We start from the raw sequence: 288358 nt of genomic DNA, 5'->3' as shown, positions 1-288358 counted from the left end.
AGTGTTTTACAGAAACTTTTTTTTTCTTCATCACAACTCTTTAAGATAGGGTCTGTATTTGTCCCTACATCATGTGTTCTTGAAATGTAAGATAATTCATCTTATGGCTTAAGCCATTTTGATTTGCATTTCCTATTACCTGCCACCACAAACATCTGCACCAATACTCCAATTAATTTGTCCTCTTTTCTTTAGAATCCCACTTAAACATGTATGCAAAGATAGCAAAAGAGTACATAAATGCTACACATACTCTTGCAAATCTTTCCTTCCCTCTTCCTGAAGGTTTTTTTTGCACTTTACTATGCGTAAAAAAGAAGCCAGGGGGAAAAAAGCCTCATCCTCATCTATTAGGTTTATTATTAGGACACCTTTTATTGGCTTGTTTTATTCATGAAAAATCAACCTTGCAAACAAATGTAATGAATGAAAATAATTTTTCAGTATAAGCCCATCAGAAAGATAGACAAATAGCTCTTTCCAAGCCTGTATTATTTCACTTAGGACTATCACTTGCTGAACAATGATAGATCCTTCAATTTCTTGTCCCAGGGTCTCTGACTGGATGGTTATCAAATGAAATCCAGTCTTCCATTTTTTAATAATTTATGTTCTTATGATTTTAATTTTTGGATCATTTCAAATCATTGCCCCCACAGAATAACATTTTCATTACATGTTTCCTGGTACTTTGGTTTTATATCTATGTATTTTTGAAAACATAGAAAAAATTATATTTAATTCCTTTAATAGACATATAAAATAGCCATTGTATTGACTCTTGGCCATTACATTTCTAATATATTAAATTAGTATTCACATATTTTCTTATTCTCTGGCCAAAAATAAGGTAATACAATCTAACAATTTTTATGTTATTATAAATAATCCAGTTATACTGAGGTAGTTTAATACAGTGGTAGAACCAGGTGCTTAGATATAAATGCTAACTCAGCAGCTTATTATCTTTACAACATTATGCATTAATATATTTGTGCCTCAGTTTCCTCACATGTAAAATAGGGATAATAATAACAACTACCTTTGTGGGTTGTTGTGAGGATTAAATGAACCAGTATAAGTGAAGCACTTGAAAAGTACCCAGCACACAGTAAGAACTCTGTGCTGTCACTATTATTATTACCAGGGTTAACCTGTAATTAACAGAAAACCTAACAGTGGTTTAACACAGAAGAACATGTGTTATTTACTTAATAAGAAGTCTATTGGCCCCATAGCTGGTACATAGCTCAAATATTGTGATATACTCCAGATCCTCTGGTCCTTCCACCTTGCCATTCTCATTGTTCCAGCAAAGTTTCCCTGAGTCACAAGAGGGTTGCCTCAATTACCAGTTTCTTAGAGAACAGGCCCCAACCAGGAAGGTAAGGGGATGAGCACAATACTAAAATAAGTGGGGGAGAGCTTTCTCCTGATATTATTTGTCTTTTCAGAAGGAAAATATTTCCCAGAAATAGCCAACAAATGTCTTCTTATGTCTTATTGGCCAGAACTGTGTTACATGACCACTTCTAGACCAGCCAATGGAATGAAGAATAGAACTGTCATGACTGACTTAGACCAACCATGCCTCATTTTCTGGTGCTGGGCCTCTTGTTGCTTGATCACAGTCAGTTTTCTATCACCAAGGGGAAAAAGAGAATAGCCACGGGGTGTGCAATCAGAAGTGTATGTCATCAACAAGCATTCATTTGTTGCCTACTATGTGCTCAACTTGTGTTCTTAATAAAGTTGTAGGAACTACCAAAAGAACAAATGATATTCCCTTTGCCCTTGAGGTCCTGTTTATTTGGTTTCTTTAGGCTGAAGGCTACTTCTGCCAAGTAACTAAACCAGAGCCTTTACAGTCTCCTTTCTGATCTACTCACTCTGGGTGCCCTCATTTATTCTTCCCAATATGTTTGATCTACCCTTTCTTGGTCATAGCTTTTTGCTGCATCTTGAGGCATTTCATGCTCTGTATTGCTTCTCCACTTTCAAGTAGTGGTAACTGAAGGATTTCACAGAGTTAGTGATCCAAAATTTCATATTTAGAATCTCTGAGCACCCCAGTGATACCCAGGGGCAGATTCTGTGGGTCATTTTTTCCCTCTGTTGAGCTGGTCAGTTTGATAAAATTCTTTCCATTAATTCTCACCAAAAAAATCCATGAAATATAGGATTCAGTTAAAGGAACAAGAGATTAAGATAGATAGACTTATACAAAAACATCATCTAGAAGAAGGAAAGATATTTATCCCTTATTGAGATATGTGAGCCAAGCATTTTCCTAAATGCTACATGTGAATTCATTCCCTTCTCTGAACCCCTCAGTGAAGGAAACGTTCACTACAAAAAATACTTTCCAAGTACCCTCTACCTGCCATTTTATAGATATGAAATTTGTAGCCTCAAAAGCTAAAGAGCTTCAAGTTCACCCAGTTATTATTTAAAGCTGGGTCTAATGCCAGAATCTTTGTGTTAATGCCCCACCCAACCCTACAATGCAGGAATATGAACCAGGCTCCACCCCTCAACACCCCCCTGGCCCATTCCATAATCCCTAAATCAGAGATGGAACACTCTGATGTTTTATTCTATCCACTTGTTTGTGAGGTGTTCTCCAAATAGTTAATTATTGCCTAGCTGTCCAAAACAAAGTTGGGAATTCATCAGAAAATATTTAGCAAATTAGTAATTCCCCTTCTTCCTTTTGAGAAAAGAGAGGCAATGCTAGCTGATCCCTACTGAACTTACAGAAAGGACCTCCTGAGTAGATTATCAACATTTATCTCATTTCTGCTCTGACCTCAAAGCCACAAATTAAACATTAACACTCGCATTAAGCAAAATCATGCAGTTGCCCATTTTACTCAGTCTAAATGTTGTTAACTGGTCTGTGTTTTATAAATGATATGGCCAAGGGCTCTGTTATAAACCATTAAAACCTTTTATTCCTCGTCAGCCCCAGATTAGAGTTTGCCAGGAAGAGATTTTACAGTTGGCAACTGCTCCCACTTCGGTCTTGAAGGAAGCCTTCTATCCCACCTTATCTCTCTTGCATAGCTTTGCTCTGGTTACCTCCTCAGACAGCAACTGGGGCACTATCTGTAGAAGTATGCAGTTCAAAGGATCTGTTCTTGCCTGTTTCCATCGCTGCTAGAGACAACAAGTGCGAGGTGTGCAGAGATATTTCTTGTTTTTGTTCATTCTTTGTTTGTGGTTGTTTTGCTGTGGGTACCTAGGCTTGAAACATGCCACAGGTCAAAAATATTACTAAATCCTTTCCCAAACACATTTATTTTCATAAAATGTGAGCTTTCAAAAAATAAAACCTGATATCTGAGCTCTGACACTAATTCCATAGCTCTACAGGGCTGGTCCCCAGTAGCTGGGAAATCATGTTTTAGGGAAGCATGCGTGTGCTTCTCAACACACTGTATAAATATCCACCGAGTTAAAACAAGGGGGGTATGACAACCCCAGATAGTTCAGAAGGTCAAAGGACTATATAAAATAAACAAAGAATGTAATAAAGTAATATTTGCAGTTTTCTTTCATTTGGATACAAAACACACATATACACACACAAACCCCAGGGTATCATTGACAAAGTTCATGCATGTGGGACAGAAAGCATGATGTAAACTTGTAAAGTCTCTCACACAAATGAAAATATTAAAGTCTTCCTAATTCTGAGCACCAACTATGTGAAAGAAGTTTTTGATAGGAATTATCTCTGAGGTTTCTTTTAGGTCCAAAAACTTTCTTCTTCCTCTTGCTTCCCATGCTCTTTACATATTCATATATTATGGCACTAATTATATTCCCTTGTTCTATAATTAGCAGGGACATTTTCTTTCTGTCTCTTGCCACTAGATATGGAGGCAAATCTAGGTATGAACCTGATACTGGCCCAGGACCTGATTTATGGGGGAAATGCAATAAGCGTTAATTAAAGTACTATGGGGCTCTAAATCTATTCATTTCAAAGTCTCAATCCAAATTCTGAATGCTATTGCTATTAGAAAGTATTCAAAACACATCACACTTCTAGAAATTCTCAGGAAGCAGTCAACCCACTATTATTAAAAACTGTGTTTTAATAATATTTCAAACAAGACCCTTGGGCATTTATCTAACATTCCTTGAATATAATTATAAGATGTGCACAACCTTGCTTTAGTGAGATGAATGGATTTTTAAGTGATTTTTCTATAGGATTATGGCAGCCCATTCCAACCTGTTTCCAATTATTCATCATGTATTTCTTACCTCATCAAAACTACATAGATCTCAGGCACCCCTGTATCACTCATTTCACAGACCCCTGCATCTGAACCACCCAGAGTGCTTACTTCCTGGGCCCTCCAGGAGCCCTGCAGAGTTAACCCTGGAACTGCATGTTTAATAAACTCCACAGGTGATTCTGATGAACACTCAAGTGTGAGAACCACTGCTAAGGACCCATGAATTAAGACTGAAGGGTAGAGACTGTGGGGATCTGTTGAAGCAATGAAGTGAGCTCCATTAGGTTATAAGATTACTTTGAATCCAGCACCCAAGAGAAGCACCTCAATTTCTGGAACCACTAACCTGCGCTTTGACTCAGAGGTCTATCACCAAGTGTAGTTACATGAACTTCCGGTCTCGCTCTGCTTTCTCTGTTAACAGAATCATCTCCTTCTATGCGCATGACAGTTAATACACATTTCAGATTTAGAAAAATAACATCCCCTCACCCTCTCACCTCCCTTCCACATTCGCCCCTACTTTCCTCAAACCTCCCACTCCTGCATATCCTATCAAGATGGAAAACGCCTGTAAGACTGCCTCCCTTACCCATGTCACCCAGGACTCTGCTCAGCCGTAGATGCTCTTCTCTGGACCAGAAATAACCCAAACACTTTCTCTAATGGAGGATAAAAACTCAATTCCAAGGAGAATATGTTGTTACTGAAAAGATAGGTGTTTTTAAAGGATTTTAAGTAACCATACAAACACTGAGTTATTGGCAAGCATAAACATTTTGGTAAAAACAAAAACATTTTGTCTATTATAATGATAGTGCCATTTAGGCAGATTTTTTCCCCCAGAGAATACACTGCCCCAATGAGAGAAAACATAGGAGTTTGCAGAGTCTGAAAGGAATGCCCTCCCAAAAGAAATCATATACCATGGGATGGTCCCTGGTCTCCTGCACATGCCTTTCCAATGACAGGTAGGCTGAGATACAAAACTAAAAGTTTGAGGGAGATAGAATACTTTTGTTCTACGTGGTTAGAAATAAAGTGCTATTACAGAGTGGATACTAAAAAAAAAAAAAAAAAGGCCTGTGAATGAATGAAAAGTATGTTCCTTCCAAAGCAAAAACAAAAAACAAAAAATATATAGAAGGAAGGTGGAAGGAAGTTCCTAATTCCATTAGTTTGAGGACACTATTATAAGAGAAAATGAGGAAAAGGGATGAATTTAAAGAGAGAGCACGATATAGTGGGAGAGCCCTGAGAGAGAGCGAGCCTGCTCATCCCTCTACTTCTAATGGGCGGAAGAGCCCCCACTTCCCAGCAAATTCCTCATGCCCTGGAAGAAAGGATCTGAGAAACAGCTTTGCCAAGGATGTATGAGTTTTTGAATTTTGCTTTTTACTGCCAGATAACAGCTACATTAATGAAAGAATTTACCAAATATAATCATGTTAATTCCCCACCCCAACACAGAATGGAATGAGTCTTCTTTCCAAGAGAGATAGGCTCCCTCCAATCAGTGCAGATTCTGACTGCAGTGGATTGCATCCAACTCTTCAGATTTAAAAAAAAGTTGAGTAAATAACCTATTGAGTGAGAAAGAGGATTGTTGTTGAAATAAAACGCCCATCTCGCCAGGCCATTTGCCACATCCCTGAGGCCATCCAGAAGAGATCTCAATGGAACCCATCTCTTAATTAAGAAGTTTCCCCAGGTAGTTGTGTAGTTGAGTCATTCTATGGAGTCAAGGCAGGGGTCAGGGAGAAAAAGTGGGATGCAAGGGAGAGACATCTCATGTTTCACTGCCCTCAACTCCCCATGTCCCCTTCCTCCAAGAGAAAAGGTTCTTTGTAAGGAGCTCAAAGTGTGAATAACATAAAAACTTTGGAGTTGAGACAGATTTCTAGTCTCTAAAGAGAGGCACTACTGCTGCAATTAAAACCCTAACACAGAGGGAACATGGCCCAGCGCTGCCAGCTTACAGCCCTAGCGTGTGAGTTAACCACAAGGAGTGAACATTTATTGAGTGCTTCCTATACAGGCAAAGTATAAAATCATATTTGGAACAAAGCTTTGTTACTTTTACATCTAGAGCACAGAATCTATGATAGAGATGATTATTTTCAGAGCAATTATTTCACCAAAATAATTATTGCCACCTTATCAGCTGCTTCATAAATCCTGACTTTCCTTTCTAATCTTGGCTCAGAAACAAGCCCAAAGAGCATAACAAAGTCCCCTAAACCCAACCTTGAAGTTGTCCTTGTCTCAGTCTCACGCTCTTGTTTGCAAACCCAGCCTTTACATAAAAGGCCAACCTCACTGGGTGTGGCTGGCATGCCCAGACAGAAGACATGCACATTTCTTTTTGGGGATCAGCATTTGGGGCAGCCTCAGAGCAGTCAACGTGTGGCAAGTGTCCAACTCTCAGAATGAAGGCTGGAGTTCTGAATAAGGTGCATAAGAGAATATCTGGAAAGCAAAAAAGAGAACCTAACCACAGGTTAATGTGGAACAGTTATCAACTCTGGAAGCCAGTTCAGGCTGGAGGGAGGCAGGCGCCTCAGAGTGTGACAGCATGAGGGATAGTGACAGAATCAGACCTGGGTTTTCCAGTGTGCTGGTTGGTGTCACAGGAAACCGGGAAAGCCTATGGCAGAGCCGCACTAAACTAGCCCAGGATGGCAGCTTGTACAGTCAGCAACTCTGAAACAAACCTGCTCACATGTGCAATACCAGTTGGGCCACTTTGCCAAGAGCAAATGTGATCTTTCTTGCAATTAGTTCAGAAACTTGCCTTCCACAGGTGAGAAATCAGTTCTGGAGAGGCTGGATGCCGTTGTATAAAGAAAAATGCCTGAGCTTTGGAGAGGAAGTTGTACATTGACCCAGTGACAATCTTCCTTTCTTTTTTCCCTGCCCCCCGTCTCAGGAGTCGATCTTTTCCCTTACTTGAAAGTATTTTCTCCTTTGCAATGGGATATTCATCTTGAAGTTAGATGACATTCATTTAAAATTTTTCCTATGTCTGTTTTTCTTTAAAGCATTTTTCTATGAAAATAAAGTTTGCCCATTATAGAATATAGAGAAAAATACAAAGAACAAAATTAAAATCCCACCTCATCCTACCTCCTGGATGATCACTGCTAATCTTTTTCTTTATTAATTTTCAATCTTTTAATTGTTCTTTGTATATGTGCATGTATTCATACATACATATATATACATATGTATGTATATGTTTGTACATATATTATTATTTTACAGCACTGAGATCATTCCAAAACACAGTTGTGATTTTTTGGCCCCTCATAATGACAGTACATTCTCAAGCCATTAAATGTTCTTTGAAAACACATTTTTTAAGTGACTACATAATTACTATTCTCTTTCAGGCTTTGACATTGAGTGCAGTACATTAAATGCAATAATATATGGATTTTTTCCCCTTATTAATGTAACTTTGAACCATTTGTATTTGACTGCACTCCCTTTTAATGCACTTCTCTATGGTTTTTCAAGATTTGACACTTTAAGTGCAGCCAATTAAATTGAAAACACTAAGACTAAGATCACCAGGGAAGATTTATTGATGGTATAAACTACGAAAGAAACCTAAGGCAGCTATATTTCTCAAAATAGCCATGTACATCCACAATCAAATAAAACTCACATGCTAGGCATAAGAGACTGCTTGTTTCTTACGAGTTAGCAGTTACAATAAGCTGGCTTCACTGTGTTGTGGCCTGTGACAGTTCTGTGTCCTCAACTATTGACCATTCACTCGCAAACATGTGAAGCCTTTTATCCCATTAGATGGTATTTGTTAGCATCACGCCATCTGGTCATTTAGAAAAATCTGGATAATTGACTACATCGTCAGTAGGACTTAACTTTTGAACAGTTATTATTCCCAGTATCTGGTTTCAAACTGGTTGTTTGCAGATATTGAAAACATTCTTGCAAAGCAACAAGCTCCAAGTACTAGCTAGCTGACAAGCACACTGAGGCCTACACACCATGCTAAGAGTACCACGTAAGAGCACAACAAAGACACGGGGAGAAAATGAATCTGGAGTACGGGGGGGCATCAGCGACTGTCTTTCCCACCTGCCACTCAGCTACCCGGCAGCAGGAGTAAGGATGCCAGAGGGCCAACCCGGGACACTCAAGGCAGCAGAGTCCTGACAGGAAGGCTCCCGAGCTCCAGGGAGCTCTGTCTCCTCCTCAGTGCGAGCCAGCTCCCACTCTGCCAGAGCGCCTCAGTGGGAGTGGGCCTGCTGCAGCTGTCCGCCAGCGCCATCCTGGGAACCCCTCAAGTTCGCCCCTGCCCTGGCGCCCTGGCCTGCTTCCCTGGTTCTCTTGGACCTTCCTTTTCATATAGCAAGTTCAAAATATTTTTTGAGATTTTCTAGGAGTTTTTGTTGCTAGGAATACTAAGAAAGAGAAAATGAAGAGCTCCCTCCTAAATCCACCCATAATTTTAGTATGCTACAGTGAAAGACAAGGGTAACAGCAAGGGAGAAAGGTGCATTTAGGGTACAGAGGCTCAGAGAAAAAAGGCATTTGCATTTCAGAGGGACTTTCATTCCAATGACTCCCTCCCATCACAGGGCCCTCTGGAGAGTAAGAAAGGAGAGTGGGAGGGTAAGGTAGGAAGGAGGATTCCTCCCTTTCGGACCCCACGAACAGCAAAAGGAGAAAACTGACAGGAGAATCCGCTTCCTGACCTTGTTCCCTCCCTATGGGATCATCGTTGCCACCTGTGTGGATGGGAGATAGCAGTAAACGCCTCCTAGGCTCTTACCACAGTCCAGGCACTGGGCTTTCACAGACAAGGAGACTGAGACTCAAGGAAGCTACGTGAGCAGCCAGGACCAAGGGAAGCAGGAAGAGGGGATGGTTCTCCACAGAAGCAAAGCCAACAAAAGCAACTCGGAGGACAGAAGGACGTCCCAGAGAGCATCAACTGGGAGGCGAAAATAGCCCTCTGTTCCCTGACTTCCCTGCCTTGATCCCGGACTGGAATGGGGTTGCCATGTCAAGGACTATTCCTACATATGGAATGGATCTAAAGCGTGTATATTTGTAGACTGGGGATGAATTTTGATTTTCATTCAGATGTTCTGGCATCATGTATACAACCACCATGGCATAGTTCAGTTTCTACAAAAAAAAGAGACTCATAAGAAACTATTTACAGTTAAATGTTTCCAGCCAGAGAGCCAATCCTCCCTCACCAGCCTGCACAGTCAAGCTCTGAATTTGGTTCCAAGATCCCACTCAAATCTACAGTCTTTGATGCTGAAAACAAGTTGTGATTTAAACATGAATTCTATTATTTTCAAATCGGATGGTGTATATCTTACTTAGAGTTGTCTTACATGACTGTAAAGGGTTTTTTTTTCTTTTTGTGGGGATATGACCCAGTTCTAACTTTAATTTCATCTTTCTTTTCCATTTAGAAAGAAAAATCAATCTTTTCGATGTTTTCAGCTTATTCATTCTAAAGCCTTCCAAAAAAACTAAATTGTAGACTCCCTATGATTTCTAAAATAGTCATCTTCCCTAAGTTAATTATTTTAGAGTTTTATCATCCTCATAAATCACATAACATTTGCTATTATTTCCACTGATGCATAATATTAACAACAAAAAACATTCCTGAGCAAAGACAATGGATTAGAAAGTTTGAGGCAAGTACTGATATCTTAATATTCTCTCATACTAAGCAAATTCCCTATTACCGCTTAGTTCAGAACTTGGCATTACAATTGTTGTAGTAATAAAAATGTGAGCATTCCTAGGAGAGTCTTATTTTAAAAGAGCAGGATAACACTTGACAGTCGTGCATTACAAAGTCTAGACCCTTCAGGAGTGAATCGGGATGAGGGTGTAATTCTTAATAGCAGCAAAGCCAACACAAAGGGATATCTCAGAAGAGTCATGGACTGTTTACTGTCAAGCAAAAATTCTTTGTGGACTTCTTCTTGTGCCCAACTGTCCCTTCAGTATGGAATATAAGCAACTGCTTCCTCAGCACCTCTGCCAATTAGATGTTCTCTGTAATCTAAGCATACTGGACAACTTTTTTGCTGAAGGGAAGCAGGACCTCCCTGGAGTAGAACCATGCTAAATTTCAGAGGCAAAACAAGATTTTCTTCATTGTTATGATGAGACACAAGGTGTTTCTGAGGATTAGAGTTCAATTTTTACAGGCACTTCCTTTTGCCTTCAAAATTATTTTATACCTACATAGTATGGTCCCTTAATTCCCACAAATTTATTCCCTAAAAAACAGTCACAAAGTTAAAGAAGACTAAAAGCCTCAAGGACTTCAGTCCAGAGACTTCTGAAGACTTCAGATTTGATTTATGCCTTGGGGTTATTATTTATGTGGGTTAGGCTATTGTGAATAAAGAGAACTTTGCCCTTAAAATTAGATTAATGGGAAATCATGACAAGTTAATGTACTTATAGCATACTGGTATAGCCAAATAGTCACTATTGTTTTACTTTCACTGTTCAATCACCAAGAATTATATCTTAAAATAATAAACCATACCTTTCATCATGGATTTACAAAGCACAATTAATTTCAATAACTAGTTTTCCTTTCTAAAGTTTTGTATTTTTCAAAAGACCTTTTTTTATATTTCATTATTATGATTTCCCCTTATTTTCTTTCATTATTTTAAGCATACTTATTTTATAGTATCCTAAATTTCACATTGCTTTAGTATTAAGTTCCTAGAGTATACATTTTCTTAATTTATGTTCTTTCATTTCATTCTATGGCATGTGGTGTGTGTGTGTGTATGTGTGTGTGTGTGTGTGTGTGTGTGTGAATTTTATATGCTATGCATTGTAAAAATGTATTTTGAGAATGATTTGGAGCTTTCCTACAAAGGAAGACCCAGGAGTTTTATTAGCCCAGTCTGTACATTAATTTCTCAGCTTGGGATTCCCTAAGGAGCAGGTAATGAATGGGAGAAGATATTTGAAATTGTTATGCCCATTAAGGTGTTAATGTCCAAAATATATACAGAACTCATTCAATTCAACAACCAAAAAATCAAATAATCTGATTACAAAAATAGGTAGAGGATCTGAATAGATATTTTCCTAAAGGAGACATACAAATGGCCCACAGGCACATGGAGATGCTCCACAACATCACTAATCACCAGGGAAATACAAATGAAAACCACAATGAGATATCACCTCATACCAGTCAGAATGTCTATTATCAAAAAGATAAGCAATAGAAGTACTAGAAAGGATGTGGGAGAAAGGGAACCCTTGTGCACTGTTGATAGAAATGCACATTGATGCAGCCACTATGGAAAACAGTATGGAGATTCCTCAAGAACGTGTCTGTTTTATTTAATCAGTGGATATGCTCTGGCATCACTGTGCAGGAAGTCCATGCCTAAGGCTAGGAGATTGCACCAAGCAAGACACACGCTACTTAGGAGAGTGTACGGGCCTGCTGTTGCTACAAAGGTTAAGGTAAGAGAGAAAATATGTCAGAAACTCACAGTGAAAGCTTCATTTACCTGCACGTCCAAGGATAAAATGAACCAAATGCAGATATCAGACAACCAGAATAAATTCACATCTTTCTCGTATATTTGTTACATATTATTTCCTGTCTTTGCAGATTCTTGCCACTTGATGTGGAATAGGTGTGCTGGGTATCTCTATTGCCACTGAAAACATGGCACTGATGTTGTTTTCCCCTTAGCATCTGTGAGCTTTTGTTTTAAAAGAAAAATGAAAAAGCCCAAACCATACCTCTCGGGACCTAGCTGTCCTTCTGATAGAAATTCTTACAAATAAAGACTGAAGGACTTTAGATTCAAATCATTTTCGGCTACTTGGTGTTCCAGGAGGGTTTTGGTGAAGAGGTCCGAGAAAAGATGATAGGGAAAAGCCCAATTTTGAACAACCAGACAGGGCTGTGAGGTGGGCGTGCACCAGCCTATGCGTACGCACTGCCCGTAACTGGGTTCAGCCTCCTTCAGTCCAATAAATCCTTTCAGACCACCATGAATGCACCTTTGCCAGGAGAGCAGAAGGAACTCAGGCCACTATGTACCTTGAAGATGGGAAATGTCTTTGAAATGGGAAGGTCAGGTTCTTCTATAAATACAAATCCATTTATAGATCTGGAGTTAGCCAGCAGGACGGAGTTCTGCACTGCTGAGCCAAAGCAGCCAGGTACAGTTTGACTCTTGGGAATGGTCTGCAAGCTCCTCTCCTGAGCGTCAAGAGGCCTCAGGGGCATGTAAGTGTCCAGCCAGACAAAGCTGTAGAGAGAACAACTCATTTTGCATCAAACCATCTAGAATAAAAAACGGATCTATCACAATGTCAATAGGGAAGTGTAAACACTGATAGATATCTGTGCCTGTCAGTGAGGTTTAGATCCATGTTGCTGAGCAAAATCACAACAATCACAGTACACAGGAATTAGAGAAGGCAATTCTTGGACAAAAGAAAAACATAAACACATTCAGAATTCATGGGAGGAATTTTCGAAATGCTTGCTTCAGAAGACAATAATCACTTAAAAAAAGAACACATTTCCTGGTACATGAATGTTTTCATACAGGTTTAAGCAGTTTATTCAGTTTGCAAATGCAGCAAAAGTCATTTCTCAGACTTTGGTTGAAAAACAGACTGCAGAACCTTGTGAGACCATGGAAATGTGGGAGCTGTTTTTTAAGTAACATGCATTAACTTTAGAAATGCCAAGCAGGCAAAGCTCTCAGCTGTTTTTTGTTTCTTCATAATAAGCACTATTGTACATTTTGTCTACTCAAAGTTTAATGAGTTTTAATATTATCCCTTCAAGCAAGGGCGCGTCTTGTATCCACAGAAACATCCTTATGAATCTGAACAGAAGTATCTTATTTCCTTGCCCCCACTAGATAGCATCTCAGTTTAAAAGTTGCAGTGAAAAGTTGTGTTGCATAGGGAATTAAGCTTTGAGTTCTCATCCTTTCAATACGGCCTAGTTGTTCTCTGCCATTCATTAAGATCTCCACCTGGTATCAAATGAGTTAGCAGATAAGGCTACATATAAATAGGGAGTGAAAATTAGGTTCAGGATTCCATCAAGGGCATGTGTTACCATACAAGTCAGACTAAGCATCACAGGAGTGTTTTTTCTGCAGAGATCCTTACAAATCCACCTAATTTTTCCATTTGACAGGGAAGGAAAAATTATAACTATAGCTACCATTAATAAGCATTTGTTCTAATGCATTCTTACTGAATTCTCAATGCTACCTTCTGAGAATATTATTTTCTGAGGATATCAGGTACTATCATTATCCTATTTAGAGATGAGGCTAGGAAAAATTAGGTCTCTACTCAGATGTGACTTTATCTGTGAGGTGTTCCTTTTATAAAATAGCAGCCCCTCCTGCACTCCCTCTCTCCAAATCATCTTACTTTGCCTTACTTCCATCTGACACATGGCGTATTTACATTCTCACTGTCTATCGCATCCTTCCTGTATACAGTCTTCACAAGGAAGGGCTTTGGTGTGTGCAGCGCTATGCCCCCAGCACAGAAAATACATGGTACACAGTTGGTGCTCAACAAATACATGGTGAATAAAGAAGTTACTAAAGAAACTTGTCCAAGGCCACAGAGCTAGTAATTGGTGGACCCAGAATTTGAACCCAGGACTGTAAGTCTTGAACATACACTTTTAACCATTTTGCTGTAACTTGAGGTCACTTCATTCTCTCTAAGGGATCAGCTTATTTCACATCAAGATATTTTGCAGGAACTCCAGGCCATCCTTAATTTTCTCTGGTAGCCACCCTTGCTGTAACTATGCTATAAGGATACTTAACTGAAGGACACAGAAAGACAGATGGGCTGGGAGTCCTGGGTGAGGCTCTTCACCAGCTAACTGGTTATTGAATCACTTCACTCCTCACTTCATCAACAATGAGTATTCTTCTGTTCCAGCTCTAACTCTGTTATTCTAAATTCTTAGAACAGATATTAACAATGTGCTGAATAATCCCCAGTGACTCCAAATGATGATAGAAGCCTCCTTATCCAACTTAATCTTAATTGAATTAAATTTTTTAAGTAACTGTATATTATATCCCACATTCTGCCTGCCCAGCTACCTCTCTGCCAAAAAGCAAAATCAACTGATAGAAAAATCTGCAAGAAAATACACAAAAGTATTAACAGAAGTGGTCTTTGAGACCGGGGATTGAATTTTTTTTCTTTTTACTCTTCTGTATTTAATGTATTACTCTTGTAATGGAAAAATACCTTATTTTTAAAATAAATCTAAAAATAAAATGAAGATATATCCCATACAACTTTTAGGGCAAACAGAGGTTTAGCAAGAAAGCAATGATTCATTTCTTCTATAACTTAGTAAGCGCCATCATATAATCGTCTCTTTTTTTTGAGGAATTACACAGTGCCTATTAGTCTTTATTTACAACGTTTAAAAGCAGCAAGAGTCCAGGACAAAAGCTTTTGCTGTATTTTTTTTTTCACTTTAAGAATAGGTTAGATTTAATAAGATAGGAAGAAGCCCCAGCCACCTACTCTGACACTTAACATTTACTTTTCCATAGACACTAACTATATCACTGCTGGGTTTTGTTCTTAATTCAGGTAAATGCATTTCTGTATGAGTCAACTTAACATCGACTCAGTGTTAGGTTAAGCCATGGGTCTCGATCAGAGGGCAGACAAGCGTCTAACTAAGATAGGGCGGAATTCTCCCCACTTTGTTTTTCCCCACCGTGGTGGTCCTCCTGATCCCTCACTCTTCGGGTCCCTGGAGTCTCGCTCTGAGATTTTCTTTACCAGCCAGTGCTCTTGGCCACATCAAGCAGCCACCCTCACAGTTCCCGTCCTCTCAAATCTGGCCCCAGCAGAACAACATGCCTAACGAGAGAAGGAGCAGAAGGAGAGCAGTCAGGCTCTGCTGTGGCTCCAATTATTGACTCATTAACAGTCTTGGTGTCACCCAGTCTTCCAAAAACAATAGGGCAGTAATTAGCTTGGCTTGGCCAGTCAACCAGCTCTTGATAAAAGACAATAAAATGGAAAGACAGAAAATAAAATAGGTTTACAAGCAACATACCTTTAAACATTTTATTATCATTTAAAATGAGAAGGTTTAGACTTTTAATTACATAATTAATAGCCCAAGAAGCTACTTGTCTGGACAGAAGGCATACCAACTTCAAGCTCCAGAGCGAGGGTGCCTAGGAGCAACTTGGGCACAGCAAGGTACAAATTATAAATTCTTTTACAGACAGTAACACTGTCTAAAATCCTCTGATCTTCCTCATAATCTGCTTCCAGAAAGTAGTAAGTTTTCTGCTGTTCCTGAAGGAGCTGCCAGAACTGGCAGCCTAGAAACCTCACAGGGCAATTAGCAGGCAGTCCTTTTCTTTCAGTGAAAGCAGCACTTTATTTCTAAACTTGGTGCCCATTTCACAAACACCCTATTACATCTGCAGTAAACTTATTTATGTTCTGGTGTGTATGTGTGTATATGCATATTCTAGAATGTATGATATACATATGTGTGGGGGGTATATGTGTGTGTATATGTATGTTCCACTCTGTATGCCCCAGTATATATGTATTTAGATATGTAAGTATTATATATACACATATAAATGAACCCACCACAAAACCTAACATAAATGTAACTTCAGTTTAGCATCAATGCTGTATCTCAAAGTAGTTATTTAGATTTTTTTTTCCCATGGTCATTTTGACTTACAATGTAATAATATAGAACTAAAGAGGTCTTAGATGTTTCAAATTAGAAGTGAGGTAGTTGGGGTCTTCTCATCGCCACTGTCCAGTTCATCTCCAAATCTGTTTTCTCATCAGCAAAAATAATGTTACCATTCTCAATGTTATTGAGAATAATGGTCCTGGTGGTATTGTCCCCACGGTCACCCTTGAGCAGGTGCTACTAGTGTGGTATCTTGAGTGGGCGTAGGAAGAGTGGCTTGTGCTGGGACCCCAAAGCCAAGCCAAAGGAAAAGAGAGAAAGTCAAAAAAGGAAGGAGCCAAAGCTAAGAGAACATGGCCATGAAGATGTGAGCCCCTAATGGGAGTGGCCAACAGTCCAAACTCCAGGGTACAAAGGGGCAGGATGACCTCAAGCTTGGTGGAGAGCAGTATGCCTGGTGCTTTGAGATGCTGGGTGGACATATCACAGAGAGACCCAAACAGACAGCTATCAGCCCACTAATTCTAGGATGTCCTCGTTCAAAGCAGGATCTAGTCCAAAAAAAAATCTCTAGGAGAGATTCAGGAGCCTGTGTGGAGTCCAGCTAAGCAGGCTACGCTCCAACCTAGTTCTAAGAGGACAAAAAAAACTAGGAATGAGGGGACAGGCCACAGCTCCTACAGCAATGCTCAGGCCCGCAGCCATCCCAAGGGCCCGGAGAGGCAGGTGTAAAGCAACCAGAAGAACCAGAGTGGCTAACACACTCCAAGCCTTGACCCAGATGGGCTGAGGATCCACATCTACTGATGGAGGGTCATTGATGACGTAGCAGGGCTGGTGGGCACTCAGAGAAATCAGGAGCCGACCTGAGATTCATTGAAATTCCACAGCAAAGGTTCTCACCACTCTGGAATTAAGTAACTGAATGGCCCCAATGGGGAAGAAAAGTATTAAAATAACCACAATAGTTATTAAAATTTGACATTGACTTGGCCTGAGGATTGGTAGAAAACTGCTTTTAAATAAAACCCTTTGTGTTTCCTGAAAGTGAGCATTTGTGTGAAAACCAATACTATGAATTCCTCAGTGTGTTTCTGTTGTCAGCAGACTGGTCACATGGCTCCTCAGGACATAAGCCTGAGTACCATCTCCTTAGATAGCAGGAAGGTTAGGCATAAGGGCAACCATTTTCCAGGTTCTATATGGCCACTCTCCAAAGCCAGAAGAGAATATTCAAGATTAGGAATTTTAACAAGCTATGATCTTGACACTTGCAAGTGAACCCAGAGCTTACATCTACTCTTGGCCAGGAGTTTCCTAACCAGCTTCTGGATAAATTTCTAATTTGCATTACTTTCACTCTGTCTGGATCTGAGACTCAAAGGTTAGTGGTGTTTCATTTTACAACATGAGGGGAATTTGGTGCCTTGGAAACAAGGTGGCCAAACCAGACAGACCATAAGCCAGAGGTATTCAACTCAGGCTGCAAAAAGAATCATCTGGAAACTTTTCTAAAAAATACCAGAGCCAGGGCTCCACCCCTAGAGATTCTGACTTAATTTGTCTAGCATGGGCAATATGCCAGGGAATGTTTAAAACTCCACAGGTGACTCTGCCATCCAGCTAGGTTGGAAACAGTGCTTCTGAAAATTCTAATGTGCAAATCCCTTGGGATCTTGCAAAACATGCAGATGCTGATCCAGTAGGTCTGGGGTGTAGCCCCAGATTCTGTATTTTTAACTAGCTTCCAGGTGATACGCAAACTGTTTGCAGGCCACACATTGAGGCATTAGAAAATGGGGAAGAAAGTGTCAGGGGAGGGGTTTCCACACTCATGTCCTCACAGGGGTGTAGTAGGTGAGCCTTCCCCAACCAGGGCAAACCCCACTCCCATCCCCAGGTCTGTGGCTCTGCCTGAACCATCTGTAGCTGAGCAAATGCTCTCAGAGCTCAAGGATGACCTTCTGAGTTAGGAAAATAAGCAGCCGTCCAAATGTCCAGTAAGACCTCAAATCAATCAAGGTAACACTTATGGGAATCCAAGAGTAAGCAAGCTGAGAGTCAAGGAATGAACTTGAAAAAAGATGAATCTGCCTTTGTTTCACTTTGGCTCTGTGTTCGTAGGGAAACTCTGAAAGCAGAAGCTTGTGTGGCCCCAGCTTAGTCAGACAGGAGTTGGGTGGTGAGGACGGAGGTGGCAGGCTGCGGAGGGAGGCTGTTCAGCAGGGCAGCTAGAACACACCCACCGTCCACAGATCTCTGCACACTGAGCCCTGGTCACTTGGCGACTCGGTCCAGTGAGGTCCCCCTGTGGTCACTGCCACTCTCCTCTGCCTCATCTTTTGGACCTACAGCTTGCCTTGTCTCCCTTCCCTGATCAGAAATGCCCAGCAAAATGAATTCCAAACTGTGTGTGACCTCCAGCAATGTGTGATCCTTCAGCCTTACCTCTCAGGACATTCTCTGCTCTCCTCCCAGGCATGGAAGCCATCTCCTCACTAGGCTCTTGGGACGGCATCCTGGAATAGGCTCCCTTGCACATCTCCAGCTACTGAAATGCTCCCCCTCCAGCCCCAGCCGCAGTGCTGCCTTTCTGGCTAAGCTCCCTGTTGCCCGTGAGGCCCACTCCTCCCTGGGCACTGCCGGAGCATTCCCTCAGCATTCCTGGCTCTTAGAGGCCCTGCTGCTCCCAGTACATCTTTACACAAGAATATGGTGGCTCCCTCACCACATCATAAACCACTGGCTGGTGGTACTGTGCCTAGGCTTCCCTGTACTCCTGCCCCCTGTACACTCTTTGTGAATAACAGATGCTCAGGAAGGTTTGTGACATGTTTCCCAGAAAGCTCACCACAGTTGATGAAGCTGAGATTCCCAGGGGCAAGATTCTCAGGAGTTTCTCCTCACAGACTTCCCACCAACAAAAGTATCAGGTGCCTCCATGCTTCAGATCCCTCCAGGCTTCAAATCCAGGTATACTTGCCATTATGTGGCACTGAATAGTCCCTGTTCTGGATTTCCTACAAGCCCCATGCTTTACACTCCAACAGCCCTCACACCCAGGTGAGGGGTGTGCATCCAGTTCAATAACCTAATTTTCAGGCCTGTGCAATTCGCACTCCATGTGGAAATCACAGGTCCTGGCAGGACCAGGCCCTCAATTTGTTCAGCTGAAGAAAACAATAGGGTGTGGTCAGGGAAAAGTGGAGGCCTGGACAAACAAATGTCTCCTGGAGGAAACACTCATCCAGCTAGAATAAGTAGGCACGGCCAGTCCACTAGCTCTGAGCAGAACCACGCCAGTGTGAGGCTGCAGATACACAAGGACGAATGCCTTCTATCCAGGAACCACACTGAACTTTTCTACGGGGGCAGGTGTGGGGGTGGTGGTGAACGTGCCAACAAATAAGCAAAAACAAAGGAAATTATGGATGTGATCATTAGAATGCACCATGGGAATACAGCAGATCCTTGCTGAAGATTCTTGGGAATGCCCAAGTATACTGGCAGCCCTTGACAAATAGCAAAAGAGAAATAAGATGCATTTGCCGTGCATTTCTCATTCTCCCCCAGGGCTCGGTGCACAAAGGTCCTGCTCCTCTCAATCCAGGACACTCAGCCAAAAATGTGGCCCCGGGCTTCATGTGGATTGCGTTAGCTGGGCTCTGTGTGGGTCCTGGGCACTAAAGGCTGCTCTGAATTCTCTTCCCACAGCCCTTGGGCTTCTCTTTTGTTTGCCACACTTCTCCCATGTCCCAGTCCTCAACACTACAGAGAGGGAGGAGAGGTAAATTCTGTCAAGGTTGAGGAGAAAGGAAAAGACTTTGCAATGAAATTGCTAATTAAGGAAGTAGCGACCTGAACAAGCTAATTTGCACTGACCTATTTAAAGTATCTCGCAGCAGATCGGGCATGAATCGAGGTACAGCCCTTTTATGCATCAGCCAACTGGCTGTCTTTCAGAGCAGCAGCTATCAATAATTCCACGCTGGGGACCATCTGATAGGAAATCAACCACTGGCCCCTGGAATGCCAGCATTCCCCACTGCTCTGTTTTCCCAGTTGTCAGCTCTGTTTATAAATTGTCCATTTATAGCAAATCCAGCACCTGCTATGAACACCTCATCCTGCCAAGTGTTGGAGTTTGCATCTCAGAAAGAGCCACCACAGACTTTATCAGTTCCTTTTAACCTTTTCCCAACCCAGGAGATGGAATATTTACATAAGAATTCGGAGGGAGGACATACTCGTATGGAAAAGGCTAGATTGTCTATTGAAAGTTAGTGTTTTGCTCCACTCAGAAAAAAAAAAAAAGAGCAAATCATTCTCTTAGGAGACACAATGCACTCTTCTGAAAAAGTCTGACATTGGGACATATTTAAAATCACACTTAAAAAAACAGAGTAGAAATTCTCTGGAGAAAAGTTAAGTGAGGCTTTCTTTTTAACTCCATTATGCAGCTTTTTAGCTCACTGTCAATACTGTCACTTGGCAAATAATGCTGCCTGCTTTTCAAAACCATTATGTAAAATATATTTAAGGACACCTTCCTAGTGCTGGAAACCCAATATATGACCTAGATTTGGTGTTTTCCTTGCCAATTTTCCATTTGCAAAGTGTCTCAAATTAATTCTCAATGTTCCACCCCTCCACTAATCCCAATGCTCTGTTCATTTTCTTCTTTGCAAAACAAAATAAAATCAATGGCACACGTAGAGTATGCACGGACTGTGGGTTCATGGTTTCAATAGGGTTGCAAAGGTCAAACCAGATGCTATCACAGACCATTACTACAGTGCTAACCTTCAGGAGGTAGAGCAACCCCTTGATGCTTCAGTTTACACCTTCCCACAATAAGCCTTCTGAAGCATAAGATTATCACCCTTTTAAAGCCAGGAGGGAGATCCTGATTAAGACCTTGTGGCAGAGGCAGCTGGGCTGAGGGGGCGGCATTCCTGATCCCCAGCTCTGCATTCAGCCAAGTGGGCAGGCCCATATCTTTATGAGAGGACTCAAGGGATTAATATTTCTTTGAAAAAAGTTGAGATATCTGAATATAAAAGACAACCTATGCAAGGTTATTATTATTAGTGGGCAAGCAAAATTAGGTGGTTGTGAAATCAGGAAAACCAGAGGTGGTTCAAGAAGTAGAATGAGAGGGCATGAAAGGAAACACCCATGAAGCTAAAAAAGCCTGCTCCGGGCAATGTGTTTTCCTTCACAGGGCCCAGGGTCCTCAGCATTCCAGCCTGGGACAGCTTGTAAGTTTGAGTTGCAGTTTATATAGATTAAGCTCATCGTTGCTTACATAGGCATTAATTGTTTCTTTCCAAAAAGGGATGGTGCTGAAGCAGTCAGACGTTACTCCAATGCCTGTCACCCGGGCTCACCTTTTGGTCACTCAGCGGCCATCTGTCTGACAGACCTGGACTCCTTCACTCATCACAGATGGCAGGCCCCGTTACTGGAGATGATCTAAGAAGCCCCTGCTGGAGAAAGGAATGTGCAAATTAAGAGACTACAAATCAGTTTGAAAACTCGTGGACCCTTCCCATAAATCTATGTCCTTAATATTAAAAATCATTTGGAGGTGCTGAAAAGAAAGAGAACTGATAGCTAACAGAAAACAGCAGCCCTGCTCTCTTCAGGACACGGATTAGTAGCCGAAGGGGCTATGCAGATCTAAATCCATATTCTGCTACCAAAAATAGAAAAGAGGAAACCTTTGAAGCCAAAGAAGGCCTAAGAATAACTGTCAGCAAAGAGCTCCAGCTACAAGAGCAGGAAGCAATGCTCAAGTGGCAGTTTTGTGCTGCCTTTTTTTTTCCCCAGTGGCTTTTGCATTCATCGTGTCAGAAAGATAGCTTTCATAGGCTCCCCTTTAACACAGGCACGTAGCCCTTCACAGCCTGCTTTTCCGCAGCAGCTCAAGGGCTGGCACAGAGCGTCGCTTCCACACAGCTCCTGAGGTTGGTGTTATTTCCCCCCATGGATCAGTTCAATCTGTTGAGGGCTGAACAGTGGACTCTTCACAGACCACATTACACAGACAGCCCTCAGTAGGAAATGGTTGGCTGAGCAAACATTTGTTTCCTGTTTTGCTTTTGATAATTTTACATTTCAACCCAACCTAGCTTTCATCCTTTTTTCTGTGGTCATGAAGAGCGATGCACCAAAAATCAGTGACGTTTGTTTTATCTCATGTGCTTTGATTGACTTTATAAAAACATAAACCTGAATCGATCTTATAAAAGGTCCTGGAACTAGATGAGGTTCTGTGAAACAAGATGACCAGGGATCTTTGGAAAAGGCCTGTGGGACAGCTGCAGAGGGGCCAGTGGAGGGTCACTAGGAGGAGAGCAGGCTGATGAATGGTGATGGGATGGAAAAAGGTCTGGAGAAGAACACAGATAAGACACTGAGGAAGACGGCAGAGCCTAGTCTCGTCTTACAGCACCTTTTGCAAATTTGGAAAAGGCACCTCTTCTGAGCACACACAGAAAGCCATGTGAGAGAGTATGGGTAGATGTCAGCCCAGTTCTTCCCTTTGGCCAAGTGCCCCTCTGCAAGGCACAACTTGCATCAGACCACAATTGGAGCTCAGGAAAAAACGTGGGCCAGAAATTGAAAGGCCCAAATGGAGAACTTTCTAAGCTCTGACCAAAAAAAAAAAAAGAAAAGTCACAGATGCTTTTGGTAGCATACAGGAAATCCTGTTTTGAATCATAGACCTTTGCTAGTGGGTGGGGGTCAGGGGAAGATGATTGGCAAAATTGATTTCTCCAAACTAGCTGTACCAAAACATCCCAGCAGAACATTTTATCTTTGTTGTGTTTTATATAATGCATTTATTGTTCATTTCAAGAGAGCTTTGTGTTCATCACATCAAGGAATAACTTCCAAGATTAATACAATTTATATTTATATGTCAGAATAACAATCTGTGCAGAGGCACAAATTGCTGTGACTAGTTATAATCTGAGAGCGGCTCTCATTCAAAACGTGAGAACATTTGAACTTCATAGGATGAACAGTTGGGGATTTCTAATGGCCTTTGTCTCAAAATTCTTGAATGTTTTATTGAAACAACTGGTTAAACTTTAGCCAAAAGAAAAGATGTAATAACCCTACCACTCAGATGATTTTTCTTTCAAGGTCATGGCCTCAGTTTCTACTATAATCCTTCCCAATCTGCTTGAATTTGATCCATGAGCTGCACCATGGTTAGCAAAACTGAAGTAAGTAATCTTATAGGAAAATAAAGAATCAAGAGAAGAAACAGTAAAAAATAATATTGCATAGCTCTTACTACACACAATCCCAATGTAATAAATGTACCACTCTTGCTTTTGCTCAGGACCTGAGCATTTAGTGACTATGAGAGAACCATTAATGTTTATGTGACAATTTACAGATTTTATAGTCACTCAGCAACCATTACATGTACCATCTCATCGAATTTTTAAGAATCCTTTGAAGTATGTATGATTCTGTCACTGCCTTTCATTAGATGAGAAAATTGAGAATTCAGACAAGCTGAGAGACTCACCCAACACCATCCAAACAGTAAATGGCAGAACCAGGCCCAAATCCCAGGCTTTCTGGTTCACATCAGTGATCTTGTTAATATACTGATTCTCTGGTTCAGAGACACCTCCTGATGGCTGACAGGCTTTTGCATAATGGACAGGTCTACCTTTTTCTAGGATGACAAATATTCAGCCTGACTGGTGATGGCATCTGCAATGATTTATTCTAACAAACTCGATGCTTAGCTTTTGAATATGTATTTTATTTTCTAGAGATTTTGGTCTATGAAACTATACTCTCTGTTGCAGTTGACCTAGGCATGTAACAAACAAAAGATTCAGTCAAACCTATGAAATTATAACAGCCAATAGAAATATTCTTATAAATCATGTTTTAAACACAATAGATTTGGGGGATTTAAAATTTTTTAAATTTATTTTTAAAAAATAAATATTGTATATATTTAAGGTCTACAAAGTGATGTTTTTATATGTGTTTACATTGTAAATAATTACAATATAACTAATTAGCATATCCCTCACCTCTCATAGTTACTTCTCATGTATGGATATGTGTGTGTTGAGACACTGAGATCTACTCTCAGCAAATTTAAATTATATAATACACATTATTGTTAACTACAGTCAACATGCTGTACGTTAGGTTTCCAGAACTTGTTTACAAAAGAACTGAAAGTTTGTGCCCTTTGGTCATTATTTCCACCTTCTCCCCTGCCCACCAGCCTCTGGTAACCACCATCCTACTCTCTAAATAGGACAGGTTTTGTTTGGTTTTATTTTGGTTTTCTTTGGCTGGCTTGGGAATGTTAGGGAGGGTGACTTTTTTTTTCTTTAACATGAAAGCATTTAATGAAGTTTAACATAGGTCTTGTGAAGAACTCATGGTCAAGGCTGGTTCTAAAGTGGGTCAATAGTTGATCAGTTCTCATCATTTGACCGCCAACCATCCACATGAGAGGACAGTCCAGTATGCTGGCTCACCATGCAGATCAATGACTTGCAAGTTAAAGGCTATGAATGAGGTCCTTACTCATCAGTCCCTCTGCCAGACACATTTTTGGAGAAGTAACAGCCTCTGAGTTATCTGCTTCTACAACAACCTATCTCAATCTTAAGGAAGATTCCTAATTAAACATGAAAGTCTTTTTTAAAATTAAGATATCTTTGTATTTACAATTTCAGGTGTCTGAAACCAACTTGAATGGATTCATAATATAAGCCTGAAGTTGTCTAACAAAATAATTGGGGAAGTTTTAAGGCCAAAGCCAGCAATGACCTATTAGAAGGTCGGCTTCCTAGAAGATTCAGCCATGTGACCAAATGATGACACCAGATGGTCAGACTCATCCATTGTCACACCTTTACAATAAAAACAACAGCCCTTGGAATAAATCTAGGGGAAATGACACATATAATCTAACCAAATTAACTAGTGATAGCTCCAGTAAATAGTTACTTTCTGCTTATATTCACTTCCACCTTGAGTATCTAGGTCACACTGTTAAAAGTTACCATTTTCTAATCTACTCTGTGACACTAGCAATTCTACTGATAATTTTCCACCTAGAAAAATCCTTACATGTGTGAGATAGGTAAAATGTTTGGGGCTGTGCTGTTGGTTTTTAAAAGTTAGAAACAATTTAATGCCCCTCATTGAAGAAAAGGATTTAAATACTTTGAATCAATATCATACATTTGAACAGAGAAGAATGCTACACAGCAAATAAAATGAATGAATTAAACGTGCATATTTTCAAGATGAATAAATCTTAACATACATTGTTCAAGGATGGAAAGCAGACTGGAAAAGGTTATGGTTAGTATACTCGTTGTTTTAGTGCATTAAGGCTGCTACAACAAAATCCCACAGATTAGGTAGTTTACAAACAACAAATGTATTTCTCACTCTTCTGGAGGCTGGAGGATCCAAGATCTGGTGCCAGCATGGTGCCAGATTCTAGTAAAAGCCCTCCTCCAGGTTGCAGATTGCCAACTTGCGGTGTTCTCACATGGTGAAAGGGATGAGGGATCTCTCTGGAGTCTCTTAATCTAACTCAAGAGGGCTCTTACTCAGGAGCATTGTGAAGTTGTGAGCCATTTGTGAAGTTAAAATTAGGTGCATCAACTTCACAAATGGTTACCTCTGGGGAAGGAGAGAGAAAAGATGGAGAGCAGAGCTTTGTTCTACCTGTAGTTCTTTTAAATCTTTAGATAGATTTAAAATCTTTTCACAGTAAGCAGAACAGTATGGCACTGACATAAAGATAGGCATATAGACCACCAGAATAGAACAGGGAGCCCAGAAATAAAGCCTAGTATACATAGTCAAATTATTTTTGACAGGGGTATCAAAACCACTCAGTGGGAAAAAGGAAAGTCTTTCCAACACATGGTGCTAGGAAAACTGGATATCCACAAGCAAAGGAATGATGTTAGTCTCATACCTTACACCCTATATAAAAATTAACTCACAATAGATTAAAAACCTAAACATAAAAGCTAGAACTATAAAACTGTCAGAAGAAAATATAGGGGGAAACTTCATGGCATTAGATTTGGCAATGATTTCTTGGATCTGACACTAAAAGCATAGGCAACAAAAGAAAATAGGTAAATTAGACCAAAATTAAAAATGTTGTGTGTAGAATGTTATTATCAACAGAATGAAAAAGCAACTTACAGAATAGGAGAAAATATTTGATAGGGGACTAATATATAGAATATATAAAGAAATCTGACAACTCAGCAACAAAGACCAACCCAATTCAAAATAGGCAAAGGACTTGAGTAGATATTTCTCCAAAGAAGATATACAAATGATCAATAAGCACATGAAAGGATGCTTAGCACCACTAATCATTAGAGAAATACAAATCAAAACCATGAGATATCACTTCACATCCATCAGGATGCTTATTACTTAAAAAGAAAACATAAAATAAATGTTGGTGAGGATGTGGGAAAACTGGAACCCTTGTGGGTTGCTGATAGGAATGTAAAAGGGTACAGCTATTATGGAAGCCAGTATGAAAGTTTTTCAAGATAGTAAACATAGAATTACTGTATGATCCAGCAATTCTACTTCTAGGTATCTGCCCTTCAAAAGGTGAAATTAGGAAATTTAACATATATTATTACTTGTGCACCAACATAATGCAGCATTATTCATAATAGCCTAAAGGTGGAAACAATGCAAACGTCTGTCAATAGACAAATGGATAAACAAAATGTGATATTTACATGTAACGGAATATTATTCAGTCTTAGAAAATGAATGAAATTCTGATGCATGCTACAACATGGATGACTCTTAAAAACATTAGGCTGAACAAAATAAATCAAACACAAAAAGACAAATATTGGGTGGTTACACTTAAAAGATACCTAGATTAGCCAAATCATAATGAAAGTAGACTAGTGGTTACCAAAGGCTGGGGGAAGGAGAAATGGGGAGTTCTTCTTTACCTGGCACAGAATTCCAGTTTGGGATTACAATAAAGTTCTGGAGATGGACATTGTGATATTGTACAACAATGTGAATGTACTTAATGTTTCTGAATTGTACAATCAGAAAGGGCTAAAATGGTAATTTTTAGGTTATGAATATTTTATTTCACAATTTTTTTCATTTGAGATGAACCAATTATGAAAAAATGCTAAAATTAAAATCTCTTTAAACCTAGTAGTAGGTTTATAGATAACATACTAGATTAATTTCTGTGCTTTTTGTGTATTTGAAATGTCTCAGCTTAATTTTTAATTTGTAAGTTTTGAAGGAAAGTGTTTTGTAAAATTATCCTGACTCTCACTGTCAAGTAGAATGATGAGAATGTGGGATAAGATACTGAAAGCAGAAGACTGTCATGCCAATTATTTGATTAGTTTCCTGTGCTCTAAACCAATGCTTCTCAAATTTAATGTGCATACAAATTATCTGGAGATCTTATTAAAATGCAGATCCTGATCAGTGGCCTGAAGAGGGCTTGAGAGTCTGTTTCTAACAAGCTCCCAGGTGATGCTGGTCCACAGACACACTTTTAATAGCAAGGATCTAAAGAATGGTAGCTTTCTACATATGGTTCATAAAGCTCTACATATGGTTTATGAATTTCATCTAAAATGTTCATAATTATGTACTTCTAGATGATACAGGACTGAAACCAGCCTGAGTACTCTGAAATGAAAAATTCATCAGATTACAACTTGATAAAGACTATCATAATGTGAAACTACAAACAATTAAACCCGAACCATTACTGAAAATATTTCACAAAGACCATCTCCTTTAGAAATCCGAAATTGGAAACTTTGACTCAGCTGTCAAAATCCATAGCAAATGCATAGTTTGGGAAATATTAATCCTTCCTCAAATGAGTTGTGAAATAGAAATTGCTATAGCACAAGTTTCCATTGATGGCAAGTTACTTCATTTAATTACATAGTCTTTAAATAGTCCCTTTTCATTTTGTAAATTCCAGGATAACCTATGGTGAGAGCTAATAATTTCACCTGCTATAAAATGACTGATTAATTGCCTAAAATTGAAAAAACCCCTAGGAGAAGATTTCTTGCCAGTACTGTTTACATTCTGTTCTGTCCAGTGGGCCCCAGGGTGCCAATCTATTTAACTGAATTAAAGCTTCAGAGATACAGTTCTTCCATAATTGGCACAAATGTGATCCACCCCAATGCCAAAAAGAAAGAGATCTTCGATATTCCCTTTAACAGACCATTGGACTTCTATTTGAAATTAAAAAGGACGGTTCTCTAAATGAGTATAGATGATTAAGAGTAAGCAGATTTCAGGCATAATTATCCCACTGCTGAGTTTGTTTTATTGCATCCAGCCATGTTTTAAATAACATAAGACTATTTGCAGCATTCACTAATCTTTCATCAGTCTGTGATTTCAGAGGCATGAATTATCCTTAGCCCTAACAAAAATGTGACATGTATCCTAGGTCCAAGAATCTGTACCCTACTCTTCCAAACAGAATAACAGTTCTAATATCACATACGTACAGCCAATCGTTATGGTGCCCTAACTGTACCAAGTCCTGTTCTACATGCTTTACATGGATTATCTACTTGAACTCTTACACCTCTGTGAGATAGGTATTATCATCATCCCAACTCAAAGTTAAGACAACAGATTCACAAAATTCAATAACATGTCCAAAGCCATAAAGTAAATGGCAGTTTCTGACTCCAGAATCCTGCTCTTCATCATGATGCTCACTTGCTAGTTTTAATTTTAATTGCTAACCCCATTCTTAAATGGTTTCAAACAAGGCTGCTCCAAACTGCTTGATGGAACTTCAGTAAAGTGGAAGCATGTTCCTTTCTTACAGCAAGCGTCCTCTTTTATACTATGTCTTTATCTACTCTGACTTGCAGTAGTTGTCAGAATTGTATGGGTCTACTAGTGAATTGCTGTCAAGAAAAAAAAGTCTTTATGTTTGGCAGAGAGTCTGCAAAACTTCAGTGGAAATCACTGGTTCCTCTATTGAATCCCTCAGTTCAGTTTAGCCACTTGGGGTAGTTAATAGCAGGAGGGCTAAAATCTAGGGGTGTGCTGAGTTTTCTTTTTGAAGATGGTTAATTGTAAGGCAGACCCAAAAAGGGGCTTGAATAACAGCAGCATATTTTCATTTCTAAGGCAATTGAATTCCCTTCTAACTGACTGACTTCCCTCCACAAAAACTGGGCTCTTCCTTCCTGGGCTTGAGTCTACACTGACAAGCAGAAGGGCTCTATATACATACAAAATATTACTAGCTCAAAATGAGGTCACACTGATTCAAGAATCATCGATCTACTTCCTGTGCCAGTAGCAGAGAGCTCATACTCTGGTTGGGTCAAAAGAGGATGGGCTGAAAGATATTGATAGTATTGAGTAAGAAAACAGAAAACCCAATCCAGTTCAATCCAGTTTGCAGTCTTAAATTACAACTTCTACTTGACAAAGTCACTATTTCAAAAAAACATTTCTCAACAAAATGTAACTCAAAGGCAATTTGCTTGCCAGAGGCCAAATGGCTCTTCCTCTTCTGGATTGGCAGAGCCCATTTTCGTCAGGACATGAGGCACGCAAGATAGGTTTAATTTAAAAGAGGAGACCAGAGACATCTAAAAGGTACAGAAAAGTGAGTGATGGTTCTTTTAAAAAATTAGCAATCACTAATCATATACTACCAAAAAATCAAATGATTAATTACAAGGACCTAAAGTACATTTCTCTTATATTATCTTCTTTCCCTTCACAGACATAGGAAGAAAATGCAAAGCTAAAGGTTGTATTCATGAGTGAGGTCATAACTACAGGATGGCCATTAAGTCAGGAACATAAATTTTATTTTTAACAGATTGAATTCTCTTGATTACTCCTTTTCAGTTATGCTAAAAGCACAGACTTAGTGAAAGCAGAGTCAAATCATTGAGGCCACTCATCACCAATGCATGTGCAGAGATTATGAAAATGCTGGGTTAAAAAATCTTTAAATACGGGGAACCTAGCAAACTCAGAGTTACAGACACAAGATTTTTTAGAATTTTATTGTTTGAAATCTCAGATTTTGACACTGGCAAAAATACTGCCAGTTGTTTTTCTTAGTGGCAGGCTCCGTGTGTTCATTTTGGAGAAAATGTCCACCAAATAACCCAAATCAGAATATCTCTGGTTTGCCTGTCAGTCATTCCATCAAATAACACTGGTGTTCCAAAAAATAAAGGCCTAATTCAAAGAACTGTATAGTTCTTTTGATTGACAGCAGAAGTGCATCATTAAGCAGATTTCCCATATCATTGCAAAGATTAAAAATTGTATCAAGTGCATGGTGGTGAAGAATAGATCAACAACTAGTAAAATTGCGTGCTTCACCTTGATTTCTGTTAAGCTTTCCCCCCTGTTGCTCTGTGCCATCAGTGCAAATGTCAAACCAACTAAAAATGTAAGTTCTGAATATTATGATAAACATTGCTTTGACCTTGCAGTCTCCCTGAAAAGGTCTAAGAGACCCCCAAGGGTTCATGGGTCACACTTTGAGAACCACTGGAGTAACCTACAGCTCACAGAAAAAAATCACCTGTAAATTGTATTGTTTGAGACAACAGCTCTACAAGTCTGTAGTGGGTGGTGGCTGAGCAGATGGCTTACCAGGAGGGAAATTCTTGACCAAGGATTAAATGTGTTGAAATGACATGGTCATTTGAAAAATTAGGATACTCTCCCTGTATATCATCATATGGTAGAGGATAGTTACAGTGACTGTTGGGAGGGGGAGGTGTTGCAGCGGAAGGTCAGGATGACGAGACGGAACTGCTCAGGAATCTCAGTGACAGACCTGACTGAGCTGACTGGAAGACAGTACCCAAACCTCACATCTGGCAGGTGGTGGACATGCCAGGAGCCTCTGGGAGGAAAAGAGACTTGGCGCTTGGTGTTCTAGATAGCCTCAGGCAATGGCGCTTAGGCAGAGATTTTGGGCATCTGAGGAGGAGGTTGTTATGCCAGAGGTCCCTGGGGGCCCCTCCCTGCTCCTGTTGCTTGGTTGACAGGAGTTGTCAGGATCCTTCTAGAACCCTTCTAGCACATACCTTCATGCTTCAGTGCCATATTTACAATGCAGTTTCAAGGAAGAGCTAAGGAGTTCCTCACCTCCTCAAACCCCAAAAGTGGGTCCCCAGATCTTAAATAAATATATTATGGTTTGGCTCCAAGAATTTATGTTTATAGTGTAACCTTGCACTTTTTATTTTTGGTATGAACCACTTCTATGATGTTGTGCTTTTAAAACTCTCATTCTTATTATTCAGAAGTAGTATCTCTCTTTCCATTGATACTGATGAGATTTTTGTTGCTGTTGTTTGGATAACAGGAAGGAATAGCTAGGGGAAGGGGTCTTTTGTGTTGTATACAGAAAATACTTAAGACATACAAACTTTCAGCTCTCAAATAAGTTACAGGGATGAAGAGTAGAGTATAGAGAATATAGTCAATAATAATGTAATAACTTTATAAGGTGACAGATGGTAACTGCGCTTATCATGGTGAGCATTTTGTGATATATGAAATTGTTGAATCACTATGTTGTACACCTGAAAGTAATATAATATTGTATGACAACTATACTTCAATTAAAATTTTTAAAAATAAAACTAAGGTTTTTTTAAAAAAGATACTTTAGAGGCACTGTGAAAAACTCTCCCATATATTCTACATGATTTTATCTGTCAGCAAGACTTGTGATAATTATATCTTTAAGTAATAAGAAATTCTACTTTATAGATGGAGAAATTGAGGCACCAGGGCTTATGTGACTTGGTTAAATCAATGGACAAAGATAAGATCTGGATACTCTCAGCCCAGCATGTTTTCTCCTAGGCCAGTGGTTTTAGGGGATATCAGGACCCCAGGCTTATACCCCAACTCTCTATTCACCACCAACCTCCCACTATACCCAAAACAAAAAACATCCAGTCCAATTTTTCAATCCGTAGGATTGATAATATCTGGGATGCTAATTAGGAGAGTGATAATACTAGTGACTACTGAGTTAACATCAGTCAACAACAAGAAACAAAGTAAAAGTTAGCTAGAAAAGCTTTTCCATGGTGGCTTTTAATCACAAAAATATGTTCTAAGTATGTACTTTAAAAAATAAATATCAAGTATTGATTCACTTGTCCAGCAGTCTGCAGGTATCACCTTTAATGAATGCCTAGAAGCAGAACTCTTCTTTCAAGGCCATTGTTGGGTCTATATTTGTAATGTAAGAAGTGCTCTATAATTTATTTTTTAAAGTGCTACTTTGCATTGATCTGTGAACCCAAGTTGCCTTGTTTCCCCTATCTTTGTTCTGTAAGAAGAGCTTGTCTAGGATTGTGATTTACAGTACTCAGGATACTCTGACAGAACCATAGCCCAAGCCCCAATGTTCTTAAGGCTTCATTCAATTAAAGGTAAAAATGAAATCAAGCTTCCTGCAGTGCAGAGAACATTCATATGGGTGACTCATTTTATTAAAACAGTGATCACTTACTTCTACCTTTGTCACTGGCCCCTTCATCTCTTGCCCAGGCATTTAGTTCATTATGGATACTTAAATTATTGATAATAACTAATGAGAACATAATTATGGCACTGTGATAATGAAACAAAAATTGCAGCCCATGTCTGTTGACATCCCTGGTTTTGCTCCATTCATCCCAACCCTGGCTCACCGTCTTGCATCATGCTTTCTACAAGTTCTCAAGCAATCACAGTGGGCTCAACAAAAAAACCAACACTGCCAGCAAACAACTTCCCAAGTGTTTATTCTATTGGTAGGGTGTCAAAAGCATGATCTAAAAGAGTATGTAATTCTTATTATGCCTTGAATTTGTACAGGCCATTTTTACTGAGGAAATCAAAGCACTACTTAAATTATCTTAAATATTCACTCAGTGCCCATAATGATCATAACATTATGATAGCCACTGAAAAGCAAATAAAAATGAGTGAGGCCTGGTCCCTGCCTTATTGGAACCTAAAATACAGGTGGGAAGATAATAATTATAATGAGAATGTCATTGGTAGGCCATATATTGAATATACTGTTCCAAGCACTATGTGTACATTATTTTATTTTCTGCCCAATTTATTTGAGTATCATTGTCCCCATTTTACTAACAAAGTAACTGAGGATCAGGAAGAGTAAATGATTTACTGAAAGATACTAAGTGCCTGAGCTGTGGCTCAAACTCATGCCTCTTTGATTCCAGAACCTTAATAGTTAACCACAATGCTACAAAATGTAAACTTAAAATGGTCAAACAAAACACCAAAAAAGATCATAGATAAAACAGTTCAAATATACCTATGCTTTCCTAGTCCATGGATACAAAAAAAAAAAAGATCACAGAAACATCAATAAAGCACAAATTCTGTTTTTACTTCCCCTGTACCCAAAAAGTATTTGGCTGCCCCTCTAAAATGTACACCCCTCCCTAGTTATTTTTGGGGAATCCACAAAGGAGGTGTAGTGTGCTCACAAACCACTCTTCCAGCTTCATTCATCAGGAGGAACAACTGAGGCTTTATGGAAACATTAGTAATTGGACTTAAAGGACAAGGAGTATTACCCTAGGGAGGATGGAGGACTCTATACTTAGCATGGAATCCCTCAGAGATAGTCACTCAATACACACAGACTGAACTTGGTCCCCCAAATCTCTCAGTCATTACTAAGGGCATTCAAAAAGCCATTTCTTTGGAGCTTGAATCAAGAACAAGAGAAGCATGTGCAAATGTGGGACTGGAGAAGTTGCTTTTTTCTTTTTTAGGGAAACATGGAATTCAGGGTTTGATTTCTGTGACACAGACAATACAGTACACTCTGTCCACCACTTTCTCTTTGGACACACAGGAAGAGTACATTGCCCAGCTTTCTTTGCAGCTAGATTGGGAAGTGATAAAATATGGATGAAAGTAATTAAGCCATTTGTTGCCCTGGTCATTAAAAACAGCTTTCTCAATCCCCCAGCACTGTCTTCCCCCTTTGTGGTGACCCGGGAAACCATGTGCCCAGATAACACAGTCAAGTGATGGAAGTTTGCCTGGATCCTTTCAGTCATAGCCTGGAGGCAAGCTGCTGAGAAAAACTACCTGATCTGAGTTGGACTCTGATGTGAGCAAAAAATAAACGTTTTTTCTTTTAAGCAGTGAGATGGGGCAGGGAGGGGAGTTGGGGGGTGGTTGTTACCAAAGCTGTGCTTAATCTCCCCTGACTAGTATGGCCCCTTAGTGGAAGCTGTAGGATTCTTAGCAAATATCAGCAACGTTTTTGTGTTCTTTTAAAGGGAAATCACTGTTTGAATCCTCAGATAATAAACAGCTTGGATAGGGACTGTGGGAGACATAATGTTGTGCTGCCCAAATCTTCCTGGGTACTCAGCTGACGAGGTAGGCAAGGAGCTACCCCAGTAAGGAGTACCAAGGCCTCCCTGTGCACAGCAGCTCAGGACAGACAGGTAGCACTGGGTTCTGAGGGCCTTGATCAAAGGGGGCTGGGAAACTGGGTAGTGAACAGTCTGTTGACTTGGGATTGTTTTTTCTGAGACGCAGGATTTAACACTCAGAGAGGACCCCAGGAAATGGTGCAAACTCACTGCAGTGATGGCTTCAGTTTGGAAAGTGCAATGGACATGCAGAGTGAGTCAAAGGCCAGAATTACCGTGGTGGGAGGTGGACAAAAGAAGCAGAGGCTCAGGGAAGTGGGCATGCTGGAATGGAAAGGCTAAAGTGGCCAGAAGACCCATCAGAAGATTATGTGCCCCAAGAAGGCCCAGAGGACACACCATTTGTCAAACCATAAGGTACTTACTGGCAAGAGGGGTAACAGTGGCAGTGTTGGCTCCCCTCTGGAGGTCAGGGTAGGAGATGCTGTTAAAGGAGGGAGCTGACTGATGGCAAAGGAAATGATGGGGCTCTAAAACATATAGTCAAGGACTGCCAGAAGCCAGCCAGTGGAATTATCTCAGGGACCCAGAAAGGCTGAAGTGGCAGTCTAGGATGCCTAATTCAGACACAACATCCAAAGGAGCGAAATTATAGACAGACATGGTTACTCCTCAATTTGTACCAGAAGAAGTTAAGGACAGATGTCTGGGAGGCCCTCATCCCAGTAAAAAGTCATAATTCTTGCCCACATTCTGTCCCTGAACCAGTTTTAATTTTCAGACCCACTGACTAAAGATGTGGACTGATCCCAGGAGGAAGGACCATGCCACACCATTAAGAAGAAAGCACAACGCCTGGTGAGCCTGTCCAAGTTCCGGAAACAGCATACGCTACACGGTGGGGTACTTTGCCAGCCCTTATAGTGGGTGATAAAAATGACTGCAAGATTTTTGTGTGGCCTAGAACAGAAGAAAAGAGCTGTATGGCAGGTCCAGACTATGACACTCAGGCTGTAAGATCTGCTGACACTATACTGTTGGAAGTATCAATAATAGGAAAAGATGCCAATGGATGCGGAATTGCTGGCAACTCTCAGTGGGAGGGCTACACTAAAGGGCACCGCAAGTGCTGGTCACTGCCTGAGTCTGCTTTCTATGGTGGGGTGAGCGAGATACTTGCAACGGTGCCACCTGATGGGATGGCAATACAGCAAGAGCTAGAAATTAGACAAAAATACAAACTTCACAGGAAGCATATATTGGGTATATTCACATGTTTCTGTACTCTAAAAAGGGAAATTACCTCCACAGGCAATTCATTATTATCCTGTGTAAAATGCTTTGCCAAGATCCACTCCATGCACCTTCCACCAGAGGAGGCCACCGTTCAGTATATTTCCGAAGTCACTCAAGACCCCACACTCAGGCACCAGGGCTGAAGCCTCTCCTTTGTGCTCACTGATGGAGACCATCAAGGAACCAAAGGACCACAGAAGACTGAGAATGGAAAGGGTTTTGTAGGTCTTTATTGTTACTGGCAGAGCCTGACTCCTGCTGTGGAGGCTTCAAATGGCTGATAGTCCTTTTCCCACCTTTCTCTGGGACTATGGCGTGGGACCTAAGGAGAAGTCTGCTGGGGTTTTGTAGGAAAAGTTTCCTCCCTGAAAAACAGACTCACAAGAAAGTAACTCCTCCTTCTTTTCTTTGATCTGATGTACATTTGCTGCCTGAAACTATGGCAGCCATCAGGAGAGATATCACACTAAAGATGACAGCAGAGTGACACACATGAGCCTGTGTCCTTAATCACATCATCGAGCTCTTGAACCAGTCCATGAAATAATCCTAAATCCAGAAATTTGATTTTGATATAATATGTCCCCTATTTTTAAAGTCATTTTTACCTGGGTCTTATGATTTGTAGTTAAAAGTACCCCGATTAAGGCATCATCTAATCTACTAACTTAGTTTCACAAATAAACTGAGACTGTCAGCGAGTAACTTGCTCAACACTCACAGCGATTAAGTGACAGAGTTACAACTCAAATGCTGGTGCCCTGATTCTTGGAGAACATTCTAGCAGGAATCAGAAGCAAATAGGAAGGCAGGGAGAGGCCTGCTGGGCTCTGAAGGGGGAACAATCTCAGGCACTCAGGAGGAAGGTTTCTGCAAGAGAGTAAAGAACAACAGGTCAGGATTCTAGCCAATTTGAGTGACTCTTCTGCCTTGTTCCTGACCTCTTAGCCCACCCTTGTGTCCCCAGAAAACTAATTAAAAATAAGCACTGACCATGTCACTGTCCTAGATACATAAAAATAACATTACTGTACATGACCAAAAGTAAACTGGATTCTCTGAATTTTTTTCCAACTTCCAAAAATAGTTGGGCCTTTCTGCCAAAGAGAGTGGGGCTTAAATTCCCATGAAAAAACTTCAGTCCATGGCATTTGCTCCAGTGTAGAAATAATTAAATACACACTGAAGAATGGAATTCTCAGTGCTCTCTCACCCCACCAGCTTGTGTTCTGAAAGTAAAGGGGGAAAAATATGTGGCAACCATGATGTAGAGAAGAAAGCACTGGACTTGGAATCAGGAAAACTGGGCTCTAGTGTGGAGGAAACAACTGCCATTCTTTTTAGTCACCCAGGAGCTGATCCTTCCTTTACTGATTTAAGGAATCTTACAACACAAAACCCATCTCTCAAGGTATAAATTTAAAAGTCCATATGCTAATTTTTTCCAGCCTCCCTTGCAGCTAGAATTTAGGCACATTAATGCTCCAATGTGATAGCTAATTTGATGTGTCAGCTTACTGGGCCACAGGTGCCCAGATACTTGGTTAAATATTCTGGGGGTATCTGTGAGGAATGAGATTAACATTTGAATCCATAAACTGAGTGAAGCAGATTTCCATCCCCAATGTTGGTGAGCTTTGTCTAGTCCATGGAATACCTGAACAAAATAGAAAGACAAAATAAGAAAGAATTTTCTCTTTCTGCCTGACCTTCTTCAAGCTAGGACACCGGGCTTCTGCTGACTTCAGACTCAGACAGGAACTTATGCCACTGGCTTTCCTGGTTCTCAGAACTTTGTACGAATCTTGAAAACTTTACTATCAGCTCTCCTGGGTTTGCCAACCACAGATCTTGAAGCTTAGCCTCCATAATCATGTGAGTCATTCCATGTAATAATTCCTTGCAATCTATTTCATTCCTTATAACCCAATTCCTTATAATAAATCATATATTGAACAATGAACAGAATCCTCTGTTTCTCTGGAGAATCCAGACTAATACATCCACCAATCAAAAGCACCATCCCCACATTTCAAATAGGAAGCCAGTGAGGCAAAGGAGGAATGGAAAGAGAAGAAGGAGAAGGGAAAAGAGAGTTGATTAGCTACTCCTAGCAGAGGAAACAACCCTAGAGATTATTGAAAGACTAAGGGCATGGGTCTTGAACAATAGTCCTAAAACTGCTCCAAAACAGTCTATGTAAAACTCATGTAAAATAGATCCTTGACAGTGCTTAGTTGACACAGAACTTTCTCTGAGCTGATTCTGATGCCCTAAAGAGCTTTAGTGTATAACAGAAACGGGAGCTAACATTTGTGGGCATGCGTTATGTGCCAGTCACTGTCTAAGCACTTTACATTTATTAACTCAGATAATCCTCACAAATCTCAGTGAGTGGATTGCCATCATTGTACCCACCTTACAGATGAGGTAAGGCAGGCACAGGGAAGTTAAGTAACTTGCCCAAGGTCACACAGCTAGGAAAGGAGGAATCAAGATTTAGACCCAAGTACCTGGCTCAGAATCTGTGCCCTTAACTATTACTCAAGTGAATACTAACTAGAAAATTTGGTGCCTTCTGCTGCAGATAACATGGGGCAAATTGCCGAAAAATGAACTAGCATTAAGAATTGGTAAGGAAGAAGGGCTGAAGAATAGAGAACAAGTTTACAGTTTTTCAAAAAGCCACAAAAATTGCCATGAGTGTTATTTCCAATCTTAAAAATAATATGCTCATAAGAGAAAATGTTTAAGATAATCAAGAAATCTAAGAAAAATTTCATGTCAATTTGAGTCCTTTATATCCAACCATAGGTTTCACTTACTCATCTGCCCATCTATCCTGCCAATTATTCAGGATTCTTCTGCCAATTATTCAGGATACCTTGCTGTATATGGCTCTGTGCTGTACTTGTACAAGAAAAATTGTACAAATCATGTTTATTCAGTTTTAGTTATTTTTAGAAAAGGGAAAAAAAGCATATCTAAGAGTTGTCTTTTATTGTCTACATTTTGAGGCAAGCTGTTGTTAAAAGTGATACAAACGGAGCACAGAGGATTTTAAGGCAGTGAAAGGAGGCTGTATGATACTATATTATACATTTGTATGAACACACAAAATGTACAAGCATGGGCCCTATGATATATTAATATATGTTCATTGATTGTAATTAATGTTCCACCGTGGTGGGGATGTTGATGACGGTGGTGGGGGGCCTGTGCATGTTTGGGGACAAGAGTATATGGGCAAGCTTTGTACCTCTGCTCAATTTTGTTGTGAACCTAAAGCTGCTCCAAAACAAAGTCTATGTAAAACTCAAAATAAAAAGTTTGAAAAAGTGATTCAAAGCTAAACGATAACAAATGCTTTGGTTTACTATGTGCCACACATAGTTCTAAGAAACTACATCAATTAACATACTCAATCCTCACTACAACCCAATGACATGAGACTATCTTTAAACCTCGCTTTTAAAGATCAGGTAGCCAAGGTGCACACAATCTACCTAAACCACCAAACATCACAGTTACTAAGAGGAGGAGCCAGACTTCAATTCAAATCTGAGCAGTGAGCTCCGGAAGCCACACACTGCCCCTAATCACTACTGTCCCCTGACTCCAAGGAAGTTTGAGATGCTAAGGATGGAGGGGTCACTTCCTGAGAGAGGCAGGCGGGGGCGAGGGGGGAGGCAGAAGCTCGAGAGTGAAATGAGCAGGCAGAGGAGCATCTGAGGCAAAGCAAGGATGAGTCCTCATGCTTCTTGTTCCTGAAGTATTCCAGAGCTTCCCCACACCAAGCGGCCTAGTTTCTACCAGGGCCGACTGCTGGATTTCTGGTCATTGAGTGAAGGGCTACACCACATGAAATGGCGAACCTCCCCAGAAAGACAGCAATTGCTGACAGACGCCCAGCTTGGCTACGCGCTGTACATGTACAACATCTCTAGCCCAGAGGAAGGTGAAGACTTTGTATCACTTGCTTCCCTCTCAGCCGTATTGATCTCAAATCCCTTCCCGGTTCAGCTTGCCCTTTTCTCTCCAGGGCTGCCCAGGACATTGCCCTGCCAGCACTCCCCACACCCGCCTGCCTGGCTCCTTTGCCCAGGTCTGTGTTTGGACTGGACTTGCAGAGTCAGCCCGAGCTGAACCTCAGAGAGCGGGCAAGTCCCGTGTTTGCCTGAAGCAGGACAAGTCGTTCAAAAGCAAGCCTTACTTGTAGCCTCCATCCCAGACACGGCCTCCGTGTACATTTAGGCCTGCCGAGGAGAGCCGGTCTTCACAGGCCTGCTTCCCTCACTCCTCCTTCTTCAGGGTCATTAACAAGATTTCTCTCTGACAGAAATCTCTTTCTGAGGAATTCTGTAAGCATTCAGCCACTTCAACATTTGTTTAAAACTGTACCAAACTATGCTTGAATACATTTTCAAAATGAGTCACAGTAGCTTGACCCCAAAGATGGCGGCTGTCACTTCCTATCCTCCCCGTAGGCACATCCACTCCCGCATCGGAGGCAGACTCTGTTCCTCCTCTTGAATCCCGGCTGGCTTGTCACTGCTCTGATAGAATATGGTAGAAGTACTGCAGTGCCAGCTCTGGGCCCTGGCCTTGCAGGGACTGAAAGCTCCCCTCCCTATGTCCTGGAGCTCTGAATGCCAAGAAAGAAATCCAGGTCACTTCCCTGAACAGCAGCCATGTGGAGAAGGACAGCAACATCAAACATGTACATGAGGAGGTCTCGCTGAGGGTCCGGCCCAGGGAAGCCTTCAAGTGACTCCAGCCCCAGCCTCCAGGGACTGCATGAGACCCCAGACAGGAACTACCAGGTTCATCCCATTCAACCCACAGAATCATGAATGGTAACAAGGTGTTTTCAGTCCTCAGTTTGTATCAGTTTGTTACATAAGGACACAAATTATGGTCATTCACTTTAAGCCAGTGATTCTGAGAATCTAGATAGATGATGATTCATGAACAGAGATGTTTAATATATCACTGATGCTTGCTATAAAAAAAAAGTAGAAAAAACACATAGGACAATAATTAAGTAAATTGTATGTATGATCTATTATTTAGTCATTTAAATAATGCCTGAGAAAAGTTTTTATTATAAAATGTTTATGTTAACCAAAAAAGAAAAGAAATTGAATCTCCCAAACTGTAAGCATTATAAAATGACTGTATGATCATACAGTATATCTATGTTTAGAGAGGATTGGAAGTAGATTTGCCAAAATGTTACATTTTTAACTGAGTTGTAGGAGGAGGATGACTGTTATTTTCTTTTTTATCCTTCTCTGGATTTTTCCCAGTTTTCTACAATGGGCACATACTTTTATTTCTCTGATCATAAAACTAATGCATGCCCATTGTAAGAAAAAAAATTCAATAATATAAAAGGTCACAAAGATAAAGTGAAAGGCACCCCAAAACCTTATAGCGATAACCACTATCAACATTTTAGTGTGAACATTTATTTTCTTCTGTACATTTCCATATAGAAATGCACATTTTTAAATAGGCTAAGATACTATACATGCTGTTTTGCATTCTGCTTTTTGTACCTGTTTTGCAATAAGAAAATAAATCTTAAAACATAGAATTGATATCATTTTTCTCAGAACATCTCATTGCCTTTTATCCCTCCTCTTACATACAGGTTTGCAGAGGTGCGATACACACAAATAATTCAACCAGAGGAACATACATACCATGACCCAAAATAACAGTGAAAAAAATTGTGCCACCAATCCTTAATCCAAATATGAATAAAGCTGATATTTAGCAATGGAGCAGAAGGCTTCCTGGTTTTCTCTACCTAGAACTGGACACTCACCCAGAGCAAGTGAAGCCTGCTAAGAATAGAGGTTACAGGCAGAGCTATGTGCAGCCAGTCTGCCTGAGTTAAAATTCCTCCTCCTCACTCTGGCTCTCTAACCTTGGGCAAATGGGTTAACTTCTGTAAATCTCCATAAATAAAAAAATAAAATAAAAAGCAGGAGCAATTCTATTGAAGACCTCAAAGGGATGTGCTTAGCATATTCAGTTAATATCTAGGGAGTAGTGATATTCTTTCTTTCTAGAAAGGGTCATCACACTTGTAACTCATACCCCACCCAGACAACCAGCATTTAGTCCTTGCAGATATTCTGCATACATTATGATGAAAGATTTTAATTTAGGGGGAAAAAAATCAACAGGCAGCAGGCATTCGTATATATGTCATAATAAAATAATGTTCCACAGTCTTTTACTATCCCATGATGGCGATTGACAAAGTTTGGAAAAAAGGTTAATATTTAGGTTTTACACATTTTGTTAGGCATTACACATAACAACAGGAGGAGGGGAAGAAAGAGGGCAGCTACAAGTTTTATTATGTTTTCCATATGCCAAGCAACATGCTCAGAGCAGTTACAGAACTAAGTCCTCCCTACGATTATTATTATCCCCACTTTACAAATGGGGAGACTGAGGCTTTAGGAAATGAATCAACTTGCCTAAGGACACACACCTGGTAAATGGGTGAACCAGGATTTGAACCCAGTATGTTTGATTGCAAACCTACCACAAGTTCCACCACAAGGATGATCTTCCCAGCAACACCATGAAGTAGGCATTGCCTGGAATGTTACCCAAGGTTAACAGCTAAAGGGCTTCCATGCTAGAATTTACAAGATCTCTTCTAGAATAGTCACTCTCTCAAGCCCCTCATGTTATTTCCCTGCTCACAGCTGTACATTAAAATTACCCAGAGAGGATTTTAAATAGAGCAATCATCTCTACAGAGATTCTAAGGTACTGTGTCCTTGGGGCCCCAGGCCCAAATTGGCCCAACGGAGCCAGCCTTGAGAATTGCTGCCCATATGCCAGGAACAGGCACTGCTTAGGAGTCCCCCCATTCCCTCTGGTCCCTAGGGTGCCCTACTCTACCCGACAGCACCTACAGCTCTTGTCTGACGTTTGCTCCTCTGTCTCTGTCATTTATTCTCTGCTCTGTCACCAGTGACCTTAAGTCACTTTCCTGAATGATCCACCTCCCCCCACACACCCTTTCAAAGTTTCCTAGAAAGCTTTGGTGAAAGCGTGTTCTATTCCTTTGTTTCAGTGCACTTGGGAAACTATTCCTTCTGTAGTTTCAACAATAAAAATGAAAAAAGAAAATAAACAGGAGGAGAAAAGATGCTCAAAATCACCATTCATTCTTCTTAAAGACCTTCCCTATCAGTGGTTTTTAAGAATAAAGAAAGGAAGACTTGTCAGACTCCTCCTGGCCTCAAAATCGCCTGACAAGAATTTTGCTGGCTTCTTAGGAATGCATTCTTCTGGACAGAGGGTCATTCTGTATCTTGGGGGCTGTCTGACCCTGAGGAGCTGTAACTCCTGTTTTTCTAAAAGTTACATTACATAGTCTGTGCATCTTATTGTTCAGAATGTTCAGTTCTTAAAAATCTCAGACATTCTAACTGCCTGAAAGGAAAACCACACTGACTTGTTAACCAGTGAAACCGTATCTCAGTGTAGGGCCCCAGACCGACACATCAAGGTTTTCAGCTTAAAATGAAGTACCACTGTTGTTTCTATTGAGTGCTCCCTTCTGCATGTTCTATATTCACATGTGGAATTCTGGAAATACTTCTCTTGACCTACTTAAGTCTATATCTTCCCATTTTAGTTGTTTATCTCCACCTTGAATAGTTCAGAGAAGCACCAGTCAATGTAAAACTTTCACTGCTTTGCACTGATAAACCCAAAGAAAGGGGCTTTTATTTGAGATGAGTTGACTGTTCTCTCTTCCCATCTCTGACAGTTCAACATCTATGTGGCCACAAGATAAGCTTTAAACAGCTCAGCCTTCAGATCTGCCTCTGGTGGGAAGCAGGCCTAAGAATGATGATCTTGTCTGAACAACCTGAAACTGAGTCCAGCCTCTACTGGCAGTTTTTTGCACTTCTGCATCCCAGAAGAATCTGAGACTTTAAGTGGAATGTAAGAACTGAAACAGTGATATTGCTGTAAAGGCGCCTCTTGAAAGGGCTTGGCTGATTCAGCCACACCTCATTATTAACTTACCTTTTGCTGCAGCACAGACCAAAAGAAAAATGCCCAAGGACCAAATCTCAAAAGAGCCTTGCTGAGCACAATGAACAAGATTCACTCTGCTGTTTCTGGAAAGCAGTCCAGAACAGTACAGAATTAAGGACAAATTTTTTCAAGCAACACAAGCTTCTTTTCCAAATTGGCCTTTAAAAAAATACATAGAAAAATAAGGGTTAACAATGTTTCGAAGAGTAACTGAATCAAAGAAGACATACAAACTTGAATAAGTAGCTACTTAAGGATAACTTAACTGATTTGAAAAACAAAACCACTCTGAGAATTAAAAAATCTAAGTACATGGACTCCATGACTTCTTAACTTTTAAAAGTCATGTATCAAATTGTATTTAATGTAATCATTGGCATCTTCTGGAGAAGATACAATAAAATGAAAGAGATGTGCTCAGTTTTACAGACAACATGGAATAAATTGAAATCAGAATCAGTTAACAAAGTAGTGGACCATGTCACTGAAGTATTTAAATACACTTGTTTAAAACAAATGTACTCCATGGATATGATAAATCTTTATGTGTGACAATATAAATGCACAATATTTTTTCTGGGATTGAAAATCATAAACAGTGATTATGTTTGGTTTTCATTTCATGTTCAGTTTAAGCTGTTCAACTGAGTTTTCTAATCACATACCCACTGACAGTTTCCTTTTAATAAAACAGTGTTATCTGGGCAGTGAAGATACAGCCATCTGAATTTTTTCCTATATTCTTTCTTGTATTAAAAGCTAAATACACGCTATTTTAAAATTAAGTCTCACTACTCATTCTGTTATTCAAAAAATTGGGAAAGGGGGAGAGCCATCACATTCAAGTTAGAGCTGGCAGGAAAACATTATGCAAGACATTCTCTAGGAATCCAAACAGATTTTTTTTCCTGTTAGCATATTTATTTTACTGCCCATTCATGACCAGTAGATTTCAGTATTGGTTGATATTCTAGTTAAAAAACAAATTCTGAAATTTTAAAAAAGCATCTCAAGGTCCAAGAGAATAGAAGTTTTTGAATGCTAATATGTTATCATATGATCATATTTTAAGTAAAGCCGTAGCAGGAGTAGGGAGCCTACAATTTCATGAACTCTTCTGCAGGTTTTGAGTACAGTATGCTGTTCCTCATAGCTATGGGTACTTTTGTACTCCTTTGTTTCTCACGAAGTATTATTGTTTCACGTTTTCCATTGTCCAGTCCCCAAGAACCTTGACCGAAGAATCAGCGTCTGTGCTGGGGTTGAATTCACCATCAGCACCAGGGTAACCTCAGTGCACAGAAAGTAAGAAGACAAGTGAAGCAATGTTTGTGGAGTCCAGAAGCCGACCTCACTCCATAACAGAAGAAATGCCCCAATTGTCCCTCCTAAGCAAAAATTGCCACGATTCCCCATAAACAAGCAGTTGTCCGTTGACCGTTATAAATAGACTTTAATACACAACCAGCTGTCTGAGAGAGTTTATAACTGTTGACCAAAGAAAGACACAGTAGGGAAGGGAAAAGGGAGGTTTCCCCACAGCAGCAGAAGGCTTGTCTGTAGTGAGTGGGGCTGCACACAGATCCCCATTTAAAATACGTCAGCATGCCTGGATCGAGCTAAATTTAGGGACAGCACAACGGGCTTCGTGGAGGAGTCTTCAATAGAGACTGTATTCTTCTCTCATGGACACCCTTCAATTCAGGATTGTGAAATAAGGGGCAGTTACCAGCAGATATACTGCAAACTGCTGGTCAAAGAAGCTGTCTTAGATGATACAGAGCAATATGCACCAGCGTGGCTGTGATAAGAACTAACCTTTTCTCCTGTCTCTTCCCCATTTCCTGTACTGCTTTCCTTTATCTTGCCCAAGATGACTCCCATTTCTTTCCCAGTCTGCCGAGATAACTCTGGGAGTGTTCTGAGGAGTTTATTTCAATCAGGCCCAATCCCTGGGGCAAGATGGTGTCTCAATGCCTCTGCTGGAGTGTGACAGAGAACAGGGCCCTGAGCAGCCAGCCAGGGCACAGACTCTCTGCAGGGCAGCAGGATCCCACCCTCAGCTGCTCTGAGTTCTGACTAGCCAGCCTGACATAATCAGATGTGGCTGAAGCTGAAGGGGGATGGAGTGTTGCAAAGCTCAGTAAAACTAAGCATGGAAAGACAAACATGCCTTAGAGAAACAAATACTGGGCACAGAAGACAGACACAGGAAAGTAGAATCCAGAAGGAAAGACTTATCAGAATATTTCTTCCCCCTGTAAAATAAATAGGGACCAAGAAAGAACAAAAAGATCATGTTCTAATAGAAAATAGCACAGTATGTGCATTGTTTAAATGTACCTTTTCCCAAATATCTATGAAATATGCTTTGAGCCACCAGTGTTTTTCAAGTGAGTTACTTATTTGATCCCCACCCCCTAAAAATTTTAAAGTTACAAACTCTTTTAAAAATTTGCTTAGATAAAACTAAGCATATCATGATTGCTTTTGAAGTATCCAGAGCTAGCTCCCATCCCATGATCCCAGCTTACCCTGAAATTAACATGAGTGAGAAAGTTTATGATTGCAGAAATTTTTTTCTCCTTCTGGTTGAGAGATACACAATGTAACACCAGGTCCTTTTTTTTTTTTAAAGTTCTTCCATTTTACAGATTGAGATTTTTAAACTGAGTAGGTAAGGAAACGTACTGCTAGAGATGTATACCCAGAAGATTTGAGATATTTTATATCTCCTACTACAGATCTGTAGACAACTACTCTACTTAAGAAACTGCTGTTCTTCAGTTTCCTCTTAGAAAGTAGCACCTTCCTGAGACTGTGGTAAGAGCTCAGTGAGCCAGTAGAGAGGAGGGTGCCTCGCACCTGGCATCAATGTGTGACCTATTACAAGGTAGCGCACTTTCAAACGTCCCATCGCTTTTTCTCCCAAGATAAATTTGTACCAAACCATAATATTCAGACAGAAATACAAGTGTATAGTTTGATGATTTTCACGAACTAAACATACCCATAAGACCCCTGCCAGATTAAGAACATTCCCAACACCTGAGCAGTCCTTTCATGCTCCTCTCTGGCCACCGGTCACTAACAATGACCCTTACCCTAACAATAGTAATTTCGCTTTTTTAAGATATATCTATGTTTTTAGTTGTGGCCAATACACATAACACAAAAATTACCATCTTAACCGTTGTTAAATATACAGTTTTGTGGCTGTTAGTACATGCACAATGTTGTGTTATCATCGGCAGCGTCCACCCAGCACTCTCTTCATCATCCCAAACTGAAACTCTGTACCTGCTCAACAGCTTCCACTTACCCTGCCCCCCAGGCCCCGCTGGCCACCACTGTATTCGCAGTCTTTCTGAATTTACCGTTCTAAGCACCTCATTGTAGCTCTGCGGGAAGTGTTCATGGCCTAGGGAGAATCCCTATGAAACCAGTGAAACTGAAATAAGTCAAGGAAAAGGGTATGTTGGGAGAAACCATGTTTTGTTGCTCACAGCTTACTAGAATTCGTGAGCCAGGCCACACCTCGACCGTTTCCCCAGTCATGCTCTGCCCACATCCCACTCCTGCGCGCTCCTACCTCCCACCTCCCAGGAGGAACTCCATGAGCGGGTCCTCGGTGACTGGCAGACGCCAGACCAATTACTGTGCCAGGAACGAAGGGGAGGAAATAATGGCCTTTACCTCTCCACCCCTTGCAGGGAAGGCTGCCGGAGGCTGTGGGAGGCTGCAGCGATAAACACCTATTGATGTGTAAATGGTAAGGCCAGGTAGGAGATGATGGAAATTCTGCCATTCACCCACATTCTTGTAAGTGGAACAATACAGTATTCATGCTAGTTTTGCCTGTTTTTGTTGTCTATAAAAACAGAATCATACAAGTATATACTCTTCTGCATCTGGCTTTTCCCTCCTGCCCCCCAACGTCATGTCTATGGGATTCATCACTCCTGTTGCAGACAGATATAATTTACCAGTTCTCATCATTACACACTATTCTTCCATACAAATATACCATAGTTTTTCCTACCAGTGATAATCACTTGTGTAATTTCCAGTTTGAGGTTTTTACATATTGTACTGCTTTATCTTTTCATAAATAAAGGCCTAGGAGTGAAGTTGCTAGGTCATAGGGTATACATGCATTCAGCTTCAGTAGATAGCCCCATTAATTGTATACAAGTCATCATAAAAATGTGGTCTCTTAAATCATGTAACTTAGACACTTTCTTTCATGAAGAAAAGCAACTAAATACATACATATGATGCAACAGGCTCTGCCTAGAACACTTCTCTTCCCAGGGTTTATCTGCCCACCCACTTACCCCAATTCCCCCCACCTCAAATCTATGCTCCAGCTCCATTGAGCTTTCAGTACTGGCCCAAATGCAGTTTCCTAGGCCACTGGGGGTGTTGCTTCATTCCCCCATGAAACATTTCACACAGCACCCCTACCTTTTCCCCTGGTTTATCTGCTGCTTGTCATTCAGAACTCATCTCCTTTTAGAAGCAGTCCCTAAGCACACAAATGTGCCTCCTCAGAAAGCCTGTCCTGCTCTGCTACCCTGCGTCTTTTCCCTGTTGGAATAAAAGGTCTGAGAGTGAGGCTCCCACCTCTTGCCCAGGTCTTAACTCTCACTACCTCTGCTTCTTTTACTTCTAGAAGTTGCCTGTACATGTTAATTAAACATATTTTGAATCTCCATCCTGGGTTACTCACTGCTATAAAACATAATGTTTAGAATATATACAGATCCAAACCACTCAGATTGGCTGCAGCAAACAAGGTTCAATCCACTTTCCAATAGCCAGTTACATATAACACCATCTTGCTGTTCTAGATGAAATCAAGTCTAGGGACTTACTAATATTTAACAACTCCATCTAACTCAAACACAGAAGAAAAAAGCTACACAGTGAAACTTTGCAAGGAACCAGAAAAGGCACTGACCTCTGAGTTGGTCTTCAGTGTTAGACTAAAAACACTGTAAGTCTACTTGGTTCTAGGTACTGAGTGGGAAGGTAACATGGACTGAGGGCATAGAAGGGAGCCCATGTAACAGTCCCATTCCCATTTACAACAGCAGCATGGACCATGCAGGAATCAATCTGAGTAGAAATAGCCATAGCCTAAATGAAAAAAATGAGGGAACCTATTCAGGCCTTTTTGTCCATCATTAAATATAAAATTTTATCATATTCATGGATGGGACTTATCATGATGTCTTTCCTCCACAAATTACTCTATAAATTCAGTGTAAATCCTAATCAGAGTTTATGGAATTCTAAAAGAATTCTTTATTCGAAAAAAAACTGGTGGAACATAAATACCTAAGAACTGACGAGAAAGACAATTTAGCTTGTCTAGAGCGAATCCTCCTAGAATCTTAACTACACATTAAAACTACAGTAATTAAGTTGATAATATGGATGGGAAAATGGACAAAGATCAGTGAGACAGAATAGAAGAAGAGAACTCATTTATAAAAATATGATAAAAAGTGTTTCTCATCAATGAGGGAAAGTTTGAATAGCCAATAAGAGGTGAGGACAGTTGGCTCTTTGGAAAAAAATTAGACCCTTATTACGGAAGAATGCACTTGATTGCAAGTAACCAAAAAAACTAAACAGTGGCATAAACAAAAAGGATGTATTGTCTCAAGTCAGAAGAGGTGGTTGCTAATAGTGGCCCACCTCCTCAGTGACCTGGCCAATCACCATCCTGTTTTTGTACAGCTCACAAACTAAGAATGGTCTTTATCTTTTTAAATGGTTGAAAGGAAAACAAAAGATTGTTGTGACAAGTGAAAATTATATTGCATTCAAGTTTTAGTGCCTGTAAATAAGGTTGAATTGAAATACAGCTGTGCTCATTTGTTTACATTTCCTCTATAACTGCCTTCACGCCACAATTACAAAGTTGAGTAGCTGCGACAGACCTGGTATGGCTCACAAAGCCCAAAAGTTGCTCTCTGGCCCTTTACAGAAAAGGCTTGCTGACCTCTGCCCTACCAAACTCAAGCTCCTTCCAGCTTCTTCTTTGCCATCTTTGTTACATTGCCCCCAGCAATGTAGTACTTTTTTACTCTATGCTACCCCCAAAAAGCTCAGGTTCCCTGGAAACCTCACAGACTCCCACTTACACCTCATTGGCCAAAATATCACACAGCCGTAGATGCCAGGAGGTCTGGGAGACATCCTCCTCCCCACACTCTGAAACAAGTTTCAGAAGGAATAAACATGTAAATAAAACTACAAACATGAAAACTAGAAAGTACAGAATGTCCATGATCTCTTTATAGGGAGGACTATATGTGAGACCCAGAATCAGAAGAGGCAATGATTGACAATCTACACAAACCATGGGGGTGGCACAAGCTCATCTGATACTGTAATAAACAGTAGGTCTCCAATTATAACCCTCTGACTATAGGATGGAAAGATAATAGGAAACGAACTCAAGAGGTAACTTTTGGGGGGCCCTCAATGTCCTTAATGTCCAGAATAAACTCAGTTGCACTGGGGGGCAAATGGCACCCAGGCCCACAGTTGTACCAAAAAAAGTCCCCCAGAAGGATTCACTGCTTCACAATGACTGTACCTGTGCAGGCACTGGGAGCCGGAGCTTCCCACAAAGGAGGCTCCAAGAGGCTGCTATTACAGAACTTCCCATGGAGGAAGCTCACACAGCCACCACGTCTTTTCAGCTCCTGCCTCACCACCTACACAGCCTTGCAGAATAAGGCCAGGCTTAGTAGACCCAGCGCATGTACACCTGCCCACCAAACCAGCACTTGAGTCCACAGTACGAGGGGCTGGACAGAGTTCCCTCCACTCGCCCCATCCACCACTGGTATTGGGGCAGAGAACAGCCTGTGGGCTGACATCCATCACAGTCTCCATGACCAAGGACAATGTACTTGCGCTGTCCTGTCTTCTAACACACTGTAGTTGTCCAGGCAACAAGTTATATACACCATGCTTTAGAACATCCTTGCACACAGAACATTAAAGACATCAGCCACAAAGCTTTAAGAACATCTCACCCATCAGACCTGAAGAGCTGAGACCAGGAAACAGATTTCTTTGCTGCCAGACCAGCTGAGAAGTATGTCCTGCCTCTAAGTCCTGCAGTACCCACAAGAGGCCCAAATATTTGTTGTCATTTACAGTCTACATCCCCACCAGTCCTGCAAAATGCTACCAGAAAGTTTCTGGAACACTCCTTCCCTGGCAAGGACCAGAGCTCCAGCACTTACTTTTGGATGTGAGAGTGAAGCCATGTTGTCTAGCAGGGAAGAGCACACTCACATGGGAAGGCAGAATCTAGCTCTGACAGTCCAATGGCCCCAGCCAGCTAGAACACAGGCACCAAGCCCACAGCCAGACACTGTGCCTGCTGTCAGTGCTGGGCTGTCCCCTTCAAGGCCCGGATATTCTTCTGCACTTGTATGGGTCGTTGTCTAACCTCCACAGCATGGGGCTGATCCTGATCCAAGAAGAACTGAATTCAGGTGAGAGAATCTCCCACTCCCAGGATGATGATGTCATCACGTACTCCTGTTTAGAGAGGGGAGGTGCGCAAAGTGATAACACAGAGAGTTTCTTACACTAAACCTGAAAGCACAGTATGTAATTAGTGGATAGATGCATGTATGTTGAAGGTGTGCACAGACAGACTGTGTCAGTCCAAATGCTGGCAGCAAGGACAGATGTAGCCAGTTTATGAGTTTCCCTCTAATCTAACTTTGTATCTTTCAGAGCAGGGCTTCTTAGATTTGAGCAACATCAGAACCACCCAGAAGGTTTTTAAAAACATAGATTGTTGGACTCCATTCCCAGAGTTCCTGATTCAGAGATCTAGGATGAGGACTGAGAATTTAGCTCCCTAACAAGTTCCCAGGTCCTGCTGGCCCTGAGACTATATTTTGAGAACAACTGATCCACATTATCTATATACCAGGACTAGTAGATAGAAGCTATTTACTAAATCTGTGTTGATTCATTGATAATAAGCTATGCCTGGTATGTTTTGCTGCTATAGAATTCTTTAAAAAACAAAGCAAGACAAAACCCTCAGGTTAAAAGGATACAAATTCACTAAATCTGGAAATTACTAAAGGAAATATCCATGTAAGGAAAGTAATTAGCATTTGGAACTCATGTTCCCAACATTCTTTTGTTCTGTTCAAGCAGATGAAAAATCTGGATCTTCACAAATTAAAAAATAACAAAGACATAAATTTAGCCACTATAGCCTTCTTCACGCTTCCCAACACTTACCAGTTATTATGAATATTGTAAGAATAGTCTGTCAACTAAACACTCAAGGTAAGTCACAGTTTGTTAACAAATTAACCAACAACTCACAATACTTGCTTTTCTTAAAAGACCAAATCACACTGACACACACATACAATCAAAAGAAGAGAAATTTGAGGTTTATCTATTCTCATTAAAAAATTCAGTGTCTGTCCCAAATCATATACCAAAAGTAACAATAATCAGTATAGGCCATCTTCAGAAATGCTTCCCCAAGATTATCTAGTGATCTCACGCAGCAAGCTTGTGAGGTAGGTATTATTATCCTTGTTCTGTGTGTGGAGAAACTGAGGAAGGAGAAGGTAATGACTTGCCCCAGGTAGAGCATGAGTCAGAACCCAAATGCAGAGTGACTCTATGTTAAGACAATTGCTTTGGATGTCTTATAAATCAAGAAATACAAAGTAAAACCAAAGGAAAAAATAACTCATTTTAGAAAATGAGCTCTAGTAAAAGGAAGAGATTTTTTTAAAGCTGAGAACAGAATTGTGCAAGCTACTAATTTGTATGCCCCCAAGGTTCCCACTAATTACCACCACCTCCTCTGTGTTATCTTTCTAGTCAGTGAGAGGTTGATGATAACTCTCTTTTGACTTGATATGCTTTGCTTTCTAATGAGCAGGTTCTTATGGAACCCCAGTTAAATATGTAATGAGCTTATGGAGTTTCTAGCAAATATGGCTTTCCTTTTTGTTTACATAAAATTAGTCTTCAAATCCTCAGTGAAGGAAATGGGGTGGGGGTGCCTCCATTTAATCCCCAGGCCCTTCCTTCATAGCTTCAGAAGCTGTACCGAATGTGCATGTGTTAAGGAAAACCTTTCATGAATCTTTAAATTGCTCTAAATAAAGCCCTTCAATAATAATCTTGCTCAAGAGGCTTGTTTTTGTGATTTATAGCTAAGCAGCTGGTGTCTGCAGTTTCTTTTACAGAAGAAAATCTGAAAATGAGTCATGTAGATGGGAAGACCAGATTGCTTTCTATAGTAAATGTTTTTGTATGCCTGTCTCACAGAACTTTCAAAGTTTCAGAAAAGTAAACACCAAAAAAGATCATTTATTAACCATCGCACTGTAGAAAATGTTGGCCAATGGTATGTTCAGCTTACATGCCAATGGATTTTATATTTCATGCATGATTGCCATGCTATAGCTGAGTGTGTGTGATGGGTACATAGGCCAGCAAAAGGATCCAACTTCTCTGAGGTCCTGCACAACTTAACAAATGCCTCATCAAGGATATAAGGGTTCACTTCTCATTTATACTGGTATGCCTGTATTTGCACCACTCAGTTCTAGCCACTGGCTGTGTCAGGAATCAGATGCTGATGAAAAGTACATAGTTATTATATGCTCAGTGTTTTCTCAGCACTTGGGGTAATATGTAAAGGTGCTTTGTAAATTATAAATTGCCAGTCTCTTCTGTGGACAAAAGTGTCATATACGTCAGTAATACATTCATCATTAAGCTTTTGATTCAGCACCAGTAAAAAGAAATTGACATTTACCCCAATATCTATATACATGTTTATTCACTCATTAATAAACTATATATATATACATATATACTTCTCTAGCAATATATGTATTATAAGGCACACAGAGATTGAAAAGGGATAATAAAAATAAATAGGAAAGAAGTTCTAAGTATTTTCTTCCTGTTCCCAATGGATTGTCTTTGGAGACTACTGCCCTAATGAAATGTTAAGTCTATTTTGGAAATGAGGAGTGATAATTATAATTAGCATTTACATAAGTATATGTAAATACTGCTAAATATTACTAATTCTAGTGCCTTATATATATTAACTTGTTTTACCTTGGAATCAGCCTTATGCAAGAAACATAATTATTATGTCCATTCTGGAACAATTTAGCTTTGAGCACAGCGCCTGATATATAGAAAGCTCTTGGTAGGCAGTTGTTGAATGGATGGCTAGATGAAAAAGATTTTAAAAAATGGGTGGATGATGGACCTACCCAAAACTACCAGATATCCACTGAGATTTGACTATCCTTGCAACAGGAATAGGAAGCTAATCTGCCAACAGAGATATTCTCAGACTTTCTTCTTAATGTGATACTGCACTGTTGCTAAGCCACACAAGAAAAATAACCTGCTGATATTATCCAAGTCCCACCAGGTAGGAGTGCTTTCCCATCCAGGAGCCTTCTAGTCCCTTGGCCCTCATGAAACCAAAAAGATGAAGGTAAAAAGATAGGAATGTTGTGTATGGACATAATATATCTCTTAGGAGGCTTATTCATATTTTCTCTTGTTAAAAAACAACACAAAAAGAGAAGCTGCCCTCATGGCCTGGAGTCAACAGGAAACCTATGTCATCATGAACTTAGCCTGGATACCTGCAGGAAAAAAAAAAATTGGTCAATAAGTGAATGATAGACTTGCCATCTCTGAAATGGAATCCAGATATTGATATCTCAGTCCAGTCTTAATCCAGTGTATGTGGTTACACTTCCATTAGCAATATGCTTCATCACAACACGTGCTAGACTGCAAGACTGACATTTATACTCAAACCATGAGAGTTCATATATTTCCTTTCCTTCATTTTAAGTGGCACAAACCAGCACCAGGATATTTTAGGCAAACCTTGAAAAGTTCCTTCCTATATATATATACAGCTGGAAAAACTTTAAGGCACTTTGATCCAAACTCACATTCTAATAAAATATCTGTTCCTTCACATCAGTTACTTCTGTACTTACCTTAAGATACAAAAGCCTCTGAATCAAAACAATGACTGTGAAACTACTTTTAGCAAATCAAATGATCTACTTAATGTAATGCCATGGGTTTCTTCTAAGTACTATATAATTTTGTCTGTTTTCCATTGCTCTATATTCATTCAAATGAAAGAGTATGTTATAGCAGTTGAATCCTGGACTTTGTTTTAACTATATGTACTATAATTAAATATTAATATTAACTGTATACATTTTCATATATGTAATTATATATAATAGATATTTTGATTTAGGCTTGTTGGTATTGCTCTTTGGAGCTATTTTTTAGCAATCAGATAAAATTACCACTGTTCTTCAGCACTGCCTATCAAGCTCATTGCTTCTCTCTAAGAGCTGTACCTGTATCATCTTATTTTTCCCTCTTCAGGACAGTTTCCACTGTGGTGCTGATAAATTTTTACTTAATTGGACCACTATGGAACTACTTGGCGAAGGTAGCATTTTTCAAAGGTATTCTCCAATTTAATGAGAAGAGAGGGAGTAGTGTGTGGCTAAGTGGACAGCAGAGTAGTCATAAGAATATCTTAGAAGGGCAGAATCTCAAAACTCTCATCTCCATGTGCATTTAACCAACTGGAGAGTGTGAAAAAGCAGACTCTGACTCAGAAGTTCCAGGCTGGGGCCAAAGACCTGCAGTCTGGTGAGCAACCTGTAGATGCCTACACAGCTGGTGCTCAGACCATGCTCAGAACAGCGAGACCTACGTAAAAAGCCCAGGCCGATGCTGCACCTGCCAGGTCTTCTGACCAAAACAGAGATTTAATGGGAAAAGTAAATACATGATAAATAAGGATTTACTTATCATATAGTTTGTGACTAGCCCTTTTATGATTGTGTTGCTATTTGACCTCAGGAAGACCATAAAATTTCTCTGCTTAGCATCTTTATCTACTTAATAAAAGCAGTACTTCAATTTGACAATGTTTACATTTGACACTCAGGTTCATTTTATGCATTCTATTGTTAATATTATCAAGACCAGCCAACTTGCATTTATAATCATTATTTTTAAGAGAGAATCAATCCGGTAAAGGTATAATTTTCAAGTAAAAAAAGAGGACTGGTCTGTTAAAAAATGTGTTATATCTTGCTATGATTTAATATTAGTTAAATGTTGTAGCAACAAAAACCAAGTAAAGAAATTCCAGTGGCCTCCGATTTAAACTTGTTAGTGCACACCTTGGAAAGTCATCTAATTGATTTCCTCACTAGATTCCTCATCTATAAAACAAGCTTATATATAAAATTTAGGTTTCTCAAAGCATTGACGCCAAAAGATGCCAACAACATATACTGGTTCCTCTATATAAGTGGTTCTCAAAGAGTGTCCCGGGCGCAGCATCTGCAGCTGGTACAATCCAACGTCAGCAGCCTTAGCATCACCTAAGAATTTATTTAAGAAATAAATTCTCAGACCCCAGTCAAAACCTACTGAGTTAGCAACATGGAGCATGGGTCCCAGGAATCTGTTTTTAACAAGTTCTCAGGTAAATCTGATACACACTTAAAATAGAGAACCACTGCTCTCTCTTTAAAGTACAATAATTAAAATTCTTAATCAGACTTCCCCAATTTTAAAGGACTTTTATATTTAATTATATAAGTATACAGAGTTGTATGGTTCAAGATTTTTTTAACAGTATAAAAGCCATGTAGACTGATTCCAAGAACATGGAGGACTGAGATACTGGGGAATCACTTATATTACAACACAAAGAAGTGCATAATGCAAAACTAAGCTCCAAAGAAATCATAGAAAATCTCAAGATGCAAGAGGTGATGTGGGAACCCACAGGGAGAACAATAAGCAAGGAGAATACTGTGTTTCAAGGGGAAGCTCATGCCCACCTGGTGACAGAGATGTACCTGTGTTCAAAGGAGGTAGTTACCAAAAACTGAGATTCCTTCATAAAGCTAGTGAAAGGATGATTAGAAAAACTCTGCTCTCTACTCAAGGAAGCTCGCCTTTTCCTCAAGCTTTGAGTAGAAAAGAGGGATTCTGTGGGAGATTTCAATCCCCAAAAGGTCTGTGGATATTGTGCGGTCTGATTTACCACTTCAGGATTCCACAGTGAAACATCTGAAACCTGTTGGGACCAACAGAGACAAACATGAAACCTCCCTGCAGGAACCCAGGTGTACCTGACTGTCACCAAAAAATAGAGAAAAAGGAAGTGTGAATAAAAGACATTTTCAAGCAAGGAAAGTAAGTCTACAGTTCAAAGGATCTTGGCTGAAGAAGCCACTAAAGATTGAACTCAGCACAAAGAAAATTGAACCTAAAAAGAATTTCTTATAACTCCACAATAAAAAGACAAATAACCCAATTTAAAAAATGAGTAAAGGATCATCCTGCCTAAGGGTTTCAGCCCTAGGCAAGTTCACTATGGATTTGGTAGGACCAAAAAATGACAATGGAACTTTCTTGGGGTAAAAGAGTTTATATCCAGCTTTATTCTCATGGTGATAGGTTGAGCACTAGAATCACATCTGCATCCAGCAGTCTGCAGGCCTGTAATCCACCTCCATCTCTGCCTCCACTGAGAGTCCTAGGCTGAGCTCTTTACATATTGACTCAGTCAATAATAGTTCATTGCTAAGAGGGGTGGAAGCATTAGCCTAGCAGTAGGCCAGTTACATCAACAAGTAGTTTAGGGTCAGGTGAGGAACCTGGCCATAGGAACTTTCATTTGCCCCACAAGGATCAAAATAGAGATTTCTCCAAGGAAGATAAACAAATAGCTAATAAGCATGTGAAAGAGCTTAACCCCATTAGCCATTAGAGACTGTAAACCAAAATCACAATGAAATACCACTTTATACCCACTAGGATGGCTATAATTTGAAAGACTGATTTACATTAAGTGTTTGCAAGGATGTGGAGACATTAGAACATTCAAACATTTCAAGTGGGGATGTATAATAATGCAGCAATTTTGGGGAAGAGTTTGGCAGTTCCTCAAAATGTTAAATGTAGAGTTACCATATGACCCTATAATTCCACTTCTAGGTACATACCTATGAGAATTGAAACATACATTCACACAAAAACTTGTACATGAATGTTCATAGCAGCATTATTCATAATCCCTAAAGGTGGGACAACTCAGAGGTCTATCAGCTGATGAATGAATAAATAAAAGGTGACATATCAATACAATGGAATATTATCTAACAATAAAAAAGAAATAAAGCACTAATATATGCTACAAAATGGATAAGCCTTGAAAACACTGTATTAAGTAAAAGAAGTCAATCACAAAGCCACATTTGATATGATTCCATGTATTTAAAGGGTCCAGAACAGGTAAATCCATACAGAAAGAAAGGAGATTAGTGATTGTCAGAAGCTGGGGGTGAAGGGAATAGAGACTGAATGCTGATAAATATGGAGTTTTGTTTGGGAGTGATGAAAATGTCTTAAAATTAGATATTGGTAATGGTTGCACAACTCTGTGAATATACTAAAAACCATTGGATTTTTTACTTTTAAGGGGTGTATTTTATATTGTGTTAAGTATTTCTCAATAAAGTTGTTATAAAACACAAGAAAAAATATGTAAGATGCAGGTAAATAGAACTTTGAGGAAAACGCATAAACTCAAATGCACATATTAGGGAAAAATTGAAAACTAAAGAAGTCATTTCCAACTCAAGAAGTTAGAAGGAGAATGATGGAACAATCCCCTCAAAAACAGGGGGAAGGAATAATTTAGATAAGAACAAATATTAATAACAGAAAACAAAAGAGAATATCAATAAAACCAAACTCTAGGTTTTTGGAAATTCTTTGAAAAAACTAAAAAACAGACAAATTACTGCTGTGACTAAGAATAAAGTACAAATGAACACTAAGAATGGGGAAGAAGAACATTCACTAGAGATACAGTAGAATTTCTTAAGTAGTAAGAGATTCTATGGGATACCTTAAGAGGATAAATTTAAACTGTTAGAAAAATGGTATTTTTACCATAAAAAATGTCTAAAACCTTGGTGGAGGAAACCGTAAACATCTGTTCAAGTCAAAAATGAAGACCTAAATATTCAGTGGAAATCTTCCACCATATTTTCCTGTAGTAACTTTCCCTATAGTAACATTTAGGTCTTCTCTCCCTCTCCTTAAGTGAGTTTTTGTTAGAGGGATACATCTGACCTCCATAGGTCCTATTTTCTCTACCAGATGGAACTAAAATGTACCACATTGTTCTGAGCGGTGGCAAACCACCCTCCTTCTTACCATTCTTAACTCTAGCTGACATGACAGAGGTGGATGCTATGTCTGCTTGCCCTAAATCTTTCCCCGCCTTTCTCTGTATCCCAAGGTCTTCTAAACTGAATGGGGGAAAGAGTAGAGAAATGTTAACAAGCGATGTCTTCACCAATCTACAGCAACATTTCCTAACCACTTTTATCAATAATGAAAGTGATATTTTGACCACCCTTTAGCCATCTCTTACAGAGCAATTTGTGAGGGAAAAGGATAATTATTTAATGTTCCTAAAACCCCAACACTACGTGATAATATTTAATGCTTACTATGTAGTATGCACTATTCTAAATTAGACTTTAGGAATTAACATTCTCAACCCCCAAAAACTCTGAGGTAAGTATCACTACTAGTCTTAATTTTACACATGAAATAAATGTAGACACATCATCCCAGGGATGGTAGCAACCAATAAGAGGCAATTCCCCCCAAATTAATCTATAAATTCAATGCAAACTCGAATCAAAATCCCCACAGATGTTTTCATTGAACTTGTAAATGGATCCTAAAATACACGTAGAAAAGAGAAGCAAGGAATATCCAAGATTTTGAAGAACAAAGAAAGTGATTATCATCTTAGATATTAAATAAGATAAATCAGTGTGATAAGAAAATAGAGATCACTAGAGCAGATTAGCAAGTTCAACATTAGAATCAGTGTCTATGAGAACTTGGTATATGACAGAGGAAATGTCACGGAACTATGGAGGAAAGTGTGTACTGTTCTAATTAACCTATCCTTCTGGAATAGTAAAATAGGCCTCAACAAATTAGAAACAATAAATTGGGCCTCACCTCACAATATCACAGATTTAAATCTATGCTGATTAAAGGTATAGTATGAAAAAATGAAACTTTTAAAACTTAACAAAAAATTTGACCACATTAAAATTAAGTGTCTAGGCAACAAGGTACAGCACACACAATATTCAAAGACAAATCATATATTAAGACGCATGCAATACAGAGTTCTTAAAACCTAGAATCTCTAAATTCCCCAGAATTGTACAAATCAATTGGAAAAAGGCCATCCACTTTTTCAAAAGGGCAAAGTATAAGAACAGGAAGGTCACATAAAAATGATCAATAAATATGTAAAAAGATTCTCTTTCTTATCAGCAATAGGGGAAACAGAAAAACAATATAGAATACTTTCATGGCAGAAAATTAAGTCAATAATTGAGAATGTGGGGAAGTGAGCACCCTCAGCTGAAATGTCAAAATTTACTAGTAAATTTTAGTAAATATCTAATAAAATTGAAAATGCACATATTCTGCAAACCAATGATTGTTCTTCTCTAGGAATTGACCTAAAGTCCCTCTCCCACATCCTCACTGGAAAGCAAGGATTCATTGGAATACAAGGATATTTGAGGTAGCATCCTTTATCTTAGGGAAAAATTGGAAGTAAACTAAATATTCCTTGATAGGCCAATAGATTAAAACATTTAAGTATATTTACACAGTGAAACACCAGAGGGTCTTAAAATATGTGAGACAATTCTAATGCATCAACATAATTAACTCTCAAAACAACAAATCTAAAAAACAACATTTCAAGATAGATCTATATTAATCTTTGCAAACCATGAAGCAATATTGTAATTTGTTTATGAATACTCATACAAGTAGTAAAAGCATAAAAATAAGGGCCAGCTTCAGGATGGCGATTACCTTTGGGATTCAGAGAAGGGAAAGGGAATAGGAGGCCTTCCTCTTTACCTGTTATGTTTTATTTCTTCAAAAAAAAAGTTGATACAAAAACAGGAAAATATTAGCACATATTAAAATGCTCTACTATTAACACCAGTGTTTATAATTTTATATGGTTTAATTAAGAAATAAAATATTAAAAGCTTATTTATTTCTGTATTCCTAAAATTTTGTTCCAAGTAAAGTCATCAGCTGAATTTACTAACACGTAAGAGAAAAGCATTCTTTAAAAGAATAATAAAAAAGTAGCAAACTTTATTTTTATGAACTGTCACTGATACCAAATATTTGTAAACTATTGAAACAAAACAAAACAACACAACATACAAATGAAACCATCATAATTGGTTTTGGAGTTTTTGCCAAAGAAGAGAGATTTCTGTATTTTTATCTGGTGTAGAAATGGACTTGAAGCCTTTAAAGAAAAAAAGAGGACATACTTTATCCCCATGAATCCATCTAGAATGAACTGCTTGAAGGAAGAAAGGTGTCCAGTTCTAGGGGGCTTCTTCAGAGCACTGAGTCACTCATGTACATACTTAAATATCTGAAACAGGAAAACCAGCTTTCAGGCACATCCAGGCTTTCATTTCAGTTGATTTCTTCCTGGTAGAACAAAGTTTCCACATGCCTACCTTCTAAATGTTATCTCAACTTCACCTGCAAAAATTATGTTGTCTAATTTATTATGGAGAATTAGAGATCTTTCACTTGACTTTGTACAAACAGCATGTGGCCTCTTGCAGCCAGGGCTGTTTGAAGACCCTAAACACTGAAAAGATCATGGAGTTCTTCCACCCCACCTCCCACTGTTAATTCAAAATATTCAATAACACAAAACTTCCACACATGCCAAAATTAAAAGAGATCTTTTCTACATCTTGACCTGCAATATTCTGGACATGGATATCGAAGTTAACTTGTTTATTTTGAGGGAGATGGTGCCCTGAACACATCATAACCTGATGGGTAGTTTCACACTGACTCAGCAATAAAAAAAGCTAAAGGGCTCTTTCTGGAAACCCATGTTTTAAATCTTCTAAGTGACTAGGAAAAGCCACTAGCTATTTTAAGTTTTCTCACTGGTTTCAGGACTCAGATTCTAGTTTGAAGCAGCAAGCATCCTAGAAATAGAATATAGTACCACATGGCTGAAGCCTGACATTGAAATTTTCATTTACACTCTTCCGTCCACTGCAGCAACACTAGAATGTAAGATATCAGTGGAATTTGGACCTACGACCTTCTGAATATGCTACACGAACCCTTTTTGAAAAGATGATATGCCTCAGCTTCAGGACTGCTTTTGTTGGGTTTGATATGGTGCAATTACTAAAAGAAGATTGCTGAAATGCCTTTCTCAGCTAATGCTAGAGATCTCTGCAAATAAAGATCCTGTAGGAATATGCACGTTTAGGTTTCAAAAATAAGGTTAATTTTAACAATGGGTATGGCTTTGAAGCCCATGAAATTTTGCCTAACACATCACCACTTGAAATATTAAAAATATGGTGCCATTAAACTCAATTTAAAATATTTTCTTCTCCTTTTTTTTTTAAACACAGGTGTAGAGAGCTGAGGTAATCATTCTCCTGGGATCATGGCACACTGTCATGGACAATGCAATGCCCTTGTCTCACTTTATTTATCTATTCATTCATTCATTCGTTCATTTACTTATTACATCTTATTTCCATGTGTCACGCCCTGCTCCCTCACAGACAGCCCTTCTGCATGTTTGATGTGTTTAATGTATGTAGTTACCTTTGCATGTATTCTTACAAAGTGGATATTATTGTTTTGTCTGCATGTGTTTTCTATAACACCTTTACCAAGATGTAATTCATATGCCATACAATTCACCCACTAAAAATGTCCACTTCGGCTTGGCATAGAAGCCACAGGGCATAAATCTGCAAAGAAGTAAAAAGCTAACCTTTTCAAACAATATGGTTTCTCTCTCATTTACCAACTTTACATCTCCCTGTATGGCCCCGGAAGACGACTGGTTAGCCAGAGACGGGTAAGATTCCTCAAGGGAGGAACAACCTAAAACAGGCACAGTCACAGGGGGGCCATCAGGTGAGAAATTGGGGATCAACAGAGGTGAGGCTCAGAACCTCATCCCCCCTGTTTTGAGAGAAATCTTCTGCATCTGTGGATGTTTTAATGCCCTTGTCTAGCTTGGATTAACACATAGTCTACAGGCACACACCTGATCATCTACATTTGCTCTCTTACAACACTAAACTATGTTTTCTACCTTTATCTTGCATCTACCTATCACTTCAGCATTTTATTAAAAATAAAAATAAAAATAATAATAATAAAGGGAGAAATGTGGGATCCACATATAAATCAAGTATAAAAATGAAACGAATATTCATATTTGACCTGATTGTTTATAGTTCATAATGCGTGATCAAAGCCCAAAGTTTCTGTGATGAATGCCCTTGTACTGTTCGCCATGTAAGAACTTATTCACTATGTAAGAATTTGTTCACCATGTAAGAACTTGTTTGTTATGCTTCAGAAGATTGGAGACTGACGAGAATTAGGCTGGGGGTGATTAATGATTGTGCATTGAGCATTGACCCCCCTATACAGAATTTTATTGTTGTTAACAACCATTTGATCAATAAATATGAGAGATGCCCTCTCAAAAAAAAAAAAAGTACACTTCGATGGTTTTAGCATGTTGATAGAGTTATGCAACCATCACCACAATCAGTTTCACTGTATTTTTATCATCCCCGAAAGAACTCTATACCCATTAAGGAATCACTCCCCATCTCCCCTCTGCCCAGCCCCTGGCAACTACTAATCTACTTTTTGTCTCTGTGGATGTGCCTCTTTCGGACGTTGCACTGAGGGGGCTCATATAATTATGTGGCCTTGGTGTCTGGCTTCTTTCATTTAGTTTTCAATGTTTACCTATGTTGTAGCATGAATCTGTACTTCATTCCTTTTTATGGCTGAATATTTCATTGTATGGATTTACGGTGTCTTATTTTATCCATTCATCAGTTGATGAACGTTTGGGCTATTATGAATAATGCTGCTATGAACATTCATGCACAGTTTTTTTATGCATCATATTTTCATTCTCATAGGCATACGTAGGAGTGGAATGGCTGTGCTGTATGGTAACTCTCAGTTTAGCATTTCAAGTAATGGTCAGACTGTTTTCAGTATGGCTGTATGATTTTACATTCCCACCAGCAATTTTTCCACAACCTCACAACACTTGTTATGTCTTTTTTGTTACAATCATCATAGTGGGTTTGAAATGGTATTTCACTGTGCTTTTGATTTGTGTTTCCCTGACAGTTAATGATGCTAGACATCTTTTCATGGGTTCATTGGCCACTTGTATATCTTCTTGGAGAAATGCCTATTCCTATCCTTTGTCCATTTTTAAATTGGGTTATTTGTCCTTATATTATTGAGTTATAAGAATTCATTATATATTTTTCATCCAAGTTTCTTATCAGGATTGGATTTTCAATTTCTTGATAGTGTCCTATGAAGCACAAAAGTTTTTCATTTTTATCAAGTCCAAATTGCCTATTTTTCTTTTGTTGCTTGTACTTTTGGTGTCATATCTAAAAAACAATGAGGAAACACAAGCTTGCAAAGATTTACCCCTATGTTTTCCTCCAAGAGTTTAATAGTTTCAGTTCTTATATTTAGGTCTTTGAACTATTTTAAGTTAGTTTTTGTATATTGTATAAGGTAGAGACCCAACTTCATTGCTTTTCATGTGGCTATCTAGTTGTCTTAGAACATTGTTGAAAATACTATTCCATCCCTGTTGAATTTCCTTAGCACTACTGTCAAAAACCAATTGGTCCTAAATATGAGGGTTGACTTCTGGATTCTCAATACATTCCATTGATCTATATGTCTGTCCTTACACTAGTACCACAATGTCTTGATTACTGTTGCTTTTTATTGAATTTTGACACCAGGAAGTGGGACTCTTCCAATTTTATTCTTTTTCAAGATGGTTTTGGGACACATAGTTTTTTTACTGATAACATATTTCATGTTTATCCACATATCCTTTTCATAGTTGATTTTGCAATAAAGTCCTAATGATAATTGCACATAAAAGCTGCCCTTCTTCTTTGTGGAGGGTCCTGTCTTTCTGTTCTTTGAGTCAATGGATATGGCAAGGAACTAAGGGAAGCAATGCTTCCAAACAGCCCTCCTGTGAGGTTTGCATGCCTTCCTTCTCCTTCAAACTTCCTTTCTTACCCAGATCGTGTATCCCTGCATCGGATTGTGAAACTCCTGAGACAATCAGGACAATTGCTCTCTGTGATGATTCCAGCTGAACTGCCCAAGCAACCCTGAGTGAATGCTGTAATAACAGGATTTGAGGGTATATTTAATGTGTGTGTGTATAAAACATGCACACAGAGACACACACATCATAATGGTACAGGTGTGTGCATATATTTTTAATTTATACAACTGATATTGTGATACAGAGAGATATATAGAGATCAAGGTCAAGATACAGAGATAGATATTACTTTTACATGTAAGTTTCCACACACAACCTTTCATAATGGACAAAATGTAAACTTGGTTTCACTCCCCCCCACAGAACAGAGTAGAATATTTAATTTAAAAACAAACCAACCTTCCCTCACCAGGCATTGAGCTATCTCTATTGACCATTTTGTGTCTTGAGAAGCGCAGCTACCTTGGTACCCCCACTCCGGCTTCAGGAACCCTGAGTCCCATGGCCAGCCATTGCCTGCCACTGTCTATGAATGTCAGCTAAAATTCTGAAAGCAAGTAATGAATGCACAGTGTGTGGGTTTACCTGGAATGAGAGACTAGTGTATTTTCTTACTTTCATTTTAAACCATCCTATATGTGTCTCAAGAAATTATCTGTTTTGAAAAATAGCAATAAAGAATTGACAAAGTAATTGGGTAACATTCTGTTACCATAAAAGTCATGGAGAGGAGCCCTATGTCTATTTTAAGCAGACTTTGTAACAACACCCATGTATCCTCAGCAAATGTAAGTAACTAAGGCTATTCAGGTAAAAGTGACAGGAAATTGACATGGGAAATAAGATACCATGCTATTTAGGCACCTATAAATATTTCATTTTATACCACTTTTGAATATCCTCTTAGTATTTTGAAAATAGTTCAGTTTTTATTAGTAGGACATTGCTTTTTCTATACTCTTGTTAGATGTCTATTGACCAAATATTTAAATAATATCTATTGGAAAGATGTTGAATTGTTAGTCTCTGTGGAAGGTCCCACAAATCTCAGTCCAAGACAACTTTCAGCAAAAGAATTTTTTTTTATCTCCCACCAGAGGAATTGACACAGGGTCAGAAAAAATGTTTGATGGGAAGCCAGTGAGAACATGAGCAGAGATTTTCGGAAGGTCTGTGCCAGGTCACAGGACAGCAGCTGTCACCAGCGTCAGTTGAAGATGTATGGAAAAGATCAACAAGAGCACATTCGGTGGGATTCTCTACTGGCAGGTTCACCTGTGGGGAAAGGTGGGCATTTGCAGACACAGGTCACCTGGGAGGTCTGAGCACACAAATGTACGGATGAAGTTGCTTCCTTACTTGACCCTTCAAGAGCACAAGGCATCGGCTTAATTAACATTTGAAAGGAAATGTTATAGTATAGGGATAATCTTGATGAATACACACTCCTGGGAATAAAACTTCGTGTATACAAGGGTTGGGAGTAAATCCTGATCCTCTAAACGATGAATTAATAACTGCCCCTGAGGAGCAGAGCTGGATTAAGATATTTAGAAGCCCAAAACATAACACCACCAGCTTATACCAACTTCAGGGAAAACAATTATTGTTTTTCATGGATTGACTGTGAATAGTGGTCATAATATGTTAACACTGAGTTCTTAGATAACCCAAATTACAGTTTAACTCTGCTGGGTGAATGGGGAATGTATGATGAGAGTAGAGGGAAGACACATGAAGGTAAATATAAAAGTAAGCAACTAAAAAAGGTGACAGTGGTTGCCTCTGAGGAGGGGGGAACGGTGGGAAGGGAGTCAGGGAACCACTGTTTTTCATAACAAAACTTGTGGGATTATTGAATCCTTAAATTGTTTTTATTGATAAAACTTTAAAAAAAAAAAGGAGAAAGAGCTGGGGAGAGCTGCTGGGAAAATAAATCAGTAAACAATTGCAATAATCCAGGAAAAACTGACCCCTGGTTGAAGGATGGAAATGGGGAAAAAGTGAGAGAAAATTGGAAGAAGTTTCTTAGGAAAACTGAACAAGGTTTAATGCCTGAATGTGGAGGAGAGGTACTGAGATGGCTGAAATCTCAAGCCAGTTTATAGGGAGAATGGTGTGTACTTAGAGAAAAATATGCTAATATTATATTGTGCACATTGTCCACCTCCACAATTAGTACATCCTTATATACTGCAGTGTTTTCTAATTATATAACTAGAATTTAGCACTTTAATTGGACAGGGCTGTCATTCTTATAAATGGCTTCACGTCTGTATCATCATTTTAACTATACTATAAAATACCACTTTTGCTTTATACCACTTTCCAATGTCCTCTCAGTTCTACATAGCTATAATCCTCTATAAACAATCCATGGTTAATTGATGATGTTAGAAAAATTGATGATGTTGATAGTGGATAAGTAAAAAGAAATCCAAACCTCAAACCTCTAATTTAAAGTTATTTATAATTACTTTACATGTGTCATTTTATATAGAAGTATAGTAGCTAACACCTTTAGTACTTTCTGTATTCCAAATACTATTTTAAGTGCTTTACATATTTTAACTCATTCACTCCTCTCACTGACCCCATAAGGTAGGCATCACTATTATGCCCATTTTACAGATAAGGAAACCAATACTCATGGAGATTAAGTAATATGTCCAAGGTTACACAGCTACTAAGTTGCAGAGTCAGGTTAAACCCAGAAAGTCTTGCTCCAAAGATTGCATTCACATATGTATCCTACGCTCATACCAATATGGTATGATACTATTATGTGATATAGATAATTAGAGAATAGCACAGCATATCATAATGTAGAGTGATTCAGAGAGAGAATGTAAACAGGACCAGAGAAGAGAGAGGTCCTTATATATGGAAATGATTGGAAAAGAATTTCCTAAGGAGAGAGGATATGAGCAAGTCAAGGTCAGTTTGCTCTAAGTCAATTTACTAAATGATGAATTTGTCAGAAAATTCATCACAGCTATGTTATCACATGAGCGATCCACATGGCCAGGGGCAGAAAGAGACAGACATATCTAAATTGTGAGATGCATAGCCAAAATGGAGAGTCATTTGACAAGTCTAACAAATCTCTAGCTACAGGACTCTTGCAAGGCTTAATGAAACTAGAATGTGGGAAAAGTCCCCAGTAAGGCAATAAACTGATGAGTCAGTATATAGATCATTTTTAGAATTGATTTTTGGCGAACTGGCTTGGGACAAATCCACTACCAGTGAATTGAATTTGCTGCATGGTCTTGATTCAATATCTAGAACTAGAATGTATAAATGTAGGTTAGGTTCTACAGTCCCCAGCCCAATGTTCTTGAACTCTTTTTGCTGCAACCTGCTGTAAAGGATATGCTTTCCAGTGTAACTACACACACATGCATACACACACACACAAAACAAAAGATTCACATTCCCCTTACTTCAGCCGATGCACTCTAATATGTTCTATGCTATTTCTTTTTCTTTTTTTTTTAAATACTGGATGCAACCCAATAACATGATGTCCTAATCATTCAACTGGTGTTTTTTTTTTTTTGAGAGGGCATCTCTCATATTTATTGATCAAATGGTTGTTAACAACAATAAAATTCTGTATAGGGGGGTCAATGCTCAATGCACAATCATTAATCCACCCCCAGCCTAATTCTCATCAGTCTCCAATCTTCTGAAGCATAACGAACAAGTTCTTACATGGTGAACAAATTCTTACATAGTGAATAAGTTCTTACATGGTGAACAGTACAAGGGCATTCATCACAGAAACTTTGGGTTTTGATCACGCATTATGAACTATAAACAATCAGGTCAAATATGAATATTCATTTGATTTTTATACTTGATTTATATGTTGATCCTACATTTCTCCCTTTATTATTATTATTTTTATTTTTAATAAAATGCTGAAGTGGTAGGTAGATGCAAGATAAAGGTAGAAAACATAGTTTAGTGCTGTAAGAGGGCAAATGTAGATGATCAGGTGTGTGCCTATGGACTAAGTATTAATCCAAGCTAGACAAGGGCAGCAAAACATCCACGGATGCAGAAGATTTCTCTCAAAGCAGGGGCATTCAATTGGTTTTTACCTTCAGTTTAGAAAACCTTGTAACAGAAAACCTGTTACAACTTCAAATATATAGTACAAAGCTAAAAGCCCTATAGCACCAAAATAACATGTTTAATACTGTTTCAGAGAAAATAATGGATATAATTCAAACTCAGTGCTCCAGGATACAATTCCCCACTGCACTGGAACAGGGAACATCCAGTCTACTGTAAATCCTGCTTTTGGACTGTAGGGAGATCTTGCAGCTCCAAATTGCTGATATGGCAGCCATGGCCTGATGGGGTGCCTAGCAGCCAGTTAAGGGACTGAGAGGGATATGCCTTCATCACCAGATGCCTCACTAGTGGAGGCACTCATTAACTCTCTCTGCCTCTACCTAACCTGCCTGTTTCACTTTCCACTGCTAGAACTTTTCATCTGCTTCCTACAGAAATTGCTCCTTCCCTTGTTCCACTAATAAACCAAATGCCATCTTATGCTTTTCACTTTGTCTCCTGTCCTGGAATTAGTCACCATCCTTTGCGGTTTCCTCAGCAGGATACCATGCTGGTAATAAGGAGGTGTGGATGGAATGGACAGTTTTCTGCTGTACTTGCCTCACCCCTTTTCTGTCTCCTTTGGGCGGGGTAGGAAAAGACAGAATTGCACAGAGATTCTTGTCATGGGTTTTCGAGTACTAATGCTAATTCATCATCATTTCAAGAAAAAACAGGCCTGGGCTGTTCTCACTGGGCTTTCAGGTCATCCGGCTAAAACCACTGTTGTATGATATTATTTCTAATTCAGTGACATGGAATTTTAAAGGGGAAAATGATCAAAACAAATGCCATGTTCTATTGTACAATGTCTCTTCATTTTGTCACACATTTAACAAGTTAGATGCAGATTATACTTCAAGTGTGAAATGCTGAGGGCCTATTCTGCCCTTTTGAGTTCCATTAAATTTTTAATTACTTTGTAAAAGGAAGCACTTCAGGAAGGAGAGGTGACATTTTACCCAAAGACTTTCTAAAGTTAAGAGTTGAAGAACAACTATTTTTATCTGCTATTGTTCACTGATGACTAACCAAGCTTTTTTTTTGTGAGCTCATTTTCTTCAGTTTTGACCATCTCCATCTGTCCACATGCAATGGGCTTATATCAGTCTTACTGAATTGAATACTAATAGGAAAGGAGAGAGTCATGAAGAATTAAAAAACTCACCTGTTTTCAGGTATTTGCAAATTTCTGGGATTAAATCCTTTGCAGCTGGCACTTTCCATATTGGAGTCAGCCCAAAACTTAATTTAGGAAGAAATTTTCATTAGCATTCCTTCAGTTATGAGGCCAAACTGTTATAAGCAAAGGGTCTCCTTGGAACCCCTTTGCTTATAACCCCTTTCCTTTTCCATGGAACTATCTTTAGAAGGATAAGGAGAAGAAAGAGCTGAACTTTAAAATAGACCCAATAAGGGTAAATGTCAATGGAATATTATTCAGCCATAGAAAGAAACAAATTCCTCTCATTTGCAACAATGTGGATGGATCTAGATGGTAGTATGCTAGTGAAATAAGCCAGGTGGAAAAAGACAAATACCAAATGATTTCACTTATTTGTGTAGCATAAAAACAAAGCAAAACAAAAGGAACAAAATAGCAGTAGACTCATAGACACTGAGAAGGGGCTAGTGGTTACCAAAGGGGAGAGGTTAGAGAGGGGGCAGGGGAGAGGGAAAGGGATTAAAGGGCATGATAATTCTCAATCATGATACAGGTTGGTCACGGGGATGGTAGTACAGCACAGAGAATACAGTTGATGATTCTGTAACATCTTACTATGTTGATGGACAGTGACCAAGCTGAATGGAGTGAGGACTTGATAATACAGGTAAACGTTGAACAACTGTGTTGTGTATTTAAAACCAACATAAGATTGTATATCAATGATCCTTACATTTTTTAAAAAAGCAAAAAGATGGAAGCAAACTAATCCTCCATTGACAGACGAATAGTTAAGAAAATGTGATATATGCATACAGATGAATATTTAGCCCTAAAAAAAAGGAAGTTCTGTCATATACTACAACGTATATGCACCTTGAGAACAATATGCTAAGTGAAATAAACCACTCACAGAAAGTAAAACAAACAAACAAACAAACTGGAAAGTACTGTATCAGTATTTGAGTCCCCTGAATGCCTACTGGGCATGTTGGATCATTCTAGTTAAATGCGTAAGAATCTGTTGTGTAACTCCAGCCCCTCATTCTCTGGTGTGGGCCTGATACCTGAGTAGGGTAGAGCATAATGCTAATGAAGTGACAGGGCAGGCATGGTCCCTGTTTGAGTTAATCAGCATCATTCAAAGAAATTTTGTTACTTTTACTATCGACTAAATTTCCAACACCAGTGAACTGCTGGGAAAGTTTGTGCTACTGCTCAAAATAGGATAGATTAAGAACTAGGAGTGATACACCACTACTCAAAAAACCTTCAAGTGCCTGGTACATAATAGTCACTTAATAAATATTTGTTGACTGATTAAGCAATGCCTGATTATTATACAAAGAAAGACATTTGTTCTTCCTGGAAGCAGTAATGTATAATGGAGAGAACAGCAAATGTAGAGTTCGCCAAGTTGCCCTGGAGCCTGCCAATTTGCTAGCTAAGTGATGGGGTGTGATAAAAAATTCTCCCAAAGGCTCCATTACCAAGTGTGCGAAGTGAGAAGAACTATGTCTGTCTCAAAGAAAGCTTGTGGGAGGAGTAAATAGGTGACAATATGCAAGAACACCTGACACACAGGGCCTCAGCAAATATTGGTTAAATTGAATCCTAAATTACTCATTCTCATGAATGAGTGTGTCCCTAATTTTAGTCTTTCCATCAGTAATTTTCATCTATGTATTTATTTTGTTCTCTAGGTTATCTAGTATTCCTCCTCCCTTAAAAATAACCAAGTCAGTTTTGGTAAAGTACAGATGCAAGCAAAAATCATAGGAATACTAAATAAAGTCAATAGAAAGAATTAAGGCCTTTTTTGAGATATTAGTAAGTCCACAGAGCAGCCTCAGGCTCCTCAGTGTACACTGGTAATGGAGACAGAGAAGCCAGTAGTAGCTTCCCTGGATAATGACAACCGTAGCTTTTCACGGCAGCCCAACTGATGGTAATTTATGCCATCCTCTCGTCAAGAATGGCCTCTTGGTAGTTACCTGAGCTGGCATTATTATTATTCTTAATTGGGTTAATATGAAAAGTTGTGACAGATGTTGAGATATTTCCCTTAAAATAAAATGAACATAGCATCCAAGGAAAAAGGAAGGGATACAGGTGAGAGAGCCAAAAATAATCTGAGTTAGAAGGGGTCACTCTGAACACGCGTTTGGGCTCTTAGGAGACTGGCAGCTTCGGTATGTGACAGGCCAGACTGTTTGGGAGCCGCGCCTTCTCTTCTGCTGGTTCGGATGAGAGTCAGCAACTGTCACATGAATAGGCAAGGCTAGACCTGGGCCTGAAACTGCCGTGAGGAACACAGGTCCCAGCCAACAAGACTGCAAGCAGTTAGAGGATAGAAAAATGCAGATGTTCTGGGTCTCCTCAGACCTTAATGCAGTCTAAGTTCTGACACACAGTCAGCTGTTTCAGGAAGATAAAGAATTACTTTCAGGAAAAAATGACAATTTATACATCAACTTAGAGATGCTCTTATATTTCAGATGCCTTTGATTGCCAATGATATTCCTATATAATTTGCATCCCTGAACATTTTAATATTTGAAAAATAAAAAAAACCTAAATCTTCTTCCAGCTATAGACTCACTTTGTCAATATTCTATTTCCAAAAAAGGAGATGGTCTTTAAAACAAAAATTTTAAACCCTCTGCGATATCAAAGTGATTTAAAATAAGATGAAATATTTACTTTGCCTAGTTCAATGTTTCCTTATCTTAAGATGAGTTGGCATCCCAATGTTTTCATATATATACATATACTAATGAGCTATATCAACAATACCCACTCATTTTATACTCATCTATTTAGCAATAAAGAAGATAGTCTTGTGATTTTTCCACCATCTGGAACACTTCTCAAAGAAAATATGTTTTTAGTTTCCTTTGCCTCTCTGACTGGGATTGGATATGACTTGCTTTGCAGACTTCAGAATTGAGGAGAATAAATACTTCTGTTTGAGCTTGTATGTTTTGCCATATTCTCCTGCAGCTTGGCCCAGAAGATTCTCTGCCTACTAAATCATCTGAAGCAACAGATGTAGCCTGCAAATTGCCAATAAATACATGTGAATGGAAGGGCTCTCTGTAGAGATTCCCTGTGTTTTAGAGCTATTGCTACAATGACACTTATTCTTTCACCTTAGAAATTATTTTTCTTTCTAAATTAATTAGAGCTGTAAGTCCATGATAGGTGTGCTCTTAGGAAATGCAGGGTGGTACTAAACTAAGTCCAAAAGTTAGGATCATTTCCCCCATCTCATGTACTGTATTTCTTTTTTAGTTTTTTTTTAACTCAAGCACACACACTTTATTTAATTACTTAATGTACTGAAAACCTTGCTGTATGCTTGAATATATTGAATATATTGCAAGGATCAGTCTCTGCCATGTTGTAATTTCATACTGAAATGGAAAGTCTTCATAACCAACTCAAAGTTACACCACTAAGGTTTGGGAAAATAATAAATAGAATCTATCATGAAGTTTTATGTTCCAAAAGAGAACCTGGCATTCTAACATTGATGCCAAGCTATTACCCCACCCAAAATGTAAACTTCATAATGTATGTAAATTGGCAGACTTGTTACTGAAACACTTTTGTTTTCAAAAGTTAAGCAAGTTACCTGAGTCTGATTAAGTTAGCCAAAAGAAAACCACTGATAATAAAGCACATTTTTAAAAGATTTTTTATTTTATATTTATATGTATTTATACAAATGTATTACTTATTATTTATAATTTATTATTGGAAAAAGGATACATATCTGTTTTAAGATGTACAAACAACACAAGTAAAAGTTGAAAGTTCCTCCATCCTATTCCCAAGATATACTATTAACCATCTTAAATGTATTTGAAATACATAAACATTTTATCATACTATAACAGCATTACATACAATACAAATATATATACGATATATATCTATAAACTTTACAAAATGGAATTATATAATGTTCTGCTACTATATAGTGTTCTGCTACTTGATTTTCCACTTAACTACATTTTAGACACCTTTCTTTGTCAATACAATAAATAGGAAGAACAAGCTATTCTACAATTCTTCATTACTGAATATTCATTTAGGTCACATAACTTCTTTTATCCAACTGCTACTGATAGGCATTCGGCTTACTGTTGCTCTTTCATGGGTATAAACCCTGCATAAAGGACAGTCCTGCTTCTCTGCAGAGTAGAAACGCTGGTTCAAAGAGTAGGTTTACTTAAAAATTTGAAAGATATTTCACTTTGCCCTCTAGCTGTGGTACTGTCCTGGATGCCTCTTGTGCCCACCTCACATCTAAACCCACCATCTACATCCGCTATCGCTGCACTTTCATGCAGCTGGCTGCAGCCTGGCAGCCCCACACTCCAGTGTGATCTCATTAGCTCTTACTTCTGCCACCGGGTTTCTCAGGCTGTGTGAGGGAGAGGGAGGCCTTGCTACCTGGATCAGCTTTTGCACACACACACACACACACACACACACACACACACACACACACACCTTCAAATACAAAAGGCTAACACCTCCTGGTACAACCCTGTCCAGTGAGGACAGGAGCTGGTGTGTAAATGCTCCCTTCCCCTCTCCCATTCTTCAGATTGGCAATTGTGAGGCACAATCTACACAGCTCCTTAGCAGGTCCCAGATGGCTCCAGCCCTAATCACCCTCAAGGTGGTGACCAGCTGGAAAAGGCTCCCCTGGACTGCTTTTCCCCTTCTTTTTTCACCGACCTGCCTCCCACTCCTGCCCCCGGCTCAGGCTCTGCCTTCTGAAGGGATCCCAACTAACACAGGCACAGATTAAATCCTGCCCACAGTGGCCACTTCTGTTTGTTCTCAGTGACAGCAGGAATTGTCCACCTTTAAAAATGCTGTCAGTTTTATAGAAAATACATAATTCTCACTGTTTTTGTTCATATGTCTGATTAATAGCAAGTTAAACATAAAACTTTTTCAAAATCAGCAAGTAAACCACAATTAAGAATCTGTCATTTCTTCTAACACTGAAAGCTCAGGGAAGCTGCTCACCTCTGGAGCACGCCCGCACTCCCTCCGTGAGTGCGGACTTTACTTTATGAAACTACTCTTTGATTAAAAAAAAAAAAAAGAAGAACCTTCGGGAAAACACTTCGTTGCATCTTTCCTTTCCCCCAGAGGAAGGTAGTACTTTCTGACTTTCACATAGTACTTGAAGTCTTTCCCTACTGCCTTGAAATACAAGACAGGACCAGTGAAGGTGGCTGCATGATTTGAACTGGGGTCTGGGTCCATATGAGACAGACTTTCATAAAATGTTAGAGCTGAAATAAATGTTAAATACCCTCTAGTTCAGGATCTTTACTTTGAAAATGAGGCAGTAAGACCCAGGGAGGGAAAGAGACGGAATGACTCAGTATGATCCAGACAAAGGTAGCAACACAATGGGACTCCTGACTCCAGATTTGGTCCATTTCCTGCTAAATTATGCTACCCTTTCTTCAGAAACCTATCACCGGGCTTTTCCAAAACATCCTCAGACCTGGTTTCTGGTAAAACCCCTTACTACTGAAATATAATAAGGTAAGAAATGTTATTCAGCATTTCATCATTCATAAAGACATCACAAAAGACTACAGTCTCCCCCACTGTCCAACAGCAGTTTCCCTGTGAATCTTTTGTAAGCTGAACCGGCCTAAAGCAAAGAAGTAATTACCAGTAATTTACATGGAAACATTTTTTTAGCATTCCCAGACCCATAAATACCTCCCTTAGTCTTTTCTAGTACCTTAGGACACAACTGGGTGATGGATACATAAAATAAGTCAAGATACTACAAAGATGCTCACAGACACAGTTCCAAGTTCTGGCCGCTTGATCCTGAGATGCTGAGTGTAGGTCCTGGGGCGGGAGCTCGGCCGCTCCCGTAGTTGGGGGGGTGCGCTCCTCAGTAACGGCTCATTGGAAAACAAACACTGAACACTGTTTGCACTTTTTGCCTTTTCTTGTTGAGAGCGGAAATCTTCAGATTTTTGTTGGTTAGCAAAAACAGATATTAACGTAGGTCTTTTGTAAAGGTGAAATCACATCACATGGACTTTCAAAAAGCAGGGGATATCTGTATTTTAAAAATACATATATCCAAAGAGGTTATATCTTTTTAAGCAATTTTGTAATGATGAGCTCCTAAAAGAGCTTTCCAATGGCTCCAAGTTTGCTATTTATTTATTACTAGAAGACTGGGATCCTGGTATACATCACTGCTCAAAGGTGACATAAAATATGAGGTCAATGCAAGTACCTAAAATAAAAAACAAAATAAAACAAAGCCAGCAGCTGGTAAAGAAAAATCAAGATCAATAACTAAAGGGGTCCAAGACCCAAAACTTATGAGAAGCCTGCAGCTACCAGCAATGGCAGAGGGGGCCTGGAAACCTGTATTTCATGAGTCTAGATTCCAGAGTTAACATTGTTTCTTTGGATATACAATAAAATGACTTATAAGAAATATACGTCTGTATTTGATGTATCAGATGATCAAACATGTATTTCCCAGGCATATTTGGTCTACATCCACAGTTCCTGAAAACACTTCAGAGCCTTAAAGGTGAAATGGATGTCTTGTCATGTTAATGAGAGACTTCTGGACCCCACCCAAGGGTGTGCAGGGAAGGAGGGCACTGGAGGTTGAATCAGCCAATGGCCAGTGATTTAGTCAGTCATGACTATGTGATGAAGCCCTCACAAAAAACACCTGTGAAGAGCATATCTGTTGCTTGAATTCTGCTTCTCCGTTGAAGGGAGCTTCCATGCTTGGGAAACCAGAACGCTTCCACATGCCACCCAGCCAGGCCCCAGGCTCCATGAGGACTGAAGCCCCTTTATTTGGGACCTTGCCCAGTGGATCTCTTCATCTGGCTATGAACTTATATCCTCTATGGTACCCTTTATTAAACTGGTAAACATAAGTGTTTTCCTGAGTTCTGTGAGCCACTCTAGCAAATTAATTGAACCTAAGGGGAGGTCATGGGAACCTCCAGTCTGTACATAGTAGGTCAGAAGCATAGGGAACTGCCTGGGGCTTGCAACCACTGCCTGGAGTGGGGGATGAAGGGTAGTCTTGAAGGATGGAGCCCTTAACCTGGGAAATCTGGTACCATTTCTGGGCAGACAGCATCATAATTGAGTTGAGTTGTCTGACACCCTGCTGGTGTCAGAGAACTGCTTGGTGCCCTGTGTGCGTGGGAAGACCGCCTCCCATACATATGCACATTGGAATCAGGTCCGGGAACCAGAAAGAAATTCCTGCAAGAACACAGATATGTTAGAGATTTTCCTTAAGTTTTCGTATGTGTAGTTTTTATTTATTAGATAAAAGTCTATTTAAAATAATGAAAGTTTTAGTATATTTTTCAGACAGGGAAGAGCTAATATTTGTGGAACACCTACCCAGTGCAATGTACTTCACATAATTTCCCTAAAAGCATACTTGAGACAGGATTTTAATGCAAATAGTTGTTTGGAAGGTGAAGGTTGGGGAGTGGCGAAATGAGACAGAGAAGGCAGCTAACAAAGATTATATTCTCAACTGGTTACCCCATGGGTACTGGAGCTTAATCTTGCTGGCAAAAAACTGGAAATCATTGTAGATCACACTCCCATGTAATCCCACCTCAAGAGTAAAAAAGCTGGTTTGTTGCTCAACAGTTAACAAACAGCTCTGATAGAGGGTGGGAGACTTCTGATTCGTAGCATTTGCTAATTCCTGTGGTGTAAATACTTCCATCATAAGCTACCAATATGATATCACTGAATTTGAGGTTGGAAAGAGATGTGTACTCCAGGTTCTCATAAAATGGTGCAGACCGTGTGCAGTACACCACTGCAACTCCCATCGTTGCTTAGCGACTGCTCAGGAGCAGGGTGTGGGGCCCACTTCCAGTCAGCAAAGTGAACCTCAGAGGCCAGAGTAGTTGCTGGCATGGGAACCTGCTGGTGTGCCCCAAAGTAATGGAAAGGGTGGACGAAGTCCAACAGTACATCCCCAAGCTAATGGCGACCAAAGTGTGTGCAGCTTGCCAAGGTCATGTAGCTAATAATGGAAGAGCCAAGATTCAAACCCAGACCTGGTGAGCCCAAAGCTCTCTTGTCTCTGTTACGCTGCTTCTCCTATAGAAAGCTCTAAGTATCACAAGGTATTACTGAACAAAGAAAATTTTATTTTATTACTTTGGGTGGATTAATTTATTATAACAAATAGATCTAAACAAATAATGAATAATGACACAAGACAATAGAATTTTATTTCTGGGAAGAAATGCAGCTTGTTTAGAGGGAGTGTCCTGCACCTAATAATTTAAGGACCCTTTTGTTCTGTAGTCAGTTGTATCCAGCCAGTGCCATTTCTTTGAAGCCATGGCTTACAATTCTATTGGTGAGAACAAGTCACATGGCTGTATGTAGCTGTAAGGCAGGCCGGGAAAGGGTCCCAAGCTAAGCGGCTGCTTCCCAGCTACAATGGTAATGGATGGGGAAAATGAATCTGATGGGCATCTAACTCTCTCTATCACACCTTTCCAGAGAATATTTAGGCTAGATACTATTTTCCATTTTTTGTGTAATGAATTTTAAATCTATAGAAATTCAAAGGTAAATTTTCATGTCTCATATACGAAGATTTTTCAAACTCAAGATTTCAAACAGCTTGGAAGTTTGGGTTAAAAAAACACAGACTGTAGTATCTTTTTCCCCAAAGGGATGTGTTACTAAAGACCCTCACAGTGAAATGTTAAGATGTTTAAAGCATTAAGGAATAAAAACTGCATTGAGGCAAGAACTTTGAAAGGTCTCATGAATATTTTTATGTCAACTAACAAAATACTATCCAGCCAAAAAAATGATACTTTATATATTGTATATTATATATATGTTATATTAGTAATACACACACACACACACACACACACACACACACACACCACACACACACACATACACATATATATATTGCAGCTCTGAGACAAAGAATTGGCCTTGGAACAGAGCATCTAGGTTCAAATCCCACCTCCACCATTTTCCAGCTGAGTAACCTTGGTTAGGTTACTTAACCTCTCTGTGCTTCACTTTTTTCACCTGTAAAGTGGACATGATGATAGTGCCTACTTCATAGGGTTATTATATAGATTAAGAAAGTCAATATACATAGTAAATGTTCAAGAAGTGTTTATTAACCATTTTTAACATCTTTGCTTCCTAAAAATTTTCCAGGATCCTCTTCTCACAGACTTTCCAATTTGTTTGAGGTGTTACAGATAGTACACACCCATAGAGCCATTTTTCTTTCTTTTTCTGGGCCTCTGTGTCAGTGTTCTATGCCTTTTGATTTTACGAGCCCAGCACCACCTTTACCCCAGGTTGTTTTCAGGATTCCACCTCCTGCCTCCTGCCACCAACAGTCCCTTCCTCCTTTTGGAGGCCCCTGAAGTGCAGTTTTAAAGTCTGAGTTTCCTACCCTTCATCTTCCCTAAACATTCCGGAGGCTACATTGCAACACCTTCTGCCATTCTCTTCTGCCTGTTAGATTCCTGCTCCCAGTTCCCTCTCTGTCCCTCTCCTTCACCTTTCCTTCTCTGACCTTCCTCTTTACCTCTCTTCCTCCCTCCCAAATTATCCCCAATAAGAACAGAATACATTAGAATAAATTCTCACCCTTTTCCGAAGAGCATGCACAATAAAATTTGCAAATGGAGTGGTGTCATTTTAAGGAAAGAGAACTCCATCAGGGAGGGGATGCTGGGATCGAAGGGCAAACCTTCAGGAGTCGTGGACATTTGGTGTTGTGTAACCATCTAAGTCGGCTCCTGAACACTGAGCATCTACTGCATACAAGGCAGGGAGCCAAGGACCCTGGGGAGGCAAGGGTGATAAAAAGGAGACGGTCCCTCTCTCCAGGATCTCTTAGGCTGGTAGACAATGTGATATGGACAAAAGTGACTAACACAAGGCAGGCTTGGGAAGTTCTCAAAGGGAAAGGGCATTATTTCTTGTCCTCTACTCCCAGCACCTAGAACAGGGTCTGCCATTAGGACAAGCTTAGCAGTACCTCCTTCAGACCTGGGCAGGGGACTGCCCTTGGCCCTGTGTTATACAGTGCACAATGTGTCATAGATTTGGAAAAACAAATTTATTAAAGAACACATAGCTGCCCTGGTCAGTGGGGTCTGCTGCACAGTGCTGGCTCAGCATGACCCATAAACCTAAACATTTGCTCTTGAGACCAGAGCCTTTCGGGCTCCAGGAAAGCACTGCTTTGAACTCCTTGCCCCACGCCTTGAGATGTGGAGAAGGCCTGTGGGTCAGGCTGCTCCTGTCACAGATCAACACTGATTTGGAGTCAGGGAGCATCTCACTAGAAGTGTTTAGTAAGAAAAGAGACAAACAAGCTAACTTGTCAAATCTGTCCTGCACGTAACAGGAATACAGTGGACTGGTGAATAACAATGTGTCATATCCTAGCTGTCTGACTGTCCGTGCTCTTGCTTTGTGTCCCACTTCATGAGCCCCAAGCTACTCACTCCATAGAGCAGCATTCACAAAAGTTGCACACAAACACTGAGTAACATTTTGCAATATTAAGCAATATGTATGACTTAGGTTTGTATTTATGTACATATAGACAAAATGTGTGAAGTGTGTTGCTTATTCCTTACGTTGGCAACTATATGGATATTGAATGCTAGGATTGCAGATACTTTTGTTTTAATAATAAAATATTTGATGACATTCAAATTTTCAAAAAGTTTAAAAATTCAGCTTTACTTTTTACTAAAAATTTGTATTTTCAGTGAATTTGTGTTTTAAAGTTGAATTTTGCTTTTTGATAATAACAGATAATTGGATTGTCTCAAGTGATCAGATGTAAATTATGTGAAATTCTCGATCATAACAACATAATTAGCAATTTTTTTGAAATAAAAGCTAGGAAATTAATGTATGTCCTTATTTTACTCCTCATCCAAACACTGTCAGCTCACACAATTAAACACTCAGAGCAATTCAATACAATTATCTTTGATACTTTGTTGTGGTCAGTCATACAAAAAAAAAAAAGTAACTTTACATACATTATTCAATTTTGTCTTTATAAAGATGTATTTTCAAGGTAGGAGCCTAGAATATATTTTATTTATTGTTGGCTTACATTTTAACTTTTAAATAATTTAAAATATTGTGTGGGGCCTCCACTTGTACTTGCCCTGGCCCTCTAAACATCAGCAATGGGCCTGGCCCAGGGGTGGTTGTGGCCGGTTTTGGGGTTGGGTAGATTTAAGCAAGTGTTTCTGGAGAGCAGGGCCCATGGGTAAAAGCATGGAGCCAGGAGGCCCCAGCCTGTTCCTGACCTGGGGAACATACACTTATGGCAGGAGCTCAGGCCCTCAGGACAGGCAAACTATGATGAGACCTGAACACTCAATGGTGGAATAGGAGGAGACAATAGACTGGGACCTCCATAAGGGGAAAAGGCATGTCCACTTGGGTCCCTGTGATATTCCTGGGCCTTGCTTAGCATCCAGCACATAGGAGGAGTTAATGCACTTACTCTTTGTTGAATAAATGAAAGAAGGAATTTGGATTCTCTGCTCTGTGTAATATGGAACCATTACAGAGAGGGGACAGAATCAGAACTGTGGTTTAGAAAGATAATTCTGACAACAGTGTCTAAACTTTGAAAGGTTAGCTACTGGGAGTTACTAACTTAGACCTATTGTGCTGCTTTACTTTTTGTTCAAATGTGGATATTTTTTTACTATACTAATTTGGCCTAACAAAGCATGTAACAGTCCAAAAAATTGGTGAGGCTTAGGTACAATGGCTCTAGGACTGTGGTATCTGATACACTAGCCACTAACTATGTGTGCCTTTTGAGAACTTGAAATACGGCTAGTCTGAAATGATGTTTGAGGTGTTCTGAAGTGTAAAATACACATTAGATCTAGTACTAAAGAATCAGTGCAAAAACAAATGGCAAACGATCTCATTAGTAACACTTTACATATTGAAATAGTAATAGTTTGGATATATTAAAAAACATTGAAATTAATTTCACTTTCTCTTTGGCTTATTTTTTTTAATGTAGCTACTAGAGAATTTCCCATTACATGTGTGACATTTGTGGCTTGCATTGTATTTTACTGGATGGCACTGCTCTAGTAGATGGCAATATTGTATACCCCTTTAAGCATACCTCTTTATTGCTCTGACCTCAAAACAATGCAAATCCATTGCAAAGTGAAGGTGCAAATTTTAAAAAGATGTAGAAATTGACTAAGCCAATGGCAGTGGTGCTGAACCTCTCAGATTGCATGTAAAGCCTCGTCAGCACAGGATTTGACAGAGTTGGGCCAGTGGACCACAAAGGAAGAGAAAATCAAAAAGGAAATTGATTCAAAGTAATTGAATATTATAGGAGGACCTTAAAAGAATATATGACGCCTTTAAATATTTTTTGCAAAAATGACAGTCATCATTCAACCACAAAAGTTAAATGCAAAAAGATATTATTTCCTGCTACACACCAGAAAACAGCGACCAACATAGCTCATTCAAAGAATTAAAAAATTAGTGCAAAGTTGTACAGGTAAGCAGAATTTTGCAAACTGTGAGGTCAAATTTCATAAGTTGTTTTATTTTTAGATATAAAATCCCAATTCAACTGTTTTTTTATTATTTACTACAAATTTAGTTTCTAAGTACATGCAAATATATGCTGGTTAATAAAAGGGTATCTTACAAATATAGGTATCTTATTAGGATATATGTATACCTTAAATATTTTATGTTAGCTTAAAATACAAATAACAAGGTTTTGTTTTGTATGGTTTCAGGTTTTTTAATTAGTATTTAGCTATATGGCCTTGGTCTTTTGAGTGTGGGTCCACTACTAGAGTCCTATGTATCTTTCTCACATATCTCCTTGTTTACGGTTTGCACTTTTGGTTTCTTTAAAAAACGGAATGAGAACTGATGTATACTTGCAAAGTAAGTTCTTACAGATTTGAATTTTTTTCCTGATCTTTTACAATCATCATGCCCACAATTAAGTGGGAAAGACTTTTTTCAGTCTCATCTTCATTCTTTCAAAGCATTTAGCTTAGCTTTCATTGGACCAATTTGCTTTTTGCACTCAAATTGATTATTAAGTTAATAAAACATGAGTACGTAACAGTATTTAAATATCATAAAGACAGTTATAATAGGTGCATTCAGGTTTGGGAACAAGTACAATGGATTTTCTTGGGGCCCCTAACTTACCAGGTGGAAGCAGAAGTGTGCAGGTGCCATGAGCATTCACTGTGCTGTGGCATCCCTTCTCGCGTTGTATACACGCCAGCAACAGCAGGTATCTGCTACCAGGTGAGTCGACTAAATAGAGGCTGGTTAAGGAACTTTCTACTATAATGGCACCTCCAAAGTCCTTCGAGGGTGCCAATTCTCCCATAAATGACAGATTTGCTGATTTAGCACATCTGGAAACACCTGGGAAGCATGGTGTCTGTAAAGAGCATGGAGAAACTAAATTCTAGCCCCAACTTTCCTGCAACTATTCCATAATATCTATAAACCTGATAGAACACCAGCTTTTGCTCTATTCTCAAGGTGACATTCTTACTCTTTATCTAAGTCATGTATCTTACAGAGGCATCTCTCTCTCTCACACACATATGGACAGATCTGAAATTCCATCAGTCAGCCCAGTAAAGACCCACTAAGAATATTTGCAGGTGAGAATATTTTATTTAATTTTTTTAAATATAAAAAAACATCCCCAGAGAAGAAGACAACTTGCAATGTGCATAGTAGGTGCTTAATAAGTATATGATGAATGATGTACAGGCTGAAATAGTTCTGCCAGTGGACATTAAATCTTTTCATTCTAATATTAGTGATATTTATGCACAATAAGGAAATGCACCAATATTAAACTGGACCCTCCAGATGCATGTGGTATAGGAACTGAAGTGTGACAGGCGATTCCCAGAAGCACTTATATGGAAGCAGTGAGCTGTAAAGTGTCGGCAAAAAGGTTACCAAAGTTATCATGGAACAAATGAAATCACTGCAATATTCATATCTGGGAGAGGATGGAAATGAAGAGCTTGGAAATAAATAGTAACTGGAGTTTTTGGTGTATAAGCAACCTTTGAGGAGACTCAAGTCTCCTTCACATCATTAAATTAAATTAAGACAACTTGACATACGCCTTTGTGCAGTAATATAAAGCAGAACCCAACAATGCCAAAAACGAGAGCAGAAACTATGGTACCAATCACCTGGGTAAACTTTTCAAAGATTTTGTGTTAACAGATGGCATAGAAGAACACCTTTCTTCAGTCACGCATGTCCTTGGATTATTTTTCTCTCTTAAAAAATAAGTCCGTTTGTCATAGACGCATAATGACAACCTGAATATTTACATTAAAGACTAAGGGGAAAATGACTCAAAGCACCAAAAAATAGACAAAAGACCAGTTCTTAGGTTTCTTTATGGTGGTGTGTGGTAGATGGAGGAGGTCAGAGAACTGTGGCTACTTGATAATGTTTCATTTGATACCCCTCTCATTTGGTCCCATTTTCATCACTGTGTACAAAGAAAGAGCAAAAGGAAACGTTCTGCTAGAACCCTGTTCTATTTTGCTAATGTGACCTAACTTCAAAATTGGAGCAATTTTGAAAGGCTAGTGGTGTCTAATTTACTTTTCTCATTTACAGGTACCTGAGTATGTATGTGCAAATTTAAAGGTTTTTTGACCTCACTGGGAAAGAGCAAAGTTTATCCTTTTCAATTTAGGATTTTCAGGCAATCCTGGAAGACCTGGGAAATCACTACGGTTTGGTTTGGATGATACAATAGATTGTGGCTACCACAGAGTGTGTAATTACAGCCGAAGTGTAGACTTAAAAATTTAACAGATTTATCAAAACTTCAATTTGTACTGTTGGATGTAACATCTAGAGCTATCTTACGGCAGACATAGCAGTATTCAAATCATTTTGCTCATATGAAATCAGGGCCATTCAAAAAAAAAAAAACCCGGATATCACCATCCTCCTCGGTTTATTTTTATACTTGGGAAAAGGACTTTCATTTTACCTATTTCCAAGGAGACAGTTCCGCTTTTGTCTAAATATATGAAGACTGACAAGGTAGCGCTCTCCTTTCTGTTCTTGGGGAACCTCTCCCTCCGCCCCCCACCTCCCGCTCACCGTTTTAGTGTTTTACAAAATCTAGTGACACTGCTCCCGGTTTATGGGAGATTTCCCATCACAAACCCGCCGGAGGGGAGGAAGGGAAAATAAAACGCTCCACAGACGCTCAATTCGCCTGAGGAAAGGTCGAAAATCATTAACATGTAAATGAAGCCTTTTCCAGTCCAAAGGACCTTATCGCCCAGACTTCCCCTGGGACTGCAAGGGTTCCAACGCCGCGTTTGGCAACTCCGGCACTGCGAGTCGGGCGGAGGGACCTGTTTGGTGGCCCGGCTCTGCCGGAAAGAAGGACGTGCCGCCAGAGGCATCGTCTTCGGAGAGGGCCAGAACCTGGCCGAGATAGACGTGATTGAGCACTTCCTGGCACAGCGTCGGTTCCTTCCCCAAACGTGTCCAGTGCGGTCCTGTACACCGCTGCCTTCCCCTAAGACAGTGGAGAGAAAAATAAAGAAGTACAGGGCCCCCGCCCCTCCGTGTCTCCTGGTTAGGGAGGCGTAGGGGCGAGAGAGGCACCCAGTTGCTGACTTCAGGCTGTGAATAGATACTGCAGGAAACTTTGAAGTTCTATTTGTAGCAAAAGTTGGGGAGGAGGGTGGCAAAAGAGGAAGGAAGCTTGTTTCAAAAATTTTTTATTTTTATTTTTTTCTTCCCCGGCCTTACGTCTACTGAACATTGGGTTTCTTTCGCTTTGCAGCAAGCGACAGCCAGGGAGCCACCTGCGCTTTCCGGGCGTTGTGGGGGTGGGAGCACGTCCGCACCCGGGTTCCCCGACGCCCACTGCAGAGGACAGTGCGAATGCCAGACTGCAAACCCTCTCGCCAGTGCTCCCTTCAACACACCACACATCTAAATTCTAAATGCAGCTCCGGTTGGGCGAGCTCCGGCCGAGCCTGGCCGAGATTGCGGCGGGGAGGAAGCGGCGCGCTGCAGCCGCCGAGGCTCCTCCTCTCGCCGGTACAGCCCAAGACTACCTGGCGGCGCGGCGGGTGCAGCGCGCAGAGCCCGGGGCGTCCTCGCGGCGGTCACGTCCGAGCTCTCCTCGCAGCCCCGCGCGCACGGCAGCGCGCACAGCCCACTCCACCCGCGGCCCTGCGACCCCCGCACCGAGACCGGGTGCGCCCGCCCGCCCGTCCAGGCCAGGCACCCGGCGGGCCGCGCTCCCGCAGTTGGCGCAGGCGGCTCTACGCTGGCGGCGCAGCGCCCGCCCGTCTGCCCGCCCCCTGCGCTCTCTCCGCCCCCTCCCTCCCTCGCAGGGGCCGAGCGAATGTAGCCCGCGAGAGAAAATGGCGGCGGCGGCGGGGAATCGCGCCTCGTCGTCGGGATTCCCGGGCACCGGGGCGGCGAGTCCCGAGGCGGGCGGCGGCGGAGGAGCCACCAAGGCGAGCAGTGCGCCCGCGGCGTCCGCGGGGCTGCTGCGGGAGGCGGGCAGCGGGGGCCGCGAGCGGGCCGATTGGCGGCGGCGGCAGCTGCGCAAAGTGCGGAGTGTGGAGCTGGACCAGCTGCCCGAGCCGCCGCTTTTCCTCGCCGCCTCTCCGCCGTCCTCCTCCACTTCCCCGTCGCCGGAGCCCGCGGACACGGCGGCGGGCGGGAGCGGCTTCCAGCCTGCGGCGGTGCCGCTGCCTCACGGAGCCGCGAGTCGCGGCGACGCCCACCCTCTCGAGCCGGCGGCTGCACCGGACAGCGGCGCCCCGAGCCCCGCAGGGGCCGAGCCCGCGGAGAAGCGGACGCCCACTGCCGAGCCGCCTCCTGCAGCGGTCCCCGCAGGGTGAGCAGCGAGGCCGGGGGCGCGGCAGGGGCTTGGGGGGCGGGAGGGCGAGGCAATGAATGAAGCTCGATCGCCGTGCGCGGCGTCCCGGGGCTCCACGTAACGCTGCGCGCCGCTCTCCGGGACCCGAGCCCCTGGGCACCCCCTTTGGCCTCTCCGGCGTCGGGCGGCGCCCCAAACCTGACCTGGGGGACGGGTCGGAGGCCTGGGGCGGAGACGTGGGGGAGAGTTTGTTATTGTTTGCAGACATGTGACAGGCATGCGAGCCGCCCTGTGGGGACCTATTGAGATAAGGTGCGGGGGCCCGGGTGGCATTGTGGGACTCGCGGACTAGGGGCTCTTCGAGGAGCCTGGGCGCGGGACGCTGCCCTCGGATCCGGGCTGGGGGGCGAGCCGCAGCCTGGCGCCGGCTCCCCCGGGCAAGCGTCCCGAGGATCGCCGGGGGCGAGGCCCGAGCCTGAAGGCGGGCGGTGGTCAAAAACGGGGCGGGCTGGGGCTCGCCGGTTGGGGGTGGGCGCTGTGCGGAAGGCGGAGGAGAAAGTGGCGAGGTCCCAGCGGTCGTGACAGGCAGTTCCTCGCAGGTACCCGGAGCCGGGCCCAGACGCCGGCGGCGCGCCAGCAGCACAGCCGCAGGGGCTTCGAGTGGACTGCGCGCTAACGCCTGTCAAAGCGGTGTGGGCGGACGGGCTGCAAACTAGTGGGGCTTGCCATCTTTTAGGAAGTGGGGTTTTCTAACTGCGTCCCCCTGGGGCTGCAAGTGTTCTTGCGAATGCGGACTGCATCGCTAAGACTTGAGGGACTTCTGTTTGGAGTTTGAATTTGGCCTTTGAAGATTGCGTTTGGCGGAGTGGTGTAAGAGCCAGGACCGGATGTGTCAGCCATTCAGTTTCAGAGCGGTGGAGACTTCACCCCGCAGTCTCTCCCGCGTGGTGGGGACCCGGCGCGGGTGCGGTGCTTCCCTCTTGGTGCAGCTGCGCGGACCGCCTGCGGACTGCGGGATTCCACGGGCCGCAGTGAGGTGGGCTTCGGCCCCTAGTCCTGTGGTGCCTGTGCGTGACGGTATGTGGTAAGGTAGCTCAGACCAGCGGTTGGCCTGACCTCTTTTTAGGCAACTGAAAAATCTTTATGTTAAAAGAATTCTTCTAAGGGTGACAGCCCGTAATCCTCGGGTTTTTTGTTTGTTTTTAATCTGACTAGTGTATGCAAGCAGTCTTGATGGGTATTCTGAGTTGCTGGAAATGTTTTTGTGGTAGTCCCCCGTTGCCCTGTAGTTCCCTGACCTTTTTTCTGAGTATTTTAAAGATTGTGTCTTATGTTTGTTTCCTTTGTGAGATGAATTTGACAGTAGGAATCCTTAGTTTTGGTTCATCACTTAAAGTGATTTGGCACTTTTTAAAACCTGATTGTTTAAAGCCACGGCTCGTTTATTACTTGGAAGTGCCCCCCAACCCTCCCCCCCAAATAAATAATACGGTCACCACTGTGCTGTGGCAATGCTAGAAAGAATTTATGACTGTGGTAGTTTTCTGTGTGCACTTGTACATGTGGCTTAATCTTTCAAGAGTTCTCTTCCTCTACACTTTACTGCATCTGTGCATATTGTAGTAACACTCCATTAGAATAATTCTCTGAAGGCAGTTGTTAATACAGATGAGCTCCAAATAAAAATGTTAAACGGAAATTTAAGAAACTAATATCTGTTCTCATAAGCCCAACTCTTTGGATACAGTAAATAATTTAGCAAGTGTGTCAGCATTTTGGTCACTTACACTGAGCTATGAATACAGAAGAGCAACCACTACAAAAATAATGTATAGAAGTTGCTCCAGTGTTTCTCATACAAATAAGAGGACTAAGGTGAGGGCAGCTAGAATTTAGGGACTGAATGCCTAACATTTGCATTTTATAACCTAGGTCTTTTTCCTCTATTTATTTGTTGGGTGGATTATAATTGCACAGTATGTGAAGTAATGGACTCATCAGCATAATCATTTTTAAATGTATTTCATTACGCAGAATACTGTGTGTTTGCCTCACTGTCATACCTAAAGATTTCATTTATAGTAAAGTGTTGATTCCTTATCCTTTTGAAAAACGGTGATTTTTTTTTTCCGGTTTCCTTGTCAATGGGGCTGAAATTAATTTGAATATGTTGGTATAAATACTTTGCTCATAAGCAGTTCAATAAAATCTCACTTGAACTTCACGTTTTACTTTTTTTTTGACAATAGTAGTTACATTCATACAACTCAGGAGGAACACCTAACACTGAGATTTTGCGATATTTTTATGTCTCAGTGGCGGTATGGGTCTGGAGACATTTCTGTGTAAAGTACTTGGGCATTTTTTAAAAGAGAATTCTGTGATTTTTTATTTCAGAATTTCCTTCAGTTTTCGATCTTTGGATGTAGAAACTGAAAGTGTAGAAAAATATACTTGCAAATTATAAATCATAAATAATAATCACTAAAAATAGAAGATTTTTAGTCTGCCCCTCTTCTTCTTCAGAGTAATAACCAAAATCAGTGGAAGTTTTGTGCCTGTAAGTGGCGCCCAAGGGTTTAGAATTTTCCTTGTATTACAGAATTAGGGGCTTTTTCTTCCTATTTACTATCTTTGAAGAGAAATTACAGTGTTACTCTCCATTGAACAGGCTGTTGTGAGTTTAGTAGATATAATTACTCCATCCGATTTTTGTAACTTAAAAAAACTTAACTATCAATTTGCTGAACAAGATATGCTGTACTTGTTAATGTTCACTTTTGTTTAAAACTAAAGCCATTTCATAGGTTGCTTTTATATCCTGATATAGCCCCCAGCTTTCACTTCCTTTTAGAAGCTGGTAGGCTAAAAATATAATTTAGTGACTTTTTACTAGAGGAAGTTTAGGAGCATTATTACCTAAATATAAGTTTTAAAAAATTCTTTGTGATTTTATAAAACAATAGAGGTAGTTATAAAAGATAGTTTACCTGAACTTATAAGTTTTATAGTTATGAATTGTTTACAATTTTATTTTTAATCAGGTAAGAAAATTAATGCATTCTTTAAAGATTAACCTTATTAAATATAATTCTGAAAGAAATATCAGAGCTAAAATTGTTGCCAAGTTTTGTTTTCTTTTCATATCTGATTTTGGCAAGGGTGACTGGTTAACCAACATTCCTTAATATATGATTTCCAATACACTATAATAACTCCATTTTGTTACAAAAAACAGGAAGTAGCCCTGTTCATTGATATTCTTTTATATCTCTGTCGCACATCAAGCATATGTTTTAGAAATGGCCACTAGCTTATTGACCTGAAGATTTCAAAATAGGGAAAGAAAGGAGTGTTCTTTGCTTTCAACATGAGTTAAAGAACCAGCGGCAGCTTGCCTAGGCTGTCTGCTGATGAGTCCTTGACACTGGCTGTGAGCATTTCAAGAGAAATGGGGTGGCAAGGCAGTTCACAGGGAATGGAGTTCCCTGAGGAAAAATATGTGTGCATTCAGAAATGCTCTGAGTTAGAAAGCGTAATGTTTGCATTTTCTACCCAGTTTTCCTGGGCTGGGGGTGTTCCTCTGTGAAAAAGGTATTAGAAAAACATGGCATGGAAAACCAATAGTCTCCAGAGGCTGCTTAAGAGCTGCAGTGTATTGCACCTTTAACTTTGGAATGCTTTGCTCTTATCAAATATACTGTACGTTCCTTAGACTTGATTGTTTTCCTCAGTCCTGGCCTCTTTTTATATCCTAAGTCAAAAGTTAGAGCTACTTAAAAATGTAAATGGGTAGAAAATTAATATAAGGAAATGTACAATATTAGGAATAAGACCAGTTTTGTCTTAAGAAATACTTCAGAACATTTTTTAAATGAGAAAAATTATCAGGCACAGAATTAAAGTAAATGGTTCATTGCAAGGCAGTGGGATTAAGCGCATGCTCTTCTTTTGCAAGAAGAGAATTTTAGCTGTGGCTAAACATGTTTATTGAGCATATAGATATGTTTAGGTACCTTTTATATGTGTTTTGTATGTCAGGCAAGTTGTATATATTATCTCATTTCATCATCATTGCAGCCTTATTCTGTTTTTCAGAGGTGGAAACTCATTTGTGATGCCAAAGCCCCATGATTACACAACTAGAAGACAGAGCTAGATTCACACCCAAGTAGGCCTGGCGCTACAGTCCATTTCTTTAACCACTGTATGCTGCCACCATTTTCTTTTTCAAATTAATTGATGATTTTTAGGGAAGAAGTTGTTCAGGAGTCAGACTGATGAGAACCTTATCCAGTGCCATTGCAAGTACACTTGTCACCTGACATGTATATAAGGCATTGCTCTCTGTAACCTGGCCTTGTACATATAATACAAGCAGACTGTACTTAGATCACCTCATTAGGTTAGGCAAGGAGAATAACTGATTAGTTTTGAGTGTTTCTTAAATGTCTCGATTTGTGCTGTGTGAAAGGAAATAAAATAGCTGAAGTTAACGTCACTTATGGATCTTAATCATCACTCATGGGAAGAAACTGCCCTAGTATAGCCGGACTCCTTTTGTTACTGTTTCAGATTTTATTCACCTACCATTTATGAACCTCTACAAGGTGATGGCCTGGGTGATAAAGAAAAAGATCAATGCACAGCCTCTGTTCCTGTTGGTAGATTGTAGTATGAACATGTTTCACAGTACCACTTTAGGTGCTATAAGAGAGATGGGAAAACAGAGGCTGTTTTACGAGATTAAAAATTAGTGTTGGGAATCTCATCCACAACATTCCACACTGTATTCTGTGTGCACACTGTGTGAATAAAGTGAAACCTCTCTAACTTTCTTAGAAACTAATTGGTCTTCTGGGTTACTAGTTAAGGGTGGTAGCTTTGTTCTACTTTCTGCGAATACATTTAGTTTGATAGTTTATGCTCTTTTTCTTTGGTCTCCTTCCCTTTTCTTAGGATAGATATATTCTGTAGTTTTTCCATTTCCACAGTAATGGAAAAAGGAATCTAGATAGATGTTATTTCTGCCTACACTCTTAAGAGGTGTAGGTAAATAAACTGCATTCATTTGTAAATGGCCAATAACTGATCAAAGGCTTGGATGAGGGTAGAACAGACAGAATGACAGAAGCCCTAGGACCATGCTAAGGATCTTTTAATATTAATGTTCAAGAGGATGATGGTGGAACAAACTATTTCTGCCTACACTCTTAAGAGGAATATACACAGGACTGCAAGTTCAAACGTGATTTTTTTTTTTCTTTCTTGAAAGAAAATTAAAATGGGTGTATGGGAGCAAGAAACTCAGTATCTGCCAACACTGGTTTTAGAATTCAGTCTTTATTATTAGTAACATCAACTCTGCTAGTTAAGAAAACAACACTGGGAAAAGTAAAATATGCTCTAGGGTGTAAGATAATCAAGGAGATATCTTTGTCTTCATTTACTCTATAGCGTATTCTAGTTGGTTTAGGTATGTTTGGTATGGAAGGGGGTTTTGTATTGTTAGTGACTGAGTCCTTTGGAATACCAGTTTGGTTAGTTTGGTTTAATAGATCAAGGTATTGCAGCAAGCCAAAAACTGGTAAAGTTTTTAAGACCCACCAAGCATATATTTCTGGAACTATAGTCCGTTACCTGGGAATTGTTAATGAGATCATTGGACCTCTTGAAGGCTGGAGGATGTCCCTGGGCTTACACACAGTGCTATAGTTAGTGTCTTAGCTGAATTTTTCATATGTAAGCATGATGATGGTGTGTATGTGGAGTAAGAGGGTAGATACTGGGCAGTAGGTGGAGGCTTCACTCATTCCTTTTCTTTATTGCCTAAAAAATCATTTAACTGATATATTATCAGATGATCTTCAAACTGGTCTTACAGCATTCTGAATACTGTCAGTTGTAAATAAACAAGGAGCTCTGTCCTATTCGTTATACCTTCACCCAGCACCTACACTAGCGTCTGGCACTCATGACTATTAGGTGCCCATGAATGTTAGGATGAGTTCATTTCCCCAAAGTAGTTATTTTAAAATTTGTGTATTGGGAGATTACAATAATTTACTGTAATGTGATTTTAGTCATGGTCTAGCTTAAGGCAGGTCTTGGTTGCAAGAATTGTTTGCAGTGAATTTTGTGTATTACTTGATATTTAGTAACAGTAGTTAGTATTTAGCAAGCAGTGGTTGACAGTATTGACCAATTTTATATAAAGTAGAACTTAAAATAGTTTAATAACTAAGTGTAGTTACAAAGTAAATGTAACCATGCTCAAACTATCACATTTGAGAAAAGTGAGTTTCTTGTATTTAGTATCTAGTTATTTGACGGGCTGACAGGTAAGCCTTCCTGAGTTTCTTCTTTCCCTTGGCAGTTCTTCCTTGATGTCCCACCATCATCCTCTTGAACATTAATATTAAAAGATCCTTAGCATGGTCCTAGGGCTTCTGTTATTCTGTCTGTTCTACCCTTACCCAAGTCTCAGTAGAGCCTTTGATCAGTTATTGGCCATTTACAAATGAATGCAGTTTATTTACCTAGCCATGACCTCTCCTGAAGTCCAGACCTAAACCTAACTGTCTTCATGATACATCCATACTCAAATATCTAAAAGCAAATTCAGGATTTTCCCCACATCTTGCCTACTAATACGCTCCCTGCTTGTAAAATGGCAGAACCAGAATCTAGGGAGTTACCGTTGACAGCTCCTCATTCAGTCCATCCTCAGAGACTGGTGATTTGGCCTGTTGTCACACCCCTAGGCCTGGCTTCCATGGTCACTCCATTAGACTCAATAGACTCAATAGCAGCCTCCTAACTTGTTCCTTATATCCTGCTCACTCTCTTCTAATCTGTTCTCCATATTATGTGGTCAGAGTGAGCATGTTAAAATGTAAATCTGATTGTAACAGTTCCTTTCTAGAAAAATAAATAAAATAAAAAAATTTTCAAATGCTTTCCAATTGGATAAAGACAGAAAATCTTTAATATGCCCTACCTCATCCCTGCCTGATCTGGCCTCTGCCTGGCTCTCCAGAACCATCTCAGATCTCGTTTACCCTGTTTTCCACAGGATTGCTCTCTTTCATTTCCTCAGACTCCACACACTGCCTCCTGCCTTAGGGCCTTTGCATGTACTACATGGTCCCTCTGCCGGGAACTTTCTACAGTCCCAAGTTAACTTCTTGTTCAGTTTAGCTCACCGATGCTTCCGCAGAGAAGCCTTGCTTTCCTGATCACCCAGACTGGCTTTGTAGCACAGAGCTTCTACTGTAGAAGTTGTGATTTTATATTTATTATCGCATTCAGTGAATGGCTGCCTTCCCCCAGAAGACTGGAAGACCTCAGTGGGCAGACCCTGTGACTGGGTAGGGACCTGGCACCTAGCAAAATGCCTGGCACAGAGGAGACATTTGGTAAATACTTGTTGAATAAATGGATGAAAGTAATAATGGCTTGGCAGGTTCAACCTAGAGGACCATCTCTTCTTCCCTTTTTGCCAGATGTGGTCTAAGACCCAGCTGAGACGTGGTTAAATGGCAAAAGCTTAAATGATTGGTGTTTCCAAATTGTCAGTTTGTCGTAGATTCATTGGGAGGTATCTGGACTATTAGCAATGAAGTAGGACAGCTTAATGTGGTAGAGAGGAAGTAGCTGTACAGAAGTCCCCCTTTATCCATGGTTTCGCTTTCTGCAGTTTCAGTCACCTGCGGTCAACCACAGTCTAGAAGCAAAGGATACTCCTCTGACATACGGTCAGAAGGTCAGTAGTAGCCTAAAGCTACATCACGATGCCTGTGTCATTCACCTCATCACTTAGGCATCTTAAAGTCGTATATCAACACGAGAAGAATGAGTACAGTACATAACTTTTATTACAGTATATTGTTAAAAATTTTCTGTTTTATCATTATTGGTAATCTCTTACTATGTAATTTATATGTTAAAGTTTACCTTAGGTATGTAGGAAAAAAGTATATGTAGGGTTTAGTGCTATCAGTGATTTCAGGCATCCACTGGGGGGTCTTGGAACGTAACCCCCTGTAGATAAGGGGAGACTACTGCATGATAATTTGCTATATGTAAGAAGAGTTTGCTGTCTGTATGTAAGTTTTCTGAACTTACTAGGGAGTTGAGAATGTATGTATGGATGTACAAATACTTATATATGAGTAAATATACACATAAAGTATGTTACACATTAATAAAATGATTCCTTTCTTAAAGTTCTCAGAATGTTATCTAAACTTGAGATACCACTTTTAGGATTCTTGTACCAATAATCCTACTTTATCCAAAATAAATGAATTCGTTATTGATGATTCAACTTAGGGTAAATAGAAGTTCACATTTGCATTAAAGAAAAGATTTGCTAGGTAGGTACTATATGAGATTTCAGGAGCCAAAGAACCCATGTAACAGAAAACGTTTTAAAGTTTATTGGTGGTAACTAAACCCTGCAGCCTCTCTTATCTAGAACATGGTTTAGCACTAAAAAGTAAGGGAAAAAGGCTTTGAGCCGCCAAAGAGCCTGTAACAAAATATGTGCTTTGAGTTTTGATTTTACACATAGAAGAGTTCCAAGGGCATTCGCTCAGGATTCACCGACACTTATTGAAGATACTATTCTTGCAATCATGTCCATTTGGTGTCCCACATGTAGCAATTATAGGCAGCTACAGTGTGAGCAAGAGACAGGTTCCCTGAAGGCAGCAGGATAGGCAGAGACCTGATGGCCAGAGAGGAGAGAGGGAGAGAGAAGAGGACAGTTCAGCACTGCAATTGGGGGCCACCTGGTGTTAGAACGTTCAATTCCACAAACCTGGAGATCCTCTAAGATTATATATACATTTATTAAATCACAGCACTTGTCAGCATTTCTTTTTGGGCATCAGCTTCCTTATTTGTAAAATAAGTGATCAGCTTATATGTGATTTTTTTTTTTTAATCATGGCAACTGTGGCTCACTATTACAAGGTTTTGTGTTTCAGTGAACTAAAGTTAGGAAGCTTGTAACATATTAAGGAAGATTTCCATTTAAAATAGTTGTAAAAAGTACTTTGATCCTTACAGTGGTAAACATCTAAATTACCTGGAAGGGGTAGTCCTGTAACCTGGATGATACTGAATAAATGAAGTGCTCTTTAGAATGATAAAAAATTGGATGCTGCTCATTAGAAACATCTTGTGGGTTTTCTGTGTGGGGAAACTCTTTTTGCTTTGTTGGCCTCAGTCATTTTATACCCTGCATTTTCTTTTAAAGACTTAATAATTAATCACCACCACCACCACCACCACCAATATATATTGACCTTTTTCCTAGTTAGACTGTGAGGAGTTAGGCAGTAAACTCCAGCTTTCTTATTGACTAAGTTATTTAATTACTGCAAGGTTTTGGTTAATAAGGTAGCTACTTGCAAAAGCACTCTTTAATATCTATGTGCTTTATGATGATAAGTGTTCTGGAAAAGACATTTCATATTTCTTTTTTTTCTTTTCTCCTTCAAAATAATTAATTGGCTCTGTTATTTATTTTTTGAATTTCTGTTGGTATTCTTAAATTCTTCTTGGGTAATCATAGTCTTTTCATTGAACCTTAGATTTTTAAAAAGATACAACAGATTAATGTAGATATAATATTCCTGAAAAAGTTTTAGTGTGTTAACCTAAGTTTATTTTTAATTTTGTAAATACATTTCAATTATTCTGGTATAGTGGCATCTCCATCCTGTTATACAAGGTCCTTATGATATTGAGATTCAGAATTTACAGAATTAAACTTCATTAATAAAATGAACAATCCTTTTGAAAGTAACTTTTAAAAAATTTATCATTTAACAAAAAAGATTATACTGTGTAGACTGCTATACAAATTACTTTTTCATAACAGTATTTTGTTCTTATTTGAATGATGAACATAGAGCTACCTTTTAATGACTTCATAATATTCTATCACATGGATGTCTCAGTAACCAGTTTTCCTATTTTTTGACATTTATATTGCTAGCTTTTTGGTGGCTATATTAAGCTCTAGTGACCACCATTGAAATAAATTTTTATATATTTGTGCATTTCTATGAAATATTTAGAAATGGAATTATTGCTGAGTCAAAGTACATATTTAAAAATCTCATCATGTGGCCAAATTGTGCTATAAAACACTGTGCCAGTTCAGTTTGCTTCACAGTATATGAGAATACCCATTGTCACAACTCTTGTCAACATAGCATATCACCAGTCTTTCATTTTTGGCAATCAGATGAATGAAAGGTGGTTTCTTGTTTTGCTTTGCATTTCTTAGCTTTTTAGTATTGTTGTACAACTTGTCATGTTTATTGGCAATTTCATACTTTTGTGTATTTTCTTTCACACACAGTAGAGAATTGTTCATTTTTTCCTATTGATTTGTAAATGTCCTTTGTATATTAGAATACTAGCTTTGACATTTAACGCAATTGCTTCCTTCTACTTTTGTGACATAACCTTAGATTTTCAATTACAGTATTTTTCCATAAAGAAGCTTTAAATATTTTTTCAAATTTCAGTTCTTTCTCTCATTATTTCTGTATTTAGGTCTTATAGAATGGCCCTCTAGAGAGTCGGTACCATGTGGTCGTTACAAGTACACACAGCTGAGTTCTGGTCAGTTTCACCACTGTCAGGTAGTGTAACTGGGAAGCGACTTAACTTCTCTGTGCTGCAGTTTCCTTAACTGTAAAATGCAGACACTCCTTCAGAGTTGTTGGGAGAACTGAAACTTTTTGTATAGTTGTTAAAACAGTGCTTGGTGCATGGTAAATGCTATATAATTAATAACCATTACTGTTGCCTACTGTAAGATTAAAGAAATTCACCAGTGTTTTCTAATAGCATTTTTATAAGTTTTTAAAAGATGCTTTGATCTCTGATCCATCTGAAGTTTAAAGGGAAACACAGGGCTCTAACTCTGTGTTCTCCATATGATTGGCTAAGTGTCCGCACTTATTACTGTTGTAAAGTCCCAGTTTATTGATGAAATGTATCCCCTTTATCACTTACTTATTTGTCAGCTGTTTGGAGGTTCCCAAATACATTTCTTTATTTCAGATCTTTTTATTGTATGAAGGACCTAAATTCCTAAATAACCACATTGCAAGTCTTGTACAAAGATTAAAAGAAAGTCATTGACTAGTGAGAAAAGGATCTGTCAGGAGATTATCAGCTGTATCTTTGCTGACTGGTTCTCATTGGTATTTTGGTGCCTGAAGTGCCTTGGCTTCAGTGACAGAACCCTGCATCCAGCTGCCTCCGGGACCGTTTCTCCAGTAGATAAAGCTCAGCCAGGCCCTGCCACCGCCACCTGTCCTCCGGCCTCTGCATCCCTGCCTCACCTCTCCTGGCCACCCGAGCGCCCACTGTTAACCCCTGCTACCATCTCCCTAGTGGCTGTGCTGCTGGTCCTCTGGCGCTCTCGCCCTCAGCATCCAGTCTCCGGGTCTGTTGTGCCAGTAGTTCTTTACTGTCTTTGGAATCCCACAGCTGCCAACCCAGGCAGGCCACTGTCACCTTCCCCCAGTTCTTGCATTCCTTTCTAACCAGGCTCCTTCTTTTGGATGCGTCTTCCTATGTCTTTGCACCACAGTGAGAGTCAGGCTTCTGTACTGCAGGTCAGGACACGTCTGTCTGTGAAACCTTTTCTTCGTCCTCAGAATGAAGTCCAGACTCCTTTATATAGCTCAGAAGTCCTTGGGGACCAGCTCTGCTCCCTCCAAGTCCCCCTTCCAGGACTTCCTGCTCCAGTCATTTGGTGCCATGCACATATTTTTGTTCCCCTAGCTCACCTTTCTTTTTTTCTCAGTGTGCTAAATGCTGTTTCCTCTACCTGGAATACTCTTTTTGTCTCTGCTGTGAGATATTTTTTAATATGTTTTTATTCCTCTACAATAGTTACTGGTATTCTATTAAATATAAATGTGGCTATTTACAGACATCAGTTCTGTATTGTGAACTCTGCTGCACTCTTTGCTTTCAAGTTCCTCAGTGTCTGAGTTATATTTGCCATTTTTAAATCTTGTTAGTTTTCCCTCTGTCATTAGGTCTTACTGGACAGCAGTGTTTACAAAAAATTGTTACATGGTGGTAAAGTGAATGAGATTTTCCTATTATTTTAAAACATCAGAGGTGCTGTCTCAGGAAAATATTTTGATGTTTGTACTCAAACAATGTATTGCTGTCCTCAAGAATAATCTGACACCATCTCAAGTCAGACAGCAAACGTGCTTACATGCGCTAAGCGCAGGACAGGGCTGCGGCCTGGGCACATCTGTCACAAGGTTCTTATCAGCTGCCGGCATCCGTGGGCCAAGTGCTGGGGTGCTGATGGGTTGTAGGAAAACTCACACATCAGAGGTGGGGTCATCTCAAATCTGTTTTGTCCAGACTGTGGGCGCTCTTTCTAGAGAAAGGAAAGGGCCGCCAGGGCCCACTGTCAGCGCTGCATCATCAGGCCTGCGTGCCTCAAGAATGCTCGTTGAGTGACTCCTGTAAGTTGGGCACCGCGCTACTGGGGACCCAGCTGGCAGGAAGCTGTGAAGGAGTTTAACTGGGTAACAGTCTGCCTGGTGATGAAAAGGGTGCTGGCCTCTGTCAGCTGGGAATGAAGAGTTGGGGGCAGGGCGGGGGGTTCTGGGAAGCAGGAGGTCCACTCCAAGGCCTGAGGAATGCGAGGGGAGTTGAATAGGTAAAAGGAACTTGCAAGGAGGTTTCGTGGCCTGGGGGTGGGAGTGGAGGGGTGTGCAGAGAACACCCCCAGACGTTCACTGCTGTGTTCTGATATCAGAGAACTGCAAGTATAGTTCAGGTAGCTCTGTCTGAGTGGAGAGCAGGGTGCAGATGGGTTCAGGAACCAAGCTGGGGGGACAAGATTCCTGGCTCTGGCCAGAGAACCATGCAGAGCTTTCTGCCTCCTTATTGCTCCTACTGGCCAATCTTTAGATCTTGGTGCTTAGGGCAAAAATAAAAAGCCTTTGTAGTTTGACAGGTAACCACAGTATCCGAAGAAGTGGGTCAGGAGGCTCAGAGAAGGAGTTACATAAGAGCTGGGGCCAGATACTCTGGGGCCTCAAGTCTGGGATCTGTGGCTCTTCCACTTCCAACAGCTTTCCACAGCTTCCGAGGTTCATGGATTAGGAAACGTTATGTGAAACAAATTCCATCCACTTTGGTCATGAATGTGGTTTGGGAACTGCATGTTTACATTTCAGAGATGGCATAGTGTAGTGATTAGGAATCTGCGCCCTAGGAGTCAGACCTATTAGCCACTTACTACCTTTGTACTCTGGGGAAGCCACCTGGTTTCTCTGAAACTCAGATACTCACCTTGAAAACAGGGTGAGTGGTGGAGAACAGATGAGAAAATGAAGCAGGATTCTTGTCCCAGAAAAGCACTCCATAAACATTAACTGTTGATAATATAATTGCAAGTAATTAGGAAGACTCATTAAGACATTTGACTGGGCAAATGAGGATGAAGTTAAGACTCATGGTTACCTTACTAGTTACCATGACTTTAGCAAAAGCGGTTTGTATAGATTACCCATTATCTTGAGAACAATTTATTTTCCCTTATTATTTTGAAATTATTTACTAGAATAACGGAAAACTGCAACTTTCAAAATATTTGATGTGGGGTAAAGCATGTCGTCAGCAGTATGAGATCAGGGATCTATCTCATCACCTTCTGAGAACTTGAGCTAGGTCTGCTGGGCCTCATTTTCTCATGTGTGGAAAGAAGAGGTTGGCTTACATAATCTTTTGTTTCCCTTCATGCTCCAGCAATTTACCAAAATTTTTATTTGAAAATTATTTCTCGAGACTAAATTTTATTATAAATTATTGAAACAACAATTAGTTTTTTGAACTTATACAGTCTTGGAATTTTAACCTGGGTACCAGCTATAAAAAATACAAATGAAAAACAATGAAAGCTCAAAAAACAGAAATCATATTTGTTGACTGACATTAAAAGATGAGAAAATACTTTTTTTTTTAAAGCATGTAACTGCTGGTAGTATAGTACTTTGCAAGGAGAAAATAAATTAGGGCAAAGTAATTAGCATGTTTGTGTTTAGCAAATATGCTTAGAGAACAGTTTTGAAAATACCTTTAAATCTAATTATTGGTGGTAACTGTACCACAAAAACGACCTTTTGTCCTTAACTTTAATTTTATAATGAAGAGACATTCCCCCAGGATAACCTCTAATAAGCAAAGTAGCTCTTTGACTTTTTCCTATGTTTTTTATAAAAGAACTTTTCCTGTGTATTGATAATTCCCTATGTATTCATAGGAAAGCTCTTTATACACATATGTATACATACTCTTTTTTTACTTAAAATTTTTGAGAAGTCATGGTTTAGTAACACATAGTTGTATTGTTTCCTAATTGTGAAAATTCAGATTTGATTATATTTGGGGGTTCTTTTCACATAATTTGGACAGAGTTGGCAATTGATTAAGAGGGTGAATTTCACTATGAATCTTTTTTCTTTTTAATCTAACTGGGACTCAGTCTAGAAAATTTTTACTTTCAAATAGATTTGAAATAGGACTTTTTAACTTTAAGTTGTGATTTTACCAACTTGAAGCAGAGTCACACAAAACTCTTGCCCATTGCTGTTCCTCACATACAGAACTGCAGCTGCTCGTAATTCATTGTTCAGCAGCACACTGACATGCAGTAGGAATCGTTGTTTGTCTTAGATTCCTGGTGGTGAAGAATACCTGACCCTTCTGCTTCTGTCACAACCTGTGCAGTTCCTCCTTCTGAATAACCTGATCAGCTATTCAAATATTTGGGAGCACCTGGCTACCAGCACATGATTTCCAGACAAGGTTGTGAAAAGAAATAGAGCAAAGTCCCTTTGGGTCTTGGTTGCCTTAGCATCATCATTCTTATAGCTATCATGATTGTGTTTAACTGGCAAAGTTTTGTCACCAAAAATGACAGCTAGACTGCCATTTACACAATCAAGCTGAAATCATCCTGCAGTTTTATAAGTGGGTAGTGGCACATTCCCTCTTACTACAAGAGGATTTGCTAGGAGAGTTTTAAATAGTGCCAAAGCACATGAGAACAAAACCTTCCCTTTTTGGGCATGAGTCCATAAAGGCAGTTTTGGCATCAAAGAGAAAAGGTTAATGCTCAAGAACTTCTTGCTTTCTCTTCTCTTACTTCCTGGGCCAAGTTTGGGTGATAAGGTATAAAACCATTAGTGTCTGAAGTCAACTTATCTCTAAGTACAGCAACTTGCCAAAGAAATGTGTTCAGAATTACATTGTGTAGTATAATGCTTTATTCTTTTTGAAGGTCCCCAAAATACTGAATGTCCCAGATTTTAATTACTGAAAACAAATTAGTAGAAATTTCTTACCTAAGGAGAGAATATGGCCATACACTGAGCCAAGATGGAATTGTTTTCCTGAGTTCTGTCTGTTATCCTCACCCATCAACCCACCAACACATACACAGGCCACTTACACTGAATTCTGAGCTTTAACAAGGTAATGCCACTGCACTCACATTTTTTACTGTATCATTCAGCTCTGTATTAAAAATAACTTGTTATATACATGATTTGTTTTATAAATCATTTATTGAGCGTTGATAGCGTTTGCATTTGTGATCAAATCTGCTTTACATTTTGAATTACCTATACCATACTTTACTCCGAGGCTGACTTGTCCTCATATGGTGGCGTTACCTCTGCCTCAGTATATCATTTTGAGTGAATGTAGAGCACATGAGCTGTATTTTATATTGTCTAGAACCAGAGAGTGCTTAAATCTGTTACAAAAAATAGTTCAAAGGCATAGAAAGTTGGATACAGTCAACTATTGATACCTAATCTATGAGTGTTTTTTTTAAAGTGTACTATGGGAGATTGCCTACATTATAAACTTTGATGCTAGCACTTACGTTTTGTAAAAAGTTTCTGATTAAAGAATAGGATATATTTAAAATGTTGGCTCATTCTTTCTCATATGCTTAGGCAGACACATGTGTCAAATCTTTTTAAATACAGTATTTTGTCTTCTTTCCATAAGCCATTAAAATATCCTGGAAATTTCATAATTTCAACTTTCTAGCTCTGTCTTCCATGACTCCTTTTACCTGTGAAAATAGAATAACATCTTGGTTTTTTTTAGGGTCATGCATGTGAATTTAGGGTTCAGAGCCTATAGTCACTTGAGACCTGACAGCCATCACTGACTCTCCTGCAGATTCTGTGTCACCTGGGATTGTCATGGGGGAAATGGTGATGTCAGTGCTCTTAGCTGCTGCGGCTTTCAGATGCTCCCCTGCAGCCTACAACTATTTTGGAGTTTCTCCTATGAGCCTGGGAGGTGGAACATTGCCAGGTCTCACTTTGGATGCCGGGCAGGGGCAGCTGTACCAGGGTGGCCTCTGGGGCACATGTCATCTCAGACTCCACTAACAACTCCTCCTGCATAATACGACTTGTTCAAAAGGATATTGACTCAGTCTCACCTGCTGGAGCATAGAAGCAGCCAACGGGACGTTTTTTGGAGACTGGATCAGAAATGGGACGGAGAACAGGAAGGGCTGGCAGTGGCAGTGATGGCTGTAGCTAGAATCAGTCTCTGCACCAGTGAACTACAACACCTAGTCAGTCTTCTTCCAAGGTAGTAAGGCTGTAATAGAAGAAGATGGACCACAAAAGACCTAGGCCTGAATTTTTTTAAAAAATTTGTAACTTAATATTTTTCTATTGTTTGTTTTGTAATTCCAATTTAATCACACTAACTACTAGGTGGGCCTTTGGACTGCCATTTCAAAAAACTTGGTTATCATGTTAATTCTTCACTTATTAAATATTTGGAAGTGTGTTAGAACTTTAAACATTTTTTAAACACTTTTGAAAATCCTAATGTATTTCAAGCTATCTATGATTTCTTATATAGGGCTACTGAAAAAGAACCGGAAACAAATGAATTCCACAAGAATTCTTCTCTGACCTCTCTAGAGTCTAGTAGCCCTACTTGGGAGATTGCCTACATTAATGTGACCATAAATCCTAGTGCTTTATTTCACCCTCTGACAGCAGTTCCATATTCATCATCTCATTTGATGATGAGACAATGTGGATAATACTTTGAAAACCAAAATTATTCTGATAAAAAACTTTAGTGTCCCAGATGAAAAGCCTAATTAAATTGCAGTTCAAATTCAGGAATTCCTTACGGACATATCTGATTCCTCCTTTCCCCCTTTATCTTTTGGGTAGAGAATTGCCAGTTGTCTTTAATTGAAAGGTGTTTAACCTGTTCTCCAGCTGCTGCTTCTGATGGACTGTGTTAGCTTTGGCTCAGGCACCTCCGGCCTGACCCCACCACAGTCTGACCATCTCTGCAGGACATTGAGTAAAGTTACTTGACCACTTTGAGTTTGTCCTCATCTGTGAACTAGAAGTAGTATCTTTTGTACTTCCAGAATTTGAGAAGAAGAAATGAAGTGATGGGATATGAAAGTGCTTTCAAAGGGTAAAAATAAAGCATTAGGACTATGGTCACTACGTTTTAGAATTCAGAAGTCCAACCTCAGACTCCCTAAGTATCAGGGGGGAGTGAGAGAGGTTCAGTCGTTGTCAGGCTGCGCAGGGCGGTGCGGAGTGGTGCTGGGGTGGCCCAGGCCTCATCCGCCTTAGGCCATCCTAGTTCAGCACACTGTCCTGCCAGGCTTGTCTTCCTGGAAGTAGCAGTAATAGTTAACTGCGTCTGTGCCTGTGCCTGTGCCTGGTACACTGGCTGCATTATATATAGCTTGTCTCATTTAAGCCGTGCACCAACCATTTTTGTAAAGTAAGTACAGTTTTTATTCCCATTTTACAAAGGAGAAAGTAGAGACTCTGAGAGGTAAATTGTCAGCTAGTGGATGGGGAAGCCTGGGTATGAACCCCAGCAATTTGAGTTCAAGATTGTGTTTGCAATCTTTACGATAATCTTTTGCACATATTTTTGTATTTTTTTTTAATCAAGAGATGAGTTTGAGTTATATTGGAGCACAAATTTCATTATCTGTTATTTATTTTCTTTCTTGGCTTTTATTGAAGTAAAATCTTATCTGTTGATGACTTTTTTTTAATGCTTAGGTCTTTCAGAATATACAGGAAGCATTTGTAAAACATTTTAACATTTTTCATTATTACATGAAGTTCTTATAAAATAAGGCCAGATAAGTTCAGGCTTCGGTGTGTTTATGGTGCCAGGGAAGCAAGTAGGCTCCAGGCTGCAAATATGGTTGAATTTCCTTAATGTGGGACCTTTGGGAGATGTACTTGGGAGGACATATGCGTTAAAAGCGGCCATCATTAACACCTGAGGAGCCTTTACCTTCCCACAGTGCCTGTGCAGACTTTGTCTCACCCTCGCCCTGTGACACAGGCATCATTCCCATCTTACAGTGGGTGGGAATTCCTCAGAAAAGTTAGGTGGCCTCCAGAGCCAAGTGAAGTAGTAGACGGGCACAGTGAACACTCCTGGCCCTCTGCTGTGTGTACACACGCCCTTCCTCCTCTGCAGCTTCTTCCAGCTCACACCAGAGTGTCCCAGTGCGTGCTCCGAGGTGGCTGCCTTGGGTACCTCAGGCATTTAGGAATTCATTTCCTTACAACCAAATGTAGCTATTAGCTCTCTTTATAAGTGGGTCCTACAAAAATAGCTAGTTGTCATTTCTCATGGTTTTAAAGCTCAATTCAGACTTAAGCATTCTTTTAGTTGGTGTGTTTTAATTCTTGGTTGTGCCTCTACTAATCTGAGTAAAGATATTAATATCTAAGGCTAGCATCCAATATAGAATTATGCCTAAATGAACTTAAGTTCATTTATTCTCTTACTGATGTTTGTTTTCTACTGGTAATACAAGTTAACAAATGCCTGCCTGTGGAGGATAGGATCTTTACTTTGTATTTAGCAGGCATCTTCTTTGATAATTAAAAGGGCTTGGGGGCCCTGAGGGAATTCAATAATCTTCCTGGCCCTATACCTCCCCAAAGAATAAAGGAGGTTATTTTTGAATTTGACTATATAAAAGTCACTTGGGTAAAACTGAAATCTCCTTCAAGGCAAGATAAATATCTTTGTTTTAACTGTGTCTTTGATATTCTGTTATTTTGTTTTCTTAAATAATAATAGTAATGTTTGCTGTCCTGTAAATCTCATGTATGTGCTGTTTATGGAGCCTTACACTTTCACTTTAACTCAGTACATGTTCACTGACATACTGTGTTCACACTACTGTGCTAGGAACTGAGTTATCCCAAGGTAAGAGGTGGGGAGGTAACGAGGTATTTTGGTTTTTGTGTTCTCTAGTTGTTGATAACTGGCAGCTAGTTTCATGAGAAATTCTTGAAGAAAACTGAAGGGTAATTGTTAAGTTTTACGTGAATTTGACAGTATTCATGTAAATACTGGATGTGAGGACAGCTTCATGAATACTGCCTATTGATTGTCCTTTTAGGGTACAAATGACGTAGGCATTGAAGAAAAGAAATGAAGAAAGAAATACTGTTGTGCTTTAAGAAAGCCCTCAATAAAAATGTGAGTTGACGCCCCCCCCAAAAAATGAAGAATGATTCAGTGTCAAACTCTTAAAAATCATTTTATTATGTGTATTTTAGATACAGCTTTTAAGAAAATAACTTGTGAAAAGTAAGATATGATTGATTTTATATCTTATTATGTGGATAGTAATTCCACCTTTGGGATTGAAGTTGCTCAGTTGAACCCTGGGTTGCTCAGAGTCTTTCACAGTGGTGGAGGACTGAGGAATGAATGGGGAGTTCCTGTGGGCAATTTTAATTCCTTGATAGGTAGGTCCAGGCTCTTATCCATTCCTCTGAAGAGCAGTGGGGAAGTTCTGGCTCAGATTCCTCCCTGAGGAGTGTCAGGATTTCCCGGAGAAGAATGGAGTAGTCCCCGCAAAGGAGCCTGAGACACTGCAGGAGAGGTGACACCTAGAAGGCAGAGGACAGGACAGTCCGAGGAGAACAGCAGTGCCTGTGGACAGGGAATGCAGAGGCAACGGTGACTGGCTCAGGACCAGCAGTCTAGAGGAGCGACGGCACCTGGCCGCACTGCTGCAGGAAGGGGAGGAGGGGCAGTGATTGGAAGCTCGACTCCGCTGGGAAGGAGAGTGGAGAGGTAGAAGCCTGAGGGTTTGCACAAGCAAAGAAGCATTTGGGGTTGGTTTGGTTGTTTTTTGTTTTAAGGCAAGAAGAGGGGAGAATAGTCTTATAGGCTGCAGAAATGGAGCAAAGAGAGTGAGCATGCTTTTCTCAAATACTGATACTTCCCAAGGAGGAGTTTTGGAGGGTACTTGACTGGTTGGTGACTGGGAAGCCAGTCTGCGATTAAAAGTTTGCCATGGTTATGAAATACATAGAGGAGTGTACTTTGTGTTTAAATTATTGTCGCTCGTGGTATAACAAAACACGTATTCACTCAACAAATTTAATTGGCTGTATGCGAGGTAGTAGGAATACAGCAGTGATGACAGAGAAAAACCCCTGCTCTCCAAGATGATGTTCTATAAAGACGCAGCTGTTAAGTATGCTCGGAGACCATTCCGTGGCCTCTCCTTGCACTGCTTGTTTCATGTTCTGGGGACTCCCCTTAGGATGACATGAACACTTCTATTAGAGTGACCTTTCTTGCCCCAAGTGTTCAGAGGATTGCCTTCTGTCCAGGCCTTCCAGGAGGCTCTTGGATTTCTGAACCCTCTAATTGTCGCATGTAGTTTCCTCATAGAAATACTGTCCCAGGCTCGTTTTAACTTGGTCAGCACATCTACCTGAATGGTAGCCAAATTTTGATGTTGAAGGTGTAGGTGTGGGACACACCCAGGGAGGTGATCCATGAGTACTTTCTTGGTAATAATGAAATTTCAAAGTTGTAATATGATTTATTTTTGGACAAATAACTTAGGACATATTTTAAAATATCCTTATAAGTATTACTTATCATCTTGCATATCTGATAGGCTTTCTTGGATACAAAGTGGTAGAGATACGGCTAATACTTGGCAGTTATTCAGTCCATCTTTGTCTCACATAGAGGGTGACCTGTTACTTATTTATGGCTAGTTGTTGTGCCATTGATAAATTATGGCCCCTAAACAATTTTTTGAAGTTTTGTCATATCTTGTGTATATAAACATCAAATAATTGTGATAGAAAGTTGTTGAGAACAGCAACTTTAGCTTACTGGTGAACATTTTGGCCACCCACTCAGCAAACTTCTGTTGAGGAGAAAGGACTCAGAAGTGTCCTATGTGGCTTGCCATCCTGGGAACGCGTATGTGGAATAATGAGCAAAACTGACTCAGGTCCCTGGTCTTATGGTTTACCTTAATTCATTTGAATTTTCTATTTTAGTCATGGTTACATTTTTAACACAAAGCTATCTATCACTGCACCCCCCTCTCCCAAATCTTGGAATAAAATTGACATTCTAGAAATAGATGCTCTATTTTTCATGCTGATGATGTCATTTCAAATGCATCCTGCCATATATATATATCACCCCCCAAAATAGGAAAGTCCAGGTTTAAGGAGTCTAGATTCAGGGTTCTAGCCACTGCCCTTCCCCTGGACGCAACCCATTCATTGACCCTCTCAGCTAAGTTCCTTTTGTTCCTCACAGGTTGCCTCCTAATAGAATGTGGTCTCATGGCTTTGGCCTCTCCCCTCCCAACCACAACATCTTTAGGGGTTTTCTTCAAGACTTTATTCCTATTAACCACAGGGAAATCAGCAGGCATTGACAAATTAGAGACACGAACAAGTTCCATAGTTACGGGAAAGTTTTTTCACATAGATGTCTAGGCTTATGGTTCTTAGCTTCTTTTACTGACCAACTCTTAATGCTTTACTGGGGCTGAAATCTCTCACTCTTCCCATGACTGGTATTCCCAGCTGTTCTCTTCTGTAGTGCCTCTGGAACTAATGGTGGATGCTTGGTTTACGCAAAGGCCTCAGTGAAGCTTATTTACATCTCAGAGATCTTTCTGGTCTGGAGGCTTATGTGGAAAGGCATTTCTTCCTCACAGCCTGCAGTGTACAAGTTCAGAGTGAGCACTGTTAGAATGGAAGATGAGTGAGACAGGCCTTGCCCTCAAGTAAAATATAGCTCAAGGAGAAAGGTCAATCTGTTCTTTATTGAGCACGTATTTAGTGAGTACTTCCCATATGCCAAGCTTTCTGCTAGGGTAGGGGACATAAAGTTACGACCCATTTCTGCCCTCAAGGATCTCACACCATTATAACAGAGTGCTATCTGCCAAGGGGGAAAGGAGGAAGACGCACCTCCTAATTGAGTTAGAGGGTCTGCGACCAGTGGGGAGGGCTGAGCCAGCATCTGAGACAGTTTCTTCTAGGTAGGAGTAACCCTAGAATTTGAGTGACGAGGCGGCAACTACAGCGTCCTGGGACCAGGAGATCTCCCTAAGGAAGCTAGACACATTTTATTTGTTGCTTCTGTAATCTAGATAAACTTGCACTTTATTAATTGTCAGCTTTGTCTCCATTTTTCAACTTAAAAGTTTTGAGGTTGAGTATTAGCTGGAATAATAGTGAATTGAGTTAGTTATTCAAGGTGAAATGAATATTCCCAAATATGCTTATGAAAAAAGGGTTGCTGTCATGTTTTAAAACAGGAATAATACAATAATACTTACATATTATAAGCATACCCCTTTGTCCCATTTCCTTTCAGAGGATTCTTTTAGAACTGAATTCATTAAAATTAGAAAATGATTGTGATGAGTGTCTTTTGAAGCACATACCAGACTGAGTCTTAATTCAAACCTGCCAGTTTAAAATAAATGCAATTATTTGGTTCTACTAAATTATAGCTTTTGGTGTTGTGAGAAGAAATTGGCATATTTATAAATATCTCCAGAATTCTGTTGAATGAAGAAGACACTATGTAGGTAGAAAGTAATGATGCAGACTATATTTGGGATAGGATGCCAGAATTAATGTACCTTCTCTTTCAAGTGATTAGTGGGCAGATGACATCTTTGATTGTAAGTCACTTAACTTACATTTTTAAGGAAAGAGTGCCACCTACTGAAGATTTTTTTCCTTCCCTCCCATTCCATTTCTAAAATGTTTCACTTTGAATTCTTAGTTTCTCCAACTCTGCTAATCCCAGGAGAGAGCTTATGCCAGGCGAAGCACAAAGAAGTTAGGTTCAGTCCCGATCCCATCTTCCAATGGATTCACTAGGTGGCTAGTGTTCTTAGAGGGAGTCTATGCCTCCAAAACCAATTGTAGATACAAAACCTAAACATAGGTATGGTTCAGCACTTTGCAAGTTTGAAAACCTTGTTTTAATATACTCACTGACCCAAAGACTTTTTTAAGATTGGTGTATGGGCACTGGGTGAGGAGGAACAGGTGAGCAAAAGACTGGGAAGGGATTATTCCAAGTAATAATGAAGGGGATAGAGGAACATATGACATTGATCACGATCTGCTGGGGGGACCTGAGTCTTTTGGGGGATAATATTAGTGCCGCGATGGTTTGATTACAGCCTAACCGTAGGTCATTTGGTGAAATTTCTGAGGTCAAGTTACAAATCCACATACCTATTTCACAGTAATCCATATGGTACTTTTTGATAGTCCTTAACAAGGAGATACTAGCTCTTCAATGAAAGGTTGAGAGCATGAACACCAGCAAACACCAGTGTCAGAATTAAAAGATTTTATTTGAGAATTTGACATGGCCATTATTATTGACACATTTGTACTGTTTTGGCATAACTAATTGCTAAGCATCATTTGTCTTCAGCCTTTTCCCACTTGTTTATTGGACTATGCAAGTAGAGAGTGATACTTTTAAATAGAGGTGGACTATATAGTTGTTTTTATACCTGATGTAGATAGATTAATTGTATATCCACTAAGGGATGATATTTTATATTAAAATCCCAAATTAAAAAAGAAACATATATAGTGTAAGGTATTAGAATTCATTCCATATAAAATATTTATGTTGTCTAACCCAAATATTTTAACCTGTGGAAATACCAGATGTAATTAGCCAAGATTAGTCACTTTTTCAGTTTAAAGAATAAACTGCATCTAAGAAAGCAGATCTTAAAAGGATAATAAATAAAACATAAATTGCAATGACATCTACTCGTGTTACTTAAAGTAAGGAGTATTAAGTGGCTGAATGACAAGCAGTCTCTGAAAACATTATAATTTTTAATAATAGGATTATATTTTAGCAGTAATTGTTTGCGGAGTAGCACTCAGAATGACTCATTAAGTATTAATACTGTATCCCAGCTTTTCTGCATTTAAACATTTTTAAAAAGGAAACCATCACTTCTCTGACTTGACACAGATTAAGCATTTCTGAAATTATAATATCAGATTATGAAAAAAGCAGGCTGTGTGGCTGCAGAGAGCCCTGGACCAGGGGGTTGTTAGAGTTCAGGGTGAGCCATCGATTAACATGCCAGGAGCTGAGACTTGGCCAAAGAGCCGTCATGCTCCATTTCTCCTTTCATGGTACTACTTCACATCTTTTTGATGTGTAGCACTTAAATATGCAGAATGGTTAGGGGTCTTCTGAAGAATAGAAATTTGTGTTCATTTAAAAAAAGGAAAGAGACTAGAAGAGTTAACATTTTTAGTGTAAAACAGCTTCAAAATCCATGTTTTTGTGGTTTCTCCTTTCTCGAATGTTTCTCCTGACAGCATTTGGTCTTTCTGGGAGAGCTCGGATTGAGTCCTTTACACATGATGCTCAGCCCTCTTTCAGGAATTAGGTTGGAACTGCCATCCAATTCCTGCTATCTGTTGGAACAGACTATCAAGGGTACTGAATCTAAAAGTTTAGTATTTCCCAGACTGATTTTTCACAAGGTCTGCAGATCCACGTGTGTACCATGTTGATGGTGGTAGTAACGTTAAGAAAGGATTCTCTTAATCTTTAAAGGATTTTTAAACACTGTTACAGGAATGGCAAATAATATTTTGTGCAAATAAGCTACTGGGAGGTACTCTCCAGATTTAACAATTAAAGGGTGTTTGTGGGTCCTGTTGAGCTTCATATTTTTTGATGTTTTATCTCCCTTGTAGGACTATTGCATTTATATAATGGCACTAATAAATGAGTCATAATGTTCACATTAGATGGCCCTGAAATGTCACCTTGTAGTCTGATCTGATTTGGTAAGTTCTTGAATTCCAGAAAGTTGTGAATTCCTTATGATCATGTAGATGGTTAATGACATAGTTTGGATTTGACTCTGAATCACTAAACTCCCCAATCCTATTTTGTTTCTTTGTTCCATGAAGCCTCTCACAATGTAGAGTAGTAGTTCAGTAGCACCCTTATTTTTAAAGAAGTATTTCAGCTATACAGAAAAATAGAGGGAAAATATTAGAGAATAGTATAGTGAACAGTCATAAAGCTTTCATCTGTATTTAATAAATGCTAATATTTTATCATATTTGCTGTGGTTGGGTGTATGGGTGTGAATGCTTTCAAGAAACAAATATTAAAGTGGAGCCTCCTTTGTTCTCCCTCCCTCCTGGGGCCTCACAGGTAATGGGCCTCCTAGTAGCCTTCCCATTCCAGGTGTCTCTAATCAACTTTGTTACCTTCTGAAACTAGAGAAAATAGTTGCATTTTGCTACTTTTACCTGTTTTTTAACTAACATACTGCTAAAAGAAATTATGAAGCAACACAGTGTAAAAGGAGGAGGACAGGGCTTTGAAGCTGAAGAGACTTGGTTTTGAAACTCAGAATTCCCATGTACTGCAGATTGTCAGTCAAGTTGCTTAATCGTTGTGCAAGAGTTTTTTATCCCCACAGTGAAGATGATGTGAGTTTTTACTACCTTGTAGCCTGTGTGAGAGTTAGATCCACTGTATGGACAGCGTGTAGTAAGCACCTAATACAGAGGAGGTGCTCTGTAAAAAGTAGCTTTAATCATCATCATTGCCACCAATAATAGTAATAGCAGTTGTTGTAGGAGTTACATTTATTGTGTTCTTAAGCATGTACTGGCATTGTTTTAAGTGCTTCATATGTGTTCATTCATTTTAAAACTCTAGGAGGTGATAACTGTTTGCAAAGGGCTTAAAACAGTGAAAGGCACATAGGAAGTGCGTCAAAAATGTTGGCTATTATCTCCATTTTATAGAAGAAACTATTGGGAGGAAATCAGGGAGGATAACTTCCTTTTAAGCACTTTACATATATATTAACTTACTTAATCCTAGTAGCCACTCTGTGTGATAGGTATTGTTATCCCCATTTTCCAGAGAGGAAATTGAGGGAGAGGCTAAATAACTTGGGCCAGAGCCACACAGCTAGTGTCAGACCTTATATTTGAACCCAGGCAGTACAGCTCCAGAGCTCATGCCCCTGAGCACTGTGACATACTTCTTGATAATGTTTGTGATCTGACTTTTTACTTTATTTACTCTATCTTAGGAACATATCCTTCAAGCTATGTCATCTCTATTGATTAAGAAGTCCTTTTGGTTTTGCTGTGTACATGACCCAGATTTTATGGGCTTGGGTGACCCCTAACAGACCCCCAGTACTTCCTAAACTCCCCAATATGGTTGGTCTCGCACGTGCTGGTGAATGAATTTGGTCAGTTGTTCCATAGCCGTCGCTGGACAGCACTGCCTCCTCAGTGATCACAGCCATGTTGGTCTTGCTGCCTCTGCTAGTCGCTGGTGCTGCTCCTGCTCTGACCTGCTTCCCGCCAACCACTGCCAGGACTACCATCTGTGGCAAAGACAAACCAGTGCTTCCACTGTGGGGTTTGCAATGATGTGAGGACTGTGCCCCAGGGCCCTTTCTTATCCCATATTCTGGGGCTTTCCTCTAGGCATATAGAGATTTTTAGAGAAAATGGCTTGCATTTTGTCTGATACCTTCTTTTTCTTTACCCCAGACCTAAGTCCTTGACAGAGAGTGAGTGGACTGACCAGGGACAAATCTTAGTGACAGACTCTGGCCTCTGCAAGTGGTTACACTGGGCCAACTTTGAATGTCTCACACCTGAATGTATCAGGTGGTTTTTGCCAGTCTTTCTAACTGACTGTCAAATAATCTTTCCCCCCCATAATTTGAATTCTTGGAGGCATAGTTGCACTAAAGACATGCTGTATTTTGTGATAGCTCAAGAAGTCTTATATTAAGACCATAAGACCACTGGTGTTAGTTTAGTCTCTGGATTTTCCTTCTTAGACATAATGGCTAATTTGAGCCAGAAGGGACTGTAGAGATGATCCAGTACATATTTTTCAGAGTATATATATTCCAAGGACCACTACTTTACGAAAGGTGTTCGACTAAAATGAACTTCTATACCAAGTAAGTTTACCCTCTTTATTTTTCCTCTTGGAGTACTATGATACACATAGATCTCTAAATAAACCCACTTTCCCTCATTTTATCTAGTAGAGTAATAAGCTGTTTATATTTTATAGAACATAATTTTCACCAAAGCTATTTCTTTTGTCTGGAAAATTCCCTTTCAGCCTTCATCAGCTCCATGCCTGCCACTCCTGTTCTTTCCTTTAAAATTATTCAGGCATCACCTCCTGCGTGGATCTTTCCAGGACTCCCCTAAATAAAATTAAGGATGGAGGTCCACTCTATCCTTGCAGCTATTTGTGCTATACTGAAATACTTCTATCATAGCAGAGATGGCATTGTATTTTCTCTGTTCTGTTAGACTAAGCTCCTGGAGGGATAGAGATCCTATCTTGTTTATCTTTTATTTCTTTATCCCACTCTGTATTTGTATCACTGTTGCCTAGTCCAAAGCTTACACTTAGTAGGTGTGCCAACATTCATTAAACAGAGTGGTTTTTCTAGCTTTAAAAGCATAGAGAAGAAAAGCTACATTTGTCAAGAAGTCATTCTTCCTCATTCTGAGCATCCCAGTTAACATGCCTTTCCACCAGCTAGAAGGAAGTACTATAGAAACAGTACCAGCTGTTCTGTGGAGTTTGAAAGAAATCATTCTCCTAGCAGAGGCTGTAAGAGGGCTTTGTGCTCTAATTCAGCACTATATTCTCTTTTCCATAAATCTGGGAACATTAAAAACCGCCCAGGGGTTTTTATTAACATAGAAAGTGCTCATTCAAAATGTTACATATTTAACTTTAAGGCACTTTCCTTAAACTATGGAGGGGAATATGTACAGTAACATCACTTTCCCAATTACTAGCTTTGTTCATCTGATTCCTTCGAATACTCAAACTGAGCTGCCACATTTCTTTAAATATAATTGACTTAGTAAAAATATAGTCACACACCCACTGGAGAAAGTCCAAAAAAAAAAAAACAACCACACAGCAAAGCCTCCATATGACACTGACTTGGTATCTTTTTGATGAAAACCAAAATGGTGAAGGAGCAGCCATCTCCACCACCCCCTGAGACCTGCTTTGTGCTGTGAGCTGTGTACCAGTGCTCTTGCAGAACAGGATGCACTGCTTTGATGAAAACTGCCGCACAGTAGTGGTGTAGGAAGTTCCATCTGCTTCTCTAATGTTGTGTTAAAGCTTACGACATTAATGTATCAGTTGTCTTTTAGACATTCCTAACCCTAAATTTGTCAAGTAGCACAAAAGGGGAATTCTTGAAAGGAAATGCACATTTAGCCAAACACTATAAAAAAATTTTGCATCCTTTTCCTTGCTTTCTGATCCATGTTCAACACTTAAGGAAAAGGATACTCATTTGTCCCATTTCTTCCCCCTAAAGGTTTCTAAAGGTTCTTGGTCAACTATCAAGGACACAACAAAGGAAGGAATAAACGATGGAATTTTTAGCACTGAATATCAAAAGAATACAAGTCTACAGGCTTAAAAGTGTTTGACACTTTCATGGGTTTTTGTTGGAAAGGAACAAATACGAAATGGGACCGTATCGTAATCTGCCTCTGTAAACATTGGCTCTCAGAAAATAGTTGGCTTTAAACAAGGTGGATCTTCCAAGTTCATGAGTGAGAGGAAAAAGATCGTGCAAATCTTTCCCCTGGAAGATTGGTGGAAGAGTAGTAGTCTTTAGAAATATTGTTAGAAAGGTGATTTTGATGAGAAAATACCAAATAAGAAAAGTATTTTTGAAAAATATTTAGTTGAAGTAATAAACATTCCAGTAACAGTTCATAACTTTTCAGTCCATTTGTTTTGTCTATCATTGGTAGCAGAACAGCATTCATTGTTTTTCTGTCACCAAGATTTTCATATATTTTATAAAATGATGTCTTAGTAATAATCACAAAATTCATTTCTGCCCAGTTCTGACCATTTTTATAATTTTCACTTGTCTGCACAGTACCATCAAAAATTTTAGTTCATAATTTGTGAATAGAATTTCATTGAACTTGAGTCTTAAGTCATAGAACTGACAAATGTTGGTTTCACTTTAGTCTGGTTGGTTTTTACATGCACATATGAGCATGCTGATGTGAAGAGATGTTGCCTTCACCTTCCCTGGTTTCACTCTTCAACTGCTATAAAAATAAAAATAAAAATTCTGATTTCAAATTGCTAGTCTTCTAGGATTTTCATTTCCTTACTAACCTGATTGTTAACTTGATTTTGTCTTATTTCCTTCAGTTTTCTTTAAAATTCCTAGCAGTTTAATAGTCATTGCATATTCTTCATTGTCTCTGTGTGGCTGCCTTTCAACCTCTTCATCTCGCTGTATATTTAAGCTGTTTGAATTATCTTCTCCTTCTGGCAAGTTTTAACTTATATTGCACTGGGCATATTCTGAACTGGTCAGTTACACACTTGTCAATACATGTGATTATTATCTTTTGTATCTTCTGCCTTGATAAGGTATACATAGTCACTTTCATTCTCATATAAATTTGTTGATTTTTATAGTCATCTATTGGCACATTTAGAGAGAAGAATGATTCTTTTTTTCAAATTTGGGTAGAACATCTTGGTTCTGTAATTGAATGATGGTATATTAGATTGATTTGTTTGTGGTACATTAATAATTTGAATGTGATGGCTTATAATGGAACCTTCCAGCTACATTTCTAAGAGACATGGATGTACCAAGGAAACTTATTAACAAAGTTTTTTCACTGCTGCTTTATATTCTTCCTGGGACTAGGCAGGTGTTAACGGGATGATTTAGAAAATCATTTTTCATTCTCTTTCTCTTGGTTTATCTGGGTCTCAGCCACAGGAAACTCAGCCCCTTTAGTTTGATGGTATCTACTCATACATAACCATGTCCATCTGAAAGTCTAGGCTTGGTGTTTTTACCTTATATGCATTAATAAATTTGGAGGCTATTGAAGTCCACCCAAAATGTTTGTATGTTAATTTTTGAAGATTTACTTTTCCTGCAAGGCAGTTTTATCAAGTTTATATTTGAATATTCCTATGACTATGTGTGATCAAGAAAGGTGCCATTTAATCACAAAATTGTCTTGAGTAGAATTACACAAAAATGAATTCATAAAAGAAAACAACCTAGAATCTCCTTTCTTTCTTCACTTAATAATGTATCCTCTACTTATCATAATAGTATCCTAGTTGGTAGTTATCAATATTTTATGTACATTTAAAAAATATATTTTAGCAGTGTCTGAATTTGTAGCATGTTGAGATATAATTACCAGGAATAATTTATTTATCAATCCCTGAGAGTTTATTCAGTATTCTGTAGAATAGCAATTGCTTTAAATATATTCATACTTTTCTAGAATACATATAATAACATACAGTGTAGGAGAACTATACAGTTAAAACACAGTTTTCTTTTTGATTCACTTGTCTTCTCTAAAGGGAGGTTTGAGGCATGTAGTTTATGCTATAAACTAAGTCAAAGGAAATTGACTTAAAAAAAATAGTTCCATATAGAGTTGCTACCTTTATGAGTGGTTTGATATTGCCTAGTATATCTCTGCCTGTTGTGAACTCCCTGTTGTTATATTTGCACGACTGTTAAAACAGTCTTTTATAGATCACTAATTTAGAAGTAGGAAAACCTTTTGAATATTCCTCCTGTTCTACTGAAATTGTTTAAATGTCCCCAAGGTACTAATTTGTGGTAGAAGTCATGGGTTAAACAGGCTGTGTGTATCCATTATGCGTGCTGGGTACACATCTGCATGGATCTTTGTTAATAAGAAGTGATACCTGCTACTCCGACTCTGAATCACTGACTGCTTACCTAGCCCATGGCATCTGCTGCTTTGGGTGCTTTGTTCATAGCTGTAGGACATGCCAGGGGAAAGGCCCTGCCTTCAGAAAACTTGCATTATCCTTGGCTAGGTGGGTTGGCTTGGGTCTGCTAGTGAGTGAGCTTTTGCAGTATGACTATCCATGAATACATTCTTTTGGCTTAGTTTTGGTTAATTTCATACATGCTCTTCATGTTCCTATAATGCGTTCTACTTTTCAAGATCCTGTAATTTTTTGCTGGAGAATAATTTTGACCTTAAAACTCAAATGGGATGATATATTAATAGAAACTAATCCAAGATGTCAGATAAATTGATTTTAGTACGTACATGACAATTAGAATAATTTATAAATATAAAGCAATAAAAATCTCTGGTAGTTGATAGTAAGTTTTATTATTGTCTTTTGTTATTTGACCTCCATATTATTCAGCTTTTGATGTGGCTAACCAGAACATAAGCTTTTTTTAAGTATAGTTATACAGTATGATATTGGCTTCAAGTATACAACACAGTGATTCAACAGTTACCTCCATTATTAAATATTCACCCCCAACTAGTGTGGTTACTACTATCTCTCAACACAGAAAGATGTTACAGAATTATTGACTGTCTTCTCTATGCTGTACTTTCATTCCTGTGACTAAATTATGTTGTGATTGAGATTTTGTACCTCTTCATCCCCTTCAGCTATTTAAACCAACCCACTGCAACTCCTCCATAAAAAAGAAAGAAATCTTGCCATTTGCAACATAGATGAACCTAGAGGGTATTATGCTAAGTGAAATAATCCAGGCATAGAAAGACAAATACCATATGACTTCACTTATATGTGGAATCTAAAAGCAAAACTAAACAAATGAACAAAATAGCAATAGACTCATAGATACTAAGAAGCTTTTTGAGGGTGAAATGCTATGCCTGTATACCTCAAAGGACTAATAAACAGAACGGTTTGCACAATACTATAACTAGTTTCCCCTCTGTCACCCCAGATAAAGATTTCTGATAGAGATTCCCTGTGTTATAAAACTGATTATACCATGGCCATACCCATATTAAGAAATCAGCCTCCTTTGTTGGTGCTAAAGGGAGGGTATTTATTGCTTAGGAGGGAGAAATGTAGTTGCTTGTTTCTTGTAAATACAGAGAAGTTGTGCCATCATTATTAGGTCTCAGGGACAGATGTCACTGAGCATAACCTGGAATAAAATCTTTTGGGGACTAATTTTCATGTGAACCATTTTTATATACTGTTATTTCTTATGTAAAATTAGGTATGTTGTAAATGTTGCATTACATAAAGATGGAAGAGTTGCCCCTACCAATAATCTTACTAGTCCTTCTTGCTCAGAAAAGGGAAAAGAGACCAGTAGTTGCAAATGACAATACATATCTGGAGAAATTAGCTTATGGGAAAGCAGAGTTGTGCCAGTATTTAGATACAGATATTTGCACCTCAAATTAGGTCGAGTTTTAAGCACTTGTAAACACCCATTTTCCTTTTGCCCAATTAGAAATGAGAATGTGGAATCATTCGTATCTGAGTTTGAATCCTGCATTTTTCACATGCAGACTTTATCACCTTAGACATGTAATTTAACCTCATTTTTTTAAAATCTGCTAATGGGATATAGTAAGAGTACCAACTCATGAGAATTGATTGAGATGACCCATGTGGATCATCAGCGCCCTGGCCACAGAACGGAATTGTTAGTCTCTGTTAACAACAGGGCCTTTAGCTTCACCATACCCTCTCCGTATCCTTACTGCAGGCATTCCTTCTCTTACCTGTTACCTGGAAACTTATATTTTATTTAAGGGTCCCACAATGAACTAGTTGTTTTTAAAGATAGTTCCTCCCTGACTGTGTTTTTCCCTTTGTAACAAAGCTTGTGGGTTTAGTATATGAATTCCTGCTGCTTTGAAAACTTCGCAAGTGAACCTCACTTGGGTGGCTCTGGATTGTGCCTGTCCCAAATAAAAAGGTGTATTTTCCAGGGTTCTTTGATAGTCCTTAGATACCAAGAGAATTGAGATTCTCTCTATATGAACTTGTCAGTAGTCTGTACTGCATAAATGTTTATACTAAAGTTAAACCTCATTAATTTCAAGGAAGGTTTTTTTAATTTCAAGAAAGGTCATTATAGTCTTTGTTATTCCTATTACAGTCAAGTACTCTACTAATGAACAGAATTATGTGCTTCTTTAATTCTAAAAATAGTTGTTATTGTAAAAACTTGTTTAAACTTCATTGTAATCTCATCAGATAGATATCAGCATAAATATCTGATGCTGACTTGTAAAAACAATCAGACCTGACAGTGACCTGCCATACCAATGAAGAGCACAGGCTTCAGAGTCAGATCAACCAGGGCTTTAATCCTGGTCCTGTTACTTACAAACTGTGTGGCCTAGGCATGTAACCCAGCCTCTCCAAGCCTCGGACAGTAACAACCTCAGAGGGTTGTTGGGAGGGTGAAGTGTATGTAAATACTTGCAAATATTTACATGTAATATTGTAATATGCAAATATGTAAATACCTTTCCTGGATTGTAACTTTATTATGATATAAGTTAAGCAGTTACTTCTCCATATAAATAGCTGTGGAGCAATGTAATATTTCCATGCTAAAGATGAGCCATTAAAAAACACGTTTTAAAAATTGTAATAAACTTGGTAGAATTCTATTTTTGAGTTTATCAAATATCCTCTGTGTGCCAGGGCAGTGTGCTGAATTAGTGTTTTAGTCAGGCTCTTTGGGGTTGCAGAGAAGAGAGACATGTTAGAGTTTGAGTGCAAAGTAAAGGACCAGTGAAGTTTCCTTCATTGCAGTGTACTCATGTTGCCTCTGCAGAGCTTGGCTGTTCACCATGCAGGAAGGTTGAGGAGTAGCTCTCATCATCTGATGGCATTTCGGGGGACCCAGGTGCAGGTCTTATGCTCACCTTTACCACTTCATCCCTTCTCTCCATCTCTAATTGCTTCTTCCTTCTGACTAATTTCTGTCTCTTATTTCTGTCTCATTGCTCTCACTTACTAATTTGCTTTTTTTCTGTCTTTTGGTGCCATTCTTCTTGCAACCACACTGTCTGTGTATCTGCATACAGATTCCCATACAGAGATCTAGTAGAGAACGTCCTTGAACCAGGGCACATTCTTACACCAGGGCCACTGAGGACTGCAGATGGGTGCAGAGGTATAAAGCATAGTGTCCTGAACCTCAGACGCCACTCTCAGAAGGTGAGGTGGCTCTGGCTAGATAGACTCTGTGGCTTCATTTTCATGTTGGTGACTTTTGTGCCTTGTCCTGGACATTTGCCGCTGATGATGGAAAAATGAATTAGATGTTGAAGCCTATCCTGGAAGAGCTCCCAGTGTGGTGAGGGAAGCAGATACTTATCACAAATATTCAAGTTCATGCTTTATTATAATTAATATTAGTGTGCTGGGAGGGAGTGGTTAACTTCCATAAAATGATGGTAGGAAATTCTTTACTGAAGGAATGAGATGACGAAAGGTATTCCATCAGGAGAAAAATCAACTGCAAAGGTGAGGAGGTATGAAATATCTTGGTGTGCTTATTAATAAGGGAGTGTTTTCATGCTGAGAGAAAAGGGCAGCAGCTAGCATTTAAGGAGCTCCAGGAAGAGGGTCTAGTACATGATACCAGTGAGGTTAGTCAGTGTTAGAAGCAGAACTAGGAAAAGGTCATCTAGAAGTCTAGGGAGGGGAGATTTACAAAGGAGAGCCCAATCAACAATGGCTGGAACCACAACAGCTCAGCTAAAGGGAGGACAAAGCCCTTCACTGAGAAGGGTCCCTTGAAGCATATAGTTTTTTAGCAGATTATTTCCATAGGTCTAGAAAGCACCTAGATTAGAAACCTAACCTCAGCAGGGAAAGGTTCTTTGAAGCTCTAGGTCAATCACAGATTGTTCTGAGGAATGTTGAGAAACCAAAAAGAAACCTCATGTTTTCTGAGTAATTACAGGAAAGGAAGATAAAGCTTAATCTGTAACAATGTTTAAGTTTCTCATATTTATTTGGATAAAATTTAATTTTTTTAATCTTCAAAGTAATTTTCTGAAATACATGTTCGTTTTGCTAGAAAGCCAGAAATAAATAAGCTATTATTTTAGATAAAATAACAGGATGGTTCTAGATAATATACAAGACAAAAGTAACTCTCCACACTCATATTTAACCAAAATGGAGAGAACCCTTTTAATCTCTAACTGGTGATTTTAACAACTGTCTAGATTAGTTTGTGTTAAAAAACAAGTTTCCTGTTATAGCTCTAACATTAATTGGAAAAGAAAACAAATTGCTGCTATACACACATGCATATACACATCTGATGAAAATAAAAACCCTATATATATCTAATCTATGAAGACTATATTAGAACAAAACAATAAAAGTACATAAGAAAAACTTGTTTTTCTTCCTAGTTTGGTTTCTGTTTCAGAGAGAGATGAAAATGAGTTACCATGAAACTTTTCCTAGCAAGTAAAATAGGATATACTGTGTATTTCATTGACACTAAGATCCCATTGGTTGTAAACTGTACCATTATTTTATATACCTGAAGAAAGGAAACAAAAACCTGCTAATTAAATTATAACAACACTTAAGTGTAAAGAGGCATTCAGATTTCAGAGATATTAAAATGTGAAAAAATACAAATTTTAGGGTTAATTATATGTAATTATTACTGTAAAGACAAAATAGTTTGGGTTACATTTGCAAATTAATTTAGGAATAAAAACTGTTCTACTGAATAACATCTAAAATTGCAAACTTAGTCTTAAGTAAATACAAACTATAAAAAGATTAACATGAGTAGTGATTAAAATTTAAAACTAGGAAGGTCTTTAGGGCTGTCAGAGATGTTAATAAATGATCATTCGTTTAGTATTTGTTTCAATACCTGTTACAAGGCAGACACTGATAGATATTGCATATATAGCAATAGATAAAACACTGGTCCCTGCCCTCATAGAGCTTGCACTTTGTGGAGGTATGGATAGGTTTGCAAATTGCAATGAGCACTCCAGAGAAAAAATGCAGTGCTGTGAAAGAACAGAACTAGTGGTTCCTAATTGAGATTTGAAATGTCTCTGATGAATTAAAGTAAAGCCAAAGAGTGAATGGAAATTAATGAGATTAAAAGTAGACAAGTAAGAAACAGCCCGTGCAAAAGCCCTGAGCAGGAAAGATTGTGGGGTTTTTTTTAGCAGTGAAAGAAACAGAAGGGTTGGGTAGGGATCTGGGGGACTTCAGCTAAGGTAACACCAGATAGTACAGGGCCTCTAACTCCAGAGGGGATATCCTGGGGCAGCATACCTTTGAAACGGAAATCAGGCAAAGGAAGAAATAAAGTGGGAGAAACCTGTTTATTTCTTACAAGCAGTCGTCCTGCATCTCTCTCAACGGGCCCTTGTAATTACCTATTGATATGGAGATTGACTACTTCTCTCCACCCTTTGGAAACACCTATTAATATGGAGATGAACTAAGGCCAGATGAGAGATTCTAGAAATATTGCAATTTTACCCACAGCCCACCCCTCCAGAAATCTTGCCTTACAATCTACTCATTCCCCATCTTCTGCGGTGGCAGAACTTCTAGGTTTAAAGTCCTATGCAGATTAAGTCCATAGCTCACCCACTCCATAGGCAGTCAGCAGCTGAACAGGTAGGGAGTTCAAAAATCATCACATGGCAGTTGCAGTTAGGGAGTGCGTCCAGACCACAGGGACTGTAGAAGACAGTGACCTTAAGGGCAATAAGATACACATTTTAATGACACCAGCATAGGCAAATGTTGCCCATCAGGTAGGATGCATGCGAGAGAGTGGTCCTGGGATAGGACAGTGGCAGGAATGGAATCTTGACCTGCTCTAGTATACCAGACTTTCACCCCCTCCCTGTGGGAGTTACAGATGGGTCAATATATAGGGCTATGGGAGGTACATGCACTGGCCATAAAGATAGACCAAAATATCCCTGTAAGATGCTCTTACCTCCCAGATGTTTTGGGTATACTACTGTGGTCTTTGGGGGCCACGCTGCTGTTGTTCCAGGAATATACAGGAGGCCAGCTTCCAGGCCTTTACCTCAAGATGCCAGAAGGGCCAGCCATCCCTGGTCCATGTGTCGAGATGTCCAGGGCCATGTCCACTCAACAGAGTCTCCAGGGTTTAATGCAGTTGGGGCTGGCAGCAGGATGTTGCTCTGCTGGCCATATCCTGGCTTCAATAACTCCTCTTTGGTTTGCACATACAGTTGTATAGGAGAGGCAGCAAGGTGTGTGAACATATCCACAGGGCTCAAGGCTCCTTTCGGGGTTTCTCATTCAAGTGCCGTAGCACTGTCCATAAATGAACTGACCAGCCCCGTAGACTATTGGTGTCCAACTTCAGGCCAGATTTCAACAAACCACCATACCTATCATGCCTGCCCCAGTAGGGTTTTATGGTACATGAAACTTCCACTTTATTCCTAATTGTTGCACCCATTCTTGTAACGCATGTCCAGTAAAATAGGTGCCTTGATCGCTCTTAATCACCTGTGGCTGGCTATAGGCTGCAAAGAGATGCTCTAGGACCGTCTTGGTGGTTTGCTGATCTGCATGACGTGCAGGAAAAGCAACCAACAGTCCAGTAGCTGTGTCCACACAAGTCATGGCATACTGATATCCTTCTGATATGGGCAGAAGCCCAATATAGTCTATCTGCCACCAGACAAGGGGTATTAGCTCCTTTACTATCATACCATGTTGCTGCAGGACTCAGTGTAAATTTCACTTAGAGCATACAAGGTACCCCTTCAGGGCTCTGCTGACTTCTCCAAAGGTCTACGGCAAGCACCACTGTCAGGCTACATTGTCTTTTGCCCCACGTGCAACAAATGCTGATGTAACCATTGGGCTACATCAGAGGCAAGCTTTCCTTTTAGCTAGCACACCTGGGCCAATGTGTCTGCTTCATCATTCCCTGGGGATGCCAAAGGCAAATGGCCAGTCACATGATATATAGTAACAGTCATAGTCTGGCCAGAAGCCCATAGGACTTACCACAGCTCTTGTCCCCAAAGGGGGCAGTGACCGACCATCCAGTTGGCATGGTACCATGTCGGAGGCCACAGGGTCAAGCCCCTATAGACAGCCCAGCTGTCAGTGTTGACAACTATACGGGGGGGCTCCTACGTGATCACAAGCCATGCTGCCCGAAACTCAGCCCATTGGCTGCTCTTCCCCTCTCCATCCTCCATCCATATTGTCTCAATCTTAGGATGGAAAGCCACAGCCCTCCACTTCAAGGGCTGCCCATGACTGGAGCTGTCTGTATACCAAGAATCTTCAGGAGTTTTTCCCTCCTGATAAGGACTTTCAGCTACCAATGGCTCAAAAACAAGTTCTTCCTGCTTTCCACTGGTATACTCAATGGCCCCTATAAGCATTGAAGTTCTCCACTTAAGGGGCTAGTACAGAGGGTGCTACACTGCTGTAAATATGCATCCCATTTGGCCAGTGTAGACATCTGTGCCATGCCACTCTGTGGCCTTTGGGTCCAGTCTTGTACCTACCCTGCAGTGGGATAGGTGGTCATTACCTTGGTCAGAGCTGTTCCAGTGATGGGCTCTGTAGCCAGCAAGGCATGGTACACATCAACCAGGTCTTCTCTCTCAAGGTGTACTGGACCTCTGCTGCTTCCCATAGTTGTGACAAGAATCCAATAGGTTGGCGCATCTGTTTAAGCCGTTGCCAGAGGCCCCATCCATAACCATCTTTGGTTACATGAGCATCTAGGTCACAGGGCCTTGATGAGTCCATTACACTCAAGGCCTATATGGCATTGACTGCCTGCTTGGCAGCAGTAAAAGCAGCTGCACATGCCTCATCCCAATCCCACCTGATGCCCTTTCATACCAATGGATAAAAAGGCTTCAGAATTTGTGCCAAGTGTGGGATAAACATTCTCCAGTAGCCCAATAGACCCAAAAACTCTTGTAATACTGCCACAGTGGTAGGGGTGGGGAAAGCCTGGACCTTGTCTAAAACTGCTTCTGGGGTACATTTAGTTTTACCGGACCAGACAACCCCCAAGAACTTTACAGACAAACCAGGTCCCTGAAGCTTGGTACTGTTCATAGCCCATCCTTTCTTCTGTAGATGTTGCAGCAGTCTAGGAACTGCCCCTTCTAAATCTGCAGGAGAATCAGACATGAGCACATCATCAATGTAGTGAAACAGCTGCACTGTTTGTGGTTTCTTCCATGTGGCCAAGTCCTGGGCTACAAGTCCATGACAAATGGTGGGACTGTGGAGGTATCCCTGTGGAAGGACAGTGAATGTCCACTGCCAGCCTTCCCATGTGAAGGCAAACTGTTCCTGACTTTCCTGTGCTATGTCAATAGAGAAATACGCATTAGCAAAGTCCACAGCATAAAGATATGTCCTTAGTTCATGACTGGGGGTGTCCATAAGGGCTGCTATAGAGGGGACAGCAGCATGCAAAGGGGGTGTGACTTTATTCAATTCCTGTAGTCCACGGTCATATGCCAGGAGCCATCTGGGGAATTAAAAGGACCATGAGTGGGCTTTATGATGCCCACCTTCTCCAACTCCTGTAGTTTCTCCAATTTCCTTGTGTTCCTCAGGCAATTTATACTGCTTAGTATTTGTCATTCGCCAAGGTACGGGCAGAGCTACAAGTGGGTGTTTAGCATGTCCCCTCAGAACTGCGTTTACCACATGTTCCCTCAGTCTGAACTCCCCTTCAGTGGTCTGTAAACACAGGCCTTGCAGGATGTCTACCCCCAAAATTTATTCAGGGTTGGGAGAAATGTACACAGTATATCCCTTTGGGGATAAACACCCTATCCCCCATGGGATTTGGGCTTTCTTCACTCTAATTGCCTTACCCCCATAGCCATCTTGCACAGCAGGGGTCCCAGGAGAACACTCAGGGTTGCCATAAATCAGAAAACATTCACCTCCTGTGTCCATCAGTGCCAGGACATCTTGTACATTCACAAGTGACCAATGAATTGCTAATTCTACATGTGGCCTCTGGTCCCCACCACATCCCCCAAGGTGGGAACCTTGCCCCCAACCACCCAGTCAAACCACAATGCCAATCGTCTTCCTGTTGGGTTGAGGGTCCCCATAGAGCCAGAGTACTGTCCCCCAGAAAGTCTTGCAGGGACACTGGCCAGACATGGGGCTTTGTCTCTAGCTTCCGTGTCCTGGACCTCAGTGGCTGGAACTGCTGCTCTAGCTTTAATTGGTGCCACAGTTCTAACAAGATCCTATTGTGTTGCTCATCAAGGTTTTCTTTGACTATCTTGGCTTTTATCAAATCAATGCACATCTGGGTCCTCGAGACCTTCTTGGGGCCCTTTGCACCTCTCCTTTCAGTTGTAGCCTGTACTTCCTTCCATGCTCTTATTGTTTCAACCTCACCCAGATCTGCTAAAGTACGAGTAGCCTCACTTATGGGTTGCCCTATGTGGGGGGCAAGAATAGTCACTAGGGACCCAAAGAGGGATGGGGGAGCTGTGTGCAGCACCAGGTTTCTCATTCCTAGAGTGAATAACTCCTCATCGGGGCCCTGGGGTCCATATTATAGGTGGTATTTTTCATGTCCAGCTCCCACAACACCTGCTGGAGCTCTGCAAACATTTTCCAGCGTGGAAAAGTATGGTAAATCACCCTAATTAGGCCAAACTGCCCTGATGGCTGCTGTCAGCCAATCCAGAAGCACCTGATTCCCTGAGGTGTGACAGGCACCCTGCAACTGCTGTTGGAGGGAAGGGTGAGTCATCAGGGAAGCCAGTCTACCCATTTCAGAACCCAATATAACAATGTTTTCCACTCCCATATCCCAGAGATGCAAAAGCCAAGTAGACAGAGGTTCCAACAGCTTCTGCCAAAACTGGATGCTCATGTCCACCAGCTCAGGGGGATAGGGGCAGAGCATGGAGTGCTCCACAATCTGGGGAGGGTGCAGCTCCTCCCCCTTAGGAGCCCATGGTTGCTGCATTTTTATTTTCTTAACTACAACCAGGTGGGCCTTTAATACGGGAGAGGCTTGGCAACAGATCAGCCCTCAGCCCCAGCCCCTCATACTTTCCCAACATCTCCTCTACCATCTTGAGGGCTGAAGGCACAGCTCTTTCCTCTCCCTCCCCCATGGCCTCCTTCAGCGCAGATTCTCTGACTGCCTCCTCCCTCACTGCTAACATGTCTTCCAGGAGCACGACCCATCTTCTCAATAACTGTCTCTCTTTTTTAAGGGCATCCCGTAAGTCATTGCCCAACTCCTCCAACGATGCTGTGAAGTGTGTCTATCTCCTGCTGAAGTCTCTCTCTCCCCTCAATAACCCTTTCCACTATCTCGAGAAAAAGACGTCCCACAATCCCAGCTGCTACATGGCCACTCAGGGCCTTTAAGCAGTCTTCTATCTCACAGAGGGCTAATTCCACAGCTTCCAGTATCTCCACCCTTCCCCAATTCTGGAGAAGGCCTCACCCCTCTAGGACATATTTACCCTAGATCAGTTCCCCACTAGGGGCTCCTCATTGGAAGCCCCACAAATAGGGGGCTCCTGCGTGAAGCTGCATCCTCTACTACTGCAGCTACTGGGGCCTCCCCATCATCTACAGGGGTGGTTCTGCACATCTCCCCACCATCTCTAGGGCCAGCCTGCCCAAGGGTTGCACCCACGTAGACAGATTTTGTGTTCAGAGGTCCTCCCAACTACCGCCAGATGTAATTCCAGGGGAAAATACCCAGGCAAAATACGTTTGAAACTGAAATCAGTCAAAGGGAGAAATAAAGTGGGAGAAAACCATTTATTTATTACAAGCAGTTGTCCATTTCTGGTCTCCCGTATCTCTTGAGAACTGGCTGCATTGTAAGAGACCCCACCCAACCTCTCTTGTCTAGATATGCCCTGATATACCCTCACTTGCCCCTAGCTCACCCTTGTAATTACCTGTTGATACGGAGATGGACTACTCTCTCCACCCCTTGGAAACACGTATTGATATAGAAGTGCACTAAGGCCAGGCGAGAGATTCTGGAAATACTGCAATTTTACCCACAGCCTCTTAGGCTCTCTTCAACATATTGGATTTTAGTCTAAGCCCAGGGAGAAACCACTGGGGAGTTTTTTAATGGGGTAGGTGACACAGGCTGCTCTGTGAAGCCTGGATTGGGAAGGACTAAGATTGAAAGTAAACAAGCCCCCTTAGGAGTATGTTACTAGTTCAGACAGCTAAATTGGCAACTTGACCTGGGGGGCTGTGAATGGAAGGTATGCCAGTACTACCAAAAGTCTTAATCTGTGTATGTTTTTGACCCAGCAGTTCCATGTCATTATTTCTAAAGAAATAATCTGAGATATGCAAAAATTAAGCTATTAGTATGTTCACCCCCTATTATTTATAATAATAAATTAGTTTAAAGGATTCTGGTATTTTCAAACAAGTAGAAAGGAAAGAGGCAAATCCTGCCAGCTTTAAGGAGGCCACATCCTCTGGAAAGATTTGTTTAGACAAGGAAAGTCCTCTGCATGTTTGGGTGGATGCCTGGGACAGAGACACTGAAAATACAGAACAGAGAAGAGATATTCATAAAACAAACTTGGGGGAGGAGAGACACCTGGGACCAGAGGGTAGATAAGCACCTTTGGCAGGGAGTGCAGGAGCTTCTGGTGTAAAAATGCACTGTACTTCCACAATGTGACTTAGTTTTTGAGAACTGGCCTGGGAAACTAGCCACGCCTTGCAACATTGTTACTGGAGGGGAAAGTACTTGCTTTTCAAACTAGAAAGTTCTCAGTGAATATTCTGCATGCAATCAGCCCATAAATTCAGTTGCCTGAGGCTCCCTGGGTAAGTATTGACTGTGCAGGATGAATTTTGGGGAAAACATCTCGCTCCCCCACCTCCTCCCCTTCCTTTCCTCCCCTCCTTCTGTCTCTTCTTTCCCTCTCCCTTTTTCTCTCCCTTTCCTCCCTCCCTCCCCTCTCCTCCTCCCCTCCCTCTCCTCCTTCCTTCTTCCTCTTGCTCCTATCACCTCTAACTAGTTATATTTGATAATATCATCACAGCAGGAAAATAACAACCAAACACTTCTAAGTAAATAAGAGACTCTTCCTTGTTTATTTACCTTTTTTCTTCTCATTTTGCCTCTTTCTTTGTGATGATTTTTATACCTGTGTGGTGGAAATATTCTACTGTATGGTCTTAATGCCCATTTGCAAGTTTCAAATGTTATGTCTCTGCATTCCTAAGCCAGTCTCTGCACAGAGGTATTTAACATACTGGTTCCCACTCCCCTGACAGCACTGATGCTTCAGGAAAACCCGTTAACCATTCCCTTTCCAGTTCATATTTAGAGTTAAGTAGACTTTTTGCTAGTTCTTTGAAGATACTGCTGATTTATAGTTAAAGTTAACTGGAGAATTCCTGGAAGAGTTTGAATTTGACATTTTAGTAAGCCTTTGGTTCTTATCTCGTGTTTCCTTGAGTGTTTCCTTTTCCTATAAGTGTAGAAAAATCACTGTTCTGTAGCTTTATAGACTTTCCAAATAGTTATTGAAATTAGCTTAGTATTTTTTAAATTGTTACTTTTCCCAGAGGACAGCTGTTTTAACTCCTTTCTTATGAACCAGGTGTTAAAATCCATGAATATGCATATTGTGTTTGTATATATCCACATGTGCATATGAGTGTATGTGCGTATGAGTCCTGTTAGACTTTGTAAAATTAATTCTCCAAAGTTTATAGTTTACAGATTATTTTTTTCTGGTAACTCCACACCATATTACCGAGTGAAGGTCAAAATAGTTGTACCAGATAATTTTTACTTTTTATACTTAGAGTACCCCAAATGCTTTGTCATGGAATTATTGTTCTGAGAATACAAATTTAATTGTTTCAGCTTTGAAAAAATATTGTGGGACCATAGAAGGCATGGTTAGATTTCACCAAGCTTGTTACATATTTATTTAGCTTATTTCAGAAAGGTAGCATATCCACCAGTTTCTATCTAAATTGACTTAAATTATTGGAAATCCCAGGATAAAGAGTAGTAAAAAAAGTCATCTCAGTATTTGTTATGTATTTTGTATGTTAGAACAGCATAATTAGAAAAAAATGCAATCTTCATGAATTTGTTAATGTAGTGCTTAAAGTCTTAGGATCCATTCTGTTAACTAACTAGAAATAAAGGCCTGCATTAATATTATTAGTAAGACTGCACCTTCTAAATAGGACCTTTCTTTTCAAAGATATTTTAAACTCATGTTATCAGGTAACATTCAACACTAGAACATAATTCAACAATAGAAGAACATATAATTCACAATGTTACATTCATACCTTTAATCATTCAGGGTTTTTAGCTGTTATCTTTTTAGTTACATGTCCATTGAAAGTATAAAATAGAACCATATTATTCTATTTGTTCTTGGAAATTATTTTTTACATATAGAGCTCTTTCTCCTTGTTTCTTTCTCCATTTTAGTCGTGAGATGGAGAATAAAGAAACTCTGAAGGGGTTGCACAAGATGGATGATCGCCCAGAAGAACGAATGATCAGGGAAAAACTGAAGGCAACCTGTATGCCAGCCTGGAAGCATGAATGGCTGGAAAGGAGAAATAGGAGAGGCCCTGTGGTGAGTGGCTGTGGGTTGACTACTATAAAGAAGAGAGCATAGGAGGAAATGGAAAATTAAGCATAAATAGATCTTGTAAGATTTTTTTCTTCTTCATTTTAAATGCAGTGGTTTTGTTTGCTAAGTACTGTAGTGACTTGGAATAAAACACAGGTAAAACTATGCTCATTAAGCAACAAATTGTTAAACGGTTTACTTGGGCGGGAGAGCTGATACTTAATGCAACACTGCCCCCTAATGTTCCTAATTCAGCATTTAAAATCCTTTTATTAGGGATTGATATTAGACTTAAAATTAAGAAAAGCACTTTTTCCAATTTTATTTTGATATTTTATCTCTAAGGTAGAATCCACAAATACAAATTGCAAAAATATTCTAGGAAAGCAGAAAAAAATAAATAGACTCAGGGCTTTTGAAATAAAAGAAGAAGATGCCTAAGGTTTAGAGAAAGAAAACCTAGATTCCTAGATTAGAAAAGGCAGGCATGCTCCATCCTTTGCCTTGGTTATTCTCTTCTTAAGCATATGAATACTATGAAATGGGCTTCTTCAATCTTACAAAGAAAAAAGTAGATCTCAGTTGTTACAGTGGCCCAGTATCAGTCTGTACCAGCAAGTTTTTATTTGCTTTTTGTATGTTCTTTATAAACATAGATGACAGTTTCAGATTCATTAGATCTTTATGAGTGTGTATGTGTCAGGGATAAAGGCATAGGTAGAATTGTAAAAGTTATTGAGCAAACCACTCATTTGACATTTGAAAGCCCTAAACTATACCCCGGCCAAATGATCATCTAGCCCTACATTTATCCCATATGCCTATTTCAGTTTAAACTTAAATTAAATGTAAATAAAAGTAGTTCCTCAGTCAGACTAGCCACATTTCAAACACTTAATAGCTACATTTGACTAATGACTTATATAACTGAGCAGTGCAGTTATAGAACATTTCTGTCATCTCAGAAAGTTCTGTCAGATGTCTAGTACTGATTATCTTCTTCAATATCTCAAAAACCTTTGAGTTTCTAGATATCCCTCTTCTTTGAGCAGCAATCTGTTTTGCACATTCTACCCACTGCTTCTAACACATGGAGCTAACACAGAATATATCTAACTGTCCCTTTATATATCAGCTTTTTTAGCAGCCAGGTTACCATGAGCCTTTTCCATTCCAGCTGAGCTTCCATATTTCTTCCATCTATTCCTTGTATAGAGTAGTAAGGATGAGAACCCCTCACTATTTGAGTAATCATTCAGAGGATGAAGATGAAGAAATTAGGATTTATTTATCTTAGAAAAGAGAAAGTTCTATGGACACATCTCATAGAAGGTAGTAAATTTCTACCCAGTTAATATAAAGAACTTTTGAACAATTAACAACCTTCTGAAGGTTGAACATGCTGCTTTCTGGAGCATCGTGAGCTGGTGGACAGTCTAAATCTTGTGAGAATACTACGAAGCAGAAATCCCAACTTTTTAAAAAGAAGCCAATTATTTTTCTTTTATTACATATGAACTGAGAACATCCAGTTATCTAAAACCAAATTTTGTTTTTTCTCAGTCGCCTTTCCAGCAAATACTTAAGGACCTCATCTGTGTATAGGACAGGGATAAAGATGGAAGATACGTGTGAGAGAAGACACATAACACATAGTCCATAAGCTCAATTATACCACTCTGTATCTTATAGTTTACACATTTCATATTGTACTTAAGTTTATAGCCTACTTGGGATATCTTATTTTATGTGTTTTTATTGTTTTATGTAAGTTATTGCAAATCCTTCTTGATATGTGAGGTGTAAATGTTTCCAATTGTGAAAATAAGACTTATGCACAATAAATAAAAATAAAGTAAGGCATGAAATAACACAAAGCAATTTGTGACTATGTGACGAATGTGTGGGGTTGGTAGAAAAGCAGTAAGAACTTAGAAAAGAGGAAGAATGTCAGGCTAGTAGATTTAGAAGCAGTTTTGTAAAAGGTAGGTTTCTAACTGAGCCTTCTGATGGTAAGTTTCAGCAGCATGGAAGGAATGCTGCCTGGGGTGTTGCAGGCTGGGGTTGTGGATCAGAAGGGAGAATGTGAGTGACAGCCCAGAAAGAGGACAGGTTTGGCATGTTTGGGCACAGTGACTGGCTAGGAGAACAGAATAATAAAAAAAAAGGCTGGAAAGATATGCTGAGCTTCAGCTGGACCAAGGCTACAGAGTTTGGCCTTTTGGTCATAGTTATATTAGGTCTGAAAGTCCCATAGTTAAAAAACAGCAGGTCTTGTAAACTGCATTCCTACTTGGAGATTGATCTTTAGACTTTACCTTCTTTGGTGTTTCTAAACTATCTATTGTAATATAACATTGCAAAAAATCAAAATGGTTTTATATTAATCAGACTATTTAAGTACTTTAAATTATGCCCAGTATTGTTTTCAAAATTCTGCATTTTTTTCATTATAAATGAGAAGCATCTACTTCAATCTAGTTGAATAAATTAACTGTAGAAGCTGAAAGTGCTTATTTTTCACATTTGTTTACTAACCTGTGATTGTTGATTTTTAATGTAAGTGATTCAGGGTCCATAATAACAGGTAACACCAAATTCTAAGATTGTGTATTATAATATTTTAATGATAAAGCCTAAATGGCTGAAAGCTGTGGATAAAAAGTTTTTTAATTATGATTTGAAGTAAATTAGGTAAAAGTTGACATACTGTGTTATATTTGCATAATATTGCATAACAAAGTTGTTATGTTCATTTCTTAGTCTGTTATTTTCAAATTTACTTATTTTTTATATTTTTAAATAATCAGAATATTGGAATTTTAATTTAGGTGGTAAAACCAATCCCTATTAAAGGAGATGGATCCGAAATTAATAACTTGACAACAGAGTCTCAAGGAGAGGGCCAGGCACGCGCCCCTTCACCAGCTCCCAAAGGCCGACGCAGCCCTTCCCCTGGCAGTTCCCCATCAGGGCGCACAGTGAAATCAGAATCTCCAGGAGTAAGGAGGAAAAGAGTTTCCCCAGTGCCTGTAAGTTAATGTTTCAACAACTACATTAAGTTTCTACAATTTTTAGACTCATTATAACCCAGAAAAGATTGGCTAACCATCTGGTAACAGCAGTTCCCAAGGTCTGGTCCACAAACCCTGGATTGTGGGGAGAGGCAGAGCTTGGGACCTGTTCCGTGGATCTGTTAGGTCAAAACGAATTTTGTAATAAAACTGAGATGTTATTTGCGCCTTTCACCACATTGACATTTCCAGTGGTGGTAAAGCTCCTGTTGCCCTCACCTGAATTAAAGCTATGACAATAGAAATTGTATTCTCCACTTTATTATTTGGCAGACATTTACCTTAAGATGAATTAAGACTCACATCAAGGAAAACGGCTGAATATTTTTTTCAGCAGTGGCAAAATTTGAGATTTCAAGCAAAAATTAGAATTTTGGAAAATTCATGTCCACTGCTGTTAAGTCTGACAGCTTTCCAATTCTCAGACTTTTCTACTGAGATCAGTGACATTATCAAATGTTGATTTTTTTTTCATATAGCACAATGAAATGTGTGAGATCTGTGTAACTTAGTGAACCACTATTTTTCCAAATAATCAGTGTATGATGAAACAAAATCATTCTTGGGTAAGTGATCCATTCAAAGTTTGTAAGATGTACCACCTGGATTTTAATGTAACAATAGAAAAGTTTGTTGATGTGGTTTGATTCCGTATTACAGTCTCCTTTAAGAAACCGCTTCTTTGGTGTAGTATCAAAGAAGAATGTTCATAATTATTTGAAAAGGCTCTTAAAATACCTTTCCAGCTATATATCTTTATGAGGGCAGATTTTCTTCATGTACTTTAACCAAAACATCATATCACAGCAAATTGAATGCAGATGCATTGATGAGAATCGAGTTGTCTTCTATATTAAGCTAGACATCAAAGAGATTTGCAAAAATAATAGGTGTTAACTTTCTGAGAGAGACAGACTTCTAGTGACAAAAATGTAAGTCAGAACTTAGTTCCTAAGCTTGAAGAGCAAATGACTGAATTTTGGCAAAAATGATTGAGATAGTGACCATCAGGAAGAGATTTGGTTTTCATCAGATATGAGACTGTTAAAAGCATACAAGTCCTTCAAAAAGTGAATTTTAAGTAAAATTTTAAGTTTAAAAAGTAAATTTTAAGTAAGATTCCCAAAATACCCAACAATATTTTTTGGATTTATGTTGACACACCTTTAAATTAGTTTTTTGGGGTTTTTTTTTGTTATTTTAAGAACAATCATTTATTAGCTCATGAATCTGTAAATTCATGGGTAGGTCTCAGCAGGAGTGACGTATCTGTTCCCCATAGAATCTGCTAAAGCTGGAATATCCAGCACTGCTCCTCACCCACATGTCTGGTGCTTCAGATGAGATTCTGGAACAGTTGGGCATCTCTTCCCCTTAGCATGGGAGTTGGCTTGTAACAAAAACTTGTTGTAAGCTAGGAAAGAGCATGCAACAGATCCTCTCTCAGCTCTCATGAGGAACTGACCCTGCAGACACCTCATCTTAGACTTCAAGCCTCTGGAACCGAGACAAATTTCTGTTAACCAACAAAAAAGTTTCAAAAGGGCAAGTTCCAATGTAGAAACTATTATGAAGCCACCAACTGAATCGTGTTTAATAATGCCTTATTGCCCCAAAGCTAGTTACATGCTAGTTACAGATCCAGAGGCAATGTGGTGGCAGCTACACAGGGTTTTAATATTGGAAGGTGTGGTTCATGGGGGCCATCAAAGTAAATAAAAGTCTGCCACAAGTATACAGAATTGCATTCCCCCACCTCCCACTGTGGGATACATACTAGACAAAGACAAAGTTGTCTCCTCATTCTTTTTAACAGCTACATAACATTTCATTATCTGGATAAATCATAATTTATTTAATGAACTACATACTAATGGACATTTATGTTCCTTCTTAACTATTCATTACTGAAGGTCCACACTGCAAAAGTTTTTTTTATTCATACACATTTTTGCACGTATGTGAGCAAATCCTAGTCTGGATACTTTGGTCGAATTGCATGTGCATATGTACTTTTCTCCTTTTCTTTTTTTTTTTTACTTTTTAGTAATTGCCTATTGAAAAAATAATGGCTTTATTGAGATATAATTCATATACTATCCAATTCACCTGTTTAAATTGTACAATTCTTGGTTTTTAGTCTATTCACAGAGTGGTAGCCATCACTACAATCAATTTTAAAACACTTTCATCACCCCAAAAAGAAACCTCAAACCAATTAGCAGTCTCTCTCCAGCCCTAAACAACCATTTATCTACTTTGTCACTCTATATATAATTTGCCTATTCTGGACATTTCATATAAGTGGAATTATATAATATGTGAGGTCTTTTGTGACTGGCTTGACTTGACTTAGCTTCATGTTTTCAAGGTTCATCCATGCTATAACTTCTATCAGTAGTCCATTTTAACTTGTAGAATAACATTCTGTTGTATGAATATACACATTTTGTGTATTCATTCATCAGTTGATGGACATTTGGGTTGTTTCCACTTTTTGGCTATTATAACTAATGCTGCTGTGAACATTGTGTACATGTTTTATATACACATACCTTTTCATTTCCCTTGGGTTTCTACCTACGTGTGGAATTGCTGGGTCCTGTTTTCCAGAGCAACTGCACCATTTTACATTCCCACAAGCACTGTATGAGGGTTCAAATTGGTTCATGTACTCACCAACATTTATTATCTTTGTTCAGTTAAGCATCAAAAAGAAGCAGAATTTCCACTCGACCTTGATGGAAAGACCAAGTTATAGGAGAATCAATGGAGTGGAGTGAGAGTGACATATATCACTGACACCACAGGAGAGTTTTCGTCAGCCTCCAGTGAGATGTCTTAGTATGTGAACAGTCACTCATCATTACTTCCCTGCAGAGTGTAACCGTGGGAGGAATTTCATGGTGGTGCTTGTAACTTACCAGTTGCAAAAGAGCATTTAGTAACACCTTGAGTGGAAGCCAGGAAATTTTGATCTTTAGAAACAAGTCATTTTGTCTGTTTATGAAGAGAATTTTGTATGCTTTTTATTTCAGTTTACATAATACTTCTCAAAGAATTCAAATATTTAAAATTAATAAAATTGCCACATGATTGCCTCTCTGGACCAAAGGTTTATCATTCATTAGTATAGGGATGACTGAGATTTTGGAAGTTTCCTTGTGATGAGTATGTCAAACAAAAGCATTTGCAAATACAGTCTGTCCCTTTATATTATATATTGATGCAATCTTTTAGAATATAAAATGCCACATGGCTGTCTCATATGACCTTTTTCAGTAACTATTTCTTGTCAGGAAATGAGCAATTGACCTAATAAAAAAACAATGTTATGAAGTTTCAGAGTGGGAGAATCACACCACCTCGTAGAGCCCCTTCACCAGATGGCTTCTCACCATATAGCCCTGAGGAAACAAACCGACGTGTAAACAAAGTGATGCGAGCCAGGCTATACTTACTGCAGCAGATAGGACCCAACTCTTTCCTGATTGGAGGAGACAGCCCAGACAATAAATACCGAGTGTTTATCGGGCCTCAGGTAGGATCTGTCCCCATTTTATATTTTATTAGTATCTGGTACTAACTCAGATTTATACACTATAACATTCTTAAGTTTAGATCAATTAATTATTCTTTGTAAACTAAAGTGAGTTTTAAATATATTTTTGGCTAGTAAACATTTATATTTATTTATAAAGGTTTTTACTAAGATACAGTATACTTGAGAATACAAATTTGATCTATGTAGTAAATACACCAGAAATAAGAGATTAATTCATGGAGATAGTTGAAGTAGACCTTTCTTATTTATCTTTATATATATATCTTTCTATGAAGTGGATTAATAGAAACTTTAGCATAATAAACTTGGAAATAGTTTTAAAAAGTGACCACCTTAGGAATTCTAATAGAACCACCAATTTATTAACCCATAGATTTTCTTTTAACTCATTAGAACTGCAGCTGTGGGCGTGGAACATTTTGTATTCATCTGTTATTTGTTATGCTCCGGGTGTTTCAACTAGAACCTTCAGACCCCATGTTATGGAGAAAAACTTTAAAGAATTTTGAGGTAATTTTTTATCAATGCTTTAGAGTAAAACTCTAAACAAATTTTTATGGTATATTACTTTAAGTTTTCCTTGAGCTCTAAATCTAAATAGACAGTGGTCATTTTGAAAGTGCAAAGGTATCTAAGAATTTTATGATGCTTGTAAATAATTTTTGTATAATCTGTTGACCGGTTTTTTTCTAGACTGAAAAAAAAATCAGCCTGCTGTAAATATACTGTCCTTACTAAACAATATGTATTGTTATTTTTGAAGCTTCTTAATTGGCTTTATGGAAACCTTAAAAAATAAAAGACAAGGAATTCAACCTCTAGAATTCTACATATGTAACTTATGGCACAAATATCATTGTTACTGTCTTTTTTCAATGTTAGGTTGAGAGTTTGTTCCAGAAATATCACAGTAGACGTAGCTCAAGGATCAAAGCTCCATCTCGTAACACCATCCAGAAGTTTGTTTCACGCATGTCAAATTCTCATACATTGTCATCATCTAGTACTTCTACATCTAGTTCAGAAAACAGGTTAGTACTTCCTAAGGCATTAAAAGCATTAAAACAGTGTTACTTTTTAATTTGGGGGCAATTTTTTATATCTACTTGTTAAGTTGTTCTAAAATGGTTCAACTATTGAGTCTTGGCTTTCAAGTTAAAATCAAGGCTAAAACATAGTAAAGATCATCTGAGAGAGAGAGAGAGAGAGAATGTGAGAGAGTGTGTGTGTGTCCAGGACATTTTGTCCTGGAAACTACATTGTTGGAAAATGGCACCTTAAAATTTGGAGTATAATAAATGTCCATTTCACAAGAAAAATCAGGTGGCAGGTATAAAATAAAAGTGGCTCTTTATCAATCATTACTTTGTGCCAGGCACCTGACATGTTGTCTCATTCAGTTCCTACAACCACCTTTTTAGGTAGCTTTTATCATTATTTTGCAGATAATGAAGCTGAGAAACTGTGTAAAGAATGTAGTGATTTTACAAACAAATTATACAAACACAAAGAGGTTTTCCAAAATCACTATCAAATACAGGATTTTTAAATTGCATGATACCACTACTACTTTAATAAATACAGGGAATCCTCATTACAGGCTATTTCATCTATGAGAACATAAGCATGCTCTTCTAAACAAATAGACTAATCAAGAGAGAGTAACTTAAACACAGTTATTACTTAAAATGCACAGTGCGTCTCAAACTTTTTCTTGCTGATACTTGCTAATGAGAATGAACTATAACCTTTGAAGGATCTGAGATGTAGCCCAAAATCACAGGTGTGAAAATTTTTTCACTCTCTAGTATTATCATAAAAATTCTTGTGAGTTTTCTTTCTTTAACAGGATTTCTTTATTGGTTTCCTTTATCTTTTTTTTTAAATTGAAGTGTAGTTGGTTTCAGGTGTACAATGTAGTGATTCTACAGTTACCTATATTATGAAATGCTCACCCCAATAAGTGTAGTTACCGTCTATCAACATACAAGATAGGATAATATTATTGACTATATTCCCTATGCAGTACTTCATTGCCGTGACTAATTTATATTGTAATTGGAATTTTGTGCTTTATCTCCTTCACCTATTTCACCCACCATCCCACTCCCTGCCCCCATGGCAACTATAGTCTTCTGTGTGCCTATGAGTCTATTTATTTCTGTTTTGCTCATTTGTTTTCTAGATTCCCCATATGAGTGAAATCATATGGTATTTGTCTTTCTCTGCCTGGCTTATTTCACTTAGTATTATGCCCTCTAGGTCTACCCATGTTGTTGCAAAAAATGCAAGATTTCATTCCTTATTGGTTTCTTTATTGGTGTTAATGTAAAAATAAGGGTTTTAAATTACATCAGAAAGTAGTGCTGTTTCTCCGCTGAGGGCACCTTCTATATGTTCCCAAGGTTTCCCAGAGTTTGAGAATCACTGGTCTAAGTAAATAAGTCCCATCTTCATTTCATCAATTTGTTAAGTAAAAATTCATAAAGAATAGGAGATAATGATATTAGGACAAGGGCCTCATGAAGAAAACAATGCAGAGAGAAGTTTATCCAACCATACAAAAAGTAAATGTTTGGATTTTCTTATTTTTTATTAAAAGAATTGATTTTAGAATCATAGTTTTATGAGTTTTCTATTTTCTAGTTTATATAGTTCAGTAGTAAGTGAAGCCAAAAGAGGTCATGCAGCTCATTTGAGCAAAGGCAGAACCAGAACCTGAGTATCCTGACTTCTAGTTCAGGGCTCTTTCTTTTACCCACCCCCACCCCATCTCTTCTAAATAGAATGAAAAAGTGAGCTTAATTTCTCAAGCTTCCTGACTGAAATTTATTTTAGAGCCTTTCTCCTTTTGATTGACATTTCTGTAGCTTTTTATTTTAGAAAAAATAGCAAATGCATAAAACCAGGTAACCAAAGTTAAAATAGAAAGTTTCCCTCTAAAATGAAGAAAGGCATCTTTCAAATATGGGCTGGCTGTAAGTTGGGAGTTACGTTGACTCATTTGGACTAGTGTATCCATGGGTAGAAACCACAGAACTTGTAGTGTTGATCTACTGAGATTGTACTGAGACTCTACCTGTGTAGCTAAGTTAATGTTTCATTACAAATTTTGTTATCTAGACATAAAACTCACGGATTTTTTGTCCAGTAACTAAAATCAGTAAATACAAAACAAAGGAAATTTATCTGGAGATCTGATTGTATTGTATTATTTAATTTTAAGTGGCTTATAAGAAACGATAAACAGAATTGGAACAAATTGAATATACTTAAAAAAAAATAACCAAACTTTACCAATCAAATAGAAACTGCAGACAGGAACCTAGGGTGCCAGTACATAAATGAGCAAAGGGCATGAAGAGAATACTCACAAAAGAAAAATTTCACAGGACTAACAAACATGAAAATTGTTCAGTGAACCAAATAACTAAGGAAACGCCCATAAAAAAATAAAAGACACCAGATGTATTTACATTACACACTTTTGTAATGAGACAATGTAATTCTTGTATAAAAATATGCTTCACTGTATGTAAAGTGATACTGCCTTTCTGGAAAAAAGAATGAGACTTTTTTAAATGTTTATATTTGTTGATCCAGTAAATGTCTTTTTTTCTTTTAAGAAAAAATTTTAATCTGAAAAATGCATATTATATAGCTGTTTCTCTCAATATTATGGTGAAAAACTAGAAACAACTTAAATATCCAGCAAGTGAATGGCTAAAGTATGCCATATTATGAATATTTCATGCAAACATTAAAATTATGCTTTTAAAGAATATTGAATGGCATGAACATAATCAGGTTACAATACTGTATGTCATATGTGAACTCAATTTTTATATAAAAAACTAAATATTGGAATGAGTAAAAATTTTAAGTTATTAGTTAAGTGATGGTATTACAGATGAATTTTTTATACTTTAAATACCTGGGGGGCTTTGAGGCTCCATTAAGGTCTCTGTCACAGCTATTCAGCTCTGCGCATATAGCCAAAGTAGCCATAGATGAAATGTGAATGAATGGATGTGGCTGTGTTCCAATAAAACTTTATTTACTATAGCTGGCCACAGGCTAATTTGATTCCCTTGTAGTAGTGCTGGTATCTGCTCTCTGCTCAAGTAATTTTACTTCTGGAAAAACTGTCCTAAAAACAAAATCTGAAATGTCAAAGAAGTGGGCACAAAGATTTTTCTAGTGGTTTCTTAAAATGTGAAAATACGGAAACAACTCAAATGTCCAACAATAAGTGGATGCTTAAGTTTGGATCTATCTAATCTGCAGGAAATTATGCCACCATTAAAAATTATATGAAGAGTTTAATGACAAGAGGAATTTTTTATGATAAATTTTTAAGTATATGAAATTGCATATGTATATAAAGGATCTAAATGTTTACAAAATATGTGCTTGAAAAAAAGATGGGGAGAAAAACACTTAAGTAATAAGTCGCACTTGCAGTTTGATTTAATTGTGGAACTTTTTTTTTCTCCACATCTTTTGAATAAGCTAATTTTGGTGTGATGACTTGAAAAGTTAGACCTTGGATCATGTTTGCCATTAATATTTTTATTTTAGATTGTTGTATAAATTGTTTCTGCAGTGTTTCTGTTAATTTTGGTCATTAATGCATGCATGTTTTGAGAGCTTTTCCCTACCCTGCATAGCTCCATAATTATGAAAAGAGATGAAGAGATGGGGCAGATAATCAGGAGGGAGAGAGACTAGTTAGTGTGCCTTCACCTCAGGAATCATACATCATGCGTGACTTTGCTAACCTGTTAGTTATCTTTCAGGAAATTTGGGGTGGAAGTTGAGAGGAGCTATTATTTTGCTGTCAGTGACTCAGACCTGTTTTTCAGGAATTACAGTGTAAGATAGTAGAAGTATAATTTTGGGCCCAGGGGAAGGCCTGAGCTTAATAGAGACTCAGGAATTTGTAGGGTTAGGTAGGTTGTGGGATATTATTCTTAAATTAAAACCTAATGCTAGGTCTACTACAAACTGATTTTATAATGTTGGGCAACTTATTTAATATCCCAGAACCTTGTCTTTCTTTATATTGCAATAGAAATACTGTTACTCATTCTAAAAGTCACTCATCACATCATGAAGGTTCAAACAAAAATTTATAGGGAACAAAACCTTTTTCTCCAATCTGACCTGCACATAAAATAACTGCTGTTAACAGTTTAATGCAATTTTTTTTAACTACATGAAGCAAGGAAATAAAACTCTTCTCTGCATTTTATGTTTATGCAGACCCACATACACACCCCACTCCAGTAGTTCTCTCATCTTTGTTTTTTTAAACAAATACTAAGTCATGCTATATATTTTGATCTGCAACTTGCCTTTTATATATATATATTATCAAGAACATTTCCTGAGTCAGTACAAAAATATACTACTTTCTTTTTATGGCTAAATAAGATTATGTGGATATGCCACAATTTATTTCGCCATTGCCATAATTAATGGACATTTAGTACACCTCTGATTTTTTGCCTGTTAAATGCAACAGTGTTTCTGGGGTTTTATTTTTTTGTTTACATATGTAAAATATTTCTGTAGAAAGCATCCTAGAAAATAGGTTTTTTAGGTCATGGATGTGTGCATCTAGTATTTTAAGAAATACTAGCAATTCATTTACAAAAATTTCAGTTTTTACTCCCACCAGCGGAATATATGAGAACTTGATCTCCTATGCCATTTTCAAGGCCAGATGTTATCAATTTATTTCATTTTTGTCAATCATATTATCCAAAAAGAAGACATAAAATATGGCTTCATTAATATCCATTTTGTACTTCTTATTTCATGGCAATTGGTATTTTTGTTTCAGTTTTTTATCTTTGCCCATTTTACTATTGAGTTACTAATACTTTTCTTACTGATTAAAACCACTTTGTATATTAGGAATATTCAAACATATACAATATAATTCAAATATACAATAAAGTTGTATATATACAATAAAGTTGCAAGTTTGCCATTAGTGGAATCATTCTATACAAGTTAGAACTGTCATGTTATTTGCTTTTTTTCACCATCTACTATATTGTGGTTATCTTTGTGATTATTTAGGGATCTCTTTGATCCTTTTTAAAGGCTTCATAGTGTCTGGATGTATCATGTCTTTAACCTTTTGATGTCCATGTTGATTTTTTTCATTATGCTAAATAATACTTCAGTGAACATTCTCATACATATTTCTGCATTATTTGTCCATTTCCTTATGATGTATTCCTAGAATTCTAGTTAAATGGTTATGTACATTAAAAATGTGACTTATGTTTCTAGTTTTGTTTTTAGGAAAGTTGGGCCAGTTTATGAAACCCACCAAAAGTGTCTGAGATGGGCCTTCAAACTTAGGATGTGTAACAGATGAGCTCTAAGGTCCCTTCCAGTACTTGAAACCTTGAAATTGTTGGCATGTAGTGTGTTTATTCAGAAAGTACAATAGCAGAATTTGGGGGATACATATCTCTGTAAGACTGTAGTTCATATGTTGAATTGTATTTATAGCAAGGAAAGGTTAACTCATACCCACAATCTATAAATGCATAGTAGTGTGAATCTGATATAAAATCAGTGTGTATTAATAGAAATAAATGTTTCTCAAATAGTTTATATAGGAGATGCTTCTAAACAAGAATTTCTAATTTGTTCATATTCTACAGAAGTTGTTGTTAGCATATGGCATTAATTCTGTGATGTATTATTTTGTGCTTAATGCTTTCGTTTCCCTTTCTTTACAGTATAAAAGATGAAGAGGAGCAGATGTGTCCTATTTGCTTGTTGGGCATGCTTGATGAAGAAAGCCTTACAGTGTGTGAGGATGGCTGCAGGAACAAGCTGCATCACCACTGCATGTCCATTTGTATGTGGCTCTTTTTCTCCCTGTGCTTACTCACACAGTTACTCTATCAGAGCTGACTGTATTACTTAGGATTTAACATGGTTTGGAGGGATATTTGGGAAGGGAACACAAGAAGTATATCTAGGCTCTATGTGAAATTTTCAACAAGTTGGAGTTTAGGATATTAGGAGATGAGTTGTGTGAGCAAAGAAATGTAATGGCATATAATAATTGCTGAGTGATGGGAGGAGTGTGCAGAATTAGAAATAATTCTGATCTGGAAGGTGTACATGGAGGTAAGGAAATGGAAGACCTGGGCAGGCATTATAGAGAGGGTAACATCAAAGCAACTTTTGCAGTAACATTACCAGGTAATGAAGTAGGCCGAATGTTTTGAAAAATAGTAAGCAAACTACATGTTATAACTAGTAAGATAGCATTTGCAAAAAATACAAAGAATAATTTAACCTAATGTGTTTGCCTTCTTTCAGGTGAATATTAGGTCATTTTTTGAGGTCCCTTCCATACAAATCCTATACTATTCATTATGAACAATTATTGCACAGTAATACTAAATGTCAAGCACATATTTCTGTAAGCTTTTTTTTCTTTAATTTTTCAGGGGCAGAAGAATGTAGAAGAAATAGAGAACCTTTAATATGTCCCCTTTGTAGGTCTAAGTGGAGATCCCATGATTTCTACAGGTAACAATTTTGAATTAATGATTTGAGTATGTTTAATTTAAAAAAAGGGTTCCCAAAGTATTCTTTAAATCTGTTACTTATTTTTAGCAAACTTTGTTAATTTTCTATTTAGCCACGAGTTGTCAAGCCCTGTGGATTCCCCTTCTTCCCTGAGAGCTGCACAGCAGCAAACCGCAGCGCAGCAGCCTTTGGCTGGATCACAACGAAGGAATCAGGAGAATAATTTTAACCTTCCTCATTACGGAACTCAGCAGATCCCTCCTGCTTATAAAGATTTAGCTGAGCCATGGATTCAGGTAAGTAATTCTTGTTTTTGTTTTTCACCTCTTAAACATAAATAGACCAATTAATGTAGTTGTCTCTGCAGTTCTTTTTAATCTAAGAAAGTACTTTTGGTTGTGTCCATCGTGACTCCTATTCCATTGAAGATTTTAATTTTACCTTTGATGTTAATACTTGACCGTGTATTAGAGAGCTTAAACTTCAAAAGTTCTTTGTAGTTTCACCTTCCATTTCTAGAAGCATCTTTCTGAACTAAAATCATACAAGATTATCTAAGGATAGACAATAGAACCTTTCAATGCTAATTTGTTCCAATATTTAATCTCATTCTTGCTAAGGATTTCTGTCACTTTTCTTATTTTTTGCCATTGAAATTCATTTTTTCCTTTCTACCCTCATGGCATATAATAATTGCTGAGTGAATAAGAAAAAATATAAGGTGTTTAGGTACATTAGTCATTTTTATTTGTAAAGTTAGTTTCCATTACTTTACTTTCTCTTCTGATTAAATGCTTTTTCATCCTTAATAAATCATAGTTTCTGTTGGTTGGAGTCTAATGATTTTCTTTGTTGTGGTCTGCTTAGTCCATTATTTTAAAAAATGTATCATCTAAAACCAGACAGTGTCTCCAGTGAACAATAATGAAGTAAAATATTTTTGATAATCTGTTAAATTCTGTTTAATACTGCTAAATTGTAAACAGATCCACTAATTCATGAAGGCTTGTATATCATTAGAATTTGTTTCCTTTTTCTTTTTATGACTATTATAGTCCAGTAGCTTTTGAATTCTCTTTTCTCAGTATGTTAGCAACCTATTAGGAATCTAATGAAGTTTGCAAACCTAATATGTCTTCTTTTATGTAGTTCATTAATGATATTTAATGTAGGCCCTCACCCCCATTTCAAGAGTCTTCAAGAGCATGCTGAGCTTGATACTGAGCTAGTGGGTGCCATTCTTTCAAGGCAGTGGTACAGTTTGTTCTGCTGAAGCTTTAGGTTGTACTATGCTTTATATTCGTACTTTTTTATTAAGAATATTATGCAAGACAAGTAAGACTTAGGTAATGGTATACTATTGAACAGTGCCAGGCATATAACAAGTTCACTATATTCTAGTTGATTTATTCATTAGTCTAACTTTATAACAATGTATATAAATATGTCATGATTTATTGTCTTAAGTATTAAGTTTACTTTTAAAAGCTAATTGGACCATAATGGCAAGACCATGCACCCTTTCCTCTCTTTAGGGACTCTGTGGCTTTGTAGGCATGGGAATGGTTACTATGGTAACATGAATTATCCTTGGCTGATTTGAACACATGGATTTTTTCTTTAGTCTTTTGATTTTCCACCCCAGTCATTATAGACCCACCTACTTTGTCTAGTTGTTTGTTTGTTTTTTATCTTTTTGTACCAGACAAAGATTAAATAAAAGCCTTTGATTGCTGCCATCAACTTTAGTAGAAGTACTCTTATTTGGATGCTCTGCTCCAGTGCCTTTCTTGATTTGGCTTTTTTTTTTTAATGATGCTTCAGTTTTTTCCTCTGTAAACTATGTTAATATGAATATAAAGTTGAGGTTCTCCATAAATCTGTTTTGTGGTAAACATAGGAGTACAGAAATGTATCTACAGCCACCTAATTAAGGGAGTTCACTCTTAGTGTTACCTGAGCTAATTAATGTTAAGGACTTTTGATAATTACCAGTTAAACGTGAATATAAAATTTCTCCTTATGATTTTTTAATTGGCTGACCATATTTGAAATTTTGTAGTATGGTGAAGATTTAAGAAATAACCAATTTACTTTTAGTAATCAGAATTCATGCTAATTCATATTCTTTAGGTTCTACTAGTTTCCTTTCCCACTGAATTCATTGTGCTTGTTTGATTATAGGTATTTGGAATGGAACTCGTTGGCTGCTTATTTTCTAGAAACTGGAATGTAAGAGAGATGGCGCTCAGGCGTCTTTCCCACGATGTTAGTGGGGCTCTGCTATTGGCAAATGGGGAGAGCACTGGAAATTGTGGGAGCAACAGTGGAAGCAGCCTGAGTGCTGGAGCTGCCAGTGGGTCTCCCCAGACCAGTATCTCAGGAGATGTGGTGGAGGCATGCTGCAACGTTCTGTCAATGGTCTGTGCTGACCCTGTCTACAAAGTGTACGTTGCTGCTTTAGTAAGTAGCTTTATTCTATAACCATAGCATTATGGCTTTTTTTTTTATAGTTTGTAGATAACATTTTTAAATCAGTAAAACTACTTTACCTAATTTAATTTTGGAAAATCTAAATTTTGTTTTTATTCCATAAGCCCATGGAATTGCAGTTTTCCATTAAATCTCTGCATTTGGATTTTACTTATTTTAATCTATTCAAGTGTTCTTTTTTCCTCCAAAGTAGCAATGTCTTGCTGTTCGTATCTTTACATTTTCCTTACCTCATACATGAGCAAATTAAAAACGCTTTATGGGATAGCAGAGTGATCAGTGTTACTTTGATTTTTTTTGAAGTATCATCTTAGTAGACAGTAAAGACAACTGATTTTTTAATAAACACTGTTCTATGGAAAATTCAAGAGCTTCTTCACAGAAGTGGGTTTCATGACATAGATTACTGGGTTTTTTTTCTAACCTAACCTGTTAGAAGTTGTCTTTCATGAGTGGGCTGTTCTGTTTGTAATTTTGGAGGCTAATTGGACTTTCTCCATTCTAAATATATATAACTTCAGAATAGAGTTTCTCAACCTCAGCACTGTTGCTATTGAGCCAAACAATTATTTGCTGGGGAGCAGGGTACTGTTTTGGACATTGTAGGCTGTTTTAGTAGTGTCCTGGTCTCTACCCACTAGATACTAGTAGCAACTGCATCCTCTCCCCAGTCATGACAACCAAGAGTGGCTCAAGGGATTGTTGAATGCTTCCTGGGAGTCACACTCACCCCTAGTTCAGAACCACTGATTTAGAATAATTCTTACCTAGTGTGTATTTAAAACTCATTAATCTCTCTGCTTCCACTCTTTTTCAATCCATCCCATAACAGCTATGCCTAATCAATCTTCTTTTTGAGAGGTAGTATGGCATGATGGTTATGAGCATGAGTTTGGAGGCAGAATTGAGTGACCTCATAATTTACCATCCAAACTGGGATACTTGAATCATGTCTGGGCAATCTGGTCAGGATTAGAGAGACCTTGATTCAAATTTTTGTTTTCCCGTTTGCTGGCAGTATGACTTAAGTACCCCTAAACTTCAGCTCTCTCACCTCTAAAATAAAGAAAATACTTAACTCTTAGGTTTGAAGTGAGATTGAATAGAAACCTCTAACCATAATGTCTAGCACACTTATTCAGTAGTAAGAACACTGAATACACAGTAACTATCATTATCCCTTAAACACTACCTTGATTATTCCCCAGGTCAGAAACATTTAGAGGTATGTGTTGCTTCAGCAGCATTTCCTAAAGTATATTCTATAGAAGTTTGACAGGAGTATAAAGAAGTTGAGTTCAGTTAAAATTGATGAACACTGAATTACAAGAGGTTAAATGAGTCTGTTCATTGAAAGGCTTCTAGAAACTTTCCATAAGCTAATATACATCAGTAATCTATAAGATCAAGGGGTAGAATGCCTTATTTCCCAAATTTATCTTACCATGGTTTGTTTTTTGATGTAGCATCTGAGAGATCAGCATGCTATAGAAAAAAGACCACATACTATAGAATGAAGATCAGTGTCTCAACCCAACTTTTTACCTCTCCTTACTATTTCCAGCACAACACTTCACAGACCTGACTGCTCATTATACTGCCTTCCCAGCTGGTTGTTTCCTCATAAGTTCAGATGGTTTCCCAACTAGTTTGTCACCTCCTGGAGTGTATGGACTCTGTGAATGATACTCATATTCTGATTTCTCCATTAATTATTTAACGTGCTAGGCACTGTGGGGGCAGAAATGGTTCATGCTCTGAGAAGCGCTCCCTTTCCTTGCTTCCCTTCCTCTAGCCCTTTTCTTCCCAATATATAACTTTTTGCTGAACCATGTGAGAGTTATTTTCAGGCATCATGACACTTCACCTAATACTTCAGCATGTTATCTCTCAAGAACAAATACATTCCTCTGTATAACCACAGAACAACCAGCTGACTCAGGAAATATAGCATTAATAACAATACTATTATGTACTATAGAGTCCATATTCATATATCACCAATTGTCCCAACAATGTCCTTCACAGCTAAACTGCGAACTTTATTCAGATTTCACGAATTTTTCCATTAATGCCTTTTTTCTGTTTTTAAGATACAATCCCAAATCACATATTGCATTTAATTAACATGTCCCCTTAATCTCTTCCCATATGTGACAGTTCCTCAATTTTTCCGTGTCTTTCATAGACCTTGACACTTTTGAAGTGTACTGGCCAATTATTTTGAAGAATGTCCCTCAGTTGGTTTATCCGTTATTTTCTAAAGATTAAAGTTTATGCATTTTTTGCAATGCCAGGGGTGATGTACCCTTCTCAGTGCATCATACTGGGGTACATGATGTCTGTTGTCTTACTGTTAATGATGCTATCCTTCATCGCTTGGTAAGGTAACACTTAATAGGTTTCTTGCTGTAAAACTACTAAGTGTTTTGGGTCAAATACTTTGAAACTATGCAGATAACCTATCTCTTTTCAAAATTTTGCCCACTATTTTTAGTCAGAAAATTTGGCAGCAGATCTTGGCTATAGCAGCTATTACTGTGGTGTTCTAATAGTAGTTTTCTATTTCTCTCATTCCTACTATATTAATTGGCAATCTATAAAGAAGAGCTGTATTTATTCAGTTTTTCATTTATATCATATAGACTCATGGTATTTATTCTATGGGTTATAATCCAGTGCTTATCATCATTTATTTTGTTGCTCAAAATATTCCTGCCTCGGCCATTGGGAGCTCTTTCAGATTGGCTTCTGTTCTCATTTTCCTTTAAAATGAAGATTTTCATTTTGAAATTCATGCTGTTTTAAATTGCAGAAATAGTTGGGAGTTCCTTTCTCCTCCATCTGTGTATTCATTCAGTTATTTATTTGTATCAATATGGACTCATAGATTCTTACTTACAGGTTGTAATCTATTCCTATTATTATTTTGATTCTCAGATTGTCTCAGATTAGGTCATTGTCTCTGATGCTTTTTAAATGTAATTAAACTGACTTTCAGTTTCCCTCCCCTCCAGAAAACGTTGAGAGCCATGCTGGTATATACTCCTTGCCATAGTTTGGCAGAAAGAATCAAACTGCAGAGACTTCTCCGGCCAGTAGTAGACACCATTCTAGTCAAGTGTGCAGATGCCAATTGGTAAGGCCCTATTGATGAACCACTTCAAACTCATTTAAGAGCCCAGAACCAAGGCTCATACTAGTTGACTATTGGTACATATTTATTAAATAAGGCTTTGACTACTGTTTTCTAATGTGAGATTTGAAATTAAATATAATGCTTAAAGTTTTTAATGACTAGAGAGAAGAACTAATGGCAAGTAAAAACCAGGCTAATGATGTGAGCCCACATTACTGTACTGTGATTTATTTTCTTTTATTTAAAAATAGTATTCCTAACCTGAAGTCCACGTGATAAGAACAAATAGCTGGTGTATCTGTAGAATCTCTCTGTAAGGTATAATTTCATTTTAGAGAAGGAGTTACACAGGATAGGAACCACTGAGTCATTATATCTGCTTTGTCTTATTATCAGGACCAGAAAAAGAGACTATTCCATTTTTTTATGTGTAATGAAATTTTACTCTACTTATGACAGTTTATGTCAAATAACAACAACAAAAATTCCATGTATTGCTGCAATATCCTTAAAAATCACTAAGGAAAAAGACTAATTAATTGGAGGAGTAGAGATATGAGGTAGAGAAGTGAGGTATGGTTAAGGTAAAACTGAGCACAAGCTATGATTTTATCAGATCACTGGTTCTCTTTTATTTTCCCTTTCCATTAAGTGGGAGGGAAAGATAATAAGCATAGTTGTTTAGCTGTTCCCATCTCATGTCCCAACAGATCTCAGGTGATAAGAAGCACTGATTCTCCTTTAAAGGTTTTGTCTGTGCCCTCCCATGTATTTGGAGCTTTCTGGGTGCAATCTTTGTCTTCCTTCCTAAGTCACATGATAAAGATCATAGAGGGTTTCAAAAATCAAGTACTTAACTTTGACTTGTATCTCATCTCATGAAGTCTCTTGGCTCCACTGCTTTCTTTACAAAGGCCTACAAACTGAAAGTATTAGGTTTTCTTGTTGCTTAGAATTCTATTACCTGAAAAGCATTAGGCAAATTAGTAAATGATTTGCAAAATACATATGATCACCTCATTTTTTAATAACAGAATAAGTACTCTTCTGAGAACTTCAGTGTTTCTGTAGCATTTGCTGTGTTACCTGCTTTCTGCATTTCTACAGTTAGGCTGTTTACCTGGTTGCTTTGATGAATGAACATCATAAATACCATGAAGGGGTTTATGGTATTTGGAACTTATTCTGACTATGTAAGAGAATATAAAGGTTTTGGATGGGAAGGTTTTGCTTTCAGTTCAAGAGATTTGTAGTGAAAATTCAAAAATCAAAATGTCTTGAGTCTTTTTTAACAAGGTAATGAAAATTAAGCCTTTAATCTGGTTTGATATTTAAATCATTTCTTGCTAAGAGCCAGTAGTAAAGATTCTGTGCTTAACAGAGAGGATAAGGTAAAATTTATGAAATTAGACCTATAAATATTATTACTTGTAATGATGTCATTAATGTGATTTTAGTGGTGGAAAAGCAAGCACTACTGAAAACTTTTTCCCCACCTTTTCACAAGGCATTCTGTTACTACTCTCCTTTTAATGTATATTTTATCCAAGAGCCAAGTCTGATGTTGCTCTCTTCATTTTTAGTCGCACAAGTCAGCTGTCTATATCAACACTGCTGGAATTGTGCAAAGGCCAAGCAGGAGAGTTGGCGGTTGGCAGAGAAATACTTAAAGCTGGTAATAACTTTTTACTTAAAATTAATATAGCATGTTTTATCATTTTCCTTAGAAGACTGTCTAATCTCTTAATCTTTGATAGGGCAGTACAGCATTTTGAAGTAATTCTGTAAATTGATTCAGTCAGCTAACACTAGAAATATTAATTAATCTAAGAAATTCTTAAAATTAATCTAATTCAGAGATTTTTGTTGATCTTCTGCCATTTGAGCATGTTTTTAGATTTTTGTATCACTAGTTTTCAATTATTTACTATAATTTTTTACTTTCCCTTTTTCAGGATCTATTGGTATTGGTGGTGTTGACTATGTCTTAAACTGCATTCTCGGAAACCAAACTGAATCAAACAACTGGCAAGAACTCCTGGGTCGCCTTTGTCTTATAGACAGACTGCTGTTGGAATTTCCTGCTGAATTTTACCCTCATATTGTCAGTACTGATGTTTCACAAGCTGAGCCTGTTGAAGTCAGGTAGTATTTTTCTTCTGAATTTCCTCCTCCTACCTACCCCGTCCCCATTTCCGGAAGCCCCAAGGACATATTTTAGATTCATGAAAGACTCAGAAATTACAAAGCATTTATAGTTTTCTAATACCTTAATGTATAATTGATGTAAAAATCTGAAGTCAAGGCTCTTTAATTGAAAATGTATAGATACTTTAAATGCTTTTTTTTTAAATGTACAAGCTATGAATTATCACCACCTCCGCTTGCCTAGTAATTGAATGTTTTTTCTTTCAGGTACAAAAAGCTGCTGTCCCTCTTAATCTTTGCTTTGCAATCCATTGATAATTCCCACTCAATGGTTGGTAAACTCTCCCGGAGAATATATTTGAGTTCTGCGAGAATGGTTACTACAGTACCCCATGTATTTTCAAAACTGTTAGAAATGCTGAATGTTTCCAGTTCCACTCATTTTACCAGGATGCGTCGTCGTTTGATGGCTATTGCAGATGAGGTAGACATTGCTGAGGCTATCCACCTGGGCGTAGAAGACACTTCGGATGGTCAACATGACAGCTTTTTGCAGGCATCTGTCCCTAACAGCTATCCAGAAACTACAGAGAACAGCTCCCTTGAGCACACACACCATTTACAGAAAACTGGAAAAGGACTGTGTGCTACAAAACTGAGTGCCAGCTCAGAGGACATTTCTGACAGACTGGCCAGCATTTCAATAGGACTTCCTAATTCAACCACAGTGGAGCAACCAAAGCCAATGGTTCAAACAAAAGGCAGACCCCACAGTCAGTGTTTGAACTCTCCTCCTTTAACTCATCATCCCCAATTAATGTTCCCTTCCTTGTCAACCCCTTCTCCCTCTGCCCCATCTGTACCAGCTGGCACCATAACAGATGTCTCTAAGCATAGACCTCAAGGGTTCATTCCCTGCAAAATACCTTCTGCATCTCCTCAAACACAGCGCAAGTTTTCTCTACAGTTCCAGAGAAACTGTTCCGAAAACAAAGACTCAGATAAACTTTCCCCAATCTTTACTCAGTCAAGACCCCTGCCCTCCAGTAATATACACAGGCCAAAGCCATCTAGACCTACCCCAGGTAATACAAATAAACAGGAAGATGCCCAAAAAAAGAGTATGACGCTTGATCTGAATAGTACTTCCAAATGTGATGACAGCTTTGGCAGTAGTAGCAATAGTAGTAATGCTGTAATACCCAGTGATGAGACAGTGTTCACCCCAGTAGAGGAGAAATGCAGATTAGATGTTAATACAGAGCTCAACTCCAGCATTGAGGACCTTCTTGAAGCATCTATGCCTTCAAGTGATACAACAGTAACTTTTAAGTCAGAAGTTGCTGTACTCTCTCCTGAAAAGGATGAAAATGATGATACTTACAAAGATGATGTGAATCATAATCAAAAGTGCAAAGAAAAGATGGAAGCTGAAGAAGAAGAAGCTTTAGCAATTGCCATGGCAATGTCAGCGTCTCAGGATGCCCTCCCAACAGTTCCTCAACTACAGGTTGAAAATGGAGAAGATATCATCATTATTCAACAGGATGTAAGTAGAATCTTTAAGAGTTTAGAGAATTTCCGTGAACCATGCTAAAATAAATCTAATTCAGAAATGCTGTGTTTAACATGAGTTAATCAGTAGAAGCAGGTTTTTCACATAGAATTATACAACGTTTGCATCACTGTTTAAACAGAAATACTCCTTTCCTGTTTCAAAGGTGTTTCTAGTTGATTCTTTAATGGTGATCACTTTTTCATTTAACACTGGTCATTCAAGGTCAAGTTTATAGATAGTTTGGGGAGCAGGCTGACCAAGAATAATATTTTGCCAAGATAATTTTACGAATCCTTACTCTCTTAACTTGAAAAAAAAAAAAACCCAGACTGACCAAGAGTAATACTTTGCCAAGATAACATCACAAACTCTCACTCTCTTAACTTAACAATAAAAAGTTTGCTTTGATTTAATACGTAGACACCAGAGACTCTACCAGGACATACCAAAGCAAAACAACCTTATAGAGAAGACACTGAATGGTTAAAAGGTCAACAGATAGGCCTTGGAGCATTTTCTTCTTGTTATCAAGCTCAAGATGTTGGAACTGGAACTTTAATGGCTGTTAAACAGGTAAGAATCTAGTGAGCATATAAATGATTAAAATTATAAAAAATGAAACATGAGTAAATAAAAAGAATGAAAGATATGTCCCCATGTGTACAGACTTCAGTTTTTAGAAACCTAAATTTCAAAGTAGATGTTGCCAAAGCACAAAAAGCATCATGAATTCTATTTAACAGTGGAAGCATGACTATTGTAAGATGCAACATCAAGATGGGCCTTACAGAGGTGATTTTTGGGTTTTGTGGTTTTTACAGTTAATAGATTTTTATAGTTAAGAGGTATGGTTTCATAACACCATTCAGCAGTGTTACTGGTGCAGTGTCATCTTGGGATTTCTGTGGTTTCCTTTCTTAATGAGCATGCTTATCAGAAAGATATGAAAATGATAAAGCTTTCATTTTAAAATCATGTTGGTTCTCCATGATTGGGCTTTTCTCATTCTTTACAGTAGTGTCTGAGTTTTAGAGGATTGACTATGTCCCAACTTTTTGTCATTTTCTTAGTATTTCACTGCTTAAGCTAGATTCTTCCTGTCCAAGAGTTTGACTTGGTTTTTTTATAAAGTATATTGCATCCCTGAGCAAAAATGCCATCTGCTATTAATATATAAGCTAATTTGGATTTGTCAAATTTAGATCATATTGTTAGTGATAACTATAAATGAAAACTCAGAATTCAAAACTTTGTAAACATGTTTATTGAAAAAGGTGACATATGTCAGAAATACATCTTCTGAGCAAGAAGAAGTAGTGGAAGCATTAAGAGAAGAGATCAGAATGATGAGCCATCTGAATCATCCAAACATCATTAGGATGTTGGGAGCCACGTGTGAGAAAAGCAATTATAATCTCTTCATTGAATGGATGGCGGGTATGTTCATGTTTTAAATTACCAATAATAGTACATGGATTTAACTGTCTGCTTGTTATTAAATTGAAGAAAAACAATTCAATAAACACTTATTTCTATTAAATATTTTGGATTTTTAAATGCAAATCACCCCAGCATAGTAGTATAAACTGTATTTTGTTTTGTCTTTCATTTAAATATAAATAAAATATTCATTACTTCTAACTTTTAAACTTTTTCACTGTTTCTTTTAAAATGATGGTGTACATTGTTTTATAGGAATAATTTTTTTCTAACCCTGCTATGTATGTGTAAGACCTATATTTTTCCATGTGTTCATCATTAATTGGCCAGATTTAGGAGATGTTTTAATATGACAATATAAAATAAAATTAAGTTACAAATTGAAAACTTATTATAGGTAAATATGAGCACTGAAGCATAAAGTTGAACCTTGTCATCTACTTGAACAAATAAAGACTAAGTTTTATTTTGTGTACAGTAAAATAAATGACTTGGAATGTACTGCGTAAGTGCTTGATTTAACTTCTTAGATGTTTCGTGTTTGAAGAGTATGTTGTTATTTACAAATCAGTTCTTTAGTACATTCTGTGATATTGGTTGTAGGTAAGTTGATTGTTGTTTTAGGCTATTATAAATACTTTTAAATGAAGCCCATTGGGTTTGTGACTTGTCCCAGGTCAGAGCTAATAAACAGTGGGATATGAAACCTAACTCTGGGTTGTCTGGCTCCTGCTCTCTTTACCATCTGCTAAAAACATGTTACTTAAGTCATGAAGAAAGGTATTTTGCATATCTTGATTAAAAAGATAGGCAAATTATACTTTCAGAAATAATTCTATCTGAAATTGTTAACTTTTAAAGCTTTTTGAATTCTTGGCCTTCCAGAATGTTCATGCCGATTCCATGAAAATGACTCCTAATTGTTAGGTTTTGAGACTGTAACATGTTAGTTTTTAAATCAGTTTCATCTTGATGGAGAATATAAATTTAACTTTTCAAATGTGAGCTCATGCATTGCAGTCTCATGTAACAAAAGTGTAATAAAGAGTATTATTTCTGGTTTAAGTTTTTGATAGGGGGATTTGTTTGTCTTGTAGGGGGATCTGTGGCTCATTTGCTCAGTAAATATGGAGCCTTCAAAGAATCAGTAGTTATAAACTATACTGAACAATTACTTCGTGGCCTTTCGTATCTCCATGAGAACCAGATCATTCATAGGGATGTCAAAGGTAGGAATTCTTTTCATCATTATGTACTAGCAGTAAGTAGAAAACAAATGAAATTTTACAACTTGGACCTTTGTTGATGGTAATTAGAAGTGAAAAGAACCTTTGGGGTCATACACCCTGCCTTTCTTAAGCTGTGGCCTTTCTGCAGTCTTACTGCTAAAGCATAGAATCCAGGTCTCTGATTCCCTGTCTTGGCCTCTAATTTCCAGCTCCCCAGAAGTTCCTTTTCTGGTTTTATTTAGGATAGCTGGAATATTATAAACTTCTTTGAAGAAAAATCCTTTCAGATCTTTCTGTGGTTCAGTTAATTAAGAGATACTTCCGTTTTCCAATATGAATGTCTTTAGCTACTATTTGACAACATACTTAAGTAAAATATAACGTTAATTTTTTTACTAAGCTATAATTATGAAATTACAGAATATAGTTTGGATTGGTCTAGGTCAGTAATGTCAACAGAACTTTGTCTTAAAATATAAACTGCCCTAAAGTTTAAACTTTAAGGAAAAGATTTTTGTTGGGTATCATATTAAAGGTTTTCGACACTTGAAGTTTCATTTTAGTTTTTATTATCTCCTTGTGCCTTGTTACTTTATCAGAATTTCCTTCTGAGGCTGTGGATTTTGTTTTACACCATATAGATGTGCACATCTTAAGCAATAATGAAGTGAACTGGGAGGGAAAGTAGATTTCTCTGAACCTCTGATTGTAGTCCATTTCTGTCTTTTGTCGTTGTTGTATTTCATTACTATTTTACCGAGTCTATAATCCACTCTTTCATTTCTAACATACAAGGTCATGTGCTGCTTTTGTTCACAGGTGCCAACTTGCTAATTGACAGCACAGGTCAGAGACTGAGAATTGCAGATTTCGGAGCTGCAGCCAGGTTGGCATCAAAAGGAACTGGTGCAGGAGAATTCCAGGGACAGTTATTGGGGACAATTGCATTTATGGCACCTGAGGTGAGAAGCAGCTTTGACTGTGATAAAAAATATATATTTTGGAGTTCTGTGTAACAGCATTATACCAAATTATTTTGCAGTGTTATTCAGTATTGTGCTTACCAATTAGAAGCCCATGGCCCCAAAAATAAGGTTTTAATGATATCCTTGATTTTAGACTATAATCCCTACCTTTCTATCTGTCTTTACAAAATTTTAAAAAGATAGGTTTTAATAGCTGTTTTCCAACTTAAAGGCTTAATAGGCTATTTCTAACAAAGAATTGTTGGGTAATTTATAAAGTTATTTTGTAGTAAATCCAAAGTACACATAATAGTAATTTTAAAAATTGTTCTTTCCCTATTCTAAAGCATAGAAGCAAGTCTTACTAGTGGTGGAAGAAGTTTGTGTTGCTACTTCGAATTTAGCCTATTCTGTTGTGTTCAGAACTCCTCACATTGACGCACAGTGACTCTTGGCTGTCCTCTTGCCCTGTAGTTTACTAAGCACACTGGGGCTGCTTTGAAATTCTGTGATGTGACTCTTCAGAATCTCACAATTCTCCAAGGTATTTTTGTGCCACATAGGAGATTAACCTTGTTAATGAAATAAATGAGACATCTGATAGTCCACAGAATTGCTATTTGTACTTTTGTTTTGCTCTAAAGCAAAAAAACTAGAATCCATAAATACAGAATGGCTTTCTCTTTTTTTAAAAAATGAGTCATATTTCCAAATTAACTCCCTGAGTTTTTTTTAGGTACTCAGAGGTCAGCAATATGGTAGGAGTTGTGATGTATGGAGTGTCGGCTGTGCTATTATAGAAATGGCTTGTGCTAAACCACCTTGGAATGCAGAAAAACACTCCAATCATCTTGCTTTGATATTTAAGGTAATTGTGAGATAAAAACTACTACTTTCTGCTAAAACTGGAGGGGGCAAATTTTCATGTGTTCTCTTAACTGTTGATCTAACATTAAGGTATATCTTTCTTGAGATACATACATACATACCTCTAGGAATTTATATGGGGTGAATGTTGGTGGCATGTTGTATAGTCAGTTCTTATTATTCGCTGTAGTTGTGCTTTATAAAGTTACCACAAACACTAATTTAGCAAATATTGAGTCACTGTTCCTGCATGAAATATGTACATATATATATTACATATCAAACTTGAAAATGTAAAACTTGAAGTTCTTCACATATATAATCCATACATTTAAAAAAATCTAATTTACTATTTTTTGTATTTAAAGAATTCATACCCAAGTCAGTTGCTAAATCCTGTTCTACCTTTCTGACAACTCTTAAATCCATTCTCTCCATTTCCCCGAGGAAATAGTGTAATGGTTGAGGTTTTTAGCTTTTGAGTCAGACATGCTAGTTAAAAGCTTGGGCTTTGGAATCATTGTAGATCTGGTTTCAAATTATGACTCCATCCCTTAATAGCCATGTGACTAGGAAAATTACTTAATCTGTCTGGGTGTAAGTCATGGAATTATTACAAGGATAAACAAAATTACCTCTGGGCCTAAGTAAAGCACTTACCACACAGTCACTTTTGTGGCAAATATTATTCCTGTAAACTAGCCCCTGAGCACCTCTTACCTGCCATAATCTCTTCCACTCCTCCCCACAATTATATAGCATCCTCAATCACCTGAAAAAAATCAGTGCAGTTGTTTCTGATGTACTAAATTGATTGGCCAGGTTTAGTCTTTCTCACTCTGAATAACTCTGTGCTGAAAAAGAAATAGACAATTTGCAATGAAAAGCAAAGAGGTCAAACCATCTTGGGAAGTGAATATGAGGAAAGCAAAATTCATTTGGGTGAATGCTTTACCTGGCCATTATCATTTTGATGCACTTAGCCTTGTTCATTTGATCAATGCATCTGATCAGGATATATTTGATGAAATTGTAAAATCCTAAAAACTGAAGGAGTTTTAGAGGGAACCTGCCATCCTGTGGATGAGTTTTCCATAGACTCCTTGTTAGCAGGAAGTCCACCCACTTCTGCTTCAGTTCCTTTTTGTACTAGATGCATATATGAGGTTATGAAATATATGTGCAAGTACTTCTATATCAGAAGTTCAGTTGTGGAAAGCTTCAGCATACTGGTGTTTCTCCTGCAGATTGCTAGTGCAACTACTGCTCCATCAATCCCTTCACATTTGTCTCCTGGTTTACGAGATGTGGCTCTTCGTTGTTTAGAACTTCAACCTCAGGACAGACCTCCGTCAAGAGAGCTACTGAAGCATCCAGTCTTCCGTACTACGTGGTAGCCAATTATACAAATAAACTATAATGGAGACAGGATGCTCAACAAGAGAAAAAAAACTTTTGTGAGGAACCATGTTGATAATCTGCTGGCCCTCATGCCACTGAACAGCTATGAACGAGACCCGTGGGGAACCCTTACCTAAGTATGTGATTGACAAATCATGATCTCTACCTAAGCTTAGTATGCAAAAGTCCACAATTTTGTGCAGAAACTATTAACCGTGCCTTTCAAAGAACTGGCCCTAGGTGAACAGGAAAGCAATGAAGTTTGCATGGCTAATAACAGAAGCATAATTTTATTATTATTATTTTTTTTGAGCACTTTTTCAGCATAATATTAGTAGCTGGGGGGCTCAGGAACTATTTTAATGTTTCAGTTATTCTTCCATTTCATATCATGATCACAGCAGGGGGTTCTGCAGTTCCATTCAGTTTTTTTGTCACTGGCTATAAAAATCAGTATCTGCCTCTTTTAGGTCAGAATATGCTATAAGTAGCAGTAAATGAATATATTTTTTAAAGCTGGTAAATTCTTTATGATCCACAGTTGACCTTTATATTTTTAATGCCTGGGCAATTGTGGTTCATTGTGCATTTTACTGTTGGCCCATTCATTTCGTTTTTGGAAAATATGGTTCTATATTTTCATTTCACTTTCACTTTTGTTTACTATTCAGGGAAAGGTGATTTTCTTCAAACCAGAGAAAAAAAATAGAACTAGGTGTGAACTAGAGTTTATTAAATATCTTGCTATTGCAAGAGGTTTTTAAAATACAGCTTTTGTTTGTTTTTAAAATTGGAATATAATAAAATACTACCTTCTTTGAGTCAGTCACTACTTGTGCAGGTTAAATATAAATTAAGTGAAAAATCAGCTCTTCTTTGTGATACAGCTCACAACCAAGATCATCTTGAAATTATTTGAAAATTTTTAATGTATCAGTTTCTTTTTTAGGAAACGTCACACCATTTAATCTTACTCTGTATGTAACAATTCATCATCACCACTGATAACAACCTGTAACTGCTGTTTTCCTTCTACTGTGCATCATCTCTTTACATTAGCCTGGCTGATAATAATTAAAGAAAAACAAACTTAATCACTCAACTACCAATGAATAATAGTTTTTTTAAAAAATAAATTTCCTTTGAATTTGGAAAATGCACTCAGAAAGAAAAGTAAGATTAAATTTTATTTACATACTAATTCCTTGGATTTTGCACAGTTATCTAATGGTTTTTGTCTTGTTTGAATTCAGATGCATGGAATCCTAAAGGAAAATGGCAGTTCTTTTAACCTTTTTTTGTAAGTCTTTTAAATCAAGTACTGATTAAGTATTTAATACCACTTTGAGATGTTAAGTTTTAACTCTTCAGAAGCCAGTTGAATTGCAGAGTGAAATAGAATTGGTTATTCTCAAAGACTCAGGATAAACTAAATAAGCTATATAGAGTACATTTTAAATGTATAACACAAATTGGAAGTAAAATAAGTTACAAGATAAGTTTACAGGGATATATTGCATATAATTTTTAAAAGGCAGGTTTTGTTTTTTATGTGAATGTGTTTCTTAGTGAAATTTTACATTCCTTTGTTTTGGAAGATTGGCAATATTTGAAGAGTTAAAAATAGTACCAAAATGTGAAGTTTGGTAGCTCTAAATGTGTTGTTGTACTTGACTTTCTTTTTTATTTTCTCTTTTTTTGACTACTTAGAATTTTTCACAGTTCTAGTAAGATTGTTTCCAAGTCTCTCATGTGCAAGCTTTAAAGGATGCACTCTTGCCATTTTATGTACTGGAAGATCATTGGTCAGATTAATACTGTGTCTGACAAAAATGTAAACTGTATAAACTGAGGAACCTCAGCTAATCAGTATTACTTTGTAGATCACCATGCCCACCACATTTCAAACTCAAACTGCCTCTTTGATGTCAAAATCCATTGTTTGAGTTTGTTTGCAGTTCCCTCAGCTTGCTGGTAATTGTGGTGTTTTGTTTTTTGTTTTGTTTTGAATGCAAATGTGATATAATATTCTTATTTTCTTTGGATCAAAGCTGGACTGAAAATTGTATTGTGTAATTATTTTTGTGTTCTTAATGTTATTTGGTACTCAAGTTGTAAATAATGTCTACTGCTGTTTATTCCAGTTTCTACTACCTCAGGTGTCCTATAGATTTTTCTTCTACCAAAGTTCACTTTCACAATGAAATTATATTTGCTGTGTGACTATGATTCCTAAGACTTCCAGGGCTTAAGGGCTAACTTCTATTAGCACCTTACTGTGTAAGCAAATGTTACAAAAAAAATCTCTGGGTTAAGAAAATTTGGCTTAAATGTATCCTTTGTTATTTTAAATATATTGAGGTATTTTAATTAAAATTTTTACCCCATTGAAACAATTTTATAGTATTTGTACCTATTTTGGTGTTTTTGTCTTTATAGTAAATAAAAGTTTTTGAACAAATGTTGTTACTTTTATTTATTTTGAAATAATTCCATACTTACAAGAAAGTTGTAGGAATACCATAGAAAATTTCCATACTCTCCACCCAAAGGCCCTACTCAGGTTTTGCCAGCTACCCAAGTATATCCATTTTAGCAAAGGGATCCAATCCAAGGTCACATGTTGCTATAAGTTGTCTTGTTTCATCAGTTTCATTCAATTGAGAACCATCCCTTGACTTTCATTACCTTAGTATTTTTTAGGATTACAGATCGATTCATAGAAGTCACTGAATTTGAGTTTGGTGCCTCCTCATGATTCGACTCAGAGTAAGCATTTGTGACAGGAATATCAGAGAGGTGATACTGTGGGTCATATGGAAGGTCATACAAGGTCAATTTGTCCCATCACTGGTGATAACTGATTATCGGAGTAGGCTTCACCACTGTCGTATTACTTATTCTCTTTCAAGTTAATATCCACCTATAATACATAATATCCAAAATATTATGTATTTTGTGGAGTTAATACTTTGAGACTACATAAATACCATGTTCTCCATTCCAACTTTAGCTCTCTACTCTTCACCTTGACTGAATTATTACTGCGATGGTTGCCAAATAGTAATTTTCTAGTTCCTGCATTCCTTCTATATTTTTATAAATGGGCATTTTGCTATAAGGAAGAGCTTTCTCTTCTCCCATTTATTATTCTTTTATATCAAAGAAGATTTGTGGATTCCTATTTAGTGAGATAAAATCCATTACTATCATAATTTGCTCATATAGTAATATTTAGCCATTGGGAGCCTCTGAGCACTAGCTTCTCTATTGACAAACCATCATTATTCTTTGAACATTTCCATATTTTCAGACCTGTCTTGTGCATTTTTGCTTCTTTCCTGGGGTCAGCCATTTTTCCAAAGAGCCCTGATTCCTTTGATGGAGGTTGGTATTTAAAAACAGAGTACTAGATATGCTCATTGCTCCTGAGAGTCACTGTTCCCAGATCCTCTTAGAAGACAAAGCTAGAATACATATATGAATACACAGAGTTTTTTGCACAAATATGTGAAATATAAAAGACATACCATAATTCACACCAATCTAAATCCAATCTACTACCATCAGGGTTCATTCAAGCTTTCCCTGTTTCCATATTTGTCACTCCTTTCCTGGACAATGAGAAACCTGGCTCCCATTTACCTCAATACCTTGACATTTGCTCAAGTCCTCCCCTAAAATCCCCACCATCCTATGTAACTAATCTCCTATCCTCATTAGGCTGCAACCTCACTCAGCTGGTGTCCTTGATGGGCCCCAACCCCTGGTGGACTGTCCTTGCTCCAGCTTGCCTAAGGGCTTTAATATGTTTATATATATTAGTATTACACATATATTACATATATAATTGTTATATACATATATATATATAATTTTTTTGAGCAGTTTTAAGTTCACAGCAAAATTGAGTGGAAGATTGAGACGTTTCCCATACACCTCCTGGCCCCACATAATACTGCATACCCCACTGTCAATATTTAACAACCTTATTGATAAAAAAGCAAAGCTTTTTTAAAAAACTTTTTTTTTTTAAATTTTAAGTGAAATACCTATTTTTAACTATGTGGCTTCATGTGTCATATTTTCACATGAATATTACTGTTCCCAGACAGCACAGATTAAATTTAATTGATTCTGTTCACACAACTTTATATCATTTGGTATTTTTAAAAAGCATATTAACTCTCATATTAAACTGTTGGACAGGGGAATGATGATTTATTCACCAGCTACTATTTTCTGACATAGTTTCAAACAGTGATTATAGTCCATTCTACTAATAAGGAAATGAGGCATTTTTTATCATTCTGCAATTCAAGCTGCACTAGCGAACTCACCTGGCCTGCCCAATGGTTTTAGACTATACCTTCAGGTTGATTGTTGCTGTTTTCTGATTTCATGCTTCATATTTCTCCTCAGTAGTCATTCATCACATAATCAAACTTAATCAGAAACAAGATGATCCAACCCTGCAAGACAGGTAATATCACTGAGTTCAGAAGCCGCTGTGTGTGTCTACATTTGTTCTAAAGTTTATGCTGATATATAGTTTGATTTAAAATGTACACCTTTCAGTATTTCATAGGCTCTGGATATTTTTGCTAAACACAAAAGACTTAACAAAAAAAAATATGATATTAGATACATTTCTGTCATTCTAGGAAAACAGTAACTTTGAGAAAAGCTTTCTGTTTCAAAGGAATTAAGAAAATTATTCTGTTCCTTGATTCTATCTAAATTATAATACTATTATAAAATGACCAAATCTGGATAGGTGCCCTAGATGGTAGCATAGGGAAAGTCTAAATTCATCTCCTCCCAGAGACACAACAAATCTATGCCTACACATACAGCAATTCCTCCTGAAGGAGAACCAAGGGCTGATTGAGCAGCTGTTGCACAAGAAAAGAGTCCACATATAAAACAGGTGAGATGGGAGGAGGAAAAACAATGGCGGCATGAGAACTGAGGTGGAAATCTCACAAAACCATATATTTTGAAAATACAGCAAATACAACTACTCCTAAGAGAGTGACCAGAAGTAAGAGGGCACCAGCCAATCTACATCTGGGAGAAGTGAACATCTCATGGAAAGGGTAAAGTAAAAAAGCTGTGACCGGGCCAGACCCAAACACTCCTCCCACCCCAGCTCACCGGCGGGAGGCAGAGAATCTGAGCAGGGAGGGAGTAGAAGCCCAGGACTGCTAAATACCCAGCCCTAGAAATATACTCCAGGGGCACAGACCCACACTGAATGGTGCTCTGGAGATTAGAGGGGATGAAAACCAAAGTCAGAGACTGAGACTGCGAGCAGGTTCCCACAAGCAGCTGCCCTGGAACAAAAGAAAGGCAGGTGCTTTGAAAGACTTCTCAACAGTGAGAGGCTACTAAAGGGGCAAGGGTTTAGAAGAGGCAACAGGTGAACAAAACCATCCCAGCACACAGCCAGCAGGTTGGGAAGTTTCAGGAACTTCAGGTGCTCCATTTCCCTGGTTGGCAATGCAGCCCCAAGGCCTCTCTCTGCAATAAGCAGCCTGCCGCTTTTTCCTCCCCACCAGCACATGCACACAAACCCGCTGTCCCCGCCATTGCTGCAGACCAACTGGAGGGCAGCCCTGCCTATAGCAACTACACAGCTTAATGCAGAGCCTTCTCCCTGCGCACAGCTAACTGGCCCTGACTGTTGAGGCAGGCACTGCAGCCGGAAAGCACAAAAGGGCTTTGCCCTCCTGACAGACACCTGCACTGCTTGCCCACGACCCCCACCATCACCTAGGACAGCAGGAGGGCAGCCCCACCCACATCAGCTTAGGGGATTAACCCAGAGGCCTATCCCTGCCAGAGGCTAACTGGCCCAGACAGTGGAGGCAGGGACTGCGACCAGGAAGCAGGAAAGGGCTTTGTCCTTCTGGCAGACACCCACACTGCTTGCCTGCAGCCACTCTTACCGCTCCAGGACTACGAAAAGGCAGAAGAACCTTGTCCAATCCAAAATCCCTCAAATGCCATAAAGACAGCTCTGTGAGACTGAGATCACCCATCTTACTGAAAAAAAATTCAAAATAAAAGTCATAAGCATGCTAATGGAGCTACAGAAAAATATTCAAGAGCTAAGGGACAAATTCAGGAGGGATAGACACCTTAAAAAGTACAGTTACTGAAATGCAACAAACAATGGAGAGATTTAAAAGCAGATTAGATGAGGTAGAGGAGATGGTAAATGTAACAAATAAAAAGCTGAGGCAGAGAGAGAAAAAAGATCTCTAAGAATGAAAGAATATTGAAAGAACTGTGTGACCAATCCAAACAGAGCAATATTCACATTATAGGGATACCAGAAGAAGAAGAGAGAAAAAAACAGACACAAAGTGTCTGAAAAAATAATTGCTGAAAACTTTCCCAATCTGGGGAAGGAGATAGTCCTCAGGCCATAGAAGTGCACAAATTTCCCAACACAAGGGACCCAAGGAAGACAACACCAAGACATATAATAATTAAAATGGCAAAAATCAAGGACAAGGACAGAGAATTAAAAGCATCTAGAGAGAGAAAAAAGATCACATACGAACGAAAACCCATTGGGCTATCATCAGACTTCTCAGCAGAAAACATACAGACCAGAAGGGAGTGGCATGACATTCAATGCAAAGAAACAGAAGAGCCTTGAACCAAGAATACCCTACCCAGCAAGATTATCATTTAACTCTGAAGAAGGGATTAAACAATTCCCAGATAAGCAAAACTTGAGGGAATTTACCTCCCACAAATGATCTCTACAGTGTATTTTAAAGGGACTGCTCTAGACGGAGGTGTTCCTAAGGCTAAATAGCTGTGACCAGAGAAAATAAAGCCACAGTAAAGGAAATAGACCAATTAAATACTAACCAAATGCAAAACTAAATCAGCTACCCACAAAGTCAGTCAAGTGATACACAAAGAGTACAGAATATGATACCTAACATATGAAGAGTGGAGGAGGAAGAAAAAGGGGGAAAAAAAAGAATCTTCAGATTGTGTTTATAATAGCATAATAAGTGAGTTAGGATAGACTGCTAGATAGTAAAGAAGTTGCCCTTGAACCTTTGGTAAGCATGAATCCAAAGCCTGCAATAGCAATAAGTAGATATCTATTGATAAATCACCCTAAATGTAAATGGACTGAATGCACCAATCAAAAGACAGAGTTACAGAATGGATACAAAAGCAAGACCCATCTATGTGCTGCCAAGAAGAGACTCACTTCAAACCCAAGGACATACACAGACTAAAAGGGAAGGGATGGAAAAAGATATTTCGTGCAAACAATAGGGAGAAAAAAGCAGGAATTGCAATACTTGAATCAAATAAAATAGACTTCAGAACAAAGAAACTAACAAGAGACAAAGAAGGACATTACGTGATAAAGGGGTCAATCCAACAAGAGGACATAATCATTATACATATCTATGCACCCAACATAGGAGCACCCAAATATGTACAACTAACACTAGCAGAATTAAAGGGGGAAATAGAATGCAGTGCTTACATTTTAGGAGACTTCAACACACCACTCACTCCAAGACAGACCAACTAGACAGAAAATAAGTAAGGAGACAGAAGCAATGAACAACACATTAGAACAGATGGACCTAAGAGACATCTATAGAACACTCCACCCAAAAGCAATACAATATACATTCTTCTGAAGTGCACATGTAACATTTTCCAGAGTAGATCACATACTAGGCCACAAAAAGAGCCTCAGCAAATTCAAAAGATTGAAATTGTACCAACCAACTTCTCAGATCACAAAGGTATGAAACTAGAAATAAACTGTACAAAGAGGAAAAAAGGCTCACAAACACATGGAGGCTTAACAACATGCTCCTAAATAATAAATGGATCAATAACCAAATTAAAACAAAGATCAAGCAATATATGGAGACAAATGAAAGCAACAGCTCAACACCCCAACTTCTGTGGACACAGCGAAGGCAGTTCTAAGAAGAAAGTATATAGCAATTCTATCTAAAGAAGGAAGAACAATCCCAGATGAACAGCCTAATTCACAATTATTGAAACTGGAAAAAGAAGAGCAAATGAGGCCCAAAATTAGTAGGAGGGACATAATAAAGATCAGAGAAGAAATAAATAAAATTGAGAATAAAACAAAAGAATTAATGAAACCAAGAGCTGGGTCTTTGAGAAAATTAACAAAATAGATAAACCCATAGCCAGACTTAATCAAGAAAAAAGAGAATCTACACACCTAAAAATAATCAGAAATGAGAAAGGAAAAATCACTACAGATACCACAGAAATACAAAAAATTATTAGAGAATACTATGAATAATTATATGCTAACAAACTGGATAACCTAAAAGAAATGGACAACATTCTAGAAAAATACAACCTTCCAAGGCTGACCAAGGAAGAAACAGAAAATCTGAACAGACCAATTACCAGCAATGTAATTGAATCGGTAATAAAAAAACTACCTGAGAGCAAGACCTCTGGATCAGATGGCTTCACTACCAAATTTTGTCATACATTTAGAGAAGACATAATACTCATTCTCCTCAGTTTTCCAAAAAGTAGAAGAGGAGGGAATACTTCCAAACTCATTCTATGAAGCCAGCATCACTCTAATTCCAAAACCAGGCAAAGACCCCACAAAAAAAGAAAACTACAGACTAATATCCTTGATGAACATTGATGCAAAAATACTCAACAAAATAGTAGCAAACAGAATTCAAAAATACATCAAGAGGATCATACACCATGATCAAGTGGGATTCATCCCAGGGATGCAAGGATGGAACAACATTCAAAAATCCATCAATATCATCCACTACATCAATAAAAAGAAGGACAAAAATCACATGACTATCTCCATAGATGCCAAAAAATCATTTGACAAAATTCAACACCCATTCATGATAAAAACTCTCAACAAAATGGGTATAGAGAGCAACTACCTCAACTTTAAAGGCTATATATGACAAACACACAACCAACATCATACTTAACAGTGACAAGCTGATCCTCTAAGATTGGGAAAAAGACAAGGATGCCCACTGTCCCCACTGTTATTCAACATAATACTGGAGGTCCTACCCATGGCAATCAGACAACACAAAGAAATAAAAGGCATCCAGATTGGTAAGGAAGTTAAACTGTCACTGTTTTCAGATGACATGATATTGTACAAAAAAACTGTAAAGAATCTACTCCAAAACTGCTAGGTCTAATATTGGAATTCAGCAAAGCTGCACGATACAAAATTAATACACAGAAATCTGTTGCATTTCTACACACTAATGATGAACTAGCAGAAAGAGAAATCAGGAAAACAATTCCATTCACAGTTGCATCAAAAAGAATAAAATAACTAGGAATAAACCTAATCAAGGAAGTGAAAGACCTATACCCTGAAACCTACAAGATACTCTTGAGAGAAATTAAAGAGAAGACTAATAAATGGAAATACATCCCATGCTCTCAGGTAGGAAGAATTAATATTGCCAAAATGGCCACCCTGCCTAAAGCAATCTACAGATTCAATGCAGTCCCTATGAGAATACCGACAGCATTCTTCAACAAACTGGAACAAATAGTTCTAAAATTCATATGGAACCACAAAAGATCCTGAATAGCCAAAGCAATCCTGATGAGGAAGAATAAAGTAGGGCTATTACACTCCCCAACTTCAAGCTCTACTACAAAGCCACAGTAATCAAGACAATTTGGTACTGGCACAAGAACAGACCCATAGATCAATTGGAATAGAATGGAGAGCCCAGATATAAACCCACACATATATGGTGAATCAATAAAGGAGCCATGGACATACAATGGGGAAATGACAGCCTCTTCAACAACTGGTGTTGGCAAAACTGGACAGCTGCATGTAAGAGAATGAAACTGGATTACTTTCTAACTCCATAAACAAAAGTAAATTCAAAATGGATCAAAAACCTGAATGTAAGTCATGAAACCATAAAACTCTTAGAAGAAAACATAGGCAAAACTCTCTTGAATATAAACATGAGCAATTTTTTCATGAACATATCTCCTCAGGCAAGGGAAACAAGTAAAATTGAACAAGTGGGACTATGTCAAACTAAAAAGCTTCTGTACAGCAAAGGACACCATCAGTAGAACAAAAAGGCATCCTACAGTATGGGAGAATATATTCATAAATAAAATATCCGATAAGGGGTTGACATCCAAAATATATAAAGAGCTCACATGCCTCAACAACCAAAAAGCAAATAACCTGATTAAAAGATGGGCAGAGGAGCTGAACAGACACTTCTCCAAAGAAGAAATTCAGATGGCTAACAGGCACATGAAAAGCTGCTCTGCATCACTAATTATCAGAGAAATGTAAATTAAAACCACAGTGAGGTATCACCTCATACTAGTTAGGATGGCCAACATCCAAAAGACAAGCAACAACAAATGTTGGCGAGGATGTGGAGAAAGGGGAACCCTCCTACACTGCTGGTGGGAATGTAAACTAGTTCAACCATTGTGGAAAGCAGTATGGAGGTTCCTCAAAAAACTCAAAATAGAAATACCATTTGATCCAGGAATTCCACTCCTAGAATTTATCCTAAGAAAACAGGATCACAAATTCAAAAATACATATGCACCCCTATGTTTATCGCAGCACTATTACAATAGCCAAGAAATGGAGGCAACCTAAGTGTCCATCAGTGGATGAATGTCTTCACCAGTTCATTGAAGAATGCTGTCAATATTCTGATAGAGATTGCATTGAATCTGTAGATTGCTTTAGGCAGGACAGTCCAAAGAAGATGTGGCACATATACACAATGGAATATTACTCAACCACAAAAGGAAAACAAATCCTACCACTTGCAACAACAGAGATGGAGCTGGAGGGTATTATGCTCAGTGAAATAAGCCAGGCAGAGAAAGACAAGTATCAAATGATTTCCCTCCTATGTGGAGTATAACAACAAAGCAAAAACTGAAAGAACAAAACAGCAGCAGACTCACAGAACCCAAGAATGGACTAACAGTTACCAAAGGGAAAGGGACTGGGGAGGATGGGTAGGAAGGGAGGAATAAAGGGATTAAGGGGCATTATGATTAGTACACATAATATAGAAAGGGCACAGGGAAGGAAGTATAGCACAGAGAAGACAAGTAGTGACTGTATAGCATCTTACTATGCTGATGGACTGTGACTATAATGGGGTATGTGGTGGGGACTTGATAATAGGGGGGAATGTAGTAACCACAATGTTTCTCATATGAAACCTGAGCATAATATTGTATATCAATGATACCTTAATTTAAAAAAAGAAAACAGGTGAGATGAAGACACAGTAATGACAAGAACCCCACCCTAATGCTAGGAACTAAAGAAAGGATGGATATATCACTGAGGGACCCATGCACTGATTCATCCAACCTGAAACAAAAACAAAAACAAAAGCAAAAACACAGCTTAAAGGGCAAATAGAATATAAGCATAGGAAACCCACTTAACTAACATAAGCACTGCCAAATCATAGGGGAACTGCTAGAACTCTCTCCCAGGTTAGCGGTGATGGCCAGTGTCATTGTTTATGTTCCCTCTCCACCTTTATATCACAGATGGGGGCAGGGTCCAGGCATGCTACCCTGCCTGCCACTACAGTGAGCCCCAGGCCCCTAGCCCACATCAGCAACAGAAATCCCTACAAGGCTAGTCCTGCTTCCACACTTACCCATGCCTACCTGAACTCCAACAGTCCCCCCAAAGTGGTACTGGCACATACCAGAACACTGCCAGCCTCTGCCCACTTCAGCACCAGTAGTCCTACTGGGGCACTACCTGTATGAAGCACCTCGGGACCTTATCACATGTCCACTTCAACTCTAGTTATCCTACAACGGTGACCCGTGCTTGCAGAATGCCTTGGGACCCCAAGCCCATCCCCACTTCAACTTCAACCATCCCACCAGAGTAGCCCTAGTGTAGAGTGCCCAGGGACCCCCCCAGCCTGCACCCACTACAGCACCAGCCAGTCAGTCAAAGCTGCCAGGTAAATGCAGTCTACACAGGGGATGATCCTACTCAAGGCCACTCCTTCAAGGCTGGGAGAGGTAGCTATTTTGCCTAATTCATAGAAACAAACACAGTAGTCAAACAGAATGAGACAGAGAAATATACTCCAAATGAAAAACGACAAAACTTGAGAAAAAGAACTAAACAAAACAGTTAAGCCATCTACTTGATGAAGAATTCAAAGTAATGGTTACAGAGATGCTCAATGGATTTGAGAGAAGAGTGGATGAACTCAGTAGGAACAACAATGAGATAGAGAATATAAAAAAAGAACCAGAGTTGAAGAACATAACTGAAATGAACAATGGACTAGAGGGAATCAACAGAAAATTAAAGGACACAGAAGAACAGATCAGCAATCTCGTAGACATGGAAATGGAAAGCATTCAAGCTGAACATCAAAAAAAATATATTTTTTAAATGAGGATACATGAAGCATCCTCTAGAAGAATATCAAGTATACTAACATATGAGCATAATAGGGGTCCCAGAGAGAGGAGAGAAAGAGAAAAAAAAAAAAAGGTAGTAAACTTATTTGAGGAAATAATAGCTGAAAATTTCCTTAACCTGGGGAAGGAAACAGACATCCAGGTCCAGGGATCACAGACATCCCCAAGCAAGAGGAACCCAAAGAGGTCCACATCAAGACACATAATAATTAAAATGTCCAAGATTAAAGATAAAGAATCTTAAAAGCTGCAAGAGAAAATCAACCAGGTACATTTGACAAAAATTCCAGAAGGTTATCAGCTGATTTTTTAGCAGAAATTTTACAGGGCAGAAGAGAGTAGCATGATATATTCAAAGTACTGAAAGGAAAAAAAAAAACTACAACCAAGGACACTCTACCCAGAAAGATTATTACTTAGAACTGAAGGAGAAAGATTTCCCAAACAAAAGTTAAAGGTGTTCATCATCATTAAACTGGCCTTACAAAAAATGTTAAAGGGATTTTTTTAAGCAGAAAATCAAGGCTATAATTATAAGAAAACTATGCAAGGAAAAAATTTCACTGGTAAAATCAAACTTAAAGGCAACACATCAATCAGTTAAAAGCCAGAATGAAGGTTAAATGAAAAGTACTAAAATCAATTATATCTATAAAATTAGTTAAGGAACTCACACACAACAAAAGATGTAAAGTATGACATCATATACATAAAGGAGTAGGGGGAGTAAAAATGTAGAGCTTTTTGAATATGTTAAACCTAAGGAACTGTCAACTTAATAAGGCTGTGATATACTTATCCTGTCATATATGAACCTTATAGTAACCATAAACCAAAAGCCAATAACAGATACACAAAAATAAAGAGAAAGGAATCCAAACATAAGTGATAACTAAAGAAAGTCACTACTAGTAAGGGAAGAGAGCAAAAGAAGAAGAAAGGATCAGAGAAGGAGAAAATAACCTCAGAAAACAATCCACAAAATGACAATAAGTACATACCTATCAATTATCATTCTAAATATAAACAGTCCAAAGCTGCTACCAAAAGGCATAGGGTGACTGAATAGATAAAAAATAAGACCCATATATATGCTTCCTACAAGAGATTCACTTCAGACCAAAAGACACAGACTGAAAATAAAGGGATGGAAATACATATATATTATAAAATAATGTATGGAACAATGCAAAATGTTAAGTCCATTCCTGTTAAATGGACTTAACAGATACATACAGACATTCTATGCAAATGGAAATGAATAAAAAGGTGGGGTAGCAATACTTACATCTGATAAAATAGATCTTAAAACAAGGACTGTGAAAAGAGACAGGGGCATTATATAATAATAAAGGCATCATTCCATCAAGAGGATATAACAATTATAAATATCTATACACCCAACAGAGGAGCACCTTAATATATACAGCAAATATTAACAGACATAAAGGGAAAAATTGACAGTAATACAGTAAGAGTAGCGGACTTAACACCCCACTTACATCAATGGATAGGCCATCCAGACAGAAAGATCAATAAGAGAACAGTGGCTTTGAATGATACATTAGACAAGATGGCCTTAACAGATATATACAGACAGTCCACTCAAAAACAGCACATTCTTTCCACGTGCACATGGAATATTGTCCAGGATAGATCATATGATAGGCCTCAAAACAAGTCTCAAAAAATTTAAGATGACTGAAATCATATCAAACATCTTTTCCAACGACACAATGAAACCAGAAACCAATTACAAGAAAAAAAATGGGAATAAGAACATGTGGAGGCTAAACAACATGCTACTAAACAACCTTTGGGTCAACAAAGTAATCAAAAAGGAAATTAAAAAATACCTAGACAAATGAAAATTGAAATACAGTTATTCAAAATCTTTGGGATGCAGAAAAAAGTAGTTCTAAGAGGGAAGGATATAGTGATATAGGCCTACCTCAAGAAGCAAGAAAATTTTTAAATAAACAATTCAACCTCACACCTAAAAGATCAAGAAGAACAAACAAGGCCCAAAGTTAGTAGAAGGAAGGAAATAATAAAGAAGGAAATAAATGAAATAGGGATAAAAAAAAAACAATAGAAAAGATCAATGACACCAAGAGCTAGTTCTTGAAAAGATAAATAAAATTTTTAGCCTGAGACTTATCAGGGGAAAATGAGAAAGGGCTTACAGAAATAAAAGAAGTTACAACTGATAGCACAAAAATACAAAGCATTATAAGAGATTGCTAAGAAATAGCATAAAAATAATATGCCAACAAATTGGACAACCTAGAAGAAGTGAATAAATTACTAGAAACATACAATCTCCCATGACTGAACCAGGAATAAATGGAAAATCTGAACAGACTGATACTAGTAATGAAATAGAATCAGTAATCAAAAAACTCCCAAAAATAGAAATCTAGGATCAGATGGCTTCATAGGTGAATTCTACCAAACATGTGAATTCTACCAAAATTCTACCAAACAAGAGTTAATACATATTATTCTCAAACTATTTATTCCACAAAAAAAAACTGAAGAGAAAGGAATCTTCCAAATTCATTCTACAAAACCAATACTACCCTGATGTCAAAACCATACAAAGATACCACAAAAAAAAATTACAAACCAATATTCCTGATGAACACAGAGTCAAAAATCCACAAAAATAATTAGCAAACTAAATTAATAAACACATTAAAAGGATCATTCACCATGACCAAGTGGGATTTATTCTAGGGATGCATGGATGATGGTTTAGTACCCATAAATAAATCAACAGAATATACCATATTAACAAAAGGAAGGATAAAGACCATATAATTAACTCAATAGATGCAGAAAAAGCATTTGACAAAATTCAACATCCATTCATGACAAAAACTCTCAACCAAGTGGTTACAGAGGCAACATACCTCAACATAATAAAGGCCATATATGACAAACACACAACTAGCATCATACTCTGGGTGAAAAGCTAAAGCATTTCCTCTAAGATCAGGAACACTGATGCCCACTCCCACCACTTTTATTCAACTTAGTATTGTAAGTCCTAGCCACAGCAATAAAACAAAAAAAAAAAAGAAATAAAGGGCACCCAAGTTGGTAAGGAAGAAGTAAAAATGTTACTATTTGTAGATGACATGACACTATATATAGAAAAACCTAAAGACTCCACCAAAAAACTATCAGAATAAATGCATTCAAAAAAGTGTAAGATGCAAAATCAACATACAGAAATCTGTTGTTTCTGTATATACTAACAATGCAATAGCAAAAAGAAAAATTAAGGAAAAAGTCTAACCCCCAAAATCCAAAGCAATCTTGAGAAAGAAGAGCACAGCTGGGGGCATCACATGCCCTGATTTTAAACTATACTACAATTCAGAGTAAGTTTTGATTACATAGTAATCAAAACAATATGGTACTGGCACAAAACAAGACACATAGATCAACAGAACAAAATAGACAGCCCAGAAATAAGCCCACACTTACATGCTCAATTAATCTACAACAAAGGAGGCAAGAATATCCAATGGGGAATAAACAGTCTATAGACAGTTTCATCAATGAATGGTGCTAGAAAACTGGACAACTAAAAGCAAAAGAGTGCTAAGAGTAAACCTTCAAAGTTCTCATCCCAGGAAAATAAATTTAACTATGTGGTGATAGATGTTAACTAAACTTATTGTAGTAATCATTTCACAGTAGAAACATAAAGCATTATGTTGTACACCTAAAACTAACATATGTCCAAAACGGAAAAACAAAAAACTTGTCTAGGAGTAAAACTGAAAGGATGTAGTCTAGGAGCATAGACCCAGAGAAAGAAACAAATGGTGAGCATGGCTTATAAGTTCTTCTCAAGGTCTGGATTCTGCTCAACTCTCTCACCTCCTGAACTATCACCTTCTCATGACCATGATACCTTATTTGGTCATTGCCATATGGTCTGTCTTGCCATCACACCCCTACAGCAGGACTTTCTGTCCTTCTCTTCACTTGGTTCACTCCTACTTGTCTTCAAGACTTACTCTGAATTCCTCTAAGTCACCTGTAGCCATGCTGAGTCAGATGTTTCCTATAATGCTTTAGAACCCATGAGTCAACTTCTTCTGGTCCTTTCTCTGTTGCACCATATTTATGTATGGGCTATTTGTCTCTTTAACTTATGAGACTATGGGTTTTACAGTAGTAATTTTACCTTTATTTATTTTTGTGTCTTCAGTGACTAACACAGTGGCTGAAACATACTCAATTTAGGTTTGTTGAACTAATGGCAAGGAGAAATTATAGACTAAAAAATGTAGTTGACTTCTAACTTAATTAAAATATTTGTAGCTTAAGTAACTGATGAGAACAGTTTTCTGACTACACTTTTGGTGGGATATATTCAAAGGACAAAAGAAGGCAAAAAAATATTTGGTTTTGGTAGTGGTGATGTAATTCTGAAAGTATTTTGTGTATTGTAGGAAAGAGTAAATAAGTAAATATATTGATGTCATTGGAAAACAGGGTTTTCACTGTGGAAGAAGGGAGATATAACTATGAATGGGAAAAGGTGGGGAAGAATCAAATGATATTATATTTCAACTGGGTATTAACTCTGGTTTCTAAAATAAAGTTTTTAGCAATAATGACCATACCTACTCCTTGGATTTGGCTTCTAAGGCTAGCCCTAAATAAAAAGACACAGGACTCCTTACATAAATAACTGGTTTCAGATCTGGAGCAGGAAAATAGAAAGTGAACCTAGTACATAAGACTAATGGGGTCATGTCAAAAAGGCACAGATTGATAGGGCTCCTACAGAGCAAATTTGGGACAATCTGATTATCAAATGGAATAATGATGCTACTGCACTGGATAAAAATAGAGCTGTGAGTCTGCAGTGATTACCAGAAGGCAGAGAGTGAGAAAGAGAAAGCTGTCCTTTACAGAAGAATACTAGCTAATAAACTATATAATAAACATAGAAAGGAGCATAGAATTAGAAACACATCATTTTGTGAGCCCCCCTGTAATAACTGACTCAAGCACAAATCCTCATTGATACTGAAATCACTGAATGAAACGTTGCTGGGAAACAGGATAGTCACCTGGCCACAAATCATTACTCCAGAGATAACTTATTAAAACATAAAGAGAAACAGTTATCCTCTAGTAAAGATCTTTAAGCTATCACTTTTTAAATGAACAATATTTAGCACCAACAATAGTGCGACAGCCTGAAATGATGTGACTCAATAAGAAGTATACATTATATATATATCATAAATATATATATATCCTTTCCAAAAGTGTTTAAGTTGAATTCAATTATAAGGAAACAATCACAAAAATGCTGAACATAAAACATTATACAAAACACCAAGCCTGATCTCTTCAGAAAACTTTTATGTCATGAAAAAAAAAACCAGGGTAGATTAGACTAGTTAAAACAGACTAAATGCAATGTGTAAACTTTGATCCAATTTTAAAAACAAATAATGAAAGGACAACTATAAAAGGCATTTTTTAGATTAGAGAAATTTAACCACTGTCTATGATACTGAAAAAATGTTCATTTTTAAAGATGTGATAATGTAGAAAATGTAGATGAGATTATGTAGAAAAATGTCATTCTTGGGAAGTGATGTCTGGAACTTACATTCAAATGGAAAGGAAAAAACAAAGAGGGAAGGAATGTTGTAAAATGTTAGTGAACCTACTAAAAGACATATTGTTGTACACTGTACTTTTCTGTAGGTTAGAAATTTTCAAAATAAAAAGTTAGGGGAAATATTTCCAAGTTTGTATATTTTGGGGTTTGGCTTACTTTGTCTTCACATTTTACTTTGATTTCTTTTTTTTCTGCAGATGAGTTCCTGTACTTCAGTGGCAATTCAGCCTACACTAATTCACCACCACCGGAAAAATTATTTAGACAATCATACAACATCCAGAAGAGGGCAGCAGAGTAAAACTTTTCTTTACTTAAAGGCTGCTAGTCAGTGTGTGAACTGCCAAATACTGAAAATCAAACTACCTCACTTCTTTCTTAAGAATAAAGCAATTACACCAGTGTCCCTCTTAGAAAATTGAAAAAAAAACCTCACCCTCTTAGAAAATTGAAAAGAAAACCTCAAGATAATCACTAAGAACTTCATCTTTCCAATCTAAAACCTAGATTCAATCTATAATCTAACAAGATGTTCCAATTCTCCCAATTCTCCCACCTCTTTCCCACAGTTACAACTAAGGACACACCATATCAAGATAGCTGATGCCTTCTTTCCTGGTATGTTCTCAAGACCACCCTACTCTTGACTTACCATCCATCTACCCATCTATCTGTCTATCTATCCACTACCCATTCACCCATCCATCCTGTCAATCACTGTTCCTCTGAGCTTCTCAAAGTAGTTCTACATGCTAGTTTTCTGCTCAAGACTCTTCAATGACTGCCTACCACCTACTATCTCAAATCTCAAGACTTTCCAATGATCTGACCTTACTCTGCCTAAAAACCTTATTACCTCCTATTCCTAATGCAAATTTTTGCTCTACTCTGTTCATTACATTCTTGCTTTCTGAATCCATTGTGTTCAATCCCCCTTCTGGCCCTTTGCTCATGCCAATGATTCTCAAACTTGGTCTCATAATTTGGTCTGAGAAGCAGCTGAGAACCAATGGCAAAGAATCTTCCCATTGATATCCAAAGCTGCCACAACCAGTGGTATACTACCCAACTCTATGGGGCATCATTCACATGTAGTCGTAGTAGATTTGTATATTTATTATAATTATTTCCCACTAGATGGCATTAAAGTGGCCAGAGGAAGAAGTAGCTTTTGCTAATTCAGATGAAGACTAGCAGAGACCAATTTTTTCTTCTTTTTATGCAATATTTTAGGTCCTGCAGACAAAAAAACTTCCAAGTACTTTGCAGCTACTTTATTAATATACAAGATATTACTATAATTCATAGAATTGGCATGAATGTCAATATTCAATAAAATACCTTGTCACATTCTGCATCCTCAAAATTCTGCATCAAAATATGTTTCTAACACTTGATTCTAAAACATTTTTGTCATCAGACACCATTACACTTCTAAAGATCATCAAAAGTCCCCATGGAGCTTTTGTTTATGTGAGTTATATATATTCATATTCAAGCTGATAAACTTTAAGGTACTTCTTTATTAATTCACTAAAAATAACAATTTAAAAATCTATTACATGTTAATATAGAAAATACATCTTTATGAAAAATAAATCCCCCTCACATAGTGAGAATGACATCTTTTATATCTTTGCAAATCTATTTCATTTCTGCCTTAGTAAAAGACAGCTGGATTCTCATATCTGCTTCTATGTTTCATCTGTCTTATCCATCATGTAACCCCTAAAAAACTCCACTGGACCCTTGCAATAGAATGGAAATAAAGACAAATAAGATCTTAATGCTATATATGAAAATAGTTTTGACCTTGCAGATCTCTAAAGAGGTCCTAAAGATTCCCAATATTCCCAGGCTACACTTTGAGAGCTGCTAGTTTATGCTATCCCTTCCCTTTCACCCCTCTCCCACCTATTTCTTTTAAGCACTCTTTAAACTCCAGTAACTCACACTGAAATTCTATGAATTAATATTTAAGTTTTCTAAATTGTATGTTTTTTGCAGCTAGACTGTAACTTTTGATGCTGTATCTAGACACAGTTATCAGTGAATAAATATTTGCCATTAATGTTTACCCACCTTAGGCAATATAGTTACTCAAACAGTTTTCAGACTACCCACCATCTTTAAATTTCACCTCTCTTTCAGCAGAGAAAAGTGAAATATCAAAGTTCTGCCTCCTACTTCCTTGGTCCTCCCCTCAATACACGCACACACACCAAAATTCCACTAAGTAACAAGGAAAAGGGACTAAATATTTATCATCTGACTCATGCAAAGTAAGCCTGCCCTCCAGCTTATAGTTTTAAAACAATACTTCTGTCTTTGACAAAGTCAGAGCTCTAAGTTATTTGTTGATTCCGCCCATAAAAAGTATTACGTGGATAAATACCACCAGGATTTCATAAAATGTCTGGATATCTGCTACTTTGGCAACATAAACTCAGTCTTTTCATCATTTTCCACACAGAAAAAAACCTTAACTCCCTCCTCTGAAGGGGAGAGGGAAGAAGACCCCTCTTTGCTTGCCAAGGAGCAGATAAACATTGGTGAATTACTCAAAGTAGTTCAGCAATTCCCTCCTGAATTCCCCTACAAGGTTGACATTCTTATTCTGGTCTATTTCACATCTTCTCATCTCAAAACTCCAATATTCCCCGATAACTCTTCTCAGTTGAAGATCTTGTCTCATAGGTCACTGGGAACTAGAAACTGTCAGATTTAGCTCTCATCTTTCTCCACTCAAATCCACTCATACATATTCTGCTGAGCCTACACTTTCTGCCTTCCCTCTGGCTATAATTAAAGATATATCCCTGCTCCTATCAGAGGACAACCTCTCAACTTGTGCTCTAAATCAGCTCAAGGACTTTATTTTGGAAACTACTCATACATCTGTATCAATTTCATTCTCTGTTGGATCATTCTCATCAGCACACAAGTATATTAGAGGATCTTCCATCTTACTAAATTCTCTACCTTGGCTTCCCTTCCTGACTCCCTTTCAGTAAACATACTGAAAGAGTTGTGTACACTTGTTTCTCCTTCCTCACCACACATTTTTCTCCCTAACACACTCAGACTCAAACTTTTCACTGAAAGTTCATTTGACCAAGTCATCACGGGCCTGCATCTTACAAAACTCATGGTCTCTGTTCAGTCTATGTTCTTTGCCATCTCATTCTTCCTAGGTGATCTCTTCCAGTCCTCTGGTTGAAGACTAATTTTATCTCCAGCTATGTATGGCTTCACTTCAAAGTTCCAGAGGTGGATATGCAGCTAACTATATGACATTCCTCATAGGCATTTCAAAACTTCACCCTCTTATATCCAACCCATCAACAAGTCCTGTGAACTCCTCCAAAATACAATCCTAATTCATCTACCCTCTCCAGCTCCACAACTATCACTCTAGTCCAAGCTAGCATCACCTTTCTCCTGACTTATTGTATTAGTCTCCTAATTATCCTTCCTTGTGTGGTGACTGACACCTATTCTCCATATACTCAAAGTTATCTTTTAAAAACAAGAATCCTATCACATCATTCCTCTGCTTAAAACCATCCAGTGGCTTCCCATTACACTAACAATCCCAACCCTTTACTCAGACCTGCAAGGCCTATGTGATTTGGCCTCCTCCCTGACTTCATCTTTCCCTTCTCCCTTACTACCATGTTCAGCCACACTGGCCTTCTTTTCCTTCTTGAACATATCAAGCTCTTCCCCACTTGAGTGACTTTGAATTTCCTATCCAGAGACTCTCCCCATTGATCTTCCAAAGTTTGGTACATTCTTATCATTTAGGTCTCACTCATTCATGTCACAACCCTAGCCAATGTTATCCACCCCAAGTGACATTTATAAAAAGAGTAAAGTCCTAGTAGAAAAGAGAACACACACAAAAGTTATCCACCCCTCTGTCTTCTCAGTACTCAGCCTCATATTGTTCAGAGCACTCTAATCGCTGACATTATTTATGTGTCTACTTAGTATCTGTTTCCTAACCTAGAGCTTGGGATGTGGTAGGTTCTCATCAAGTTGCTGAAGTCTCATTTTGATCTCTGGAAGTTACAATTCATCTAGAGGCATATACCCTATTTGTGGGTTTTTAGGCTATTAATAATAAAGGTTATTTTTCCCACATGGCATTTTTGTGATTTATAGCATAAATAGGCTTTAAATTGGAAAATACAGCTCATATATCTTACCCTCAACTGTCTAAGGTATTTGGAGTGACTGAAAACAACAATATGAGGTAGGGATAAGGAATCAGAAAAGAGGGCAATTTTGGACAGCAGTCATCTCCACAACTATCAACATTAACCTTTTGCTTGTCATATATACTATGAAATTGTCTGCAAGTCCACTGTTTCTCATTTATCTGTATTTAAAATTTTATGTAAATCATTAAAGACATAGGACACTATCAGCCACTATGACCTAAATGATATTTTTAGAACACTACACCCAACATCTACATAAACACACTCTTTACAGCTGCATATGGTATGTTCACCAAGATAGAGCATATCCTCAGACATAAAACAAGTCAATAAACTGAGAACTGAAATCACACATGTTCTCTAACCACAACAGAATTAAGAACCTATTACAATAAGTTATCTGAGAAAACCCCAAGTATTTGGAAATTAAAAACATACTTCAAAACAATCCATGACATTATAAGGGAAATTTTTTAAATATTTTGTACTAAATGATAATGAAAATACAACTTATCAGAATTTCTGGGATTCAGCTAAAATAATGCTGGGAAGGAAATCTTTAACTTTAGATGCTTATATTAGAAAAAAAGAAAGGTCTAAAATCAGTAATGTAAGGTTCTACTTAAAGAAGCTAGAAAAAGAAGAGCAAAATAAACCAATGTAAATAAAACATATAAACTAATAAAGAATAAAAACCAACAAAATAGGAAATAAACAATAGAGAAAAGCCAAATGTTGTTTGTTTGAAAAAAAAAAGAAACAAACCCCATTACAATGACAAAGTAAAAAGGAACACAAATCACCAAAACCAGGAGTGAAAGTGAGGTTGTAACTATAGATCACACAGACATTAAAGGAACAAATAAACTCTATTTATGAACAGCTTTATGCCAACCAATCTGACAACTCATATGAAATCAATAAATTCCATGAAAAATACAACTTATCAAATTTGAGACAAGATTAAAAGGAAATTTTGAATAGCCCTACATCTTAAAAGAATTTGAATTCAGGAGAGGAGGATCAAGATGGCATAGTACAAAGATCCTGAGCTCACCTTCTCCCATGGACATATCAATATACACAACTACCCAGAGAAAAACTATCTCTGAGAATGAATGGAAGAGTAGCAGAACAGTTATTACAAACTAAGGATATAAATGAAAAGCCACATCAAGACAGGTAGGAGGAGAAACACTGACCAGTCAGGACCCAAAATCCTGGCATGGAAACTCACAAGTGGGAGGGATACCACACTCACAGAGGCCCTCCCCAAGGAATGAGTGGTCCAAGCCCTACACTGGGCTCCCCAGAGGTGTGCACCAGAAAGATGAGCCCCTGTAACATTTGGCTTTGAAAATCAATGGGGCTTATGCCCGGGAAAACCAGAGGACAGAGGAAACCAAGATTCTACTCCCACATACAATCTCACTCACTCTAAGTCCCAGCACAGAGGCAGCAGTTTGAGAAACTCATAGGTTACATGTGAAGGAGATGCACTGACTAATTTCAGGGCATGTGCCAGAGACGTAAGGATCTTTGGAATATTCTCCAGAGACTGAAATGCTTATAGGCACCACTTTTTGTCCACTTAGCTTCAACCCAGCTAGCAAGGCACTGGCAGGAGCCATTTCTGACATTCTCCATTTATTCTGCTAGCACCAAATGCCCCACCCAGGCATTCCCTATGGACTTGCCCTGCCCGAACTGCCAGTGCAGACTGGATGCCTCTCCCAAGCAGCTCCCCACACTGCCGTAACTCTCCAGGTAGCTACCCTGGGGCAGGGCTAGCCACATCAGGGGCCAACCATTCATACCAGTGCATCTGCAGCAATCCCAGTCAGGCCTGAGCCAAATAGCCCATGACCAGCCCTACTTCTGGCAAGTCCACATCAATCACTACCATGAGAGAAGGGTGCACAAAGCTCACACAGGGGATACTTCTGGAGCACCTGGCTTGGGCGTCCAGGGCATTGATGCAGCTGGGCACCACAGGACACCTTCTGCATAAAGTCACTCCTTCAATGACTGGTAGAGGTAACTGATCTATCTAATACATAGAAACAAACACAGAGAGTTAGGCAAAATAAAGAAACAGAGGAATATGTTCCAAACAAAAGAATAAGACAAAACCTCAGGAGACGAACTAAACAAAACAGAGATGTGCAATCTACTAGATAAAGAGTTCAAAGTAATGGTAATAAAGATGTTCACTGAACTTGAAAGAAGAGTGGATGAACACAGTGAGAACTTCAACAAAGAAATAATATAAAAAAGAACCAATCAAGTTGAAAAATACAATAATCGAATGAAAAATCCATCAAACATACTAACATTCACACATAGGGGTCTGAGAATGAGAGGTAAGGAAGGGACAGAAACATATATGAAGAAATAGTCACTGAAAACTTTCCTAACTTGGCAAAGAAAACAGACAACCATATTCAGGAATCATAGAAAGTCCCTAACAAGATGAGCCCAAAGAGACTCACACCAAGACACATTACAAGCAAAGTGTCCACAGTTAAAGAATCTTAAAAGCAGCAAGAGAAAACAACTAGTTACATACAAGGGAACTCCCGTAAGACTATCAGCTGATTCTTCAGCAGAAACTTTACAGGCAGAAGAAAATGGCATGATATGTTCAAAGTGCTGAAAGGAAAAACTTACAACCATGTATATAACCTACCTAGCAAGGTTATCACTCCTAACAGAAGAAGGGATAAGGAGTTTCCCAGATAAGAAAAAGCAAAAGGAGTTCAACAACAATAAACCAGCTTTACATGAAATATTAAAGGTACTTCTTTAAACAAAAATGATCATAACTAGAAATAAAATTATGAAAAAAAAAATCTCACTGGTAATGGTAAACATATACTAAAGGTCTACCACCTACATAGTTGGTATGAAGGTTAAACATAGAAGTAATACAATCATCTAGACTTACAATAATTAGTCAAGGGATAAACAAAATAATGACATCAAAATATAAAATGGGGGAAGTAAAAACACAGTGCTTTTAGAACACACATGAACATACGTGACCATCAACTTAATATAAACTGCTAGGTACATAAGATCTTAGGTATGAACCTCATGGTAACCACAACCTAAATATCTAAAATAGATACACAAAAATAAAGAGAAAGGAGTACAAATGTAACACTAAGGAGAGTAACCAAATCACAAGGGAAAAGAGACAGAAAAAGAAAGGAACATAGAAGAACAACATAAATAACCAGAAAATAATCCACAAAATGGCAGTAGTACATATCTATCAGTAATTACTTTGAAGTAAAAGGACTAAATGCTCTGGTAGCTGAATAGACAAAAAAAAAAAAAAAAAAAGAAGACCCATATTTGTGCTGCCTATGAGAGACTCACTTCATATCTAAACACACACAGACTGAAAGTGAAGGAATGGAAAAAGATATTCCACATGAATGACAGTGAAAAAAAGGGTGGGGTAGCAATATATAAATCATATATAGACTTTAAAACAAGGACTGTAAAAAGAGACAAAAAAGGGCATTACCTAATCATAAAGGAATCATTCTAACAAGAGAATATAACATTTATAAATATCTATACACCCAAGAGAGGAGCACCTAAATATATACAGCAAATACTAATAAACATAAAGGGAGATATTGACAGTAATACAGTAACAGTAGTGGACCTAATACCCCACTTGTATCAATGGATAGATCATCCAGACAGAAAGACCAGTAAGGAAGCAGTGGCTTTCAATGATACATTAGACTAGATGGTCTTAACACATATACACAGGCATTCCATCCAAAAACAGCAGAATGCACATTTTTTTCAAGTGCACATGGAACATTCTACAGGATAGATCACATGGTAGGCCACAAAATGAATGTCAGAAAATTTATGATGACTGAAATCATATCAAGCATCTTGTCCAATCACAACCAGAAATCAACTACAAGAAAAAAAAATGGAAGACACAAAAACATGTGGTGGCCAAAACACAGGCTATTAAACAACATTTGAGTCAATGAAGAAATTGAAGACGAAATTTAAAAATACCAGACAAATGTTAATAGAGATAATGGTTCAAAATCTTTGGGATGCAGAAAAAGCAGTTCTAAGAGGGAAGTTTATAGTGATATAGACCTACCTCAAGAAACAAGAAATTTTTAAATAAACAGTATAACTTTACACCTAAAAGAAAAAAAAAAAGAACAAACAAAGCTCAAAGTTAGTGGAAGGAAGGAAATAGAAGGAAATAAATGAAATGGAAGCTAAAAAACCAATGGAAAAGATCAATGAAACTAAGAGCTGGTTCCTTTGAAAAGATAAACAAAACTGATAAACCTTTAGCCAGACTCATCAAGGTAAAAAGAGTAAGGGCTCAAATAAATAAAATCAGAAATGAAGGAAGTTATAACTAACACCACAGAAATACAAAGGATTATAAGAAATTGCTATGAAAAAATTATATGCCAACAAATTGAACAATGTAGAAGAAATGGATAAATTACTAGAATCATACAATCTCCAAGACTGAACCAGAAGTAGAAAGTCTGAACAGACTGATTACTAGTAACAAAATAGAATCAGTAATTAAAAACTCCAAACAAACAAAATTCTAGGACCAGATGGCTTCACCAGTCAATTCCAATAAACATGTAAAGAAGAGTTTATACTCATACCTTCTCAAACTATTACAAAAACAACTGAATAGGAAGGAAGGTTTCCACATTTATTCTACAAGGCCAGCATTACCCTGATATCAAAACCAAAGACACCATAAAAAAATGAATGGTTTTTCAAATTGCCACAAATCTCCAAAAGTTTTTCCAATGTATTTATTGAAAAAAAAATCTGAATATAAGTGGACCCATGTAGTGCAAACCTATGTTGTTCAAGGGCTAACTGTATTTGCATACTGAATTCAACAATATTTTTAAAGTATCATATACCATGATCAAGTGGGATTTAGTCCAGGGATACAAGAATGGTTCAATATTTGTAAGTCAATCAACATGTACACCACATTCACAAAAAGAAGGATAAAAATTACATGATCATCTCAATAGATGTAGAAAAAGCATTTGATAAAATTCCACATGCATTTATGATAAACTCTCAACAAAGTGATTTCAGAGGGAACATACCTCAACATAGCAAAGGCTATATATGACAAACCCACAGCTAAGATCACACTCAGTGGTGAACACTTGGAAGTTTTTCCTCTAAGATCAGGAACTAGACAAGGATGCCCACTCTCACACTTTTATTTCAACATAGTATTGGAAGTCTTAGCCACAGCAATCAGAGAAGAAAAGAAATAAAGAATGTCCAAGCTGGAAAAGAAGTAAAACTGTCACTATTTGCAGATGACATGATACTATACACAGAAAATCCTGGACTCCATCAAAAAACTATTAGAATAAATGAATTTAGTAAAGTGGCTGGATACAAAATTAATATACATGAATCTCCACATTTCTATACACTAATAATGAACTATCAGTAGGAGAAATTAAGAAAACTATCACATTGACAACTACACAAAAAGAATAAATTACCTAGGAAAAAATTTAACCAAGGAGGTGAAAGACCTGTACAATGAAAACTAAAAGATATTGATGAAATAAGTTGAAGACAACACAAATAAATGGAAAGATATTCCACGCCTATGGATTGGAAGAACTAATATTGTTAAAATGTCCACACTACCAAAGCAATCTACAGATTTAATGCAATCCTTATCAAAATACTAATGGTACTTTTCACAGAAGAACAAACAATGCAAAACATTTTGTGGAACCACAGAGGACTCCAAATAGCCAAAGAAATCCTAAGAAAGAATAGAGCTGAAGATTTCATGCTCCCTGATTTCAAACTACTTTACAAAGCTACAGTAATCAAAACAGTATGGTAGTGTCAGAGAAACAGACACAAAGATCAATGGAATAGAATAGAGAGGAAATAAACCCATACTTATATAGTCTATACTCAATCTTCAACAAAAAAGCTAGAATATACAACTGGGAAAAGACAGTCTCCCCAGTAAATGATGCTGGGAAACCTGGGCAACTACATTCAAAAGAATGAAACTGGACCATTCAACTTGGTTTCTGCTTTCTGGGAGAGCTGGTGTACCTCCTGCACCTGATTTCACCAAGTGAATGTGCTTCCTGGCAGTTACAGAGGCCTGATCCGCCTCCGTAACTGCACAATTAAGCTGAGCAGACCAACAGGGTAGAAGGTATAGTGGACACCAGGAAAGCTTAATCAGATACAAAATTTAGGAAAATGATCCATATTTGGAGAATAGTAATCAAAGAATCATTTAATTCAGAAAATATAGAAGGGAAGCAACTACACAAAAGAGAAAAAGATGAAGTATAAAATGGACTGGTTTCATCCTTTTGTTAATATGGAATATCCTTTTGATTGATTTGCAGGTAATGAACCATCCATGTATCGCTGAAATAAGTCCCACTTGGTCACGGTGAATGATCCTTTGAATGGATTTTTAAATTCAGTTTGCTAATATTTTGTTGAGGATTTTTGCCTCTATGTTCATCAGGGATATCGGTAATTTTCTTTTTTTGGTATCTTTGGGTGGTTTTGAATCAGGGTAGCACTGGCCATTTAGAAGGAATTCAGAAGCATTCCTTTCTCTTCAGTTTTTTTTTTCTTTTGGAATAGTTTGAGAACACAGTACCTGATGGCAGAGCTGCTAAAGTTTACCAACATCCTATACGATATTGGTGTGAAATAGAGACCTTAGTAGATATTCTCTTTCCTTTTATTCCTTTCTGGAATAGAACAAATTAGTCCTAAGGCCACTTGCTTTTGCCAGAATTTTCTCTTGGTTTTGCCTTAAATTTCTCAGTTCATTTTCGACTTTTGGTTAGAATTCACTCTCACTCTCAGGCAAAAAACAGGAAAGCAAACTTCTGGCCTGAGGAAATGGCACCAACACATTTATTTCTTAATAAACACTTGTTGATTTGAAGATGGTTGAGGGATTCTTGGAGTTCGTCCCCACTGAAACTAAGCCTCGTCTAAACTCGTCCTAAGTGTGTGCGTGCATGTGTCTATATACACGAGCGAATAGAAAAATAAAAATGGAATAGGCGAGCCTCCTTCAGCTCTACGCACCTCTGATTCAGCAGGCTGGGGTCAATAACGGGCAGGCTCGGAGGCCACCGGCGACAAGAGCGACTGGGTACCAGGGCCATCCAAGCGCAGCGCTACTGGAGTAGGCCGAGGAGGCGGAGACTGAGTAGAGGCGGGGTGGTGCAGCCTCCGCTCCTCCCCAGGCGGGGGTGGGCCCGAGCCCGCGACCCGCCTCTCCCGCCCGGAGCTCGTTACGGCGCCCCGGGACAGCCATGCCGGATCGTCTGCTGCAGGGCCTGTGGCAGCGGTGGCGCCGTTACAAGTACCGCTTTGTACCTTGGATCGCGCTGAACCTAAGCCATAACCCAAGGTGAGAGAGCGAAGCGGCTGGACAGGGGGCGCCTTCCCTCAGCCCTGTAGCGCCCCGCCGCCCCTAGCCTGAGGCGTGGACCCCGAGGTGGGCGGAGTCCTAGGCGTGCGGAGCCGCATGCAGACGTAACTTCAGACGGCCGAGGGGCCCGAAGCGGGCGGGACCTGAGTGGGCGGAGTCAGAGGTGGACGAGGCTGAGGCTGACGGTGTCCGAGGAAGGCGGAGGCCTGAAGAGGACTCGGGGCTTTAGGTGGGCGGGGCCTGAGACCAGTTTCCCATCGCACCCCGCGCGCCTAGGTCTGCGAGCGGCATTCTCCCGCGGCCAGGGCCGCTGGGTTTTTCCTGCGGTCCCCACCGGCTGGGGTGCCTGTGTCTGGGCAAAAAACAGTAACTTCTGAAAAAGAAGAAAACTCGTACAGCGTGAGGGTTTGTGGCCTTTTTCGCAGCCAAGGAAGAATTAGAAGCTTGAAATTTCTTAGAAAAGCCAAGCCGAGATTTATTTCACAGCTCTGTAGTATTTACGTGGCGAATGCAAGACAACCTGGCTGTGAGCGTAGCAGCTTGGAGTAGCTGAACTATAAAAACGAGCAAAAACCACTAAAAGAAAGTCAGTGTTGGGCTTAAAATAAGGGCTTGCTTTAATGTCTGAAGAAAGGGATCCAGCTGAGTTGGTGGCCGTGAAACAGCCGTATTGACGGCTTTAGTAAGTGACACGCTACTGATCTGCAGGAAGTGCACGTAATGTTCTCTTAAATAGGCGCACTAGCTTCGTTGAAGGCCAGTTAACAGCCACAAAACTTTCCCAAAGTTTCATGCTATAGAGATGTGGAATCAGATGCATCATTATATAGAACTGTGAGGCGGGAATTGCTTCCTTTTTGTACAGAAGTAAAAACAATGCCATTGTGGAAATAAAAATGATACCGTCATTAAAGAAGTACTGCTGGGAGAGAAGGTGACAAAAGTGTTATGTTGACTTAAATTTGCCTTTGAAACACCCGCCTGTAAAAAGAACCATTGGAATAGGAGGAGTCTCACGTGATACAATTAACATAATGACTGTAGGTATAGTGGGGAAAAGAGCTCTGTTTCTGCTTCTGGCACCCCCACTTAACCAGCCTTAGGACTTTGGGCAAGTTCCATAACATCTCAAAACCTCAGTTTCCTTGTCTGCAAAAATGAGATAATGAATATAAGCACCCAACAGCATTTGGTATATAGATCCGGCCTTTCATAAATATTGGCTATTGTTAACTTGTTGGTAGGTATTCTTGGGAGTTAGGTAACTAAATCTACCCCCAAACAACTCTTCTCCAAATTTCTTGGTTTAATGCCCTTCAGACACATGAGAATAATCTTCATTAAGGCCTGCATCCCGGAAGGTATCAAGATTGTCTGGCTTTTATCAATTAAAGGGTGGTGAATAGAAACTTTTCCCATTTTCAGGACCCTCCGATATGTTCCAGAAGAATCCAAAGACAAAGTTATCTCAGATGAAGATGTCCTAGGAACATTGCTGAAAGTTTTCCAGTCTCTATTCATAAATGATTTAAATAAACAATCAGACCTCTTGACTATGCTTCCAGAACCTGTTAAATCAAAATATCAAGACCTACTTTCAGTTCAACGTCCAAGGGTGGAACTGCTTGAATATAGACATCAACAGCAAAATATCTTTAAACCAGAAGAAATTCTTTATAAGACACTGGGCTTCAGTGTTGCCCGAGCAACTAGCTCATTGATTTCTGCTGGAAGAGGTGTCTTCATTACTAAAGGATTGGCACCAAAAGGCACGGTTGTATCTATGTATCCTGGTAATGGCATAATTAGTAGTTTGCCAATATTTCTTTCTTTTTTTTTTTTTAGATAAATATTTTTTATTGAAGGGTAGTTGACACACAGTATTATATTAGTTTCAGGTGTACAACACAGTGATTTAACATTTATATACATGATAATTCTAGGTACCAGCTATCACCATACCAAGTTGTTACAATATTTTGACCATATTCCTTATGCTATACATTACATCCCGGTTACTTATTTATTTTACAATTGGAATTGTGTACTTTTTTTTTTTTTTTTTTTTGTGAGGGCATCTCTCATATTTATTGATCAAATGGTTGTTAACCACAATAAAATTCTGTATAGGGGGGTCAATGCTCAATGCACAATCATTAATCCACCCCAAGCCTAATTTTCGCCAGCAATATTTCTTATATACAGATAAATATAAGTTCAACAAATACCAAGCTATGTAATTCTTAGAGTAAGGAGTTGAATCAGAACTCAGATTTCCGTAGATTTTTTAAAAGCCTGATTTGGAAATCAGCTGTTTTGTAAATTATCTTATGTGTTAGAAAGTATCCTGGAGTGTATGTTGTGAGAAATTGTTTTTTTAAGGAAATTTTTCTAGTCAGTGTTTAAATTTAACAGAATATAGTATAGCCAACTTTGATAAGACCAATTACTTAGAAAGCACTAGAGAATTAACCAGTTTGGCTTAGATAATAACTAAAGGTATAGGTTAAAAAGTAAAAGAATTTAAACCCATAAATCCCTGAATAAAGAACAACTTGCCATTTCTACACTTGGAAAGTAAAGCAGCTTCTTTGCAAAGGATCATTGACTAGAATGCTCAGTAGAATATGTTGTTTGTTAAACTAACATTATATTTTGATGTAGTGGAAAAATGTGTGTGAATATTTAAGTCAGATCTGTGTTTTAACAGTCATTCTGCTATTTTCAAATTTTACATCCCTAAGCAAGGGAATCAGTTTCTTCCTACACAACTTACCTAACTGCAAAAGCTAAGCAGAACAAGCCAGCAACAAATTAATACTAAAATAATAGATCAACATGCCTGGAACACAAGAAGACTGAGTAAACATTTACTTTTCTCCTTTCCTCCATTGCCAGGGAAAGGGCAAACAACCTGAATGTCATACTCATCTATTCTCACATATGTCCATGTTATATCATGGTTATCAACAAAATACATTTTTTAAAAGACTCTTTAATTGACTTCAGCTCATGCTCTACTTATTAAAAAAAGAACACATACAGCTTTGTAAAACTGAGTCTAAGATGTGGTGGTCTCATTTTTCTTAACCAAAATAGTCATATTTTATTTGGCTCTATGGACAAGTTAGTTCTGTGCTCCATCTGCTATTGGGCACTCTAAAGGCGGGAAGCAGCAAACGATAATGTGATGGTCTAGATTGGAGGTGAAATATTAGAAAAAGGTAGAGAACTTAGAACAAGTCCTTCAGGTTATCTTTATGTCCCAGAGAAAGGTCCTTATCATGATGTTTGTGATTTTTCCATGTTGCTGTAGTATGTCTTTGTCTTGAATAACAGGTACAGTATATCAGAAGTATGAGCCAATCTTTTTCCAGTCCATTGGAAATCCATTTATTTTTAGATGCCTGGATGGGATACTCATTGATGGAAATGACAAAGGAATATCAAAAGTTGTGTACAGGTAAGTCATTGCCCATATTCCAATTTAATAATCAGAGACAGAACCACACCACAATGACTATTATCACTAGCGTTGGTACTTTAAATAAAAATCTATTTAGGAAGCTGCTGTATTGATTAGACAAAAGTTTTTTCAGAGAAATTGCAGTTGTTTGGTTCTAGGGTTTATTTTTTATTTTTGAATTACAATCCCTTAGTTAATGCTTTCACCTGTTTCAGATCTTGCAATGGGAGGGATCAACTTGGCCCTTTAAAAATGAGTGACAGTACATGGCTAACATCAGAAATTCATAATCCACTGGCTGTAGGACAGTATGTCAACAATTGTTCAAATGGTAAGTTGGCATTATGGGGCTGTGAGACAAGATATAAATACAGCAGAGGTAATTCTCCTTTGCCATGTGACTGAGAGCCAGAGGTAGTTGAGTTTAACATCTCAGCAATTCAAAGCCTTTATGTAACATTTTGAGGGCAGATATCAAAAAGAGAATTTGGGGAAATTGTGATATACATTAATTGGAATTCTTTCATTTACTATTTTTGTTTGGGTTTCATAGTAAATAAAGGCAGTTGATAACTTCCCTTTTGATCAATACTATTTTACCATTTTTCAATAGTTTTCAATAGATTATTTTGTCGGTGCCTTAATATGGCCTTAATAGATTAATCGCTAGACGGGTATTCCCTTTCCTTGGCTAAATTTGTGAGTTACTTACCTTCTCTAGAGCTTGACTCTTTCATTAGTTTGATCATTTGGCTACATTTAGCATAGGCTTTGGTGTTAGGAAAACATGAACTTGAAGCCTGACTCTTAACATTTAACCTTACTGAGTCTCTGTTTTCTGATCCTCAAAAAGTAAATAATAAAACATACATATATCCGTATGTATCTAGCAGTTCCTGAAATATAATAGTGATTATTAATTTGAGCATGTTCTGGTAATTTATAAAACCAAATATCAAGTGTCATAATTCAGTATTGTTTTCCATGACCTTGTAAAATGGATGTTTCTAAAAGTTTATACTTGTTCCTAGATAGAGCAGCTAATGTCTGTTATCAGGAATTTGATGTGCCTGAAGTTTTCCCTTTAGAACTGAAGCAGTATCTTCCAAACATCGCCTACAGCTGTGACAAACAAAGGTTAGTCTTCTAGAAGAGCTTTTTCTATCTTCTGTCTCATGCTGTACTTTAAAAAAATTTTTTCTAAGAAAAAGCTATGTAAAATTTGGGTTTAGTAGGGTTTTTTTGGTAGAAAATTGTAACTTAGATTTTTATGTTCTTCTCACCTCAATATTAATCTATACTTATTTAAAATTAAAAATTTCCATTAACTTAGTTCAATCTTCTTTTCATTACCCATTTTTTTCTATGTAGTACTTTATAACCTTAAAGTTTTTTTCAAGTGATTCTGTTGTTTTCCCTACTTACAAAATCTTCAAATACATTTTTATTTTAATCATTTTATGGATCATGTTTTCTACCTTACATGAGTGCACCCAGTTGAAGAAAGGGGCCAGATTATGCTATTATTTCTTTCTTTAAAAAATTTTTTGTTAGGGTATTATTGATATACACTCTTATGAAGCTTTCACATGAAAAAACCATGTGCTTACTACATTCACCCATGTTACCGTGTATCCCCCCATACCCCATTGCAGTCACTGCCCATCAGTGTAGTAAGATGCCACACAGTCACTATTTGCCTTCTCTGTACTACACTGTCTTCCCCATGATCCCCACTACACCATGTGTACCAATCATAATACCCCTGAACCCCTTCTCCCTCCCTCCCCAACCACCCTCCCCGACCTCTCCCCTTTTGTAACCGCTAGTCCCTTCTTGGAGTCTGTGAGTCTGTTGCTGTTTTGTTCCTTCAATTTTGCTTCATTGTTATACTCCACAAATGAGGGATATCATTTGGTACTTGTCTTTCTCTGCCTGGCTTATTTCACTGAGCATAATATCCTCCAGCTCCATCCATGTTGTTGCAAATGGTAGGATTTGTTTCTTTCTTATGGCTGAATAGTATTCCATTGTGTATATGTACCACCTCTTCTTTATCCATTCATCTACTGATGGACATTTAGGTTACTTTCATATCTTAGCTATTGTAAATAGTACTGCAGTAAACCTAGGGGTTCTTATCTCTTTTTGAATCTGGGATCTTGTTTTCTTTGAGTAAATTCCTAGGAGTGGAATTTCTGGGTCAAATGGTATTTCTATTTTTAGTTTTTTGAAGAACCTCCATATTGCTTTCCACAATGGTTGAACAAGCTTACATTCCCACCAGCAATGTAGGAGGATTCCCCTTTCTCCGCATCTTCACCAACATTTGTTTTTCTTAGTCTTTACGATACTGGCCATCCTAACTCGTGTGAGGTAATATCTCATTGTGGTTTTAATTTGCATTTCTCTGATAACTAGCGATGTGGAGCATCTTTTCATGTGACTGTTGGCCATCTGAATTTCTTCTTTGGAGAATTTTCTGCTCATATCCTCCACCCATTCTCAATCGGGTTATTTGACTTTTGGGTGTTGAGGCTTGTGAGTTCCTTATATATTTTGGATGTTAACCCCTTGTCAGATATGTCATTTACAAATATATTCTCCCATACTGTAGGATGCCTTTTTGTTCTATTGGTGGTGTCCTTTGCAGTACAGAAGCTTTTTAGTTTGACGTAGTCCCATGAGTTCATTTTTGCTTTTGTTTCCCTTGCTTGAGGAGATGCATTCAGAAAACAGTTGCTCATGTTTATGTTCAGGAGATTTTTGCCTATGTTATCTTCCAAGAGTTTTAAGATTTCATGTCTTACATTCAGGTCTTTGATCCATTTCGAGTTTACTTTTGTGTATGGGGATAGACAGTAACCCAGTTTCATTCTCTTGCATGTAGCTGCCCAGTTTTGCCAACAACAGCTGTTGAAGAGGCTGTTTCCCCATTGTATATCCATGCCTCCTTTATCATATATTAATTGATCATATATGCTTGGGTTTATATGTAGGCTCTCTAGTCTGTTCCATTAGTCTATAGGTCTGTTCTTGTGCCAGTACCAAATTATTGTGATTACTGTGGCTTTGTAGTAGAGCTTGAAGTTGGGGAGCATAATCCCCCCAGCTTTATTCTTCCTTCTCAGGATTGCTTTGGCTATTCAGAGTCTTTTGTGGTTCCATATGAATTTTAGAACGATTTTCTCCAATTCATTGAAGAATGCTGTTGGTATTTTGATAGGGATTGCATTGAATCTGTAGATTGCTTTAGGCAGTATGGCCATTTTGACAATATTAATTCTTCCTATCCATGAGCATGGGATGTGTTTCCATTTATTGGTATCTTCTTTAATTTCTCTCATATGTGTTTTATAGTTTTCAGTGTATAGGTCTTTCACTTCCTTCATTAAGTTTATTCCAAGGTATTTTATTCTTTTTGATGCAATTGTGAATGGAATTGTTTCTCTTTCTGCTAGTTCATCATTAGTGTATAGGAATGCAACAGATTTCTGTGTATTTTGTGTCCTGCAACGTTATTGAATCAGATATTAGATCTAGTAGTTTTGGAGTGGATCCTTTAGGGTTTTTTATGTACAATATCATATCATATGCAAACAGTGACAGTTTAACTTCTTCCTTACCAATCTGGATGCCTTTTATTTCTTTGTGTTGTCTGATTGCTGTGGCTAGGACCTCCAGTACTATGTTGAATAAAAGTGGAGAGAGTGGAAATCCTTGTCTTGTTCCTGATCTTAAAGGAAAAGCTTTCAGATTCTTGCTGTTAAGTGTGATGTTGGCTGTGGGTTTGTCATATATGGCCTTTATTATGTTGAGATACTTCCCCTCTAGATCCATTTTGCTGAGAGTTTTTATCATGAATGGATGTTGAATTTTGTCAAATGATTTTTCAGCATCTATGGAAATGATCATGTGGTTTTTGTCCTTCTTTTTGTTGATGTGGTGGGTGGTGATGATGGATCTTCTAATATTGTACCATCTTTGCATCCCTGGAATAAATCCTACTTGATCATGATGGATGATCTTTTTGATGTATTTTTGAATTCAGTTTGCTAATACTTTGTTGAGTCTTTTTGCATCTATATTCATCAGGGATATTGGTCTGTAATTTTCTTGATTAGGGTGATACTGGCTTCATAGAGTGAGTTTGGAAGTATTCCCTCTTCTTCTACTTTTTGGAAAACTTTAAGGAGAATGGGTACTAGGTCTTCACTAAATGTTTGATAAAATTCAGAAGTGAAGCCATGTGGTTCAGGGGTTTTTGTTCTTAGGTAGTTTTTTGATTACCAGTTCAATTTCATTGCTAGTTGGTCTGTTCAGATTTTCTGTTTCTTCCTTGGTCAGCCTTGGAAGGTTGTATTTTTCTAGAAAGTTGTCCATTTCTTCTAGTTTGTTAGTATATAGTTTTTCATAATATTCTCTAATAATTCTTTGTATTTCTGTGATGTCTGTAGTGATTTTTCCTTTCTCATTTTTGATTTTGTTTATGTGTGTAGACTTTCTTTTTTTCTTTATAAGTCTGGCTAGGGGTTTATGTATTTTGTTTATTTTCTTGAAGAACCAGCTCCTACTTTCATTGATTCTTTCTATTGTTTTCTTCTTCTCAATTTTATTTATTTCTGCTCTTATCTTTATTATGTCCCTCCTACTGACTTTGGGCCTCATTTGTTCTTCTTTTTCTAGTTTTGTTAATTGTGTTTAGATTGTTCATACAGCATTGTTCTTCTTTCCTGAGGTAGGCCTGTATTACAGTATACTTCCCTTTTAGCACGGACTTCGCTGCGTCCCATAGATTTTGTGGTGTTGAATTACTGTTGTCATTTGTCTCCATATATTGCTTGATCTGTTTTTTATTTGTCATTGACCCATTGGTTATTTAGGAGCATGTTGTTAAGCCTCCATGTGTTTATGGGCTTTTTTGTTTTCTTTGCGTAATTTACTTCTAGTTTCATAGCTTTGTGGTCTGAGAAGCTGGTGGGTACAATTTCAATCTTTTTGAATTTACTGAGGCTCTTTTTGTGTCCTAGTATATGATCTGTTCTTGAAAGTGTCCCATGTGCACTTGAGAAGAATGTGTATCCTGCAGCTTTTGGGTGTAGAGTTCTGTAGATATCTGTTAGGTCCATCTTCTCTAATGTGTTGTTCAGTGCCTCTGTCTCCTTACTTACTTTCTGTCTGGTTGGTCTGTCCTTTGGAGTGAGTGGAGTGTTGAAGTGTCCTAGAATAAATGCATTGCATTCTGTTTCCCCTTTTAATTCTGTATTTGTTTCACATATGTAGATCCTCCTGTGTTAGGTGCATAGATATTTATAATGGTTACATCCTCTTCTTGGATTGACCCCTTTATCATTATGTAATGTCCTTCTTTGTCTCTTGTGACTTTCTTTGTTTTGAAGTCTGTTTTGTCTGATACAAGTACTGCAACACCAGCTTTTTGTCCCTGTTAGTTGCATGAAATATCTTTTTCCATCCCTTCTCTTTTAGTCTGTGTATGTCTTTGGGTTTAAAGTGAGTCTCTTGTAGGGAGCATATAGATGGGTCTTGTTTTTTTATCCATTCAGTGACTCTGTGTCTTTTGATTAGTGCATTCAGACCATTTACATTTAGGGTGATTATCGATAGTAATGTACTTATTGCCATTGCAGGCTTTAGATTTGTGGTTACCAAAGGTTCAAGGATAACTTCCTTACTATCTAAGAGTCTATCTTAACTCACTTAGTGTGCTATTACAAACACAATCTAAAGGTTTTTTTTCCCTTTTCTTCTTCCTCCATTCTTTATATGTTAGGTATCATATTCTATACCCTTTGTCTATCCCTTTTTTATTACCTCTGGTGACAGCTATTAAACCTTAGGAACACTTCCATCTATAGCATCCCCTCCAAAATACACTGTAGAGATGGTATTTGGGAGGTAAATTCTCTCAGCTTTTGCTTACCTGGAAATTGTTTAATCCCTCCTTCAAATTTAAATGACAATCTTGCCGGATAGAGTATTCTTGGTTCGAGGCCCTGCTGCTTCATTGCATTAAATATATCATGCTACTCCCTTCTGGCATGTAAGGTTTCTGCTGAGAAGTCTGATGATAGCCTGATGGCTTTCCTTTGTATTTGATCTTAGTTCTCTCTCTGGCTGCTTTTAAGTCTGTCCTTGTCATTGATCTTTACCATTTTAATTACTGTATGTCTTGGTGTTGTCCTCCTTAGGTCCCTTGTGTTGGGAGATCTATGGATCTCCATGGCCTGAGAGACTCTCTCCTTCCCTAGATTGGGGAAGTTTTCAGAATTACTTCCTCTAAGAAACTTTCTATCCCTTTTTCTCTCTTTTCTTCTTCTGATACTCTTATAATACAAATATTGTTCCACTTGGATTGGTCACACAGTTCTCTCAATATTCTTTCATTTTTGGAGATCCTTTTTTCTCTCTGTGCCTCAGTTTCTTTGTATTCCTCTTCCCTAGTCTCTATTTATCTTCTCCTCTGCCATATCTAATCTGCTTTTAATACCCTTCATTGTGTGCCTCAGTGATTGCAGCTCCATCCTAAATTCGTTCCTGAGTTTTTGAATATTTTTCTGTACCTCCAGGAGAATGTTTATGACTTTCATTTTGAAATCTCAGGAAGATATATTAGTTCAGTTCACTCGATCCTTTTTCTAGTGTTGAGATTTTGCTTTGAACCAGGTTCCTTTGATGTTTCATATTTGTATGTGGCATCCTCTAGTGCCCAGAAGGTCTACTTTTCTGGAGCTGCTCAGCCTCTGGAGCGATGTCGGGGGTTGCAGGGGAGTGGTGCTATTGCCTGGGGGGGAGGAAAGAGCTTTTTCCTGCTTCCCGGCTGCTATGCCTATCTCCACTGCCAGAACCAGTGGGCTGAACACACAGGTATAAGCCTCTATGCTTTGTGTTTGTAGCTGCTGTAAACGGGGCTTCTCTCTGGCTGGCCTGATGCCAGGGCAGGAGCTGCTGTTTGCGAGGCAGGTGCAGGTTAGCCAGGAGGAAGAAGGCGCAGCAGGCTGTGTATCATGGTGGGGCCCTTGGAGCTCCATAGCCAGCCAGGGGGATGGAGCACCTGAAGATCGTTTAAGTTGCCATCCCTGTTCCATGATGTCTGTTCTTTCCTCCAGGTTTATGTAGTCTGGCACAGCCTTCTTTCCTGTTCTCTTTCAGGATTAGTTGTATTAATTATATTTTCGTATTATATGTGGTTTTAGGAGGAGGTCTCGGTCTCACCTCTCACACCACCATCTTTAATCCCTCCCCTAACCTATTATTTCTTTAGCCCATTTCACTATTAGGTTTGAAAACTTAATATTGAAAAAAAGGGAAATGCTCAGAAGATACATATTTTTAATGTAATTTTTTTTCTGTTCATTAAGTGGAAAGTCTGAGGATGTTCGTGTAACTATTTCTAAGTATAAATAATTCTGTAGAGTTTTTTCTCATCAATAATGCTATGGGAAGATAGAATTTTTATATCATTTCACTGAGCTGCCAGGTGCTAGCAAGTTTAATTTGTATGGCTCCTATTAAATTTACCTTTTAAGATAAATGATATTTAAAACTTAGACTATTCCCTGTATTTATAACTTGATAACTTTTCTATCTATATATGTCTGTTTCTTTCTTTAGCAATTAGGTTTTTTTTAGCCATATACTCTTGGGACATAATGTCGTTACTGTTCAACAAGTACAGAAAAAGTTAAATGAGTAGGAACATTGAAAGGTACATATGTCTTGTGTCCATAAAAAGTATTTTTTAAAATTCCAATTTTAAGTAATGTTTCCAGTTTTGTAGAATATAAAGGTACAAATTAATTTTAAAAAGTCATTTTAAGTGCCTTTTGTGATACCAGTTTTAGGGTGTGAACACAGAAAACATGTTCAGAAGAGATGGTCAGTTGTATAAACTTATTGATTTGTGGTCTTTTTAAATAATATAGACAAACTCTACTTCAAAATACCTCCATCAAGGATAAGAACGGATTCCTTATGGAAATCAAATGTATAAATAAGTGATAGTAAAGAATCTAAATAAGCTTACATCTATAAAACCCATATTGGTTGTATTAAAAATATGAGCTTGTATACTTCTGATTTTGTGTATTTTTGTTTTCAGCGCACTTCGATGTGTTGTTCTTGTCGCACTCAGGGACATTGAACAAGGAGAAGAGCTTTTTTCAAACTACTATACAATTGTCAGCTAACTCTGAATTACAAGTTAGGTTTTCCACTCAGCCATTAATTCTAAATATTTTTTTAAATCATTTTTTCTGAGTTCCACCTGTAGAACAAATACTTCAAGACTTAATTGGAGTGGGAATTTTTTTGTTTTTATTGTTAATATTTTTGTGCCAATTCCATGATAAAAGCTATTTGCTTCATTAATTTCCAATTTATTGTACAGTTCGTTTTAATTGGTTTTTACCTACACAGAAGTTATTAAACCTACTGCCTGAACTTATAATTTCAATTTTTTGTTTAGTTTGTGTACCTCTATGTAGTGGTTTGTAAAATTTAGCTAAGTCATCAGCAATTCTTATACTGTTGATGTACATAGACCTTATAAACTTTATTTTTACAAAATAAAGCCAAACATATTTGTCGTGTTGTCATGGGTTTATAGGTGTGTGTGTGTGTAATTTAAAGATTGTTTTAGCTGAATAAGGGGTAGTTGAAGGGGGTCATATTATACTATTTTCCTTTACTTGAACATTTACACACACACACTTTAAAACACTAAAAGAGAATATGAAAAAGATGGTTTTGGCATAGAAATATAGTTAAAAGATAGTAGTGCTTGGAGGAACACCTATTCCCCAATTTCTCATGTTACCACGTGGAGGGCTTCCATTACTAGTACTCCTCATCTCTCTCTCCACCCATTGAAGAGAGTGATTTTCTGAAACTATCTTTGGAGAAGAACTAGGTACCCGTGGTCCAGACCCTGCACCTATGGACTCTGCCAGCAGAGAATACATCCCCTATGCCTTGTGCAGAGAGCAGCCTTAAAATTGGCCCAGCCAGTGACCAAGTTTAGTCTAGTTCAGAAGTGCAATATTACTGAGCTGACCTGGCCACAGCTCTGAAGCCACCTTCTCCAGAGTTTCATTAGTAATAAGTTACTTTGATCTCCATAAACCTGACTCCAATTCTCAGTTCCAAACTTAGATGAAGAGGAAGATGTTATTAACAGGGCACCTCAAATTCTAACATGGAGCCTGTATAACCAGATTCTGGCCACCTTCACTGCTACACCAACAGCTTTTCACTTAGTTTTAATTTCAGTAGGCTCCTAATTGCCTTCCCTATTTCTATTCCTGCCAGTTTTACAGAATAGATCACCAAGAGTGACTCCTTGATACGTTAAGTCAGATCTTGACCCCACCTCTACTCAAGACCCTCGGATTACTCCCTCTGTAGTGGAGTACATGCTGAAATCCTTCACATATATGATCTGGCTGCTCATTACCTCTGATCTCATCTGCTCACTCCACCCCAACCACACCTGCCTCCTTGCCACTCCTGGAGCCTACTGGGCACACCCCACTTAGGGCTTTTTCACTAGTTCTCTCTGCCTGCTAAGATCTTTCCCCAGATAACCACATGGCTCATTCCCTCCATCACCTTGCCTAACCACCCAATTGAAATTTAGTCTCCAACTCTCACTGCTCACACTTGCCATTCCATTTCCTTTCTTTTTCCCTATAACATGTATCATGTTTACATACATGTTACATCCATGGGAGCATCTGATTCCTTCCTCAACCTCATTTGTCTGATCCAGAGAAACCAGAGGGGTTCATCTTGTAAGAAAGCCAACCTACTTGATCGAGAAGATCCTGTCACCCAGAACTTCATGTGAAAAATAGAGAAACTAGCTCCTATGGACATATTAGGTGGGCTGAAGTACTTATGACTGAAGTTTTGCAATGTCAATAACATTTTTAAAATAGTTTAGAAAAAATGCATATTGTATAGAAAGAGATCAAATATGGTAAAATGTTAATTGTTCAAGCTGGCTGTTCTTTATACCATTCTTTTCATTTTTGTTTTAAATATTTTAAAAGTTGGGAAAGTCACCATAAGCTTAAGAGTAATGTAGGTCATCAAACATTTAGACAATACCTACAATGTGAAGGCTCCTTGGAGACTGAAAGAATAAAACGTGATTCTTTCTCTCATAAAATGCTCACAGTGGGAGTATAAAACTTGCATAGTATCAAGACTTAGTCTGCATCAGAGAGGTGAAGGATTTTTCTTTATAATAAAACTGGTATTTTTAAAAAGAACCTATTTTTCTTAGTTTTTTTTATTTATAAATAGCTGATTTCTGACATGCTTATGAAATGCTTATATGAATTCTAAACCAGAAAACAATTTAGTGGTAGTATTTTATTTACCTCTGTAAAAAGTCATCTCAAAATTGAGGTACACAACAGAGTATGTCTCTGAAGAGAATGTCACTAGAGAATTAAACCTAGAAAAACATGGAGCATTCCTAGCCAAGGACCACAATGCAGTGCCCCGGGCACTGTTTTGTTAGAGAACCCCTTCCGACATGGACCTGAGAGTAAGGATCACTTACCTGGAAAGGGTATGGTAAACAGTGCTATGTCTCAGGGAGTGAGTTTAAATTAAAATTAAAGTGTATATAATGAAATGCCCAATTTACAGATGTCATGAAGCCTTTGAGAAGTAGACAAGCAGCAGGTACAAAAAGCATACCAATGGAAATGATAGCCAAAATGGATAGTCTAGAAATCCCAAGAGGTGCAAATTATTCTGCTCCCACAAGGCTCTCCTCCCTCCCCAAAAGCATGGAACACCAGGTAGCTCTCAGATGGCACTTGGGCCACACTCTTGGCTGTATTCAGAACACTGGTGCTTGTCCCCACTTTGAAGACACTTACATCTATGTGTCCACTGGAGTCCTGCACATTAAAGCTCTTTGGTGTCTGTGAATGAAGGAATGTAGTTTCAGACAAGGAACCAAAGCACAGTAGTCAAGGTGTTTGCTTCCATTTTACCCTCTTATTCTTGTACAAAATCTGGACATTATGTGCAATCTGATCACTGCATACTGAGAATGGAACTACAGAGGAAGTTCTGACCAGAGCAAATGAAATATGGGAACAAACATGAAATCGGGCTAAGACGAGATCTTAAACTTCAAAAGACAGAAGCTCAGGGAAGATATTTCTGGAATCTTAACTATGTAATAATCAATAACTATGATTATTACAGATAGGAAACATTAGTTTACCATAAGCATATTCTATCAAATAATAGTATTTGATTAAATGTCAGGCATCATGTCTTCCTAAAAGACATAATTACCTAGAACAGTACTTGAAATCTAATGGACATTCAAAAAATATTTCCTGAGATAAAGTATAATCCTTACTTTGGGATGGCTAGAATTTTATTACAGATGGCAGTTTATTATAGAAGATTTGAAGAAAATTTATCTACCAACAATATTACTCAATGATCAAGTATCTTATTTAGTAGATCTAAAACCAATTTAACAGTGGTCAAATTATCTACCCATGTGTTACAACTTAAAATTCATTAAATAAAAATTGATTTGTGGCAAATACTCACACGAACCAAGGAAAAAAAAAAGATTTCCAGATTTTTATTTCTGGAACTGTACACCAGGTATTAAAGTACAACAAATACAAAATAATGCTCAAAAAAATCAGTGTTTATGTACAAATATTAAAATCAATGCAACAATAGCAACTTCCTCTTGAACATCTGATACTAAAACTTGTTCTGATTGTCACTAATTAATCTCATACGGTATTTATTTCAAACTGGGACAATCGGAATCACTGTCATCTAAGAGGAATTTTAATATCTACCATATTTAACAATAAAACTAATAGTTTCCTCCTTTTAGTGAAAAAATTAAGAACTTTTTAAAAAACATAGTAATGTCCATATTTTTATAAATTATTTCAATTCCCATTTCTAGACAATGTGCTTTGAAAACTCTGGGCAAACAATCTCCTTGGTGGTCAGGTTTATTCATTAATTACATTCAAAGTTGAAATATTCACTAGAGACTTTGGTTAAATTAAATAGATCACTATGCTCTACAAATCTGATCTCAAATATTTATGATCCTCAATTTAAGAATTAAAAAGAAAATAATTGCACAATTCTTTGACCTAATTGAATACACTTTAGTATTGTTTAAACAGTATTCTACATCCTTCAAGTAAATTCAGCAGTTGACCATGACAAGAGGAAAACTCAACATTTAAAAAGCTAGCACAAAAAAGATGAAGTACAACCAACAAAAGTAAAGTATTGCTATCATCACAGCACCAGTTACACTTCTAAATGAATCCGCTGTCCTCCTCCAACTCCCCGTACACAGAAGCTACATCAGCCAACACTGCAACTGCTCACCATGAGTTTTTGGTTTGTTCATTCAAAAATAATGCGCAGAAAGGGAAAAAAACGAAGAATTTATCACAGTTTGTTATAAGAATTGTGCTTAACACTTGATAATGAATGCATTATTGTTGCATCATATGACTGCAAATCAGTTGTTTTCATGCTCTCAAATGCAATTCTTCTAATAAACAGTAACAAATTCTGTTAAGATGCTCAAACAGAAAAAAAACCAGTAAATCCAGTATTAAAAGAAAATTCAATAAATAGTTATTTTACATGAATAAAGTCATAGTGGTACAATTTATGAATGTCACACCAAGCATGCACAAAAATGGTTATTATACATGGCAAAAGCAGTCAGAAAATACTGAATTAGATCTAAAAAGATAAGAATTAATTTACATATATATACAAAAATCTTGCAAATTATTGCCTCATTTTAACAAGGAATTAAAAGTAAACGTTACCAGCTAGTTAGCACTCTTTAAGAGGCTACAATCAGATTGGCATTAAAAATCTATTAAGCTAACTGGTATTTATTTTTCTCTCATATCAGTTTCTGGATTTTGGTCAAAAAATCTTTAAATAACTAAAGTGTCCATTCAACTTGCTGATAATCAAAATTTAGATAAGAAACACTGTTTCCATCTTATATCAAGATCCCAGCAATGCATAGATAAACTGAACAAATTACTGCATCAGCTATGGAGAATGGGCATGTTCATTTAAGTGCAACTGGTATTAGCATTCAGTCATCTTTGTGTGAATTATTTTATACAGACCAGCCACTGTAAACCCAGAGTGATAATTAAAGTTACAATGGAAGATTATGGCCAGTAACTTACTAAATTATAAAAGGTGTATTGATTTTTAACAAAAGACATAAAGTTCAAAGTTTAGCACACCACAGCATAAGAGGCTGACAACTTGGATATAAATATCTGAAAGCAACATAGAGCCCAGGCTACCCATTATTTACTGTGTGCATACAGGAATGATAGACTTCAGGTGTATAAATTAGAGACTGACTTTAAGTTATTAATTTAACTACTTTTGTCCACTGTGCTAAATTTTATAGTAAATGTGCTACTGCGTAAACACTTCAAAGCAATCTTCATCAAAACGCTGCAAAGAAAAATAAGAAAACAATCATCCAAAACTAAGGATGTCATTGCAGTTCACAGTTTGTATAATAAATACCCTCCCTTTCCATCACTACTAAGGTCACTACAACCTATCTACTCATCAGCAAACCTTGAAGCAACTTATACTTACAAATATCAGCAATGCAGCCACACATTTAAGTTTTCTGCAAAGCAAGACAACTAGTAGAAATTACAATTTTTAATTAAGATGGTGCAAAAAAAGTTCTGTATTTTAACTGAACTATAAAAGCAAAGCTTATTACATCCTAATACTATATTATATATTGTTTGAATTCACCTTTTAACTTAATGATGAATGCCCAAAGAGCAAAAATGGCCAAAGTTCATGAAAATGGCTTTTCATTAATTATGTTTGGAATAATATAAAACTGAGTTTGAGGTGCATCTGAACATCTATTACTTTTTAAAACTTAAAGTGGTATCATACCATTCTATTTCAGATAGGAACCTGCATTTTTCTTGCTACTGTTCACACTAAACAAAAAAATTTAAATATACTTCAAGGTTCTACTGCATTATATGTAAAATCTAGAAGTCCCTCCTAAATGTTAACACTTTGAACTGCAGTGCTACAAACAACTTAAGAGGTGTCCCCAAATGTAAACCATAGAGTGGCAACATCCCAGGCTTTTAGACTGTGCCCTGAAAGTCAACTGCCTCAAGATAAACTAAATTATCAGTGACCAGTATGATTTTTACAATTACAATCTTGACAACGGTGGACAAAACCCCGCTGGAATACCACATTTTCAAACACCAAAATTTTTAGCCAATTAGTGAAATTACAAAGAAATCTTCTGACAGTAAAATGACTGATTCTGTGTAAGGTAGTCCTGGTCTAGAATTTTGAAATGGGATCCAAGCAAGCGTCTTCATAGTTCGCACGCAGTTCCTCGGGCTGGCTTCCATAAAGATGGACTTGCTGTTTTGTAAACTGAAGTGCTCTAGTTGAATAACATGAGAGAAATTTCCATTTTTAAAAAATCCTTGCATGTTTGTGCAGTTTAAAGAAACCTACCCCTGCTTTTATTAATTAAGAAAATAAAACCAAAAAATGCTACATTGAGCAGGGATCAGGATCGGTACCTGTAAACATTGTTATTCCACTGCATCCATTACGGCAAAAGGAATTTACATGAAAAGAAGCCACTCCATTCAGTTCAGGACATCTGTGCTGGTTTTGAGCTGGTGGCCTCTGTCTACAGGTTTTAAAACTGGGAGTGAGGGCAGTAGGGAACAGAAAAGAATAGAAAAAGAAGGGAGTGGGGAAGAGGTATTGAGGGATGAGGAAGAGATAAGCAGAGCTTAAAGCTGCACCACAGAGTTCAATCTTAGTTCCCAACTCTGCTATCATAGTTCATTTCCACATTTATGGATTGAAAAATGAAAAATACTCTTGATAAATCAAGATATAGTTCTATATATACTGACATCACTGATGTCATAGCGAAAAAGGTTCAAACTTCCAGTGAAAGACTAAGCAAACCTGACACGTTCCTCAAGTTTACTGGTACTGCACACCCGCTGTTTCTGGGCCCTTCACTTGCGTCACTCAGAGTGAAGGGCAGCATGCTGATGCAGAGCGTGGGCACTGATGAAACCATTGGTCTCACTGGCAGAAAGACTGCCAAAGTCAGCCACAGAGACAGCCATTTTGGCACTGGTGATGTGATGTGTGTGATTTTCAAAGTCCACACCCAAATTATTTACAGAAACCTCATTCATAAAGGATTCAGGAACAGCAATGCCCATTTTTAATCTCTTTGCTGGTCTTTCTGACTCTTCACTGCACATGTTCATAGGGTTTAGCTCCGAGTGATAAAATCCAGTCTCAAATAAATTAAAACAATCACTTTCCCCATTGCTAGGCAAGGTGAGCAACTCCTCCGTTACAACAGGCACATGATTTACTTGTCCACGGGGTGCACTGCCCAGTGGAGGAAAGCCATCACCCAAACAAGTCACATCTGTGGGGTTGCAGACAGTTGCTACACTGTTGGTCAAAGCTAGAAAGAAACAGAAAATGGTTTAGGTAAGTGGTCCTACATCATGAAACAAAGAGGACACAAACTAAAGAATGCAAAAAGATGTTCACTTTACCTGTCAAGTCACTGGCAGTGAAAGAGTTAAGAATGTTCAGCTGTTGATCTGGAATAGGCTCAGGTCGGTTAGAAGTTAAGGCTGAAGAATTTACTGTCCCACCTAGAGCTTCTGTTTCATCTACCAAACGATCCATATAGTCCCTGAAAAACACACCCCAGTAACTTTATGACTGCATATCACAGTTAAAAACAAAAGTCCCTAAAGTCAAGCCCATAGTACTTACGTAACTCCAGGGTGATGGTTATATCGTTTCTTTCCAAATCTTGTCTGTTGAGCAAAGTAATCATAACGTTCAGATTTCTTCCACATATAGTAAAATGCTACACACTCAGCAACTGTTCTAGTTCTCACCTAACAAAAAAAGTTGGATTTTAAAAACAAACCAACAAAGGCAACTCACTTTTTATTAACCTTTTTTTTTTTACACCACTGAGTATTGTTTTCTATATTCCAATTATGAAATTCTGAATATTAGTGAAATGCCTTTATATTTACACTATTTGATGAGGCTACCTTCAAAATCACCAAGTTTATTTAAATCACAATATATTAATTTATAAAATAAATATATATCCAGAAACTATCTTTCACCTTTACTGAAAATCCTAAAACACTGGCATCCTTCACTGCACTGCCTCTCACTGTGATTCTGACTCCAGCAGCTGTCCTTTTTAACCCTGAGGGTTCTGTGAATGGGCTTCAGTGGGATCTCCTAATTCCCGAAGTTGCATGCAGGTACACTTTTCTGGAAAGAAGGGCTGCAGCTTCATCAGATCATCACAGCGTTCCATGATCAAAGAGAGATTAAGAACCTTTGGAAGAGGGATCAGCACTCTACTGCCTCTGAAATTAATGGTGATTTGCTACCTAAGGGCAGGATTTTTTCTCCAACACGCACTGGGTTCTTAGCTTCAACAGAGTTTGGTAAGAGTAACAACATTAATAAAAATTAGCCTCATTAACTTGGCTCCACATCTAGACTAGGCCTTCTCAAATTATATACAAGTACAGGCATGAGTTCAGATGTACAGAAAAAATTTCTGTATCCCTATCCAATAAACACTTTCTCTACTGCTTAATCTGTACCCAATAAAGCAATTTCATTATCTCTATTCTGATTAGCAAACATTATGTAACATAAGTTCATAATACAATATAAGGGGCAAACTTTTAAAACCAAGAAATAACTTATACACTTCTCATAAACATCATAACTAGAAATCTTTGCAGAGAAATATAATAGATACCTTGTATTTAAAATAATGTCTGGAAAATGAATGATTTATGGAGTAAATTGATAAATTTCATAAGTCATTACAAAACTGATGTTTTATTTGTACTTAAAAGGGCAACCTAGAATCTTTTAAAATGTTTTTATCTATTCACTAAATTATAAACACCTCTCATCTTTGAAAAAACATCAGGTTTTCATACAGAACAAAAAAGTATGGAATTATTCAACATCATATTAGAAGGTCTAGCTAATGCAATAAGGCATGAAAAAGAAATGAAAGATACACAGAGTGAAAATGAAAAAATAAGACTGTCTTTGTTCACAGATGACCTGATTATCTACAGAGAAAATCCCACAGAATCACAAAAAAAAATCCCCTCTTGGAACGAATGAGTGATTGTAGCAAGGTTGTATAATATAAAGATACACATTTACATTAGCACCCCTAAAAATGAAATACTTGGGTATAAATCTAACAAAATATGTGCAAGCCCTATATGAGGAAAAATGCAAAGCTCTGAATAAAGAAATCAAAGAAGATCTAAATAAACAGAGAGATGGTCCACATTCATAGACAGGAAGACTCATTATTGTCAAGAGGTCAGTTCTTCACAACTTGATCTACAGATTCAGTGCAATCCCAATCAAAATCTCAGCAAATTTTTTAGTAAACATTGATAAACTAATTCTAAAGTTTATAGGGAAAGGCAAAATAAATCACAAAAAAACAGAAAAGACAACACAATGTTGAAGGAGAAGAACAAAGGAGGAGGACTAACACTACCTGACGTCAAGATTTACTATAGCTGTAGTAATCAAGACAATGTGATACTGGTGAAGAAAATAGACAAAGAGACTACTGGAACAGAACTAAGAACCCAGAAATAGACCCCCAAAAATAGATCAATTAATCTTTGACTAAAGGAGTAAGGGCAATTCAATAGAGAAAGGTTGTCTTTTCAATAAATGGTACAAAGACAACAGGACATCTACATGCAAAAAGAAAAAAAGAGTATCTTATACCTTTCACAAAAATTAACTTAAAATGGAATATAGATCTAAATATAGAACACAAACCTAAAGTTCTTAAAAGATAACACAGGAGAGAAAGATTGGATAACTTTGGGGATGTAGATGACTTTTTAGATACAACACTAAAAGCACAATCTGAAAGAAAAATTGGTAAATTGGACTTCATTAAAATTAAACACTTTTACTTTGCTGATGGCACTTTTAAGGGAATGAAAAGAGAGGACACAGACTGAAAGAAAATATTTCCAAAACACTTACTGACAAAGGACTGTGATCCAACAAACACTTAAAACTCATCAGTAAGAAAACAAACCACTGGATTAAAAAAAACTGGTTAAAGACCTTAAAAGACTCCTCACCAAAGAAGATACATAGATGGAAAATAAATGTATAAAAAGATGCTCCGTATCATATGTCATCAGGGAAATGCAAATTAAAACAAGATACCACTATACTGTAACACTGACATCACCAACGGTAGCAAGGATGAAGCCACAGGAACTCTCATTCATTGCTGATAGGAATGCAAAATGGTATTATCACTTTGGAAGACAGTTTGGAAGTTCTTACAAAACCACATGTACTCTCACCACATGATCCAGCAACTGTCCTCATTGGTATTTATCAAAGGTGTTGAAAAACTTACATCTACACAAAAACTTCCATGCGGATGTTTAAGCAGCTTAATCTTAATTGTAAGAAATTGAAAGCAACAAAGATGTCCTTCAATAGGTGAATGGATAAACAAACCGCAAATCCATACAATGGAATAAAAAGAATTATGATAAAGAAAAATGAGCTATCAAGCCATGAAAAGACCTAGACATGCCTTAAATGCAAATTGCTAAATCAAAGAAGGCAATCTGAAAAAACTACATACTGTATGATTCCAACTACATGACATTCTGAAATGGCTAAAGTATAGAAACAGTAAAAAGCTAGTGATTGGGGTAGGGGAGAGGCAGAAAGGGATAAAAAGTCAGGGCACAGGGCATTTTTAGGTCAGTGAAACTATTCTGTATGATAACACACTGGTGGATATATGTCATTATATACTTGTCAAAATCCATAGAATATACAATATAAGCCTATCAATTTAAAAGAAAAAGGCATAAAATATTGATCTGTCCACTTAAATACTTTAGAATTCTATTTCCTTTAAGATGGAGAGAATAATAATAAAGCATACTTTAATGAGACTTAATTATTCTAAACTAGCAGAATATACACACACACATTTTTTTCAAAATAGACTTCATTTTTTAGAGCATACTTAGGTTCATAAAAGTGAGCACAGAGAGGATTAAAGATGGCGGCATGAGAGAACAGACTGAGGATTCCTCCTAAAACCATATACAATAAGAAAATATAGCTGCTGCAATTAATCCTGAGAGAGCAACAGGAAAGAGGACTGTACCAGACTGCATACACCTGGAGAAAAGAGCAGACCTCACAGAACAGTGTAACATACCAAAGCTGTGGCCCGGGGGGACCCAAGCACTTCCCCCACCCCAGCTCACCAGCGGGAGGAAGAGAAACAGAGCAGGGAGTGGGTGGAAGGCATGGGACTGCTGAATACCTGGCCCCGGACATCTGCTCTGGGAGCACAAACATACATTTCATGGGTCTTCATGATACTTGCGTGATTACAGGAGTGGAAAGCTAATACAGGAAGAATTCCTGGAGAGACTGAGATTCCAGCTGCTTGTGGAAAGCAGGGATCCATATCCAGCTGCTCTGGGACAAAAGTTTATACCTGTGTGCTTGGCCCACTGGTTCAGGCAGAGGAGACAGGCATAGCAGCTGGGAAGCAGGAAACAGCTCTTTCCTCCCCCAGGCACCAATACTGCTCCCCTGCGACCCCTGACATTGCTTCAGGGGCTGAACAGCTCCAGAGAGTAGAGCTTCTGGACACTAGAGGGCACCATATACAAATATGAAACATCAAAGGAACCTACTCCAGAGTAAAATTAATATAACTCCAGAGAAACATTTAAATGACATGGACCTTATGACTCTTCCTGAAAACAAGTACAAAATAAAAATTATCAACATGCTAACTGAAGTACGGATATCCAAGAACCCAGGAATGAATTCTGGTCAGAGATCCAATCATTGAAAAGCACGATGGAGGATACTAAAAGCAGTTTGGATACGGTGGAGGAGACAATAAATGAAATAGAAACTAGAGAAGAGAAATACAAAGAAGCTGAGGCACAGAGAGAGAAAAAGATATCTAAGAATGAAAGAATATTGAGAGAACTGTGTGATCAATCCAAATGGAACAATATTCGCATTGTAGGGATACCAGAAGAAGAAGAGAGAGAGAAAGGGATAGGAAGTGTCTCTGAGGAGGTAATTGCTGAAAACTTCCCCAATCTGGGGAAGGAGAGAGTCTCTCAGGCTATGGAGATCCACAGATCTCCCAACACAAGGGACCCAAGGAAGACATCACCAAGACATATAGTAATAAAATTGGCAACGATCAACGATAAGGACAGACCACTAAAAGCAGCCAGAGGGAGAAATAAGATCACATGCAAAGGAAAGCCCATCAGGCTAACATCAGACTTCTCAGCAGAAACGTTACAGTCCAGAAGGGAGTGGCATGATATATTTAATGAAGCAAAGGGCCTGGAACCAAGATTACTTTATCTGGCAAGATTATCATTTAAATTTGAAGGAGGGATTAAACAATTTCCAGATAAGCAAAGATGAGAGAATTTACCTCCCACAAACCATCTCTACAGTGTATTTTGGAGGGACTACTATAGATAGCAGTGTTCCTAAGGTTTAATAGCTGCCACCAGAGGTAATAAAACCACAGTAAAGAAAGTAGAACAGCTAATTACTAAGCAAATGCAAAATTAAATTAACTATTCCCAAAGTCAATCAAGGGAGAGACAAAGAATACAGAATATGATACCTAATGTATAAAGAATGGAGGAGGAAGAAAAAGGAGGAGAAAAAGAAAAGAACCTTTAGACTGTGTTTGTAACAGCATATTAAGTGAGTTAAGTTAGACTCTTCGACACTAAGGAAATTAACCTTGAACCTTTGGTAACAAACGAATCTAAAGCACGCAATGGCAATAAGTACATATCTATTGATAATCACCCTAAATGTAAATGGACTGAATGCACCAATCAAAAGACACAGAGTCACTGAATGGATAAAAAAACAAGACCCATCTATACGCTTCCTACAAGAGACTCACTTTAAACCCAAAGACATACATAGGCTAAAAGTGAAGGGACGGAAAAAGATATTTCACACAACTAACAGAGAGAAAAAAGCAGGAGTTGCAGTACTTGTATCAGACAAAATAGACTTCAAAACACAGAAAGTAACAAGACAAAGAACATTACATAATGATAAAGGGGTCAATCCAACAAGACGATATAACCATTATAAATATTCATACTCCCAACAGAGGAGTACCCACATATGTGAAACAAATACTAACTGAATTAAAAGGGGAAACAGAATGCAATGCATTCATTCTAGGAGACTTCAACACTCCACTCACACTGAAGGACAGATCAACCAGACAGAAGATAAGTAAGGACACAGAGGCACTGAACAACACAACAGAACAGATGGACCTAACAGACATCTGCAGAACTGTACACCCAAAAGCAACAGAATACACATTCTTCTCAAGTGCACATAGAACATTTTCAAGAATAGATCATATATGAGCCCACAAAAAGAGCCTCAGTGAATTCAAAAGGACTGAAATTGTACCAACCAGTTTCTCAGACCACAAAGTTATTAAACTAGAAATAAATTACGCAAAGAAAATGAAAAATCCCACAAACACATGAAGGCTTCACAACCTGCTCCTAAACAACCAATGGATCAATGACCAAATAAAAACAGAGATCAAGGAGGCACACGGGAAGATGGCGGCTTGAGTAGTTCAGTGGAAATCTCCTCCCAAAAACATATACATTTATAAATATACAATAAATACAACTATTCCTAAAAGAGATATGAGTGGATACAGTACAACAGGCAAGATACATCTACATCTACGAGAACTCAACATCACACGAAGGGGGTAAGACACAAGCCACGGCCAGGCAGGACCGGAACACTCCCCCACCCCAGAACCCGGCGGGAAGAAAGGAGTCGGAATGGGGAGGGAGTGAAAGCCCAGGACTGCTAAACAACCAGCTCTAGAAATCTGCACCCAGAGCACAGACACAAGGTGCACGGGGTGCTGGATATTAGAGAAATGGAAAAGCAAAACCGGTGGGCAGGTCCCTGCAACCGGTGCCCATGAGACAAAAGAAAAGCGAGTGCTTTCTGCAAGTCTTAAAGAGACAGGGACACCACAGCTGGGCAGAGTCGTCCTGGCACACTTAGCCAGCAGCTGGGAATCCCAGGGAACTTTAAGTACCCTAACCCCCTGGGCAGCATAGCAGCTCTGAAGCCCCTCATGGCACTAAGCAGCCTGCCAGTCGTTCCCCGAACTGGTATGAACCCCGACACACCAGCCCAGTAGTGGGAGAGTGGCAGAGCGGGCCAGGGGCGGCAACACCACAGGGGACCGGAAGCAACTTGTGCGAGCTCACCGCGGCAGCGACCAAGCAACCCAGGAGAGGCCTGTGCATGCCGGCGGCACTGGCACCAGAGGAGCCCAGGAGAGGTCCACACAAGCCTGCAGCTGCGGCGACCGAGCATCCCGGGAGCGGCCTGCGCAGGCCAGTGGCGGCAGTACCAGAGGAGCATGGGAGAGGCCCGCATGCACCTCTCGCAGTGCCAGAGGGAACAGCCGCGCTCCCAACAACCGAATCCCAGCCTGACGTACAGCCGCCCAGGCCAGACCCAAAGGCCGCTGCTGGCACACAGCTAACCGGCAGGAGTGCTGCTATCACAGAGGAGTGCACCTGGCATGCCTGCCACTTCCAGCAGGGCTCTGCGCTGCTCTGACGGAAACCCCACCCACAGCAGCTTAGCGGATTAATCTGGTGGCTGCTCCAGGAGTGCAGGTAACCGACACAGGCAGCAGAGAAGGGCAAGGCATCCAGCAAGCAGGAAAGGACTTTCTTCTCCCAGCTGACACACCCGCAACCTGCTTACAGCCACCGCTGTCACCATGAAAAGACAAAATATTTAGTCCAGTCCAAGATACATCAGCCAACACCTGAGAGAGGATCTGCAGAGACAGACCTAACCAGTCTCCCTGAAAAAGAATTCAAAATAAAAATCATAAACATGCTGACAGAGCTGCAGAGAAATATGCAAGAGCTAAGGGATGAAGTCCAGAGGGAGATTACAGAAGTGAAACAAACCCTAGAAGGATTTATAAGCAGAATGGATAAGATGCAAGAGGCCATTGATGGAATAGAAATCAGAGAACAGGAATGCATAGAAGCTGACGCAGAGAGAGATAAAAGGATCTCCAGGAATGAAACAATATTAAGAGAACTGTGTGACCAATCCAAAAGGAACAATATCCGCATTATAGATGTACCAGAAGAAGAAGAGAGAGAAAAAGGGATAGAAAGTGTCTCTGAAGAAATAATTGCTGAGAACTTCCCCAAACTGGGAGAGGAAATAGTTGCTCAGACTATGGAGGCACACAGAACTCCCGAGAGACAGGACCCAAAGAGGACAACACCAAGACATATAATAATTAAAATGGCTAAGATCAAGGACAAGGACAGAGTATTAAAAGCAACCACAGAGAGAAAAAAGGTCACCTACAAAGGAAAACCCATTAGGCTATCATCAGACTTGTCAACAGAAACCTTACAGGCCAGAAAAGAATGGCATGATATATTTGATGCAATGAAAAAGAAGGGCCTTGAACCAAGGATACTGTATCCAGTACGATTATCATTTAAATATGAAGTAGGGATTAAACAATTCTCAGACAAGCAAAAGTTGAGGAAATCTGCCTCCCACAAACCACCTCTACAGGGTATTTTAGAGGGACTGCTCTAGATGGGAGCACTCCTAAAAACAGCACAGAACAAAACACCCAACATATGACGAATGGAGGCGGAGGAATAAGAAGGGAGAGAAATAATCACCAGACTGCATTTATAATAGCACAATAAGTGACTTAAGTTAGACAGTAAGGTAGTAAAGAAGCTAACCTTGAACCTTTGGTAACCATGAATCTAAAGCCTGCAATGGTAATAGGTACATATCTTTCAATACTCACCTTAAATGTAAATGGACTGAATACACCAATCAAAAGACACAGAGTAATAGAATGGATAAAAAAGCAAGACCCAACTATATGCTGCTTACAGGAGACTCACCTCAAACCCAAAGACATGCACAGATTAAAAGTCAAGGGATGGAAAAAGATATTTCATGCAAACAGGGAGAAAAAAGCAGATGTTGCAATACTAGTGTCAGACAAAACATACCACAAAACAAAGAAAGTAACAAGAGATAAAGAAGGACATTACATAATGACAAAGGGCTCAGTCAAACAACAGTATATAACCATTATAAACATACATGCACCCAATACAGGAGCACCAACATATGTGAAACAAATACTAACAGAATTCAAGGAGGAAACAGAATGCAATGCATTCATTTTGGGAGACTTTAACAAACCACTCACTCCAAAGGACAGATCCATCAGACAGAAAATAAGTAAGGACACAGAGGCCCTGAACAACACACCAGAACAGATGGACCTAATAAACATCTATAGAACCCTACATCCAAAAGCAACAGGATACACATTCTTCTCAAGTGCACACGGAACATTCTCCAGAATAGACCACATACTAGGCCACAAAAAGAGACTCAGTAAATTCCAAAAAACTGAAATCCTACCAACCAACTTTTCAGATCACAAATATAAAACTAGAAATAAATTGTACAAAGAAAGCAAAAAGGCTCACAAACACATGGAGGCTTAAAAACATGCTCCTAAATAATCAATGGATCAACAACCAAATTAAAATGGAGATCAGGCAATATATGGAAACAAATGACAACAACAACACAAAGCCCCAACTTCCGTGGGACGCAGCAAAAGCAGTCTTAACAGGAAAGTATATAGCAAGCCAGGCATATATAAAGAAGGAAGAACAATCCCAAGTGAAAAGTCTAATGTCACAATTATTGAAATTGGAAAAAGAAGAACAAATGAGGCCTAAGGTCAGCAAAAGGAGGGACATAATAAAGATCAGAGAAGAAATAAATAAAATTGAGAAGAATAAAACAATAGCAAAACTCAATGAAACCAAGAGCTGGTTCTTTGAGAAAATAAACAAAATAGATAAACCCCTAGCCAGACTTACTAAGAGAAAAAAAAAGTCAACACACATCAACAGAGTCAGAAACGAGAAAGGAAAAATCACAACGGAGCCCACAGAAATACAAAGAATTATTAGAGAATTCTATGAAAACCTATATGCTAACAAGCTGGAAAACCTAGGAGAAATGGACGACTTTCTGGAAAAATACAACCTTCCAAGACTGACCCAGAACGAAACAGAAAATCTAAACAGACCAATTACCAGCAATGAAATTTAAGCAGTAATCAAAAAACTACCCAAGAACAAAACCCCTGGGCCAGACGGATATACCTCGGAATTTTATCAGACATACAGAGAAGACATAATACCCATTTTCCTTAAAGTTTTCCAAAAAATAGAAGAGGAGGGAATACTCTCAAACTCATTCTATGAAGACATCACCACCCTAATACCAAAACCAGACAAAGACCCCACCAAAAAAGAAAGCTACAGACCAATATCCCTGCTGAACATAGATGCAAAAATCCTCAACAAAATATTAGCAAACCGAATTCAAAAATACATCAAAAGGATCATATACCATCACCAAGTGGGATTCATCCCAGGGATGCAAGGATGGTACAACATTCGAAAATCCATCAACATCATCCACCATATCAACAAAAAGAAGGACAAAAACCACATCATCTCCATAGATGCTGAAAAAGCATTCAACAAAATTCAACATCCATTCATGATAAAAACTCTCAACAAAATGGGCACAGAGGGCAAGTACCTCAACATAATAAAGGCCATATATGATAAACCCACAGCTAACATCATACTGAACATCGAGAGGCTGAAAGCTTTTCCTCTGAGTTTGGGAACAAGACAGGGATACCCACTCTTCCCACTGTTATTCAACATAGTACTGGAGGTCCTAGCCATGGCAATTAGACAAAACAAAGAAATACAAGGAATCCAAATTGGTGAAGAAGAAGTCAAACTATCACTATTTGCAGATGACATGATATACATAAAAAACCCTAAATACTCCACTCCAAAACTACTAGAACTATTATCTGAATTCAGCAAAGTTGCAGGATACAAAATTAACACACAGAAATCTGTGGCTTTCCTATACACTTACAATGAACCAATAGAAAGAGAAATCAGGAAAACAATTCCATTCACAATTGCATCAAAAAGAATAAAATACCTAGGAATAAACCTAACCAAGGAAGTGAAAGACCTATACTCTGAAAACTACAAGACACTCTTAAGAGAAATTAAAGAGGACACTAACAAATGGAAACTCATCCCATGCTCCTGGCTAGGAAGGATTAATATCATCAAAATGTCCATCCTGCCCAAAGCAATATACAGATTCGATGCAATCCCTATTAAATTACCAACAGCATTATTCAATGAACTGGAACAAATAGTTCAAATATTCTTATGGAACCACCAAAGACCCTGAATAGCCAAAGCAATCCTGAGAAGGAAGAATAAAGTGGGGGGGATCTCACTCCCCAACTTCAAGCTCTACTACAAAGTCACAGTAATCAAGACAGTTTGGTACTGGTACAAGAACAGAGCCACAGACCAGTGGAATAGAATAGAGACACCAAACATTAACCCAAACATATATGGTCAATAGATATACGATAAAGGAGCCATGGACATACAATTGGGAAAAGACAGTCTCTTCAACAGATGGTGCTGGCAAAACTGGACAGCTACATGTAGGAGAATGAAACTGGATCACTGTCTAATGACATACACAAAAGTAGATTTGAAATGGATCAAAGACCTGAATCTAAGTCATGAAACCATAAAACTCTTAGAAAAAAACATAGGTAAAGATCTCACGGACATAAACATGAGTGACTTCGTCATGAACATATCTCCCCAGGCAAGGGAAACAAAAGCAAAAATGAACAGGTGGGACTATCAAGCTAAAAAGCTTCTGTACAGCAAAGGACACCATCCATCAATAGAACAAAAAGGTATCCTACAGTATGGGAGAATATATTCATAAACGACAGATCCAATAAAGGCTTGACATCCAAAATATATAAAGAGCTCACACACCTCAACAAAGAAAAAGCAAATAATCCAATTAAATAATGGGCAGAGGAGCTGAACAGACAGTTCTCTAAAGAAGAAATTCAGATGGCCAACAGACACATGAAAAGATGCTCCACGTCACTTGTTCATCAGAGAAATGCAAATTAGAACCACAATGAGATATCACCTCACACCAGTAAGGATTGCCATCATCGAAAAGACAAACATCAACAAATGTTGGCAAGGTTGTGGTGAAAGGGGAACCCTCCTACACTGCTGCTGGTGGGAATGTAAATTAGTTCAACCACTGTGGAAAGCAGTTTGGAGGTTCCTCAAAATGCTCAAAATAGAAATACCATTTGATCCAGGGATTCCACTCCTAGGAATTTACCCTAAGAATGCAGCACTCCAGTTTGAAAAAGACAGATGTACCCCTGTGTTTATCACTGCACTGTTTACAATAGCCAAGATATGGAAGCAACCTAAATGTCCATCAGTAGATGAATGGATAAAGAAGATGTGGTACATATACACAATGGAATATTACTCAGCTATAAGAAAAAAACAGATCCTACCATTTGCAACAACATGGATGGAGCTAGAAGGTATTATGTTCAGTGAAATAAGCCAGGCGGAGAAAGACAAGTACCAAATGATTTCACTCATATGTGGAGTATAAGAACAAAGGAAAACTGAAGGAACAAAACAGCAGCAGAATCACAGAACCCAAGAATGGACTAACAGTTACCAAAGGGAAAGGGACTTGGGAGGATGGGTGGGAAGGGAGGGATAAGGGCAGGGAAAAAGAAAGGGGGCATTACGATTAGCATGTATAGTGTAGGGGGGACACGGGGAGTGCTGTGCAACACAGAGAAGACAAGTAGTTATTTTACAGCATCTTACTATGCTGATGGACAGTGACTGTGAAAGGGTATGTGGGGGGCACTTGGTGAAGGGGGAAGCCTAGTAAACATAATGTTCTTCATGTAATTGTAGATTAATGATACCAAAAAAAAAACAGAGATCAAGCAATATATGGAGAAAAATAACAACAATATTTCAACACCGCAAAATCTGTGGGATGCAGCCAAGACTGTGCTAAGAGGAAAGTATATTGCAATACAGGTCTACCTCAGGAAAGAAGAACAATCCCATATAAGCAGTCTAAACTCACAATTAATGGAACTAGAAAAAGAACAACAAATGGGGCCCAAAGTCAGTAGAATGCAGGACATAATAAAGATTAGAGCAGAAATGAATAAAATAGAGAAGAATAAAACAACAGAAAGAATCAGTGAAAGCAAGAGCTGGTCCTTCGAGAAAATAAACAAAATAGATAAACCCCTAGCCACTTATCCAGAAAAAACAGAGCCTACACACATAAATGGAATCAGAAATGAGAAAGGAAAAATCACTACGGATACCACAGAAATACAAAAAATTATTAGAGAATACTATGAACAATTATATGCTAACAAACTGGATAACCTAGAAGAAATGGACAGCTTTCTAGAAATATACAACCTTCCAAGGCTGACCAAGGATGAAACAGAAAATCTGAACAGACCAATTACTAGCAACAAAATTCAACTGGTAATCAAAAACCTACCTAAGAACAAAACTCCTGGACCAGATGGCTTCACCGCTGAATTTTATCAAACATTTAGTGAAGACCTAATACCCATCCTCCTTAAAGTCTTCCAAAGAGTAGAAGAAGAGGGAATACTTCCACACTCATTTTATGAGGCCAGCATCACTCTAATACCAAAACCAGGCAAAGACACCAAAAAAAAGGAAAATTACAGACCAGTATCCCTGATGAACATAGATGCAAAAATACTCAACAAAATATTACAAACCGAATTCAAAAATACATCAGAAAGATTATCCATCATGATCAAGTAGGATTTATGCAAGGATGCAAGGATGGTAGAACATTCAAAAATCCATCAACATCATCCACCACATCAACAGAAAGGAGGACAAAAACCACATGATCATCTCCATAGATGCTGAAAAGGCATTTGATAAAATTCAACATACATTCATGATAAAAACTCTCAGCAAAATGGGTTCAGAGGGCAAGTATCGCAACATAATAAAGGTCATACATGAGAAACCCACAGCCAACATTATACTTAACAGCCAGAAGCTGAAAGCTTTTCCTTTAGGATCAGGAACAAGACAAGGATGCCCACCCACTCTCCCCACTTCTATTCAACATAGTACTGGAAGTCCTAGCCATGGCAATCAGACAACACAAAGAAATAAAAGGCATCCAGATTGGCAAGGAAGAAGTTAAACTATCCCTGTTTGCAGATGACATGATATTGTACATAAAAAACCCTAACAAATCCACTCCAAAACTACTAGATCTAATATCTGAATTCAGCAAAGTTGCAGGATACAAAATTAATATCCAGAAATCTGTGGCATTCCTATACACTAACAATGAACTAGCAGAGAGAGAAATCAGGGAAACAATTCCATTCACTATTGCATCAAAAGGAATAAAACAACTAGGAATAAATCTAACCAAGGAAGTGAAAGACCTATACTCTGAAAACTACAAGACACTCATGGGAGAAATTAAAGAAGATACCAATAAATGGAAATACATCCCATGCTCATGGATAGGAAGAATTAATATTGTCAAAATGGCCATGCTGCCTAAAGCAATCTGTAGATTCAATGCAATTCCTATCAAAATACCAACAGCATTCTTTAATGAACTAGAGAAAATTATTCTGAAATTCATATGGAACCACAAAAGCCCCTGAATAGCCAAAGCAATCCTGAGAAGGAAGAATAAAGCAGGGGGAATTACACTCTCCAACTTCAAGCTCTACTACAAAGCCACAGTAATCAAGACAGTTTGGTACTGGCACAAGAACACACGCATAGACCAATGGAACAGACTAGAGAGCCCTGATAGAAACCCAACCATATATGGTCAATTAATATATGATAAAGGAGCCATGGACATACACTGGGGAAATAACAGCCTCTTCAACAGCTGTTGTTGGCAAAACTGGACAGCTACATGCAAGAGAATGAAACTGGATTATTGTTTAACCCCATACACAAAAGTAAACTCATAATGGATCAAAGACCTGAATGTAAGTCATGAAACCATAAAACTCTTAGATGACAACATAGGCAAACATCTCCTGAATATAAGCATGAGCAACTTCTTCCTGAACGCATCTCCTCAAGCAAGGGAAACAAAAGCAAAAGTGAACTCATGGGACTACATCAAACTAAAAGTTTTTGTATGGCAAAGGACATCATCTACAGAACAAAAGGCATCCTACAGTATGGGAGAATATATTTGTAAATGATATATCTGACAAGGGGTTAACATCCAAAATATATAAAGAACTTACACACCTCAACACCCAAAAAGCAAATAACCCAATTAACAAATAGGCAGAGGATATGAAGAGACAGTTCTCCATAGAAGAAATTCAGATGGCCAAAGACATATGAAGAGATGCTCTACATCACTAATCATCAGGGAAATGAAAACTAAAACCAAAATGAGACATCACCTCACACCAGTAAGGATGGCCAGCGTCACAAAGACTAAGAACACCAAATGCTGGCAAGGATGCAGAGAAAGTGGAACCCTCCTACATGCTGGTGGGAATGTAAGCTAGTTCAACCATTGTGGAAAGCATTATGGTGGTTCCTCAAAAAACTAAAAATAGAAATAACCATTTGACCCTGGAATCCCACTCTGTGGAATCTACCCAAAGAATACAACTTCTCAGATTCAAAAAGACATATGCACCCCTATGTTTATCGCAGCACTTTTTACAATAGCCAAGATATGGAAGCAACTTAAGTGTCCATCTGTAGATGAATGGATAAAGATGTGGTACATATATACAATGGAATACTATTCAGCCATAAGAAAGAAACAAATCCTACCATTTGCAACAACATGGATGGAGCTGGAGGATATTTTGCTCAGTGAAATAAGCCAGGCAGAGAAAGACAAATGTTAAATGATTTCTCTCATTTGTGGAGTATTACAATGAAGCAAAACTGATGGAACAAAATGGCAGCAGACTCAGAGACTCCAAGAAGGAACTAGTGGTTACCAAAGGGGAGGAGTGTGGGATGGCAGGTGAGGAGGGAGGGAGAAGGGGATTGAGGGGTACTATGTTTAGTACACATGGTGTGGGGGACCACGGGGAGAACAGTGTATCACAGAGAAAGGACATAGTGAATCTCTGGCATCTTGCTGCCCTGATGGACAGTGACTGTCTTGGGGTATGGGTGGGGACTTGATAATATGGGTAAATGTAGTGACCACATTGTTTTTTCATGTGAAACCTTCATAAGAGTGTATATCAATCATACTTAATAAAAAAATTTTTTTTAAAAAGTGGGCAGAAAGTACAGAGTTCCCTCCCATATACTTTCTGCTTCCAAACATGCATAATCTCCCCCACCATCAACATACCCCACCAGAGTGGTACATTTTTTACAATTGATGATTCTACCTTGAAGCATCTTTCTCATCCAAAGTCCATCACTTACATTCCAAGTATGGTACGTTCTCTGGATTTTGGCAAATAATGACATATATCTACCATTAGGGTATCACACAGAATAGTTTCACTGCCTAAAAATGCTCTGCGATCATCCTCTTCATCCTTTCCCGCTCTTAAACCCATGGAATGACTCCCTGATTTTTTGAAAGTCTTCACTGTTTTACCTTTTCCAGAATGTCATATAGTTGAAATCATATAGTAAGGAGCCTTTTCAGATTGGCTTTTTTAAGAATACCCATTTAAGTTTCCTCCACGTCTTTCTTGTGGCTTGATAGTTCATTTCTTTTTAGTGCTGAATAATATTACATTGTATGGCTGGGTCACTATTCATCCATGCACCTCAAAGGACATCTTACTTGCTTCTAAGTTTTGACAATGATGATTAAAGATGCTATAAACATCTGTGTGGAGGTTTTGTGTGGACATAAATTTTCAACTCGTTTGGGTGAACAACAGTGATTGCTGGATCATACAGTAAGGGTACGAACAGTTTCACAAGAAACAGCCAAACTGTCTTTCAAAGTGATTAGACCATTTTGCATTCACACAAGCAATGAATGAGGGTTCCTACTGCTCCACATCCTCATGAGCATTTGATGTTGTTAAAATATTTTTAGTTGCTTTTAGTAATCGGTGTTTCTTCTTTCAACAACTGCAGTTCTCACTGCTAAAGAGAAACTTAGTTTTGAGGCCACAAACCTGACTACCTTAGAAAGAAATGAAAGCCAAGAAAAAGGTAGAAGAGTAAGACTTCCTGAAAAATACAGTAAATCCATTTTTTATTAGTAGAGTATTATTGCTGCATATGTCAAAAGATATGTGAATATACTATTAGTCAACCCATGAACAGCCTGTGCCATCTACAAGTAAATCTCATCAAGTTTAGAGCAATACTAGAAATATTAGGGGAACATTAACAAATCGTTGCTTTTTTTCTACTCGAGTGACCTGAAACTCAGCTGTTTATATTCATTGTAATTACTAAGCAATTTTTCTGTACTAATTTGTCTAATTTACCTTATTTTTCTGTATAAGATGAAAATCTTTTCCAAAAAGCATGAGTGCATGTTCAAAGCTCCGGCACTCTTCTTCCGTCCATGCAGTCATTCCTTCTGAAGAAATTTTAAAACAAGATTCATTGGCTTCAACAAAACTTTTTCATATGAATTCCTGATTTACTTTCAGTATGTTTTCCTTATGTAAGGCCATAAACACACACTCTCTTACACATACACACACACACACACACACTATGAAGGAGATTTCAGTTAGGATTACCAAAAATATGTATACTATAAGTCTTATCAAATAATCTAGAATACAAAAATACAAACACTGGGTTTTTTCCTCTGCATAGTGAGATAAAAATGTAATGTTTTTCTATAATTTATGCTCATTACTTTTCTTTTTAAAACAATGAGTGTATTTTTTTAATTAGGAAAAAAAGGTTATTTCCTTTAAAAAAAAAAGTCTTATTTTAGTCTTACATCAAAACTGTAGGTGCTTTAGAGACTATAAATAATCAATACACATTTACTTAAAGTTCAACTGCAAAGGGCTATACTCTGGAAATAAAAAGGAAATAAGAAACGATCATGTTCTCAAAAGACTAACTTTTCTGCAAATTAAATTTTAGTGAACTCCATCTACTTGGGGCAAAGGAGACTTGAAATGCCTCACTCAATGACACTGGGGACCAGGTCCAAAAGCCATTAATACTAGTCCACCACAAATGTGAAAAACAGTTTGAACTAAGGAAGAAACCAGTATTTAGTCTTTGAGAGTTATGAAAGCATAAATAACTTTTTTCAAAGAAGCTTTTCAACAGACTAGCTCAATATTTCAATAGACAATCTCAACCTACAAATTTGAACGTACTGTTTTCAGCTTTCATATTTTTCCAGCCATTTATGTACTAAGATTTATTTCATTCTACACATAATGAAAGCTATGATGCATGCAATTCATTTATATAATGACAAAATACTGAAATTAAATTTAGCCATTTTCCTTTACACACACAAAACAAAACCTAAACTATTATAAAAATGTTATTACATGATTACTAAAACTACACTTCTTACAATAAATTCAATGGACATCATACACGTTTCTTTTTTAATATTTAATCTCCTTTAATCTTACTCTGTTTTTTTAAAAGAAAAAACAACTTTTTTTTGTTAATGAAATCATAAAATCATTCTTTTTAATTACTTTGGATATATTGTCATCTCTGGGGTCTGCTTTGTTCTTTAACTATTTCTTCAAGAAAGTGGAGGTGACAGGGGGATAACTAATTTGTATTTGAACAATCTCTGGCACGTCTAAAAATAGAGGGCAAGAAAAGGAAAAAATTATTTGCTATGAAGATAAACAAAGATCTTACAAAAGTGTTTATAAGATTGTTCCATCCTTTATGATACTTTGCTTATTCTGATCCCCAATTGACCATTCCCTGTCATTTCCCTCTCTTGATTCCAAGTGTTTCTTACCTTGAGATGCTTTTCCATTGCAGCAGTACCTTTCAATTGCTTCCTTTATATTATGGTTACACTTGAGAAGTTCATATAATGCCTAGGAGAGAGGGAAAAAAAATCTATTCAATAAAAATTACCAGAAGTTTAAAATGAATAGCATTAAAAACAAAGAACAAAACAAAACAAAAAACAGGTATATAATAAGACTCCTGACAAATACTAGCTGAAATGCTAATTTAAGGATATCTGAGGGTATGTTTGTCCAGACATTTAACCTATGTAACTTTCCTGCAGATTGACTGTGGTATCCCATGAGTTGGTTCACTCTCACTCCACCTCTCAGAAGTCATCTACTAGTATCATTCTTTACTTTTTTTTTTTTTTTTAATTGTTAGGCCTTCTGAGTTCAGGGAATTCCTCAACTTTAGGTGATTTTTTTCTAGTTGGGAAAAATTAAAACTATGGCCCAATCTCTTGATATCACCTACTGCCTGTCTTTCAGAGTTTTAATAAAAGGGGAGAACAGCAGACATGGAGTAGAACTATGTGTACTTTAATGCCTGGGTTTTACAATGGTTTCAGTTATTTTCGTCGACTATGAAAGGTGTCATTTTTTTTCATTACTTTTTCTTCCTATTAAATCTGCACTACATAGCAGCAGACAGAATTCAATTAAAAGTTCAATAATAATCCACTTTTCCACATAAGTTTCAAGAAAGGCAAAGATGGCTCAATATTAGTAAATGTATAAATACATCAACAGGTAAATGATCTGTACATTGATAACCAATCATTAAAAAATCTGAACAGCTACTAAAAAAGCATCTGATAAATCAGTATCCATTTCTAATTTTAAAAGGACAAAAAACTGTAATAGTTATAGGTAGATGATTACTACCTTACTATAATAAAGACAGCCTATATCAAACCAAGGGCAGGTATTATTCTAAATGTGAAAAACTTAAGATGTATTACCTTATGTCAAAGGCAGCTGATTTGATTACCTCAAATCACTATCAGTACTAAATATCTCTGAAAGTTATGGCTAATGCAATTAAGACATGTAAGAAACATAACAGTGGTACACAAGGAACAAAAGTATATTCAATAATGACTTTAAGACTAAAAACCTAAGAGAAACAAATGAAAAATCTTTACATTAGTTTCAATAGCTTGAGAAAAAATAAATTTAAAAATTGTTATTTCCCTATATCAACAATATACAATTACAAATATTATAGCAATCCCATTTATAAAAGTATTTAACACACACACATATTTAAAAGATATTGAGGAATTAAGCTAATTAGATGTAGTACTCAAACAAAAACAGTTGAGTGATTATTAGTCAAGTACTCCATTTGGAGTCAGAAGATGTTCTCAAAGTAGAAGGCTTAATGTTTTAAAGGTACTGATTCTCCCAAAATTACTTTGTAATTTTAGTGGAATATCAGTATAAAAATCCAATGGGGTTCTGTTCTTACAGCTGACAAAGCTACTTTGAAGTTCTACTAGTATGACTTCTCTCTGTTATGTGGGAATACAAGTTTGAGTTCACCTATCTCTGGATACTCATTAGTCAGGATCACCCAGGCTGGTAATACAGACTGAAAATGTATAATGAGAGGGGCAAAATTATGTCAGAGGACAAAACGAGGAGCATTGAAAAAACCCTCAATAGGCAATACTCCGACCCCCTTCCCACAATCAGGAGTGTTCTACATCTACAGGTACATAGTGCTTAACAAATTCTCCTAAAGCAAATTTATATAATCTTACTAGACATTATCTTTAAATCACTTCCTGAATAAAGTTCAAGATTAACCCCAAAAATACGTTTATCATAAAATCTAAAAGTCCAACCATTGAAAATGTTTAAATAAGTGACATTACAACTATAGGATGGAATATAGTCATCAGGAATGAGATATTAAAGAATTCTCAGTGTCAAGGGAAAATAAGATGTGATTCAAAGTAAAATACGTGTATAAGCATAGAAATAAAGACCAGAAGAAAGGCATGAAACAACAGAGTGGTTATTGCTAGGTCTCAGGATTTTTTTTTTTAACTAGTTTTAAAAGTCTATCAAAGATCCAGTTTACATGTAAGAAATGTTTGAATTAAATATAAGAAATCCAATAAGATACTACTGGTTAGCTGCTATTTCAACAGAAGTTGAAGTATACCTGTTCATTGTCTCTTGGGTGTGTTCCTGAAGAAATCCTATCCATTACTTTTCCATTTCCAGTTCTTAATGAGGTCTCAACAAGGTACTCCTTGACTTTGCTCTCCAAAACCACATCCGGACGCCAAAGTAACTGGTCTTCATTTTCAGACACTGATTAAAAAAGCCCCATTAACACATTAAAAATAGTGAACATACTCAAAGATATCTAGACACTGTACTTTCTCTTCCTTGATAGGCTATATACTGGGACCAGTAACTAACTTTGAGGACACCAGCAACTGGCTGCCTAGCAAATTAAGCCTTTTATTAGTAAAGATTTAAAAAATTTTTTTTAACTTTATTAAGGGCCAAGTGTTCCAGTAGCTACAGCAAGTAGCCTTTTTTGGTGGTTGGATTTACTAACCAATCAGGTGGCTCTATGCCCAGTAAAATTCAATGTAAAATCCTGTAATGATGTCTTATATTCTTCTAATGAAGGGGTAAAAATAACCTGTATAAATTCTTTAATAAACTCATTGAAATAATCTCTTGATCTTCCTAAATGGCACTATGACATGTCTAGAGGTTAAACATTCCAAACAAATAAAACAAACAAAAATATATAAAAACTAAAATATCTGCAATAATGAAATATTTCAGAAAGTTCTATTTTTCCTTTACTAACTTCCTCCCAAAAGGTGAATTTTTATTTAAAGGAAGAGGTATATCAATCAAAAATGGAAAAAAATGATAAACAGAGAAGTAAACTTCCCAAAATCTCTTAAAAGAGGCTGATATATTTGTAAGTGAAATGTCGCTAAAAGGTATTTTATTAATGTATGCATTGCCACTATAATCAAAGCTTCTGCTTCACACAGTATTTATCTATAAATATTTATATTATCTATCAATAAAATTATTATACTTATCAATATATCTATCAATATAGAATTACAAAGTATTTACCCCATTACTTCAAAAGCAATCCATTTTTCAAATTTGTAAATACTAAATATATTTTAAAAAATAATTTCTTGGAAGTTCACTGTGTACCAAGGACAACTGTGTAAGGCAGGTATTATCATTCCCAGCGAGCAGCAAAGTTAAAAATAAGTGTGTCGGTGAAGCAACAGAACTGACTTTTGAGGTAAATTTCTGGAAGGAGTTTCTTTACTCTTTGGTCAAAACTGAAATACGTAAACTCATTTTATTTCCTCAATGATCCCAAGGTAGCCAATCCTCCTTCCTTCCGATTGGGGGTGACCTGACATAGAAGAAAGGAAGAAAGAAGGACCCAGAAAATGGTGTGTCGCTATGCTGCTTTTTGCTGGTAACTTCAGAGACAAACCAACTCATTATGGAAAAGGCCAAACACACATGGACAAACATGCTTGGTTCCTAAATCCAGTCAGGAAGGTGTACCTGTATTTTTATTTCCCACCACCTTACCCCTCCATGTTTTCAGAACCAACTATAGTTGGAATCTCCCAAAAATGTGAGAAAAAACTAATTACACTTAAGCAGGGTGTACAACAAAAGCACAGAATCATTATATTCCACCGCCATTTCTTTTAGGGCTAGGACAGGGAAATTCCTTCTGATTTCCTTTTTCCTCAAGAGTTTTCTTTCCAAGACGATTATACCTGTAACATTCTCATTGTATCAAGTGGTAAGATTCTACCCACTTCTACTGGAGCAGGATTAAAGGCCAAACAGTTGAACCTTAAGAAGCACTCCACGGTGGTTGTTTTTGTTTTTTAATTTTTTATTAAGGAATTATCGATATACACTCTTACGAAGGTGTATTGTAGAAACAATGTGGTTTCTACATTCACCCATATTATCAAGTCCCCACCCATACCTGAATGCAGTCACTGTCCATCAGGGCAGCAAGATGCCAGATATCTACTATGTCCATTCTCTGTGCTACACTGTTCTCCCCGTGATCCCCCACATCATGTGTACTAAACATAATACCCCTCACACCCCTTCTCCCTCCCTCCCCACACGCCATCCCACACCCCTCCCCTTTGGTAACCACTAGTTCCTTCTTGGAGTCTCTGAGTGTGCTGCCATTTTGTTCTTTCAGTTTTGCTTCACTATAGTCCACAAATGAGGGAAATCATTTGGCACTTGTCTTTCTCTGCCTGGACTATTTCACTGAGCATAATATCCTCCAGCTCCATCCATGTTGTTGCAAATGGTAGGATTTGTTTCTTTCTTATGGCTGAATAGTAGTCCACTGTGTATATGTATCACATCTTCTTTATCCATTCATCTATTGATGACCAATTCGGTTGCTTCCATATCTTTGCTATTGTAAAAAGTGCTGCGATAAACATAGGGGTGCATCTGTCTTTTTGAATCTGAGAAGTTGTATTCTTTGGATACCCAAGAATATTCCAAGGAGTGGGATTCTGGGGTCAAATGGTATTTCTATTTTTAGTTTTTTGAGGAACCTCCATATTGCTTTCCACAACGGCTGAACTAGCTTACATTCCCACCAGCAGTGTAGGAGGGTTCCCTTCTCCGCATCCTTGCCAGCATTTGTTGTTCTTAACTCTTTTCGAAGCTAACCACCCTAACTGATGTGAGGTGATATCTCATTTTGGTATTAATTTGCATTTCCCTGATGATTAGTGATGTGAAGCATCCTTTCATGTGTCTGTTGGCCATCTGAATTTCTTCCTTGGAAAAATGTCTCTTCATATCCTCTGCCCATTTGTTAATTGGGTTATTTGCTTTTTGGGTGTTGAGGCATGTCAGACCCCTTGTCGGATATGTCATTTAAAAATATGTTCTCCATACTGTAGCAAGCCTTTTTGTTCTGTTGAATGTATCCTTTGCCATACAGAAACTTTTAGTTTGATATAGTCCCATGAGTTCATTTTTGCTTTTGTTTCCCTTGCTTGAGGAGATGCATTCAGGAAGAAGTTGCTCATGCTTATATTCAGGAGATGTTTGCCTATGTTGTCATCTAAGAGTTTTATGGTTTCATGACTTACATTCAGGTCTTTGATCCATTATGAGTTTACTTTTGTGTATGGGGTTAAACAATAATCCAGTTTCATTCTCTTGCATGTAGCTGTCCAGTTTTGCCAACAACAGCTGTTGAAGAGGCTGTTATTTCCCCAGTGTATGTCCATGGCTCCTTTATCATATATTAATTGACCATATATGGTTGGGTTTCTATCAGGGCTCTCTAGTCTGTTCCATTGGTCTATGTGTGTGTTCTTGTGCCAGTACCAAACTGTCTTGATTACTGTGGCTTTGTAGTAGAGCTTGAAGTTGGAGAGTGTAATTCCCCCTGCTTTATTCTTCCTTCTCAGGATTGCTTTGGCTATTCAGGGGCTTTTGTGGTTCCATATGAATTTCAGAATAATTTTCTCTAGTTCATTAAAGAATGCTGTTGGTATTTTAAAGGAATTGCATTGAATTTACAGATTGCTTTAGGCAGTATGGTCATTTTGACAATATTAATTCTTCCTATCCATGAGCACAGGATGTGTTTCCATTTATTGGTATTCTTCTTTAATTTCTCCCATGAGTGTCTTGTAGTTTTCATAGTTTTCAAAGTATAGGTCTTTCACTTCCTTGGTTAGATTTAGTCCTAGTTTTTTTATTCCTTTTGATGCAATAGTGAATGGAATTGTTTCCCTGATTTCTCTCTCTGCTAGTTCATTGTTAGTGTATAGGAATGCCACAGATTTCTGGATATTAATTTTGTATCCTGCAACTTTGCTGAATTCAGATATTAGATCTAGTAGTTTTGCAGTGGATTTGTTAGGGTTTTTTATGTACAATATCATGTCATCTGCAAACAGGGACAGTTTAACTTCTTCCTTGCCAATCTGGATGCCTTTTATTTCTTTGTGTTCTCTGATTGCCATGGCTAGGACCTCCAGTACTATGGTGAATAGAAGTGGGGAGAGTGTCTTGTTCCTGATCCTAAAGGAAAAGCTTTCAGCTTCTGGCTGTTAAGTATAATGTTGGCTGTGGGTTTCTCATGTATGACCTTTATTATGTTGTGATACTTGCCCTCTGAACCCATTTTGCTGAGAGTTTTTATCATGAATGTATGTTGAATTTTATCAAATGCCTTTTCAGCATCTATGGAGATGATCATGTGGTTTTTGTCCTCCTTTCTGTTGATGTGGTGGATGATGTTGATGGATTTTCGAATGTTCTACCATCCTTGCATCCTTGCATAAATCCTACTTGATCATGATGGATAATCTTTCTGATGTATTTTTGAATTCGGTTTGTAATATTTTGTTGAGTATTTTTGCATCTATGTTCATCAGGGATACTGGTCTGTAATTTTCCTTTTTTTGGTGTCTTTGCCTGGTTTTGGTATTAGAGTGATGCTGGCCTCATAAAATGAGTGTGGAAGTATTCCCTCTTCTTCTACTCTTTGGAAGACTTTAAGGAGGATGGGTATTAGGTCTTCACTAAATGTTTGATAAAATTCAGCGGTGAAGCCATCTGGTCCAGGAGTTTTGTTCTTAGGTAGGTTTTTGATTACCAGTTGAATTTTGTTGCTAGTAATTGGTCTGTTCAGATTTTCTGTTTCTTTCTGTGTCAGCCCTGGAAAGTTGTATTTTTCTAGAAAGTTGTCCATTTCTTCTAGGTTATCCAGTATTCCACTGTTTTAAGAATTGCTGAGGGAACTGGTTAAGAAGCACTATACAATGGGGAGCGGATGGTTCTCTGAGTCTCATGGTTAATTTTGATATGTTATTCCTAAGTCAGGCCTAGATTTCTCCTGACTCCAAATCTCTCTTTATACTGACAAGGTTGGTATGTTATCAGACTACTTAAATAAATATAATCAAAATAAAAATTATCAAATATAAAATATATCTAAAATATCAAACTTAAAATACATGTAAGTATATATATTATCAAAATATACACAAATTACCAAATCATAAAATGAACATTATGAAAAAAAATCAAAAGCCTTCCGTACCTTTCTCATTACCATCGTACTCTCCAAGATAAGAGGGAATCTCTGCCTGATACTGTAAGCCAATCATTATTTCCTATAGAAAAATTGAGAAGTAAAAACAATTTATTATAAAAATAAGTACTGAAAAATAAAGCTCCAATTCATTAATCAGTTACTGCAAATCAAAAGAAACTTCACCTTGCAGTAAAAAAACTACCTTAAATTATTTCAGAAATGTTTTTAAAAACTGTATTAGTCCAAATGATCTACTAGGTTGTTATGATGGGAACTCAATTTACCTTCCTCAAATCTTCAGGTGAGTTACCACTGTCTGTTTCAACATCTTCAACCTCTGATTCCTTATCACCATCACATGTAGTATTTGCTTAAAAGAAGAAAATCAAATTTTAAACAAGGTTTTCATTGCTTAATCTTGCAGGACCTGCAAGAGTGCTTCACACATGGTATTTTACAAAAATTTGTTGAATACATGAGATCAGCACAAATATACTAACCCTCTTACACTCAAACAAGACACTGAAAATATTAAGAAAATGTATAGTATAATTATAATTATTTGGTGTATGGTCAAGTGGTTTGGGAAGGCAAAAAAACCCCTACTACCATCCCCTTAAAAAAGAATGGAAAGCACTGAAATTTTGATTACACTAATCGGACTGACTGAGATATGCACAAAGAACTGCACATTAAGTCCACCAAAATTATGTTTTGCACATACACACCTGTATGTGTACTTGTTAACTGAACAGTTCTTCTACTGTAAAAATAACTCAGAATAAGCAAGGTTGCATATAAGAAATTATTTCAGTTCCAAGACCTTTTAAATATTACTGATACTTATTAAGGGATAACACCAAAAACTAAAAGGAAAAAGATTAAATAAATCACTAAAAATTAAAAATACTCTGTGATCAACTCTTTTGAAAATGGTTTTCAAAACCAGGAAAGTAAAGGGCCTTTCAAAGAGAAGACAAAAAAAGTCTATTAAAATTTCATAGTTGAACTAAGATTGGTTACCACAGCAACAGATGAGTTGGGAAAGACAAGACAACCTTGCAAAAAACTAAGAAAATATTTTAATTTTTAAACAGCATATTAGTTTACCTCTCTCAGAATAAAAAAGGGTCATAATCTTATTTGGATTATAATAGTATTTATTGCAATTAAGTAAAACACTTATTCAGACAAACTATTGAATGCAATAAAATGTGCTCAACCTAGAGAATCAAAGCTACTATTAATCAACAATGTGTTTCTTACATCGTAAAGGCCTAGGGAAGAAATCGGAAGTTTCATGGGAAGTCACAGATGGTGTTAGATCATCTGCAGAAGACTGAGTTTCCTCATCATCACCTGACAACAGGTCTTTTGCTATTTCCTCCTGTAAGGAATGCAGTGCTACAGTTAGAAATTATTACATCTCTTCCATTTCTTTTAAATGTCTTTTTATAACAATTCATAAACATGTTACTATGGTATTATGAAACAGTTAAGAACTAGTTGAAGCTCCCTTAGTTTTGAGAAAAATACATTTGAAATTTTCCTCATTTACTTTACATACATATTCAATAACATTTAATATTTAATTGCATATAATACTTAAGAACTATACTATTATATGAATATAGCAATTTGCCTAATTTGTGTGTATGCAGAGAACTTATCTGAAGCTACAGGCTAATTTTTAGTGAATTTACCACAGAAATAATCTTAACTTCACAGTGATTGACAATTAAACTTACTTTCTGCCAACATAATAAAACAAAACCCAAGTCTCCAAACTCCACTCTTCCAATAATTTAAAGAGTCAACTAATAAAAAGCTCTGACTAGTGATTTAACTTTAAAAGAAATAATTTGAATTAATTTTTATGTAACTGTATAGTTGTCTTTATGCGTGGTATATAATAGGCACTCAATATTCACTGAGTGACTAAGATGATTAATGTCTATGGTACATTATCATCCCATTTGACTGAAAGGAAAGTGGCACAACATAACTCATAAGAAGAGGTTCCAAGATGTGGATTCCTCTCCCTGCCTGAGATCTGAAGACAAGAAAAGCTCTCCAAGGATCTGTTAGCAGAAGCTGTGGCTGCGTGAACTTTCCTCAGTACAAACTAGGTCTTCCCCATAACCAGTCTATGTTAGAGATGAATCAACAAGAACTTGGCTGCTGTAGCCCCCGTCATGCATAAAGTCCAAGAAAACAGAACTTCTCTCCAACCACACCACGCCTAAGCCGGTTTGGTTTGAAGGCTTCTGGGGGTGGGGGTGGGGGTGGGGAGGCGGTTATTAATGAATTCAAGAGTTTACAGAATCACAAGTTAGGGCAAAATCTAAGTTTAGATAAAACATGTTTACAAAGGAAAGATGAAAAAATTATGGGAGAACATTCAAACACGCAAAGTATTATGAAGCTACTTCTATTAACATAGTACGATCAAAGTCAAACAATATTTAAATCACTCACCAAAATGATAAGACCAATGCATTTATAACAAGTTTACATTTCAAAATTATTAAATGCTTTAAATTAAGAAAACACTAATAAAAAACAGTCAATTGTAATGGATCTGTAATTTTTCTTTGAAAAGTTTGTACTTACTTTGTCTAGTGTCATATCTGGTAATTCATCTGCAAGTTCACTTGGGGAGCTATTTGCACTGGAATTTGCAACCACTGGAATTGTAGATTCATAGCCATAGAATGCCAGTAAATCTTCTAGAGGCATGTTTCCTTCCTATTTAAGCACAAATACGAACTCAGCAGATACCACTCTATAGAACTGCAGACAAACTGTGATGTCCTTAATGTTCATAAAACACATTATCAAAACAGCAGTGTCCTATCAAAGTTTCAGTTTTTCTTTTTGTATGATTACCAAAACTCAGGCTCAAATACTTGAAGCTACTGTTAATATGTTAACAAAAGCTTAACAAGTAACACCTTAGTTTTTCTTTTTATCAGCATCATTTCCCTTCGTAAAAAATCCCTCAAGCATTTGCTTTTGTGCAGATTTGGTGTTTTTAGCTTTCACATTAGTATGAAGATTTGCCTTGAAAAACATTTCCAATTAATAAATCAAAACTTTGTATAATTTTCAGCTTGTTCCCTTGCAATTAACAGTCAACCACTTGGTTTATTCATGTTAATTAGAAGATAACTGATGGGAAACCTTTGCTGAGCATTTACTACTACCAATAATATTTATATATTAATATTCAAAACAATTATTCTTTTAAATTCCCATTATTGTATCTATTTTCTGTACCAGTTGCTTTTGATTTTTTTCCCCATAACCATCTGGTGAAGTTTATATTATTACTACCAGCTTCCAGATGAGAAACCTGAGGCTTGGTATTCAGTTTGAATCCCAAGACTCCCAGTTCACTTACTGGTTGTACTGCGGTAATAAGATTACATATTCTGGCTATAGTGCTGCTTGTGTTATGAATACCTATGCCATGCCACATAGTGCCACCCTTTTCTCCCCACTAAACCATCTGAAAATAAGTGGTATATTTCCTTTTTAAAAATATTTTAATGCAACTACTAAGGCATATAGAATATTTATAATTATTAAAATAAATAACTTAAACAATATACCCACAGACTAGTTAAATATTTTTATATGTTTGTGTTCATCTATTGAAGAGATTTTACAGCCCACTTATTGGTTTAGTTTTCCCTTTAAGACAAAATACCTAAGTCATGAAGCAAACAGTGTGAAATGCTAAAGCAGAAGTGCAAAATATGCCCACAGTGTATCTGAAAGTGAGCTGAGAGAAGCCCACGATAACTCCTAGAGAGCCAGCTAGCTGCCCAGAGGATGCAGCCTCAGGCGCGTGGGGGGGGGAGGGTGCAGGGGACAGGTGCAAGAATCTGGCCCTCAAAACACATTTTTCACTGTGCCTGAAAACCAGATTCTTGCTAAATGAATAGAAAAAGGTATACAGCAGAATGCTAATTTGTAAATTTGCAGTAGGATACACGTGCCTTTCCAATGACCGTACTAACCACGTTACTCATGAAACCCTTTCAGTTTGGGATTGAAATGAGTAGAAAGCTCCTTTGGAAACATGGAGTCAGCATAAACTGAGTAGGATGGTCAGATTGGACAGAAGCTCACCCACTGCAAGGGGAAACCTCATGCATTATTCTTCTACCAAATCAAAGAATCCCTCCAAAGCAGCCAGAACCAGATTCAGAGTCTCTCTAGTCCTGCTCCTTAACACAATCCATGCAGCCATTCCCTTTGGCTCACACTGGTTATAACACATGAAATTGGGTTGCAGCCTTAGCCAATCACGTGGCATCAATATTTTTCAAAAACTCCCCAGTTTCAGATTCCTTCCATGAGTAAGGGAGATGGCAATTTTCACTCATTATACACTCATAGTACACCTTTCCATCAATACAGCATTTCCTGGGTACTAGGTACTGTGCAGACACGTACTAGCTATAGATATAAAAATGAAATTTACAGAAAAATTTCTGCCCTCAAGGAGTTGTCTTGGTGGAAGAAACTGGAAGTTAACAATTCTAATACAGTGTGATGGCTGTAATGATCAACTGGTGGGTACACAGAGGGCAGAACTACATTCCAGGAATAATGGTATAGAGTTGGAAGGTACCACACAGAGGGCAAAGACTGAGCTAAGTCTTGAAAGACAAAGAGGCATTTGACAGGTGAGGGCTGTGTATCAGAAACTCGTGGATCATCATTAGAAACACTGACTAAGCAGTGACTGTGCCTGGAGGCCACTGTGACAGGTGTTAATATGAAACACAGGTCCTGCCCTTCTACAACTTAAGAGTCCAGCAGGGGTACCAACAATATACCAATGCAGAACTGCCAATTCTGATGAATGAGAAGGAAATAGGGTCCTGAAATACAGAATATAAGGGGTCTGTTTTCACAGAACCACAGGAAAAGAGAGTGCCCTTCAATCCTGGGGCAATGGAAAGCCACTGGAGAATTATACCAAGGGAGTGGCATGCCTTTATTTCTCCTTAAATGCTGGGCAGCTAAATGAAGTTTGAGGAGGCAGAAAGAGAAAATCAAGGAGACCACTTACTTGGATTAGGATAGGGATAGTGACACAGACTTGAAGAGAAGTGAGCAGATGAGCTATATCCTGAGGTGGAATCAAATGGGTTACTGTATGTGGTAGTACAAGGGAGAGAGAAGACAACTCCCAGATTTCTATTTGAGCAACTACATAGACAGTTTTAACTTTTACTGAGATAGGAAAGACTAAAGAAAGGAAAGGTTTTTGAAGGGAAAAAATCAAGAATTCTGCATGACACAAGTTAAGTTTGAGAGGACTATGAAACATCCAAGTGGAAAAGTCAAGCTGGCCAGGAGCCTGGAGCTCAGAGGATCAGGCTGGGCTAAAGATATAAATTTGGCATTCATTAGCATCTAGATGATATTTAAAGCCACAGGAGTTGATGAGCTCACTCAGAGAGAGGATAGAAAGGGGAAGGAGATATATGCTTTATTAGAAGAACTTCCAGACATATTACTCTACAGGCAATTGGACATGTCTGGAAAATTTTAAACATGATTTGCATTTTGGAAATATGTAGAAGAATGTAGCAGAAGACTGGGAGCCTGAACTAAGACATGTGGAATGAGAGACAAGCTAGAACCCTAGGGTATACTATCAAAAAAATGTGGGCAAAGAAAATGATATAGCCAATGAAAGGCTAAGAGCCAAAATATATAAAGAACTCATACAACTCAACACCAAAAAAATCACAAATAATCTGATTAAAAATGACAGAGAATCTGAATAGACATTTTTCAAAAGAAGACATACAGATGGACAACAGACACATGAAAAGCTGCTTAAGATCACTAATCATCAGGAAAATGCTAATCAAAATGACAGTGAGATATCACTTCATATCAGTCAGAATGGCTAGTACCAAAAAAATAAAAAAGAAGAAGAAGAAAAAACAAATTAACAAGTGTTGGCGAGAATGTGGAGAAAAGGGAGCCCTTGTACACTGTTGGTGGGAATGTAAATTGGCACAATCACTATGGAAAACAGTTTAAGTATTTCTCAAAAAAACTAAAAACAGAAATACTGTAAGATGCAGTAATTCCACTTCTGGATATTTACCGGAAGAAAATAAAATCACTAATTCAAAAAGTTATATGCATTACTCTGTTTATTGCAGCATTATTTGCAATAGCCAAGATACAGAAGCAACCTAAGTGTCCATCAATACATGAATGGATAAAGAAGATGTAGGACATATATACAATGGAATATTACTCAGCCATAAAAAAGAATGAAATCTTGCCATTTGCAACAACATGGTTGGACCTTGAAGGTGTTATGCTAAGTGAAATAAGTCTGAGAAAGACAACCTATGACTTCAATTATATGTGTAATCAAAAAAACAAATGAATAAATAAAACAGAAAGAGACTCAACAACACAGAGAAAAGACCCCTAAGGGATGTGGCTGTGGGAATGGGCAAAAGAAGTGAAACTTCAAAATGGGTGGAAGAGGTACAAACTTCACATTATAAATTAAATTCGTTTCAGGGATTAAAGTGTAGCCTAGGGAATACAGTCAATAATATTGCAGTATCTTTTTATGTTGACAAATAGTAACTATACTTATCAGTGGTGAGCATTTAACAATGTATATAATTGTTGAGTCACTATGTTGTACATCTGAAATCAATATAGTATTATATATAAACTATATTTCAATATAAAAAAGTATGGGCAAAGAAAGGCCCAAAAACATGACAGAGGAAGACTCCAGAGAGTGGAAGCAGAACTAGGAGAAAGCAATGTGCTCAGTGATGGTCACTTAAGGTCAAATATCAATGACAGATCAAGTGAAATAAAGACAGACACGAATTCTTAGGATCTGTCAATCAGGAATGACTGGTGACCTTAGAGCCTACTGGGAGAAGCAAAGCTGAGGACTGAATGGGAGGGGAGAAAGTACACACACTATAATAGAAGAATGACTAAGGGCAATACAGAGTCAAAAGATAATTTCTTCCAAATGTGGGAAATGTATGAGTAAGGAATCTATACTAACATAACAAAAGAAGATGAAGAATAAACTGAAGGCAGGAAGGATGGAATACTGGGGTTATCCTGGGATATGGCAGATACTCTGGGGACAGTGGGGAGAGAGGGAAGAATGGGAATAAAAGTTAAGTTTTTAAATTTGTATATGTGGGCAAACAAGAAGTTCCAGGTAGTCACTGATAAAAGACCCTACTTTCTCCATAAAGACACAAGCATTACCATCTGTTGAGGGAGAAGGTGACCATCTTAGTGGAAACCTCATTAATACATTCACGGGATGACACTGTAGTCGCCTAAGTAGGGCTGGTGGTAAAATACAGAAATTACCTGCATCTTTTAACGCAGAACTGGAAAAGGTGAATCCAGTCTCTGAAGTGCTTCACAAATGAGCTCTCTCTTAGAACTTAGTAATAAAGTACTTAGTCCTTTGAAGCATATGAGAAGTTTTTTCAAAAATGAATTAATAAATCTCAAAGTCTCAGAGCATCTGTGGTTGCTAGATGAGCTTAGAAGATTGACCCAGCACTTCATCCCAGGTATAAGGAGTTTTCTCTTCTTTTTCTAAGGTATTTTGTTGAACCTATTTAAATTTTAAGGGGCAGATTTGAGTCTAGTCACATTTATAAGTGAACTTTTTGTAAGTTGAAGGGTTTGTATCAGGAAGATGAGACTTAGAGGTAAAGGACTCACTAATTGCTACCTATTACTATGGGCAAATCATCTAACATCTCTCACCTCCATTTTTCCCATCTGGTAAAATAGAAAAATACCATAACTTCCTTGATCCTATGATGCATACCCCCACATATCAGCCATCATGAGACATCCTATTACCAAGGTACGGATTTCCCACAGGAGTGTTCCTCCTTGCTCCCATCTATGTTATTTCTAAATCTATTACACACCTTATAATCTACAAGTTCTCTGAGTCAAGGAAATAATGCTAATATTCATCTGACACACCTCATGGTATTGCTGAATGGGATCAAATGAGACTAAGTGAGGTGTAGACCCATCTTAATAAATTAACACCAATCTGTTATGTTATCTTAAAATACAGGTTTAAAAACAGTATATATATTATCTTTTTAAATGCTTTTTAAAACTTAAAATAAAGGAAGGACCTATACTAACGTCTGAGTTGCAGAAGAGGTGATTTCAACTTTCTCACTGCACAATGAGTATTGGGAGGAATGCACATATTAATATAAGAAATATAAAGGATTTTTTAATAAAGTTATAGCTCTAAATCTAGGACTATTAGAATAAAACCTATCAGTAAACAGAAACATAAAAAAATACAGAAGATATGACATAAACTTAACTTTAATACGTTTAACAACAAAAAACTAATCACACAATCTATTCTGTATATTTAACTAAAACACTACTATAAGAAAACCAATTTTGTACCTGATTTCCCATAATGTACTAAAAATTTGTGAGTGCCAAAATATAGGTTGCATTTATAGTCTATAAACTATCAAACTTATTTACTGTTGAGTATAAAAATTACAATTTTTAAAAATCAATATTAAAATCAAGCCCCAAAAGACTATTAACATATACCATACCTAAATCACTGTGCCAATAAAAAATAGAATAACTTAATTATTTTAAATTTCTTCTATAAGTAAATGATCCTTATTTTTTATATTTGTGTCTCTACTGTTTAATTCATTTTCATGTTTCAGGAAGTATCAGTGAAGAATAGAGACCATATCTACAAGGTTATGCCTTACTCCAGATAAGAAACACAGTTCAGAGGAAGTGGGCAGGTCAATAACTTTTAGAAATAGCTCCTCTTGCTCCTGTCCCCTGCTTAATGACAGAAGATTAGGCTTCTAAGTGGAGACATAGCTCTTAGTTCTTCACTAGAATCTGTTAAAAGATCACCTGTATTTTTCTGTTCCAATTCCAAAAGTGTGATAAAAAGCTAAGAAGCAAAACTACACAAATACAGAGAAGATGAAATATTTAAAGGCCTATAATTTTTCTGAATGTACAAATTCAATGATAAATATCATTACAAAGCAAAGAATTAATTACCAGCATTTATTAAACAAAATGAAAGACATAGGGACTAGATATCTCTGTGAATAGCTAAGTGAGTAATTATTTGCTGTTGATTATTTCTCTATATTTTCCCCCATTTCCTTTTAAAATTCACTAAACACAGATCAAAGCAGTTTTTACTATAATCCCTAGAAGAATAAAACCTACAAATGTAAAAAATAAAATTTTTTACCAGATTACCCACAAAATCTCTACCAGATTACCCACTTAAATAGTAACTGAGTTACCATATTAAATTAAACTTTTAGTTCTTACTATTTTACTGACAAGACAGTTATTTGCATGGCTAAAATACAGTCTAGGACATTTATATTACTTTTTCACATCATGTTGTAAGTAGACTGCTGCCTCCCTGTCTTTAACAACAAACACATTATCAAGGTCAATGCATTGAGACTGTCTGGAACTTCTGCCTCATGCCCACAGAAGTGTTCTGATTTAAAAAACTACAGAAGAGAAGTGTTTATTCTAAAAAATCTTCCATGAACTTTCACTTCAGGCTAAACATCTTTTACTGAACATATACCTCTTTCTCATATAGCTCTCACTGCTTACCACTTTCATAGTTCTTAGCACAGTGTATTAAAAATTTTTGTTACCATTGTTGCCCCACGTTAGACTGTAACCTCCTAGAGTTCACAAACATTGTCAAACTGCTCATTTTTGCAATCCCAGGTTCTACCACAGTCCTTGGTTTAGTGATAATGGTAGTTGGATTATAATCCTCAGTTATTCCAGGTTACCCACTCATCAGTGGTACGAAAAAATTGCCTAAATGAAGCCAAGGCAGAGCCTGAGACTCCTGGGCATCTTTTCTCAACAACAGGCAGCACTGTCTTCCTAAGTATTTCCTAACAATTTTATCTCTATATTCCCAAATCTATTTGGCTTTTACAGTTTAAGGATTAAATCTAACTACAGCTGTTTGGATTACTTTGCAAAAGAATTAACATATTTAGGAAATTTCAGGTTTACTGGAACAAGCCTAGGGTCTAGGCCCTGAAGACTCTGCGTTCCATATCCCTATGTACTAACATGAAGGGAGAATTCAATAACAGCCCACTTCTGCCTCACAAAGACAAACAGAAGAAATTATGTTAAGAATGTGCTTTGTCTTCTTTAAGAAAAAGAGGTATGAAAACTCAAAGGAGTTTGAGTTTATTGAGTTCATTATTACTGAAAGCGTTTCTTATTCTGGGTTGAACAGAAATTTGCAAATAAGATTAATTTATAGATGAGTATAATCCCACATTTTTCTAAGATGACCCCTATGAAAGCATCTCTCTGTAGTCCTGGTATACATATGTGTTTAAAATCCAGTTCATATGAATTTGCATTGATTTGGAATTTAAAAGCCATAAATTATTTTTACTTCTGCCAAATTTTTAAAAGATGACTGGGGGGTAGGGAATGGTTATTACTAATTTACGTTTTAAAATAGTTAAACTTTTCCTCTTTCAATTTTCTTACAGTATTCTACCAGATTATAAGTTATTTGAAGGAAAAGATTTCTCCTTGTACTGCTGCAATGCTTAAACTCAAGTTTGACCTTTAGTAGAAAACGCAAAGAGGACTAGACTAGGATTCAGAACAAAGTTTGGGTTGGGATAGACAGTTCTTTGTATCTCAATATTCTCATCTGTAAAATGACCAGATGTACCTACTTCACTGTGCTGGTATAAACTTAAAAATCATGTTAACTAATACAAAATAATTTTGAAAAATTAAGTGAAAATGTACTTATTAGGCTATCCTCCAAAATGATGGAAAAAACAGTGACATTCTATAAAAGGTCAAAAACAAAAATGCTGATCCTATTCTCTTTTCAGGTAGACTGTAAAACAACTTATAATAGAATTTCACAATCTTGAAGAACAACAGCATTGTGTTCTTCACATCTAAAAAATTCACTTGCTTTTAAATATTGCTAAGATTGTGAAGAAAATGTACAGAGTTTCACAATCTTACTCTAAGATTGTTGTTAAAAATACTAAAGTAAAATCCTTTACCTTTTCTAAGTCTTCAATTTCAGAACTGAAATTTTTACCCTCATCCATCATTTCCTCTTCTTCAAGAGTTCTTTCATCATCATAGTCATGGACCAACATCTCAGCAGTGGGGTCAAAATCATGATCCTCAGAAGACAAAGAGCCAACTGGAATGAAACAAACTGAATCACTTTACACATTCACAAGACTATTTACATAAGAGAAGAAATTGTCTTGTGCACTTCATTTTAATGTTTATATGTGGGCTTTATTAAATGCATTTACTGTATGCTTTACAGGTTCTCAAGTAAGGCCACAGAGCTCTAAAAAAATATCTAAATCAGCAACAGAACAAGGCAGAGTAATTTACGAACACTTTTATAAAGTGTCTAGTCCATGAGAACATAGCAGTAAAGTGATTGGTCCTAATAACAAAAAAAAATTGCAGCAAAACGGAGTGGTCCTAAAAAAAAAAAAAGGTTCTAACAGAAGAGTCAAACTTGCTTATCAGTTAGTTTAGTACATTTGTCTAAAAGCAACAGAAAAATGTCAAAGGATTATGAAGGAATATTCACAAGAATCTGTAATATACTATAGCTAAACACTTGGGGAGAAGAGCAAATAAACTTTACCCAAATTTTAACCCTCAAATAAAGGTGTAAAACACAACAGAAATCTGGTTTCTAGAACAAATACAAGTTTCTGTTGAGGCAGCTGTATAGCAACTCAGTCTTTAAAAGCACTATATCATTTTTCATATCTATAATATTATTTCAAGCATCTCAGCAGTAATCAGACAGGGATTAAACTGTAAGAGCATGATTTTCTTTTGATTACTAATAAAGTTCCTAAGATTGTATGGAGGGTACATAGAAAATCACATCTAGAGGTTTTGGAAGATGTATCCCATTGCAAGTTGTTTTGGTCAACTCATAACTGTTCATAAAATTGCAATGCTTTTTTTAATAGCAAATATGAAGTTAACAGGACACTCTGAAAACCAAGTGGAGAAATGAGGAAGATCCATAATCCCAAGAAAATCAAATTTATGAAAAATGGGATTTTTTCCATTTGTTCTACTCTAGAATCTAATTCAATTACATAAGTGACTCTCAGAGCAGGGCAGGCAAAAAGTGTCAGAATCTTGGGGGTGGAGGAAGAGAGAAGTGGAAGGAAACATATGCAACATAAAAAGTTTGATCTGTTTTTAGTCAAGCTATTTAATATGGAAAAACACCACAGGCATAACTCTATGTTTTTGGTTCTGAGTTGAGAGAACTCTAATCATTAGTCCTAAAAATAATACAATTTCCATGGGACTTAATTCTTTAGAAGGCTTATGTTATGATGTTACTTTTTCAATGTTAAAAGATATTATCTACTCACTTTAAAATCTGAAATATAGGTGGTTTAACTTTAAAGAGAAAGATGAGTATTTACTAAATAGCTCAAAAACAGAACATTCATTACAAATTTTCTATTTTGAGGAATTCCTGGAAGCCTCTGTGGTATGCCAAAGTGTCAGGGATGAAATAGATGGTAACTCTTCCACCTCTTCTGTAAACCCTGTATCACTTGGCACAGCAGGATTTCTGTTGAAAGTGGAAGGTATTCAGTAAGCACCAGAAATCAAAGGGCCTTGGGGGTCAACTCTTGGCTTTGTCCCTGGCTTTCTGGGATCTGAGGCAGGTCATTTAAACTTTCTGGGCGTAGCTCCAGTTTTTCATTTGTAGAATACATAAGGTGGGCTTGGATGACCTCAAGAGTCTCTTCCAAGCTCTAAAAATTCTCTTAAAAATTGGCTAATTGATTAAAAACAAGTTACAAAAACTTGCTTAAACACCAAAACCATCTTTTTGCTCTTTAGATTGCAACTTCTTAAAAGCAGTGATGCAAAATGGAAAAATGCCATTATCATCCAGATGTTTGGAATCATGTACATTAATGCTCTTTTCCTGAAATCAGTTTTAACAAAGAAATGTTTGTCTCAAAATTAGAGAAACTTTTTAAAGCAAATTTTAAATGTAAAGATGTACACAGCTAATTTTAAAATAGCCAAATTCCTTCTACTTATTTTATACCTTAAATGATAATCAAGTGAGAGCTTAAAAGTTGACTAAATACACAAAGTACAAGGAAATGCATTCAATTCACTCTACGGTAATATGTTGTAAAGATGTGGGAGCTCTTCCAGACTCTGCTATTAACTAGGTGACTCTCTGGAGTTATTTAAAAGTCTCCTCAAGTGTAAAATAGGAGAGTTGGACTAGTACAGAGGTTCTTCCTGGAGACTATTAGAGGAAAAAGAGACAGCCAAGAGGGGGCTGGAAAGGGGATGAGAATTTGAAACAAAGCTATTTCAGCACATGAGGAAAGGTCCTCCCCTGGGATGAGCTTCAGGGGTTCCACAAACGCCAAACTGTATACAATTATGCATATGTGCTTTCATCAAATTCCTGACAGGAGTTTTTGACCCCAAGAAGATTAAGAAACACTGTCCTAGATGATCTAAGGTTATCTTACCTCAAAATTCTGTATTACCACTTTTCTGTGCCAAATTTGGAAAATTCAGTGTTTCTTTTCATTAAGGAGCTTTACCTAACACTAAGATTTCAATTTTACACATCTATAGACATTTCTCAAATATGAAAAATTTATCAGACAAAAGGAGAGATGGAGAGTCACTGTTAATAATCAATACAAGCAATCCCAAAGTTCTTACAAAATTAAAAGAGTCTATTTCTTGAAGAAACGAAACTTAAAATCTGAACTAAACTGAAGTTAGTGGAAAATTGATTTGGGATTAACTGTTTCAGGTTTGAAGAAAAAAAGCAATGTAAGAATTAAAGATACATTACTTTAAAAGAACTTGTCTGTTAGCACTTTGTAACAAGATATTTTCTCAACATGCAATAAAAAAGAACAGTATGACTGCTCCTTCCCTCCAACCTTAATTACCAAAATGTACACTGAAACCCTTAACAACAAATGATGGAAAACTCGCAGGGCAAATTTTTGTGGTAAAACCTTTAGCAACCGATCTTTGGATCCCCATTACCTTTTGGGACCCACTGAAACGGTAAGAAAATAGGACAAACCTGGGCTCGAACTTCCAAAAGAAGCCTAGGAGAGAAAAGAAAACGTGCGGTTAGATCGCGCAGCCCGGGGAAGAGGCAGCGCCGGCACCAGGGCGCAGAGGAGGGGCAGAGGAGGCGGAGCCCAGCGCTCCTCCGCAGCTGCCAAAAGTGCAAGACGCAGCTTCGCTCCAATCGCTCCCGGCCCCTTTCGGGCCCCTCTTGGCTGCCTCGCCTTCCTCCCCGAGTCCCCAGTGTACAAACTCGCAGAGCTGGGACGAAGCCCTGAGTCTAACAGGCAACTCTAAGCCGCCCCTTAGAGCTCATCAAGTTACAAAGCGAGAGGCAGTCTGCTCACAGCATCGATCCCCCATCCCCAGCATCTCGAGAGTCCCCCAAATCCCACTCGGCTCACCACGGCCCCAAACAACACCCCGCTACGCAATACCCTTTGCTGGAAGGGACTCGCCCTCCGAGCACCTAGTCCAACCCTCGGGGCTCGAGAGACCCCACTCCAGGACTGTTCTCTGCCCCCCAGAACACAGGCCAGCTCCCAACCAGACACTCGCCCCCAAACCCAAGCGCAAGCCCCCCATCCTCTCTCCCGACTTCGGAGACCTCAGTCCTAGAGATGCTGGTTGCTTCCAGGGTGTTCAGTGCCTACCCGAGCCCGCCAGCGAACCCTCGCCCCAGCAAGCTCCAGCCCAGGGGCTCCTGCTGCGCCACCCCCTTCCCCTAGCCTCTAGTCCCGGGGGACATGGCCAGGGCAGCTTCGCTCGCCCTCCCTCTCTCCCCCAGCCCAAGGAAAGTGGGGCCACCGGGAGCCCCTGGGGAGCGCGTCGAGGATCTTGGTCTGACCCCTTCGGCCCCAGGGGATCCCGCACCTCCCAAGCTGCGGGGCGAGGAGTCCTACTCGGCTCCCGCAAGCCTGGCGGCCGCGCATCCCGCTCGCCTTGGCGCCCGGAGCAAAGTGGAGCGCGAGGCTCATTCGCGCCGCAGCCTAGACCGGGTGGGCCGAGGACAGAGAGCACTCCTCCCGCAGGGCAGTGGCGCAGCCCGCTCCCCGCTTTGCAATCCTGCCGCGCAGGGTGGGGGGGGGGGGGGGCTCGGCCGGTTTCCACCCACCCCGGCCAGGGAAGGCGGCGCGGAGGCTCCGGCGGCCCGCGTCAGCTGTCCAGGGGCACGGCCCCGCACGGTCCCCGGGCCAGGGCTCGCTGCCGCCGGCCGCCGCCTCCCGCCCGGCCCCGTCGCTTGGTCGGGTCGGGGCCGGAGCCGCCGCGGCCTAGTCCCGGAGGGAGACCGCTCCCGCGCCCGCTCCCGCCCCCCGCCCGGCCCCGCCGCTGCCCGGCGCGGCCCCGCAGCCCCTGCGGCGCCGCGCCGCCCCCCGTGGGACCGCGGGAAGGGCCTCGGATCCTCCCGGCCTGCTTGGGGATCGCGGGGGGCTGCCAGGCGCCGGCTCCAGCCCGGCCGCTCCTGCCCGGTTTCCCTGCTCACCTCCGCCATATTGGTACCTTTAGGGCGAACGAGCAGCGCCGAGCCCAGTCCCCGGATGGGGCGCCTGAGCCAATCGCAGCTGCCGCCGCCGCCGCCGCCGCCGCGGTCCGCCCGGCACCCGCCCGGCGGCGGAGGCGGCTCGGCCCCTTATAGGGCAGGGCAACCCTCGACGCCCCCAGCCGGCTCGCACGCCCACCCCGCCCCGCGCCGCGCCCCGCACTCGCGCGGGCGGCCCGACGGTCCCCGGTGCTCGCCCGCCCTTTCCCTCTCGGCGGGAGTAAAGTTCTTGCCGAATTGGAGACAGGCGAGGGGTGGATGGAAGCACTGGCCGGGACGGACCCATGTCCAGCCAGTCAAGGCCCCAGAGCCGGCCCGGGAGGCTGAGAACCGATCGGACACCCCGGTCCAGCAAGGCCTGGGGGCAGCGGGCAGGACACTTGGAGGGTCAACTCGACAGACTTCTCTGAGTAGGAGGCTAAGAGGTGGTCGATGGAGAAGACTTATATATGAGAAGAAGCCCTGCTAAATGGGAGAAGTGGCTGATGGACGGCAGGGTCGGTTCAGAATGAGAGGACAGCAACCAGGCACTTTGCAGTTTTCCCCCCAAAAGACCCGCAAGAATGGGGGAGGCAAACCAGCGTACACTGGCTCATGGAGTGGACGATGGAAGTGGTCATTTGCCATACAGGCTCTGGAAGATAGTGACCATACAGAAGAAAAGGCAAAAGATCAACAGGACAAAGAACTGATGACAAATAGACTTGCACAATTCTAAGAAGATGCTCATAAGATAGAAACTGTACACATACGAAAAAACTTAGAACAGTCCTAGAGGTGTTAATCACCAAATAGTCCAGGGGATGATCCAGAGGTACACATTTGATAGACCTATATATCAAAGGCCCAGAACAGAGTCTCAAAAACTCCACCTCGCACATCCCTCCCAAAAGCCCAAACATTTGCTTAGGGTAGAAAAGGAAACCAGTCTGGTGGACAAGTGGATAGGTGGAGGAGGGAGCAAAAGGTTTTACAGGCGTACCTACTCCTACCTGTGCCTCTCAGTCTTCATTGGGAGAGGTAAGTACTAACTCCTGGCAGGTCTATATCCACATTTTAACCGCTTTGAGCAAAGTTCGGGTGGCTCCCAGAGGTAAATCCTGCAGGAAGTTCATTCAATTCAGCATTCCAGATTGCCTTGGCACACAGTTATCTTGAGGCAGAAGGCCAGAAATATAACAGTATGTATGGATAAGAAAGTCAAAAAATGTGTAAAAGAAAAGTCTGCTGTGAGGTCCGTGGATAAGTGAGATGTAAATATAATCAGGAAAGTATGGCAGAAACCTACAGAGACTCAAGAGAGGAGAGTGATCTCAGCTACCAGAGCTCTTCTCCCAACTGTTGCTAAAACATGTACCATTAAAATGGTAGAACTGAGATTTTTGCTATAACCTTGCAAGTTGAGAGACTTTTTAAAAGCTAAAACTTTCCATACTTTTAGTCAGAACATGAAAGTTTTTATTCAAAGCTAAGGTTCGGTTTTCCCCTCCAACAGTACATGCAGAGGATGACGCTGGAGACTGCATTGTAGATAAGAAGGGAAAGGGTTACTATCAACATTTTTGCCCAAGCATCTCAAAATTAAAGTTACTCCACTGGTAAAAGTGATTTATTTATGGAAATTTTAGAGAAAAATTCACTTCAACCATTTCAAAACATCATAAAGACATGGAAAATTACACTTTCCCTGCTGTGAAAGATATCTTTTGACCTTTTGTCCAGTCAAATAACTCAAAAACAGCTGAACTTTGAAACCAGAGGCTTGGCACACATTGTATGTACTGTCTTCAATGAGCCGTTTAGAATTTTTCAAAGTAAAAAATGGCTCGAAATTAAATGCAAGTGATTAAGTTTAGCAATGTGACAGTGAGCACGCCCTGTGGATAGAGCCATTAAACAGTGCCTGATTTGCTTGACCACAGTCAAAGCCACCACAGACCGGGCTGGGAATCCGAGTCATGAAGAAAGTGTCTCCAACAGCCTGCCTCATACTTAACAGTAGGAAAAATATTTTCTTCATAGCAAAACTTGGCCAATGCAAACTATAAATGTAGCCTTAGATTCCATTTTGCCATGAATGAGAAATATACACACTCGTGCACTTCATAAAGTTTCTGCAGATTCTCTTTTTATTAAACTGTGAAGATCTTGCACAGGCATTTGTAATTTTGACTGCTTATATTCTCTCCATCATAGTATATAATTTATGTAGTCTGTGTCCAGGGTATTAAATAAGGATTCATAGAAAGATAGTAAAGCTGAGTTAATTTGCAGTTTAAGGAAGCAGAGCGATTTTCCCACCTCCTAATCACTGGAGAAAAATTTTAACACCTAGTCTTACATAATACATTCCTTTTATGATAAAGTGTGTAAAGTCTATTATATATAAATGGATCTTTCTTTCTTTTTGATGACAAGACTTCTAGGAGTTGGTACAGATAAAAAGTTCCCTTGTGCCAGGGAGTTAAAATAAAAATTACTTTTTACTGTTATTATTATCCTGTCTACACAAAAGGTGGTGTTATATAGAAAGTAAGTGCTGCTGGATGCTGAGCACTATGGGATAGCCATAAAAGTCCTTGTCCCTCAAGCTTACAATGTAACTGCATAATTCTTATATGTGGTCTATAGGAACAAGGGCAAGGAAATCTCAAAACTAAAATCATGGTAACCACTTAAGGAAAACCAAAATATAATAGATCCTCCAGCCATCTTTAGAAATAAAACAAACAAGGAAAGATTATAAACATGATTTGAGATGTCTTAAATAAAATAAGAAAATGAAATTTATATAAAAATAAGGAATCATGAAACAAACTAGGTTAACAACAGACAACAAGTTAGAACAAGAACATTCAGATAATGGTGTGTAACACACAATATGAAGTTAAACCATAAATTTGGCTTAGAGCTTTCTGGAGCCAAAGTTGGGGGTGTGGGTGGAGTAAATACAATCAGTTGCTTGATTCTCATTGTCTTTGGGGAGAAATTCTTCAATTCTTCAATGGAAACAAAGCTTTTCAGGACACTTTAAAAGAAATGTCTTGCCTGAGCTACACAGTAACATAGTAATGTAGAGGGTAATATCCTGTACCAGATCCTCAAATGCGCTAGCAGGTTTTATAACACTTTTTTTCTTTTAGTGAACTTCAGTGAAAGATGAGGGCACCATATGAATGCATGATCTACTGAAAGCAGTTTTAATAGGACCATGGTAATGCAATACAAATATTTAGCTTTGTACAGATCCCATCTAACCCAGGGTTAAATAATACACTATCCAAAGTTAATGTCTCCCTCTCAAGTGCCTATGGTAGTCATTGCAGGCACAATGAATGAGTGAAGTAGGCCAATGTGAAGACAAAAGTGGGGGCAATAGCAACCAGCAGATGGTAATCCTGCCTAAATGGCGCAGTCACTAATTTAGTCTCAGCAGTATGGCTCTCGCCTTGTAAGAATGAGGGCCCAGTGCTTCCAGACGTTCTGATTCCAAGAACAGCAGAGAGCTGGATTTTTATGTGAAATCTCCTGGTTTTTGAAACTTGTCAGCTAATTAAATTTTTAACCACAGTGTAAGTCAAATAAGTCACATTAAGTAAAGTGAGCTTTACTTAAGTGTTATCGATGAGCTTCCAGTTTGCAGACTCTAACCTAGAACATCCTCTTAATATTACCCTTCAATATGGCTTTGGATAAAACTGTATACCAACAATTCAGCTCTCCATTAGATCAAACTACTTGCATTTTTCTAAATATATCCACTTCCCCTGTGTGATGCTCAAATATTTTTTTGTTGGAATGAATGACTAGTCTCTGAGAAAGCTAGTTCATTGTAATAAGCTTTGCCTAAACAAAGATTGTTAACAGAAGGGAGATGGTCTGCATGGTAACTAAAAATAAGAAGAGAGCATTGACAGAAATAAAAAGAGTGAATTCTTAGTTCATTACAAAGGGGCAGGGAACCTGGTCCATAGACATTATAATCTATCTTACCTGTAAATCAAGGCTGTCCTTAAAATGAAATGGATGCATCAAGCTAATGTACCTTTGTAAGGCAACCCAATTGATCTTCCAACTCAATGGCTTTAAACTTAAGGGATATTCTCAAAAGAATTTTGAATAACTACCCCTTTCCACGTATCCAAGTTGACATCTAGTTTTTTCATTATAAGTATATAATTGGAAAAGATACACTTTCCAACATATTGTAATGGTGATCACTTAAAAATAAAGATTTTATGTAATACTTTAAAATGTATGCAGTGAAATCTAAATACCATAGTGATTTGATATGTGCATTATTCTTTACAAAAATGAGTATGTTTCTCCTTTAACAATAGGAAATTTTGCATGATTCCTTTTTCTCCTTGAACTCATATTCCCATTCTATTTCCTCCAAAGAATTTTATCCCAGTGTAAAATCCTTTCTGTCTAGAAATATTTTGTTGATACCCTACCTTCTTTCTCTGCAACAAAAATATCCCTATAAATTGACACTCAAAATTAATAATTCTCCTCTAGATTATCTTTGTAATTATTATTCCCAATTGATTAAAAGAATACACATGTATTACAAATTTTGATTAAGCTGGTTGAACAAAAATCAAAATTGCATTGGAAATCAATTAATGGGACCTTTTAAAATTAGTTCATGTATCTGTGGATGAATTTTACTTAATGTTAGAATGAGAATAAGTTTAACATCAATTCTATTCACATCCTTTATTTATATAGAATTAAGGTCTGAGAAACCATATTCATACAATAAGTGGATAAGAATGGAAAGTTCTTATTATTAAACCATCACTCAATTCTTTGAACTCCTTAATAATATACCAAGTAGTGATCTATCAAACTTTTTTTTCATGATCTTACACCATTATTGATGGTCTTCAATTTCATTGAAAGCAAGTAATTAAAAGCTACCTGAGGCTAGAGGATTTTATCACCCAGACTTTATAGTCCTTCATTATAATCCACTTCAATTTTTATGAAGAATACCACAAAGACTTTGCCAAGACTTATCAAATGATTATTAATTGTACCAGTAATATTTGTCACTGAGAGGCACCTGATTAGACCAACACACTCAGAAAAGGGAGAGAAAGTTGAAGTACTCTTAATTTTAATACTTTTTTGCCAATAAAATATTTTTAAGTAAAATTATTTTTTCTTGACAACATATTTTAAATATATTTTTGTCAAAACCTTGGAGCTGCAGGTCTAGCCCTTTTGGTTTGTGGGAAAGCTCTGCCATATAACCCAACTAGTAAAGACTCTCCTGTTTGTCAAAACAAACTGCCAGGTCAGATTTGCTTTCTTTCAGAAAAAGGCTGACTTTATTTCTCAATTCTAATTAGCATGTTAAATCTTACTTTGAAGTATATTAAAAATCATTGAGAAAAATTACAAACCATGTACTCTACAAGATAGATTACTAAAAGCAGGCAATTCAAGATTACAATGGTGTAAGAGCTAATAGAATTAACTTATTCATTTTATAATAAGTTATGAAAACAATAGCAATCAATGTGTGGTTCCTCATTACTTAGTTTATTATTATTCAATGTAATATGTGTAGCTAAAACTGGTGTTATTAATATTGCAAAGAATATGAAAAAAGGCAGTTTTCCTTTGGTAAATGTGTATATGTATATGTTGACTTTGGTACTTGCTTGGAAACAAAAAAAGAATTATGAGTAAAAATCAGAAATACTCCATTAATTTCATTTGTGTTCAAACTTTTCTTATGTATTTGATGATTTAAGTCATCTGCTGCCCAAAATAATCAGTCCAGGAGTTAGCTTTTCATTTTATTTTTAATAGGAAGTGGAAAAATATTATAAAATGAAATCACATAAGGATTATTATCTAGTTTTCATAGAAATGTAGTATGTCTCTGGAAAACAATTTAGTTTCCTCTCAAAGACATGGCTGAAGATGAGTATTGAAACTAGTTGAAAACTCTTGCTTAAATTTAAGTTATGTTTAGTATTTCCTATCAGTGCTGGCTTCTTTTCTTTGCTTTTTCCAGAACCTTCCTTCAAGAGCAATGTATTCTTTGACAATGGGCAAGAGAGAGTAAAAAGAAAGCCACTAATTGAAAATTGCTCTCCCTCTCACTACCTTTACTCTGCAACATACTGTCTCTTATATCAGAAAATCCCAACAAGGACATAAATACTCCATCTTTCATAACATACTTAATCTTTAACTAAAATATTCATAAAGCAGGAAGATTTAACATGAATTAGATGTGACCTAAGAGCTTATTATATTCCCTTTATTTCAATATGTATTTTTTTAAATATACATATAGATTTCTTCTTATATCTCATTAAATCTAATTATAAAAAATGATTTACTATTCTAAGATTGATCAACGTATTGTAACAATAATACATTTAGGGAAAATAATCTGAATTATACAGTACTTAAGAGATGGAAAGCTGACACAGACTAATGTCCATCCCAGTCCCTCCTTTCATACACTTTCTTGGCCTAGCACACCACTTGGCATATAGTACGTGCACACTAATATGTGTTAGTGAAGGAATCAGTCTAGTTCAGTTGTAGCTACTTTCCTGGAGAGAAATGACCCAACGTATACAATAATAATGATAATAAGCAATGCATCCTAATGCATCATTAGGAAGGATGTTATGGAGGCAGCATTGATTCACTTATTAATCCATTTACAAATCATTTCTATCCCTGGCCTTTGGTTGGACCACTGACCACATAATACATGTACCAATAAGTTCAACCACAGCCACCAGCCCTCTAGCTATACTACAGTCAGGCAGTCCTACTGCTTACCTTCTCTGACCTGCTGCGGGCCCTTTTCCCTCCTTTGTCTCAGATACCATACTCCCTTAAGGTCACACTATAGAATAATGTCCTTCAGGGCCCCCTTACACACATGACTCGCTTAAACATGCTTCTGTGGCTTTCACACTCAACATTTGCTCTGGAACCTCTACTCACCTGTAACTGCAAATTTTTCCTGGTCCACACAAGCCCCATACTGGCCACACTGGCTTCACCTGGCCTTCCCTCTGGAAGAGAAAGGGACATCATGAGCTCACTGTGCTGGGATCTGTAAGGGGATTCATTACAAATCTATAGTCCAAAACAGTTCTACTTACTCACGAACTGGTATTTCAGCTTTTGAAATACTTTTACCCCAACTTTTATATTTTACACATAAATTAATCCATCCCACCACTGAGTGGATTTCTCTCCAAAATTATCAAAGCTTGTCAAAGTTGTACAACAACATGCCTATCCTTTGGGAGAGCTTTTCTATATCAAAAGAAGGAACTTTAGGAAATGGTTGTATCATAAACATCTCACATGCCATATAAGTTTTCTAGGGCTGCCATAACAAAGTGCCACAGAATGGGTGGCTTAAATAACAGAAAGCTATTTTCTCACAGCTCTGAAGACTGGGAGTCTGAGACCTAGGTGTCAGCAGATTAGGGTTCTCCTGAGGCCTCTGTCCCTGGCTTGCATGTGACCATTTTCTTGTCATGTCCTCACATGGCCTTTCCCCAGGGCACATGTTTCCCTGGTGTCGGTGTGTGTCCAAATTTCCTCTTGTTGCAAAGACATCAGTCAGATTGGACTAGACTCCACCCTGAAGAGGCTTCATTTTAATTTATCATGTCTTTCAAAGCCCTATCTCCAAATACAGCCATCCTGTGAGGTACTGGGTAATTAGGACTTCCAGAGAAGAATTTTAGGGGGATATGTTTGATCCATATTGTGTATCCCTTCAGATTATTTCCACCTGACCTGCCTGTCAGACTCACAACCCCCACCATGGATGAGGATATAGGCAGCCACATGCTGGAGTCCAGTTATTCCACCACTTCTGCACTCAGACAACACACCAGCTGCAGAGCATGGAATCTGGCTTTTTGAGTAACTGCTGGAGGAATTGGATGGTATAAGCCAGAAATGTGAAGGTTTTTATTCTTTTTGAGGCAAATTTTTATGAATGGGGACTTAGAAGACTGAGGTTGCCAGGCACTTAAATTCCTCTCCTCCCTCCCTTGAATGGATGACTCTGGGGCACTGTTTCTCCACACAGCCTGTCCTGTAATATCCAGTGTGGTGGAGTAATGTAACTGCTGAGTGAACTGCTGGGTTCCTGGGGCTTTGTGACAAACAATGGCCAGTGCAGTTATGCATCACCTTGAGTAGCTTCCCATCCTTCCCTGTTTAATTTCTTTTTTTCCTCACTCTTACTGCCTTGCTTTTGCATCTCCCAAATACTCCCAAGTACATAAGCACTTAATCCTTGCCTCAGGCTCTATTTTTTTTAGGGAACCTAGGCTAGAATCTTGACATACTTGCCAACTGGGAAATGAGACCTAAAAACAAACAAAAAAATCCTCTGTTAATTAGAGGCAAACATTGGTAAGGAATCTTGGGGCTGATTCTGAGCTGAATATCACCTAATCAATAGCATGCTCTGACAGTACATATGTTGAGTTTAGAGGACTCATCATCACTCTTTATGAAATCTAAGATTAGAAAGTGTATCTGTCAATTTCTTCTTTTCAGTCTGTGTTATAACCCTCTAAGAAACAGTATGTAATACTTAAAACTGTCCCACTGAGGGATGAGGAAGCTGGAATTTTATCCACCAGTTCCCATCCCCATTGAAGGTTACTGCTGGCATTACCTCCCAGGCACTTTTGGCCTGCCATTCAGGAGGGCCAAGTCCACTGTCTCAGACAGAGAATACTCTTAGAGAGTTGTAGGAATCAAGTGTTTATAGATGCTGTGTGAAGGTGACTCCAGGGTAGCCTGAGGAATATGATCAAGCATTGATAGTATCTGCTCCTGATACATAGCCAAGAAAGATCTGGGAATCAGTGCTTTAGACCAGTGTTTTCCAAGCTTTTCTGACCATTATCCACAATTAGAAATATAGTTTTACATTGTGACTCAGTACACATGTGTGTATGCTGTATACATACACACATATAACTTTACAAAGTATCACAAAATAATACTCTTTCTAAGTAGTGTGCACTCTAATATTATTCTACATCATTAGATTTTTTTAAAGCAAAGGTTGCAATTCCCAAAATTGATTTCATGACTCTCTATTAGCTTCTCAAAGTATGGGCTGCTGCAGTGACAAGTTAAGGAACCAGAGCCAGAAAGTGAATAAATTATGTCACTGTGTAAAGTCATTAAGCACTGAATTCAGCTGACTTTTTGTCATAGCAAGACATTCTCAATGAAGGAAGCAGTACACTGACTGATATTTTGGCACAGGCTTCTTTTCTAGCCAGAGACCAGTAACAACTCATGGATCCACACTTTGAATAGAACTGCCCTAGACTATACTTGAATGGGGTTTTTTAAAATGGCTTTTTTTATGAGTGAAAAAGAGTTTTTCTGACACTTGCCCTTCTCTGTTAGGAGATCCCTAGTCCTCCAAAGCCGTTTTCAGTGATTTCTTGGGGCCCCTAAGGGACATCTTTGATGATGTCATCAAACCACATTTACAGAGGGCCCCTACCCTCTCCTTAGTGCTGAAAGCAAGGGTGAAGATCACTGCTCACCCACTCTGCTCACCCCTGCAAGAAGAACCACTTGACTCATACACCCAGATTCCCAACTCCTGCTGCCACACAGCCTATTGGGAAATGAGATTCAAGTTCAACTTCTGGGGACTAGGAAAAGAAGGAAAACTGAGTCCCTCTTTCCAGGTTGCAGATGAGTTCTGTGAAACTAGTATCTCCCAGGGCAGCAGTCTTCAAACTGGAACACCCTAGGGAAGTGGCTCTCATCCAGAGGCAATTTTGCCCCCACGGAACATTTGGCAATGTCTGCAGACATTTTTGGTTGTCACAACTGGGGTGTGGGGGTTGCTACCAGCGTTTAGTAAGCATAGATCAAGGATGTTGCTAAATATCCTACAGGGCACAGGACAGCCTCCACAACAAATAATTAAATGACCCAAATGTCAATAGTGCTGAGATAGAGAAAACCTGCCCTAAGGGTGCAGGCTGTCTTCCCAGGGGGGAGCAGACACAGGTTCTTTAAGCTGATTGGTTCCATATCTTCAGTTTCCATTTGTACTCTTTCCTAAATTTGGTCTGCCACAGGCTGCCAATTCTTTCCCACCCCGCTTTCACAATTATCCATCTCCCAGATCCCAAATATACATCCCTGGCTTTTAAAAATTTAAAGGCACCTAACAAGGGACAATTTGAAAAAGTGTGGCTCTCTCCTGTGGGGAGGAACTGTAAGGCAGCTCCCTGAGTGCAAAGTAAAGGAGCTGCATGAAAATATTAAAGCAGCCACGCCTTGTTTCCCACAGGTGACAAACTCTCACAGGTCTCTAAACCCTGTGCACCCATCTATAGGTCTCAACATTAGCATTTTCAAGTAAGGTAAATTAGCCACAGGGAGACATATGAATGCTTTTATATGAATTGATAAAAGAAGGCAGACTTCTTCGGACTGAAAATTCTATCTGGCTCATTGGTTTGACAATGGGACTGGTTTTGCCATTTAGATTACATAGGCAGATATTTCCATAAACTAATTGGTTAAATCTGCAGGCCAGCATACAATATATAATATGTCAGAAATGACATCCTTTCTGAGCCTTTAGATTTATAATAGAAAAACCTACATGTTAATTCAGCAATGTGAGATGATCATGAAAGAAGTCAGAATAGTGGCTACCTATGGGTAGGTATCAGCAGGGAGACACGCGGGAGCCTGTTAAGGTCCTGGAAATGTTTTACACCTTGATCTTGGTAGCAGTAATGTGAGTGTATAAATATGGAAAGTTTACAGAGAAGTACACTTAGAATTTGAATACCTTATAAAAGTTATATTTTAATAAAAGCAAAAAATAGTAAAAGGGTTTTTCAACATTCTTTTGTGAAAGTATTCAAGTAAAAATCTGAAGAGCACTGCTTCAGGAGACTGAGGGAAAAAGTCTTCCTGGCGTTGAGTCTTTGCTTTCCTGAAGCCATGGCCCAAAACCTAAGTCTCTCTCATCTTCTGTCCTCACGACCTCTTCCTAACATGTCTCACTGTCCTCCCAAACCCTTCCACCAAGCCCCCCAAATCATACAGGTCCTCTGTGGTCAGTACACTGCCTTCTCTGAACCACCTCCTCAAGCATTTCCCTCCACCTTTAACTAAAAAAACCTGCCTCCTTTCCCTGATACCCCCAGGACACCATTCTTTCAAACTGCACAAACTTCAGGGTCAAGAGGCGAGGTCCATGTCCCTGCTCCTCTGAAGGGAAGCCAGGGTTCTCCACTCTCTGAGAACCCCAGCACTCACTCACGCTACCTTCACTAATGGGCGCTCTCATTTGCCGACTACCTGGCCACTACCTTTCACACTCTGTCTTCTCCAGCCTGATCCTGGTATTTTCTTGGTTACATTTATACTTGAAGAACAGAAGATTTAAATTTTGATGAAGTCCAATGTATCCATTTTTTTTCTTTTGTGGTTGGTAGCCTATATAATTTTTTGTAGCCTACGAAATTTTTGCCTATGTTTTCAAAGATTTTCTCCAATATCTTTTTTTCAAGCTATGTTATAGCTTTAACATTGAGTTCTATGATCTATTTTGAGTTAATTTGTATGTCTGGTGGGAGTTAGGGGTCAAAGTTCATTTTTTTTACATAAAGATATATGGTTGCCCCAGCACCATTTGTTGAAAAGCTTTCTCCATTGAAATAATTTGGCCCCTTTGTCAAAAACCATCTGAACCAAGTAATATATATATTTATATTTATGTATATTACATTATATATATCACTGCCTATTTTGGGCTCCATATTTTGTTTCATTATTCTATATATCCTTAAGAAAATTCCACACTATCTTGATGACTTAGTAGATTTATAATAAATCTTGATATCAGGTAGCATAGTTCCTTCACCTTTGTCCCTTTTGAAAATTATTTTGGCTATTCAACATTCTTTGTTATTTCCATATGAATTTTAGAATGAGTTCATCAATTTCTTAAAAAATGTCTTCCAGTATTTTGATTGAGTCTGTGTTGAATCTATAGATGGATTTGGCATCTAAACAACAGTGAGACTTCCAGTCCTCAAACATGACATATTTATGTATTTAGGTTTTATTTACTTTCTATCAGCAGTGTTTTATAGTTTTCAGTGTACAGGTTTTACACACCTTTTCTTAAGCTTATCTCTAAGTATTTTCTATATTTTAAGTGACATTTAAAAAATTTCATTTTACCCTTGATGTTGCTAGTATATAGAAATTTAATTAAATTTTGTATACTGATCTTGTATCCTACAACTTTGCTAACTTACTTGTTATTTTAGTAGCTTTTCTGGAGACTCCTTGGGATTTCCTATGTTCACAAACATGTCACCTGCAAATACAGTTTTACTTCTGCCTTTCTGATCCATATATCTTGTTCTTTTTCTTGCTCTATTGCAATGTCTAGGACTTCCAGGAAAATGTTGAATAAAAGTGTTGAACAAGGAACATACCCTTCTATTCCAGGGGGAAAGCATCTCATCTCTTACCACAGTGTTGGTTTTGAAATATATTCACAATTTCTCTGATACTTTTCCTTTCAAAGAGTGGAGCCAAATTCCCCTCCCTTTGAATGTGGACTATAGCTAGTAACTTCTTCTAATGAATAGATTCTAGACCAGGTCAACAATGGCATTGTGTCTTCCTTCCTTGGGTGTTGGATTTTCTCAAATACCTTTTCTCCATAGATTGAACAATCATATGGTTTTTCAACTTTATCCTAGCAATATGGCAATTTCAATGTTTAACCAACCTTTGATTCCTAGAATTAACTTGATTATTGTGGTACAATTATACAAGGAATATTGTCAAACAATCAAAGGCATGAACAACTGATACGTATAATAACATGGATGAATCTCAAAAAACCATTTGGTTCCATTTAGTATTAAATTTACAAAATGGCAAAACTAATGTAATGATGGAAAAAAATTAGTGTTCTCCTGAGGCCAGAAAGTGGGTGGGGATTGACAACAAAGGTCAGGAAGAAAGAGTGATGTAAGTGCTCTATATCTTCATTATGGTAGTAATTACACAGGTGTATAACTCATAGATTAGTACCCTTAAAATAGGCATATTTAAGTGTAAATGAATTTAACCTCAACAGAGTTGATGTTTAAAAGTTTATACTTGAATTCTACAAAGCTAAATAGGTTGAGAATGTATTTCTGAGTCATGCCCATCAAAAGAAAAATGATAAACAGTATATCTAGGTTATCTTTAAACATGGTTATCTGTGTTAACAATAAAAACTAGAAATTTGGTTAATGACCATAGAAAGGGAGAAAACACTGGCCTAGTTAATCAATTTAATTTATTCCTGGGTCTAAGTGGTTGTTAAGTAAAGGCTTCTGCTGTGGATGGAACTGTTACTGAAAGAAAATGTACTCACTGAACCTGCTTCCCTAAGATGAAATTGAAATATGCTTGAGAAATCCAAATCCAAATCAATTTTCCAAGTCAGAAACTCTCTATTTAAGTGATCCTAAGAATAGAGGGTTAAACAGAAATATAATCCATGACTTTTCTGGCTGTTTTTCCTCTTTTTTTTTTTTGATAATCTTGAAATCTGTTTCACCCTGAACTAGGATCTTCATTCTGGAACACACAGAAATGGTACAAATGTCAACAGTTGTTTCTAAATAAGCTAGCTGTGAAAGATAAGTCATTGATAAGAAGAACAATTAACATTATCAATTGTAAGTTACTGTCAGTAAAAACAGTTGCTGATTAGTTACTACCATTCTTAATACTGACCTCCCCTCTCCCTGGTCTTTGCATTTGCAGAAAATGAAAATACTAGCGGAAATGGGACTCTGCATCTAAACTGGTAGTTGCACTGGCCATGCTGTCATCCTTGTCTCTCTCAGGTGGAATTCCAGAATGGCTGATGTCCCCAGATCAGCCCCTTTTGGACCCCTCAACTTGTCAGTCCAGAAACTAGAGCAAAAGAAAAAGAAAAGGGCTACAGTTCCTGTCAGTCACATTCAATTTTCCTTTTTCTCTACTCTTATTTTGGGAGTAGAATCTGAGAAGCCCACTATCTGCTACCTCTGCCCCTTAGTGGGGGAGGCCAAAGTCCAATTCTACCAGTGGGATGGAAAATGCCTTTTACAGGAAACCCAGAAGGTCCCTGAAATCAAGAAAGTGCACACATCTAAGGTCAGTGAGCCCAGGGGGATCCAGGAGCCAACAACAAGAACTAGGGGACATAATGAAAAAGACAGATGATAACAAGCATTGATGAGGATGTGGAAAAATAGGAATCCTCATACACTGCTGGTGGGAGTATAAAATGATGCAGCTGCTTTGAAACACAATGTGCAGTTCCTCAATAGGTAAGCATAGAGTTACCACATGACCCAGCAATTCTACTACTAGGTGTATACCCAAGAGAAATGAAATCATACGTCCACAAAACAACTTATAAACAAATGTCATTGCAGGATGATTCATAACCACCAAAAAATGGAAACAACCCAGGTGTTCACCAACTAAAGAAAGAATAAGCAAAAAGATAGTATATTCATGCAATGGAATATTATTTAGCAATAAAAAGGGATAAAGCACTGATGCATGCTACAACATGGATGAGCCTCAAAAACACTATGTTGCATGAAAGAACCCAGACACAGAGGACCACATATTGTACAATTCCATTTATAGAAAATGTCCAGATAGTCAAATCCATCAAGACAGAAAGCTTTAGTTGCCTAGAGCTGGTGAGAAGAGAGAGGGGATGAGGTGACACATGAAAGGATTGGGGAATGATAGCTAAGCAGTGTAGAGTTTCTTTTTGAGGTGATGAAAATGTTCTAAAATTGACTGTGGTAATGGTTGCCTAACTCTGTGACTATGCTAAAAGCCATTGAATTGGACACTTTAAATTGGTAAATTGTATGGTCTGTGAATTAAATTTCAATACAGCTATTACAAGAAAAGAAAGGAATCAGGGAACCAGAGTAGGAATGGAAAACCCTGAAGTCAGCAGAAGGGAGATGTTGAGAGAGAATAAGTAGGCAGGTGGTCTGAGGCAGTTCCTCAGTTCCTGGGCTGTCCTGTGCGCAGCCCTTGCTTGTGGTCTGTTTGCTGCAACATGAGGCAATGACAGGATGAGCCGAATTTAAAGGGCCAGGGATGGGCTAGACCTCTACCATACAGGAAGCTACTGCTGTCATGACAAAAGACTTCCTGTAGTTGCTATTCAAGAACTCTAAAGAGGCTGCTTCTGCATTCAGGTTTATTTAGGGGGCAGGTGATGCCACCATGTAGATTTGTTTACTTAGGTCCTAAGGGTTGGAAAGTTGAGTCTTAAAGTCAGTTCAAGACACTTTATACTCATTGATCCCATGTAAGGCCTTTTTGTATTCTTTTTTACCCCCAAATCCAACCCAAGCAAATGTTCTAATGGGCTAATGAACATCTTTTAGTCTGTATGTATACACGGTATATTGAATGTTACTGCTTTGTTTTGTCTGCATGTATTCTTAGATTTAATATTATAATATTGTATATCTCATTCTGTTTCTTCTTTTTCACTCTGCACATTGATTTTTTTGGACCCACCCATGTTGTTAGGTGTATATCTACTTTGTTTCTGACTGCTCACTGTTGTGTGTCCACTACATATTACCTGTTTATTCTCCCCATGATTGACATACAGGTTGCCTTCCTCTCCTTGCACCCCCAGCAAAGTGTGGCATCCTCACAGACCTCCAGCCAGACAGAATGTAATTGACCAAAGGCCCCAGCCACTGTGCTTAGAAATCTATCTCTGTATTTCACCCAAGGTCATGCTTCCTATGAGCTACTCACAGCGGGTGATTAAATGCAACAGGGACACTAAGGCAGGCCCTTACCTGTGAGATGCACTTCCTCGCAGAGCTGATTTTGGCTTGAGGACTTCCAGGTGGACTTGAGGAATATTCCTTAGGCTGCATGGCAGTCTAAGACACTTTCAGCAATCTCCCTTCTCTCTCTCCTTCACTTGAGATCAGACTTGCATCAGGGTGTGATAGTCCCCCCAGTCCTACCAGTTTTCTCCACTAATAAAATCTTTTCACATTTAATCAGTTTAATCCATGTCTTGGCAACTGTTTCTTGGAAGACCTAGGCTAACCCATGATGCTATATGGAACATCCTAGAACGTGTCCCCTAATAAAATTGTGTAAAGATTTCTTGGGAATATACATCTAGGAGGGAAATTGTTGGGTCATTGGGTGGGGCCAGATTGCTCCCTGGAGGGGCTGCTCCTATCTCTGTTCTTCCTAGCCACACATGGGGTTTCCATATCTTCTCATCCTGCCTCCTTGTGGCATTACCCAGCTAATGTCCATTCATCTAACAGGCATAGTGTGGTATATTTTTGTGGTTTCACATTTCTTTTCTCTGATCACTAAAATTATTGATCATTTCTTCAAATGCTTATTAGTCTTTGGGGATTCCTCTTCTGCAACTGCCTGCTATATACTTTGCCTATTTTTATGTTGGGGTTGATTTCTTTTCCTTTTTGGTTACAGGAATTACTTGTATATTCTAGAGATTGAATCTTTTGTTGGTTTTAGTCATTGTAAACATCTCCTAATTTATTACCTAGTAACTTTGTCCACGAGTCCTTGATTGAACAGAAATCCTCATTTGGCTATATTCAAGAGCAACTTTGGTGGGGAAGGTGATTTATATATCACATTATGGGTAAAAGCTTGAACTATGGCCAAACACCCCTAAACTTTATTCCTGGTTCACCATCTCCTACATGTGTACATCTAGACAAGTACCTCTCCATTTTTCAACTTTTCATCTCTAACATTGGGGTAATATGTGAGAATCCCACTTATCTGAAGCAAGGTGATTTGTGACAATTGATTTAAAATGGAGAAACATAAAATGCCATATATATGTCAAATATTTTCTTATAACTTAAAACATACATTTAAGTAAATATGCATTTATTTGTACATCTTCATGTAGAACATAGACCTTTTCTTTAGCTAACTATAGTTTACATCTTTTTTCTTGCCTAATCCAGAGCCAATATGCATTGACAACAATTTTCAGTTTGGCATTCTTTAAGGTATAGCAAGAACTAATATCTTCTAGATATTTATACTTTTTTCTTCCTCATTACAATTGTTCTTATCCATATCTAATTGAACAGAGAGGGTTTTTTTTAAATCATATCTTTCCAAAGCATTCCACTTAATTTTCTTAGGAAGAATTCTTCGCACTCATATTTAATCAGTGTATGTACTATTTAATCAAATTACACAATTATAACAAGAACAATAGGCACAAACAGGTTTGAGAACAAAGACAATTTGTTTTCGTAAGCATATGACTCAACATGTGGGAGCAGAAACACACAGGCAAACCAGAGTCCTTGGTAAATATTCATGTGCCCTTGGGATTGTCCTTGTGGGTCATGGACAAAACAGAGAGCCTTGGAGAATCTGAAGTAGGGTCTGCTTAGGAGTTTCCCTTATACCTACCTTTTGGCTGGTTGTGCCAAACAGTGCGCCTGGCACCTTGTAAGTGTCCAGTACTTGTTAAGCATTATTAATGCTAGACCAGAGGTTCTGAGCCCTGGGCAGTCTGTCCCTTCCTACCCCCTACTTCTACCCTGAGAATATTTGGCAGTATCTGGAGACACTTTTGGTTGTCTCAACTGGAGAGGTGGTACTAGTATCTTGTGGGCAACGGCCAGATATGACACTAAACATGCTACCCCTACAACAAAATCCAAAGTGCCCCAGAGGGGAATCTCTGCACGAGTCTGTGTATTTCAAGAGAATAGGAGCCACATAGGTGCTTATTCACAGTTGTGTGTCTAGCACATAGCACATCTCATGGTTCATAGTAAACATTCAGTAAGTATGTGTTGATACATGCACACAAACCGATTAAATGAGTGAAGGGCCTTTGAGATGAGTGAGGGCAGATTCTGAGTCAGGCCCCAAGGCTTCAAAGTGGCATAAACAAGCCCCTTTCCAGAAATTTAATCCAGACCACTGTGCCTGATCCAATTCCCATATATTAATAGCTGACCCACTGCTATGAGTTTGATCCTGATCTGCTTATACTGTTTGCCTGTCATACTTACACACTAAGAATTTTTTAAAATTCTTTTGGTAGTTGATTTCTGGCCTGATACCTGAACTATGCTCCCACCCTGCAATTCAACTTTGGTCCACTTCTCTGGAGAGCCCAGCCCTCCATCCATCCCCCAATGCTCAGCTACTCACCCTTCTTTCTGCCTGGCACTTGAGCACTCGCTTGACCTGACCAGAAGAGATTAGACAAAGGGAGGACGTGGGTGTTAGAGCTGATTAGAGAAAGGCCCTGAGTGGCGAGAACAGAAGAGGCCCACCCAGGGAAGCAGGAGAGCTAGGTCCTCTCCCTGACTCTACCATTTATCAGCAATATCTTCAGTAAAATGTTGTACTTTGTTCTTAACCTCAGTTTTCTTATCCATAGAATAGAAATTATAATGCTTTTCAACCTATTTCACAACATGGTTTGTAATAAAATTATAATATAAAGGCAATTTTCAGAAAAGTTTATAAATAATCTGCAGTAAATGCCTTTGGTAACGTCAAAGAAACAAACTTCTTTATATGTGCGTGTGTGAAAAGGCAGCCTGATGAATAAGGAGAACATATTTGTAAATCATAAATCTGGTAAGGGACTAATATCCAAAATACGTAAAGAACTTACACAATTTCATATCAAAAAATCAAACAATCCAGTTAAAAAATGGGCAGAGGGCTAGAATGGACATTTTTCCAAAGCAGATATACAGATGGCCAACAGGCACATTAAAAAAGATGCTCAACATCACTAATCATCAGGAAAATCAAAACCACAGTGAGATACCACCTCACACATGTCAGACTGACTAGTAACAAAAAGACAAAAAATTTCAAGAGTTGGTGAGGATGTGAAGAAAAGGAAGCCTTCATACACTATTAGAGGGAATGTAAATTGGTGCAACCACTATGGGAAACAGTATGGAGTTTTCTCAAAAAATTAAAAATAGAACTACTGAGAATGTATTCATAAACGACATATCCGACAAGGGGTTAACATCCAAAATATATAAAGGACTCACATGCCTCAACACCCAAAAAGCAAACAACCCTATTAAAAAATGGGCGGAGGATATGAACAGACAATTCTCCAAAGAAGAAATTCAGATGGCCAACAGTCACATAAAAAGATGTTCCACATCACTAATCATCAGGGAAATGCAAATTAAAACCACAATGAGATATCACCTCACACCAGTTAGGATGGCCAACATTGAAAAGACTAGGAACAACAAATGCTGGCAAGGATGTGGAGAAAGGGGAACTATCCTATACTGCTGGTGGGAATGTAAATTAGTTCAACCATTGTGGAAAGCAATATGGAGGTTCCTCAAAACACTAAAAATAGAAATACCATTTGACCCAGAAATTCCACTCCTAGGAATTTACCCAAAGAAAACAAGATCCCAGATTCAAAAAGACATATGCACCCTTATGCTTATCGCAGCACTATTTACAATAGCCAAGATATGGAGGCAACCTAAGTGTCCATCAGTAGATGAATGGATAAAGAGGAGGTGGTACATATATACAATGGAATACTATTTAGCCATGAAAAGAAAACAAATCCTACCATTTGCAACAACATGGATGGAGCTAGAGGGTATTATGCTCAGTGAAATAAGACAGGCAGAGAAAGACAAATACAAAATGATTTCCCTCATTTGTGGAGTATAACAACAAAGAAAAACTGAAGGAACAAAACAGCACAGACTCACAGACTCCAAGAAGGGGCTAGCAGTTACCAAAGGGGAGGGGTGGGGGAGGTTGGTGTGGAGGGAGGGAGGAGGAATTGATGGGTATTATGATTGGCACATGTGGTGTGTGCAGGATCACAAGTAAGACAGTGTAGCACACAGAAGAAAAGTAGTGACTCTGTGGCATCTTATTACACTGATGGACAGTGACTGCAATAGGGTGTGGGGGGGACTTGATAATATGGGTAAATGTAGTAACCACAATGTTTTTCATGTGAAACCGTAATAAAAAATTTAAAAATATAGAACTACCACAGTATCCCACAGTTCCACTTCCGGGTATTTATCCAAAGAAAATGAAAACACCAATCTAAAGAGATATATGCACCTCTATGTTCATTGCAGCATTATTCATAATAGCCAAGATATGGAGGCAACCAAAGTGCCCACTGATAGACGAATGGTTGAAGAAGATATGATATATCTGTGTGTGCATATATATACATTAAATATATATAAAATGTAATATTACTTAGTCATTATGAAATCTTGCCATTTGTGACAACATGGATGGACATAGAGGATATTACGCTATGTGAAATAAGTCAGACAAAGACAAATGCCATATGATTTCACCTATATGTGAAATCTAAAAAAAAAACAAACAAAACAGAAACAGACTCATAGATACAGGAAACTTGGTTACCAGAGTGGGGAGTGGAAGGGGGTGGGCAAAATTGGTGAAGGGTCTTAAGAGGTACAAACTTTCAGTTATAAAGAAATGAATCACAGGGATGTAATGTCAGCATAGGGAATATAGACTTATCATGGGGGTCCTTTCATAGCATATAAAAATATCAAATCACTATGATATACACCTAAAACGAATAAGATATTTTATGTTAATTATAGTTCAATTAAAAAACAGATAACTAGTACATTCCACAGACTGGACCAGGACACAGCCCAATACTCTTTCCACTAGGGTGCCCTACTAGTAAGCAGGTCCTTTGAAGACAATTGAAAATGATTTTGAAAAAAATACAAAATAATCATAAAGGGGTTTAGCATAAAATGAAACTGCACAGCATATACCCTAAGGACACTTTCATGGTCATGTTCCACAGTGTAAAATTTGGAAATAGTAAAAACTACACAGCTAGTTGTCTTTGCTTTGAAATATTTCACTTAGGATGGCACGTGACCTTGAAATTTCTCTGATCGTTCAAGTTTGGCTGTTCTTTTTGTGGCATGGATCCACTGAACAGCAAATGCCATGACTTAATTCACGCATGACTGTTGCCTGTGTCACTCCGTGGGATTCAGCCAGGGCCTGCAATATTCACGGATGGATGCAAGGGGAGGAAGTAGCAGGCCTGGGCCGTATCTCTCTGTCCCAAGGGGTCAAACTAAAGGAAGAGAGGGGGAACCAAGCAGCTGCAGTTACAGGGAATTCTGGTTTTGTGAGGCACAGCCTGAGAGCATGGGAGACACCTGAGCAGCCCAGCAGGTGTGTGAAGCCCAGGGGTGGCCATTCATGGTGGATCACGTCCAGGACACCAAGCCGGGAGCCTGTCAGCCCTGGGGAGATTTGCAGTTCTGATCCCTGGGAGCTGAACTGGCGAGGCCAAGGGAGGCGCCTGTCCTGCGGAGACAGAGATACCTGCCTGGTTATTGGGAAGAGGTTCAAAGACAGAAGCCCAGATTCAAGAAATGAGGCCTGGGAGAGAAGAGAATCGAGGAACAAGGTAGGTGCTGCTCAAGAACCTCTCTGTGGCTGGGTCATAGCTCAGTATACCAGAAAGGCTGCTCTGTGGGGAGAGAAAAGTGAAGAAACCAGGCTCCAGACTGGATGAAAGGGTGATGGGCTAACACCTTTCAGGAGGTTGGGGACCCCTGATTGTTCCTGTTGCCCATTTGAGCACAGTGGCAGACAGTGGGGTCTGGGCTCCAGAACATTTCCTTCCCATGTGCTGTTCTCCCAGGTCATACCACAGAGATATTAGTGAAAAGATAAAGGAAGACTTTGGAAACTCTCTGGGTTGAGATCTTAAGTATTTACAGTATTCTCTGCAATTGATTGTTAGTTGACTTCTCTTGCTACCTGGTGCCACCTTGCACCTGCCACCAATCCACAGAGTTCTTCCTATGTGGTCAGTCCCAGCCTCCCAAACCTGTGAGCAACCTCCTTAAACAAAGGCCATCAGAGGTGTCTAAATGGCAGAGGTAATGTGGCAAGAGAAATGAGGGAAAGAAGGGGACCAGTTCTAATTAAGGTCTGAGTTGGAGGCACACGGAAAAGGAAATGGTGTAAAGAGAAAATGCAGGTGGCCCTCTGAAACGTTTTGTCCTAGGATTGAATCACCCCTGCATATGAACCTTTTCAATGCTAATATCCAAAGACATAAATAAATGAATGAACGGCTACAAAGGAATAAATAAATGAGTGAATGGCCAAGCGAACAAACCACTGAATAAATTAGAGAATCAGTGGACTGGTAAATGAATGAATCGTGAGCATAGAAAAATGACAAGGTGCAGCCATCATTCTACAGATATGTGCATGACTCTGTGTGTGTGTGCGTGTGCACATGTATGTGTATGAAGAGGGAAGAGTTCAAAGGGTTGACGGGTGTAATAGGTACACAAAGGACTACTCTGGGGACTGGTGACAAACTAAGGAGAGGGGCAAGCCCCAAAGTGCCTCAGAAGCTCTCACCTCTAGGCTAGTGACAGACCTGTGTGGCAGCTGCACCCTCAGAACTACAGCTGTCATGTTCAACTTCCCCCTCCTCCATTCAACCATGGGGTGCCGAGGGGCCCACTTCCAAGATGCTCCATTCAACCAGCCCTTTCTCTGTTTACTCCCCAACACTAGGGAAGAAACAGGATTACTCACAAAGTATATAACCAATGCTTTAATGCAAATGAAATCCTCTGCCTCTGAAAGACCAGCTACCAGCATTAGCTAAAATAATACTTTACCCATGCACTGCAAGCAAAGTGGTGAAACTGTGGCTACACAGAGTGGGGTGACCTCCAGCCTGATTTTCTCTAGCCAATCTATAGATAATGTGTCCTAAGGACATATTGTGGCTGACTTTTTCAGAGTGAATATCAAGTTCTCAACCGATAGAGGCAGTAAGTAACAGGATCACATAGGGACCTTTGTCAAACATCTCATGCCACAGGCATCCCAGCCCTGATTCTGGCATTCCCTGCCTGAGACAGAAGCTACCAGAGAGCAAGGAACTAGGTCTCATGTTCTTTGCACCCAACACAATTGTCTATCTTGCAGTGTAGTCTTAATACATATTTCTTGAATAAATGGATGAATAAATGCATTTAGATGTTTTTACAATCATAGAATTTGGAGATTCCAGGACCTTAGAGATTAACCAATCATCTTGTTTAATGGTAGAAATTAGGTTCAGAGTGGTGAAGTGACTTGTCCAATATCACACATCTAACTAATGGCTGACACATCACAAATCTAACTAATGGCTACTAAAATTAAAGGGAAATTCAGAGTGTTTAGTATAAAAATGTAAATTAACCAATAAACATAATTGTTTTCTGCAAAGAACAAAGTACCAGCTTTAGGGAAGAGATCAGATGGTCTACTTGAAAGAAAAAACATGCTAGGATCATACATCAAATGTGGAGTAAATGGGCCATGGGTTTGTCCTACCTTTCAGCTCCTGTCCCCCACTCTGAAAAGCTCTACTGCCAGTGAACCTTAAGCCTACAAAGTACAGTAGATGGACATCGTTTATCAGGGAAATATCCTCTTTAACAGGAGAAAAGGGATGCCAGTCTCAAAGCCAATTCAGTGCTTCAAAGGAAATTCTGAGAGAGATGTTCATTAATAAGGAATGATTTGGAATCAGGAGATTCCATTTCAAGACATAAGATCTCCTCCCCACATTAAAACTTTTTCCTGAAGCAACAGCAAAGAGTCAGGAACATGGCTACTAATTTCAGAGGAAAGGCTACTCTCTTCCACTGCCAAGAGCCAAGAGATCATTCAACACTGAGAGAGTGACTTTCTTTTCCTTGGGCCAAGGCCAAAATAAAACCACAGCCTCTGTTTACAGGCAAAGTCTTTTCCATACATCACATTCCAAGGATCTGTACCTGAGTCTACTTGGCTTTGAGTTGCTAGGTTAAACAGATATGCCACTATGAGCAACACCTTCTATACGGCCACTCAGACACCACCTAGGGAAGATATTGATGAGGCACAATCATCTTTTTGGACTGTGCTTTTGTGGTTGAGCAGATAGAAGGGAACACTCTGTCGGGATAGGAGGTGCAACTCTATCAGGCAAATGGCCTGGTCCGTTTGGTACCCTTTTGATAACGAGGGCACCTGATGAAACAGGGCTCAGTAAAGCACTCATGCCATCTGTCTTCAGGTTCTATCCATCCATCCAAATGGCTTAAAACAAAATCAAGAGTTGCCACATGAAATATTTTCAAACTATGTGTGCAATCCTGATTTAAAATGTTTGGGGCAGTTGAAACACCTATACCCTGAAAACTACAAGACACTTTTAAGAGAAATTAAAGAGGACACTAACAAATGGAATGCTCTTGGGTAGGAAGAATTAATATTGTCAAAATGGCCATCCTACCTAAAGCAATCTACAGATTCAATGCAATCCCTACCAAAATACCAACAGCATTCTTCAATGAACTGGAACAAATAGTTCTAAAATTCATATGGAACTGCAAAAGACCCTGAAGAGCCAAAGCAATCCTGAGAAGGAAGAATAAAGCAGGGGGGATCTCACTTTCCAACTTTGAGCTCTACTACAAAGCCACAGTAATCAAGACAATTTGGTAATGGCACAAGAACAGACCCACAGACCAGTGGAACAGAATAGAGAGTCAAGATATTAACCCAAACATATATGGTCAATTAATATATGATAAAGGAGCCATGGATATACAATGGGGAAATGACAGCCTCTTCAACAGCTGGTGTTAACAAAACTGGACAGCTACATGTAAGAGAATGAAAATGGATCATTGTCTAACCCCATATATAAAAGTAAATTCAAAATGGATCAAAGACCTGAATGTAAGTCATGAAACCATAAAACTCTTAGAAAAAAACATAGGCAAAAATCTCTTGGACATAAACATGAGCAACTTCTTCATGAACATTTCTCCACAGGCAAGGGAAACAAGAGCAAAAATGAACAAGTGAGACTATATCAAGCTGAAAAGCTTCTGTACAGCAAAAGACACCATCAGTAGAACAAAAAGGCATCCTACAGTATGGAAGAATATATTCATAAATGACAAAACCAATAAAGGGTTGATATCCAAAATATACAAAGAGCTCACACACCTCAACAAACAAAAGCAAATAATCCAATTAAAAAATAGGCACAGGATCTGAACAGACACTTCCCCAAAGAAGAAATTCAGATGGCCAACAGGCACATGAAAAGATGCTTCACATTGCCAATCATCAGAGAAATGCAAATTAAAACCACAATGAGATATCACCTAACACCAGTAAGGATTTCCACCATCCAAAAGACAGACAACAGCAAATGTTGGTGAGGATGTAGAAAAAGGGGCACCCTCTTACAATGCTGGTGGGAATGTAAATTAGTTCAACCATTGTGGAAAGCAGTATGGAGGTTCCTCAAAATACTCAAAATAGAAATACCATTTGACTCAGGAATTCCACTCCTAAGAATTTACCCTAGAATGCAGGAGCCCAGTTTGAAAAAGACAGATGCACCCCTATGTTTATCCCAGCACTATTTACAATAGCCAAGAAATGGAAGCAACCTAAGTGTCCAACAGTAGATGAATGGATAAAGAAGAGGTGGTACATATACACAATGGAATATTATTCAGCCATAAGAAGAAAACAAATCCTACCATTGCAACAATATGGATGGAGCTAGAGGGTATTATGCTCAGTGAAATAAGCCAGGTGGGAAAACACAAGTATCAGATGATTTCATTCATATGTGGAGTATAAGAACAAAGAAAAAACTGAAGGAACAGCAGCAGACTCACAGAACCCAAGAATGAACTAACAGTTACCAAAGGGAAAGGGACTGGAGAGGATGGGTGGGAAGGGAGGGATAAGGGTGAAAAAGGGGCATTACAACTAGCAGACATAAAGTATTAGGGGCACAGGGAAGGCTGTACAACACAGAGAAGACAAGTAGTGATTCTATAGCATCTTATTACACTGATGGACAGTGACTGTAATGGAGTATCTGGTGGGGACTTGATAATGGGGGGAGTCTAGTAACCATACATAATATTGCCTATGTAACTGTAGATTAATGATACCAGAAAAAAATGTTTAGGGCAGAGTATTTATAGACACCATATTTCCAAAAATATCTCTTGCATATGCCAACAACCAAGCACAAAGCCTATGCTGTCTGTGACTTCAACCACTTGCACTGTTCATCTTCGAAGCCAGCTGTTGGAGGGCATTAATCGAGAGGTCACTCAGCCTCCAAAGAGGATCATTTGACAATGGTACACAAAGTCATCCACAGATGGAATATAAGAGTCTTTGCAACTGTGTGTGGCCCACATTGTTGCATAATACCAGTGAGACCACAGAAGTGTTACCAGCAGAGCAGGGACTCCTTTCTAAAATTAAAAATGCACACTACTGCCTCATTTGCTCTGAGATAACTGATCTGTGAAATTCACAAAGTAAGATTTAAAGACCTTCAAATGGCAGATTTGCAGTATATACATTCTATGAGATTATTCTAAGATAAATAAAATCATACCTGATCCCCCCATCTTTTCATCTAACCCTGCTGTTAACAGTTAAAATAATTAAATTTTAAGGAAGTTTTTTTTTAACCAAGGAATTACTGATGCAAATCTAAAAACAGAAAGCTTCTTTACCACAAAAATTTCTACAGAATGTTAAGTGCAACACTTAGGTTAATATGTGTCTTAGCATTTAATGGCATCTTTCCAGGCAGGCTTCAGACATAGGAAAGTGTGGAAGAACAGCATAGGGCCTGTCAACCCCAGGATAGGCTTACATTTCATTTTCCAAGGAAGTTCAGTTTTAATAAACTTTCTCAAAAATTATTTAATGGTAAGAGATTTTAATTCTAAGTAATGAAACAACATTTCCTTCTTCTATTGCTGATGATAACAATGATTAGAGTGGGCAAGCCCTCCCTTGATCATGCCCTCTATGAAATTAAAATATGGCTGCAGTTTTGGTCAAGACCAATGAAATCAAGCAACCCTACACTATAAGAATGAAATGTTATATTAGCAATTTTACTTCAATGAACTTATCTTAAGAAAATTAAAATGTGAACCAAGATTAATATACAAGGATGTTAATAGTAGGATTTCATAGGAAAAAATTGAGAACAATTTTAATGTTCAGTAACAGAATACTACATAATGATGGTACAGCCATTAAAAGTGATGACTGGAATGTAACAAAGTTTACATTAAATTTTAAATACTGGAAAAATTTATTTTAAAAACTAAAAAAAATGATGATGAACTAATTCTTATGGGAAAATGTATCTTTATATACATAGAACATAGGCCAAAGAATATATGGTATAATTATGGGTTATTTTAACTTTCTTCTTTCTTTCTATATTTCTAGAATAAATATACAGAGACTTGCATAATTTTATTTTTTAAAACACATTTTTTTAAAAAAGAATAAAAATGTCAGTGGCCCAAAGTACTATTGGTCAAATATTTGTCATAGATACATGTAGTCCCTCTTTCCTACTTGAAAAGTCAGGACAGACTAATGGATGAAACCAATATACCCTACATGTCAGCAACAAAACTCCGTAAGAAGTTAGTTTTCACAACTGCAGTGGTCCCATGCAGCTCTCTCAGGCAGCTCTGCTCTGTGCTGTGACTCTGGAACCAAGACTCTTTCAATCTACTGGCTTCACTAGATCCTTTGCACTAGGTCAGTAGGTGAGGAAAAAGAGAATTTGTAAGGTTGCACAGGAAGTTTTCTTAGACAAGCCCAAATATAACTCACACTATCACCCAATTTCATAGGCTAGAACTCAGTAATACTACCAATGTCTAGCTGCAAGGAAGACTGAGAAACATTTACTTACGTGACTAGGAGGAAAAAGGAAATAATTTGGTAAGCAACTAGCCAGTTGCAGCCACACCAGCATAACTGACATGGGGACAATTTCCACAAGGTAATAACTCTACTTGTTACATAGAGGTACCCTTCCAAGAACTAGAAAATGAAGAAATGAAAATTAACTAATTAAAGCTAACCAAATCATGAAATACATTGAATTCTACTTATCTGAGCAATGAACAAGAGAGAATTTCAAAAGAGGGCATTTTCACCTATGCCCTATATTTCAGGATTTATTTTTTTCAACCACTGATCCAAGATCATGTTGCCAGAATGGAATGGCTTTAGGGTATCATGACTGCAACCCAACAGATTGGTTAGATGCAGATGACTGAAGATCTGATAGCACTGAGAATGAATCGGGTTGACTTGGGTCCAATCTTCAGAAACATGATTGTACTGGTACATCTGAAACTGTGTCACAATCAAACAATAATGCAGTCAAATATTTTCACCTGAATCCTAACAATATAAAGCACTCTCACTCTCTCTAAAGAAATAGTGTATTCATAGAAAAAGATGATCTTCAGAGAATTTAGTAAAAGAAAGAGCTAAGAGTAAGAATTGAGCAGTTTATTCATCACCGTTCAGGGAGAGACATTAAATCATAATTTTAGCTAATATTCATTGAACTATGTGCCTCTTATCTTACATGTATCATCTAATTCTACAACAACTCTATGAAATAGCTTCTATTGTTACATCCTTTCAACAGATGAGGAAACAGATGGACAGGGAGTATAAGTGACCTGCTTAAGTTTCCCGTTTCTAAGTGTCAGAGTCAGGAGTAAACCAAGGTTTCTGATACCAGAAGCTGAGAGTGAGTTCACTGCATAATGTGGGATGAGGATATCATGGTCACCCAAGAGGTGTACCCCACGGCAGGACAGGAATAATTCATCATGTTCAACCGTGGCCTGGATAAAATATTTTGCCAATGAATTGTTCAACTTGGTTGGTGTCATCTGGGAGCTTATATAACTATAGTTCCAAGCTCCAGCCCAGCACCTACTAAAAAAAACCTCTAGGAGGAGGGCTCAAGGTTCCGTATTATTACAAAGCTCCTATGGTGATTCTGATATTCAATTGCATTTGAGTAGTAATACTCCAGAGTTTCCCTCCCTTGGCTCTGATTCACACACTTCAGAGATTCTATGTAAAAATTCAGCCTTCTTGATGATGGGACAGGGTATCCTAGATGGGGCACATAAAATTCCACTCACAGAAAAACTTCTACTCTTTTGTAAAGTAATGGGTTTGCTTTCAGTTGTATAGATAAGTCTTTTAGAAACTTGAGCTATATGAGCAGATTCTCTCCAGATCTGTTCATTTCATTTTGTGGTTTGGGTAGGGTGAGCAACAGTCCTGGTTTTCCCAGAACTTTCCTGGTTTTAACACTGGAAGTCCCACATCCCAGGGGATCCCACTAGTCAAACTGCTATGATTGGTAGGGTGACCAACTCATCCTGGTTTGCCTGAGACTGACCCATGTTTTCAAATCAAGGTCCTATGTCCAAAGAACCCCTTGAGTCCCAGGCAAACTCAGTTTGTCATCCTAATTGGTCACAAATCACTCCGTCCCTAGGAGGCTCCCTCTGCATTGCCTCTGGTTATTCCAGACAAATTCTCTCTTTTATCTTTTACTAAAATGCATCATCCCAAGACTTAATGATATCTGGAGTTTTCAGGAAATAAGGACTTCATTCCTGAATGAGGTCTCATAAATATTCAAACATTCAGCATATAGGCCACTGTGGAGACTGACTTGGAGAAAAGGAAATCATCACTTCGGATTTCTCAGATATGGTATGCTCTGTTATTTCCTTTCATCTTTCATAAATAGGACTGAAAAAGCAAACCAAAGGTGTGTTGTTATGAAGTTCCAAATGTTGAGAAGAAAAGATCCAAGGGCCACACCAGAAATGTGGTCACAGAAACTCCGTGGTGCCTGGAGCCAGCAAAAAAACCTTTGATGTCACCAAGTGCTCTCAGTCAAGGAATGTGTCTCTGACTCGTGGTTCAGGCTTCATCCTCCATCCCTCACACTGGCTATATTTAAAGTGAGTGACCCAAGACACTGAGTCTGCCTAATAGATTTCCATTTTGTTTCTAAAACCTTTTGTTCGTACAAGAATTGGTGAATGCTGGGTGGGTCATTCATACATTAACACATCTGAATATTCATAAACAGGGCCTGCTTTAGTGTTCCCAAACTCTGCTTCATGAATAATTCACATGTTTGACAGCAACCTATGTTATTCAATTTATTTAAAGACTACAATCAATATAGCACGCTGCTCCAAAACACAGCAACCGGTTTTTTAACTGTAGTGTGCTTTAAAATTTCTTTCCAGATATTTCTCCATCGCATTGAACCACAAATGTAGGGTAATTACTAATAATTCTATCTTCGTTTGCATGTCACCACAATCAACATATTGATTGCTTTTTGATTATAATAAATGGTTGGTTAAATTGAAGGTTTGCGATGAAGGATGTTAAGCTCTGATATTTATTTAATTCAGCTGCACCAATTTAGGTTCTACATGGTAATTTCATAAGAAGCTATTGAGAATCACAGTAGTTATTTGAATCAAGTTATAAAGAAAGCCCAGTTTCCCCAGGAGGATCTGGCATTAGAGTAAATTACACCAAGCAGGGATTTGGTTTTGCCTCTTAGAACATACAAATCACTCCAGCGTTAAGTTCATTTTGATATGTAAATAGAGAGGAGGAAAACTTAGGAAATTTCTTAGGTTAATTTCTTATTTTAGGATTTAAAGAAGCAAGTTTCAGAGAAAGATTAATGAAGACATATTTACAAAAAACTTTGCCCTAGGTACATGCAAAGGCTTAAACTGGCTGGGAAAAGACAAAAACAAGAATTATGGAGAAATACAACAGAATAGTCACTTCGGTGGAGTATTTGACAGATTATTAAGCTTTGGCTTATAGGCAGGAAACCCATTCAAAAGAATGAAATCTACTATGTTTTAGAGTCAGAGGAGACACCAAGTTTTTAAATAAACCCAGTTTTGTGATGAACAAAGATCAACCCAAACTAGAAAGATTGGTGTTAGGAAATTCTTACTAATATTATCAGACTGCACTTTTTCCTCTTATTCTCTTTGAATGGCCATCTCTCAAGACCTTCCTCATTTATTTATTTAAGAAATACAGTATGTTCTGATATAGGCCTGTGTCTCCACTTCTACCAACTAAGAGCATGATGAAGTTATGCAGAGCCAGCTTCCATATTTTCTTGACTCTACGGGCATACATGTTTCCTATTGTAATGTGTCTGAAATCAAGATGTATGCTTAATATACTCTTACCTTTTCTTCCAAACTAAAAACTGTTATTAATTGCAGGGCCTCACAACTCATATTGCCTAGAATGAAACTATGGTACTGTCATTGCTCATGGGCTCATCTCAACTAGAGTTCCCTTGAAAATATATTCAACCTTAGCCATGCCTGACTTCTTACAGAAACCCAACTCCCTTCTATTCATAAAGCCAGATACCCTACTTTTAGTGCAAAATGGTTTACTTTCATGTCAGCATTGGACACCACTCATGTAACTTCCCCGTCATCTCATCTCTTCTCTTCTCAACTCTCTTTCTCAGCTTATTTTGTCCTCCCTTTCTCCTGCCTCAACCACTGCTTTTCCTCTCTCTCCCAGATCTGCCCATTTTTCCCTCAGAGAAACCTGTTTTCTCTATACAAAATCCACTGGATTTTCATCATAATGTGTTCCCTAGATCAAATTGCCCAAAACAAAACCCAGACTTTCCCAAAGGAAACTGTCTGCCCAGCTACCCTCTGAACAGTTGCTTCTCACTCTCTGCTCCTGTTGTACCCTGAGGTCAAGAGATAAGCTTGAAAGAAATTTCCTTAAACAAGGATGCATTAAGGCTATTATTCTTCCATTCTTGAGAAAAATCCTTTTTCCTCTAAGGCCTGTAACATGGCTTTACTGTCCTCCTTTCCTCATCTTTCTTATTTGTTGATTACCTTCATTGCGTTCCATGATTCATTATGAACCCTGGCTTCTCGTCTACCATCTGCCTTTTTCCCAACCTATCATCAATAGTTGCTTCAAGGTCCACATGAGAGACCCACCTATAACTTTGATAAATATTTGCATATAAATGAATGAGTGATGTTTTTTACTAGAAACTGAAGCTGTGAGCTATGTATGTACCTTGATGGCTTTGAGCAGTAAAAAGAGCACAGACTTTGAGTGGCATCTTTCTGGGTAACCTTGGGCAAGTTTTGACTTTTTAGATAACCTTGGGCAACTTTGACCTTTGGTTTTCTCATCTGTAAACTGAGAAATAGCCCCCTGAATTACTATAATTTTTAAATGAATCATTATTTAAAATACAGTGACTGTCATTTGGAAGGCACACCCTAAAACTCTAGTTTCTTAATTCTCTTCACTTGTGCAATATCTCAATTTAACTCTTCACCTAATCAACCAGATATGCCTTCTTCATTCTCTCTCCCTTATAACTGTTTCCTTCCTGTATATTAGAGCATCTTCCCACAACTCATTTACATAGCCACCTTCCTCTTTCTTTGATTTCTTCCAAGAGCTGATTCCTGTACCTCATTGCTGAGGCAGACACCACTAATGGTTTTTGCAGAAACTGTGGCGTCAGACACAGCATCAGATCCATAAGTTACTGCACATCTATGTGAGCAAAAGATAGGGCTTGAATTCCCAGATGGGAAATGATAAATATAATTGCTGAAGTGGATACCATTAATGGTTTTTGCAGAAATTGTACAGTAAGATCCTTCATCATGTGGACACATGAACTCCCAAGAGCAACCAGGATAATAAATTCTGGTGTATCAGAAGTTCTTAGCCATATCTCAGACATTAAAACACAATTTCGTATAAGCATTTGATGGGGACAAAGCAAAAGCTAGGTAACAAATCCTTCTTACCCAGATGTTCTAAAAAACTGACTTAAAAGTCCTGTCCTACATGGATTGATTAAATAGCTAACTAATTAAACCTTGGAATATTTACTGAGTGCAGTCTATGTATCAGGCACCATGAATGGTCTAGGGGTAAGCACAGTTTGGAACGGGTAGCAGCTTAGCACAGTAGTTAACAGCACGGGCTCCAGATCCTGTCTGCCAGAGCTCAAAAGTAGGCCCCATCACTTACTGCTTGTGTGACCTTGATCAGTTAAATGCTCTGTGCCTCAGTTTTCTTGTCTATAAACTGGGGATAATGGTAATGCCTTCCTAATAAGGTTGGAAGGAATAAACAGATTAACACATGTTAGGACTTACTTAGAACAGCATCTGCCACAATCTGCACTAGAATATGTTAACCACAATTATTGTAGGAACACAGAGGGGCATCCAGCCCAGGCTGGAGGACCAAAGAGGGCTTTCTGGAGGGAATGATTTCTAAACTGAGACTGGAAGGCTGAGTGCAGGTGAAATAAGGGGTGTTTTAGACAGTAGTAAACTGCACAACACAATGACTATGATCCTAAGTGGAAAACTTGTAGTTGAAAGTTGCTGGGTTATAGTGTGTGTGTATTTGTGTGTGTGCATGTATTGGAAATAGGAGGGATATGGAGACAAATAATAAAGGTGAGCAGTGTGCCACGTGTCTTCCACTCACCCTTCCTAGTTATATTCTCCAGCACCCTGTTCTTCGTCCTGAGGCTGACTTTCATGGACTGTCTGCGCCTCCTTTGCTTACCGGCTTCCAGTTGTTGTTTGGTCAGTGAAAAGCCCTCAAAGGTCATCAGAAGGAGGGAGGAGAGTGAAGGTGGAATGCTGATCTTAGTTTCCTTCCTGTAGCCTCCCAATTAACCACAGCGCCTTTTAATCACCCCTCCTCACCCACCAGTCCTCCCCAGGAATGGGGGAAGAATCCCAGCCCAGGAAAGAGCCCTGGGAAGGAGGTGACCGAGCCTGATACTTCCTGGATCCCTGGGTATTTCTAACACCCACTGGATGTTTGTAGCCCTGTGCCAGTGTCAGCTCTGAGGAGCAATGGGAAGAAAGATCTCTTTCTCTCTGAGTACTCCTTTTTCCCTTAAAATATCCCAAGATCAACAGGTGTGGCTTTCCACTTTTCCCTTTCTCTAGGTTATATCCTCCTTTTATTGGGGCAGATGGCTTCCTGGCCTAACCATCTGATGAAAGCAGTATCTACTTAATGCTATGACATAAACGTCTATGTTCTGAATGCTCTGGAAATGGATCCATAAGGTGATTTAGCTCCAGGGATTACCTAGGACAAAATATCTTGGTAATATGCTCATGATATTTGACCTATTACATGAAGATCAGTGATAATGTGTGTAGAATGCACTATGTAATTCCTGGTATGTAGTAAACTCTCGTCATATAATACCTATTACCACTTTGTAAGTTATAGATGATGCAGTGATATGATCATTACTAATTCTTAAGCAGTGATTCCAAAAGGCTCTTTTCACTGCACCCAGATGGCTACATATGCACTGGCATACACTTTCTTCTTTTCCTTTTATAGTTTTTTACTGGGCATCTGGATTCGTCTGTGCAGAACTATGGTAGAAAACAGTTCTCTCGATCCTGTTATTACCAGCCAGGCTAATCTGTTGGCTTCTCTGACTGCCAACACTCTTTTGCTCTGTCTTTGAGAGACACATCTCCAAGTAAGAACAAGGCCCGCACCACAGCTGTCCCTGATTCCAGCCCCATAAAGCTCCCACCCGGGTAAGTTCCACAGGGTCACGGACACCCTGAATGTTTGCCAGGAATGACAGCTGCTGACACTACCAGGTCTGGCCTCTGGGGGCACTCGGGGGTCTCTATTCACTGGAGCTGAAGATGGGTTCTTCCACACAAAACAAGTTATTGATCCTAATGCGACTAGAAAAACCTCAGACTGCCTTCTTTGCACAATTCTCAGGGTTCATAGGAACCTGACCCTTCTCTGTGGTGTTCTCTCACTTGGATGGTAGACCAGGGTACATGAACTCTGAGCTTAAGACAGTTGGGAAATGTTACTGTGGTGAGACAGGGTAGCAAAATCTTTTCCAGAATCCTCCAGTCTTCTCTCTCTCTGTGAGCCCCCAGCACATCTTCTCTGGCCCTGGGGGGCACCGGGCACCTGCTATGCAGCATCGCTGTTCTCTGAAGAAGGAATGGACTCTTCTTGGTCTCTTGACTTTTCCCTTCCATCTCCTGAACGTTATGAGGGCTTCTGGACACTGAAAATCTTGCCTTCGTTCATAATCTATTTCTCCTCATTCTGTTAATTTTGCCTGATCTAAATCATTAGCTGGTTGGAACTGGTTCTATCTCTAATTCAGTTCAGCATCTCTCCAAATCTAGTCTGATGAGCCACTTGGGGTGTTTATTAATAATGACCATGTCCCTCACCCCAATATACACACCCTTAGATATTAGGTACAAGGTTTTTGTAAATTTTTTAGTAAATCCAGCTATGTATTAAAAGAATAATACCACGACCAAGTGAGATTTGTTGCAGGTATGCAAGGTAGTTTCAACATTCAAAAATCAAAGAATATAATCCACCATATCAATATGCTCAAGAAAACAAGCATATGATCATATCAACTGACAGAAAAAAGGGTTTGATGAAATCCAACACTTGTTCATGATAAAAACTCTTAATTTATCAGGAACAAAGGGGAACTTCCTCAACCTCATAAAAGCATCTACAGAAAAACTTATAGTTAACATTACACTTTCTGGTGAAAGACTAGTGCATTCCCACTAAAACTGGGAACAAAGTAAAGATGTCTGCTCTCAGCCCTCTCATTCAACATACTACTGGAAGTTCTAGCCAGCGCAATACGGCAAGACAAGAAAATAAAAGGCATTATGTTGGAAAGAAAGCAACTGTCCCTATTTGCATGATTGTCTACATAGAAAATCCT

At 38.4% G+C, this 288358-nt stretch overlaps 3 protein-coding genes and 1 long non-coding RNA gene across 13 annotated transcripts; 2 read left to right on the top strand and 2 right to left on the bottom strand.

The window, feature by feature from the left end:
• The first annotated feature begins 86176 nt into the window (after positions 1 to 86176).
• On the top strand, positions 86177 to 164360 carry MAP3K1 (mitogen-activated protein kinase kinase kinase 1). 4 transcript variants are annotated; one of them, XM_037022305.2, is made up of 21 exons: positions 88175 to 88571; positions 107014 to 107093; positions 132304 to 132454; positions 135283 to 135483; positions 138866 to 139066; positions 139484 to 139600; positions 139973 to 140121; positions 145855 to 145976; positions 146578 to 146659; positions 146772 to 146955; positions 148844 to 149122; positions 152170 to 152291; positions 153875 to 153966; positions 154247 to 154436; positions 154707 to 155988; positions 156418 to 156570; positions 157272 to 157434; positions 158535 to 158666; positions 159486 to 159628; positions 160368 to 160499; positions 161746 to 164360. In XM_037022305.2, the coding sequence occupies exons 3-21, from the start codon at positions 132311 to 132313 to the stop codon at positions 161893 to 161895; spliced, it is 4038 nt and encodes a 1345-aa protein (XP_036878200.2). In that variant the 5' UTR covers positions 88175 to 88571; positions 107014 to 107093; positions 132304 to 132310; the 3' UTR covers positions 161896 to 164360. The 4 variants fall into 4 exon arrangements, with proteins under 4 accessions (XP_073092186.1, XP_036878198.2, XP_036878200.2 ...); XM_037022303.2 differs by lacking the exons at positions 88175 to 88571; positions 107014 to 107093 and adding an exon at positions 86194 to 87512; XM_017640809.3 differs by lacking the exon at positions 107014 to 107093.
• LOC118973140 (uncharacterized) lies at positions 107100 to 191567 on the bottom strand. Of its 2 annotated transcripts, none has more exons than XR_005062374.2 (3): positions 191447 to 191567; positions 166240 to 166371; positions 107100 to 107509 (listed from the first exon to the last, which is right to left on the bottom strand). It is a non-coding gene; the product is annotated as an uncharacterized lncRNA (long non-coding RNA). The 2 variants fall into 2 exon arrangements; XR_012130961.1 differs by lacking the exon at positions 107100 to 107509 and adding an exon at positions 125301 to 126973.
• SETD9 (SET domain containing 9) lies at positions 191550 to 203872 on the top strand. Of its 2 annotated transcripts, none has more exons than XM_037022307.2 (6): positions 191550 to 191774; positions 193221 to 193564; positions 195135 to 195258; positions 195477 to 195592; positions 196293 to 196398; positions 203381 to 203872. In XM_037022307.2, the coding sequence occupies exons 1-6, from the start codon at positions 191677 to 191679 to the stop codon at positions 203466 to 203468; spliced, it is 876 nt and encodes a 291-aa protein (XP_036878202.1). In that variant the 5' UTR covers positions 191550 to 191676; the 3' UTR covers positions 203469 to 203872. The 2 variants fall into 2 exon arrangements, with proteins under 2 accessions (XP_036878202.1, XP_036878201.1); XM_037022306.2 differs by having other exon boundaries at positions 191552 to 191774; positions 193221 to 193588.
• A 3010-nt stretch (positions 203873 to 206882) lies between these two features.
• MIER3 (MIER family member 3) lies at positions 206883 to 252500 on the bottom strand. 5 transcript variants are annotated; one of them, XR_005062376.2, is made up of 14 exons: positions 252373 to 252500; positions 250903 to 250927; positions 247826 to 247971; positions 239280 to 239414; positions 237933 to 238053; positions 236951 to 237036; positions 236673 to 236745; positions 231720 to 231871; positions 229549 to 229630; positions 228074 to 228168; positions 211165 to 211292; positions 210939 to 211081; positions 209925 to 210844; positions 206883 to 209782 (listed from the first exon to the last, which is right to left on the bottom strand). XR_005062376.2 is itself a non-coding variant. In XM_037022324.2 (13 exons), exons 1-13 carry the CDS (start codon positions 252379 to 252381, stop codon positions 210387 to 210389), a joined length of 1653 nt encoding a protein of 550 aa, XP_036878219.1. In that variant the 5' UTR covers positions 252382 to 252500; the 3' UTR covers positions 206883 to 210386. The 5 variants fall into 5 exon arrangements, 4 of the variants coding, with proteins under 4 accessions (XP_036878219.1, XP_036878220.1, XP_073092216.1 ...); XM_037022324.2 differs by having other exon boundaries at positions 206883 to 210844; XM_037022325.2 differs by having other exon boundaries at positions 206883 to 210844; positions 228074 to 228165.
• Positions 252501 to 288358: the final 35858 nt, after the last annotated feature.

This window comes from Manis javanica, chromosome 1 (genome assembly GCF_040802235.1).
Source record: "Manis javanica isolate MJ-LG chromosome 1, MJ_LKY, whole genome shotgun sequence".
NCBI lineage: Eukaryota > Metazoa > Chordata > Mammalia > Pholidota > Manidae > Manis > Manis javanica.
Note: the sequence above shows the minus strand (reverse complement) of the source record. Positions and strands in the feature narration are given on the sequence as shown.

Excerpts from the sequence above, each read along its gene's own strand:
- MAP3K1 (XM_037022303.2), top strand. The coding sequence starts at position 86,605 with ATGCAGCTCCGGTTGGGCGAGCTCCGGCCGAGCCTGGCCGAGATTGCG. Across the intron at positions 145,977-146,577 it reads TCACCACTGCATGTCCATTT|GGGCAGAAGAATGTAGAAGA; the intron begins GTATGTGGCTCT and ends TTAATTTTTCAG. Across the intron at positions 146,956-148,843 it reads TAGCTGAGCCATGGATTCAG|GTATTTGGAATGGAACTCGT; the intron begins GTAAGTAATTCT and ends GTTTGATTATAG.
- SETD9 (XM_037022306.2), top strand. The coding sequence starts at position 191,677 with ATGCCGGATCGTCTGCTGCAGGGCCTGTGGCAGCGGTGGCGCCGTTAC. Across the intron at positions 195,259-195,476 it reads ATATCAAAAGTTGTGTACAG|ATCTTGCAATGGGAGGGATC; the intron begins GTAAGTCATTGC and ends CACCTGTTTCAG. Across the intron at positions 196,399-203,380 it reads TACAGCTGTGACAAACAAAG|CGCACTTCGATGTGTTGTTC; the intron begins GTTAGTCTTCTA and ends TTTTGTTTTCAG.
- MIER3 (XM_037022324.2), bottom strand. Across the intron at positions 236,746-236,950 it reads CACCTGAAGATTTGAGGAAG|GAAATAATGATTGGCTTACA; the intron begins GTAAATTGAGTT and ends ATTTTTCTATAG. Across the intron at positions 228,169-229,548 it reads CAATGGAAAAGCATCTCAAG|AAGGAATGACTGCATGGACG; the intron begins GTAAGAAACACT and ends AAATTTCTTCAG.